Raw genomic sequence first — 288,358 nt, 5'->3', positions numbered from 1 at the left:
AAGACCTCTTTCTGTCTCTATGTCTCTCTGTAACTCTTTCAAATAAATAAAATAAATATTTTTAAAAAAGTGATATTGAAAATTAGTGAGGAACATAAAAATAAAAAACAAATCAACTATTTAAACTATGTTCAAAGGTTCTGACCTCAAATGTGGAGTTTTTAAAAAGCTCTATTTCAAATAGACTTATTTTAACAAGTTTACTCCAGAATAGCTTTGTATATGGTCACTTAGATAAACACTTGAAAAAAGTTACAATTTGTTCCAGGCTATAAATAAATACTGACTTCATTCCTTATCCTTCTTGTGCACCTCCATGTCTGAAGGCAGCCCATTTAAAAAATTACTTAGAACTGGTGGATTTTGTGTTTGTTGGAAATGATTTTTGAATAAATTTAGCAGTAATATCCTAAATTTCACTTACACAAGGCAAGCATTATGAGTATTACTGAAGAAAAAGTGATCTCAAAGAATTTTTAATAATGTGTTAGTTTTCCCATCAACATAACTTAAGTTTGCCCAACTTCCAGAGTAGATATTAATAATCTAGATTTACTATTAACTAACAGCTAATAAAAAAAAATAAGAAGGTCATGACAAGCTGGATTAAGACCTAGAATTGATATAGTAAAAATAAAATTTATGAGATATTATGATACTCTTGTGCCCTGATTTTTTTTCCAGGAAAACCTCTATCACAAGTATTTTATCTTGTCATCCCATAAGAATCATTCAAAATATTTAAGTTAGCTTCAGGGCAAAAATTATATTCCAAGGCCTCTGTGGCATAATTTCCATAAAGTAGAATCTGCTACATACAATATTATTGCCCATAGTGTAAGTAGATTGAAATTTAACAGAAAGTTCCATAATTTATTTTATTCAGCAATTCTAGTCCAGCTACCCATGAACAGTATGGATGTATTCACCATCTTTTCTTAAATACTTATTTTTCAAAGAGAGAGCAGGAAAGAGATGTAAGGTATAGGAATGAGTATTAGAGAATATTAATAAGGTTGGACATGGGCCACATAAGAGATTAAGAAAGTGAAATACATATTTTGTCATCTTGAATTGTAACTGGGTTTGATCCAGCGTGCAATGGCTTTTCAGCTCATAAACAATAAGAGTTACATTCCTATCATATTCACAATTTGATTCACACAACTGTGCATGTCAATAGCTATTAAAAGAAGAATTTGAGTAATTGTTCCCTTTCCCTGAATATAGGAAAGAGAAGGATTCATGGTAATCTAATACCACAATGATCTTTAAGGAAAAGAAGGTGCTTTTTACACCCCTAGAAATTATTCAAATTTCTATCCTGACTTTAGGGGTATTCCCTCTGAGGCCACATTCCAAGAGTTAAATCTTTGTCTTTGCACATCCAGCATAAAAATCTCTGTAGGTTGGCCAGGTCTAAAATCATCTTATTATGAGTGTTCAGCAGAGTTTGTTCAAAGCAGGTCCAAGCAATTCTTAACAAACCAACCACTACAATTTGACCCGGAATTGAACCCAAGTTTTCCACTCCATATTAATTGACAGAAGACATACTTTCTTAAGAACTAGACACTAGAGAAGGTTAGAAAATTCCTATTGGAAAATATTCTGCATAGATGAAGTAGGTGAGAGTCTCCCTTGAGACAGTGAATGTTTCTCAAAATGTCCCTAATGTTAGCCCCAAACATTTCATAACCAAGCAGTGACCCTTCATCACATGCAAGTTGTCCTAAGAGAATTGTGCTGCTCAAGGCCATGAGCATGTGCATGAAAGATAGTGAATTTCATTTCTGCTTCTATTTAACAGAACTGTGAAAGTCATAACAGAAAAGGGAAAGCAAGATGAATACAGTTCCCTCCCACTACCCTGAGGAGTGGTAATGATGAAGAAGAAAAAGAAAGGAATCTGGACAAAACGGAAGTAATGTCACATAGAGAACAGTGACCAAAGAGCTGAGCAAGAAACTTGTAGACAATTCACAATGAACTCACCATGGCTGATGTTATAAGCAAGTCTTATTACTACCTATATTCCACAGAAGTGTGGCTTCAGTGTGACCAAGGCAGAAAGCTTACAGAATCTGAGATGAAGGCACAGATTCAATGTGGAAGTAACAAGGTAAGATATTTACATATAGCCTCAACCTTTAAAAGCTTCAAAGTTACCGTATCATGTTCTCAGTGTGCAGATGTTGATGTGATCCAGTTTGCAACCTCTCAAAATAAGAAATTCCTGGAAACAGAGGGATGTGGTTCATAATGAAAGAGGTGGAAGAATTTTATTAGTCAATTTAGAAAAGGCTCTCTGCAACTTAGAACTCCCTCCAGGTTAAGATTTCATGCCAAAAACTTATTCATACCAAGAGCTTTTCAAAGAAGTCTGCAAGTCAAATAAAGACACCTGTCATGACTTTTGGTAAATACTTTTGGGTAATTTGGCAAAAAGAGACTCCCTTGCTCTGTGGTGTAAAATGCAACCAGTTATATGCTATAATTATCAAGCAATCTGTTATGTAGAAGGCATAGTGCATACACACCCTCCTTCCAAAGACTGAGTCTGGCCTGGCACCTGAATCATCTCATTAAATTCTGAAGCCTGATGCCTTTCTCTGTATTTAACATGAGGACATGTTTCCTATTTCTATGACCTAGTTGAGAAAGGTAGACTACAACAAATTGTTCAACATCAGCTTCTAAACATGCCTCTTCACCTTCACTCCCAACATATGCATTCCACAAAGGGACTGTTCCAAACATGAAGCCTACAAATTACCCTCCTGAAGTCTACATAACAGGCAATCAGACTCCTTGGGAAAACTCAAAAAGTAATCTAAATTAATCTCTATCCATCACTTACATTAGGCAACAGCTGCATAAGTCACTCACGACCATGTTATGACCCAGAGGACCCAGACAGCTTCCAGTGTTTTAGACCAATTCCTTCTCCCAAAATCACCATAAAATTCAGACCAACTGGCTACAAGTCCATAAGCAAGTCATCTGGCTTACCTGAACTTGGATGTCATTGTTTAAAAAAAAAAACAGCATTTTATACATTTCATATTCCAGGTAAGCTTCCATAATGGTGAAAGTTTTCTACAACTCTATCCCTTAAAATTATTATTTTGAGGCAACAGAAATCCACAAACAAAAAACATTTTGAAGAATTCTTTAAAGAGTCTAAATTTAAAGAGTCTAAATTATATGCTCTTTAAAAAGGCTGGAAAATCAGGAATGAAAGTCATAGAGACAGGATCAATATCAAGAATCAATGTCATATCTCAGAGCTGATATGGTGAAGCCACCTGCAGGGAACTGAAAGATTTTCTTCCTCCAAAATCTCCATTTTACATTCTAACCCCTACAGAGATGGCATTAGCAAGTGGAAATCTCTAGAATAATTCGATCACGAGGGTGGAGTCCTATGAAGAGAGTTTGTGCCCTTATGAAAGACAACCCAGAAACTCTGTCACCTTCCTTCTACCCTGTGAGACCACAATGAGAAGTCTGAAGTCTGCAACTAAAAACAAGGCCCTTATGAGAACTTGGACACAGGCGTGCTCTGATCTTGGACTTACAGACTCCAAGATTATGAGAAATACATTTCTGTTGATGATAAACCATTCAGTCTATAGTTCTTTCTCAAAAATTAAGTATTTTGGGACCAGTGCTGTGGCATACTACATAAACCCACCTTCTGTGGTGATGGCAACCCATATGGGTACTCCACTTCCAATCCAGCTACCTGCTAATGGCCTGGGAAAGCAGCAAAAGACGGGCCAAGTGCTGGGGCCCCCACACTCATATGAGAGACCCAGAAAATTTCCTGGACCCTGGCTTAATACTGACCCATCTCTGGGGTCTTTTTGGAAGTGAACCAGCAGATGAAAAATATTTCTTGCTCTCTCTCCTCTTTCTCCCTCTCTCTCTCTGTGTCTCTCTGACACCCTCTCTGTAACTCTGACTTTAAAATAAAACAAGAAAACCCTTTTAAAAATAGTTTCATTCATGTACCCCAAAGCAAAGGAATACTGGTATAATCTTCATGCATAAGTAAACTAAATTGGAAGTTTTAAATTAATTATACAAGGACACAGAACCAGCACCTAGTGGAGCTGTAATTTAGCAGTCAACAGAACACATAATCATAAACAATCATTTCTTATAGAGAATATATTGACTTTAATTTTTGACCTTGGGAGTAAGTGATGCCCATTTATTCCAAGTGAACATTTCTAGTTGGAATTAAATATGAATCTGAGCAGAGAGTTTGAAAGAAGTAGGTAGTAGGTTAATAGAATTAAATCTTTGAAGAATATTTCATACCTCTTAAAATTTTAAACCAACTCTTAGCCTCTGGCCTATGTGTATCGTTAATAAGCCCGAAGAATCATAAGTGAATGACAGGGGCCTGCACTGTGGCACAGTAGGTTAATCCTCTTCCTACCGCATGGCATCCCATTTGGGTACCGGTTCAAGTTCCAGCTGCTCCTCTTCCAATCCAGCTGTCTGCTAGTGGCCTGGGAAAGCAGTTGAAGGTTGACCCAAGTGCTTTGGCCCCTGCACCCTCATGGAAGACCTAAAGAGGCTCCTGGCTCCTAGCTTCAGATCAGATCAGCTCTATCTATCGTGGCCATTTGGGGAGTGAACCAGCGGATAGAAGACCTTTCTCTCTGTGTCTCTCTCTCACTGTCTATAACTCTGCCTCTCAAATAAGTAAAAAAAAAAGTTTCCTGATGAATCAACAGTATTAGTATTTAAACAAAAGAAGGAAATGAAATAATTAACAAGAATAAGCTTTCCCATCCCAAATAATAAGTTCTGCACCAATCTTAAGAATGTGATTTTGATCATTTTATTTTTTAAAAGAATTATTTTATTTATTTGAAAGACAGAATTACAGAAAGAAGTAGAGCCAGAGAGAGAGAGAGAGAGAAAGACAGAGATCTTCCATTCACAACAGCCAGAGCTGAGCCGATCTGAAGCCAGGAGCCAGGAGCCTCCTCCAGGTCTCCCACATGGGTGCAGGGACCCAAGGACTTGGGCCATCCTCTACTGCTTTCCCAGGCCACAGCAGAGAGCTGGATCACAAGAGGAGCAGCCGGGACTCTAACCGGTGCCCACATGGGATGCCAGTGCTACAGGCTGGGGCTTTAACCCACTGCGCCACAGCTCCAGCCCCAGTGATTTTGATCATTTTAAATATCCTATCCCTAGTTCTGGAGGTGAAATCCAAGCAAACCTACTTGTCTGTCATTTGCAAGCATTAACTCCAAAGATGTCAGTCACTAAACTAAAAGATTTAATCATTTTAAAAGATGACTACAAGGTTTAAACTTATCTGAAAGTGTCTATGATCTGTTCTGTCTCCTAGCCAGAACAAATAAAGGATAAGCATTATCATGTGTAGAAGCTTCTTGATGAAGTAAGAAGGACAACTAGATGTAAGAGGGGAAACAACTAGAAGAATCTGTGACAAAATAAATTGGATAGATCATCTTTTTGAGCAATAAGATAATATGATTCAATGGTACACAAATCTTTATAGAAGCTTAATTTGCAGATTGCAAAGTTTACCCATTGTAAATTCACACATTATAGATCATTGTAAAAATATCTAAAGATTTTTAAGACATTTCATCACTCAGAAAAGTTTGCTTAGCCCATTTGCAGTAAATTTCTGTTCCCAGCCCTACCTCTAGGAAACCACTACTTTAACTCTGTCTTCATAAATTTGCCTTTTCTAAAAATTGTATGTAAATGAAATCATACAATGTATAATATTTTGTGTTTAATTTTTCCTCAACTTTTTGTGTGATTCATTCATGTTACAGCATATATCTAATAGCCTTGTGCTAGTCAGCTTTTTTATAACTATAATAAATTATCTGAAGCACACAGTTTTGGGGTTTCAAGGTTCAAAAGACATGGCACGAGCTTTAGCTGTGGTAAAGATCCCATGCTGGATGGCAGAGCATGTACAGAGGAAGGACCATGTTTTAAAGCCAAGAAGCAGATGGACCAAAACTCAGTTTATATAACAACTGTCTGATGAGAACAAAAGAGGTCACAGGAAAATTACCTTCTGAGAGCAATGCTCCCAATGGACTTCTCACCAGGTTCTACCACCCAAAAGTTCCACTAGCTCTTAAATAGTACCACCTTTGGGAACAAGCTTATATCACATGGGCCTATTATTATACATCCAAACTAATATCGAAAACTTACCAAGTCCCTTTCTATTTATTGCTTAAAAATTTTCTACTCTGTGGACATATCACATTTCATTTATCCATTCACTAAATGGGGATATTTTTATTGTTTTTAGTTTTTAGCTTGTGAAACAAACACTGCTATGAACACTTTCTGAGCCTTTATAGGGTATATATTTTTGTTTCTTTTAGGAGAATGGCATGGAATTGCTGTATCATATGATTCCATGATTCAGATAACAAAATCCAAATTGAAAAACAATCCAAGAAAAAGATATTTGGAAACATGGAATCAAGAAAAAAGTGGCCAGATTCCTGTCCCCAAACTGTCATTCTCATTTCAGACGAGCCCGTTATTTATCTTTGTTTTCAGTGCTTCTCTCTCTCATGGTCTGTTCAGCAAAACTACTGCACATCACAATGTGGATCCTCTTGTTTATCCTTTGAAAGTAGCCTATTCCAAGCCACTTAGAAAACAAGAGAAAGCAAGAAAGCCAAACTCATCACCTCTAGTTTTTTTTTTCCTTGACACACTTTCCCACCAGGATTTCATGTAATTTAGACTTCTTTTCTATAAACAGGAGAGAAACTTTAAAAACTTCTCTAGCAGTTCTTTTTATTTGTTTGTTTGGCAGAATTACAGAGAGAGAGAGAGAAAGGGAGATCTTCCATATGCCAGTTCATTCCCCAAATGACTGCCACATCCAGGGCAGGGCTGGTCCAAGCCAGAGCCAGGAGCCAGGAACTACCTCCAGGTATCCCACAGGGGCCCAAGTACATGGCCTATCATTCATTGCCTTCCCAGCACAGTCACAGGGAGGTGAGTCAGAAGTAGAGTGGCCAGGACTTGAACCAGAGACCATACAGGATGCCAGCATCAAAGGCAGCAGCTTAACTCACTGTGCCACAATGCCAACCCCACTACAAGTTCTTCTGAAGCCTCTGCTGCTTTCCCTGCCTAAATTTCTCCATTACATAGCCACATTTTTATGGAATCTATTGCCTAACTCCTTTTGTTGCTCTACCAAAATATACCAACTACTATACTTCACATATTCAGGCTTCTAAATCCATACTCTGTGACAACTTGTCCTACCTCAAGTTTTACATTTGCAGCTTTCTTTTCAATCTTCTGTTACCTACTGTAACCCACCATTTCAAAAACCAAAATTCTCATATTCATGAATAGACCTGCTTCCTCTACTCTAGTCCTCATTTTAGTAATTGGGATCACCTTCCACCTCAGCATATAGCACAAAAGTCACTCCTAAAACCTACTCTTCCCTTTAATCTTTCCCCATATACAATCAAACACCACTTCTGTGAATTCTACCTCCCACAGCTTTTGTCTGATCCTCTCCTCCATTCTATTTTTTTTTTTATTTTTTTTGACAGGCAGAGTGGACAGTGAGAGAGAGAAACAGAGAGAAAGGTCTTCCTTTGCCGTTGGTTCACCCTCCAATGGCCGCCGCGGCCGGCGCGCTGCGGCCGGCGCGCTGCGGCCAGCACACCGCGCTGATCCGATGGCAGGAGCCAGGAGCCAGGTGCTTTTCCTGGTCTCCCATGGGGTGCAGGGCCCAAGCACCTGGGCCATCCTCCACTGCACTCCCTGGCCACAGCAGAGGGCTGGCCTGGAAGAGGGGCAACCGGGACAGAATCCGGCGCCCCGACCGGGACTAGAACCCGGTGTGCCAGCGCCGCTAGGCGGAGGATTAGCCTAGTGAGCCGCGGCGCCAGCCCTCTCCTCCATTCTAAATGCAGATATCTTGATTGTGGCCCTCTAGTCTCTCACCTGGATCACCCTGCCTACAATAATTCCTCACAAGAAGAAGTCTTACTTCGCACCACATGTGAATCTCTGACATACAGTAATCTCTGCTTGTTCGTCTCTGCCTTTTACCCAACTTCATGTTGCAAACTCAGCTTCAGAAGGTCCCCCTATGTCCCCAGGATGGTGTAGGTGATACTCCTTTATACTTCTAGTATGTTTTGTGTATTTTATAACCACAATGACTACACTGCTGTAGTGTTTGGTAGCTGTTTACATCCATCCACTTGATCATGAATTTTTTAAACAGCATTAGCAGTATTAAAGTTGAGGGTAAAGAGCACGGATTATTGGATTTTAGTCTTACTATTCAGATTTGAATCTTACCATCTCCCTGATCTGGGAAAACTATTTAAACACTGCGCCTACTTTTCCTCTTGACAAAATGGGGGAAATAATAGCCTCTACCTCATAGTACTATTGGGAAAAGAAATTATTTAATATACAAAAAGGACTTTAAAGATTAATATCCTTTATCATTAAATAATCTTATAATAAACAATTACATATATATGAATACATATGACAATGTATAAATATCATATATAAAATGCACCTTCATTTTATATATATGTAATGTATATAACATATGTTATATATATATAATATATATAACACACACACACACATATATATGTGTGTATATATATACACATACACACACACACATAAGCACACATATCTAATTCCCAGCTAAGTACACAGTACATAGGATTGTTGTTTGTGGGTAAACTTTTAAAACTAATAATCTTTACAGATGTTTTATTTAAAACAAGAAAAATTAATTTTGCCTTGCTCATCCCAGACTACAAACATCAAAGTACATAGAGCCAGTGAAATCACGAAGTGAAACTGAATAACATGGATAATGCAGTGTTAAAGGGGCAAGAGAATAGACTTTTAAAATAAAGACAGATAATTGGTTTCACATGTCAAGGAGACAAAAAAATGAGGGCAAGCTCTTTTGGAGCTGGGCACTGGATCCAAAGGAGAGTCCATTTTCAGGAGAACAGGAAGTATAGTAGTTACATTTCTGAAGTGAAGTGGCTGGGCAAGTGCTGAGGAAATTGGGACATGGATGCAGAGATCTGATGGAGAAGGTTAAAGTACATTGGTAGTCAAGGGGAGAAAAAGAATGCACATGGGTTAGTTTCCCAATCATACCCTTTTGCCAGTTTTCCCATCTTAGGAAATAAATGTTGTTTTACCAGAGGGAATAAATATTTGTCACCCTGTGACTAACTGCTCTGTTAGCGAACCATGAGTGCTTAGCCAAGAACAAAAAGGTGACAAATCTCACGTGGAATGTCTGGATTTTTTTATTGTTCCATATACATAAAGAAATCCACCATTCCACTACTCTTACTACAGTTTAAAGGTGAGGAAATAGACACGGAGGAAGAAGAGTATGGATATGACATGCTTGCTAACACTTGTAAGGAATGTATTCAATGTTTGAGTCAGAGATATTCATCAAGACATTAGTCAACTTTACATAGTTCACAAAACAGTGTAAGTTTAAAAATTCCAAGTAAATTGATTTCATTATTGAGGTAAGTACATTACTGAGGCAAGTACTAAATGTTAACTTTAAAATAACACTATTTTCTAATAGTTAAAAACTAAATCAATGTCCATGTATAAATTGTAAGAATTGTAAAGTAAAAAAAATCTTCTGTAATCCTACTAGTCAGAAGAAATACCACTGACATTTTAATATATTTCCAACTATTTTTTTCATAAACACATGTATGCATGCAGATATACACTAACACAAAATTTTACAAAATTAACAGCATGCTCCATTTAAAATGTTTGTGTAACTATGCCTGTAAAATAAATAAATAAATCTTAAAAAACTGATAGCACAGAGATACAAATGATCATAAGAAATTACCATGGGATCGTATCGTGGTATAGCAGGTTAAGCCACAGCTTGCAGGGCCAGCATCCCATTATGGGCACTAGTTCATGTCCTAGCTGCTCCATTTCCAATCCAGCTCTTTGCTAATGCTTCTCAGAAAGCAACAAAAGATGAACCAATGGGTTGGGCCCCTGCTACACAAATGGGATATCCAGTAAAAATTGCTGGCTCCTGACTTTGGACTGAACCATCCCTGGACAATGTAGCCATTTGGAGAGTGAACCAGTGGATGGAAGATCTGTGTGTGTGTGTGTGTGTGTGTGTAACTCAGCCTTCCAAATAAATAAATAAATCTTTTAAAAAGAAAACTACTATAAAATACCAATATGCTAAAAAATTGGAAAACCTCAAGGAAATGGATTAATTCCTTGATGCAATCTACCAATATTAAATCCAGGGGATTTTGAAAATCAAGTTCAGAGTCAGTGAACTCAAGGGGCTTCCATAGCCTAGATAGCAAGAGTCTCAGTTGACTGCTGACATCATAAATAAGAGTGCCAATTGTTAAATCAATCAACAACGGAGTCACTGGGTACATGCTCCCCACGTAGGATCTCTGTCCTTAATGTGTTTTACTATGAAACTTAAAAACAACACTACTAGTCAAACAATACCCTATACCTTGTGCAGTTGTGTGAGTACAGACTGTTGAAATCCTTGCTTAGTATATACTAAGTTGATCTTCGGAATATGAAGGTAATTGAAAATGAAACTCGATGAAGGGTGGGATAGGGAGGGAGTGGGAGAGGGGAGGGCCACGGGAGGGAGGGAGGTTGGGGTGAGGGAAGCCACAACAATACAAAAGTTGCACTTTGTAAATTCACATTTATTAAATAAAAAATAGCTATATAACAAACAAAAAAAGGAAAAAAAAGAACTTAATACTTTACCCTTTTAGTATTTTTTATGTTCTACTTAAAACTATTGGTTGAACTCTGTAATTAATACACAATTACTCTTAGGTGTTTAATTAATGCTATAACTAGTACTCAAATAGTATTTTACACTTTGTGTTTCTGTGTGGGTGCAAACTGTTGAAATCTTTACTTAATATATGCTAAATTGATCTTCTGTATATAAAGATAATTGAAAATTAATCTTGATGTGAATGGAAGGGGAGAGGGCGTGGGAGAGGGGAGTGTTGTGGGTGGGAGGGAAGTTATGGGGGGGGAAGCTATTGTAATCCATAAGCTCATAAGCTGTACTTTGGAAATTTATGCTTATTAAATAAAATAAAATAAAATAAGAAAAAAAGAAAAGAAAAAATTGGAAAACCTCAAGGAAATGGATTAATTCCTTGATGCAATCTACCAAGATTAAATCAAGAGGACTTTGAAAATCTGATCAGACCCATAACAAGTAATAATATTAAAGAAGAAATTAAGTATCATGTCAAAGAAAAGTCCAGGACCTGGTGGCTTTATACCTGAATTCTACAAAACATTTAAGAAGAACTAACTCCAATACTCCTTAAACTATTCCAAAACATTGTGAAATATGGAACTCTGCAACATTACTCTGAAACTGAAAGCATAGATACAACACAAAAAGAAAATTACAGACCAATATCTTTGATGACCAATGATGAAAAATTCTTAACAAAATATTAGCAAACCAATCCCAACACTACATCACAAAGGTCACATATCACAATCAAGTGTGATTTACCTCTGGGATGCAAGGATGGTTCAATGTCCACAAATCAATAAACATACTAAATCACATCAAAAGAATGAAGAACAAAAACTGTACGATCATCTCAATAGTTGGAGAGACAGCATTTGATAAGATACAACATCACTTTATCATAAAAGAAAAAAAAAACCCTCAACATATCTCAAAATAATAAAGCCTATGTGTGATAAGCCAATAGCCACCACAATAAATGGGGGAAAGCTGAAGGCATTTCCCCTCATATCTTGGAATAAGACAAAGATGACCACTTTGACCACTAATATTCAATATATCATTAGAAGTATTAGCAAGATCAAACACAGAAGTCAAAGAAAAAAATGGCATCAAGGAGACATTCCATGATGGTGGAAATAGTAAAGGGTAATAGGCCAGGGGAAAATAGGAAAAAGAGGAAAAAAGTGAAAAAGACCATTCTCAGGGGAGAATTGGAGGGAAAACTGTAGTACAGATTCTGCAGAAGGAGCAGAGATGCTGGAGCTGTGTGGAAGGTGCAGATGTACAGCCAACAAGCATGGACACAACAATCCCAGAGGCTTGAGCCAGAAAAAGCACCAGATTTGGAAATTAAGGTGAGATCAAATTACAGTAGATCTTGCCACTGGTGATACAGCCTGGCTGGATAGACTGAAAAACACCACCTATCTATTCACTGCCTACAAGAAACACATCTCACTAACAAAGATACATGCAAACTAAAAGTGAAAGGATGGAGAAAGATATTCTATACTAAGAGAAAACAAAAAAATAGAAGGTGTAGCCATCTTAATATCAGACAAAATAGACTTCAACACAAAAATTGTTAAGAGACATAAAGAAGGGCACTATGTAATGGTTAAGGTATCAATTCAACTGGAAGATGTGACTATAATAAATATATATGCACCCAAACTCAAAATGCATGGCTATTTAAAACAAATGTTAATGGACCTAAAGGGAGACCCAATACCCACTACATGAATAAACTGACGGATCAACTAGACAGAAAAACAACAAAGAAAACAACAGAACTAATTGACACTATGGACCAAATAGACCTAAGTGATATCTACAGAACTTTTCATCTCAAAATTGCTGAATACACATTCTTCTCATCATGTCATTGATCTTTCTCTAGGGTAGACCATATGTTATGCCATAAAACAAGTCGAAGCAAAATGAAAGATCTCAAAGTTATATCATTATCTTCTCTCTGACCACATGCAATGAAGCCAGAATTTAACAACTAAAGAATCACCAGAGGAGTTGGTGCTGTTCTGTAGTAGGAAAAAGCCACCACCTGCAGTGTTGGAATCCCATATGGGTGCTGGTTCGAGTCCTGGCTGCTCCACTTCTGATCCAGCTCTCTGCTATGGCTTGGGAGAGCAGTAGAATATAGCCCAAGCCCTTGGGCCCCTGTACCTACATGGGAAGCCTGAAAGAAGCTCTTGGCCCAACTCCAGCTGTTGTAGCCATTTGGGGAGTGAACCAGAGGATGGAAGATCTCTCTCCCTCTGTTTCTGCCTTTGCCTCTCTGTAATAATGCCTTTCAAATAAATAAATAAATCATTTTAAAAAAAGAATCACTAGAACATATGCAAACACATGGAGATCAAACAACAAGCTCCTGAATGAACACTGAGTCACAAAAGAAATCAAGAGAAATCAAAATTTTTTAGGGGCCAGCACTGTGGTGCAGTACGTGAATCCTCCCCCTGCCGCACAGGCACCCTATTTGGGCGCTGGTTCTAGTCACAGCTGCTCCTCTTCCAATCCAGCTCTCCGCTGTGGCCTGGGAAAGCAGTGGAAGAAGGACCAACTCCTTGGGCCCCTGCACCCACATGGGAGAATGGGAGGAAGGAGTTGGCTCCTTGCTTTGGATCCGCGCAGCTCTGGCCATTGCGGCCATTTTGAGAGTGAACCAACGAATGGAAGACCTTTCTCTCTGTCTCTCCCTCTCACTGTCTATAACTCTACCTCTCAAATAAATAAACAAAATCTTTAAAAAAATAAAAAAAATTAGAAATGAATAAAGATGATAGCACAACATATCAAAATTCAGGGGATACAGCAAAAGCAGTATTAAGAGGGAAATTTATAGAAATTAGTGCCTACCTCAAGAAATTGAAAAGGCATCAAATAAATGAGCTATCAATGCATCTCAGGAACCTAGGATAACAACAAACCAAACCAAAATTAGTAGGAGGAAAGAAGCAATTAAAATTAGAGAAAAAATTTTAAAATTGTAATACGAAAAATTCAAAAGATCAGTGAAATTAAAAACTGTTTTTTGAAAAAAATAAATAAAATTGATACATATTTGGCCCAATTAACCAAAATTTTAAAAAGAAGAGGAAGACCCAAATTAATAAAAATCAGAAATGAAAAAGAAAATAAAATGAATCCTTAGGAATTACTAAAAAGCGATATATGTCATAAATTGGAAAATCTAGAAGAAATGGATATGTTCCTGGACACATACAATCTACCAAAACTGAGTCATGAAGACACAGAAAACCTAAATAGATCAATAACCAAGACAGAGATAGAATCAGTAATAAAGACCCTTAAACATGAAAAGCCCAGGTCCAGATGGCTTAACTGCTAAATTCTACCAGACTTTTAAAGAAGAACTATTCCAATTCTTCTCAAGCTATTCAAAACAATTAAAATGAAGGGAATCACCCCAAAATCCTAAACCAGAAAAAGATACAACAGAGAACGAGAACTATAGACCAATTTCCCTTATAAACATAGACACAAAAGTCCTCAACAAAATACTAATCAAATCCAAAAACATGTCAGAAAGATCATTCACCTGAATCAAGCGGGATTTATCCTTGCTGTACAGGGATGATTCATCAATCAATGTGATACATCACATTAACAAACTGAAGAACAAAAGCCATATGATTATCTGAATAGATGCAGAGAAAGCATTTATAAAATATAACATCCTTTCAAGATGAAAACCTTAAATAAATTGGGTATAGAAGGAACATTCCTCAATACAATCAATGCAAATTATGACAAAGCCACAGCCAGCATTTTATTGAATGGGGAAAAGCTAGAAGCATTCCCACTTAGATCCAGAACCAGATAAGAATTCCCATCTCATCATTACTATTAAATATAATTCTGGAAACTTTAGTCAGAGCCATTAGACTAGCTGATTGGATCAAGAAAGAGAATCCATCTATATGCTGCCTTCAGGAGACACACCTTATCAGCAAAGATGCATGCAGACTGAAAGTGAAAGGATGGAAACAGATACTCCAAGCTAACAGAAATCAAAAAAGAGCTGGTATGGCCATCCTAATATCAGATAAAATAGACTTTAACATAAAAACTATTAAAAGAGACAGAGAAGGGCACTATATAATGATTAAAGGATCTATCCAACAGGAAGACATTACTATTATAAATGTATATGCACCTAATTACAGGGCACCTGGCTACCTGAAAGAATTACTAAAGGATTTAAAGGGAGATATAGATTAAAATACAATAGTAACAGGGGACTTCAACACCCCACTCTCACCAATGGACAGATCAACCAGACAGAAATTCAACAAGGAAACAACAGAGCTAATTGACGTTATAGACCAAATAGACCTAATAGATATCTTCAAAACCTTCCATCCCACAGCCACAGAGTTCACATATTTCTCCCCAGTACATGGAACATTCTCTAGGACTGACCATATGCTAGGCCATAAAGGGAGCCTCAACAAATTCAAAAAAAATTGAAACTATACCATGCAGCTTCTCAGACCATAGCGCAGTGAAACTCGAAATCAACAACCCAAGAATCTCTACACCATATGCAAACATATGGAGAATGACAACATGATCCTAAACGAACAGTGAGTCATCGAAGAAATGAAAAGAGAAATCAAAAGATTTCTAGAAACAAATGAAAATGATAACACAACCTATCAAAACCTGTGGGACACAGCAAAAGCAGTGCTAAGAGGAAAGTTTATAGCAATTGGTGCCTACATCAAGAAGCTAGAAAGGAACCAAACAAATGAACTCTCCATGCACCTCAAGGATTTAGAAAAATAGCAGCAAATCAAGCCCAAATCCAGAAGGAGGAAAGAAATACTAAAGATCAGAGAAGAAATAAACAGAATTGAAACCAAAAAAAAATAATAAATAAAATACAAAAGATCAACAAAACCAGGAGTTGGTTCTTTGAAAAAATAAACAAAATTGACACATCATTGGCCCAACTAACCAAAAAAGGAGAAAGAAGACCCAAATCTGTAAAATCAAAGATAGTAATGGAAATGTAACGACAGACACAACAGATATAAAAATAAATTATCAGAAACCACTACAAATTGGGGAACCTGGAAGAAATGGATAGATTCCTGGACACATATAACCTTCCTAACCTGAGCCGTGAAGATACAGAAAATCTAAACAGACCCATAACCATGGAAGAAATTGAATCAGTAATAAACACACTACCGAAAAAGAAGAGCCCAGGACCGGATGGCTTCACGGCTGAATTTTACCAGACATTTAGAGAGCAACTAAACCCAGTTCTTCTCAAATTATTCAAAACGATTGAAAGGGAGGGAATCCTCCCAAATTCTTTCTACGAAGCCAATATCACCTTAATTCCTAAGCCCGGAAAAGACACAACAGAGAAAGAAAACTACAGACCTAGATCCCTGATGAACACAGATGCAAAAATACTCAACAAAATTCTGGCAAACCGAATCCAACTGCACATCAGAAAGATCATTCACCTGGACCAAGTGGGATTTATCCCTGGTATGCAGGAATGGTTCAATATTCAAAAGTCAATCAGGCTGGCGCCTCGGCTCACTAGGCTAATCCTCCTCCTAGCGGCACCGGCACACCAGGTTCTAGTCCCGGTTGGGGCGCCGGATTCTGTCCCGGTTGCCCCTCTTCCAGGCCAGCTCTCTGCTGTGGCCAGGGAGTGCAGTGGAGGATGGCCCAGGTGCTTGGGCCCTGCACCCCATGGGAGACCAGGAAAAGCACCTGTCTCCTGGCTCCTACCATCAGATCAGCGCGGCGCGCCGGCCGCAGTGCGCTGGCCGCAGCGGCCATTGGAGGGTGAACCAACGGCAAAGGAAGACCTTTCTCTCTGTCTCTCTCTCTCACTGTCCACTCTGCCTGTCAAAAAAAAAAGTCAATCAATGTAATACATCACATTAATAAATTGAGAAACAAAAATCATATGATTATCTCAATAGATGCAGAGAAAGCATTTGACAAAATACAACACCCTTTCATGATGAAAGCCCTAAGAAAATTGGGCTTAGAAGGAACATTCCTCAACACAATTAAGGCAGTCTATGATAAACCAATGGCCAGCATCATATTGAATGGGGAAAAGTTGGAGGCATTTCCATTGAAAACTGGCACCAGACAGGGAAGCCCACTCTCACCATTGCTATTCAATATAGTCCTAGAAGTGTTAGCCAGGGCCATCAGGCAAGAAAAAGAAATTAAAGGGATACAAATGGGAAAGGAGGAAGTTAAACTATCCCTATTTGCAGACGACATGATACTTTATATAGGGGACCCGATAAACTCCTATAAGAGACTACTGGAACTCATAGAAGAGTTTGGTAAAGTAGTAGGATGCAAAGTCAACACTCAGAAATCAACAGCCTTTGTATACACGGATAATGCCAGGGCCGAGGAAGAACTTCTAAGATCAATCCCATTCACGAAAGCCACAAAAACAATAAAGTACTTTGGAATAAATTTAAGCAAGGAGGTCAAAGACCTCTATAATAAAAATTACAAAACACTAAGGAAAGAAATAGAAGATGACACAAAAAAATGGAAAAACCTGCCATGCTCATGGATTGGAAGAATCAATATCATCAAAATGTCCATTCTCCCAAAAGCAATTTACAAGTTCAATGCAATACCAATCAAAATACCAAAGTCATTCTTCAAAGACCTAGAAAAAATGATTCTGAAATTCATATGGAGAAACAGGAGACCAAGAATAGCTAAAGTAATCCTTAATAATAAAAACAAGGCCGGAGGCATCACGATTCCAGACTTCAAGGCATACTACAGGGCAGTTATAATCAAAACAGCCTGGTACTGGTACAAAAACAGATGGATGGACCAATGGAACAGAATAGAAACACCAGAGATCAATCCAAACATCTATAACCAACTCATATTCGACAAAGGACCTAAAACCAACCCCTGGAACAAGGACAGCCTCTTCAACAAATGGTGCTGGGAAAACTGGATGTCCACATGTCAAAGTATGAAGCAAGACCCCTACCTTACACCTTATACAAAAATCCATTCAACATGGATCAAAGAACTAGAGATGTGCCACGACACCACGAAACTAATTGAGAGCATAGGGGAAACCCTTCAAGATATTGGAACAGGCGAAGAATTCCTGGAGAAGACCCCAGAGGCACGGGTAATCAAAGATAAAATAAACAAATGGGATTACCTCAAATTGAAGAGTTTCTTAACAGCAAAGGAAACAGTCAGGAAATTGAAGAGGCAACCAACAGAATGGGAGACGTTATTCGGAAACTACACAACAGATAGAGGAATAACAACTAAAATCTATAAAATGATCAAAAAACACCACAGAATCGAAACAAACAACCCAATAAAAAAATGGGCCAAGGACCTCAGCAGCCATTTTTCAAAAGAGGAAATCCAAATGGCCAACAGACACATGAAAAAATGCTCAGGATCCCTAGCCATCAGGGAAATGCAGATCAAAACCACAATGAGGGCCAGCACCGTGGCTCAATAAGCTAATCCTCCACCTAGCGGCACCAGCACACCAGGTTCTAGTCCCGGTCGGGGCACCACATTCTGTCCCGGTTGCCCCTCTTCCAGGCCAGCTCTCTGCTGTGGCCCGTGAAGGCAGTGGAGGATGGCCCAAGTGCTTGGGCTCTGTAGCCCCATGGGAGACCAGGAGAAGCACCTGGCTCCTGCCTTCGGATCAGCGCGATGCACCGGCCGCAGCGCACCAGCTGTGGCGGCCGTTGGAGGGTGAACCAATGGCAAAAAGGAAGACCTTTTTCTCTGTCTCTCTCTCTCACTATCCATTCTGCCTGTCAAAACACACACACACACACACACACACACACACACACAATGAGGTTTCACCTCACTCTGGTTAGATTGGCTTACATACAGAAATCAACCAACAACAGATGCTGGTGAGGATGTGGGGAAAAAGGGACACTAATCCACTGTTGGTGGGAATGCAAACTGGTAAAGCCACTATGGAAGACAGTGGAGAGTCCTCAGAAACCTGAATATAGCACTACCACAGGACCCAGCCATCCCACTCCTTGGAATATACCCAAATGGAATTAAAGGGGAGAAAAAAAGAGCCATTTGCACCTCAATATTTGTTGCAGTTCAATTCACAATGGCTAAGACATGGAATCAACCTAAATGTTCATCAACGGATGACTGGATAAAGAAACTATGGGATATGTACTCCATGGAACTCTATACAGCAGTAAAAAACAATGAAATACGGGCATTTACAACAAAATGGAAGAAGCTGGAAAACATCATGCTGAGTGAAATAAGCCAGTTCAAAAGGGACAATTATCATATGTTCTCTCTGATCGATGGCAACTAAATGAGCATCTAAAATGATACCCATTGAAGTGAAATGGACACTATGAGAGACAATGACATGATCAGCCCCCTTATCTAGACTGTTGAGGAACAACTTACTATTTTATTCCTTTCAGTATTTTTGTTGTTGGTGTTGTTGCTCTGTTTGTTCTACATAAAACCACTGGTTGAACTCTGTAATCAATGTACAATCATTCTTAGTTGTTTAAAATTAACAGAAAAGTGATCTCTGTTAAACATAGGAGTGGGAATAAGAGAGGGAGGAGATATATAGGTTGGCACATGCTCACTCGGACTTGCCTCCAATGGTGGAACTAGAAATGTGCCAGGGGATTTCAGCTCAATTTTACAAGGGAGGCAGGTACCAATGCCAGTGCACTTGGTAAAGTGATAAGTATAAATACACAACCGATCAAAAAATAGGGTAAGTGTCGAAGAGATTACACAAATAAGACCAGTGTAAGCAAACAATGAAGGATAGAATTAAAAGGGAGAGTATGATCCTGTGGGGGAAGCAGGACACACAGCAGACTCATAGAATGTCAAATGCCCAAAACAGCACTCCTGCCTCAGAATCAACCCTTGGGACATTCGGATCTGGCTAAAAGGTCCATGAGAATCTCATAGGCATGGGAAGCCATGACACGGTGGCAAAAAACAATCTAAATGAAAGATCCTGGTGAACAAGACCCCAGCAGAAGGAGCAGGCCATCAAGGAGGGAGGCGCCTTTCTCTGAAGGGAGGAAGGAACCTCCACTGTGATATGGCCTTGACTAAACAAGTTCAGAGTTGGTGAACTCAAGGGGCTTCCATAGCCTAGACAGCTCATAGCAAAAGTCTCGGGTGATTGCTGATGTCATAAATAAGAGTGCCAATTGTTAAATCAACAATGGGAGTCACTGGGTACAGGCTCCCCACGTAGGATCTCTGTCCTTAATGTGTTTTACTATGAAACTTAAAAACAACACTACTAGTCAAAAAATGCCCTGTACCTTGTGTGGTTGTGTGAGTGCAGCCTGTTGAAATCCTTGCTTAGGGTACACTAAGTTGATCTTCTGTATATGAAGGTGACTGAAAATGAAACTTGATGAAGGGCATGATGGGAGAGGGAGTGGGGGAGGGGAGGGCCGCGGGAGGGAGGGAAGTTGTGGGGGGAGCACAACAATACAAAAGTTGCACTTTGTAAATTCACATTTATTAAATAAAAAAATAACTTATGGGGGGAAGCCATTGTAATTCATAAACTGTACTTTGGAAATTTATATTTATTAAATAAAAGTTAAAAAAAAAGAATGTTATTTACCAAGTTTCTCCTCTGAAAAGTTACCATTTTTCATTCTGAAATTAATAAACAACTTGTAGAACAAAATAAAACATGGTTTATATTTTATAATTAACTCTTTAATCCATCTATAATTTACTTCATCATATAAAACAAGGTAAAGAGGAAGACAGTTGGCCTAGCAAGATGAAACTTAAGATACCTGTATCCAATATCACAGTACCTGGGTTTGAATCTCAGCTCTGCTTCTGATTCCAGCTTCCTGCTACTGCACATTCTGGTAACAGCCAATGATGACTCAAATATTTGAGTTTCTGTCATCCATTTGAGATATCTGGATTGAGCTCCTTGTTCCCAGCTTTGTCCTGGTCCATCACCAGTCACTAGGAGCATTTTGGAGAGCGAACAAGTAAATGAAAACTCTCTCTTTCCCTCTCTCTCTCCCTTTCTCTTTCTCTCTCTCTCGCCAATATTTCTGTTTATCAAATAATTATTACAATTCTAACTTCATGTTTTCCAAATATTAGCCATTCATCACAGCACATTTTTAAAAATTATAATGCAATAACCCATTCTACTACCATTCAACCATGTTGATGGATAATATAGTAATTCTTGTATCTACTAAAATCTACCTCTGTAGTTTCTACTTTGTTTCACTGATCTGTTTATTGATTCTGGTATTAACAGTGTTACATTTTGATGAGTAGCTATTTAAAGTAGCTTTGGTGCATGGCACAGTATTACCTAGATTATATTACTTTAATTCTAGCTTCCTGTGATTTTACTTCCCCAAAGACAGAATCTTTTCCCACACTGAATTCCCAAAACATATTTAGGAGGTACAAGTCTTTGATCCCAAATGCTGCCGGCCGGCACCACGGCTCAACAGGCTAAACCTCTGCCTGCGGCACCGGCAAACCGGGTTCTAGTCCCGGTCAGGGTGCTGGATTCTGTCCCGGTTGCCCCTCTTCCAATGTAGCTCTCTGCTGTGGCCCGGGAGTGCAGTGGAGGATGGCCCAAGTGCTTGGGCCCTGCACCCGCATAGGAGACCAGGAGGAAGCATCTGGCTCCTGGCTTCCGATCAGGCTGCAGCGGCCATTTGTGGGTGAACCAACGGCAAAGGAAGACCTTTCTCTCTGTCTCTCTTTCTCACTGTCCACTCTGCCTGTCAAAAAAAAAAAAAAATGCTGCCAATCCAACCTCTCAAGGTGATGTTGGGGTCCTGGTAAATATACCTGATCTGATGATGCAGTCACAGTGGACCTAGATAATCTTCCCATCCAGAGCTTCCTCACCTGTGTATTGAAAAGATATAAATCACTAACTTTCAGATGGAGTATGTCTAAATTTTCAGTACAATAAACTAAGTGGATTTCTTCTTAGCTTTTTATTCCTTGTGTCATAAAATCTTAATCTAATTTAGGAACATTTTATCTTCATAAACTAACAGAATTGGTTGGGCTTACTAATTAGTCTTGTAAAAATAAATTTAACTGTGTTTACACTGCTGTTTCTCTTGACTATGTTCCTTGCTTTAATATAAAGAGCACAAAATAGGAATTCATACACAATTTTCAAACCACTTCTCACAAATGAAATCTTTCTTTGGCAGGGAGAATTGAGTTTAAGAAGCTGTTCCTTCCTGGAAAGAGGTAGGAACACAATGATTACTTACTGGAAATGTATAACTCTCAACTTCATGATGACTCAAAAGAGTGGCCTCAAGTGATTTCTTTAAGAGAGAAAAAAATGTACATTCACAGCCATTCTGTTGAGGATACATTTCTTTAATCACAATGTAGCACTAATAAATGCCTTTTGGGATATCACTAAGCTGCATGCTTAGACTTTGCCAGGTTACTTCCTCAACTACATTGGCCAGTGCATAGCCTTTAAAATTTCTCTTCCCTTAAATTATTCCAGTCTAAACACATCACTGACTCACTATGCACATGTGAGCCAAATGTCAGCATTCTCCATTGGCTTACTAAAGTGCTTTCTTATAAAAAAAACTTGGGAATTCATATTCCAATGAGTTTTTCCATTTAAAACATTAACATCGCTTTACATTGAAAATAATCCTTTGTCTTATTATAGAAAGTCAACATTTTGTCTTATCTGACAGGTTTGTGACCTCTGTGTTTCAAGGTACTATAATAAACAATACTTAGTTTTATAAGCTAAAATATAAAATTATAGTATTATTTAATTGAACTCAATGATTTTTTTCTTCATTTTATTTGCAAAAGAATGCAAGGAAAATTAGTTTTGTTCATTCTTTTAAAAAAGTTTATCTGAGATAAAATTCCCTTTCATGATCCAATTTTCAACTCTTGTTGATATAACATGAAATATCTGAAGCCATATTTAACATTTTTTCTCCATAATTAATGCTTTGGTTTGATCAACCCACAACTGTGAAGTGCATGCTACCAACCCAAAACTTCTGAGAAATCAGCAGTGACTTAGAATTTGTTTGGACTGACTTATTTAATAAAGCTTCCTATAGTTTCTTCTCAAGTAACATTCAGAGAAGAGGTTTAAGATAAGCACTTAGGAAAGATTTATGGTGACCCCTCAAAATTAAGTATTGTAAAGGATATGCTCACGATGATGCTGAATAATCACTGCAATGGGGTCAATAGAGAATATTGGTTAGAGGGAGATCCAGTGCCCAGAGCCCAGAGTAACATAGAGATAGACAACAATGAATGTGGGTAGAGGGGCGTTGAAGGGGAAGACGTGAAGAGTGGAAGGAGAGGAAAGAGTATGTTAACTACTAAGTTTTAAAATTGATTAACAGATAGTCCTAAACATATAACAAAACTGAATTTTATGAGTGTTTTTGTTTGGTTGGTTCCATAATTAGTACTAACAATATTTGAAATGGGACACTCAAAGCAAACACCTCTGGTGTTCAAATTAATGACAAAGCATTATTTAGTACTTACTCTATGAGAAGCGGTCTGCTAACTGCCACTTCTCTGAGGGACAGTGAAGAAAACATTCTGCAGTGTTCCAGTATGAAGAACCTCCATGCTTAAAATAAGCATAGCTTATTTTATTTCTATTGATCATTCCTAACCAAGAATTATGTTGGCATTTATACAGTCACAGATATTGAAGTAAAATCCTCAAAGATTAAGTTCCTAGATTGTATCTTAAAATTCAAAGCCTCTTTGCCTCTAAAATAGAGGGGTTAATTTTCCAAAATGTGTTATAATTTTTTTAACTTTTATTCAATGAATATAAATTTCCAAAGTACAGCTTATGGAATACAATGGCTTCCCCCCCCCCCAATAACTTCCCTCCCACCCTCAACCCTCCCCTTTCCCACTCCCTCTCCCCTTACATTCACATCAAGATTCACAAAATGTGTTATAATTAATGACCCAGTATCAAGGGAGCATAATCCTGGATTGATGCAGTCTGTCTTTACTCTCCTGACCAAGCATATGTCTCCTCATGAGGTGTAAGATATTATCATCTAAATCATCTGTGATTGGTTGGCATTCAATCAGTAATTATCAGTTTTCTCACTAAATAAGATCAAGAAGTAGACTAAAACAGATTCACAGTTGTTCCAGATTTTAGAGTTATCAGACATGGATTCTTTTAAAAAAAAGATTTATTTATTTATTTGAAAGTCAGACTTACAAAGAGAGAGGAGAGGCAGAGAGAGAGGGAGAGAGATCTTCCATCTGATGGTTGACTCCCCAATTGGCCGCAATGGCCAGAACTGTGCCGATCTGAAGCCAAGAGCCAGGAGCTTCTTCCTGATCTCCCACACTGGTACAGGGGCCCAAGGACTTGGGCCACCTTTAACTGCTTTCCCAGGCCATAGCAGAAAGCTGGATTGAAGTGGAGCAGCCAGGACTAGAACTGGCACCCATATGGGATGCCGGCACTTCAGGCCAGGGTATTAATCCACTGTGCCACAGCACCGGCCCCAGACATGGATTCTAAAATAAGTGTGAATGATATCTTTAAGGAAAAGTATGACAAATTGAAAACTTGAACAAAGATTTTAAATCTCCAAGAGAAAATAAAATATAAATTCTAAAATTTAAAAATATTTATCACTGTGGGCATTTGGCATAGTGTTTAAAACATCTGCCCCCGGGATACATGCATCCCATATCAGAGTGCCAGTCTATGTCCCAGCTCCTCTTTCCGTCCGTGATCCAGATTCCAGCTAAGGTACATCCTAGAGGCAGCAGATGATGGCTCAAGATCATAGGTTCCTTCTGCCCATGTGGGAGAACTAAATTGAGCTCTGGGTCTCTGGCTTGTAGCCTGGCTCACACCTGGCTGTTGTGGCATATGGAGAGTAAACTAGTGAGTGGAAGATGTCACTTTTTGCTCTCTCTTACTGTTTGTCTCTCTAACTAAAATGAAAATAAGTAAATAAAAATTTAAAAGATAAAAAATAACTATATTAAGAGTGTTGCAAGTTTCATGTGTAGAATAGCCAGAGATGGAGAAAGAATTAGTGAACTAAAAGACAGTAATAAAATTTTCAAACTAATATTTGAAGAGAAAACAATAGAAAATGTAGAACAGAATGTGAATCATGCCTTATAGTGAAACTGCCTATATGTTTCATTTGAGCCCTTGAAGGATAAAAGAGAAAAATATGTCCTTAAATAATTTTTGAATAGCAATAATTTCTATGTAGATTGGACAAAATAAAAACAGAAAACTTAAATTACTAAAATCAGGAATGTAAAAGGAGAATTAATAATACAGGTCTTCAGAAAATAAAGGATTATATGACAATATCATGAAAAATTCCTAGGAAGATATAAATTACCAAAACTAACAAAAGAAAAAATAAGAAATCTTAAGAGATCTACAACAAGTGAAGAGGTTCAACTAGTAATAAACTTTCAGACCCAAATAACTGCCTTGGTAAATTCTGCAAATATTCAAAAAATAATCAATATAAATCACAAACACTTCCATAAAATAGAAAAGAACAATTCCCAACTCATTGTATGAAGCTAATATATTACCCTGATGACAAAACCAAAGAAAGATAAAACAAGTAAGGGCTGATGCTGTGGCATATCGAGTTCAGCCCCACCTGCAATAATGATATGGCTGTTGGTTCAAGTCCCAGTTGCTCCATTTCCAATCCAGCCGCCTGCTAATCTGCCTGGGAAAGCAATGGGAGATGGCCCAAATACTTGGGCCTCTGCAAACCACACAAGACACTTGAAAGAAGATCCTGGCTCCTAGCTTCAGCCTGGCTCAGCCACAATTGTTACAGCCATCTGGGGAATGAACACGTGGATAGAAAATATCTCTCTCTCTCTCTCTCTCTCTCTCTCCTCTGTCTCTGTCTCTGTCTCTCCCTCTCTCTCTGCAACTCTGCCTTTTGAATAAACAAACATCTTTTTAAAAATTTTTTGATAAGATAAAAGAAGCAAAACTAAAATTAAAAATCAGTAGACATTGTGAATGCATAAGGAAAAATTCTAACTGAATCTAATACACTATATAAAATGGATTGTAAACCATGATTAAGTGGTATTTATTCCAGGAATGCAGGTTGGGTTAATTTTCAAAACTTAACATAATGCACAATAAATATAATAAATACAAAAATTATATGATCATTTCAATGTACACAGAAAAAAATTTGAGAAACTTCAACACTCTTTTATAATAGAACACTCAACAAGCTAGAAATGGGAAATTTCTTCAACTGGATAAATGGTATCTATGAAAACCTATCACTAACACCATACTTAATGGCAAAAGGTTGAATGCTTTGCTCTAAGATAAGAAGCAAAACAAACATATTTGCCCGCATCACTCCTATTTAACATTGTACTAGAGATTATAACCAGGACAATTAGGTAAGAAAAAGAAATAACAAGCAAATCTTATTTCCACATTTCCAGGTTAAAAAGGAATCAAATCATATTTACTCATAAAACATGGTTTTATATAAAGAAAATCAAGCAATTTATTGAGATCATGAGTGAGAACTTTTCAAAATTAATGAAAAATAGAAACCATATATTCAAGAAATAAAAAAGAAAAAAAAAACTGAAAAGAAAGCTATACCTAACATATTTTCAGCATAAAACAGCTAAAAACCAAAGATAAAAGGTGTAATCAGCCACAGTTTCTAAAAGAGCAACATTAAGATTGACATCCTATTTCTGAACAGAAAGAATGAATACCAAAAGAAAATGCAATCATAATTTTAAAATATTGAGCGGAAAAACACTGTCCAAAATTCTATACCCAAAGAAATATACTTTTTAAAATGAAGGTGAAATAAAGATGCTTCCAAATCCACAAAAACAGTAGGAAATATTTGTTAGGAGGCCTAAGAAAAAAATCATAAATGTTATTCTTCAGACAAAAGGAAAACAAAACAATCCCAGATAAGGCATTGGAAGAATGAAGACAATGGAAAGTGTAAATATGTACTTGTCCTTTCATCATATTTACTAAATCTGAACATAAACATATCCTACAAACTAATAATCTCACCCCTCAGAAATGCATACTTATATATAACAAATATCATATATGAAAATGTAAAGAGTAGTACTATTAAAACCAAGCAGACATTGAAAAAATCAAATATCTACCAGCAGAACAAATAAACCATGGAATATTTATAAGATGGAATATTATTCATCAGTGAGGAAAATAAACAACTCCTACACAAACCATGGTAAATCTTTAACCTATAAAAAAGTACAAATTGTAAAAACTCTATCTCTTCATATGTATAAATCTCAAAACATGTAAAACTAATCAATAGTGTTGCATACCAAAACAGTGATTACCTTATTGAGTAATGCAAAAAGGAATAACTATGGTCAATTTTTTTATACAGGTAGAGGATATATAGGTATATGCACTTTGTAAAAATTCATCCAGCTAGACTCCTAATTGTTTACTTTTATATTCCCATCAAAAGTTTACTTTAAAAGTGCCACATGGTGATCATTTGCAATGATAGTTTATTCACTTCACAATTTCACAAATGGAAGATTTTCAGTGATCCCTGCAACCCCTTAAATGGTATGCTAGGTTATCCTTTTGGTAAATCAAACTTGCAAGCAGTCCTTAAATAGCCTCAGGCTATTAGACCTTGACCTCTGCTTCAAAGGCCTATTTCTGAATTTCTAGTACCATCTTCCTCAGGAACAGGGTTCAGCCCTGCTCAAGGTATTCCTAGTTCAAAACTATCTGAACTGTGGTTGTCCTTATATATTTAATGTAACAATGTTTTATTCTCAATTGCACCCCATAGCAGAAGATAAGAAATAATAATCTCTGATTAAAATTATGAAATAGGGCAATGTGTTTATGTATATTGCCTTTAGAAAGAAATAGGGTGTGAGTGGGAACCATTAACATTGTTTGCACATGGATGTGGCTGATATTAATGCCAAAATAAGTTATTGCTCAGTCCCTTCAGGATTTGTACTCTATCTACAGTAGACTGGGTGGTTCCTCATACCCCAGGGCTTTGCATGTAAATTCAAGCCCTTATAATCTCTAATCAAACAGACTCATTATTTAGGTCTTCCATTTGGAATGACTTTATCCACACCCAGATTCATATTAGAGAGGGGAAAAAAAAAAGGAGAGAATGAAAGAGAGAAAAACATTCATAGTTTATGGGATGATCTTCATAGTTAATCAGGTGTGTTGTGCTGGCAGAAACTAGGGAGCATGTCAAAACCATTGGTTCTGTGCCAGATAATCCTCCTCCTTTTGTACCTGGGTACAATATATATCATCATATTCAAGTGTGTTTGTTTTCGCTACAGGAAACAAGTACTCTTTGAGGACAATAAGTGAAAGAAAAAGAAACCCATTTTTCAGAAGAGATCCAAACACTTGGCTGCATCTGTTGGATGCTTGTTGGCTGGGACTCTATTTCATGGCCTAAGTCGTATAAGCAGACTCACAGGCTTAAAAACTACCCGTAGAGGAGGGATTCACATCCTGAATGTCTTCTGGTCCTCTGGGCCAGCCCCTGGTCCACCTTCCTGGGCTGTAAGAAAACTTTTGGGGATGAGAGATATTTTCATTATCTGGATTGTAGTTACAATTCCATGAATGTATGCATAGGATGCAAGTTCTCAAAATGTGTACTTTATATGTCAATTATACCTCAAGGAAAAAAATATGTTTAAACATACTTCACTAAAAACCTTTCCTGCCTGGGTCCTGGGGTAATACGAATTTGCAAAAGAATGCCAGATAATTTTGTTTATTGGAGTCCAGAATATATTTAGGTAAAAATATCAGAGGACAAATGGAAAAGAATGATTAAATGGCAAGTTTAAGGATTTGCACCGGGGCCGGTGCTGTGGCGTGGCAGGTTAAGCCGCTGCCTGCAGTGTCGGCATCCCATATGGGTGCCAGTTCTAGTCTCGGCTGCTCCTCTTCTGATCCAGCTCTCTGCTATGGCCTAGGGAAGCAGTAGAAGATGGTCCAAGTCCTTGGGCCCCTGCACCCACGTGGGAGATCCAGAAGAGGCGCCTGGCTCCTGGCTCCAGATCAGTGCAGCTCCAGTTGTTGCGGCCAATTTGGGAGTGAACCAGAGGATGGAAGACCTCTCTCTCTCACTCTCCCTCTCCCTCTCCTCCCTCTGTGTAACTCTGACTTTCAAATAAATAAATAAATCTTAAAAAAAAAAAGAATTCGTACCTAGGGATGCTGGTGGAGTGGCACAGTGAGTAAAGCCATTTCCTGCATACCCCATATGGGCACACATTCAAGTCCCAGCTGCTCCATTTCCCATCCAGCTCTCTGCTATGGCCTGGGAAAGCAGCAAAAGATGGCTCAAGTCGTTAGGACCCTGCATCCATGTGGAAGACCCAGAAGAAGCTCCTGGCTCCTGGCTTCAGATGGGCCAATGGTTGTGGCCATTTGGAGAGTGAACCAGAGGATGGAAGATGTCTCTCTCTCTCTCCCTCTCTCTCTCTCTTACTCTAACTCTGCCTTTCAAATAAATAAATCTTTTTTAAAAAAAAAGAATTTGCATTTAATTGGGTAGACAATTAGTAGCCTACCAAGGAATTTTTTTTCTTTACAGAGGATTATCTGGTCAGAGCTCCACTTGTTCAAGCTAAGTTTGACAGGAATATTTCAAGATTTATTGAAACCATCAAGTGCGATGGTTATTTCAGAGCCTATTGTATTATCCTAGATTTAATGAAATAAAAGTTTATACAAAGTACTACTGCTAGATATGCAAAGACTGGAGAATGAGAGGTTCATTTGCAAAAGCAGCGTAGATGAAAGAGGAGGCACGTTTTGAACCTGCATAGTCAAAATGGAAGTGCTTCTCATAGGAATTAACCTAATGAATTGATTTAGGACCATGTAGTACTAACTGATGTAAATTTATAAATTTTCAATCATTAGTACTTATTTGGATTTACAACAGCATGGTGTATCTTAGGACAGCATAGGTGAAAATTCACTGGTAGATCTGGGAAGGAAAGGTATGTTTTCATTGCTCTGAAATATGAATTTCCCCCAAATCATTGTCTTACATAAAATATTCTATACATGCATTACTTTTACGATCACCCAGACCTCTAATACTCCAAATTCCTATTCTTGCTATTCACTCTACTTTTTAAATCAGTGCTGCCAAATATGCATAAAGTGTCTATTAAGAAGTTTATAGCTTCATTGGGAGACTAAAAGGACTATAGTACTTTCCAAGCAAAGGGAGCTCATATCCTGCCAAAAAACATTATGTTTATATACAAATCCAACAAATGTCATAGCGACGTGGATATTTTTCAAAATTATATTACCCATCCTCAGGGATAAGAAAGTACATTCTATTTATAAAATGAGAGAACAGGATGTTGCTTTTGAAGAACATTAAGAAACTTAAAAACTAGATCCTAGAAATTAACAACACAATAGCAAAGTGAAAATCATAAAGTGGGAGATAAAATATTCCTAAAAATAAAACAAAAAAACATAGGCAAAGAGAAAGAAGATGATAACATTTAAAGTTCGGGATGTCAAAAACCACTGGGACTTCAGAACAGTTGAAAAAAAATAGTGCAAAAATTTTTGCAAAACTGAAAAACACACAAAGTTTCTAACAAACCAAGGAACAGAATAAAATATTCTAAGACTCCTAGTTATGAATTTTTAGGAGAAAAGAGAAGATTCTATGAGCTTAATAATAATTACCACAAAGAATTGAGAATATGAGTGTTACTGAACTTCTCAATAAAAACATTGGAAACCAGAAAATAAAATGTGACACCTTCAAAATTCTAGACAAAAGCATTTTCTATGTAGCATTTGTCTTACTAAGATGTAACTATAGTATGAAGATAGAATAGAGACACTTACAGACAATCATGATTTCCAAATACCTATTTCCTCTGCAACCCTTCTCAGAAAGCTACTGGAGCATATGATTCACCAAAATGAGGGAGTAGTTAAAAAAAAAAAGCATGATATAAGAAATAAGAATCCAGCACAGGAGAGGCCAGCATTGTGTTGTTGCAAGCTAAGCCTCTGTCCAAAACAACAGCATCCCATATGGACACTGGTTAGAACCCCAGCTCCTCCAATTTAGATTCAGCTCCCCAATAATGCACTTGGGAAAGCAGTGGAAGATGGCCCAAGTACTTCAGTCCCTGCCACTCATATGGGAGACCTTCATGGAATTCCAGGATCTTGCCTTCTCTCTGACTCAGCTCTGGCCTTTAGACCATTTGGGGAGTGAACTTTGCCTTTCAAGTAAAACAAGTCTGAAACAACAACCAAAAAAAAATCAAGCAGAGCAGCAATGTACAAAAAATTCCTGAAACTTCTAAAAGGAGAATAGCAGAATGACAATTTTTTTATTATTAAGATTTTTATTTTTTTTACTTATTTGAAAGGCAGAGTTGGGGGCTGGAGGTTAAGAGCAAGAGCATGATCTTCTACCCACTGGTTCACTTCCCAGATAGCCACAAAGGCCAAAGCTGGACCATGCTAAAGCAAGAAGGCCAGAGCTTATCCAGGTTTCCCAAATGGGTGCTTCCAGGTCTCCCACATGGGTGCAGGAGCCTAAGCACTTGGACCATCTTCTGCCGCTTTTCCAGGTGCATTGACAAGGAGGTGGATCAGATGTGGGGCAACCTGATCTTGAACCAGCACCCAAATGGGATGCTGGCATCACAGCAGTGGCTTTACCCCATTCCAGCACAATACCAGCCTTGAGAACAACAATTATCATTTCACAGAGCTAATCTAGAAGAAATGTAGAAGGCACCAGAAGAAAAATCTACAGCAAGGGAAAATTTAAGCCACATATTAACTGCCAAGTTTTATCATATAGGAAATAATACAGTGGTAATCTAAAGAACTATTGGATAACACGGGTAGACAATTTTAGATTGGAAAAAAATCTAAGAAAATGAAAGAAATGAGATGATAATTAAATCCAGGAAGTATACATAGCAGTAAAAGAGGACAAAATCATATTCACTAATCATTTGAATAGCAGACAATATTCCCTGTCGTAACAAGAATGAAAGATGCTTAATCAAATTCTGTGATGTGGACTATACTTGAAAAAGTGAGATGCAACACAGTTAAAAATTTTTAAATACCTTGAACATTTTTTCATGTGCCTGTTGGCCATTTGGATTTCCTCTTTCGAAAAATGTCTATTGAGGTCCTTGGCCCATCTCTTAAGTGGGTTGTTGGTTTTGTTTTTGTGGAGTTTCTTGATCTCTTTGTAGATTCTGGTTATTAACCCTTTATCTGTTGCATAGTTTGCAAATATTTTTTCCCATTCTGTCGGCTGTCTCTTCACTCTCCTGACTGTTTCTTTTGCAGTACAGAAACTTCTCAATTTGATGCAATCCCAATAGTTGATTTTGGCTTTGACTGCCTGTGCCTCCCGGGTCTTTTCCAGAAACTCTTTGCCTGTGCCAATATCTTGAAGGGTTTCTCCAATGTTCTCTAGTAACTTGATGGTGTCAGGTCGTAGATTTAGGTCTTTAATCCATGTTGAGTGGATTTTTGTGTAAGGCGTAAGGTAGGGGTCTTGCTTCATGATTCTGCACGTGGAAATCCAGTTTTCCCAGCACCATTTATTGAATAGACTGTCCTTGCTCCAGGAATTGGTTTTAGATCCTTGATCAAATATAAGTTGGCTGTAGATGTTTGGGTTGATTTCTGGTGTTTCAATTCTGTTCCATTGGTCTATCCATCTGTTTCTGTACCAGTACCATGCTGTTTTGATTACAACTGCCCTGTAGTATGTCCTGAAATCTGGTATTGTGATGCCTCCGGCTTTGTTTTTGTTGTACAAGATTGCTTGAGCTATTCGAGGTCTCTTGTGCCTCCATATAAATTTCAGCATCATTTTTTCCAGATCTGAGAAGAATGTCTTCGGTATCTTGATTGGTATTGCATTGAATTTATAAATTGCTTTTGGGAAAATGGGATGTTCAAGGTCATTAGTAATCAGGGAAATGCAAATCAAAACCACAATGAGGTTTCACCTCTCCCCGGTTAGAATGGCTCACATGCAGAAATCTACCAACAACAGATGCTGGCGAGGATGTGGGGAAAAAGGGACACTAACCCACTGTTGGTGGGAATGCAAACTGGTCAAGCCACTATGGAAGTCAGTCTGGAGATTCCTCAGAAACCTGAAGATAACCCTACCTTTCGAACCAGCCATCCCACTCCTTGGAATTTACCCAAAGGAATTTAAATTGGCAAACAAAAAAGCGGTCTGCAGCCTAATGTTTATTGCAGCTCAATTCACAATAGCTAAGACCTGGAACCAACCTAAATGCCCATCAACGGTAGACTGGATAAAGAAATTATGGGATATGTACTCTTTAGAATACTATACCACAGTAAGAAACAATGAAATACAGTCATTTGCAACAAAATGGAGGAATCTGGAACACATCATGCTGAGTGAAATAAGCCAGTCCCAAAGGGACAAATACCATATGTTCTCCCTGATCGGTGACAACTGACTGAACACCAAAAAGGAAACCTGTTGAAGTGAAATGGACACTATGGGAAATGGTGACTTGATCAGCATAGCCCTGACTGTTAATGAACAACTTAATACATTATCCCTCTTAGTAGTTTTCTTGTCTGTTCTACTTAATATGACTGGTTTAATTCTGTAATTAATACACAGTTATTCTTAAGTGTTAAAAATTAACTGAAATGTGATCCCTGTTAAACATAAGAGTGGGAATAAGAGAGGGAAGAGATGTATAATTTGGGACATGCTCAAGCTGACTTGCCCCAAATGGTAGAGTTAGAAACATACCAGAGGATTCCAATTCAATCCCATCAAGGTGGCATGTACCAATGCCATCTCACTATTCCAAGTGATCAATTTCAGTTCACAATTGATCATAATGAAAGGACTAAGAGTCAAAGGGAGCACATAGACAAGTCTAGTACCTGCTAACACTAACCGATGGAATAAATAAAGGGGAGAGTGATCCAACATGGGAAGTGAGATACTCAGCAGACTCATAGAATGGCAGATGTCCTAAACAGCACTCTGGCCTCAGAATCAGCCCTAAAGGCATTCGGATCTGGCTGAAAAGCCCATGAGAGTATTTCAGGCATGGAAAGCCAAGACACTCTGGCAAAAGATCTCTGCGAGTGAGATCCCAGTGGAAAGAACAGGTCTTCAAAGAAGGAGGTACCTTTCTCTGAAGGGAGGAGAGAACCTCCACTTTGACTATGACCTTGTCTAAACAAGATAAGAATTGGAGAACTCAGAGGGCTTCCATAGCCTTGGAAACTCATGACTGGAGCATAGGGAGACTACTGATGCCATAGACAGGAGTGTCAATTGGTAAAGTCAACAACAGGAGTCACTGTGCACTTACTCCTCATGTAGGATCTCTGTCCTTAATGTGCTGTGTATTGAGATTTAATGCTATAACGAGTACTCAAACAATATATTTCACTTTGGGTTTTTATGGGGGTGCAAACTGTTGAAATCTTTACCTAATGTATACTAAACTGATCCTCTGTAAAAAAAAAAAAAAGAAATTATCAACTCCCAACTTGACTCTCACTGGGATTAAACATGACAACAGGTCTGATCTGATTTCATCATCATTTAAAAAAAATCATCTATTATTTTTCACTTTATGTTTCTGTGTGAGAGCAAACTGTTGAAATCCATACTTAATGTATACTAAACTGATCTTCTGTATATTAAGATAATCGAAAATGAATCTTGATGTGAATGGAAGGGGAGAGGGAGTGGGAAAGGGGAGGGTAGTGGGTGGGAGGGACGGTATGTGGGGGAAGCCATTGTAATCCATAAATCGTACTTTGGAAATTTATATTCATTAAATAAAAGTAAAAAAAAATCTTTAAATACTATAATAGGAAATCAATGTCTAAGTGTTGTGAGAAAGCACTATACATATATTATCTGGAATTACAGAGGTAAATTCCTGAAGAAGCAACTGAAAAAAATCAAAAGTAGCTGCCTCCTGGAAGTGGAATGGGATGAAAAGTAACTGAGTAGGCTAAACTGATCTTCTGTATATAAAGAGAATCGAAAATGAATCTTGATGTGAATGGAAGGGGAGAGGGAGTGGGAAAGGGGAGGGTTGTGGGTGGGAGGGACGTTATGGGGGGAAGCCATTGTAATCCATAAGCTGTACTTTGGAAATTTATATTCATTAAATAAAAGTTAGAAAGCAAAAAAATAAAATAAATAAATAAATAAATAAATAAAATTAAAAAAAAGAAAAGTAACTGAGTAGGGACCTACTTTTTCTATTATAAACTTTGTGAATTGAAAGAAAATGTACCAGCCAAGACTAAGGAAGCAGAGTTTAATTTTTCCATGTTTCCTCAGTACTACATACCAAAAAGATTTAAACACATCTTTTGCATATGCTAAAGACTAACTAACTCACCAAATACATCCAGAGAGAATCCATGAGCACAGTGTTTGGAGGCATTATACAGAGATACCTAGAAAGAAGGGACTCAACGGGTCAAGACCCTATGGGAGGGGCCGGCGCCCTGGCTCACTTGGTTAACCCTCCGTCTGCGGCCCTGGCATCCCATATGGGCACAGGGTTATAGTCCCAGCTGCTCCTCTTCCAGTCCAGCTCTCTGCTGTGGCCTGGGGAAGGCAGTGGAGGATGGCCCAAGTGCTTGCACCCTGCAGGGTCTTAGTTCACCTGAACGAGGATGGACTGGGTCCAAGGAAAGGTAAGCACACCCCCATTCCCTAGCCTCATTTCATCCCGGAGACAATCAGACACCACAGGGAGTCGAGTCAAGCAGGAACTCATTTATTATTGCTCAGTAAGCCTCTTTTAAAGCAAAAAACCACAAAGCTATAGGGGAGGGGAAGAGAAGCCAACCAATTGTTTTAAAGGTTACCCTTTCGTGAACTCGGTTTTCATGGAGTCTATGCACTGACGTCATCTCTCCTGATGCCTGTGCCCAATCAAGTTTCCTTATAAACAACTCGGACTCTGCCCATCTAACTTCCTCTCAGCGCCATCTTCTTGTCCAGCGCTGCGTAGATGGCATCCGCCTCCTCATCATACCTCCTGCAGGGCCTGCTGGAGAAGAGGCTGCCGGCATAGCCGTTGAACCCACCATAGTTGGTGTCGCCCAGGCCTTCGCCGTCATCGTCGGTTACTCCCCATCTAGTCCCCAGTGGTCCCCCTGCTGGGGGCGCATGGCAATCATCCACGGGGTCGTGGGCACCCCGGGCAGGTCTGATTCCGAAGGGGTGGTGAAGCCGGTAGCCCCCAGGCCCAGCCCCGGCACGCAGCCGAGCGGGGCGGGCATGCCCAGGAATGGCTTCCTCCTCCTGTTCATGGCGGCAAGGAGAAGACACGGAGCCGCAGCCCCAGACTCTGAGCCAAGCCCGCCACAGCACCGTTATCACGAAGGATCACAGCCTTCACATCACCCGCGCCCGGAAGCAGAGCAAACCTTCTTTGCCACCCTCATGCCCTGCAAGGCCCTGCACCCGCGTGGGAGACCAGGAGAAAGCACCTGGCTCCTGGCTTCGGATCAGCATAGCTCCAGCCGTAGCAGCCATTTGGGGGATGAACTAATGGAAGGAAGACCTTTCTCTCTGTCTCTCTCTCTCTGTCTAACTTTATCTGTCAAAAAAAAAAAAGACCCTATGGAAATGGTCAATACACTGATAACACACCAAAATTCTAACCTGCTTTCCTAATAATGCACTCTTTGTTGCGTAAAATTCCTCCCCCCCAAAAACTGAGAGGGGAACCAGGGCTTCCCACAGTACCACCATCTGAAAAGAAAAAATGAGTTTAAAGCTGCCAAGGCAAGAAAATCTGAGGTGAAAAAACTTCAGCGAATGGGAGAAACATCCTGATATTCTGAAACTCATTTTCTTTTTCTTTTGATTTTTTTAAAGATTTATTTTATTTATTTGAAAAACAGAGTTACAGAGGTAGAGACAGAGAAGGAAGTCTTCCATCTGCCGGTTCACTCCCCAGATGGCCGCAACAGCTGGAGCTGCACCGATCCAGAACCAGGAGCCAGGAGCTTCTTCCAGGTCTCCCACGTGGGTGCAGGGGCCCAAGGACTTGGGCCATCTTCTACTGCTATCCCAGGCCATAGCAGAGAGCTGGATCAGAAGAGGAGCAGCAGGGACTAGAACTGGCACCCATATGGGATGCTGGCACTTCAGGCCAGGGCTTTAATCCATCGTGCCACAGCACTAGCCCCAAAACTCTTTTTCTGTAGCAGCATATGCAAATTCCTAACGGCATGCAGGATCCTGGTAAAGTCTATAGAAGTTCTGTTAAAAAGCCGGAGGTATCACAATATAAAATTTCAAGACATACTACAAGGCAGTGGTAATCAAAACAGCATGATACTTGTATAAAAACAGATGGACAGACCAATGGAACAGATGGAAATACCAGAAATCAATCCAAGCATGTCTAACCAACTTATCTTTGACGAATGAGCTAAAACCAATCCCTGGAGCAAGGACAGTCTCTTCAACAAATGGTGCTGGGAAAACTGTATTTCCACAGGCAAAAGTATGATGCAGGACCCCTACCTTATACCAAACACAAAAATCCACTCAAAATGAATTAAATCTATGAACTGATAGCGTCAAATTATTTGAGGATATTGAAGAAACCCTGCACGACAATGGTGCAGGCAAAGAGTTCTTGGAAAAGACCCCAGAGGCACAGGCAACAAAAGCTAAAATTAACAAATAGGATTACATCAAATTGAGAAGCTCTGTACTGCAAAAGAAACAGTCAGGAAAATGAAGAGGTAAGAATGGAAGAATTTATTTGTAAACTATATAACTGATAAAGGATTAATAAACAGAATATAAAAAGAGATCAAGAAACTCAACAAAAACAAACCAAACAACCAAGTTAAGAAATTTGCAAAGGACTTAAATAGACATTTTTCAAAAGAGGAAATCCAAATGGCCAACCGACACATGAAAAAATGTTCAGGATCACTCGCTATCAGGGAAATGCAAATCAAAATCTCAATGAGGTTTTACCTCACCCCAGTTAGAATGGCTTTCATACATAAATCAACAAACAACAAATTTTGGTGAGGATGTGGGGAAAAAGGTACCCTAATCCACTGTTAGTGGAAAAGTAAACTGGTAAAACACTATGGAAGACAGTTTGGAGATACCTAAGAAAACTTAATACAGACCTACCATATGACCCAGGCATCCCACTCCTGGATATTTACCCAAGGGAAATGAAAACAGCAAATAAAAGAATTATCTGTACCCCCATGTTTATTGGAGCTCAATTCACAATAGCTAAGACATGGAATCAACCTAAATGTCCTTCAACTAAAGACTAGATAAAGAAATTGTGGGATATGTACTTTATGGGATACTACAAAATGGTAAAAAAAGAAGAGAAGAGAAGAGAAGAGAAGAGAAGAGAAGAGAAGAGAAGAGAAGAGAAGAGAAGAGAAGAGAAGAGAAGAAGAGAAGAGAAAAGAAGAGAGAAGGAGAGAAAAGAAAAGAAAAGAAAAGAAAAGAAAAGAAAAGAAAAGAAAAGAAATCCAGTCATTTGCAATTAAAATGGATAAATCTTGAAAACAACATACTGAGTAAAATAAACCATTCCCAAAGGGACAAATATATGTCCTCCCTTATCTGTAATAATTAATACAGCACCTAAAATGAAATATGTAGATGTGAAATTGACACTTTGAGAAGCAATGAATTGAACAGTGCTTGTCTTGACTATCAAGGAACAATTTTTTTTTCTTCTTCCTCATACTATTTGTTGAACTCTTAACATAGAGTTAATCGTACGTGTATAAAGTCAATTGAAAATACATCTCAGTAAAAAGTGAGTGGGAATAAGAAAGGGAGGAAGAACTTTGTAACTGTAAAGCTGCATAGTTCTCCATACATTCCTACAGATATACTTCTAAGGGTACAGTTTAAAAACTTGCCATAGGACCCCAAATACCATTTAAGCCAGGAGGTGAAAATGTCATCTTAAGTGTTAAAGTGACCATATTAAATGTTAAAGTGATCATACAGATGGGATTACATGTTAAAGGGATCATATAAATAAAATTAAGTGTCTGGTAATAATAATAGACAGAATTAAAAAGGAGAGAATGTTCCAATAAGGGAAGCACTCCTCACAGCAGACTCAGAGAATGACAATCTCTTTAAATAGCATGCTGACCTCAGAATCATCCTTTAAGGCATTCTGTTCTGGCTAAAAAGCCCATGAGAAAATTTCAGGCATAGAAAGGCAAGACACTGTAGCAAAAACAATGTTCTACATGAAGGATCTCTGTGAGCAAGACCCCAGGATAAAGAAGTGGCCATGAAAGAAGCATGTATTTTTGCTAAAGGGAGGAGAGAACTTCCACTTTGCTATGGCCTTCTCTAAATGCTGACAAAGATTGTGGATCCAAAAGGCTTCCATAGCCTTAGCAGCTCATATCAAGAGCCTCAGGTGATCACTGATGTCATACATAAGACTGTTAATTTTTTTAAAGATTTTATTTATTTATTCAACAGGTAGAGTAACTGACAGTGAGAGAGAGGGACAGAGAGAAAGGTCTTTCTTCCGTTTGGTTCACTCCCAAAATGGCCCCAACAACCAGAGCTGTGCCAATCCGAAGCCAGGAACCAGGTGCTTCTTCCTGGTCTCCCATGTGGGTACAGGGGCCCAAGCACCTGGGCCATCTTCCACTGCCCTCTCGGGCCATAGCAGAGAGCTGGACTGGAAGAGGAGCAGCTGGGCCTAGAACCCCGTGCCAATATGGGATGCTGGGACCACAGGCAGAGGATTAACCTAGTGCGCCATGGTGCCGGCCCCAAGACTGTTAATTGTTAAATTAACAGGAGTCACTGACTGTAAAACTTGTTCTCAAATAGTTTGTGTGTGTGTGTGTGTTTGTCATGTGTGCAAATTGTTGAAATCTTTACTTAGTTTCGAGTTGGTATTCTGTATATAAAATTAATTGAAAATGAATCTTAATGGAGAATGGGACTGGGAATAGGAAAGGGAGGAGGAGGTTGGGTGGGAGTGGGGGTGAGAGTGTGGGGTATGGTGGAAAGAATCACTGTATTCCTAAAGTTGTACTTATGAAATTTGTACTCATTAAATAAATTATTTCTTTGGGGGAAAAAACTTGGGGGGGTGCTATGTCATAGCAGTTTAAGCCTTTGCCTGTGATGCAGGCATGCCATATGGGCCACAGTGGTTACCTTGTTAATGTGCCCGGGGAAAGCAGCAGAAGATGGCCCAAGAGCTTGGGCCCCTACACCCATGTGGCAAACTTGGAAGAAGCTCTTGGCTGCTGCAGCCATCTGAGGAGTAAACCTGAGTATGGAAGATTGCCTCCTCCCTCTGCAACTCTGCTTTTCAAATAAATAAATCTTTAAAAAAAATTTAAACAATGACATCTTAAGAATACAGACTAATTATAAATAGAGGAGGGCTTTAAAGTCTTAGATTCAGGCTTGAATTGGCTCATTATTATATAAAGATAAATTTCCATTATTTTCACCACCTAGAAGAAGCTGAAATAAATCCTCTCAGAAATAAGATAATAGTCTCCAGAGCTTCTATAATTTTTTCACGAATACATAAAATCAGTTATTAAGCAAAACATTATCAAAAATATCTAAAAATTGAACCAAGAAAATGAATAGAATCACAATGAATTATATATTCGATTATCATAGACTTAAAAAATTGTAACTGATTTGTTGGAAAATAAGTAACAAGATAGAGAAGTTGATTAGAAATTGGAACTATAAAAAAGACAAATGAATGATAGTGTTTTAAAAACAGATGGAGTGGGGCCAGCGCCGTGGATCACTCTGCCTGCGGCGCCGGCATCCCATATGGGTGCCAGGTTCTATTCCCGGTTGCTCCTCTTCCAGTCCAGCTCTCTGCTGTGGCCCAGGAGGACAGTGGAGGATGGCCCAAGTGCTTGGCCCCCTGCACCCGCATGGGAGACCAGGAGGAAGCACCTGGCTCCTGGCTTCATACTGGCGCGGCACCAGCCATAGCAGCCATTTTGGGAGTGAACCAATGGAAGGAAGATCTTTCTCTCTGTCCCTCACACTGTCTAAAACTCTACCTGTCAAATAAATTTTAAAAAAAAGATTGAGTGTAAGAAAAATGGGAAACAGATAAATTCAGTAGAAATTATACAAACTGACCCATGGAGCAGAAAAGAGGATAGAAAATGCAAATATACCTAGCATATGATTTTTTAAAGCATAATATATATGTCAAGAAAATTTAAGAAGAGCAGGAAAGAATTAGTAGAACAAAAGCAATATTTGAAGAAACACCATATAATGATTTTGTGAACAGTGAAAGTTATTGAGTAATAACATAAAAAAAACTCCATAATCAAGACAATGTCTAAACACATCTTAGTAAAACTACTTGGAAAGGATAATTATAAAAACAGCCATATACTTTTTTTTTTTTTTTGACAGGCAGAGTGGACAGTGAGAGAGAGAAACAGAGAAAGGTCTTCCTTTTGCCATTGGTTCACCCTCCAATGACCACTGTGGCCGGCGCACCGCGCTGATCTGATGGCAGGAGCCAGGTGCTTCTCCTGGTCTCCCATGCGGGTGCAGGGCCCAAGCACTTGGGCCATCCTCCACTGCACTCCCTGGCCACAGCAGAGAGCTGGCCTGGAAGAGGGGCAACCAGGACAGAATCCGGTGTGCCGGCGCTGCAAGGAGGATTAGCCTTCTGAGCCGCAGCACCAGCTGCCATATACTTTTAAAAATACAAAAAAAAATATTATATCCAAGGAACCACAGTAAGACTGACTCCTAGATAAGACAAATGATTGAAGCCAGAAAATAAAGGAATCACTGCCTTCAAATATGGGAAGAAAATAGTCATATTTCACATAAGCCTACATATTTGAAAACGTACCTTTAAATCACCACAGCGAAACACAATACAAAAGATGAATGAGTTCCTCGGGTAAAAAGATAATAATTTGCACCAGCATATGGCAATTAAAGAAGAGGAATGTCTAAATCATTATGATGGTAGAAAATAGTAACAATAATGTTATATGGTATTTAAGATGTATGCAGAATTAAAGCAGACAATAATAAAAAGCAGCAATAGCTTAAAAAGGACAGATAAGCTGATTTCTTATATTTTTAACATTTACATAGTATCTGACAAATGTATTCACTGATATTAGACTAAAAATGCAGGAAACCTTTTAACTCTGGATTAACAACTAAAAGAATATATAACTAAATGTACGTTAGTAATAAAGGAAATGTGAAATTTAAAATTAATCTTACTTCAATACACAATAGACTTACTTTTTTTAATTTTTTAAAATAATTATTTTATTTATTTGAAAGAGTTACAGAAACAGGTAGAGCCAGAGAGAGAGAGGACTTCCATTCTGCTGGTGGTTCACTCCCCAAATGACCATAACGTCTACAGCTGAGCTGATCCTAAACCAGGAGCCAGGAGCTTCTTGCAGGTATCCCAGGCGAGTGCAGGGGCCCAAGGACTTGGGCCATCTCCCACTCCTTTCCGAGGCCAATAGCAGAGAACTAGATCAGTAGAGGGGCAGCTGGGACTCGAACCGGCACCCATATGGGATGCTGGCGCAGCAGGCTGGGGCTTTAACCCACTGTGCCACAGTATGGGCCCCACAATAGATTTCTAAAAATATTTGTCAAAAAAAAAAATCACAGTGGAAATTACCAAAAAAAAATAGACTTCAACAATAATGGAAACAACGCAGTCTAACTTATAAACTGAAGTTAAAGCCTTACTTAGAAACTGCTCGATAGCCTTAACTGACTATATTTAAAAAGAAGAAAGGCAAAAATCAATTATATACAACTGATGTCAGCAAGTTTATTTAAAAAGAACAGAAAATACATTTTTAAAAATGTGGACAGAAGGCAATAAGAAGATTAGAAGTTGATAAATGGATAACAAAATACCCCAGAGAAAAATCAATACAAGGATTTGTCCTTACATACACTACTAAAATAAACCATTGACAAAAGTATTAAAAACACACACACCAGGAGAAAACAATTATCAATATCACAAAAGACAGAATTATAACTACATATCTTTAAAAAGATGAGATATTATATCTGACTTCATGCCAATAAATTTGACTAGTTAAGTGAAACACGGAGTTAGAAAAACGACCAAAATTTATATAAGAAGAAATAGAATACATACATATTTGTATATCTATTGGATATATTGAATATCTAATTCAAAATGAGTCAACGCTATGGCATAGGAAGGAAAGCCACCACCTGCAGTGCCGGCATCTCATATGGGCATCAACTCAATTCACGGCTGCTCCACTTCCAATCCAGCTCTCTGATATGGCCTGGGAAAGTAGAAGATGGACCAAGTCCTTGGGCTCCTGCACCCATGTGGGAGACCCAGAAAAAGCTCCTGGCTCCTGGATTCAGATCAGCTCAGCTCTGGCTATTGCAGCAATTTAGGGAGTGAATCAGTGGATGGAAGACATCTCTAACTCTCTTCTCTCTCTCTCTCTCTTTCTCTCTCGCTCTCTCCTCTCGCTCTCTCTCTCTGCCTCTATTAACTCTGCCTTTCAACTAATAAATAAATTAGTTTAAAAAAAAAACTTGCACACAAAGAAAACTCCCAATGTGACAGCTAGAAACCAAGTGGATCATTCATCCATGCAGTTATTCTTCAACAAGCCTACAGAGGCTCAGAAAATTAATTTGATAGTAATAATATGTAGGTAAAAAGATAAACAGACAAAAATAAACACTTTTTGAATAAATGAACTTGTGAAACAAATTTTTTTCTTTATATTCTGCACAGATAACAATTACTTCTAATATCTTTTCTAATGTTCATCTGGCTGACAAATGACTTTTATTCTTGGAGGTCAAGCACATAGGTAACAAAAACATCATGTTGTTAATTCTATTTTTAATTGTATTAATTTGTGAGGATTTTTAAATGGAAATCAGCTTCAGAAAATGGCAATACAATTCATCACATTCTATAGTTCAACCTATTTAATAAACTCATCATTAGAGTTGATATGCTCAGGTCTTTTGTTTTTTACATCTATTTGAGAAGAATCAGAATCGGCATTTGGCAGAATGGTTAAATCACCATTTGGAATGCTAGCATCCCATATCAGGGTGCCTAATACGAGTTCCCCTCCTCTGATTTTGATCCAACTTCCTGCTAATACATATCCTGGAAGGCAGCAGATAATGGATCAAGTAATTGAGATCATGTGGGAGACCAAAATTAAGCTCTGGACTCTTGGCTTCAGTATCACTCATCCCTGGTTGTTGTGGACATTAGGAGAGTGAACCAATTGATAGAAGATTTCTGTGTGTTACTCTACCTTTAAAATACAATGAAAATAAATAAGTAAAACTTTATAAAAGAAAAATTAGTAAAACTGCATCTGAGCAATAATTTCTACTGTATTTATTTTAGATAAATACAATAGATTTAATCTATATGCCATCAACAAAACCCTGTCATTTGCAGCAACATGGGTAGATCAGGAGATCACAATGTTATGTGAAAAAAACCATGCACAAAAAGACAAATACTGGGGCCAGTGCTAAGTATTGTTTGGGGTTAAGTTAAATCTAGGTTAAGTCTTGTCTGGGGCACCAGCAACCCATATGGGCACCAGTTCATGTCCTGGCTGGTACTCTTCCAATCCAGCTCTCTGATGATGGCCTGAGAAAGCAGCAGTGGATGGCCCAAGTCCATGAGTCCCTGCACACACATGGGCCACCCAGATGAAGCTCCTGGCTCTTGGCTCTGGATCAACCAAACTCTGGCCATTGTGGCCATCTGGGTAATGAACCAGCAGATGGAAGACATAGATAGATAGATAGATAGATAGATAGATAGATAGATAGATAGATACATGTATGTATATATATATATATGTGTGTACATATGTGTGTATATAAGTATATAACATATATATAACTTGCCTTTTAAATAAATAAAACAATTTTAAAAATAAATCAAAATAATTTTTAAAATAAATATTTTTAAAAATACTGTATGATTTTATTCACATGTGGAAATGAAAGATGCTGAGCTCATAGAAGTAGAAATCAAAACAATTTTAAAAATAAATAAATAAATCAAAATAGTTTTTAAAATAAATAAATATTTTTTAAAATACTGTATGATTTTCTTCACATGTGGAAACTAAAGATGCTGAGCTCATAGAAGCAGAAATCAGACTAGTGGTTAACAGAGGCTAGGGGCAGGAGGCAGAGAATGAGGAGAGATGGAATATTAGGTACCAAGTCAAAGCCATACAGGAGGAATAATTCTGATATTCTATTATGCAGAAGATGATTATAGTCAGCAATATTGTGCTGTAAAATTCAATATAGCTAAAAGAAAGAATTTTGAATATTGCCATCACAAAGAAATGATAAATGTCTGAGATGATGGAAAACCCCAAGTTGATCAATATCCAATGAAAAAAAGGCACTGAAACACCACACTGTATCCTACAAAGATATACAACTATTATCTGCCAAAGAAATACACTTTGTACTTACATCCTAAAGTTAAAATATAATTTGTGTTTTGTCATGACAAATCTTTTTGGATTCTCCTTAAAGAGGATATGCACCATCCACCCATTGCAACTGACAAGAATCTACATTTTCTGGGGCCAGCACTGTGGTACAGTAAGTTAAAGCCCCAGCTTGCAGTACCAGCATCCCATATGGGCACCACTTCAAGTCCCAGCTGCTCCACTTCCAATTCAGCTGCCTGCTAATTTGCCTGGAAAAGCAGCAGAGGATGGCCCAAGTTGGGTCCTTGCACTCTCGTGGGAGAGACAGAAGAAACCCCTTGCTCCTGATTTCAGATCGGCTCAGCTCCAGCTGCTGCTGCCATTTGGTGAGTGAACCAGCAGAGGGAAGACCCCTCTCTCTCTTTCCCTCTCTCTCTCCCTCTCTCTGTGATGCTTTCAAATAAATAAAAATAAAATCTTTTTTAAAAAAATCGACATTTTCAAAATGCCAAATGGAGAGTGGCTTTTTACAAAAGTATTCAACTATGAGCCTCTTAAATGTCATATTTATGTTAAGTTTTTCCAATAACTTTGATTTAGCAAAATATGAGTTAACTACTACACTTCTGAAATACATAAATAATATATATTACATAGTGGTATTAAACTACTGTCTCCTTAAATCACTATAATTACATATTCCAGGAAAGTATTTACATGTTGACTCTAAACTGTGACTACAATAACAAGTATTGTGATGATTGAGATGAGTAAAAAAATTTTCCAAAATTTAAAAAGTTGCCTGTCCTAGGTATCAAAAGAGTATTCCAAATTTAAACATACAAGAAAAAACAATACACATTTACATGTTATTATATTATTAGTAAAATATTCTAATTATTTACATAAAAATTATTGACAGAGATAAAGACTAAAGCAATCATTATAGCAGGACAGGGAGATGTAGGTCAAAGGACACAAAGTAGCAGAAACATGGCATTAACAAGTATAGAGATCTAATGCACAACTTGAGGACCAGAGATAATAGAAGTGTACTGTGTTTGAGATTCAGGCTAAAGGAGGAGATTTTTAACTGCTCTTACACATAAAAATGAAAAATAGAATAACTATATTGGTGGATGTTAATTTGCTTCAATATGCCAACCATTTTACTATCTATGTGTATGCTATAACATCATATTATACATCTTAATATACAAAGAAATTTTTTTTTAAATTTAATTTTTAAATAACAGAATCTTTATATCAGAAAATTAATGATTCTAAGTAGAGAGTTGTTATTAGAGAATTGAAATCTATCAAGTAATCTGAATTTAACATAATACTGTGCACGTAATCAGCATCTAACAAAGACTTGCTTCATGATCACTAGGGAAATACAGAGGAAGTAGACATCTATCTCTCAACTCCAGGCAATTCATTAATTTACGGGAGACAGAGTTAATACTGATGCATATGTAAAAGACAAAGAGTAAAACAAAAAAATAGGATCTGATTGACATTTAAGACTTCAGCTTCTGATTAATACTTCCAATTGTCTACACCCCTCCCCCATATCTTTGCCCAGCTCTTTGCTCAAGCCCACGTTTCAGGTTCTGGTGCCCTTGACACTGCTGTTTTCACTTCCCAGAAGGTCCTGCCCTTTCATACCTGATCTCCTCTACCTCGAAATCTAATACTTTGCAGTATTTTCTGGCCCTTCTCTCAGTTCCATAACACTTGAGTCCACTGGCCCAGCACTCATTACATTGGCATCTTCATGTGTTTTATGATTTTCTGTTGACTGATTATGAGGTTCATTAAGCAGTAGATGCTCTACCTCTACAGCATCTGGCACTGGGGATATAAATGAAATCTCTGCATGTATGGAAGTCGAACCCAGAAGAATGTGAAAAATTCTTTCTGGCTGCAATTGCTATATATTGTGACTAGCACTGTCAAGTGGAAGGTGGGAATGGGCATATGAGGAAGTACAGAGAACACTTTGCTGTGGAGCATGAGAGAAGAGGCATATAAGACTGTCTGTTCCATGGGCAAAATAAAGAAAAAAAAAAAAGCTTCTCAAAACCAGAGGTCTTTAGAGCATAACAGACTCAGACCAGGACAAATATAACACCCAGAACAAATATTTAGGTTGCTTTTGTCTGTGCAGGCTGCTACAACAAATTACCAGGAACTAAAGGATTTAAACATTTATTTCCTATGGTTCCAAGTGCTGAGAAGTCCAAGATCAAATTGCTGACAGACCTGGTCCTAGTTTGCAGATGGCTACCTTCTCACAGTATTTTCACATGGCGGAGGGCAGAAAACAGGAAGCCCTGTGCTTTTTCTTTCTTTTTTAAAGATTGATTGATTTGAAAGGGAGAGCACTGGAGAGAAAGGGAATGACAAGGAGAGAGAGAGAGTGGTCGTTCCATTCTGCTGGTTCAATTCTCGACTGCCCACACAGCTGGGACTGGGCCAAGCTAAAGTCAGGAGCCAGGAACTCCATCCAGATTTTCCAAATGAGAGGCAGGGACCAAAGTACTTGGGATATCATCTGCTGCCTCCATTAGCAGTAAGTTGGATCAGACGCGGAGGCAGGACTGGACTACAGGCACTGCAGTATAGGATGTAGCCTCCCAAGTGGCAGCTTAACCATGCTGTGCCACAATGCCAGCCTCCTGAGTTTTTCATATAAGAGCAAATCCCACTTGTGAAGACTCAACCCTTGTGATCCTATTATCTCATAGTTTTTGCCTCTTAATATCCATATCTTTGGGTAAATTCCAAGGAGTGGGATGGCTGGGTCGAATGGTAGGGTTATCTTCAGGTTTCTGAGGAATCTCCAGACTGACTTCCATAGTGGCTTGACCAGTTTGCATTCCCACCAACAGTGGGTTAGTGTCCCTTTTTCCCCACATCCTCGCCAGCATCTGTTGTTGGTAGATTTCTGCATGTGAGCCATTCTAACCGGGGTGAGGTGAAACCTCATTGTGGTTTTGATTTGCATTTCCCTGATTGCTAATGACCTTGAACTTTTTTTCATGTGCCTGTTGGCCATTTGGATTTCCTCTTTCGAAAAATGTCTATTGAGGTCCTTGGCCCATCTCTTAAGTGGGTTGTTGGTTTTGTTTTTGTGGAGTTTCTTGATCTCTTTGTAGATTCTGGTTATTAACCCTTTATCTGTTGCATAGTTTGCAAATATTTTTTCCCATTCTGTCGGTTGTCTCTTCACTCTCCTGACTGTTTCTTTTGCAGTACAGAAACTTCTCAATTTCATGCAATCCCAATAGTTGATTTTGGCTTTGACTGCCTGTGCCTCCCGGGTCTTTTCCAGAAATTCTTTGCCTGTGCCAATATCTTAAAGGGTTTCTCCAATGTTCTCTAGTAACTTGATGGTGTCAGGTCGTAGATTTAGGTCTTTAATCCATGTTGAGTGGATTTTTGTGTAAGGCGTAAGGTAGGGGTCTTGCTTCATGCTTCTGCACGTGGAAATCCAATTTTCCCAGCACCATTTATTGAATAGACTGTCCTTGCTCCAGGAATTAGTTTTAGATCCTTGATCAAATATAAGTTGGCTGTAGATGTTTGGGTTGATTTCTGGTGTTTCAATTCTGTTCCATTGGTCTATCCATCTGTTTCTGTACCAGTACCATGCTGTTTTGATTACAACTGCCCTGTAGTATGTCCTGAAATCTGGTATTGTGATGCCTCCGGCTTTGTTTATCTTGTACAAGATTGCTTTAGCTATTCGAGGTCTCTTGTGCCTCCATATAAATTTCAGCACCATTTTTTCCAGATCTGAGAAGAAGGTCTTCGGTATCTTGATTGGTATTGCATTGAATCTGTAAATTGCTTTTGGGAGAATGGACATTTTGATGATATTGATTCTTCCAATCCATGAGCATGGAAGATTTTTCCATTTCTTGGTATCCTCTTCTATTTCTTTCTTTAAGGTTTTCTAATTTTCATCGTAGAGATCTTTAACGTCCTTGGTTAAGTTTATTCCAAGGTATTTGATTGTTTTTGTAGCTATTGTGAATGGGATTGATCTTAGAAGTTCTTCCTCAGCCATGGCATTGTCTGTGTATACAAAGGCTGTTGATTTTTGTGCATTGATTTTATACCCTGCTACTTTGCCAAACTCTTCTATGAGTTCCAATAGTCTCTTAGTAGAGTTCTTTGGGTCCCCTAAATACAGAATCATGTCATCTGCAAAGAGGGATAGTTTGAGTTCTTCCTTCCCAATTTGTATCCCTTTAATTTCTTTTTCTTGCCTAATAGCTCTGGCTAGAACCTCCAGAACTATATTGAATTGCAGTGGTGAGAGTGGACATCCCTGTCTGGTGCCAGATCTCAGTGGAAATGCTACCAACTTTTCCCCATTCAATAGGATGTTGGCTGTGGATTTTTCATAGATTGCTTTGATTGTATTGAGGAATGTTCCTTCCAAACCCAGTTTGTTTAGAGTTTTCATCATGAACGGGTGTTGTATTTTATAAAATGCTTTCTCAGCATCTATTGAGATAATCATATGGTTTTTCTTCTGCAGTCTGTTAATGTGGTGTATCACATTGATTGTCTTGCACACATTAAACCATCCCTGCATACCAGGGATAAATCCCACTTGGTCTGGGTGGATGATCTTTCTGATATGTGTTGCATTCTATTGGCGAGAATTTTATTGAGGATTTTTGCATCTATGTTCATCAGGGATATTGGTCTGTAATTCTCTTTCAGTGCTGCATCTTTCTCTGGCTTAGGAATTAAGGTGATGCTGGCTTCATAGAAAGAATTTGGGAGGATTCCCTCTTCTTCGATTGTTCTGAATAGTTTGAGAAGAATTGGAGTTAGTTCTTCTTTAAATGTCTGGTAGAATTCAGCAGTGAATCCATCTGGTCCTGGGCTTTTCTTTGTTGGGAGGGCCTTTATTACTGTTTCAATTTCTGTCTCAGTTATGGGTCTGTTTAGCCAGCCATCCCACTCCTTGGAATTTACCCAAAGGAATATAAATTGGCAAACAAAAAAGCGGTCTGCAGCCTAATGTTTATTGCAGCTCAATTCACAATAGCTAAGACCTGGAACCAACCTAAATGCCCATCAACGGTAGACTGGATAAAGAAATTATGGGATATGTACTCTTTAGAATACTATACCGCAGTAAGAAACAACGAAATCCAGTCATTTGCAACAAAATGGAGGAATCTGGAACACATCATGCTGAGTGAAATAAGCCAGTCCCAAAGGGACAAATACCATATGTTCTCCCTGATCGGTGACGACTGACTGGACACCAAGATGGAAACCTGTTGGAGTGAGGTGGACACTATGGGAAACGGTGGCTTGATCAGCATAGCCCTGACTGTTAATGAACAACTTAATACATTATCCCTCTTAGTAGTTTTTTTTATCTGTTCTACTTAATATGACTGATTTAGTTCTGTAATTGATGCACAGTTATTCTTAAGTGTTGAAAATTAACTGAAATGTGATCCCTGTTGAACATGGGAGTGGGAATGGGAGAGGGAAGAGATGCATAATTTGGGACATGCTCAGGCTGACTTGCCCCAAGTGGTGGAGTTGGAAGCATACCAGGGGATTCCAATTCAATCCCATCAAGGTGGCATGTACCAATGCCATCTCACTGTTCCAGGTGATCAATTTCAGTTCACAGTTGGTCATGGTGGAGGGACTGGGAGTCAAAGGGAGCACATAGACAAGTCTAGTACCTGCTAACACTAACCGATGGAGTAAATAAAGGGGAGAGTGATCCAACATGGGAAGTGAGATACTCAGCAGACTCATAGAATGGCAGATGTCCTAAATAGCACTCTGGCCTCAGAATCAGCCTTAAAGGCATTCGGATCTGGCTGAAAAGCCCATGAGAGTATTTCAGGCATGGAAAGCCAAGACACTCTGGCAAAAGATCTCTGTGAGTGAGATCCCAGTGGAAAGAACAGGTCATCAAAGAAGGAGGTACCTTTCTCTGAAGGGAGGAGAGAACCTCCACTTTGACTATGACCTTGTCTAAACAAGATAAGAGTCAGAGAACTCAGAGGGCTTCCATAGCCTTGGAAACTCATGACTGGTGCCAGGGAGATTACTGATGCCATAGACAGGAGTGTCAATTGGTAAAGTCAACAACAGGAGTCACTGTGCACTTACTCCTCATGTAGGATCTCTGTCCTTAATGTGCTGTACATTGAGATTTAATGCTATAACGAGTACTCAAACAATATATTTCACTTTGTGTTTCTATGGGGGTGCAAACTGTTGAAATCCTTACTTAATGCATACTAAACTGATCATCTGTAAAAAAAAAAAAAAAGAAATTATCAACTCGCAACTTGACTCTCACTGGGATTAAACATGACAATAGGTCTGCTCTGATTTCATCATCATTAAAAAAAATCATCTATTATTTTTCACTTTATGTTTCTGTGTGGGAGCAAACTGTTGAAATCCATACTTAATGTATACTAAGCTGATCTTCTGTATATTAAGATAATCGAAAATGAATCTTGATGTGAATGGAAGGGGAGAGGGAGTGGGAAAGGGGAGGGTTGTGGGTGGGAGGGACGTTATGGGGGGGAAGCCATTGTAATCCATAAGTCGTACTTTGGAAATTTATATTCATTAAATAAAAGTTAAAAAAAAATCCATATCTTTGGAAGTCAGAATTTCAATGTATCAGTTTTGGGAAGACACACGCATTTAGTCCCCAACATTGTAAATCTCACTTTCAAGGATTCAGAGCAATTCATTAACTGACTTTCCCAGTTTCTAGTTCCACTCAATTTTAGAACAATTTTTACTAAAGTCACCTATGCTCTGTATTGTAGAATGGTTTTCATTGTTTAATTTTTTGATTTTATAGTATTTTTCATTTAAAACCATATTTTAGATTTTTTTACAAAAATACCACTGCCTATATCCACATTTCTCAGACAATGTCAAAATAACAGCAAATAGAATTTTTTAGAGGCTGAATTAAGTAGAGAAATTAATCAGTGCTTTCTAGTCTAAAAAAGATTATACCTGTTAGGGCTATACCCAATCTTATAAAAACATGGGTTCTAATCTCCCCACAGTTTATAAATGGAATATATATATATATATATATATATATATATAACAGGAAAAGAAAACAATATCATCCTTCAAGGAGTTTTCAAGACCATGATTCAATTTTGAAATAGTTTTGTCACTAGATATTTTCCACTCCACGTAGGAAATAGATCACCCTAGTAATCAAATTAAGAAGCAAAAGAAATAGGACATTAGTGAGTATATTCTGTTCCCAATGGTTATACTTAATGAAATTTATAATTAGTATAAATACTATATGCTTAATTATATAATTGCAACAGTTTATATTACAAAAATGTCATTTCTAACTGAAAGTGTGAATCACTCTCTTAAAAGCAAAGATGATCATTTCTAATTTGTATGGTCATCATTAGGAAGGCAGATAGAATTATTCTCTTCCTGTTAGCAGCTTAGAACCTATACCAAACAAATCTGAAACAGCTCCAGAGGTTAAGTGAAAATGTTGAACATTTAAAAAACATTGAATAATCATGCATTTATTATGTACCTAGAATTTCTACCATAAAATTGTTCCACTTTCAAAAATCTGCATGCTAAGTAAGAAGATTCATGTTAATGACATATCCAGAGTTCAGTAAGACCCTGTCCAATAATGAAGTGTGAATTCAATGAAACAGTTGCTAAGTGTCTAGGAATTCAGAGAAAGTGAGACCACCATGGTTAGAACTATAAGAAAGACCATGTGGAAGAAGTTTGACCAGGGTCTTAGATAAGGTGTTGAATTTGGAGATTGAAAATGAGTGGCAGGATAAAGAAAGGAAAAGATGTATGAACAACGTGCTATGAACAAACCACCTGAGTACACCAGCCTGAAGAAAGGTTGCATAAAGTGAGCATCTCTTAAAATATCTTCTATAAAATGCCAGATTCCAGCAAGAGATGAGCATGGGCTGCAGGGGTCAATCATGGTTAAGTAATTCATCTCTGGTCACCACTGATTAAACAATCAGTTCTAAATCCTAATACTCTACTTGACAGTTGGTTTTACCTACTATGCCACAGCACTTCCCACCCCTGACTCCACATTCTAAATTCAGCATTCCTACTTTCCTCATAGACTGAAATAAGATTTCCAAAAGATATGCAATTGTAAAAATCTAAACAATCTAAATCACAAACAAATTATAGTAATGTTATATATATATAGGTAAAAATATGTATAAAGTGTAACCTATATTAAAATTTTCCTTCATGTGGCAGCTGTACATTATGTTACTCATCTTAGGAGATACTTTTACTTCAAGTTCTCCCATTTTCTGACAGCTGTGTTTGCCCAGAAGGATATCTGCCAAATTTGCCAACTTTCACTGACTAAAGTTGCTTTCTTCTCAATTCATAATCCCATGGTGTGATTTCATTTTATTCATTCCTTTACTTGTACATACAGCTTCTATTTTCTTAACATTTACATTTTGTTTTCCACCATTCCAACTTTTCAAGGATTTTAAAAGAAAAACTCTGTTACTATATTCTTGCTTTTAGCAAAATTATGTCTGGTAAATATAAGAAAATGTTGACTGGGACATTTAAACCTACCATTATGCCTGTTACTCCAACAAGCATCCAGAACATCTCCACTTAATGTACCTGAAGTCTCATGCCAAAATATTCTTTGAAGCACCTCTTTCTGTTACATCACTTTTCTGTAAAGACATCCAAGTATTCCATTCCAAGTCTCAGAATACACGCTCTGTCCTCTCTCAATCTAACCAGTCCAACATTTTTTCGACCACTGTCCCATGTGTGTTCTAAGTGGGTAGGTCATAATGTTCAGAAAACTAGGCAGCAGCACCCCTGCCTCTTGGAGGTTATTTATGTTCTTCTCTTCTGGAATGATCTTAGACTTCCTTTTGGTTCAAGAGCTGCTTCTCAATCAAAAATTGTTTATTACCCTGACAATTTTTATCCAGTTTACATATTCTCTTTTTTTTTTTTTTTTGACAGGCAGAGTGGACAGTGAGAGAGAGAGACAGAGAGAAATGTCTTCCTTTTGCCGTTGGTTCACCTTCCAATGGCTGCCACGGCCAGCGCACTGTGGCCGGTACACCGCGCTGATCTGATGGCAGGAATCAGGTACTTATCCTGGTCTCCCATGGGGTGCAGGGCCCAAGCACTTGGGCCATCCTCCACTGCACTCCCTGGCCACAGCAGAGAGCTGGCCTGGAAGAGGGGCAACCTGGACAGAATCGGCACCCCAGAATCCGGTGCCGCAAGGCAGAGGATTAGCCTAGTGAGCCACGGTGCCAGCCTACATATTCTCTTAAAAATCTGTCACTTCAAGTACATTTGTCATATCTTTCTTATTTATTTTCATTTTATTTGAAAAGCATAGGCACAGAGAGAGAGAGAGAGAGAGAGAGAATCTTCATCCACTGGTTCACTTCCCAAATGGCTGCAACAGCCAAGGCTGGGCCAGATCTAAGCTAGGAACCCCAAACTCAATCTGGTCCACCATGTGGGTGGCATGGACCCAAATACTTAAACCATCACTACTACTTCCCAAAGTGTACATTAGCAAGAAGCTGGAATCAGAAACAGAGCTGGAACTCAAACACAGGCACTCTGATATGGGACACAGGTGTGCTAAGGATCTTAACCCCACCATCAAATGTCCACCCCACCCCATTATACCTTCTTAATTAAACTGGAAATCCGCCACTTTAGAAAAAGAAAGATTACATAGTGCTGATGAGCATGCCTATAAATGGGCAATCTGATTTTTACTGGTAGAAATATAGATCTTTATTACTTTATAGGAAACTAACTAGAGCTGGAAATTCCAAGTGCAAACAAAAGATAAAGAAATGAAAATGCAAAAAAAAAAAGAAATGGAAATGCTAGTTGCCTGGTTAGATTGGTTTCTATTAAATATAAGTGTTAAAATATTACACTAGATCTCATAAAAACATATGAATGTTGCATGTTAATCAAAAAATGTTAATAAAGTAATTTCTTGGATAAAGCATAATCTGTTACCCTTTTATGCAATAATTCTACTTCTATGAATCATCTTAAAGGGTAAAGTCCTAATATATGAAGACTTAAGAATGTCCATTACTGTTCTGCTTATTGTGACAAAGTCCAGAAATATCTCAAATGTTCATCAATAGGAGATTGATTAAATAAAAGTCAGTTGGGTGACAAAGAAACCAGTGGGGAGAGGAGAGACGCCCAGGGCTCCGAGTCCACACATCGGCGCTGGAAGCGGAGGTGAGCTTAGTAACCGGAGACACTGGCAGGGAAACGGTGGACAGAATTTTAGAGGGACACGGGTTTTGAAGCGGGAAAGTCCAACAGACTACAGGAGAGAAGGAAAAATAAATAAATAAATAAATAAATAAATAGGTGGGGGCTTACTGGTACAGACAAGTTCCACTCTCCACCAACCTTGCAAAGGCAAGCAAGAGACAAAGAGCTGGGATATACATAATAAAAAGGGAGAGTTAAAGACCACAATTCAGTAGCCTAGGCAACCAAGTGGGAGTCCCCAGGACTCTTTGGATAGAAGCCAGCGAAGCTAAATACCATCCATTCTGCTCAGCCTTGCAGTATTACTTACCTCCTGAACAAAAAATAAAATAAAATAAAATAAATAAATGAATAAATAAATAAATAAAGAGAGATTTACCACACATAACCTGAGGGTGTCACCTTTGCACACCTATAACCCTGAAGAACCAAGCAGAGCTCTCAGGCCACACCCATCTCAAGCCTCCAAGGCTCCTCCAACAGCAGGCAGTACACTTAACATGGACACAGTATAATAAAAAAAAAAAAAAAAACCTCACAGTGAAACAGAATTAACCATGCCAAGCAATAAACACAGAAATCGAGGGAACAAGAACAACAATGACATTATGATGCCTCCAAATAAACAAAACACCCCAAGCCAAGATTATGAAGATGATGAGATAGAAGAAATGCAAGATACGGATTTCAAAAAATTAATGATAAGAACATTTAGAAGTTTTCAAAAGCAAATCCTTGAACTACAGAAATCCTTATTGGACAGGATTGAGAATCTCTCTTGTGAAAATGAAATTTTAAGGAAGAATCAAAATGAAATGCAGAAACTAGTAGAGCAGGAAAGTGTGATAGTGAAGAGAAATCAAAATGAAATGAAGAGCTCAATAGATCAAATGACAAACACATTAGAGAGCCTTAAAAACAGAATGGGTGAAGCAGAAGAGAGAATATCAGACTTAGAAGACAGAGAACAGGAAAGGATACAGTCAGAACAAAGAAAAGAAGAGGAAATTAGAAATCTAAAAACTATTGTGGGGAATCTACAGGATACTATTAAAAAAACCAACATTCGGGTTCTAGGAGTTCCTGAAGGCATGGAGAAAGAGAAAGGATTAGAAGGCATTTTTAGTGAGATACTAGCAGAGAACTTTCCGGGTCTGGAGAAGGACAGAGACATCCTAGTACAGGAAGCTCATAGAACCCCCAGTAAACATGACCAAAAGAGATCCTCACCACGACACGTTGTAATTAAACTCACCACAGTGAAACATAAAGAAAAGATCCTAAAATGTGCAAGAGAGAAATGTCAGATTACTCTCAGAGGATCTCCAATCAGACCCACAGCAGACTTTTCATCAGAAACACTACAGGCTAGGAGGGAATGGTGAGACATAGCACAGGTGCTAAGAGAGAAAAATTGCCAGCCCAGAATATTATATCCTGCTAAGCTATCATTTTTGAATGAAGGTGAAATAAAGACCTTTCATAGCAAAAAGAAATTGAAAGACTTTGCCGCCACACGTCCGGCCCTGCAAAAGATACTTAAAGATGTGCTACACTCAGAAACACAGAAACACGGCCATCAATATGAAAGAAGGGAAAGGAAGAACACCTACCAGTAAAAGAGCATGGGAAGCTCAAAGCATATACTAGAAAATATTTCCGGGAAAATGGCAGGGCAAAGTCACTATGTATCAATAGTCACATTAAACGTTAATGGACTTAACTCCTCAGTTAAAAGACACCGATTGGCTGACTGGCTTAAGGAACAACACCCAACTATTTGCTGCCTACAAGAAACACAATTCTCTAACAAAGAGGCATGCAGACTGAAAGTGAAAGGCTGGAAAAAGATGTTCCATGCCAACAGAAACCAAAAAAAGCAGGTGTAGCCATATTACTATCAGACAAAATAAACTTTAATACAAAAACTGTTAAGAGAGACAAAGAGGGGCACTATATAATGATTAAGGGTTCAATTCAACAGGAAGATATAACAATTATCAATGTATATGCACCTAATTACAGGGCACCAGTCTATTTAAAAGATATGTTAAGGGACTTAAAGGGAGACTTAGATTCCAATACAATAGTACTGGGGGACGTCAATACTCCACTCTCAGAAACAGATAGAACATCCAGACAGAAGATAAACAAGGAAACAGCAGATTTAATCGACACTATTGCCCAAATGGATCTAACAGATATCTACAGAACTTTCAATCCTACATGTAAAGACTTTACATTCTTCTCAGCAGTGCATGGAACCTTCTCTAGGATTGATCACATACTAGGTCATAAAGCAAGTCTCAGCAAATTTAAAAGAATTAGAATCATACCATGCAGCTTCTCAGACCACAGCGGAATGAAGCTGGAAATTAGCAACTCAGGAAATCCCAGAAAGTATGCAAACACATGGAGACTGAACAACATGCTCCTGAATGAACACTGGGTCATTCAAGAAATCAAAAGAGAAATCAAAAACTTTCTGGAAGTAAATGAGGATAACAACACAACATATCAAAACTTATGGGATACGGCAAAAGCAGTATTGAGAGGCAAGTTTATAGCAATAGGGGCCTATACCAAGATTGGAAAGGCACCAAATAGATGAGCTTTCAGCACATCTCAAGGACCTAGAAAAACTGCAGCAAACCAGACCCAAATTTAGTAGGAGAAGAGAAATAATTAAAATCATAAAATAAATTAACAGGATTGAATCCAAAAAAATCATTACAAAAAATCAGCCAAGCGAAGAGCTGGTTTTTTGAAAAAATAAACAAAATTGACACCCCATTCGCCCAACTAACTAAAAAAAGAAAAGACCCAAATCAATAAAATCAGAGATGAAAAAGGAAACATAACGACAGACACCACAGAAATAAAAAGAATCATCAGAAATTACTACAAGGACTTGTATGCCAGCAAACAAGAAAATCTATCAGAAATGGATAGATTCCTGGACAAATGCAATCTACCTAAATTGAACCATGAAGACATAGAAAACCTAAATAGACCCATAACTGAAACAGAAATTGAAACAGTAATAAAGGCCCTCCCAACAAAGAAAAGCCCAGGACCAGATGGATTCACTGCTGAATTCTACCAGACATTTAAAGAAGAACTAACTCCATTTCTTCTCAAACTATTCAGAACAATCGAAAAAGAGGGAATCCTCCCAAATTCTTTCTATGAAGCCAGCATCACCTTAATCCCTAAGCCAGAGAAAGATGCAGCACTGAAAGAAAATTACAGACCAATATCCCTGATGAACATAGACGCAAAAATCCTCAATAAAATTCTCGCCAATAGAATACAACAACACATCAGGAAAATCATCCACCCAGACGAACTGGGATTTATCCCTGGTATGCAGGGATGGTTTAATGTGCACAAATCAATCAATGTGATACACCACATTAACAGACTGCAGAAGAAAAACCATATGATTATCTCAATAGATGCAGAGAAAGCATTCGGTAAGATTCAACACACTTTCACGATGAAAACTCTAAGCAAATTGGGTATAGAAGGAACATTCCTCAATATAATCAAAGCAATTTATGAAAAGCCCACAGCCAGCATCCTATTGAATGGGGAAAAGTTGGAAGCATTTCCACTGAGATCTGGCACCAGACAGGGATGCCCACTCTCACCACTGCTATTTAACATAGTTCTGGAAGTTTTAGCCAGAGCCATCAGACAAGAAAAAGAAATTAAAGGAATACAAATTGAGAAGGAAGAAGTCAAACTATCCCTCTTTGCAGATGATATGATTCTTTACTTAGAGGATCCAAAGAACTCTACTAAGAGACTATTGGAACTCATAGAGGAGTTTGGCAAAGTAGCAGGGTATAAAATCAATGCACAAAAATCAACAGCCTTTGTATACACAAGCAATGCCATGGCTGAGAAAGAGCTGCTAAGATCAATCCCATTCACAATAGCTACAAAAACAATCAAATACCTTGGAATAAACTTAACCAAGGACGTTAAAGATCTCTACGATGAAAATTAGAAAACCTTAAAGAAAGAAATAGAAGAGGATACCAAGAAATGGAAAAATCTTCCATGCTCATGGATTGGAAGAATCAACATCATCAAAATGTCCATTCTCCCAAAAGCAATTTATAGATTCAATGCAATCCCAATCAAGATACCAAAGACATTCTTCTCAGATCTAGAAAAAATGGTGCTGAAATTCATATGGAGACACAAACACCTCGAATGGCTAAAGCAATCTTGTACAACAAAAACAAAGCCGGAGGCATCACAATACCAGATTTCAGGACATACTACAGGGCAGTTGTAATCAAAACAGCATGGTACTGGTACAGAAACAGATGGATAGACCAATGGAACAGAATTGAAACACCAGAAATCAACCCAAACATCTACAGCCAACTTATATTTGATCAAGGATCTAAAACCAATTCCTGGAGCAAGGACAGTCTATTCAATAAATGGTGCTGGGAAAACTGGATTTCCATGTGCAGAAGCATGAAGCAAGACCCCTACCTTACACCTTACACAAAAATCCACTCAACGTGGATTAAAGACCTAAATCTACGACCTGACACCATCAAGTTATTAGAGAACTTTGGAAAAACCCTTCAAGATATTGGCACAGGCAAAGAATTTCTGGAAAAGACCCGGGAGGCACAGGCAGTCAAAGCCAAAATTAACATTTGGGATTGCATCAAATTGAGAAGTTTCTGTACTGCAAAAGAAACAGTCAGGAGAGTGAAGAGACAACCGACAGAATGGGAAAAAATATTTGCAAACTATGCAACAGATAAAGGGTTAATAACTAGAATCTACAAAGAGATCAAGAAACTCCACAACATCAAAACAAACAACCCACTCAAGAGATGGGAAAGGACCTCAATAGACATTTTTCAAAAGAGGAAATCCAAATGGCCAACAGGCACATGAAAAAATGTTCAGGTCACTAGCAATCAGGGAAATGCAAATCAAAACCATAATGAGGTTTCACCTCACCCCGGTTAGAATGGCTCACATACAGAAATCTACCGACAACAGATGCTGGCGAGGATGTGGGGAAAAAGGGACACTAACCCACTGTTGGTGGGAATGCAAACTGGTCAAGCCACTATGGAAGTCAGTCTGGAGATTCCTCAGAAACCTGAAGATAACCCTACCGTTCGACCCAGCCATCCCACTCCTTGGAATTTACCCAAAGGAATTTAAATTGGCAAAAAAAAATAGTGGTCTGCACCCTAATATTTATTGCAGCACAATTCACAATAGCCAAGACCTGGAACCAACCTAAATGCCCATCAACGGTAGACTGGATAAAGAAATTATGGGATATGTACTCTTTAGAATACTATACCGCAGTAAGAAACAACGAAATCCAGTCATGTGCAACAAAATGGAGGAATCTGGAACACATCATGTTCAGTGAAATAAGCCAGTCCCAAAGGGACAAATACCATATGTTCTCCCTGATTGGTGACAACTGACTGAACACCAAAAAGGAAACCTGTTGAAGTGAAATGGACACTATGAGAAACGGTGACTTGATCAGCATAGCCCTGACTGTTAATGAACAACTCAATACATTATCCCTTTCAGTAGTTTATTTGTCTGTTCTACTTAATATGACTGGTTTAATTCTGTAATTAATACACAGTTATTCTTAAGTGTTGAAATTTAACTGAAATGTGATCCCTGTTAAACATAAGAGTGGGAATAAGAGAGGGAAGAGATGTACAATTTGGGACATGCTCAAGCTGACTTGCCCCAAATGGTAGAGTTAGAAACATACCAGGGGAATCCAATTTAATCCCATCAAGGTGGCACGTACCAATGCCATCTCACTAGTCCAAGTCATCAATTTCAGTTCACAATTGATCATAATGAAAGGACTAAGAGTCAAAGGGAGCACATAAACAAGTCTAGTACCTGCTAACACTAACCGATAGAATAAATAAAGGGGAGAATGATCCAACATGGGAAGCAAGATACTCAGCAGACTCATAGAATAGCAGATGTCCTAAACAGCACTCGGGCCTCAGAATCAGCTCTAAAGGCATTCGGATCTGGCTGAAAAGCCCATGAGAGTATTTCAGGCATCGAAAGCCAAAACACTCAGGCAAAAAAAAAAAAAAAAAAAAAAAAAAAAAACAAAACCCTAAATGAAAGATCTCTGTGAGTGAGATCCCAGTGGAAAGAACAGGTCATCTAAGAAGGAGGTACCTTTCTCTGAAGGGAGGAGAGAACCTCCACTTTGACTATGACCTTGTCTAAACAAGATAAGAGTCGGAGAACTCAAGGGGCTTCCATAGCCTTGGAAACTCATGACTGGAGCATGGGGAGATTACTGAGGCCATAAACAAGAGTGTCAATTTGTAAAGTCAACAACAGGAGTCACTGTGCACTTACTCCTCATGTAGGATCTCTGTCCTTAATGTGCTGTACATTGAGACTTAATGCTATAACGAGTACTCAAACAGTATATTTCACTCTGTGTTTCTATGGGGGTGCACACTGTTGAAATCTTTACTTAATGTATACTAAACTGATCTTCTGTAAAAAAAAAAAAAGAAGAAGAAATTATCAATTCCCAACTTGACTCTCACTGGGATTAAACATGACAATAGGTCTGATCTGATTTCATCATCATTTAAAAAAATCATCTATGATTTTTCACTTTATGTTTCTGTGTGGGAGCAAACTGTTGAAATCTTTACTTAATGTATGTTAAACTGATCTTCTGTATATAAAGAGAATCGAAAATGAATCTTGATGTGAATGGAAGGGGAGAGGGAGTGGGAAAGGGGAGGGTTGCGGGTGGGAGGGATGTTATGGGGGGGAAGCCATTGTAATCCATAAGCTGTACTTTGGAAATTTATATTCATTAAATAAAAGTTAAAAATAAATAAATAAATGTCAGTTAATTCATGCTACATTATGTGGCAGTTAACAAGATCAACATGTGTTGCCCTTGGAGAATACTCACATGATATTGCTAAGTAACAAGAGCAAAATGTAGGGCAATATATGAGACTATGGCTGCATTTTCATTATGACATAAAGGGTCGAAAGACAATCTTTGGATTAAGGCTGATTTCTGGGGTTGAGAGGTAGATTATAGATTGTTGAGAGAAGAAAGACAGTGGGAAGGGAAGACCAAAACAATATGGAAAGATGCAGCTAATACATATTTTGCTCCCCAATATTTGGTTCTCCTCACTTTTTGTGTCCATGAAATCCTGAACTGCTTTGCATTCTTGTTGAGTGGAATGTTGGGAGTCATTCTGAAATATCAGTGGTGAACAGAAGAACAATGTGGCACTTCTGGGACACAGCACTTAACTGCCAACTAGAAACCTCCAAAATCCCTTTTCCAATGGCTGCAATGATTATGACAATGCAGTTGACACAGAGCTTCCATCCCTGGGTTTCTGAGTGACTACAGAAGTATAGAAACCATACTTCCGACCAGCGCTGCAGCTCAATAGACTAATCCTCCTCCCACGGCACCAGCACACTGGGTTCCAGTCCCAGTCAGGGCGCCGGATTCTGTCCTGGTTGCCCCTCTTCCAGTCCAGCTCTCTGCTGTGGCCCAGCTGTGCAGTGGAGGATGGCCCGGGTCCTTGGGCCCTGCACCCGCATGGGAGACCAGGAGAGGCACCTGGCTCCTGGCTTCGGATCAGTGCAGTGCGCCTGCCGCAGCAGCCGTTGCAGGGTGAACCAATGGAAAAAGGAGGACCTTTCTCTCTGTCTCTCTCTCTCTATGTCCACTCTACCTGTCAAAAAAAAAATTTTTTTTAAAAAAAGAAACCAGACTTCTGCTAACCTACGTTAGCACCTGAAACACATATAGGAAATATACTGTGCTTGCATTTTGCTATTAAAATTTTTTAGTTTGTCACTGTGACATAACTTAGTCTATCCAAACAATAATACAAATGTTTTTATACATGTTTTAAATTTCATACAAGCACATAGTTTAAAATTTTTAATAGCGCCAAAAAGCTGTAATAAAAAAATAAAGACTGTTTCCTCACTGTTACCAAAACCAGCTCTATTCCCCAGAAGAAACTAACTTCATACATTTAGCAAATTTTATCATACTCAATTCTGTAACACTAAACAATGTGCTTCCATTGCGATTCCTTAGTGTTTGAACTTTTTTAAAAACTTATTTTTTAATTCCATTTTTCTTTTGCAATACTTACTTGTAAGGAAGAATGACAGAGAAAGGGAGAGACAGAGAAAGAGAGATCTTCCATCCACTGGTTCATTCCAAATGGCCACAAGAAACAGGCAGGGCCAATGAAGCCAGGATCCTGAACTCCGTCCAGGTCTCCAACCTGGGTAGCATGGGCCATTATGCTGCCTTCCATGGCACATTAACAGAAAGCTGGATCAGAAGCAGAGTAGTCAGGAATTGAATCAGCACTCTAATATGGGCTACTGGCCTCCATAGGTGGCAGCTTAACCTGCTGTGTTACAATGTCAGTTCCTTAGTGTATAAATTTTAAACACTGCTCCTTAATATTCCAAAACAGGAAGGCTATATTATACTACAACTACCACTCTACACCACCATCAATAACAACCTTACTTCACTTACCCCATCTTCCTAATATAATCTTATCAAACTTTTGGTTAAAATAATCAACTAGTGAGGGATGTTTAGCCTACCAGTTAAGGTATCTGCATCTCATATTGGAGTGCCTGAGATCAATTGAACCAATTGAAGTTATTTGAAATTATCTGTTTCGTCCTCTTTTCTGTCTCCTTACCTTTCCAATAAATGAATAAATAAACATTTTTAGAAATTACTTGGTGGGGGGGAGAGAGAGAGAGAAGAGTATACTCATTCTAGTGGATAAGACATCTACATTCCATATCATAGAGCCTGGATTTGATTCCCATTTCTGGCTCCTAACTCCAGCTTCTTGCTAATGTAGATCCTAGGAGGCAGCAGTAATGGCTCAAGTAGGTGAGTTCCTACCACTTATGTGGCAGAGCAGGATTGCATTCCAGCTCCTGTCTGCACCCCAGCCCTAGCTATTGCAGGCATTTGGGGAACAAACCAGCAGATAAGGGAAACTTCTTTCCCTCTCCCTCTGCCTCACCCTCACCCTTGCCCTCTCTCTTTACCTCCCTCCCTTCCTCTCTCCCTTCCTCTCTCAAACAATAAAAGTAAATAAATTTTTAAATGACCACTTGACTCCCTTTTTCAGCCTAGACACTCAGTCCTGCCGTTCCTCTCTCCCTAAATCAAGAACCAATCAGATTTTACTGTCTGCAGAGAATAAACCAGCAGGCTTCCACATTAATAGAAGAGGAGTACTCATCAATGCTCCAAGTAGAGTAAAGACCTGGGACTTACCTTCATATACAAATTTTTGACTGAATGCCCAGTTTTTAGCTGCCACTGACCTTTGCATCCATTGAGGTGCCTCCAGCTTCTGAGCCTTTCTAGATTTTTAAAGGGAAATCCTGCTCTCCTACAATATCCCTTCTTTAGACAATTTAGCAGCATAGTTCTTTTATATATGTGACTACCCCAGTGTGTACTTCCTAGCATCCAAAAACATGTTGACACATCTCACCTACTGCCACCTTCTTCTTCTGTCCTGTCTCCTCTGGAGTTTATACTGGTTTTATTGTCTTACCGGTGTTTTAGTAGAGTTTTGAAAGGGAACAAATACAAACACTGGTCTTAACTTCTGCCATATTCACCCAGAAGACAAATATACACAATTTGAAATAAAATAATTAAAATTAAAAAAAGAGGCCAACTCTGTGGCCTAGTGGGCTGAGCTTCCTCCTGTGGCACCTGCATCCCATATGGGTACCAGTTAGAATCTCAGCTGCTCGGAAGTTTCCGACGGAGGATTCCTGAGCGGTGTCGAGGAACACTCCAGAAAGGCTTATCTCTGCGAGCGTTCCTGCTCCCCATCAACACCTCAGCAAGAGGCACCAAATGTCATCTGAAATGTCACCAGCGTTTATCGAGACTTCTAATGTTGAAAGAAAGGAAGACTTAGGTGAAGGTCAAGAGGAGAGCCAGAAGCCAGAAGGTGAAGGGGTTGAACCAATATCTAAATGACAAATGAAGAAGCTAATAAAACAGAAACAGTGGGAGGAACAACGAGAACTCCGCAAACAAAAGCTGAAAGAAAAACGCAAGAGAAAAAAATTAGAGCGACAATGTCAACTGGACTCAAACTCAGATGGAAATGACAGAAAACGTGTGCGAAAACATGCTGTTCACAGCACACTCCGCCTTGTCATTGACTGCAGTTTTGATGACTTGATGGTATTAAAGGATATTAAAAAACTTCATAAGCAGATTCAACGATGTTATGCAGAAAACCGACGTGCACTGCATCCTGTGCAGTTTTACTTGACAAGCCATGGAGGCCAGCTGAAAAAGAATATGGATGAAAGTGACAAAGGATGGGTCAACTGGAAGGATATCAACATCAAATCAGAGCACTATACTGAACTCATTAAAAAAGAAGACTTGATTTATCTGACATCAGACTCACCTAATGTACTGGAGGAATTAGATGAATCAAAGGCTTATGTGATTGGAGGATTAGTAGATCACAACCATCACAAGGGAATCACATATAAACAAGCATCAGATTATGGAATTGACCATGCACATTTCCCCCTTGGAAATTTTGTGAAGATGAATAGTAGAAAAGTTTTGGCTGTTAATCATGTGTTTGAGATTATTCTGGAATACCTAGAAAGAAGAGATTGGCAAGAAGCATTTTGCACCATTTTACCCCAATGGAAAGGAGCTGTTCCTACAGACAGAACCTGTGAAAGTTCTCGGGAAGAGCAGTCTGCCCAGGTTGAAGATGGATCAGACAGTGATTCCAGTGAGGGGGAGGACAGCAGAAATGAAGCAGATTCACCACATGCAGAAGAAAAGCAGGATAAGGAAAACAGCACTGAATCTACAGTGAGTGCGATATCACACTAATGTTACCTGTTATTTTAGGTCAGGGAAAAATTAGGAGAAAGTAAAGTGCTTCCTATCCTAGGATATTCAGATTGGAAGAAAATTTATCCATTGAAGGATAGTAAAATGTTCTTTAAACTCTGTAAGAAAGACATTTTTGTTTTTGCAAAAGAAGAATTAAATACACAGGTTTTTCTTTTTTATAATTTTTTTAAAGCTTCCCAAGTTTCTAGAGAATCGTATGTGGTTAGCATGCCTTAATTCTCTTTCATTTACTGGATTGCAGTCTTCCGAATGTTCCTTCTGACCTTTGAGTTTTCCTAGTTCATGTTCATATCTTTGTCTTTCTGATCTGTTGTTCCTTATTTGTGGGGGCAGGTACTCACACATATCCTGCAAGTTTACCAGGATCTTGTGTAGGGGAGGTTACCCTCCACGTGCAGGTTTTTTATTTACTTTAGTCTTGAAAAAGAAAGTGTTTTAAGAAGTATCAGCTTGATAGACTCAACAATTCATTTCGTTTGGACTATAGAACCCATATGTGTTTCTTCTTTGTGATGCCTTCTCTTGGTTTTGAAGTAATCATTGAAGAGTTGAGAATCTCTTTAATACCTCTTTTGCATTTCTATTATGGTGATAAATTATTTTAATTACAAAATTGAATTTTTGCAAGCTAGATTATTTTATAAGGCTGCTACTTTTGAGGGATCAATTTTGTCTTTACCTGAATTTAAAATGAAATAGCTCTTAGCAGCTAACATTTCTTTTTATAGATTTTTTTTTACAACAAAGTATTTGTTGGCTCTTAAAGTGAATAAAGCTTAAGTGTGCTTCAGCCTCTTATATAATAATATTTAAATTAATGTACATGTATATTTCTTAAATAATGACACACATGAAAATATGCATATTATTGTATTCACATATTTCCATATCATGTATGGTTCTTAGTTATTGGTGGATAATAGGATTGATTTGTATCATTTATGTGAGCAGTTGTGTTGAAAGCACTGAGACCAATTTGAATTTCATTAAGTCCAAAAATTCCTAAATAAGCATTTGCATGGAAAGATTGTGCTGGAGGATGTAGCAAAAGGGTGCTGTTTCGGGGCCAGCATTGTGGCACAGAGGGTAAAACCGCCTCCTGTGAGGCTGGCATCCCATATGGGCACCAGTTCATATCCTAGCTGCTCCACTTCTGATACAGGTCCCTGCTAATGGCCTGGGAAAAGCAGTGGAAGATGGCCCGAGTATTTGGGCCCCTGCCACCCATGTGGGAAACCCAGATGAAACTCCTAGCTCTTGACTTCAGCCTGCCCAGGGCTGACTGTTATGGCCATCTGAGGAGTGAACATGTGAATGGAAGACCTCTCTCTCTATTTCATTGTAACTCCGACTTTCAAAAAACAAAATAAATAAATTAAAAAAAAAAAAAAGAATCTCAGCTGCTCCTCTTCTGATCCCACTCTCTACTATGGCCTGGGAAATCAGTGGAAGATGGCCCAAGTCCTTGGGCCCCTGCACACAAGTGGGAGACCTGGAATTAGCTCCTGACTCCTGGCTTCGGATCAGCACAGCTCTGGCCATTGTAGCCATTTGGGGAGTCAACCAGCCAATGGAAGACCTTTTTCTCTGTCTCTCCCTCTCTCTGTCTGTAACTGTCTCTCAAATAAGTAAATAAATTAAAAAAAAAAAAATTCAAGCTCCTTACGGACTGGCCTCATACAACTGTGACCACAGCACCTCTTACTTAAAACAGCAAATGAAAGTTTGCAGGTTAAATATGCACTCAAAGTGTACTGACATTTCAAAAATGGAAACAAAGGGTTTCTCATTTACTGGAGGCATTTACAGTAAATTTGACCAGATCCTTCTTCCACTCATTTTTGTATTTGTTTTTGACTAGGATAAAAAAAAGAACATTTTGTTTAGTCTTTTCATTTTGTTTATGGGTGGGAAATGGAAAAGGGGTCCCGTTACCATTATTCACGTGGGTTTAAGTGGCCTGGGAACCCATGCCCGTGTCCTGCCAAACCCGCAGCCTGCAACTCACAAAGCACGATGCTGACTTTTTTCCATGTATCCAATCCAGATAAATGCATGATATGCTAAAGATGCTCAAGCTAAACTGTTTTAAAGGGCAGTGGTGAAAGAAGAAGGGCACATTTCTCCACGAGCTGTTTGCCCCTTTTACCACAACACTGGCTTCTTCCCAGTCTGACACTGGGCTCAACAGATGGAAGAATGTGGTTTCAAGTTCACTGAGTTAATTGCACTTCTCTTTATTCACAGCCCTCAGATTTAGATATCAGAGATGCCTAAACCCTTCAACTAAATAAACAACCCAGTTATTGCTGGAGGAGCATCTCTGAGTGATGTCTAAGAAATGGGTCTATCCATTATATGCCAACTTTACCACACAATCACTTTGTAGATGATTTTCTTCTTAGAGTACTTTTCACTAGGGGTTTAGCTTATTACAAGATGTGTAATCTCAGTTATTTAACTACTTTTCAAGAGTCAGTAAACAAAGATCTTTCCAAGGAAATTTATAATAGGAACATTCTTAGGCTTATAATTAAAATTCATAAAAACAAAATGCACACACACCCAGCCATTTCTCCCTCAGCTCTAACTTTGCTCACAGGTAACCAGGTTTTTTTTTTTTTTTTCATTATCACAATCTTAAAGAATGTCAAGAATAAGTAAATCATCTTCTATTAAATATTCAACATAGATTTTATAAAGGCCACCACTGTGGGTAAAAGGGTTTTTTCATGAAATTTGTTTCAACTCCAACTCAATAAGGGAATAAGAACCTAGAATTTGTTTACTATCTACCTTGTGCCAGAACTTTGCTATGGTCATTCAGGTACACAACCTCATTTAATCTTTACAGCAACCCAGTAGGACAGGTATTATTATACTCATTTCAAAGATGGTAAAACTGACACCTGTTTCTCAGTTAATATATAGGCTCTATCCAGAATTTGAACTGAATTTACACATCCCAAAGGACTTCCAATATCTCTTCCCTAAAATTTCAGGCATTTTTATTGAGGCAGAGTTATGGGAAGGGGAGGGAGGAAGGGAGGGAGGGTGAGGGCGAGGGTGAGGGCAGAGAGAGAGAGAGAGAGAGAGAGAGAGAGAGAGAGATCCTCCATCTTGGCTGCAACATTGGGATCTAAGACCTAGTTAGGAAGTGGGGTTGACTGGCATTTAGATAGAAATCAATTTAAGTTTTCATATTAAGGAAAAAAGTACTAAATACTCAAATATTATATTTTAACCTTGGAAAGGACCATTTTAAACAAATTGATACAGCGAAGTTTTAGCCCTCTTCTTAACTAGATCCTTGTTCACTGATTGATAAATTCAAAATGTTTTCATACATAAGTTTAAAGACATCCATTACACTCATTATGTAACTTTCTGTTCTCTGCTTGAATAATTCTAATGACAGGGTACTCATTGCTTTGGGAGGGGAGAAATGGGTAAATTAATACTTAAAATTACCATATCAGGTTAAAGAATAAAGTATTCCAACAAAGATCTTAAAGAAAATAAGTTTCACGAATTCCATCACTTTATGTGGATGCTAGGTTTCTTGGGATTGACTAAGCCTTTATAGCCTGCAAACCATTTTTTTCAAACCATGGAATAGAATGGTTCATAAAACTCTTAGGATCCCATAAACAATCAGCATCTGCTGTTTCTTTCTTTCTTTTTTATTTTTTTTGACAGCATCTGCTGTTTTAATGCATTCTTTAGTTCAATTAGTATGCAATCAATGTGACAATATAATGTGTGGCATGAAAACTAGAGCAAATGAAAGAAAGATAGCTTTTACAGGAGTGTCTATCAACAGCAAAAAAAAAAAGTTTACTTACATTATTTTTCCTATTACATGAAATAAATAGGATGTACTCTTAGAAAACATCAGCTAAAGTATGTTCTGTTTAAATTGGCTGTGTTTAAAGAAAGGAAAATAAAATTTCTGTTCTAGTGTCATTTTTATAAAATATCTTTTTTGAAGTTTAAAAGGCAAATCTTGAGTGAAAGCTCTCCCTTGATGGTTTTCTTCCAGAAATCAATAGCCCAGCTGAATGGAGCGTAATGTGAGCCAGGGAGAAGAGCAGTGCTGAAAGGGATGTCAAGGATAGCAAGGGACATCAGACATTAAACAAAAATCAGAAACAGATAGAAATGAGGATAGTAATCCATCAACACTGATCTTTGTTTTATTTATTTTAATATTATTTGAAAGGCAGTGAGACAGAAAATGGGAGATCTTCCAGTCCCTCATTGACTCTCCAAGTGCCCCAACAGCTGAACCTGGGCCAGGCTTGAGATAGGCCAAAACTTAATTCAGATCTCCCAAATGGGTGGCAGGGACCAAAGTACTTGAACTATCACCTGCTCCCTCCGAAAGTATACATTAGCAAAATGCTGGATTGGAATCAGAGCCAGGACCCAACCCCTGCACTTCAATGTGGTATGTGAGCATCCCAAGAGACATCTTAACCACTGAACCAAATGTCTGCCCCTCAAAACTGGTCTTTGAATCTCTTCTTCTCTACCCCCACAAATGCTACTCTTGCTTTTCATGATATACAGCTCACGAAAACTGTACAGTCTTCTAACACAATGAATCTGGGTGTTCTTTCAAAAGAAAATAGTAAGAAATTTTGCTTAAATATTTTTAAGTCCCAACATACCACAATTACATAAATGTGCCCCCATCAACTTTAAGTAGCATAAAACTGGGGACACAAGGAAGTTGTAACACATGTCTGAGTCTCATCATTGTTTTAGAACTCCAAAACCTGTGTTTGCTCTCCTGACACACAGCAAGCCAATCACTGACACTCGTGCAGTGAAAGAAAATAGATGTTTATCTTGTAATACATAGCACAAAGATTCCAGCAGCCTTGGCTGAATTCTAGGACTCCCTGAGGGCTTAAGGATGGTGAATTGTGTAGATCAGATTTAGTATTGACCAATATATGGTCAGTTCACGTGCAGATATCCAGTTAGTTCACAATATCCATAGCCTTTCCTTGGTCAATGATAGTGACACTGATATGTTCTACTGAGAATTCAGTGATAGCAAAGTGTGCTCCAGTAGTCTGGGCTCTATAGGTAGGTGACTACTGCCCTCTTTAATTATGCCTGGGGTTCCTTACAAGCATCTCCAAATGGATTTTAGTGTTAAGACATTAATTATAGAGATGATAATTAAATGCTGAGTCTTTTGATATGGCATCTCATGAGACTAGCCTTACACATGCACCATTTTCTTAATTTAGTGAGTAAATCTTTAATAAGGAGATTAATCATCAAACTGAAGACAGAGAAACTGCAAGATAAAGGAAAGTTACCAAGGCTTGATGAACTATACATCAAAGGTATTAGGGAAAGGGGCTCATTATCATACTCATGGGCAGAAATGAAAATAGTAGCTATCAGTATTTAGTACACACTTTTTTTTTTTTTTGACAGAGTTAGACAGTGAGAGAGACAGAGAGAAAGGTCTTCCTTTCATTGGTTCACCCCCCCAAATGGCTGCCACGGCCAGCGAGCTGTGGCCGGCACACTGTGCCAATCCAAAGCCAGGAGCCAGGTGCTTCCTTTTTACCAGTCTATTTCATATACATTAACATCAATCCTCACAACAACTGGGCAGAGGGGCTGTTTTATTCCTCCTTTGAAGAGAAATCAATTGTACTTAACAAGAAACAAAACAGCTGTTAGAACGCCAAAAAGAGGGGCCAGCACCATGGCTCACTTGGTTGGTCTTCCACCTGTGGCGTCGGCTTCCCATGTGGGCGCCGGGTTCTAGTCCCGGTTGCTCCTGTTCCACTCCAGCTCTCTGCTGTGGCTCGAGAGGGCAGCGAAGGATGGCCCAAGTGTTTGGGCTCCTGCACCCACATGGGAGACCAGGAAGAAGTACCTGGCTTCGGATTGGCACAGCGCCAGCCGTAGTGGCCATTTGGGGAGTGAACCAATGGAAGGAAGACCTTTCTCTCTGTCTCTCTCTCACACACTGTCTATAATTCTACCTGTCAAATAAAAAAAAAAGAAAAATATTCAAATTTTTAAACTTCTCAAAGACCATGCATTTTCCAGTACACCTGACTGTGATTAAAGCTTTTAGATTAAGTTAGCATTGTAGCACAGCAGGTTAGGCTGCTGCCTGCAATGCAGGCATCCCATATGAGTGCCAGTTCGAGTCCTGGCTGCTCCATTTCCAATACAGTTTCTTGCTAATGCACCAAGGAAAGCAGCAGAAGATAGCCCAAGTACTTGGGCCTCTGTACCCACCTGGTAGATCCAGATGGAGTTCCAGGCTTCTGTCTTCAGCCTGGACCAGCCCGGCTATTGCAGCCATTAGGGGAGTGAACCAGCAGATGGATATTTCTCTCTCTCTCTCTTTATCTCCCCCCCCCCAACTTCTCCATCTCTCCTTCTCTAACTCTGCCTTTCAAATAAGTGAATAAATATTTTTTTAAAAAATAAAGCTTTTAGGGTCTGGCACTATGGCTTAGCAGGTAAAGCCGCCTACTACAATGCTGGAATCCCACATGGGCACTGGTTCGTGTCCTGTCTGCTCCACTTCTGATCCAGCTCTCTGCTATGGCCTGAGAAAACAGTGAAAGATGGCCCAAGTCCTTGCACCCACATGGGAGGACCCAGAGGAAGGTCCTGGCTCCTGGCTTCAGATCGGCACAACTCGGCCATTGCGGCCAATTGGGGAGTGAACCAGCAGATGGAAGACCTCTCTCTCTCTCTCTCTCTCTGCCTCTCCTCTCTCTCTGTAACTCTGACTTTCAAATAAATAAATAAATCTTTAAAAATAACTAAATTAATTATTTAATTAATTAAAGTTTTTAAACATCTCCAAGGAGAAATGTGCTTCCTTCAGGGACAGATCAGTTTAGTTAAAAAACATTCAAGAATACTTCAAAAAGTTCAGGAAAACTGTATATTATGAAAGTCCACTCGGGAATTGCAATTTACTTCATATCACAGTTTGGAAGCTGCAGTTCAAGATTCAGTGCTCCTGGAGTCCAGTGTCTGGTGGGGGCTGGTTATGGTGGGTGCAGAGGCACGTTCATATAGTGAGCCAGGAAGGAAAGGATGGCTCAAAATTAACAAAAATAATCAACCTTCTCATGAGAATCACCCTCCAAGGACATACCTCCAATACCTAAAACCTCCCACAACATTCACCTCTTAGATGCCATAGTTAGATCATCTGTACTCTCAATGCATCAACTCTTTACATTAAGACAACAATAGTTTGAACATCTTGCATTAGTTCTGGGGAAACAAGTCCTACTAACCCATGATGGTATCCTCATATGAGCCTTTATTTTTATTTATCTGATTTTCTCCATCTTCAGGAAAAAACAAGAAGTGATTTGAAATAAAGAGTTAAAAAGTATAGAGCATCTAGACATTACTGTAGAGCAGAAAGATGTCAAAATTCAATCCCGTCACTAGAAACAAATATAAATACCAGAGGGAAGGTGTTCAAAGGCAAAAAGGAAAAAATCTACAGGAGCCAGAATAGTTCCCATTAGGAACAGAAGCTAAACAGCTCACAGAGGTCTCAGAAGTCTACATAAGCTTGAGAGAGGTGAAAAGGCCATAGGAATATGGCAGTAAAGATGTTAGAACTAAATATGGAATTTGGAGAAAGTTTGTTCATAAAATGAGAACCATACAATTTCTGCCAACTAGACTGGAAAAGCAGCAGAATGCTGGCAAAGAATGTCCCACAATTTAAAACAGAAATGATTCCTCAAATTGAAGGAGCCACCCAAGCTCTACTCAGAGAACAAAGTCCACATTTATTCATATTGGAGAAAAGATGAAAACAATAAAGACAAAAAGAAACACTGAGGGATGAGAGAAAACAGTAGATAAATAAATACATCAGTACCAAAAACTATGAAGAATAAAGTCACAGAAAATATTGTATCACCATATATCAGTAATTTTTAAATGCATAAATGTATATATATATATATTCATATATTTATATACACACATTCATATAGAGAGCATAAATATATATCATATAGGGTAAAACTATAAATGAAATTAAAGGAAAAATAACTAAACCTTCAATCATTTTAATAGATGCTAAAAATAGATAAACTGATAAGTTATATTAATCCTGATTTTCCAATTTAAAAAACTAAGTTCAAGGGCCCAAGTTGTAGTGCAGTGGTCTAAGCTGCCACTTTCCATGACTGCATGCCAAAATAGAGTGCCAGTTTCAGTTCAGGCTACTCTGCTTCTGATCCAGCTCCCTGCTATGCGCATGGAAAGGCAACAAACGATGGCCCAAGTATTTGGGCCCCTGCCACCCATACAGGAGACCAGAATGGAGCTCCTGCCTCCTAGCTTCATCGTGGCACAGAACTACTTACTGTTTCCACTTGGGAAGTGAATCAGTGGGCAGAATATCTCTATCTCACCTTCTCTCAGTGTCACCTGGCCTTTCAAATAAATAAGTCTTTTTTAAAAAACTAAGTTTAATACGGAAAGAAGTGTTCTTAAGTTCAAAACTTATCTACAGGCTGGTGCCACGGCTCAATAGGATAATCCTCCACCTGTGGCGCTGGCACACCGAGTTCCAGTCCCAGTTGGGGTGCCGGATTCTGTCCCGGTCGCTCCTCTTCCTGTCCAGCTCTCTGCTGTGGTCTGGGAGTGCAGTGGAGGATGGCTCAAGTCCTTGGGCCCTGCACCCGCATGGGAGACCAGGAGAAGTACCTGGCTCCTGGCTTCAGATCAGCATGGTGTGCCAGCCGCAGCTTGCCAGCCGCAGCAGCCATTGGGGAGTGAACCAACGGAAAAGGAAGACCTTTCTCTCTGTCTCTCTCTCTCTCACTGTCCACTCTGCCTGTCAAAAAAAAAAACTTATCTACAAGTATAGCAAATACTATATTTAATTATGAAGCAAAAGATATAATTCAAGAAGTCTGGGAAATGGAAGATTGTTTACTCTCACCTTTTATTCAACAGTGTAAAGAAAGTCTTAGCTTTTGAACTAATATTAAAGGAAATATATATATATATACACACACACTATTGGAAGATAAAAGATAACTTATTATTTGTGTATAGTTTCATTGTGTGCTTTGAAAATGCACCAAAGGAAAACTTGTATTCAGTATAATGGTTGGCTTTTGAAAAATGACTTATTAGAAATCTAATAAAGAAATAAAGTATACTTAAAAAGTAATTGCAACAAATATATGAAACAAAATGTAATTTTGACTATAAGTCATTTTTAAAATAGGTTGGCAAATGAAAATGCATTTTATGTTCTTTGATAGAAAGAACTAAATTTAATCACTCTCAGTGTTTTGGCTAAGATCAAGTATAGAAAGAACTAATTTTATAAAAATATGATTTCTCACATTATACTCATACAAGTATACATAAAATATACCATCAAGTTATAATTTCTAAAATATATTATCTCAATGGCAACATATTTTCAAAGAAAAATCTATGTGACATAATAGAAACTGTGAGCAAATCAGTATTGTAGGTAACTGTGACATGCTAGACCTAAGCAGTTAGTAAAATTACAGGCAAGCTGGAATTCTCACAACATGGCAATGTAACCCTATCTCTTTTTTTCAACTTTTATTTAATAAATATAAATTTCCAAAGTACAGCTTTTGGATTATAGTGGCTTTTCCCCCCCTTAACCTCCCTCCCACCTGCAACCATCCCATCTCCTGCTCCCTCTCCCATCCCATTCTTCAAGATTCATTTTCAATAATTTTTATATACAGAAGATGAATTTAGCATATACTAATTAAAGATTTCAACAGACTGCACCTACACAGACACACAAGGTATAGAGTACTGTTTGAGTAGCAGTTTTACTGTTAATTCCCATAGTACAACACATTAAGGACAGAGATCCTACATGGGGAGTAAGTGCACAGTGACTCCTGTTGTTGATTTAACAATTATATTCTTATTTAGGACATCAGTAATCACTTGAGGGTCTTGTCCTGAGCTGCCAAGGCTATGGAAGCCTCTTGAGTTCACCAGCTCTTATCTTGTTTAGACAAGGCCATATTCAAAGTGGAAGTTCTCTCCTCCTGACAGAGAAAGGTACCTCCTTCTTTGATGGCCCGTTCTTTCCACTGGAATCTCAGAGATCTTTCATTGAGGTCACTTTTTTTGCCACATTATCTTGGCTTTCCATGCCTGAAATACTCTCATGGGCTTTTTAGCCAGATCCGAATGCCTTAAGGGCTGATTCTGAGGCCAGAGTGCTGTTTAAGACATCTGCCATTCTATGAGTCTGCTGTGTATCCTGCTTCCCATGTAGGATCATTCTCTCCTTTTTAATTCTATCAATTATTATTTGGAGACACTGATCTTATTTATGTAATGCCTCTGACACTTAATCCTATCTTTTTGATCAATTATGAACTGGAACTGATCACTTTGACTAGTGAGATGGCATTGGTACATGCCCCCTTGATGAGATTGAATTGGAATCCTCTGGCATGTTTCTAGCTCTACCAGTAGGAGAAAGCCCGAGTGAGCATGTGCCAAACTTTATATCTACTCCCTCTCTTATTCCCACTTTTATATTTAACAGGGATCACTTTTCAGTTAATTTTAAATGCCTAAGAATATTTGTGTGTTAATTAAAGAGCTCAAGCAATGGTATTAAGGAGAACAAAAAAATACTAAAGGGAATAAAATAGTAAGTTATTCTTCGACAGTCAGGACAAGAGCTGATCAAGTCATTGTTTCTCATAGTGTCCATTTCACTTCAACAGGTTTCCTTTTAGGTGCTCAGTTAGTTGTCACCAATCTCTTTAACTGTCAGCTTAATACCCCCACCTTCCCAGGATGCACTGTCTCTGCTGGGACCATGGCACATACCTAGAACCCACTCTGTTTGCATATCCAAGTAAGGTACCATACCCTACCTGTTGCTCCCCGTCTTCGTGGAGGAACGACACAGGACCCTGCGCTGTTCTTTTGTCTGCTCGGCCCTCCCCGGGTTTGCTGCTGGTTCTTCCCAGGTGGGCTACCGTCCCTTCCACCTCCATGGAAGGGCGGTTCCCCCTGCCACTTTCCCCACTTCCGCGGGGGAGCGGCACACCGCCAGCCGGCTCTCTCGGGGGCTGCTCAGGTGTTCCCCTTAGATAGATGTTCCTGGTGCATGTTGTCTCTCTCCTCCTTTATAGTCCTCTTCCGCCAATCCCAACTCTGCTACCCACACGCCGAGTACGCTGCTCTCCTCCAATCAGGAGCAGGTCCTGCTGTTTATTGGTTGAACTGGAGGCAGCTGTGTAGAAGCTGTTTCCTCCTCTCCCAGCGCCATATTGTGGGAGAGCAGATGCATAGAATAAGTCTTAATTCCAGTAACTTAGTCTAGTCCGAGTTGCTCCCAGTTGCTCCCCACACCACCTCATAAAAAGAGAGTGGGAAATAGGTTTGTCTTCATCATGAACCACATTTACAGGTACCATTCTTTCTTTCTCTCTTTCATGGCAACCCTCTGGCCCACTCGTGATAGGTATTTCCCCAACTGGGGCAGCAGCTCAAACTCATATATAAAAGTATGCTGATTCCCTCACTGTTAAATAAATCCTGTTCCTATTTGCACATTACTAGTCTCCACTTGAAATTCTTACCTCTGTATGAGGCAAGAACCTAGATTGGAAATTAATATGCTCATATCCACAGCATAATTGGTAATCCAAATAGGAGTTTGAAATAATTGGAAAAGGAGTAGTAGAAATATCATTTCAGGTGTTTAATAATAGAGACAAGCTAAAAAGGAAACAATACACCAGTGTGGGAAGCAGTCTAGATAGCAGGCTATCTTTAAACATTGGTGACCTCAGACTCAGCCCAGGGAGTATTCTGGTTTGGCAGAAAAGCTCCTAATGCTGTAATCTAACCCTATCCATGACTCCTATCTTCAAAAAGTTTTGTTATTATGGGAGTTAATTGAAAACCTTGTCCTAGGAAATTTATTTTGGCATTTGCTTGTCAAATATAGGATATAATTATTAAATAACATAATCCTGAACAACCAACTGATCAGAGGACATAAACAAAACAGAAATTTTTTGAAAAACCTGAAGATAAATGAAAAAAAAAATACAACTTATCAAAATGTGTGGGATTCGATGGAATTTATAAATAGTATGTACCTATAATAAAAAAGAATAACCTCAAATAAGGTAAGTTTATACCTAATGGGATTATATAAGAGCAAACTAAGTCCAAAGTTAGCTGAAGAAAGGATACACTAAAGATTAGAGCAGAAATTGATAGAGGACTGAGCAAGTCCTCTCTGAATTTGTCCCCTACACAGGGCTCTCACTCTTTAATGTCCTTGGACCTAGAGAATCAGAATCTGGTTTTGAGCCCTAGGACCTGTGACATTTCATCCAGGGCTGCCACAGCCCTGCCCACCCAGCACCAGCCTCTCAAAGCCAGATTCCAAGGCCGGCTCCCAGGAGCCAGAGAGGAGCAGCAATGAGACAAAGTAGCCCAGACCCCAGGCATCAGCCATGGAGGCCTGAGCCCCAGCAGCAAGGATGAGGATGAGAACCATCTCACACAAACTATCCTACCCAGTACAGAGCCAGGAACTCATTTCTGACCCAGGCTCAGGAATTCATTTCTGGGTTCCCCATCCTCAGGAGAAGCTGTAAAGCTGCCTGGGTGCTGAACTCACTGAAACAGGAGCTACAGAAAGACAAGGAGGCCATGGCACTGGCCAGCTCTGTGCAGAGCTGCACTGCCTGCAAATGCTTCTTCTACAGCTGGAAGGGAAACATCTTCATCTGCTCCTACAGCTGTAACGAGATGGGAGACAACAACGTAACAACTTCGGGAACCTGACTTATAACCTGTGGTATCCACAAGAACAAGATCATGATGCTCAGGAATGTTATTCATGGATGCCAAGCCTCAGGCATCTTCCTGCACCCTGAGGTGCTGACATCCAGAAGAAGTCCAATGTGCCCATCCCCAGTAACCTGTTCCACTGTGCCTACCCTCCAGCATTGTGTTCATCCTCTGTGACGGAAAGGCATCATCCTAAACAATCAAATCTTTTCAAATAAGGTATATATTTATATCTTGCATCACAGAAATCCAACTGTGAGTGGGAATCACATCTCCAAGGGTCATGGGTCAGCATAGCAGTGAACAAAAACAGCAAAGACCTCATCAGAGGCTACACTTCTAGAAGTTGCAGACCAAGTATGTCTTTCCTTCAGTGGATTCTCAGCACAGAACCATACCTTCCTCATACACTTACTGGGCACACACACTGAGGTAGGCCATGTTCCAGAGGCTGGAAAAGCAGCAGTGAATGAAGCAGACATCATCTCTGCTCTCAGAAACTAACATTTCAAGAGAAGGAAAGAATTGAATAAATAATAAAAACACACTTAACACAAGCCAAAAAAAAAAAAAAAAAAAAAAGGAAATCCTGCAACATGTGACAGCATGAATGAACCTAGAGAACATTATGTTAAGAGAAATAAGCCAGTGACAGAACAAATCTGACCTGAGTCCACTTCTATGAGGTATCCAAAATAATCAAATTCATCAGAGAGTAGGAAGTAGTTGTCAAAAGTTCAAAGGAGGGGGGAATGGGAAGTTGAGAATCAAGGGGCATAAAATCACAATTATTTGCAATGAGTAAGTTTTAAAGGATTACTATGCAGGCCGGCGCCGCGGCTCACTAGGCTAATCCTCCACCTAGCGGCGCCGGCACACCGGGTTCTAGTCCCGGTTGGGGCACCGGATTCTGTCCCGGTTGCCCCTCTTCCAGGCCAGCTCTCTGCTGTGGCCCGGGAGTGCAGTGGAGGATGGCCCACGTGCTTGGGCCCTGCACCCCATGGGAGACCAGGAAAAGCTCCTGGCTCCTGCCATCGGATCAGCGCGGTGCGCCGGCCGCAGCGCACCGGCCGCGGCGGCCATTGGAGGGTGAACCAACGGCAAAGGAAGACCTTTCTCTCTGTCTCTCTCTCTCACTGTCCACTCTGCCTGTAAAAAAAAAAAAAAAAAAAAAAAAAAAAAAAAAAGGATTACTATGCAACATTTTCCCTACATTTAACAATCTGAGACTTTTAAAAATGTTAAGATAATAGATACCATGTTAAATGTTGTTACCACAGTAAAAGAAAAATTTTAAAGTAACAATAAGGAGGATGAGGATGAGGAGGAGGATGATACCAATAGTTTGAGGTCCCTTTTAACTCTAACATTCTATGTGTTCTTGAAAGTTACATATCAGTTTACACAACTCAGCATGACTTAAAGGCATATTTTCACGCAAATTTCTGATTTTCAGATGAAAAAAAATAAAGTGAAAATGCTGTCTAATGTGTGTAATCACCTAATCATCTGCTTGACAATAAAGCAGAATGTGAATTGCAAAGTAAAGGTTTTATTACTGACATGCAAAATAATTTAAAAAGAGATATTTTGTCTATCTCAGTAACCGAATTTATCTAATATATAATAAACATATCATTTAACAGGCCTTATTGGTATTAACAAAATAACTAATAAGAACATAAGTTTATATCTTGTTGATTTTCTAATTTATAAGTAAATATGCTAATGAAAGTAATCAAAGGAATGAAAAGTTTATGAGGCAGAATAAAGTAGATTACACATCAAAAATATAATATAGAATGTTCTAAGTAAAAAAGAGAATCACTTCACAAGCCTGAAAAGCAACTCTTGATGGGATAAAAATTTTTTTAAAATACATTATCAAAGAATATGCATTTCATATTGAAAGAAGATTATATAATCAATTAATTCTACCCTCCAATAACTGTAAAATAGGTGATTTATGTTATGCTGAATATTAAAATGAGAGTTTTGGGTTCCAGATTTTATCTTCATCCTCTCACATCACAAGCTTGATTCTCACTCCCTATTAAAGATTCATAAAAATTAGGGTAATATGTTTCCCTGTAGCAAATACATTTAAACATCTACACTCTGTCTAATAAAGAAAACTACTTTTCAAAATTAAAGACAATACATAAAACTCTTATTCACAGAACCTTGGTTAAAATACCACTTCTTGGTAGATAGAATCAGAAAAGACAGTCTCCCATTAACATTGACACTCAGAATGAGGTAGGCACTCAGAAAAATCACCAAGGGCCTGCACTAAAAGGAATTAGAGGTTATCTTAGTCCAAACATATTGTCAACTTTAATGAGAGCCAGATGGCTTTAAACACCACATTATAAAATTGCCAAGTAGCAGAACCTGAACTTGAACCCAAATATCTCAACTTTTGACCTGGTCCTCTCTCCACTCTGACCTTCTGAGTTCTGGATCAGAAAAAAGTCATAAGCAATTTTACTTTGACCATCAGGAATGAAAAGCTTGTGATTTAGAAAAAAAAAAAAGTAGACATAGCAGTACTATCATGCTGGCTATGTTAATTTTCTATTACTGATGTTAAGAAATTACCTCAAAATGTGCAGCTTAAGGAAGCAAATTTATTATCTTATAGCTTTGCTTATTAGAATCCAACACTGGGGGCCAGCATTGTGTCCTAGTGGGTAAAAGTGCCACCTGTGATGCCACAATTCCATATGGGCTATGGTTCATGTCTCCGCTGCTCCACCTCTGATCCAGCTTCCTGCTAATGGCCCAGGAAAGCATAAGATGATGGCCCAAGTGGTTGGACCCCTGCCAACCACGTGAAAGACCCAGATGATATTCCTGGCTTTTGGATTCAGATTGGCCCAGCCCTGACCACAGCAGTCACCTGGGGAGTGACCCAGAAGATCAATCTCAATCTCTCCCTCTTCCTTTTCTCCTCCCTCTTCTCCCTCCCCCTCCTGTTTTTCTCCTCCCTCTCCCTCTCCCCTTCTTCCTCTCCTTCTTTCTTTCTCCCTCTCACTCTCTGCCTCTCTTTCAAATATATAAATAATATTTTTTTAAAAAGAATACGACACAAGTTTTGCTGACTAGAAATCAAAGTTCTGCTGGGTTGCAATGCTTTCTGCAGGCTCTAGGGAAGAATCCATTTCCTTGCCTTTTGCAGCTCTGAGAGATTGCCTGCATTTCTCAGCTCATGGTACCCTCCCTCCATTTTCCATCATCACAATCTTCCTCTCATTTTAACTATATTAAAGAAAGATTGTAGAGGCCAGTGCTTACTGTTAATGCTGGAATTCCAGTTATAAAAACTGGAGATTTCCTTCTTTTAAAGGTTAAATAGTATATTCCACTATGTATACATACCACATTTCCTTATCTACAATTTGAGCATATTTCAAAACATTATGTTCATGTTATACAAAATATAGAAAATGATGTTTTATGTTTCAGTTTCATAAAAAAATAAATTAACAGTAAAATGTAATGGTACAGTAAAATGGAGATGTGCATTTGGTGCAGTGGTTAAAACATGCCACTTTGGATGTCTACATGTTATGTCAGAGTGTCTAGTTTGAAGTCCTCACTCTGGTTCTGATTCTAGCTTCCTGCTAATGCTCACACTAAAAAGCAGCAGGCAATAGCTCAAGTTCTTCGGCCCCTACCACCCACATGGGAGACCTGGATTGAGAGACAGACTCCCTACTGCAGGCTAGCCCAGCCCAGCTGTAGCAGGAATTTGGGGAGTAAATGAGTGGATGGAAGCTCTCTCTGTCTATCTTTGACTCTGTGTGTGTCTTTGTCTTTCCAATAAATAAAAATAATTTTTTAAAGTCCTGAAAATGAAGTGGGGAAGGATGGGAGACAAGAACAAAAGAACCCTCTTGTCGCTCCCCCTCTTCATGGAGGAACGACACTAAACCCTGCCTAGGCTTCACATCCGAGTCACGGCACCATTATGTCGCTCCCCCTCTTCACGGAGGAACGACACTAGACCCTGCGTTGTTCTTTCGTCTGCTCGGCCCTCCCCAGGTTTGCTGCTGGTTCTTCCCGGGTTGGCTACCGACCCTTCCACCTCCGTGGAAGGGCAGTTCCCCCTGCCACATTCCCCACTTCCGCGGGGGAGCGGCACACCGCCAGCCGGCTCTCTCGGGGGCTGCTCAGGTGTTCCCCTTAGATAGATGTTCCTGGTGCATGTTGTCTCTCTCCTCCTTTATAGTCCTCTTCCGCCAATCCCAACTCTGCTACCCACACGCCGAGTACGCTGCTCTCCTCCAATCAGGAGCAGGTCCTGCTGTTTATTGGTTGAACTGGAGGCAGCTGTGTAGAAGCTGTTTGCTCCTCTCCCAGCGCCATATTGTGGGAGAGCAGATGCATAGAATAAGTCTTAATTCCAGTAACAGTCTAGTCCGAGTTGCTCCCCACACCTCTAGCTCCCCTGTAAATATTCTTAAGTCCCAACCTATTTCCAAAAAGCCATTCTACTCAGAGATGATCAAATAAGGTCTACATTCTACTTCCAGCTTCTTTACTGGTAAAAAAAGTGTTTATTGTGTATCAGCCATTGAAGTCAGAGTGGAAATTTTCCACAATGGGCAAATAAACATATAGAAACACCCATTTCCTAGTCTAGCCTCTCTTCTAACTAGTACCAGGGAGATGTTCACTAGCTCTGTCAGTCAACCATGTCTTTCAGATGCCATATTCAAAATCAATTGAGTCCTCTGGACCTAAAATCCAGAAACCCCTAGCCCTGAACCTTCATCACTCTCTCACCTTTATCCTTCCTCTATTTCTAGACCCAAATAATCATATCCAACCAAAACAAATAGTTGAAATTCATCAATATCAATAGACTTTCAAATTTTATTTTATTTATTAGAAAATAGAATAATGGAGAGAGAGAAACAAAGACAGAAGGAAAGTCCCAAGATGGCAGTATAGAAACAGGACAATATGAGTCATGCGGGGCAAAATAGATAGCTAAAAAGGAGAGAGGATCCATGCTGGAGACAGAGCCATGGGAAATTCATGATAGGAAGCACAGGAGACCAGCAGAGACTGGGCTGATGCACTCTGAAGGATCAAATAAGAAACGAACCAGCAGAGGCACAGCCAAGATATGAAACGAGGAGGCTGGCAGCAGCTATTGGCAGACCAGGTTAGTTGGGAAACTGTGGGTCCACGGAGCTGCAGACAGCAGCAGGAGGGGGAGCTTAGTGAACTGCGTTTGAAGTTCCACATGGGTAAAAAAAATATAAAGGAACAGAGAGGGTGGGCACACCCTTGTCCACCATCTATATCCCCCCCACCAACTGGACCTGCAGCCAGCTGGAAGAAGCTATTTTATTTGTTTACATTTTTGAACATAAGCCAGAGAACGCCACCTTTGCCTCTCATGCACAAGCCATCAATTGCAGGCGTCACCTCACCACATCCTCCACCCAGGAATGAGGACCACAACATCTCAGAGTACTTTCTTCCCCACCACACAAGCTGTATAACAAGAAGTTCCTGAATATTGAAAACTCGAGCTCATTCCATCCACCAGTGAGAAGTGATTTGTGTGTTGCTGTGGATTCGTTCTGAGAGGAGGAGCACAGTAGGGGCAAGAGGTATGGAGTCACCACATAGACCCTGGGAGCCAGTGAAAGTGGGCCATAGGCGAGCAGCCCACAGACTCGTTTATTTCAGTTGGTACAGTAGCTTATATGGCCAAGCCAGCCAATCTGGTCAAGGGGCGGTCTATGCCCTAACCAATCATAGCCTGTTGCCAGGCAGTTTCCGAAGCCATCCAATCACAGCCTGTTGCCAGGCAGGCTCCACAGCTATGTGGTTTCTGAAGCCATCCAACCACAGCCTGTTGCCAGGCAGGTTCCATTGCCAGTTGGGTTCTGAAGTCATTCCTGACTAACTGATGCTTGCTTGCCAGTGGCCATCTTGGCATGGCCTTCTCATGCCACCACATTTCCCCCTTTTTGTTTATTTTTGAGCAATGGGAAGCATGATTCTTGGCCATACCATTGTTGACTCATTTCCACATGGTCTCCATGCGCAACTGCACCTGTCTTAGATTGTCCCCCAGGGGATCTTACCCATCATTGACTAACCAGCCCTCAAAACAGGAGACCACAATAGTGCTTGCTCAGATAGGGGTAGGAATGAGGAACAATGGTAATCAGGAATGGCATGACTGCACGCAGGCTGTGGGCCATTTAAGTGGCTGACCGGAGCTAAGTGGGGTATAAAACAGTAGCAGATGTGGCTACTGGCAGTTCCTCAGGGTAGGCAAGTGCGTCTGCTAACAAGGCAGACTCTCAGTCTTGTTCAGCTGGTTCTGGTTGACTGTCAGTTGCAGGCTTGATGTTTGTGGCTGGTACCCAAATGGGCTGTTCGGCATTCTCAGCCCTTGGTTAGCAGAGGGTGTAGTCCCTTCCATTCTCCTGTCAGAAGGTCTTTCCACCTAACCATAGGGGCTGGGTTCTGGGATGGAAAGGATCCCCAGTGTTTATAACCTGGGCTGACCCCTTGGGAATCAAAAGTAAGAAAATTGATAGTGAAAAGGACCTCAGTCAAAGCAAGCTGTGGGTCTGGGGGCATATGATTGTTTTTCTGTCTTTGTAAGAGATCTTTAATTGTCCTATTAGTTCTTTCAATGATTGCCTGTCCCTGTGGGTTGTATGGGATACCTGTGGCAGACTGGATATTCCAGGACCTCAGGAAGGAATTAAATTCCTGTGATGTATACACTGGCCTGTTATCAGTCTTTATGGTCCAGGGGATACCCAGGATCAGCATGACTGACTTAACTGCCTTTATCACATTACTAGCCTTTTCTCCAGATTGGGCTCTTGCAAATACAGCCTTTGAATAAGTATCTACCACTACATGGACAAACTTAAGCTTACCAAAGGAGTTAATGTGGGTGACGTCTACTTGCCAGAGCTTATTAGGAGCAAGGCCCCATGGGTTCACTCCTGCTTGTTGCAGTGGGCCTAACGGGGTGAGGGGGGCACAATTCTTACAAGAGTGCGCTAGGTGTTTGCATTGGCTCATTGTTAGCTCCAGGAAAAGCAATTTTATGTTGCTTGCCATCATATGAAATTTTTGGTGTAGAATACGGGCTTGTTCTAGATGTCCAATGGAAGCTGTGTTGCAGGAGATAAAACAATCAACCTTTTTGTTACCTTGGAAAATAAAGTCAGGTAACCAGTATGTGATCTTAAGTGTGAGATATACCATGGGTGTTTTCTATTCTCAGCTCTTTAAATGTTGTGAACATTTGGTCAATTGGCTTATTGGTCAGGTTAAAAACTGCAAAGGAGATGGTCTTTGCTACCTGTACTGAGTATTTGCTGCCTGAAAATGTATTTACCGGCCCATCCTGGCTAAGGAGTAGTACCTTAACTATTGCCCTTATTTCTCCCAACTATACTGACCCTCTATGGGGTTCTACATGGATCTTATCTTTTTCTGTTGATGATTTAATCAATATTCCAAACAGTGACTTGTTGGCATCCATAAACACACACGGTGCCATGGTATAGATTGATTCAGGGACAGCATGCTTTGGAAAGTCTATTTCTAAGGTTTGTAATGTCTGGAGTAGCCTGTCCACTGGCAGGTGATTGTCAACCTGTCCTGGGAAATTCATCATTAAAGTTTGAAAGAGCATGCTATTCTGCATCAATGTGGACAGTTTTAATTGTGATAGGGGTAGAACCACTATGTCTGGCTCTGTGTTAAATATCTTACTGGCATAATTTCTTAATTTAAGTCCTATCATAAGGATGGCATCTACTTTGTTAACTATTTTACGACACTCGCTCCAGGCTATGTGTGCCCAAAAAAGTGGTCCATGTTGTTGCCAAATAACTCCTGGGGGGCCTTGAGGGTAGACATGGTTATGGAAAATAGAGGGACCTGAGGGTCATATCTAAAGGTTTTTAAATTTGACAACTGGGTGTTACTCTTTTCTATAGTGGATTCAGCTACTGGTGTCAATGTGATTTTTGAATAAGGGCTGTTCCCCTTAGTCAGCAAATTGAATAGCGGTCTAAGCTCTGCAGGTGTTAGGGGAAGGAAGGGCTTCAGCCAATTGATTTGCCCACATAGTCGCTGAAGTTCATTAAGTGAGTATTTATACTTGACTTTTATTGGAGATATACAGGAGGAGATTTGATAACACAGGGAGGAAAATGTTGTACCTTTTCTGTGGCAACACACAAACCCAGGAATTGTAAATTTCTTACTGTCTCACTTAGGCCTTCAGAGTTGCCACATTCTCCTGAGCAAGTAAGGTATCATCCACATAATGTATGACCAAGCACTGATCTTTAAGTGTGCTGGTCGCATGAGAAACGTATCTTTGGCAAATGGCAGGACTATTTTTCATGCCTTGTGGGAGTACTGTCCACTGAAATCTTTTTGCAGGGAGCTGGAAATTGGGCTCCCATACTATAAAGGCGAAGTAGGCCTTATCATCCTCCGTGATGGGAATGGAAAAGAAGCAGTCTTTGATATCGATGGTAACTATGTGGTATCCATTAGGAATGGCCCCTGGAATATTCCCATCTTTTTTATGATTTTGTTGATGGCTCTCAAATCCTGTAGTAGCCTATATTTTCCCTGTTTCTTTGGTATCACAAAAATGGGTGTGTTGTGAGAGCTAGTGGAAGGCTCTATGTGTCCCTTTTCCATTTGTTCCATTTGTTCCATTTGTACCAATTCTCTAAGGATCCCAAGTTTGGGTTGTAATATTGACCACCGCTCTACCCAGATGTTTCCTGTTTTATTCCCATTCAATGGGGATTGGGCCTGGCTTTTATATGAGGTGAGCAGTGGCCCCTAGAATTGGGGATGAATCTTACTTGTAGGCTCTCCATTAAAGCTGTTGGTTCATGGAGATCTGTGATCCATAGTAAGGACTGCTCGCATTTATGAGAGCACAACTCTCCCTCATAAGGTCATGGAAACCTCAGCAATTAGCAGAAAGATGGTTCCTGTATCTCCATTGTCATCTTACCACGTTACAGGTGTGATGACCCGATCAGCCAATTTTAATCCTTCAATGCCTTGGAGGTTGGGCCCAGGCGCTGTCTTCCAATGTTGCATTTGCCTTGCATCCCTAGCTTTTAAGACAGTGGCATCTGCCCCCATATCAATTAAGCCCACAAAGGCAATGTCATCTAAGTATAGGGTCAATTTCTCAGATTGAAGACAGTCACTGACCAGTTAATGGTGATGGGACTCCCTCTTACTTGCTGGGCTGAGGGCCGCCCCGCTGGGAGTTTAAAGGCTTGGCCTTGCAATCTTTTGCCCAATGAAAGCCTTTTTTACATCTGGGACACAGCTTTTGGGGCTTGCCCCATTTGTCAGTGTTTGGGCAGTTTTGCCATAGGTGTCCCATTTCCTGACATCCCCAACAAATCAGAAGATTATTAGACTTCCTTGTGTTTGGTTTGTTAATGGCTGCAGTCAGGGCTTGTATGGGTGTATCAGCAGGGTTTACCTCCTTTGTAGCTACTATCCATTTAGAAATGTCTTCATTACAGACTTGGGTGATTGCAGCTTTTGCCTCTTTGGTAGCACCTTCTCAAGCTAATTGTTTGACCAAATTTTCTTGATCAGGGCCAAGCGGTAATCTTTTCTCTACTGCCTCCAAGACTCTGGCAAGGAAATCAGGGAACCATTCACCTGAGCCTTGAACTAGATTTCTAAAGAGCTGACTATAATTAGGAGGATTTATATTTTTTAAGGCTCTAAGTGCCAAATCTCTGACCTGATCAAAATAGGCAACTACTCCAATGTGGGCCTGTTCATGAGGATATATATAGGTGCCACGGCCTGTAAGCATATCAAAGTTTACTGCAATTCCATAGGCAGCATTATTCCTTGCCACAGTTTCAGCCTCTTCTTCATAGGAGGCTTTCCACTGTACGAACTGTGGTCTCGACAAACATGCTTTGAGCAGTCAAAATGAGTTTGAAGGTTCACTGCCCATTGCATGAGCACCTGTTCAAAGTAGGGAGAGTCAGGGCCTGACTCTTGAGAAGCCTTTTTTAGCATAGTAAGGTCATTTACAGGCATTGGAATCCAGGGCCTGAATTCTGCGTCTGCTCCTACATTAATGGCAAACATGCGGGTGGGATGGGGTCTAGTGGCTTCCCTGAGAGCCTGGGGTACCTGGGGACTGCCACAAATGTGGGGCTCTTCACTGGGTGTGTATGGGATGACCTCACATGGGTTATTGCTTCAAGGTCATCTAAATTCATCCCACAAATATTTGGGGGGTGGCTGACTAGGCATTACTGCATTGTCTGCTGTCATTTCATTTTCACTGTCGGAGCTCTCTCTCCCTAAGTAATCAGCTGTTGTCTGTGAGGCAGAGGCCTGGAGTGACAGGCTCTTATCACTCACAGATTCATTATGTGGTAATCTGTGTGGGCTTCTGAGAGGGGGCTATCTTTCCCATGTTTGAGCGCTTAAGAGCGGCACACCATGCCAACTCTAACCAAAGGAAAGACACTACCCACAGCACTGCTGCCATAACAAAACAAATTCCTAGCACCTCAGTGGCTGATGGCATTCTGCAGGGGGTTCTCTACATTAAACAAACAGTGGTGTATCAGATTGTACGTATGTCCTGTGCTTAGTGGGGGAATTCCTTGATTCGTTAGGTCAAGGCCGTATGCAAACACAGTGTCTCGGAGTGTCACCTCTTTTGAGTGAGGGAAGATGACTTGGTCCCGAATTCTGGGATGATCAGTCCCTTATGTGAGTTCGTTGGGTGAACCAAAAGTAAAAGGAGGAGCCAAGAAGTGGCCTTATGCTTCTGGGCGGTGTGTGCCTAACCTGGGGTCACTTCGACCCAGGACAAGGACAAGGAAAGGGGCATAGGAGGGGGTTCTGTGCTCACCCTCACAGAACCAAACAGCACACAAAACACCGAGGTGCCTATTTGCTGAAATCAAGGGGGGAACCTCACCAAGTCCAACATGCTGTCTCTCAGTCACGTTGGGCGCCAGATGTTGAAGTTGATTTGTTCTAAGAGGAGGAGTACGGTGGGGGCAAGAAGCACGGAGTCACCACACAGACCCTGGGAGCCAGTGAAAGTGGGCCAGAGGCGAGCAGCCCACAGACTCATTTATTTCAGTTGGTACAGCAGCTTATATGGCCGAGCCAGCCAATCTGGTCAAGGGGCAGTTTATTCCCTAACCAAATACAGCCCGTTGCCAGGCAGTTTCCGAAGCCATTCACTCACAGCCTGTTGTCAGGTAGGCTCTGTGGCCATGTGGTTTCCAAAGCCATTCCTGAGTAACTGATGCTCACTTGTCAGTGGCCACCTTGGCATGGTCTTCTCATTCCACCATTGTCCCAGTAGCTGGGACTCAGTACAACAGATTTGTATTCACCCCCACCTGATTGAGAAGCAAGCTGGGCTCCAGGAGGTGGAGCTGTGTGCTTCCAGTTACAATGCACAGATACATAGCAGTTCATATCAGAGAGAAACCTCACCACAAGCACAAAGACACAAATGATAGAGAAAAGCAACCAGACCAAAAAAAGAAAAATACAGAATGGCCAAAAAACAAAGGAAAAATCTTAAATAAAAATAAGAAAGACACTATGAGCCCCCTAAAGGAACACTACAACTTTTCAATAATAGGAGGTGAAGATGAAGAGATCAAGGATATATCAGAAACAGAATTCAGAAAATTAATCAGCTTACAGAAGCAAATTCACGACCTAAATGAAAAGCACCCACAAGAAACTGAGATATTAAAGAGAAGTCAGAATGAAATACTACAAATGAATAATTCAATAGATCAAATAAAAAATACTGTGGAAAGCCTTAACAACAGAATAGGAAGATAGAAGAAAGAGTATAAGAATTAGAAGACAAATTTCAAGAAATATTACATTCAGACCAAATAAAAGAAGAAATTAGAAAAATAAAAACACAGTTGGAGATCTACAAGATTCTATCAAATGACCCAACATACAGATCCTAGGAATTCCAGATGGAGTGGAATTACAGAGAGAAAGGATTAGAAGGCCTTCTTGTCTACCGCCATATCACCCTGAATGTGCCCAATCTCATCTGATGCTGGAAGCTAAGCAGGGTTCGGCCTGGTTAGTATTTGGATGGGAGAAGGCCTTCTTAGTGAAATAATAAGAGAAAACTTCCCCAATCTGGAGAGAGACATCCAAGTACATGAAATACATAGAACTCTCAATAGACAGGACCAGAAAAGATCTTCACCACTACACATTATCGTAAAACTCCCCACAGTAAAACACAAGAAAAAGATCTTAAAATGTGCAAGAGAGAAACTCTAAGTCACATTCAGAGAAAATCCAATAACACACACTGCAAACTAATCAAAAACTCTACATGCAAGAAGAGAATGGCAAGCTATATTCCAAGTCCTGGGCGGGGGGGGGGACTGTTAACCCAGAATACTGTACCATGCAAAGCTCTCATTTATGAATGAAGGAGAAATAAAGATCTTACACAACAAACAGAAATTGGAAGAATCTGTAACTATGCACTCAACCATAAAAAAGATGTTATAGGATGTGCTATACACAACACAGAAACAGGAACATCACTATAAAAGAAAATGAATGCAGAAAATAACCCAGCAAAACTACAAAGGAAACCCAAAATACAAAATTATGACTATTTATAGAAACATGGCATGGCAAAGTTGATAATTAACAATAGTCATCCTGAATATAAATGGTCTCAACTCCCAAGTTAAAAGACACAGACTGGCTAAATAGATTAAAAAAGAAAACCCATCTATTTGCTGCCTACAAGAAACACATCTTAACAACAACAATGCATGCAGACTAAAAGTGAAAGGATGTAAAAAGATATTCCATGCTAACAGAAACCAAAAAAAAAAAAAAAAGCTGGTGTGGTCATCCTAATATCAGACAAAATAGACTTTAACACAAAACCTCTTAAAAGAGACAAAGAAGGACTCTATAAGATGATTAAAGAACCAATTCAACAGGAAGATGTGACTATTATAAATGTATACCCACCTAATTACAGGGTACTCGGCTATCTAAAATACATGTTAAGGGATATATACGGAGATATAGACTAAAAACAACAGTAATGGGGGACTTCAATACCCCACTTTCAGCACTGGACAGATCAATCAGACAGAAGATCAACAAGGAAACAACAGAGTTAATAGACAGTATAGACCAAATAGGCCTAGCATATATCCACAGAGCCTTCCACCCTACAGCCACAGAATACACATTTTTTTCATCAGTGCATGGAACTTTCTCTAGAATTGACTACATGCTAGGCCATAAACTAAGTCTCAGTAAATTTTAAAAAATTGAAATCATACTATGCATCTTCTCGGGCCACAATGAAATAAGCTGGAAATCAGCAACTCAGGAATCTCTAAAACATATGCAAACACATGCAGACTGAACAACACAATCCTGAATGAACAGTGGGTCACAGAAGAAATCAAAAGAGAAATCAACAAATTTCTGGAAACAAATGAAGAAAATAATGCAGTATATGAAAACTTATGGGATACAGCAAAAGCAGTGTTAAGCAGTAAGTTTATAGCACCTGCAGCCTACATCAAGAATTGGAAAGGCACCAAATAAATGAGCTACCAATGCACCTCAGGGATCTAGAAAAACAACAGCAAACCAAACCCAAAACAATAGGAGAAAATAAATAATTAAAATTAGAGAAGAAATCAACAAAATTGAAACCAAAAAAATACAAAAGATCAGCAAAACGTAAAGCTGCTTTTTTGAAAAACTAAGCAAAATTTACACACCACTAGCACAGCTAATCAAAAAAAAATGGACAGAGAAGACCCAAACCAATAAAATTAGAGATGAAAAAGGATATGTAACAACAGACACCACAGGAAAAAAAAGAAACATCAGAAACTAGTACAAAGAGCTGTATGCCAACAAACTGGGAAACCTAGAAAAAATGGATAGATTCTGGGACACAAACAACCTACCTAAATTGAGCCATGAAGACATAGAAAACCTAAACAGACCCATAACCAAGATGGAAATTGAATCAGTAATAAAGATCCTCAAAAAAGAAAAGCCTAGGATCAGATAGCCTCACTGCTGATTCTCTACCAGAAATTTAAAGAACTCACTCCAATTCTCAAGTTATTCAAAAGAATTGAAAGGGAGGTAATCCTCTCAAATTCTTTCTATGAAGCCAGCATAACCATAATTCCTAAACTCGAAAAATATGCAAAAGGGAAAGAGAACTACATATTTCCCTGATGAACATAGACACAAAAATACTCAGCAAAATTCTGGCCAATCGAATCCAACAACACTTTTCAGAAAGATTATTCATCTGGACCAAGTGGGATTGATCCCTGGTAAGCAGGTATGGCTCAACATTCACAAATCAATCAATATGATTCATCACATTAACAAACTGCAGAAAAAACACCATATGATAATCTCAATAGATGCAGTGATGAAATACAACACCCTTTCATGATGAAAACTCTAAGCAAATTGGGTTTAGATGGAACATTCCTCAACACAATTAAGGTAATTTATGACAAACCCACAGCCAGCATCATATTGAATAGGGAAAACTTGGAAGCATTCCCACAGAGATCCAGAACTAGCTAAGGATACCTACTCTTACCATTGCTATTTAATATAGTCCTGGAAGTTTTAGCCTGAGTCATTAGGCAAGAAAAAGAAATCAAAGGAATTCAAATCAGGAAAAAGGAATTCAAAATACCCCTATTTGCAAATGGCATGATTCTATATATATAGGGGATCCAAAAGACTCCACTAAAAAACTATTTGAACTCATAAAAGAATTTGATAAAGTAGCAGGATATAAAATCAATACACAAAAATCAACAGCCTTTGTATACACAGATAATACCATGGTTGAGAAAGAGCTTCCAATATCAATTCCATTCATGATAGCTACAAAAAAAATCAAATACCTTGGAATAAATTTAAACAAAGATGTCAAAGATCTCTACAATGAGAATTACAAAACATTACGGATGTATTTCTAAGGGTACAGCTAAAAACTTGCCATGGTACTCTAATTCCCATTAAGCTGGGTGGTAATAATGCCATCTTAAGTGCTAAAGTGATCCTATTAAGTGTTAAATTGATCGTATAAATAGGACAAAGTATTAAAGCGATCATATAAATAAGACCAAGTGTCTAGTAATAACAATACATAGAATTAAAAGGAAGAGGACGTTCCAACATGGGAAGCAGCCCACACAGCAGACTCATAGAATGACAATCACTATAAATAGCATTCTGACCTCATAATTAACCCTTCTGGCATTCTGGTCTGGCTGAAAAGCCTATGATAGCATTTCAGGCATGGAAGGCCAAGACACTGTGACCAAAAAAATGTTCTACATGAAGGATCTTGGTGAGTGAGACCCCAGTGGAAAGAAGGGGCCATCAAAGAAGGATAAACTTTTCTCTGAAGTGAGGAGAGAACTTCCACTTTCCTTATGGCCTTGTCTAAATACTGACAAAGATTGTGGACTCAAAAAGCTTGCATAGCCTTGGCAGCCTATGTCAAGAGCCTTGGTGATCACTGACATCATACATAAGAGTGCTAATTGTTAAATTAACAAGAGGAATCACTGTGCACTTACTTCCCATGCAGGACCTCTGTCCTCAATGAGTTATACTATGAGAATTAACTGTAAAATTTGTTCTCAAAGAGTTTTTATATTTTGTGTGTATGTGTGCAAATTGTTGAAATCATTACTTAGTATTGAGTTGGTCTTCTGTGTATAAAGTTAATTGAAATAATTCTTATTGGAGAATAGAACTGGGAATGGGAGAGGGAGGAAGAGGGGGGTGGGAGGAGGGGGATGGGAAGAATCACTATATTCCTAAAGTTGTACTTCATGAAATTTGCAATCATTAAATAAAATGTTTCTAAAACAAAAATTCATGGTAAGGGCCCAGCGTTGTGGCATAGCAAGTTAAGCTGCTGCCTGCAATGCTGGCATCCCATATGCACCCCAGTTTGAGTCTCCACTGTTCCACTTCCAACATGGCTCGCTGCTGATGGCCTGGGAGGGCAGTGGAGAATGGCCCAAGTGCTTGGGTCCCTGCACCCACTTGGGAGACCTGGATGAAGATTCTGTATACTGGTTTTGGCTCAGTAGACCCCTCACCATTGCAGTCATTTGGGGAGTGAAACAGTAAATGGAAGCTGTCTCTCTCTCCCTGTCTCTCTTACTCTGTAACTCTGCCTTCCAAATGAAATTATAAATCTTAAAAAAAAAAGACAGAGCAAAGAACTCCTACTCTCTGAATACATGTGAATCAGGTGCTCACTTTTGGTGCATTAGTGGCCACATCTGAGTAAAACCATTTCCTGCTTTGGTGGGTAATAAATTGAGGTACAGAGGAAAGGTGAATGTAACAGCAGTGTTGGCAATCATTTTTATTTGACATATTTTTCCTCTTAGATATGGATATCAACTCTTCTTTGAAGATGATTTTTTGTGTTTGCCCAAGGTGACATTTGGATACTGAAACACTAGGTAGCGAAGACTCACATCAGACTAGTAAGACCAGACACTGGGTCACACAGTCAAATGAGCTGGTCCTCAGGGCCAGAGACATAAGAGGGCCCTGAGAAACTAAACATGAACACCTTCCAAATCACAAATGAGTAAATGTCTTTTGAAATTCTGTTGAGTCAGATAAAAACAACTAAATTTTTGTACTAATAAAAATTGTGTGTTCTTGCCTCATACTCAAAATAAGGAATTTGTTACATGCATTTATTTCAAGTGCTTCTGAGCCAATCTGCATCTCAGGAGACATGTGAAAAGGCTTAACTTCAGATAATAAGCAATCACAGGAAAAATCTTATGTCATATATGATTTGGTGTCAGAATAGCAGGTGGCTATTCCTGACAATGTCAACAAAGGGAAACTCTCTTGTCTTTTGGTTCACTGCCTTGGAATTATTCCACAAAGTTTACATAAATTCTTAACAGAGGTGGATAGGCCTTGGTGAAAAGTGTTTTCATTTCTACCAGAGGCACTCTATCTGTTAGATCAAGACCATGGATTGTTCATCAGTTATGTAAGTTGCAATGGAAACCTGAGTTAACTGGCAACAGGTTTCTAACATATTTTGACGATATTTTGAACACTTCTTCATCTGAACGTTGTTCAGAACACTGATGACTTAAGTCTATGAAATCTGAGTGTCTTAACTATTGTCAGGACCAAATATTTTCTTAAATAATATGATACATATATAAGACATACTTTGTGTAAAGGTACTTATTTAAGAAAAGGAAGCTTAGCATTCCAGTTCAAGGATTTCATTAATTTAAAGAAGACAAAGTAAATACACTCTCCCGAGAAAATGGAAACAAATGTCTGGAGCTGGTTTTTCCTCTGCATAAAACTAAAAGAATCCCCTAAAGACCCCAAACAATAGTCTAAGTTTAAGTTCTCAGTCTCATAAAGCAACTATTTTAATTAAATGCAGAGATGGTCCACCAACTTCGGTCCTCAATTATTTAAGACTTTAGGGGGAAAAAACATTAAATGGCATTAATAAAGATGCTGACAAACTCATGATTATGGAGAGCAGAAAGTGTTTTCAATGAAAGTGATGGTTACTGTTGCTATTATAATAAATGAGGTCTTATAACTGGGTTGGTGTGAGTACTTCCTCATGTTGTTTAAATTAATCCATAAAACTCTACATGTGTGGTTTGAACCACACATGCCTTGAGGAAATGTGACTACAAAAAGCAATGCAAATCCATGTCTCTGATAGTAAAGAAGGCACACTCAGGAATCTTTTGCAATGGCTTGGGACAATTTAAACTAACATTCATAATTTGAGGGGAAAAAAAAGAAGTGTTGCCAATGCTACTCCACAAACTGGAGTGCTCAAAAATCTCTCCCTATCCTATATTTGTTGAAAAAGAACAAATGCATAGTTCATTCTATTTATGAGAATGACTCTCACAGGAGAAATTATTTTCCTTGTTGAGATCTCTTAAAATCTTTTTATGTCACAGCAATGGTTGCCTCTTAGAAATCTGACAAAGAAATAATGTATATGAAATTATGAAGTATAAAATATAACACTTTGTTATTTAAATCCAAACTTACAAACCATTACCATAAGTAGATGCTGGAAAATGATTTATATTCCAAGTAATATTAACTGGTAAATAAATAGAACATGCTGGCTTTTAATAAATGTACCCAAAAATATTCAACCAGACAGGAAAAAGTCCTGCTGAAAAGGAATTAATGTGGAAGAAATTCATTCTTCTTCCAAAAAACACACATCAAAAGTTGGCATTCTACAGTCCTTAGGCAAATGTTGCATTCCATTCAGAATCAGAGATGTAAGCATTTTTCCAGTGAAATGAACTTCATCTTTGGCCTTGCACTTTGAAAAAGCTTATGACTTAGTTAAGTATATGGCAACACAGGCACACCATCATCTAAAAATCTCTAAACCACAACATTCTGAAAAAACAATATCAGTCCTTCTTTCTAACATTATTTAATTAACAAAAAATTATGACTTTCATGTATTTATTTCCAAGTTGTAAAAAGATACTGTAGGAGCCAGCATTGTGACACAGCATGTTAAATGTCCACCTAAGATGCTGGCATCCCATATTGGAGCACCACTTCAATGCCTGGATGCTGTGCTTCTGATTCAGCTCCCTGCTAATGTGCCTGGGAAAGCAGTTCTTCGGTCCCTGCGATCCATGTGGAAGACCTGATGGAATTGGTTGAAGTGCTTGACCCCTGACACTCAGTTCGGTGACCCAAATGAAGTTCCTGGCTCCTGACTTCAGCTTGGCCCAGATCTGGCAGTTGTGGCCACTTGGAGAGTCAACTGGCAGATGGAAAATATTTCTCTCTGTCTCTTTCACTCTCTCTTGCTCTTGTTCTCTCTGCCTTTCAAATAAATAAAAAAATCTTCACCAAAACAAATATATTATAATAACTTCATAAGGATTACTTGAAGGTTTTAAAATAAGATGAATGATTTAACAGAGAGGATATACCATATCTCTTAAAAGGACAGTTTATTATTATTAAAATGTCAATTTATCTCAAAATAAAACAAATTTAAAAAAACTGCAATTAGAACCCAATGGGACCTTATTTGGAATTTATTAAAACAATTACATATTTTATGTGATGGAAAGAAGCAATTAAAAAAGACTTGCCCTACTAAATATTAAAACTGACATAAAGACAGTATAATCAAAAATATATTTGACATGAAATAGACAAATTAATGAAACTGAGTAGAAAATCCAAAGAAATATTTAATATATGAAAAAATGGAATTTTAAATTTTAATAGATGTGTTAATTACATGTATTGACACAATTGCCACATATCTGGAAAAAAACAAAGTCATATTTCAGATGAATCAAAGCTCTAGATTTTAAATCCATAAATATGCTAAAATAGAGTTCAAGGTTTGTGTAGACCATTTTCAAAGAAAACAAATTCCGAATTCTCAGAAAAGAAGATAGATAAATGTAACTTCAGTAAAATATAAAATGTCCCTACAGTAAATGTTACATTTTCTCTCACTGAAAGAAAAAATTTTCAACCATTAAAATTAACCTTCACTAAATATCTATACACAAAGTCCCCTCAAATTGTGTAGTAGTTAGAAGAATAAGGATAAGAGACAGTATGCCGAAATGAAATCTGATGGCTAATAAATATATTAAAAATGCTCAATTTCACTAGGAGTCTAGAAAATGCAAAGAATAAAAACAAAATAACAACAATGAAGGCCATCTTTTTACTGACCAATGGGAAAAATTCAGAATTGATAACATCTAGTATTGGCAGAGGTTGTCTTATACTAATTGTGAAAATGTGAGTTGACATTTTTAGAAGGTGACTTAGCATATTTATCAAAATTAAAAAGTGAATAAGCTTTGATCCAGCAATTCTATGTCTGCAATTCTGTCCATAGAGATTAGATGATCTATACCTAAAGATGAATGTTCATGAATATGTTCCAAAAGCTCGTAACCTCCAACTTCTTCAATTGAGAAAGCTGGACAAACCATAGTAAAAACCATACCAGAGGATCTATGGAGTATGTTGTAGCCATTAAAAATAATAAATTTAATAAATATGTGATGACATGAAAATATACTCACTGCTTATTTTTATGTTAAAATGAAGGCTACCAAATAATTTGTATAGTACAATTTTAATGGTTCATTATATTGTGGGTACATTTGCAGATGAGCATAAAAATATGGAACTACATATGTCAAATGACTAACATTAATGTCAAAGAGCCGGGATAGAAGAACTGCAGATTGGAAAGAGAAGAAAAAGCCAATATTTGAATTGCTGCATCATTACTTTGATAACTTAAAAACTTAGGCATATGTTGTATGTGATATAGTGTCATTGTTCACTGTTGCTTTCTCCATCTAAATTTTTACATGAGGGTAAATTTGTGTGTCGACTAAGAATTTTCTAGATAGTGGATACAAAACAATATAGTAATGTGACACTTAACAACAGGAATACATGCTGAGAAATGTACCATTAGGTGATTTTATCATTATATGACTCTTATACAGATGCTACAGGCTATATGATTAAGACTATTGCTCCCATTCTTTCAGGATTTCCCAACTTCTAATTAAAAATTATGATCAATTTTCTTTGTATGAGTTATTTTGTCATGGCACTAGAAGATTGTGATTCTATTTATAACCTACACATTGGCATTGTTTATCAGAAACTGTGAAGTGAGAAGGACTCAGGTATGTTGGTCAAAGTGTACAAAGCTTCACTTTGACAGTTAATATACATGGTAACTATTTGAGATGGTGGATATGTTAATTATCTTATTTCAATCATTCCATTTTTGTATATACATGTCATAGCTTCACTTAACATTACACAAATATATGTGATTATAATTTGTTGATAACAAATAAAATCAGTAGAGCTTTTAAAGTTAAAAAAAGACTATTGCTCCCAGGACCATGATAAACAAAACAAAATGAAATTAAATCAAGCACAAGAGAAAATTATCTAATAAATAGATAAGGTAAACACAAAATGTATAAGGCTGTTGCTGGTATAGCATGTTTCACAGTAACTTTTTTTCTAAATAGAATACCTTCCACAATAATGATAAAAAGCCTATTAAATAGTCATTTATTGTCAACATCAAGTATTATGCACTATTCATGATCAGATGTGCTATACTTTTACATGACACAGAATCAGCCCACACACGAGTAACACATTATGCTACAGTGTTATGACTATGACATCACTAGGTCATAGGAATTTTTCAGCCTCATTAAAATCTTGTGGGACTATCTTGGTGTAAGTGGCTTGTCCTTGACTAAAACATCCTTATGCAGCTCATGACTACATTTTTGGATGTGATTTATAAGGATCATACTGGAAAATAATAGCAGTTTAATCAGAAGACTGAGTCAACAGGGTACACTATCACCCATGTAGCAGGCATCATTTAACATTTTGAGGGCTCAAATAGAACACAATTGTGAAAGAAAAGTGAATTCATCCTCCCTTCTTGAACTAGATCATATCCAACTTCTCCTATCCTTGGACATCAGTACTTATAGTTTTCAGACTTCCAGATCAAACTGGAACTTAGAACTTGATTCCCACACTTTTGGGGCTTCAGGGATGCACTAGAACACCACTACCAGCTTTCCTGGCTTCCAGCTTGCAGATGGTAGAGCATGGAACTTCTCAGCCTCCACAATTATGTGAATCAATCCCACAAAATAAATTTTTTATAATGGCTCTGTTTCTTTAGAGAACCCTGAATCATAAGCTTCACCTACTCCTTTGGCCTACACATGTTCCTACCACTGTCAATTCATAGATAAACCAGGTCACTCATAGATAAACTGATAGTTCCAGGACTTAATGTGATAAAAATATTTTGATTACTAAAGCACTGCCCATGTAACCTAACAGAAGTTTCCTAATAATTAAGAGTTAAAATAAAGTTCCAACCAAATCTTCCCTGTAAGTATTTAATAAATGGGAGTAGATATAACCCAGACTTCTGGTATTTTAGCTCTGAGAAATTACAAAAAACAATCTGTGATTGGAGTGTTTAATTCATTACAAAAATGTAGGTCTGGAGGAAAGGTATCTCAAATCAGCTCAGTTATTTACCAAATTATTCTTTGAAAGTATATCCATTGACATGTGAGTATTTTTATACATAAAGTTTTTACTTTCCCAAGTGTGGGCAAAAGTTTTGAAATTTTAAGCACTTTTGTAATGATAAAAAATTATTAACATTTATTGAAAGTTTACTTTGTGTCATATACTTGCTAAGCTATTCATATGAATATCTCATTTTATTATCACAATTCCGTTTGGCATATATTATTATATGCTCTATTTTATAAGTGAAGAAGCTGAGGTTAAAGACTCTAAAAAGAAACTATAAAATGGTACCCAATCAGATGCCAAAATCCCCACCTTCTTAGGGTACATATGTTTGATTCAAGGACAATGAACCATGTATTAATCAAAGAGTAGTTTTTTACTTCATTATCTAAATTCTAGGGGAAAGGACTGTGACAAATGAGCAGGTAAACACCATTTGTAAATGGAAACCTTAATAGTTCCAAAGGACACGGAGAATATGAAGCATCAACAAATCTTTGATCTGAACAGCACTTTGCCTCTAGAAGGAAACCAGCAGTAGACACATTTAGAGGTAATGAGCAGTGATAGGAGACATTACCCCAAGTCCTACAGCAATAGAATGAGGGAAAAAATAGCCAGTATCACATGATCCCTAAGAAAACCAATAGAAGGTTTGTATTGTAGTTGACATAAAGACAAGATCTTCCTTTGGATGGGTTAAATGTCAAGAAATGTTTTATTGTAACTGTTATATTTACACGATTTTCTTTTCCTAATGTAAGCCCATGAAAAGAGACTTTGTATTCTTAAAAAAAAAAAAGATTTATTTGAAAGGCAGATTTACAGAGAGAGGAGAGACAGAGAGAGACAGAGACACAGAGGGAGGGAGAGAGGGAGAGAGGGAGGAAGAGAAAGTGAGAGAGAGAGATCCTCTATCCACTGGTTTACTCCCCCGATGGCCACAACAGCCAGGCCTGGGCTAGGTCGAAGTCAGAAGCCAGTAGCTTCATCTAGTCTCACATATGGGTGGCAGGGGCCCAAGTGCTTGGGCCATCTTCCGCTACTTTCCCGAGGGAGCTGGATCAGAAATGGAGCAGCCAAACAGTGCCCTTGTGGGATGCTAGCATTGCAGGCAGTGGCTTAACACACTAAGCCACAATGCTGGCCCCATGCTTACCCTGTTTTTAAAGTAATCATTGAGGCCAGCATTCTGGTATAGTGGGGTAAAGCCACTGCCTGCAACACTACCACCTCTTATGGGCACGGGTTCAGCCGCTCCTCTTCCTATCCAGCTCTCAGCTAATAGCCTGGGATAAGCAGAAGATGGCCCAAGTACCCAATGTGGTAGACCCCATAAAGCTCCTGGCCACTATCTTTGGCCTGGCCTACCCCTGCCCACTGTGGCCCTCTGGCCTTCTGGGGAATGAACCAGCAGATTGAAGAGTTCCTCTTTCTCTCTCTCTCTCCTTCCCCCCCTCCCTCGCTCAATCCCTCCCTCTCTCTCTCCCTCCCTCCCCCTCTCTCTGTTATTCTTTCAAATAAATCTATAAAAATTCTTAAAAATCAAATAACCAGCACCATTCCTGAAATTTCCCTAGATCTGAACTGGACTTTCACAAACAGAGTAGCTCAGAAGACTCTCCTCACTTAGTTCTTTTTGTGGGTAATATCGTTAAGGAGAGAAGTTTGTTCTGTTTAGATTGTGAAGGTCAAATGTGGCAGTGAGTTGCTTTAGGTTAGAACACAGCCACAGACAAGAAGAACTCCAAAAACTTACAGAGAGAATCTTGGGACAACACAATGTAAGCAGCTTGTATGCAATTATCTTTACAGATATACAGAGCTAAGTGCCTTATGGAAATTTATGATTGACTTCATAGCTTTCCGTTGCCTGTGCAAGTTCTCTAATGAAATTACTTCAATCAAGAAAAGTCAAGCTAAGAAGTATTGCGATGTGGCATCAGAGAAATAAAAAAGATTGAAAAGAGATTTGTTGTAATGATGTTTCTGTAACAGTCTAGGGCTCACTAGAAAACAGAGGTCACAGTCAAATACAGAAACATGGAAGGAGTTTAACAGAACAGCTACTTACAGACATGTGGGCAGGGTATAGGGAAACCACAGAGTCTCAGAGCCAGAAATTCCAGTTACCACTCCTAAGCAGGAGAGGGGAAGCAGTTGTTAACTAATTCAGATCTGTATGGAAAAGATCACCTTAAAGGAGCTGTGATCTTTAGTTGAGGGACATATTCAACCAGTTAAGAATACACAAGAGAAGACTAGGATTCTTCTTGACTATGACCTTCTGTGGGTACCTCCCTATTGGCCAAATCCAACTGACAGACAGAGAAAGGGATACCATTAATGCACTGCCAAAAGGTCAGTTTGCTTGGCACAGAGTACAGTTGAGAGTGAGAGTGAGAGTAACAATGGAGGGACAAAGGTAAGACACTCATTGCAACATCTGTCTTAAAACTCAATGGCTAGGGTCGGCGCCGTGGCTCAGTAGGCTAATCCTCCGCCTTGCAGTGCCAGCACACCGGGTTCTAGTCCTGGTCGGGGCGCCGGATTCTGTCCCGGTTGCCCCTCTTCCAGGCCAGCTCTCTGCTGTGGCCAGGGAGTACAGTGGAGGATGGCCCAAGTGCTTATGCCCTGCACCCCATGTGAGACCAGGATAAGTACCTGGCTCCTGCCATCGGATCGGCGCAGTGCGCCAGTTGCAGCGCGCCGGCCGTGGCGGCCATTGGAGGGTGAACCAACGGCAAAGGAAGACCTTTCTCTCTGTCTCTCTCTCTCACTGTCCACTCTGCCTGTCAAAAAAATAAATAAATAAAGTGAAGAAAGCACACAGAATCTTTTGTTCACATTGTCCACAGAACAAAAATGTTTCATTCAGATCACAAATGGAACAGCATAAACACCCCTTTGGCAGTGAGATCAAAAGACAGGGATTCCTTCACTGCTAGGGAATGTATCCTTCACAAGAACAAAAGGATCATTAATTTTGGACTTTGCTTCTCATAATTTATTTGTTGGAAAACAAGTATACCACAAGCATCCACATTTGCAAGATCAACATACACTTGTATCCCCATTTCCTCATCTGCTTTCACTGTGGTGGCTGACAGAAAATTAACTGAGAATGGGCATAAAGAAGGGATGTCGAATGTCCTTAGTATTATTATAGATCATGTGTGTGTAATCTAAACATTATTTGCTTTTAGCATGTGGATATACATTGCTACTTGTGTAGGTAAGAGAATTGTGATTTTCTCCGCTTCGATCAGTAATCATTCCATGAGTCCAAGAAGAATTACTTTTCTGTGTATGCCATTGACAAACTATCAGCCTTTCCTTTCAATGGAATATTTCAAAAATAATTTCAACTGACATGCTACTGTCATGATTGTGTGATGATATGTCACTTTACAAGACATTAACATACGTTGTCCAAGATGTTCCCTAATACTGATAGTGTCATATCATTAATGCAGAATATATTCTATATTGTCTGTTCACTAGGGTGTGCAACACACTTACATACATGTGTGTTTGTGTGTGTATATATATATATATATACCCTATATATAGTCTTTTCTTATGCCACTCTTTCAACAAGAAAAAAAAATTGCCTTTTTATTTCTGATAAATGAACCAAATTTCCATCTAGGAATTTCTGAGAAAAGTTCATACTGTATGCAAAAAAAAAAAATCTTCCAGTAGTCAATTACTTGTTTAAAAAAAAAGTTGGTCAGAAAGCCATTATCATTGAAGCATATCTCCTGGTTGTTAGGAGTTCCTGGTCTCTAAAGATCAGTTTGTGAAAGCAATGTCAAAAGTGAACTCATGGGGGCCAGCGCTGTGGCGTAGTAAGCTAGGCCTCTGCCTGTGGCACTAGCATCCCATATGGACACCGGTTTGTGTCCCGGCTCCTCCTCTTCCCATCCAGCTCTCTGCTATGGCCTGGGAAAGCAGCAGAAGATGGCCCAAGTCCTTGGGCCCCTGCACCTGTGTGGGAGACCCAGAGGAAGCTCCTGGCTCCTGGCTTTGGATCTGCCCAGTTCTGGCCATTGCTGCCATGTGGGGAGTGAACCAGTAGATGGAAGACCTCTCACCTCTCTCTCGCTGTCTCTTCCTCTCTCTGTTTATAAATAAATTTTTTAAAGTGAACTGATGGAGAATCCTATGCCCAGCTGGCTTCACTGATGAATTATGCCAAATATTTAAGAAGGAAATTATATCATTTCTGTCTAATCTTTTCAGGAAATAAAAGAGGAGTAACACTTCCCAACTTACTTTATCATGCCAGCATTGCCCTGATACAAAAATAGACAAAGACATTACAGTAAAGGAAAATTCCAAACCCAAACAACAGACCTCATGAACATAAACCAAGAAAAATTACAGACCAGAACTACAGACTTCAGCAAGCTAGAGTCTCTGGGCTTGCCCTCTATAAATAAAATTTAACTGGAATGCAGCCATATCCATCCATTTGCTGCAGCAGAGTTGAGCACAGCAGATGTGCTAGAAACCTTATGTCCTGAAAATCCATTATGTTTACTATATAGTTTGCCAATTCCTAACATGGATGCAAAATTCCTCAACAAAGCAATAAGAACTCAGGTCCAAAATATATAAAACCATAAAATACACACTGAGCAAGTGTGTACAGGAGGAAGTGAGGCAGAGGAGAGTGTCAGAGCTCAAGCAGGGTAAGGACAGCATCTGTTCATGAGGACAAGGACAGCTGCAACTTCACAGAGGGTGTTTAGGGTCCAAGCAGACAAGCAGAAGGTACAGGGTTACATTGGCCCGGAGTGGACTACATAGACTCAAATGAGAAACGTGACCATGTTACAGAAAGCAGTGACAATAAGAAAGTGTCACATACATTGGGGTAACAGAGATTGAGACAATAAGTCAGCATGCAGAGAATGTTCTTGTTGTTAACAGAAAGTAACTAAAATCTTAGAAGACCATAAAATCTTAGAAAAGAAGCAAGAAGATAGCCGAAAAGGCAATTAAGGCCAGCTTGAAGGGCCTCCCACTCACCACACTGTGGACAATTAGAGCATCAAAAAGCAATATTAATGGATTATAAATTCAGTAAGCAAAATGAGTATCAATGAGTCCACACTAATATAAATGACTGGGTAAGTTAATAAACAAACACAAATAAATAAATAAAGTTTCTCTGTAGACTAGAATGCAAACTAATAAGTGTGGAAGGAACACTGAATTGTAAAAATTACACAGTACTAATTAATTCAGCCAAAAAACATTAACAGATATTCAAACTAGAGGCATGAGTCATTGTTAAATCATCAAGAATTGTGATTTTTACCATTTTTTAAATTCTCATTATATAATTTGCACATAATTTTCATTATATTATTGTATCATAATTATATGAAGGTACAATCCTTATAAATTTCACTAAGATAAAAGATACTTAAAGCTCATGATTTAGGCTCAAACACTCCAGTCCACTCTGAGTGGATACTCATTTTCTTTGAACCTGACACTCTACACAGATATATTCTTCTCCCTGGACTCGAGGCACCTTCCTCATAGGTGAAAACATACCTCACTTCCTCTGTAAAGATAAAACTACACCTGAAGCTCTGTATTTGTATTTTAAGAAGTCATCACTGTCAAAGACAAAAACTTTGTTTCCATTAGTTCTAGCAAATATTCCAGGGCTGATATTAATTGGTTCAGTTGAGGCCACATAGCCATTACTCAACCAATCACTGTGTCAATAGTGAGGTAGGAGGAATGGAATGGAATATGCTACATGGATAGCACAAAGCCAGGTGCTGTGCCTCAGAATCAATGAACTAGGTCAGCCCCTCCAGGCCTGCATGGCTAAGGGTGCGATGCAAGCTGATGGTCTGAAGGGAACCCTGCAAGGTGCTGGATCCAAAAGGAAGAACAGAAACAGGGAGCAAGACAATTCTGCATATTTAGGAAACAAAGGAGAGTAGAACCATCAAAACCAAGAAAGAACAACCATTCAGGTAACAGAAGTGCAACATGCTAACATTGTGAGAACAAAGGTTTAAGATCTTTCCTCTCTTGAGGAAGACCAAAAGTGTCTTAGGCAGTAAATAGCAAAGAGAATGTTCAGAAAAAAAGTTCTGTGTATACAGCGGTCATTAGTGACATTGCAGGGGGCTATTTGAGCAGAGTCATGGGAAGGCAGGTTCTATCCCATGGAGTCACAGCTTGAATTGATGGGAAGGAAATGGAGGCAATGAACACTTCATTTGTCAAGAAGTGACAAGAAAGAATGAGATAAGGCAATTAAAGGAATACATTTTTCTAAGGAGAAATTTGATGCTTATAGACAGACAGGAAATAATTAGTAGATTTGCCACACATGAGAACTCTCCAGATAAAGGGACCCATTAATTGGCTACTATTTTTGCTGTGCTCCAAACTGTATTACTTTCACATTTTCTATTTTCCTATACTAGTGTCATGTCTTAATAACCTGTGAAAAGCATGGTGTGTCTTACTAATCAATTTACCATAAAAAAGGCGTAGTTTCTCTGAATAAACTAATTAATAACAAAACAATATTTTAAGCGTGCTCCACTGAAATAAAGGGCTCAAGATTGATAAACTGCACTTGGGAATCCTCAGATTTTACATCTTCCCTATTTCCTACCAAGCAAACAGAAACAGGAAAAAGCAAAAACAAGCTAACCAAAGCCGTGACAATTTCATGAGAGACATATGCTAGTAGTTTATTCTTTATACGGGAACATCAAATGTCCATGGTAAAGAACATCTAAATTTTCTGCTTTTTATCTTTTATAAAATTTAGAGTTTTGTGCTTTATGTTTAGGACTATATATCCAGCTAATTTTTGTGAAAAGTATAATATCTGGGTCTAAATTGTTACTATTTTGTATCTGGATGTCAAGTTTTTCCAGCAGCATTTATTGGGAGAATACTATTTTCCTCCATCACTTTGCCTTTCCTCCTTTGTCAATTATCAGTGGACTCTGAGAGTACTTCAAAAAACTCATGGAAAATTAAAAGATATAATTTTTTGATGCCAAAAAAAATGTCCAAGGTAAGTCACTCATTTCTCAGGAGTGTATTTTTCAATCATTTCTACAACAAATACTACAAGGGATCTTCCAAAATTTCATGGAAAATGCAGAGTATGGAAAACTATGCATGGATTTAAAAAATTTTAACATCAAATAAACTTAACTTTAATTCCATTTTTTCCATGATCTTTTTGAAGTACCCTTTAGAAGTACTATATGTCTTAACAATAACACATACCTATAAGGTGGATTTTCATTAGTACAGATTGAGAAGCTTTTTTGTTTGATTGCTGTCTGGATAATCTCACTTATTCTTCAGTATAATCTAAATATATCAATTACTGGGACAATAATTGAGTTTGGTGTCTTGATATATTCTAAAATGAAAACATTCTGTTCCTGGAGCAAGAACTGTATCGTCTTATCTCCTCTTGTCTATGCTCTTCCCTTAAGATAATACTGGTTTAGAAGAGTAATTGCCCATTTGAACAGTTAGCATAGCTTCATGGTAAACGTCTATCTACATAATCCTAATGAAAATCAGAGTCAGGAGGACATGAAGAAAAATCCCTAAATAATAATATAACACTTCGATTGGGATTTATAGAGCTTGAGTTTTCACCTAATTAGAAATGGTTAGGAAATTAAGATTTGTCTGAAGTCTGGCAAAAGGCGCAAGAACAGATGTCCAATGGAGAAAAGCTGTGTTCTTTTGGCCTACTGATTCTGTACAAACATATATGTTGACAAGTTGCCAAATATAACTTTTTTTAAAGAATTATTTTACCTATTTGAAAAACAGATTTACAGAGAGAAGTAGAGTCAGAGAGAGAGAGAGAGGTCTTCCATTCCACTGGTTCACTCCCCAAATGACCACAACGGCCAGAGCTGAGCTGATCCAAAGCCAAGAGCCAGGAGCTTCTTCCAGGTCTCCCACACAGGTGCAGTGTCTCGAGACCTTGGGCCATTTTCCATTGCTTTCCCAGGCCACAGCAGAGAGCTGGATCAGAAGAAAAGCAGCCAGACTCGAACCAGCTCCCATATGGGATGCCAGCACTGCAGGCTGAGGCTTTAACCCACTGCGCCACAGAGCCAGCCCCACCTGATAGAACTTTTAAAAGTAAATTTTGCCTCCCCTTTGAAAGTAGTCATCATCCCAAAGATAAAAAAAAAAAAAAAATCCCTAAGTAACCTAGTGTCCTCAATCCGAATCTCTTCACTCTGGCTCATGGCTCTCTTTGTTTCCTAGCCAGTGACTGTAAGAGAAAAATTCCAGAATTTCCTGCTGTGCCAGGAAAAGAGCCAAGATTAAATAAACAAGCCCCTCTTACCACCTCATGCTCCAGGCAAAGTATCCCTAATCCTCTCCCCATTCTAAACTCAACCTCAATTCAAGCACTTCTCAGTTTAACAGCAAGACCCTTTCTCAATCACCTGGCTCATGTTTCACACTCCCAATCCACCCCTGTGCCCACCTGTCTCCTCTTCTCATATTTCTTCAAATCTTTTCACAAGTGTTTACATCTTCTAACCATACCGTTTCTCTAGGAAACCAAAATTTCTTAATGATATCATAGTGTAGTAATTTGAGCATGTAGTAACATCCTAAAGATACTGCCTGATTGGTTTGTCCTATGAGCTACAGAATGAGTCTAAATTTTTGTATTAAATGTACTTTTTATCTGTTTTAGAGATACCTAAACTCTATCTTCAGTAATTTTCTTCAAATTGATAAAGCTTTAGTATCCTATCAGAACAATAACATCAATGAAACATCAATACCCAACATTGTATTTAAGATGGGTACAGTATCACTTTCAGCTGAGCTACATATTGGATTGTATTATGCATTGTATCTGAAACCACTCATGGCTTCCTTTGCTCACAGCTGAAATACTAAAGGGCTCATTATGCCAACAGGTGTTATCAAAAATTTTTAAATGAAATGCTATTCAAAAATTACAATAGCCCATAATTTAAAAGGTCTTAAGAAACTATAACTCAAGGTTTTGAGGTTGGGGCCAGCACCGTGGCTCACTTGGTTAATCCTCCACCTGCGGCGCCAGCATCCCATATGGGCTCCGGGTTCTAGTCCGGCTGCTCCTCTTCCAGTCTAGCTCTCTGCTGTGGCCCAGGAGGGCAGTGGAGGATGGCCCACGTGCTTGGGCCCCTGCACCCACATGGGAGACCAGGAGGAGGCACCTGGCTCCCGGCTTTGGATCGGCACAGCGCCAGCCATAGCGGCCATTTGGGGAATGAGCCAATGGAAGGAAGACCTTTCTGTCTGTCTCTCTGTCTGTCTATAACTCTACCTGTCAAATAAATTTTTTAAAAAAAAAGGTTCTAGGCACTTGCGGATTCAAGAAATTCATTTCAGATCACTTGTCATTAATATCACATATCTTTTCTATGAAAATAATAGCAGCAGAATAACTAGAAAATATTTACATCTTCCTAATAGAGTTAATTATTCTAGTGTTTTAGTGAAAAAAAGAATTACTAGAACTTTCACATAATCTGTGATAAATATCAAAAATACCTTAATTATATCCATAGGAATTGGTTCACCAAACTCTTCAAGGCATTTACACAGTACCTATTGATCAAATCTTGGTAATTATCATTTTCATTTATATTATTTCTTTGTTTGGAGCCTTCAAATTCCCTTCAGTTCTTCATAAACACATAGTAATTATTGTAAACAGTAGTCAACCTACCATACTTTAAAGCATTAGAACTCATTACTTCTTTTTTTTTAACTTTTATTTAAAAAATATAAATTTCCAAAGTACGACTTATGGATTACAATGGCTTCTCCCCCATACCTTCCCTCCCACCCACAACCCTCCCCTTTCCCACTCCCTCTCCCCTTCCGTTCACATCAAGATTCATTTTCGATTATCTTAATATACAGAAGATCAGCTTAGTATACATTAAGTAAGGATTTCAACAGTTTGCTCCCACACAGAAACATAAAGTGAAAAATCATAGATGATTTTTTTTAAATGATGATGAAATCAGATCAGACCTATTGTCATGTTTAATCCCAGTGAGAGTCAAGTTGGGAATTGATAATTTCTTTTTTTTTTTTTACAGAAGATCAGTTTAGTATGCATTGAGTAAAGATTTCAACAGTTTGCACCCCCATAGAAACACAAAGTGAAATATATTGTTTGAGTACTCGTTATAGCATTAAATCTCAAAGCACAGCACATTAAGGACAGATATCCTACATGAGGAGTAAGTGCACAGTGACTCCTGTTGTTGACTTTACCAATTGACACTCCTGTCTATGGCATCAGTAATCTCCCTATGCTCCAGTCATGAGTTTCCAAGGCTATGGAAGCCCTCTGAGTTCTTCGACTCTTATCTTGTTTAGACAAGGTCATAGTCAAAGTGGAGGTTCTCTCCTCCCTTCAGAGAAAGGTACCTCCTTGTTTGAAGACCTGTTCTTTCCACTGGGATCTCACTCACAGAGATCTTTTGCCAGAGTGTCTTGGCTTTCCATGCCTGAAATACTCTCATGGGCTTTTCAGCCAGATCCGAATGCCTTTAGGGCTGATTCTGAGGCCAGAGTGCTATTTAGGACATCTGCCATTCTATGAGTCTGCTGAGTATCTCGCTTCCCATGTTGGATCACTCTCCCCTTTATTTATTCTATCGGTTAGAATTAGCAGGCACTAATCTTGTTTATGTGATCCCTTTGACTCTTAGTCCTTTCATTATGATCAATTGTGAACTGAAATTGATCACTTGGACTAGTGAGATGGCATTGGTACATGTCACCTTGATGGGATTGAATTGGAATCCCCTGGTATGTTCCTAACTCTACCTTTTGGGGCAAGTCAGCTTGAGCATGTCCCAAATTATACATCTCTTCCTTCTCTTATTCCCACTCTTATGTTTAACAGGGATCACATTTCAGTTAATTTTCAACACTTAAGAATAACTGTGTATTAATTACAGAATTAAACCAGTCATATTAAGTAGAACAGACAAAAAAACTACTAAGAGGGATAATGTATTAAGTTGTTCATTAACAGTCAGGGCTATGCTGATCAAGTCACCGTTTCCCATAGTGTCCATTTCACTTCAACAGGTTTCCTTTTTGGTGTTCAGTCAGTTGTCACCGATCAGGGAGAACATATGGTATTTGTCCCTTTGGGACTGGCTTATTTCACTCAGCATGATGTGTTCCAGATTCCTCCATTTTGTTGCAAATGACTGGATTTCGTTGTTTCTTACTGTGGTATAGTATTCTAAAGAGTACATATCCCATAATTTCTTTATCCAGTCTACCGTTGATGGGCATTTAGGTTGGTTCCAGGTCTTAGCTATTGTGAATTGAGCTGCAATAAACATTAGGGTGCAGACCGCTTTTTTGTTTGCCAATTTAAATTCCTTTGGGTAAATTCCAAGGAGTGGGATGGCTGGGTCGAACGGTAGGGTTATCTTCAGGTTTCTGAGGAATCTCCAGACTGACTTCCATAGTGGCTTGACCAGTTTGCATTCCTACCAACAGTGGGTTAGTGTCCCTTTTTCCCCACATCCTCGCCAGCATCTGTTGTTGGTAGATTTTTGAATGTGAGCCATTCTAACTGGGGTGAGGTGAAACCTCATTGTGGTTTTGATTTGCATTTCCCTGATTGCTAGTGACCTTGAACATTTTTTCATGTGCCTGTTGGCCATTTGGATTTCCTCTTTTGAAAAATGTCTATTGAGGTCCTTGGCCCATCTCTTAAGTGGGTTGTTTGTTTTGTTGTTGTGGAGTTTCTTGATCTCTTTGTAGATTCTGGTTATTAACCCTTTATCTGTTGCATAGTTTGCAAATATTTTTTCCCATTCTGTCGGTTGTCTCTTCACTCTCCTGACTGTTTCTTTTGCAGTACAGAAACTTCTCAATTTGATGCAATCCCAATAGTTGATTTTGGCTTTGACTGTCTGTGCCTCCCGGGTCTTTTCCAGAAATTCTTTGCCTGTGCCAATATCTTGAAGGGTTTCTCCAATGTTCTCTAGTAACTTGATGGTGTCAGGTCGTAGATTTAGGTCTTTAATCCATGTTGAGTGGATTTTTGTGTAAGGTGTAAGGTAGGGGTCTTGCTTCATGATTCTGCACGTGGAAATCCAATTTTCCCAGCACCATTTATTGAATAGACTGTCCTTGCTCCAGGAATTAGTTTTAGATCCTTGATCAAATTTAAGTTGGCTGTAGATGTTTGGGTTGATTTCTGGTGTTTCAATTCTGTTCCATTGGTCTATCCATCTGTTTCTGTACCAGTACCATACTGTTTTGATTACAACTGCCCTGTAGTATGTCCTGAAATCTGGTATTGTGATGCCTCCGGCTTTGTTTTTCTTGTACAAGATTGCTTTAGCTATTCGAGGTCTCTTGTGCCTCCATATAAATTTCAGCACCATTTTTTCCAGATCTGAGAAGAATGCCTTTGGTATCTTGATTGGTATTGCATTGAATCTATAAATTGCTTTTGGGAGAATGGACATTTTGATGATGTTGATTCTTGCAATCCATGAGCATGGAAGATTTTTCCATTTCTTGGTATCCTCTTCTATTTCTTTCTTTAAGGTTTTGTAATTTTCATTGTAGAGATCTTTAACGTCCTTGGTTAAGTTTATTCCAAGGTATTTGATTGTTTTTGTAGCTATTGTGAATGGAGTTGATCTTAGCAGTTCTTTCTCAGCCATGGCATTGTCTGTGTATACAAAGGCTGTTGATTTTTGTGCATTGATTTTATACCCTGCTACTTTGCCAAACTCTTCTATGAGTTCCAATAGTCTCTTAGTAGAGTTCTTTGGGTCTCCTAAATAAAGAATCATGTCATCTGCAAAGAGGGATAGTTTGAGTTCTTCCTTCCCAATTTGTATCCCTTTAATTTCTTTTTCTTGCCTAAAAGCTCTGGCTAGAACCTCCAGAACTATATTGAATAGCAGTGGTGAGAGTGGACATCCCTGTCTGGTACCAGATCTCAGTGGAAATGCTTCCAACTTTTCCCCATTCAATAGGATGTTGGCTGTGGGTTTTTCATAGATTGCTTTGATTGTATTGAGGAATGTTCCTTCCAAACCCAGTTTGCTTAGAGTTTTCATCATGAACGGGTGTTGTATTTTATCAAATGCTTTCTCGGCATCTATTGAGATAATCATATGGTTTTTCTTCTGCAGTCTGTTAATGTGGTGTATCACATTGATTGTCTTGCGCACATTAAACCATCCCTGCATACCAGGGATAAATCCCACTTGGTCTGGGTGGATGATCTTTCTGATGTGTTGTTGCATTCTATTGGCGAGAATTTTATTGAGGATTTTTGCATCTATGTTCATCAGGGATATTGGTCTGTAATTCTCTTTCAGTGCTGCATCTTTTTCTGGCTTAGGAATTAAGGTGATGCTGGCTTCATAGAAAGAATGCCAAAGATAAGTTCTAATATATGCTTTGAATTCCCTGTGATCTGTTGCTGTGAGCTTTCCTTCCTTGGTTTCCTTCCTTTACCTTCTTTCATATTGATGACCGTGTTTCTGTGTTTCTGTGTGTAACACATCTTTAAGCATCTTTTGCAGGGCTGGACGAGTGGCAACAAATTCTTTCCATTTCTGTTTGCTATGAAAAGTCTTTATTTCACCTTCATTCACAAATGATAGCTTTGCAGGATATCATATTCTGGGCTGGCAGTTTTTCTCTCTTAGTACCTGGGCTATGTCTCGCCATTCCCTCCTAGCTTGTAGAGTTTCTGATGAGAAGTCAGCTGTGAGTCTGATTGGAGATCCTCTGAGAGTAATCTGACGTTTCTCTCTTGCACATTTTAGGATCTTTTCTTTATGTTTCACTGTGGAGAGTTTAATTACAACGTGTCATGGTGAGGATCTCTTTTGGTCATGTTTATTAGGGGTTCTGTGAGCTTCCTGTACTAGGATTTCTCTGTCCTTCTCCAAACCTGGGAAATTTTCTGCTAATATCTCACTAAAAAGGCCTTCTAATCCTTTCTCCCTCTCCATGCCTTCAGGAACTCCTAGAACCCGAATGTTGGGTTTTTTAATAGTATCCTGAAGATTCCCGACAATATGTTTTAGATTTCTAATTTCCTCTGCTTTTCTTTGGTCTGACTGTATCCTTTCCTCTTCTCTGTCTTCTAAGTCCGATATTCTCTCTTCTGCTTCACCCATTCTGTTTGTAAGGCTCTCTATTGTGTTTTTCACTTGATCTATTGAATTCTTCACTTCAGTCACTATCACAGTTTCCTGTTGTACTAGTTGTTTCGTTTCATTTTGATTCCTCCTTAATATTTCATTTTCACGAGAGAGATTTTCTATCTTGTCCATTAAGGATTTCTGTAGTTCAAGAATTTGTTTTTGAGAACTTCTTAATGTTCTTATCAATTTTTTGAGATCTGCTTCTTGCATTTCTTCTAACTCATCATCTTCATAATCTTGAATTGGGGTGTCTTTTTCATTTGAGGGCGTCATGGTGACTTCCTTGTTTTTATTACCTCGGTTTTTGCATTTGTTATTTGGCATATTGGAGATATTTGGTTTCTTCACTGTGGTGCTTTTTCTTGTTATACTATGACTCTAGATTAAGTGGACTATCTGTTTTTGATGGAGCCTTAGGGCTTGAGATGGGTGTGGCCTGAGAGCTCTGTTTGGTGTGCCAAAGGTGACACTCCCAGGTTAGGTGTGGTAAATCTCTCTCTCTCTCTCTTTCTTTTTTTTTTTTTTTTTGATTCAAAAGGGAAGTTATTCTGCACAGCTGAATGAAGCTGGAGGTAGTTAGCAGGCAAAGATATACCCACAGGAGCCAGAGATTGGAAGCTCTTTCCCAAGGACCACACAGGGAATCTGTTTGGCCCTCAGAGTGGGCTCAAATTCTCCTTCAGTCTCCCACTGGGTTGCCAAAGTTACGGAATTGTAGCGTCTCTGGAGAGTGCTCACGTGAATTCCGTGAGTTCTCTCCCCCACCGTCTCTTTTTTCACAGTCTCAGTTCAGTAGCACCACAAATTTACTAGGTCCTAATCTCCTGTTAATTTGCCCCACCCAGAGTCAGGTTTTTCTGCTAGGCTCAGGGCCGGTGCAGACCTGAGGTCGCTCTGCTTATGACGTATGTCCAACATGGTGCTTGCTCTTTGTCTTGCTCACCCTTGAGAGGTGAGCGGAGAGAGAGAAACCCGTGTCCGTACCAGTCACCTTTTTTTTTCTCTCTCTCTCTCTCTTCCAGTTAGCCTGGTGAACTTCCCCCCCCACCGGGGGTCGTTCCCTCTAGTCTCCTCTCTCCGCTTGCCTGCCGGTGTCTCGGGCTATTGAGGTTCGGCTCACCTCGCGTTCCAGCGGTGGTGTGTTGAGTCTGCCGCTGGTGTTCCGAACTGTGGGCTCCCACGCTCTCCACGCAGGTCCGCTGTGAATCACGCGTTCCGGAAGAGTTTCTTCTGCTGTTTCCTCCCCTACTCTTCCTTGAACCTGCAGTATCTCCACTTTTATTAAACTGTCTCTCCCCGGACTATCAGTGTGCTCCCTTCCTATTCCGCCATCTTGCCTCCTCCCCTCCTCTCCCTTCCAGAACTCATTACTTCTGACTATGTCTTGGTGCCCTTTACCAACCTCCCTCTTTCCCCCTCCCCCACCTTCCTAGCCTCTAGTTCGCTATTCAGATGGCCTATTGTTTTTTAATTTTCATATATGAGAGAGAACAGGTAGCATTTATCTTTTTCGGTGCCTGACTTATTTCACTTAACATAATGTCCTCTAGTTTTGTCCATTTTGCTCCACCTAACAGGGTTTTGTTCTTTATGGCTAAGTTTTTTGTATCTATACCACATTTTTGTTACCCATGCATCTACCGATAGTCACTTGACTCCATATCTTGGCTACTGTGAATAGTTCTGCACTGAACATGGGAATACAGGTATCCCTTTCACACACTGACTTTATTTCCTTCAGAAATTCCCAGAAGGACAGGGGACTCTTACAGGAAACCTGCTTTTAGTTTCTCGAGAAATCGCCACATTGTTCTTTATACTGGCTTTATTAATTACTAACATTGTTTTTACACAATCTACTTTTGTGTGCGGACAGAAAAAGCAAGTTAAAAAGAATTAATGGGCACGCCGGGCCCCAGCATCCCGCGCTCTGGGTGCCGGGCTTCCGGGGCCAGGGCGGGGCTGGTGGACAAGGCCCGGACCGCGGGGAAAGGTTTACCTCACGTCTTCTGGGTATGGAGCCCCAGTGATGGCAGACGCCGTGGAGGCGGGCAAGGAGGACGAGGAAGTGGAGGTCTGCAGGTGTACGGTGGACAACAGCGAGCACTCAGAGAGCTTCGCCTCAGACGACGTCCAGCGGGAGGACCGGAAGGTTAAGTGCGGAGCTGAGGCAGTGCGGGCTACGGCTGGGCGGCGTCGGGAGCGCGCCAGGTGGAACTGCCCTTCTCACCGCCCTCACAGAGATTCGCGGAGCTGCTGGTCTCAGTCCTGGAGCGGGGCTTGCCCACCACCCACCGCGTCACCTGGCTGCAGTGTCCTCATCTTGTCCCGGGGCCGCAGCTGCCTGAAGCCCGCCGGCCCTGGCCCGTGAAGCCGCGGTCGTCCCCTCAGAGGGGCGCATCCCGGAGTGCGCAGTATGGACGTTGTCCTCAAGGCCCGCAAATGTGTGTGCTACCTCCTCGTGCTGATCAGCCCCGCGTCGCAGGTGCTGGCAGCGGAGGCCTGCCTACAAGCGAGGCTCACGGAGCGCGTGGGGCTGTGCCGGAAGACGCGCCACCCGCACGACGTCCAGTTCTTTGACTTGGCAGCTGCTCTTCCTGCTGACAGCGCTGCGCTGCAGCTGAGGCTAGAGTGATCCCGGAAGAGAGCCCGCCTGCCTGCTTTCCTCCCCAGGAGACCGGACAGCCCACGGAGATCCTCAAAGTGCTCTTCAACATCACCTTCCACTCCATCAAGCAGGAAGTGGACAAGGAAGACGCTGCCATTTCCGGGAACCTGGGGACCTTTCTATGGCACTGTTTGGTGGTTACTGCATGCAACCGGAGAACGCACAGAGGAATTCCGTGGCAACACAGTGAACCTGCTGGGGAACCTGCCCCTCAGGTGTCTGGATGTCCTGCTCGCCCTGGAGCCTCAGCCAGACACACAGGCTTGTTGCTGTGGATTTGTTCTGAGAGGAGGAGCGTGGCAGGGGCAAGAGGCACAGAGTCACCGCACAGACCCCAGGAGCCCAGTGAAAGCCGGCCAGAGGGGAGCAGCCCACAGACTCCTTTATTTCAGTTGGTACAGCCGCTTAAATAGCCAAGGCAGCCAATCTGGTCAAGGGGCGGTTTATGCCCTAACCAATCATAGCCTGTTGCCAGGCAGTTTCTGAAGCCATCCAATCACAGCCTGTTGCCAGGCAGGCTCCGTTGCCAGCGGCCATCTTGGCATGGCCTTCTCATTCCACCACACAGGCTGAAGGAGGGCAGGGCTGAGCGTGTTGAGCTTGCTGATTTGAGTGTTCCAGCATGCACCACCCGGTCAAATGTTCCTTAAAGCCCAGGTGCTGCCCCCGCTTTGGGACGTAAGGACCCGGATCGAGGTGGGGGAGCTGCTACGGAACAAGTTTGCGCACCTCAAGACACACCTGGACAAGGATGTGAAGAGGGTGGCTGCTAAGTTCTCGTTTGCTCTGTGCTCTAAGACTGCCCCAAATCATCAAGTACACGGGATACAGGGATGCTGCTGGTCTCCTGCCTGCCAGGGCCTCATAGCAGAACACCGACCTGAGGGCCTGTACTGGGAAAACGGACCCAGATGAGTACAAGGAAGCCAAGGCCATCATAAACCAAGTGACTAGGAGGGTGGAGGAAAAGCCACCCAACTCCAACCACAGATGAGCAGAAGGAGAATGAGGCCATGAAGCTGGTGAACATGTTTGACAAGCTCTGCAGGCAGAAAGTCATCCAGCCCAAGGGAATAAGTCCCCAGGGTCGCCTCACATTCCCTGCAGGAGACCATATATGAGACCTTGGCTGGGAAGCTCTCCTCCCATCTCAACTCGGACCCTGACTGAGGATGGCAGCTCCTCTGCCCCCTTCAGACCTGGTGCTGCTTCTGGAGACATCCTGGGGGCCGCAGCCTGGGAAGCCTGGTCCCACCGACTCCTGAGCCCAGGGCCTCTCTCCAGTGTGGAGACCACCTCTCTTCTCTCCTAAGGTTCTGCTTGTGGTTTGCCACGGTCCAGTTTCCTGTCCCCAGGACCTGGTGGTCTTGTCCTGCTGTGACTCTGGACCCTTGATGTATGAATGAAGTTAATTCTCTCACATGTGCCAAGAGGGTGTATGCAGGGACCACCACTGGAGGGTAGGGCCTGCCTGGACAATGGACGTGCATGTGAAGGTAGGGCAGGGGCTGAATGTGGGTGGGTATCAAGGGCTGTCCAGAGTGCTGGGTGGGGCACATGCTGTACTTCCCCAGGGAAAGGAACCTGCTAGAATTTTATGCACAACTACGTCATGAATACATTCTTCTTCCAAGGCCCTCTGTTTCTATCCCCCGCTAAGCTCAGGGCTGGTGACCTTTTCTGCTCTCTTTGGCCCTTGTGACAGCTGAGTCCCAACCCTCCCCACCAGCTGAGACGGTAAAGATATGAAGGTTTGGGGCTGGCGTCATGCATAGCAGGGCGTTGTGCATAGCAGGTAAAGACATGGAGCAAAATGCCCCTTGTAAAGCCATAAATTGAGATCTCAAGGTTTCTGAAAATCACAGAAACATCCTACAAAAAAGGCAGTTTGGGGCAAGAAAATAAAAAGGAATTAAGAGTGACAAGGTAGAAAGTGACAAAGTCTTGGAACTGAATGGACACAGACACAGGGTCTAGACTGCACACAGAATCGTAAAGTGATTGTAAAGAGCCCCTGGGATCTTGAGGCTGCTACTTTAGCACAGTTGTCAAGCAATGAAGCCAATCCCTGGTACCTAGCCAGAAACTAGAGTTTTTTTCGCCTTCGCGTTACTCACAAAGATAACATTTCCATACAGTGCCTGAGAAGGTTTCTAGTTTGACCTCCTCGTGCTTGTATCTGTTTCCAATACTGAAAAATATAAGGCTTGTTATCAAGTTAATTCTACCGCTCTTTCATCCATTTGCACTGTGCTTAATTTGGGATCAAGAAATAATATTCTGCTTGTTTTACATAAGGTAAAAGAGAAAGTCCGGAAAGCCTAAGTGTTTTCCCATAGATCACCAAACTAGTTAGTGGGCAATTCACTTCTTTTTATTAAAAAAAAATATTTATTTATTTGAAAGTCAGAGTTACACAGAGAGGGGAGAGGCAGAGAGAGAGGGGGTGAGAGAGAGGTCTTCCATCAGATGGTTCACTCCCTGATTGACCGCAATGGCCGGGGCTGCACTGATCCGAAGCCAGGAGCTTCTTCCAGGTCTCCCACGTGGGTGCAGGGGCCCAAGGACTTGGGCCATCTTCTACTGCTCTCCCAGGCCATAGCAGAGAGCTGGATCGGAAGTGGAACAACCAGGTCTCGAATTGGAACCCATATGGGATGCTGGCACTGCAGGCCAGGGCGTTAACCTGCTGCACCATAGCGCCAGCCCTGCCAATCCACTTCTAATCCCAATCCTGTGTTCTCTTCTAAGTGACATCTTCTGTGTGTCACTGTAAGTCCTAATAGAAAAGAAATTGTATTTATTAAATAGAAGTTTAAAAAGTGAATTTAATTCCCTAATTAAAAGATACAAACTGGCTGAATGAATGATTTTTTAAAAAGACCCAGTGATACCCAGTGATATGACATTCAACTTACAAGAAAGCCACACAGAGCTGAAAGTGAACAGGTTGAAAAGGATATTCCATGCAAATAGAAAGCAAATGTAGGCAGGAATAACTACAAAAATAGACCTTAAGACAAAAGCTATAAAGAAAGTCATTATACAATGATCAAAAGATCAATTCAAAAAAGTGATTGTAAATGACTGTACTCAATGTTATTGCACCCAATTTTATAAAGCCAACATTAGTAGGAATTAAGGGAGTGATAATCTCCAATGCAATAATACTGGGGGATCTCTAATCTCTAGACCTCACTTTCATCATTGGACAGATCATCTAGACAAAAAAAATCAAGAAACATAAATCTCAGAAAATACTAAACAGTCATTTACAGAATATTCCATTCAGCAGCTGCAGAATACACATTCTTTTCATTAGCACATGGAACATTCTTTATGATGAATCATAAAATAACTCTGAGCAAATTTTTAAAACTCAAAGTCATCATGTATCTTTTCTGACCACAATGAAATAAAGCTAGAAGACAATAACAAAAGAAAATCTAGACATTATACAAATTCATGAAGACCGAATAACATTCTCCTGAACAAAAAAAATGGATCGTTGAAGAAATCAAAAGGGAAATTTTAAGATTCTTTGAAACTAATGAACAGAGAAACACACCATACTAAAACTAGACACAGAAAAAACAGTTCTAAGAGGAAAATTTATAGCAATAAGTACCTACTATATGTATAGTACATATACTATACATATACATATATATGTAAGTACCTACATATATATATGTATAGTACATACAGTAGGTACTTATATATATATATGTAGGTACTTACATATGTATATGTAAGTATATATATGTAAGTATATGTATACTTATATATATGTAAGTACCTACTTATATATATATACCTACTGTTATATATATATACACATATATATATATGTATATAAGATGCCTGTGTTTAGACAGCCAGTTAAAACATCAGTTAGGAAGCTCACATCCCACATCTGAGTATCTCACTTTAATTCCCTGCTCTAGCTCCTGACTCTAGCTTACTAGTGTTGCAGACCCTGGGAAACAGCCATGATGGCTCAAGTAATTGGGTTCCTGCTGCTGACATGAATACCTGCATTGTGTTTCTGTCTCCTGGCTCTGATTGCTGCCAACCCTAGCTATTGCTGGTATTTATAGAGTGAACCAGCATATCAGGAAGGTAATTCATCATGAATAGGTAAAATTTATCCCAAGCATGCCAGGATGGTTCAACATATGCAAATCAATAAATATGGTACATCACATTCTCAGAAATAAGAATAAAAATCATACAAAAATTCCAAAAGATGGAGAAAATTCATTCAATAAAATTCAGTATTCATTTATGATTAAAAAAAAACCTTGAACAAATTATGTATAAAGGGAACATACTTCAAAATAATAGAAGTTACATATGGCAAACACACAGCCATATATTGAATAGTGAAAGACTGAAAGCATTTTTCTAAGATGGAGAATCCAACAAGAATGTTCACTCCCACTGCTCATACTCAATATGGTACTGGAACCTTTAGAGCCATTAGGCAAAAGAAAAAAATAAAAGGCATACAAATAGGAAAAAAGGGCATCAAATAATCCTTGTTTGAAGTTAACATGATTCTAAATAGATAGAAATCAAAAGCACCAAGAGACTATTAAAATGGATAAAAGTTGTAAAATACTGAATTGACACACAGAAATTGGTAGCATTTTTATATACCAATAATGGATTCACTAATAAACTGATCTTCTGTAAAAAAAAAAAAGAAGAAGAAATTATCAATTCCCAACTTGACTCTCACTGGGATTAAACATGACAATAGGTCTGATCTGATTTCATCATCATTTAAAAAATCATCTATTATTTTTCACTTTATGTTTCTGTGTGGGAGCAAACTGTTGAAATCTTTACTTGATGTATGCTAAACTTATCTTCTGTATATAAAGAGAATCGAAAAATGAATCCTCATGTGAATGGAAGGGGAGAGGGAGTGGGAAAGGGGAGGGATGCGGGTGGGAGAGACGATATTGGGGGGAAGCCATTGTAATCCATAAGCTGTACTTTGGAAATTTATATTCATTAAATAAAAGTTAAAAAAATGTAAAAAAAATCTGCAGGTGATTCTAATGTGCAACAAACTTTGAGAACTAATGAAGTAGGTTTTTTTTTAATTAATGTCAAAAACACATTCAAGGGGCCAGCACTGTGGTTCAGCAGGTTAAAGCTCCAGCCTGCAGCACTGGCATCTCATATGGGGGCTGGTTCCAGTCCCAGTTGCTCCAATTCCGATCCAGCTCTCTGCTATGGCCTGGGAAAGCAGTAGAAGATGGCTTACGTGCTTGGGCCCCTGTACCCATGTGGGAGACCCAGAAGAAGTTCCTGGTTCCTGGTTTTGTATTGACCCAACTCCAGCCATTCAGCCATTGCAGCCAATTGGGGCATGAACGAGTGGTTAGAAGATTCTCTCTCCTTAACTCTACCTCTCTGTAACTCTGCCTTTCAAATAAATGCCATTCCAAAAAGCTACTAAAAATTAAATACCTTGGAATAAATTTAAGCAAGTATTTAAAAGACTTCTACAATAAAAATTACAAAACACTAATTAAGTAAGTTGTGGAAAACACATACACACAAAAGGAAAGATACCGCATGCTCATGGATTGGAAGAAATAATATTATTAAAACGAACATATTATCCAAAGTGATTTACAGATTTCAGGGAAATTCCCTCAAGTTATCAATGTCACTGCACTGGACAAAACAATCTTCAAATTTACATGGAGGCACAAACTCTCCCAAATAGAGAAGGAAATCTTGAACAAAAAGAATAAAGCTGGAGGCATCATGATATCTGATTTTATGAGATGATACAGAGCTATTGTAACCAAAGGGTATGATCAACAGAGTTAAGAGATAAACAGCAGAATGGAAGAAAATATTTGCAAATTATTCATTTGACAAAGGATTATTAAACAGAAAATATAAGGAACTCAAAATAATAACAAAAAAGCAAACGATCCAGTTAAAAAATAGGTGAAGTATCTGAAAAGATATTTCTCAAAAAAAGAAACGTAAATGATTAAGAAATACATGATGGTGCCAGCATTGTGATACAGTGCATTAAGCCACCACCTGTGATATCTGCATCCCATATGAGCAGTGATTCAAGTCCCAACCGCTCCACTTCCAATCCAGCTCCCTGCTAGTGACCCTGTGAAAGTAGCAGAAAAGGCCCAAGTATTTAAACCCCTCCCACCCATGTAAGGGACCCAGATTGAATTCCAAGCTTCTGGCTTTGACGTGGCCCAGGCTTGGTCTTGCAACCATTTAGGAAGTAAACCAGCATATGGTATGGGAGACTCTGTGTGTGTGTGTGTCTGTGTGTATCTGTGTGTGTATGTGTGTGTGTGTGTAACTCTGCCTTTCAAATAAATAAATCTTTAAAAAAGAAACAAACAGAAATTTCCCAATATCACTAGCCATCAAGGAAATGTACATCCAAACCACAATGATCACAATAATACATCATCTCACTTAAGTCAAAGCAGCTCTTATGGGGCCAAACTTATGGCAAAATAGTTAAAATCCTAAGTTGAGATGCCTACATTCCCTGTTTGAGTGCCTGCTTGAGTCCTGATTTCTCTACTACCAATCTGGCTACCTGGTTATGTGTACCCTGGGTGATGACTCAAGTAGTTTGGTCCTTGCTACCCATGTGGGAGGCAAGTGGCGTTTCTGGGCTCCTCGCTTCAGCCTAGTCCAGCCCTGGCTGCTGTGGATTTTTGTCTAATGAACCTGCAGATAGAGGATCTATTTCAATATCTTTCTGTATGTCTCTTTGTCTCTCTTCTCCTTTCAAATAAAATAAAAGTAAATTTTACTTGACTATTATGATAATTAAAAGAATAACAAATATTAACAAGAATATGGAAAAAAGGAAACTGTCGCTCCCCCTCTTCGTGGAGGAACGACACAGGACCCTTGCGTTGTTCTTTTGTCTGTCTGCCCTCCCCGGGTTTGCGGCTGGTTCTTCCTGGGTTGGCTACCGACCCTTCCACCTCTGTGGAAGGGCGGTTCCCCCTGCCACTTTCCCCACTTCCGCGGGGGAGCGGCACACCGCCTGCCGGCTCTCTCGGGGGCTGCACAGGTGTTCCTTCAGATAGATGTTCCTCGTGCATGTTGTCTCTCTCCTCCTTTATAGTCCTCTTCCACCAATCCCAACTCTGCTACCCACACGCCGAGTACGCTGCTCTCCTCCAATCAGGAGCAAGATCAGCTCCTGCAGGTCATCACTCAAGTTGGCGAGAGGCAGCTGCATAGAAGTTGTTACTCCCTTCTCAGCGCCATATTGTGGGAGAGCAGATGCATAGAATAAGTCTTAATTCCAGTAACAGTCTGGTCCGAGTTGCTCCCCACAATTCCCCCTTTCTTTTTATTTTTTGGCGTTGATACGCGCCTGTCTTCGGTGCCCCGCGGCACACACTCTGCTCTGCTTGCTGGAGTTGCCCACAGGTGCTTACAAGCCCTACCAATCAGGCAAACCAAATCCAGGTCCTCTCTTCGCCATGTTGTGAGGAGGTTTTTAGGCGCTGATGCGTGCCTGTGTTCGGTGCCCTGCAGCACATGCTCTGCTCTGCTAGAACTGCCTGCAGGTGCTTACAAGCCCTATCAGGCAAACCGAATCCAAGCCCTCTCATTGCCGTATTGTGGGGAGACTTATTGGTGTTGATAACGTGCCTGTCTTCGGTGACCTGCAGCCGCCCACAGGTGCTTATCGTCTTACTAATCAGGCAGACCGAATCCAAGCCCTCTCATTGCCATGTTGTGGGGAGGCCTTATTTTTCTCTATTTCTCTACCTCCGGGCATTCCTATCTCTCCCATTTTACTTCTATCTGCCAGCATTCCTATTTCTCTCATTTTACTTCTAAACTTCTGTTTCTCTTATCCCCGTGGCTTCCCGGCGCCCGCCCCGAGGCTGCTTCTCAGCGCCTCGCCCCGCGGCGGCTTCCCGGCTTCGCGCGCTCCGCAGTCTCCGCGCCCTTCGAGCCCGCACCACAGCCTTCGCGCTAGCCCCGCGTTTCCTACTCGTGCCCTCCATGCGCTCTCCCCGTTTGTGCCCCGCACGCTCTCTCTGCACGTGGCGGCTTCCGCGAATCACACAGCCTAGCTTAGGTTTCCGCTTCTCGGTTTTCAGTCTAAGTTCCCCGGGCTAACCTGAGGAAATGCAACCTATAGCTTACGTCTCCGCTCCCGGTTTGGCTTCCCGTCTTTTGCTCCCCGGGCTAATCTGACGGATTCCAACCTGGCTTACATTTCCGCCTCTGGTTTTAGCTTTTCGCCTTTTGCTCCCCGGGCTGACTTGACGAATCCCAACATAGCTTACGTCTCCACCTCAGCCTGCCCCCGCGGCTTCATCCTCCCTAACATATTTTTCTCTACCCGGTATGTTTCCTAACTTTTCTTCCAACAATATTCCCCTCTCATTTCTCCTGGCTTCTCCCCACAGTCCGTATCCGAGTCTAAGTTTCTTCTAGGTTTCACTTTTGCTTTCAATCTCCTAGCTTCCCCGCCATAGTCCGCATCTGAGTCTAAGTTTCTTCTTACTTTCACTTTCGCTTTCAATCCTAACGTCCAATCCTAACTTCTTTCCCACAGTCCGTATCCGAGTCTATGCCTAGGCTTTCGATAGCTTCTTCCGGCACCTTTTCCGTCCGGCTTTTCCCTAGGCTCTTTGCTAGTCTCTCTCTCCAGTATTTTCCCACTTCTTCCCGCTTCTTCCCTCCTAAGTTTCCTATCTGAGTCACGGCACCATTATGTCGCTCCCCCTCTTCACGGAGGAACGACACAGGACCCTGCGTTGTTCTTTTGTCTGTCTGCCCTCCCCGGGTTTGCGGCTGGTTCTTCCTGGGTTGGCTACCGACCCTTCCACCTCCGTGGAAGGGCGGTTCCCCCTAGCCACTTTCCCCACTTCCACGGGGGAGCGGCACACCGCCGGCTGGCTCTCTCGGGGGCTGCACAGGTGTTCCTTCAGACAGATGTTCCTGGTGCATGTTGTCTCTCTCCTCCTTTATAGTCCTCTTCCACCAATCCCAACTCTGCTACCCACACGCCGAGTACGCTGCTCTCCTCCAATCAGGAGCAAGATCAGCTCCTGCAGGTCATCACTCAAGTTGGCGAGAGGCAGCTGCATAGAAGTTGTTACTCCCTTTTCAGCGCCATATTGTGGGAGAGCAGATGCATAGAATAAGTCTTAATTCCAGTAACAGTCTAGTCCGAGTTGCTCCCCACAGGAAACCTTTATACATGGTTGATGGGAATGTACCTTACTACTATTACTACTACTATTATTACTGCTATTATAAAAAACAGCATCAAGATTCTTCAAAAACTGAAAATAAATATATCATATGATCCAACTATTTTACTTCTTGAAATCAGTATATGAAAGAGATATCTGCACTCCTATGTTTATTGCAGTGTTATTTGCAATACCTAAAATGTTGAAATAACTTATGTCCACTGTTGGATGAATGGACAAAAAAATGTGTGGAATACATACATGATAGTATATTACTCAACCATAAAATGGAATGAAATGGGGCAGGCATTGCAGCGTAGCGGGTGGAGCCACTGCCTACAGCGCCCACATCCCATATGAGCGCCGGTTGAAATCTCGGCAGCTCCACTTCTGATCTAGTTCTCTGCTATGGCCTGCGAAAGCAGTGGAAGATGGCCCAAGTCCTTGGGCCCCTGCACCCACGTGGGGGACCTGGAAGAAACTCCTGGCTCCTGGATTCATATTGGTGCAGCTCCGGCCATTGCAACCATCTGGGGAGTGAACCAGCAGACTGAGGACCTCTCTCTCTCTCTCTGCCTCTGCCTCTCTGTAGCTCTGCCTTTCAAATAATAAACCTTTAAAAAATAATAATCATATCAAAAGAGAATGAAATCATATTTGCAGCAAACTGGGTAGAATTTGAGGTCATTATGTTTTTTTTTTTGTTTTTGTTTTTGTTTTTGTTTTTTTGTTTTTGTTTTTGTTTTTGTTTTTGACAGGCAGAGTGGACAGTGAGAGAGAGAGAGACAGAAAGGTCTTCCTTTGCCGTTGGTTCACCCTCCAATGGCCGCCGTGGCTGGCATGCTGCGGCCAGCGCACCGCGCTGATCCGATGGCAGGAGCCAGGAGCCAGGTGCTTTTCCTGGTCTCCCATGGGGTGCAGGGCCCAAGCACCTGGGCCATCCTCCACTGCACTCCCTGGCCACAGCAGAGAGCTGGACTGGAAGAGGGGCAACTGGGACAGAATCCGGTGCCCCGACTGGGACTAGAACCTGGTGTGCCGGCGCCGCTAGGCGGAGGATTAGCCTAGTGAGCCGTGGCGCCGGCCCATTATGTTTTCTAAAGATTGATTTGAAAAGCAGAGTGACAGAGATGGGGAGTGAGAAAGACAGAGAGAAAGAGAGAATCTTCCATCTGCTGGTTTACTCCACAAATGACCACAACCACCAAAGCTACACCAGGCTGAAGCCAGGAGACAGAAATCCTATCCCGGTCTCCCATGAGGGTCGCAGGGGCCCATGCACTTGGGCCATCATTCACTGCCTGCCCAGGAATATCAACAGGAAGCTTGATCAGACGCAGCACACAGATATGGGTCACTGGCATTTCAAGCAGTAGCTTGAACCACTGCACTACATTGCTGGCCCCTGAAGGTCATTATGTCAAATGAAATAAATCAGCAAAAGACGACAAATATTGCATGTTCTGGCATATGTAGAAGTTAAAAAGCATAGTAGAGCTTAACTTAGAATAGTGATTACTAAAGGTAGGGAAGAGTTGAGGAAGAATAGTGGGAGATTGGATAATGGGAACCAAAACACAATCAGATAGAAGTAAAAGGTTCTATAGTACAGCAGTGACTGTAGTTCACAGTAAATTTTTTATTTTTTTAAAGATCTTATTTATTTATTTGAAAGGTAGAGTTAGAGACAGTGAGAGAGACAGACAAAGAGAAAGGTCTTCCTTCTGTTGGATCACTCCCCAGATGGCCCTAATGGTCAGAGCTGCGCTGATCTGAAGCCAGGAACCAGTGCTTCTTCCAGGTCTCCCATGCAGGTGCAGCGGTCCACACACTTGGACCATCTTTTAACGCTTTCCTAGGCAATAGCAGAGAGCTGGACTGGAAGAGGGGCAGCCGGGACTAGAACTGGTGCCCATATGGGATGCCGCACCACAGGTGTAGGATTAACCTGCTGCTCCACGGCGCTGGCCCCAGTTCACAGTAATTTTTACAAGCTGTATAAAGAACTGGAAGGGAGAAGTTATTGGGCTCCAATCACAAAGTAAGAAAAATGAAAGGCTAGTTGCCTGGCTTTATTACTTTATTCTGTGTAAGTGTATTGAGATATTGTGCTATAACCCATTAAGATGTATAAGTATTACATATTAAAACTTTAAGGGTTGGGTATTTGGCACAGTGGTTAGGATGCCACTTGAAACACTTGCATCCCATATCTGAATGTCTGGGTTTTAGTCCTAGCTCCACTTTAAATTCCAGCTTAGTGCTACCGTGCACACTGGGGAGGCAGCAGTTGATGGCTCAAGTACTTTGGCGCTGTGACTCACATGGGAAACTTGGATTGAAGTCTGGGCTCCTGGCTTCAGTCTTGCCCAACTCCAGTTGTGGGCATTTGATGAGTGAATCAGCGGGTGAAAGATCTCTCCTCTCTCTCTCTCTCTCTCTCTTTCAAATGATGTCTTTAAATTTTAAATTTTTAACTAATAAAATTACAAAAAGAAACAGGAGAATGATTATAAATTTACAGTTATATTAATGCTATTTATCATTTTTCATTCTGTTTTATCAATTCACTTCCTTACTCTAATAAGCTTTATTTCTACTTACCTCCTTTGTGTTATTGTTATCTATTGCATTTGTATATGTTATATGCACTATATAATTATATATATACACTAACATGTAATTGCCTTTGAAGTGCTTTCAATTGAAAGAAAGAACAATATGCATCTATATGAACTTTAATAATTATATACTTAAATTTACCAGAATTTTTGCTTTTTTCTGGATGAATTGAATAGCTTGCTTTAATGAATTAAATGTTATTATAGCTTGCTTTCAGCCTGAAGAACATCTTGCAAAGTGAGTCTGCTAGACAGAGCTTCTGTTTTCATTTGTCTTGAAATGTTTTTACTTCACTTTTATATTTGAAAAATACTTTGCACATAAGATGCTTAGTTGACAGTATTTTTCTTTCTTTCAGTACTTTTGAATATGTTATCTACTTCTGCCTCACCTCTGTTGTTTCTGATGAAAAATTGGCTGCTTATCTTATTGAGGTTCCTTTTTATATGATGAATCATATTTCACTTGCTGCTTTCAAAACATTATTTTTGTCTTTATTTCAACATTATGACTACAATATATTTTGGTGTGTATCTCTTTGAATTTGTACTACTTGGGTGTTTCTTTGGTTTCTTGGCTGTGTATATAAGTTATTAATGATTTTCATCAAATTCGGAAAGTTTCTGACATTATTATTTTGAATATTTATTCTGATTCTGTTTTTATCTCCTCTCCTGGTACTCTCATCATGCATATATGTTGGCATACTAAACTCACATTCCTCTGAACTGTTCATTTTTATTAATTGCTTTTTCTGTTTTTCTAATAGCATAATCTTTACTGATCTATCTTCATTCATTCATCTGAGTTCATTCATTCTTTCCTCTAATAGCTTAAATCTACTATTTGGCCTACGGAATTTTTTTATTTTAGTTACTATATTTTTCAACTCCAAAATTTCTATCTGATTTCCTTTATGGTTGTTAGTTCATTATTATATTCTCCACTTAACAGCAGTGTCATCTCATCTCCCTTTACAGCGTTATATGTGGTTTCCTTTATTTTTTCAATATATCTATAATGGCTACTTTGAGTTTTGTTATATCTGACCCTAACGTGCATCTGCACTTTCCCACGGGTAATGTCTCCTGCGTTTAGTCTCCTGCGTTTTCCTGTATATTAGTTACACTTTCCCCTTTCTTTGCATGTCTTGTAATTTTTGTTTGAAAGCTGCATACTTTAGGTAATAAATTATAGTAACTCTGAATACTGATTTCCTCTTCTTGATACTATGTATTTAGTTATTTAGCCAGATTATTTTACTGAAATCCACTTTACCTGAGCAGTGAAGCTTCTGTATTGTTCCCCAAGGATATACAAAGTTACCCTAAAATGACAGTTGTTTTAACAGAGATCTGTTTTCTCTCTGTAGTTTCTCAGTTAACCTATCTGTCTCTATCTATATCTGATCCAGATGTTATGTTCCACTAATTGCTCTATTGTTTTCCATAACATCCTGGAGCATAAATTCCTTCACAGTCTAATCCAGTTAAATTTCAGAGGCAGTTTTTGGTATACTCCTCAATTGCATATCATGAAAATCTGCTTTGTTTTCATGTGTCTCTTTGAATTGAATATCCAAACACTTGGTTCTAAATAAAGTAAATTACTTTAGGGAGAACTTGGGAGCCCTGGTGCTGTGAACTGTCTCTATCTCCCAGCTCTCCACCCCAGGCCCCAGGCAAAACCTCTGAGACACTGCTCCGGAGCTGGTATAGATCCAGCCTATTGCTCTAAGAATAAAAGTTCTGCATTAGGTCCTAAGTGGGGTGATAGCTTCTCATCTTCTCAGCTTACATGCCCTAGAGTGCAACCTCTACCCTGGAAGAAAGCAAAGGTAAGAGCAAACTGGGACCCATTTTTCTAAGTTTATTTAGGTAGAGGAAGAAACGCTTTATCTCTGAGCCTCATTTACTTAGAATTTACCCTCTGAATCTGGAGAAGGGCTGGAAGGGATGAGAAATTTTAGCTGCCTCATTATCCCCAGGAGATAAATTAGTCTTTGATTAACATCTGGGGGAATAAAACACCCTTTTAGTCACTCCCACCTGAAATGCTATCCATCTGAACTGAGCCCAGGGGATGGGGGTGGTGTCAAGGAGCAACTCATGGCTCAATGTCACAATATTGCAATCTTACCACAATATATTGAGTTTCCTAAAATAAATGCTGCTTCTTTGATGTACGCACTTAGAACAATTTCCAAAGACAAAATGGTTGGATTTTAAAATGATTTTCACTATTGTGGTTATTATTCTGGAGAGCAGATCTCAGGCAATTCTATACAACTCCATTCAATAAGACGATGAGGGATCAGTGTTTAGTCTAGTAGGTAAGATGTCTGCACTTCACATGAAAGAACCTAGGTTCAATTCCCAGCTCTAACTCTTTTTTTTTTGGGGGGGGGGGGGAGTTGATAATTTCTTTTATTTTTTTAAAGAGGATCAGTTTAGTATACATTAAGTAAAGATTTCAACAGTTTGCACCCCCATAGAAACACAAAGTGAAATATACTGTTTGAGTACTCGTTATAACATTAAATCTCAATGTACAGCACATTAAGGACAGAGATCCTACATGAGGAGTAAGTGCACAGTGACTCCTCTTGTTGACTTTACAAATTGACACTCCTGTTTATGGCATCAGTAATCTCCCTATGCTCCAGTCATGAGTTTCCAAGGCTATGGAAGCCTTTTGAGTTCTCCGACTCTTATGTTATTTAGACAAGGTCATAGTCAAAGTGGAAGTTCTCTCCTCCCTTCAGAGAAAGGTACCTCCATCTTTGAAGACCAGTTCTTTCCACTGGGATCTCACTCACAGAGATCTTTCATTTAGGTTTTGGTTTTTCTTGTTTTTGTTTTTTTTTTTTTTGTTTTTTTTTTGTTTTTTTTTTTTTTTTTGCCAGAGTGTCTTGGCTTTCCATGCCTGAAATACTCTCATGGGCTTTTCAGCCAGATCCGAATGCCTTTAGGGCTGATTCTGAGGCCAGAGTGCTGTTTAGGACATCCACCATTCTATGAGTCTGCTGAGTATCTCGCTTCCCATGTTGGATCACTCTCCCCTTTGTTTATTCTATCGGTTAGTATTAGCAGGTAATAGACTTGTTTATGTGCTCCCTTTGACTCTTAGTCCTTTCATTATGATCAATTGTGCACTGAAATTGATCACTTGGACTGGTGAGATGGCATTGGTACATGCCACCTTGATGGGATTAAATTCGAGTCCCATGGTATGTTTCTAACTCTACCATTTGGGGCAAGTCAGCTTGAGCATGTCCCAAATTGTACATCCCTTCCCTCTCTTATTCCCACTCTTATGTTTAACAGGGATCACACTTCAGTTAATTTTCAACACTTAAGAATAACTGTGTATTAATTACAGAATTAAACCAGTCATATTAAGTAGAACAGACAAAAAAAAAATACTAAGAGGGATAATGTATTAAGTTGTTCATTAACAGTCAGGGCTATGCTGATCAAGTCACCGTTTCCCATAGTGTCCATTTCACTTCAACAGGTTTCCTTTTTGGTGTTCAGTCAGTTGTCACCGATCAGGGAGAACATATGGTATTTGTCCCTTTGGGATTGGCTTATTTCACTCAGCATGATGTGCTCCAGATTCCTCCATTTTGTTGCACATGACTGGATTTCATTGTTTCTTACTGCGGTATAGTATTCTAAAGAGTACATATCCCATAATTTCTTTATCCAGTCTACCATTGATGGGCATTTAGGTTGGTTCCAGGTCTTGGCTATTGTAAATTGTGCTGCAATAAACATTAGGGTGCAGACCGCTTTTTTGTTTGACAATTTAAATTCCTTTGGGTAAATTCCAAGGAGTGGGATGGCTGGGTCGAACGGTAGGATTATCTTCAGGTTTCTGAGGAATCTCCAGACTGACTTCCATAGTGGCTTCACCAGTTTGCATTCCTACCAACAGTGGGTTAGTGTCCCTTTTTCCCCACATCCTCGCCAGCATCTGTTGTTGGTAGATTTCTGAATGTGAGCCATTCTGACTGGGGTGAGGTGAAACCTCATTGTGGTTTTGATTTGCATTTCCCTGATTGCTAGTGACCTTGAACATTTTTTCATGTGCCTGTTGGCCATTTGGATTTCCTCTTTTGAAAAATGTCTATTGAGGTCCTTGGCCCGTCTCTTAAGTGGGTTGTTTGTTTTGTTGTTGTGGAGTTTCTTGATCTCTTTGTAGATTCTAGTTATTAACCCTTTATCTGTTGCATAGTTTGCAAATATTTTTCCCATTCTGTCAGTTGTCTCTTCACTCTCCTGTTTCTTTTGCAGTACAGAAACTTCTCAATTTGATGCAATCCCAATAGTTGATTTTGGCTTTGACTGCCTGTGCCTCCCGGGTCTTTTCCAGAAACTCTTTGCTGTGCCAATATCTTGAAGGGTTTCTCCAATGTTCTCTAGTAACTTGATGGTGTCAGGTCGTAGATTTAGGTCTTTAATCCATGTTGAGTGAATTTTTGTGTAAGGTGTAAGGTAGGGGTCTTGCTTCATGCTTCTGCACATGGAAATCCAGTTTTTCCAGCACCATTTATTGAATAGACTGTCCTTGCTCCAGGAATTGGTTTTAGATCCTTGATCAAATATAAGTTGGCTGTAGATGTTTGGGTTGATTTCTGGTGTTTCAATTCTGTTCCATTGGTCTATCCATCTGTTTCTGTACCAGTACCATGCTTTTTTGATTACAACTGCCCTGTAGTATGTCCTGAAATCTGGTATTATGATGACTCCGGCTTTGTTTTTGTTGTACAAGATTGCTTTAGCCATTCGAGGTCACTTGTGCCTCCATATGAATTTCAGCATCATTTTTTCTAGATCTGAGAAGAATATCTTTGGTATCTTGATTGGGATTGCATTGAATCTATAAATTGCTTTTGGGAGAATGGACATTTTGATGATGTTGATTCTTCCAATCCATGAGCATGGAAGATTTTTCATTTTTTGGTATCCTCTTCTATTTCTTTCTTTAAGATTTTGTGATTCTCATCATAGAGATCTTTAACATCCTTGGTTAAGTTTATTCCAAGGTATTTGATTTTTTTTTAGCTATTGTGAATGGGATTAATCTTAGCAGTTCTTTCTCAGCCATGGCATTGATTGTGTATACAAAGGCTGTTGATTTTTGTGCATTTGCCAAACTCCTCTATGAGTTCCAATAGTCTCTTAGTAGAGTTCTTTGGATCCTCTAAGTAAAGAATCATATCGTCTGCAAAGAGGGATAGTTTGAGTTCTTCCTTCTCAATGTGTATTCCTTTAATTTATTTTTCTTGTCTGATGGCTCTGGCTAAAACTTCCAGAACTATGTTAAATAGCAGTGGTGAGAGCGGGCATCCCTGTCTGGTGCCAGATCTCAGTGGAAATGCTTCCAACTTTTCCCCATTCAATAGGATGCTGGCCATGGGTTTTTCATAAATTGCTTTGATTATATTGAGGAATGTTCTTTCTATACCCAATTTGCTTAGAGTTTTCATCATGAAAGGGTGTTGTATTTTATCAAATGCTTTCTCTGCATCTATTGAGATAATCATATGGTTTTTCTTCTGCAGTCTGTTAATGTGGTGAATCACATTGATTGATTTGCGAATGTTGAACCATCCCTGCATACCAGAGATAAATCCCACTTGTCTGGGTGGATAATTTTCCTGATGTGTTGTTGTATTCTATTGGCGAGAATTTTATTGAGGATTTTTGTGTCTATGTTCATCAGGGATATTGGTCTGTAATTTTCTTTCAATGCTGCATCTTTCTCTATCTTAGCAATTAAGGTGATGCTGGCTTCATAGAAAGAATTTGGGAGGATTCCATCTTTTTCGATTGTTCTGGATAGTTTGAGAAGAAATGGAATTAGTTCTTCTTTAAATGTCTGGTAGAATTCAGCAGTGAATCCATCTGGTCCTGGGCTTTTCTTTGTTGGGAGAGCCTTTATTACTGTTTCAATTTCTGTTTCAGTTATGGGTCTATTTAGGTTTTCTATGTCTTCATGGTTCAATTTAGGTAGATTGCACATGTCCAGGAATCTATCCATTTCTGATAGATTTTCCTATTTGCTGGCATACAAGTCCTTGTAGTAATTTCTGATGATTCTTTTTATTTCTGTGGTGTCTGTTGTTATGTTTCCTTTTTCATCTCTGATTTTATTGATTTGGGTTTTTTCTCTTCTTTTTTCAGTTAGTTGGGTCAATGGGGTGTCAATTTTGTTTATTTTTTCAAAAAACCAGCTCTTCGCTTGGCTTATTTTTTGTAATTTTTTTTATTCAATCCTGTTGATTTCTTCTCTGATTTTAATTATTTCTCTTCTCCTACTAGATTTGGGTTGTTTGCTGCAGTTTTTCTAGGTCCTTGAGATGCACTGAAAGCTCATTTATTTGGTGCCTTTCCAATTTCTTGATATAGGCACCTATTGCTATAAACTTGCCTTTGAATACTGCTTTTGCCGTATCCCATAAGTTTTGATATGTTGTGTTGTTATCCTCATTTACTTCCAGAAAGTTTTTGATTTCTCTTTTGATTTCTTGAATGACCCAGTGCTCATTCAGGAGCACGTTGTTCAGTCTCCATGTGTTTGCATACTTTCTGGGGTTTCCTGAGTTGCTAATTTCCAGCTTCATTCCGCTGTGGTCTGAGAAGCTGCATGGTATGATTCTAATTCTTTTAAATTTGCTGAGACTTGCTTTATGACCTAGTATGTGATCAATCCTAGAGAAGGTTCCATGCACTGCAGAGAAGAATGTAAAGTCTTTACATGTAGGATTGAAAGTTCTGTAGATATCTGTTAGATCCATTTGGGCAATAGTGTCGATTAAATCTGCTGTTTCCTTGTTGATCTTCTGTCCGGATGATCTATCTATTTCTGAGAGTGGAGTATTTACGTCCCCCAGTACTATTGTATTGGAATCTAAATCTCCCTTTAAGCCCCTTAACATATCTTTTAAATAGACCGGTGCCCTGTAATTAGGTGCATATACATTTATAATAGTTACATCTTCCTGTTGAATTGAACCCTTAATCATTATATAGTGCCCCTCTTTGTCTCTCAACAGTTTTTGTATTAAAGTTTATTTTGTCTGATAGTAATATGGCTACACCTGCTTTTTTTGGTTTCTGTTGGCATGGAATATCTTTTTCCAACCTTTCACTTTCAGTCTGCATGCATCTTTGTTAGAGAGATGTGTTTCTTGTAGGCAACAAATAGTTGGGTGTTGTTCCTTAAGCCAGTCAGCCAAACGGTGTCTTTAACTGAAGAGTTAAGTCCATTAAAGTTTAATGTGATTATTGATACATAGTGACTTTGCCCTGCCATTTTCCCAGAAATATTTTCTAGTATATGCTTTGAGCTTCCCATGCTCTTTTACTGGTAAGTGTTCTTCCTTTCCCTTCTTTCATACTGATGGCCGTGTTTCTGTGTTTCTGAGTGTAGCACATCTTTAAATATCTTTTGCAGGGCCAGACGAGTGGCGGCAAAATCTTTCAATTTCTGTTTGCTATGAAAGGTCTTTATATCACCTTCATTCACAAATGAGAGCTTTGCAGGATATAATATTCTGGGCTGGCAATTTTTCTCTCTTAGCACCTGTGCTATGTCTCGCCATTCCCTCCTAGCCTGTAGTGTTTCTGATGAGAAGTCAGCTGTGAGTCTAATTGGAGATCCTCTGAGAGTAATCTGACATTTCTCTCTTGCACATTTTAGGATCTTTTCTTTATGTTTCACTGTGGTGAGTTTAATTACAACGTGTCGTGGTGAGGATCTCTTTTGGTCATGTTTACTGGGGGTTCTATGAGCTTCCTGTACTAGGATGTCTCTGTCCTTCTCCAGACCCAGAAAGTTCTCTGCTAGTATCTCACTAAAAAGGCCTTCTAAACCTTTCTCTCTCTCCATGCCTTCAGGAACTCCTAGAATCCGAATGTTGGTTTTTTTAATAGTATCCTGTAGATTCCCCACAATAGTTTTTAGATTTCTAATTTCCTCTTCTTTTCTTTATATCCTTTCCTGTTCTCTGTCTTCTAAGTCCAATATTCTCTCTTCTGCTTCACCCATTCTGTTTTTAAGGCTCTCTAATGTGTTTGTCATTTGATCTATTGAGCTCTTCATTTCATTTTGATTTCTCTTCACTATCACACTTTCCTGTTCTACTAGTTTCTGTGTTTCATTTTGGTTCTTCCTTAAAATTTCATTTTCACAAGAGAGATTTTCAATCCTGTCCAATAAGGATTTCTGTAGTTCAAGGATTTGCTTTTGAAAACTTCTAAATGTTCTTACCATAAATTTTTTGAAATCCCTATCTTGCATTTCTTCTATCTCATCATCTTCATCTTGGCTTGGGGTGTTTTGTTTATTTGGAGGCGTCATAGTGTCATCGTTGATCTTGTTACCTCGATTTCTGTGTTTATTGCTTGGCATGGTTAATTCTTTTTCCCTCACTGTGAGGTTTTTTTTTTTATACTATGTCTGTGTTAGTGGACTGCCTGCTGTTGGAGGAGCCTTGGAGGCTTGAGATGGGTGTGGCCTGAGAGCTCTGCTTGGTTCTTCTGGGTTACGGGTGTGCAAAGGTGACACCCTCAGGTTATGCATGGTAAATCTCTCTTTATTTATTTATTTATTCATTTATTTATTTTATTTTATTTTATTTTATTTTTTATTCAGGAGGTAAGTAATACTGCAAGGCTGAGCAGAATTGATGGTATTTAGCTTCCGATCTCTGGCTTCTACCCAAAGAGTCTGTGCAGGCTCGGTTTCTCCTGTGGACTCCCACTGGGTTGCCTAGGCTACTGAATTGTAGCCTTAACTCTCCCCTTTTATTATGTATATCCCAAGTGGGGCTTGCTCTTTGTCTCTTGCTTGCCTTTGCAAGGTTGGCGGAGAGAGAAACTTGTCTGTACCAGTACCCCTCCACCCTTTTTTTTCCTTCTCTCCTGTAGTCAGTCTGGTGAACTTTCCCGCTTCAAAGCCCACTTCCCTCTAAAATTCTGTCCGCCGTTTCCCCGCCAATGTCTCCGGTTACTGAGCTCACCTCGCCTTCCAGCGCCAATGTGTGGACTCGGAGCCCTGGGCGTCCCTCCTCTCCCTGCTGGTGTCTGTGTCACATCCACTCCCCTTCCCGCACTGGTGCGCAGACTCTGCGGCTCCCGCGGTTCAGCTTCCTCATGGTGGGCGACCCTGCTCTCCCAGTAGGTCCTCTGAGTCACAGCCACTAGATCCGGAAGAGTTTCCTCTGCAATTTTTTCCTGATCCTTTTTCTGAGGCTACCGTAACTCTGCTTTTATTAAACTAAATTTTCCTGGACTATCGGTGTGCACCCTCACTATTCCGCCATCTTGGCTCCGCGCCTGAGAGTTCTTTTTTCGCTCTAACTCTTGACTACAGCTTTCTGCTAATGCAGACCTTGGGAGGCAGTAATAATGGCTCAAGTAATTGTGTTCTTCCAACCTTTTTGGGAGACTTGGATTGAGTTATTGACTCCTGGCTTCAGCCCTAGCCCAGCCTCTGCCATTGCAGGCATTTGGAGTTAAACCAATAGGTGGGTGCCCGCTTCTCCTCCTCCACCTGCAGTACTTCTGTCCGCCTCTTAAGTTAACATTTCTAAGTGAATTAATTTAGCCTAGCAGTTAAGATGCCTGCCTCCCATATCTGAGCATCTGAATTGCATTCCTGGCTCAGGCTCCTGAGCCAATTTTCTGCTAGTACAGACCATGGGAGATTAGCAGTGAAGCCTCAGATCAGAGTTCCTGCAGTCCACCTAAGAGATCTGGATTGAGAATCCCATCTACCCTTTTTCTAATTAATTAGCTAATTAATTGATTTAAAAGAAATGGATCTTTCCTCTGTTCCAAACCTCTGCTGGCAGACCTATTCTTTGCAAAGAGAGGCTGTGAAAGAAGTTGCCATCTAAAGGGAGCAAGTTTAGAGGTGGATGTTGGAGGTGTTAGATCCTCGATATGAACTACCCCAGACTAGAAGAATATCTAAAGGGAAATCTTATCATGGTTGATTTGTACCCTTGGTTCCATCTGGGACCTGTGGTTACAAGGAGAGTAAGGACTTTGGTTTTCAAAAGTATTTTCAGACTACGTTTTTGTCTTCAGATTTAATTGCTTTCCTGAGATTTTATTAATGCATTACAGAAGTTGAAAGAGAAGTGAATGAAGGAAAACAAATGGAATTGTGAGGAAGAGGTCGGAGAGTAAATAAATAAAAAAATTTAGGATATTTGTTTTGCTGGACTTTGATAAATGTGACTAGTAAATTTCTTCAAGCTTCTTCAGACCTAATAGTAGAGGGTAAAATGTGTAAATATCCCCAATATAATCTGCTTGGCTCTTTCAGAAATGGTCACTTCCCTTACTGACTCCCACTTGTGATTCCTTACACCAATACAATTTCATTTCAAATGCCCAGTGAGACTTTTTACCAGTAATATCAGACTGCTGGTATACCTGATGCCTCTGAGTATCTTTCATCTCCTAGAGGTCTTATTTTTATGTTTTATTTATTGGGGAAAGAGAGAGAGAGAGAGAGAGAGAGGGAGGGAGGGAGAGAGAGAGAGATTGAGATCTTCCACTGCTGCTTCACTCCCTAAATGCTTGCAATAATAGCCAGAACTGGGCCAGGCTGAAGCCACAAACCAAAAACTCATTTCCCATCTACCACTTGGGTTGAAGGGATCCAAGCATTTGAACCGTCACCTGCTATCTCACAGGGTGTGCATTAGTAAGAAGCTAAAATTGGAATGGGAGGCAGGACTTGAACCCAGGCATTCCAATATTGTATGTGGGTATTTCAAGAGCAGTCTTACCTATTGTGCCAAATGGCTATCCCCTTAGAAGTTTTTAAGTTTCACTGGTGAACAATTTTTTTGTTCTTTACCATATACATGTTAAAAATAAACTGGCTGGCCGGCGCCATGGCTCACTTGGCTAATCCTCCGCCTGCGGCACCAGCACCCTGGGTTCTAGTCCTGGTTGGGGCGCTGGGTTCTGTCCCCAGTTGCTCCTCTTCCAGTCCAGCTCTCTGCTGTGGCCCGGGAAGGCAGTGGAGGATGGCCCAAGTGCTTGGGCCCTGCACCCGCATGGGAGACCAGGAGAAGCACCTGGCTCCTGGCTTCTGATAGGCAAAGCACCGGCTGTAACGGCCATTTGGGGAGTGAACCAACAGAAGGAAGACCTTTCTCTCTCTCTCTCTCTCTTTCTCTCTCACTGTCTTAACTCTGCCTGTCAAAAAAATTAATTAAAAAAGTAAACTGATTAAAAATAAACCAACAGTAATCTAGAGTGGAGTAATGTGCATAAACTCATGTTCTCCTTATTATTACTTAATGTGAACTTCATTTCTGGGTTGTTAGAGAATAATTTCAATAACCTGGAGTATATATCATAATGATTCAGGGTTCGGGTACTGAGTTAGAGATACCTGAATTCCAATCCAAAATTTGTAATTTACTAGCTCTGTGATCTTGAAAAAATTATTTAATCTTTCCTTTTCTATCCCTCATCCATTTCTTTCCATTCTATCCCTTCATCCCTTATATAATGAATTATATAAAATAGTCGATTATAATAATAACCACTAAAAAATTTTGGGCATTACTCAAAATATTCAAAATGATCTAACTACTTTTATGTATTGACTTTTTTTAAAGATTTATTTACTTATTTGCTTTTTATTTTAAGGACAGAGTTACAGAGAGAGAGGGAGATACAGAATGAGGGCGAGATTTTTTTCATCTGCTGATTCACTCTCCAAATGGTTGCAACAGCTAGGGCTGGACCAGGCCATAGCTAGGAGCCTGGAACTTCTTCCAGGGCTCCCACATGGTGCAGAAGCCCAAGAACTTAGGCCACCTTTCACTGCTTCTCCAGGTACATTAGGAGGTAGCTGAAGTTGGAAGTAGAGCAGCCAGGTCTCAAACCAGTGCCCATATGGAATGCCAGCATCCCAGATGGCAGCTTACTTCACTATGCCACAACACCAGACCCATGTATTGACTCATTTAACACACATCATATGTTTGGCATCATAGCAGCCATGGTAAAGCACTTGATAAATGTTTGCTATTATTAATAATGTTACTAATCAAGTTAAATATTGACTACTCTTTAAAAATCTGAAAGAACAGTCTATCACTTGCTACCACAACAAAGACTAGTTTGACCTTTATAGAATATAAATTTTCTGCATACTTTTCAAGTACACTTAAAGAATAATGACACCACATTTTTTTTTAAAACATTCAAATTAGCACCATCCGTGAGAGTGATAAAAGGTAATTCTTTTTTTTTTTCCTTTTGGTCTTAGCTCAGGCATAATCTTATCTAAAATGTTTCCTTTCTACCCTATCGATCACTCACTGCATGTCAATGCCAGCCTAGTTGAGTTACTCCCATATCATCTAAAACATGTCCTCACATTATCACACTCTATTTTAAAGATTTCCTTAAGAAATTTCACTGTAGAATTAATAAATGAATGGTCAGTCATTTTCCATGCACTGGTGAGAAAGATTTAATGACAAGACGGGCCACATGTTTTAAGAACTTCCTCCCTAGCCACAAGTTCCAGGAAGAAATTTTGGGTTTCACATGGAAAGTACTCAGTGGTGTAGTTGCCTGCCCACAGCAATCAAAACCCCTCAAAAGGTCCATTTGAAGTTCCTGTGTCCTGGGATGGCTAAATACCTCCCCTCACCCAGCCACATGCCACAGTGCATCAAAGAGGATTTTGGTTCCTGGTGGACATGTGTCGTTATTCATCTTCAGTTGTGAATGCATGGAATGTTTTCAGTGGTTGGGGAGATGGCCAAGAGGCACTCACTTTGTTCATACATCAGTTATTAAATTCTACATTTACTGAAGTGATTTTTATATACATAATTTGTTTATCTATACATTGTGGTATTTGCACATTTAATATGCCAGAAATTCTAGGAATAATATCAACAAACCACTTCGTAGTTCAATTTGAGAGAGCTCTCAAAAACATCCAAAATAATGCCATATTAAGTAACTGTGTTGCATCTAGTTCAGCAGTAAATGTAATTAATACCTTGGTGTCATTATCTGGATTGATGGGTTTTATCAGGTGTTTCCTCCAGTAACAATACCCACCATTTCTTCAACATATGCCTTTACCACTATGGCCTCTAATCCTTATGTCAGCTGTAGAGATTTGCTTCACTAAAAGTCTTCTAGACTTGAGATAGATCTCTGCTAAGTCATATGCATGACAAAAATAATTTCGCTGAATAACTGATTAACTTGAGGACTGAGAAGAATGTCCAATCAGGAATAATTTAGACATAGAATAAAAATGTTTTTTAGAAAAGCTACAATTTTTTCTGGTACACTCTCTCTCATAACAACTTGCTGATGCCCCACTCACTATAATCAACAACAGAGCATCCACATGGAAATAGTTCATGTGCCAAGTGACAGGATATTTCAAAAGGTTTTTGGGAAATGGAATTAAAAGATAAGTTTATTGTGGTGCAAAAATATTTTGAAATCCATGCATATGTGGGGCCTTCAAAATGCTCATGGAAATATGTATTATGAAAAAAGTATGCTTGGATTTCAATTTGTGCACCAAAGCAAACCTATCTTTTAATTCTGTTTTTCACAAACTTTTTAAAGCACACTCATATAGAAAAAACAATCCTACTCATTTATAAATTTCCACCAAGTTAGAAATCATTTACTTTACACATGTGTTTATATATGTATTATTTTCAATACATTGCAAGGGGCATTATAACCATTTTATAAATTAGCAGAATAAACCTCAGAAAAGGTGAGTAATTTTCCAAAAATAGCAAAGAAGTGGAAGTCCAGACTCACACCCAGGTCCTGTTGGCTCCAGAGCCTTGCTTTTTCCACAATTCCACTGACAATCCCCAGGTGGACTTCTCCCTTAGCCTTTTTTTTTTTTTAAAGATTTATTTATTTATTTATTTATTTATTTATTTATTTATTTATTTGAAAGTCAGAGTTACATAAAGAGAGAAGGAGAGGCAGAGAGAGAGAGAGGTCTTCTATCCATTGGTTCACTCTCCAATTGTCTGTAATGGCCGGAGCTGCCCCAATCTGAAGCCAGAAGCCTGGAGCTTCTTCCAAGTCTCCCACATGGGTGCAGGGGCCCAAGAACTTGGGCCATTTTCTGCTTTCCCAGGCCACAGCAGAGAGCTGGATCGGAAGAGGAGCAGCCGGGACTAGAACTGGCACCCATATGGGATGATGGCACAGCATGCAGTGGCTCCACAGGCAATGCCACAGCGCCGGCCCCTCCCTAAGCCTTTTATTCTTAAAATATAACCCTTGGCTCCACAATCTAAGAACACAATGTTATTTAAGACATAATTCCAATTGCTGTAAAAATTGTGAAACTATCCTCATTAAAAAATTCTGATGGAGGATTAAAGAAACTATTCCCAGAGTTTTACTGTTTCATACATCCCTTCCATTTTTCTCCTCCACATTTTTCCATCTAGTCATCTCAAAGCAGTGATCATTACATGCCTCTCATATAAGATCCTTACTAAAACCTTAGACAGTGGTAATCACCATGATCTGAGAAGCAGCACTGAGAAATACAAATGATATGTTAAGATCAGACTATTGGATGGCTAGAATAGGAAAAGGAGACAGCATTTATTTAGTAGCCAGCGTGTTAGACATGCTTACATAGTTAGTTTCTCTCATTCCATTGATAAGGCTGAAGAAAATCAAGACTATAGCTATTAATATGCAAGGGGAAAGAAACAGGTGCCAAAACTTAAAATAATGAAAAGAAAATAATGAAGAGGAGGTAAGGAGGCTCTAACAGGGCAATGAACAAGCAAATCCCTTTAGAGCTGGAGCAACAGCTGTAGAGGAGCCAAATGATTTTGCACAGGATCTGGACCTAGCTTAATCCTGTGATATGGTAAAAACTATTACAAATATTGGCATTAATCATCCCACAAATTACGTTAGGCCCAAGTCTTCAGGACTTGGGAATCAAACAGGATAAGGAACTTTTTTTAAAAAGATTTATTCATTTATTTGAAAGACAGAGTTACACAGAGAGGAGAGGCAGAGAGAGAGAAAGGTCTTCCTTCCATTTGGTTCACTCCCCAATTGGCCGCAACAGCTGGAGCTGCGCTGATCTGAGGCCAGGAGCCAGGAGCTTCTTTAGGGTCTCCCATGTGGGTGCAGGGGCCCAAGGACTTGGGCCATCCTCTACTGCTTTCCCAGGCCGTAACAGAGAGTCGGATGGGAAATGGAGCAGCTGGGTCTCGAACCGGCACCCATATGGGATGCCGGCACTTTAGGCCAAGGCATTAACCTGCCGTGCCACAGCGCGGGAACCAGGCTAAGGAACATAGTTAGAAAACATCCATGTCAAAGTTTGCACCTAGATCTGAGACCAAAGCTTGCCCTTCTAATACATAATACATAACAATTTGTAGATAGAATTATGCCTGTAGCACCAAATAAACAGTATAGTATAAACATAGTGTAGCAGAAGGGAGTACACTGGAAACTGTCTCTTTTTTTACTTTATGATCTTGGGCTACGATTTAAGTTTTTTTTTAACTTTTATTTAATGAATATAAATTTCCAAAGTACACTTATGGATTACAATGGCTTCGCCCCCATAACGTCCCTCCCACCCGCAACCCTCCCCTTTCCCACTTCCATTCACATCAAGATTCATTTTCGATTCTCTTTATATACAGAAGATCAGTTTAGCATACATTAAGTAAAGATTTCAACAGTTTGCTCCCACACAGAAGCATAAAGTGAAAAATACTGTTTGAGCACTAGTTATAGCATTAAATCTCAAAGATTTATTTATTTTATTTGAAAGAGAGTTACATAGAGAGAAGGAGAGGCAGAGAGAGAGAGGTCTTCCATCCACTGGTCCCCAATTGGCCACAATGGCCGGAGCTGTGCCAATCCGAAGCCAGAAGCCAGGATCCTCCTCCAGGTCTTCCCACGTGGGTGTAGGGGCCCAAGCACTTGCGCCATCTTCTACTGCTTTTCCTAGGCCATAGCAGAGAGCTGGATTGGAACTGGAACATCCAGGACTCGAACCTGCACTCATATGGAATGCCAGCACTGCAGGCGATAGCTTTACCCACCACACCACAGTGCCAGCCCCACAATTTAATTTTGTTGAAGCAGTTATATCATCTTTACAATGGAGATAATAATATTTATAAAAATACCTAAGTGAAGGCATTTAGCACCACACCAGGCACAAAATAGGTTATGAATCCAGTCCATTTTATTTCCTATCTTTAAAACATTCATGGGGAGGCGGACATTTGGTATAGCAGTAGAGACAGTGCCTGGGACCCCAAATCCCACATCAGAGTACCTGGATTCGAGTCCTGGCTTTTCTCCTGGTTCTAACGTCCTGATAATGCACAATTATTCTACTCCTTGTTGCAAACATTGCTTTGAATTCACAAGTAGAGAATATGACAATTAACAGAAACACAATTGTACAATAGCCCAAGGTGTACCAGGGGCTTAGGCCTGAAAGAAGCAGATCCAGATCCAACATGCCAGAGAACAACTCAGAGTCCTTTGTGGGTTTTTATCTCCTTTACTCACAGCGGCAGTGAGAAATGCACAGGGAATAACCACTTGCCCCCAAGAGCAGTGGGGCATGGGAGATATCCACCTTTGTGTCCATGGCAGCAATCAGACACACAGACCCACATATAGCCACGTACAGCCACACATCCACCGATAACCACATATGCCTGTCCACAAGCGGCCATGTCCACCAAAAGCCACGTACAGCCACACATCCATCCCAAGCAGTTGCGCCTAGCCATGCCCCCCGGTTGCTTATATGGGCCTACAGACAAATGTGGCCCAAAGCCAATCTATCGCACAGCAAGCTTGTGGGCCACTAGTCAAGAGGATGGACCTGTCAGTTACCACAATAGCAGTTACAATAGAGGCACAGAGAAATGAGATCGCAGAGATAAGGGGACAAGGCAAAAGGCGTGGGAACTTGCTAACTTCACCTTCCCACGTTCATCTCCTCAATATCCAAAGTCAGCCTTCCTGTCACTAACGGCACCCACAAAGGGCGAAGCAGCCCAGTGTCATCCTTTTCTGCTTGGCACCAAGATGGGCATGAAGTCCAATTAGCCTTGAACTATTCTGCCTTCAAACAGCATGCTGCTGAGTTTCAAATGAGCTGATATATCCAGGAAAATGGTTTGTTTCACTTAAAGTCATTAGTTCAACAAATATTTATTGTACATCGAAATGCCAGCACTGTGGTAGCTGCAGGACACACACACAGTACACAACTAAATATGACTCCTGCCCTCATAGAAACTTGCCACCCACTAGGGAAGATAAACATTGAATAAGGAATTACTAGGATGATTAAAAAATATATATATCAAAAGGAAAATATTTATGCTGGCATTGTGGCGCAGTGTGTTAAGCTGCCACTTGCAATGACAGCATCCCATATCAGAGTGCTGGTTTGCATCCTACCTGCTCCACTTTAACCCAGCTTCTTATTAAGGCACCTGGGAAGGCAGTGGAAGATGGTCTAAGCACGTGGGCCCCTGCAAGCCCTGTTGGAGACCAAGATGGATAACTTCCTGACTACTGGCTTTGGCCTGGCCCAGACCTGGCTGTTGTGGCCATTTGGGGAGTGAATCAGTGGGAGGAAGATCCCTGTAGCTCACTCACTCTTGCTTTCATTCTCACTCTTGCCCTGCCTTTTAAATAAATAAGTATGAAAAATGGAAGTGGGTTTTTTAAGGCAAATTAAAGGCATTAATGCACATTGCAATGAATTGTGGAAACAATACGAAAGGTGTCCTGAATTAGAGGATGAATAGAGTTTGACCAAATGAGTAGGGTAGTTCCAGGTAAATGAAAATACACCTATGAAGCTTCAGGATTAAGAAAGGTTAGGGGCCGGCACTATGGCACAGCAGGTCAAAGCCCTGGCCTGAAGCGCCAGCATCCCATATGGGCGCCGATTCTAGTCCCGGCGGCTCCTCTTCCGATCCAGCTCTCTGCTGTGGCCTGGGAAAGCAGTAGAAGATGGCCCAAGTTCTTGGGCCCCTGCACCCACGTGGGAGACCCGAAAGAAGCTCTTGGCTCCTGGCTTCGGATTGGTGCAGCTCCAGCTGTTGCGGCCATCTGGGGAGTGAACCAGATGATGGAAGACCTCTCTCTCTGTCTCCATCTCTCTCTGTAACTCTATCTTTCAAATAAATAAATCTTAAAAAAATGTATCTTAAAAAGAAGGTTAAAGCAGGAAGCCTACTATGGTTGAAAATATCAATTGAGGAGAAAAGTGAGGATGATGTAAAGGGGAAAAAAAAGCCCAACCTTGGTGGCATCAGTCTCAATAAGATTTTTGTACATACACCGGTTAAAGATTTTAAAGAATGCGGTGACAAGACTATGTTTGCATTCATAATCATCATTATGGCTAGATGGGAAGGAGGAATGATTGGAAAGTATCAAATGGAAGGCTCCTGAATAATCCAGATAAGACAATGGAGCTTAGAGGAGGAGAGAATAGAGAGAGAGAAATAGTTAAAAGATGCTTAGGAGATAGGATCAAAAGGGGTTAGTGATTGATGGGATGTGGGAGGTGAGCAATAGAGAAAATTAATAGGAATTCCAAGGTTTCTGGGTTAAGCAATTGAAAGTAGAGTTGTGCCACTCACAGAGACAAGAAACACATGTAGAAAAACCAGTGTGCGAAGGAGAGAGGGGGCTTTATTTTGTGTATATCAGATTTGACATATCTATAAACCATCCAACTGGAGATATACCAAAGTCAGAAGAAAGACCTGGGATATAAGTAGATTTGTTAGCATAAAGATTATTTCCAAAGCTGAAGAGAAAAGGAATGAAAGTTTCTCATCCTGGCGGATCATATGACTCAATGAAGAATATATTGAAAATATATACTCTTGGGCCTCCACTGCCAACATGCTGAATAAGAGTCTGTGTAGATAGTAAATGGCTCCTTAGATGTACTTAATAGTTACTTAAGGAGCTTTCTTTTAAAAAGTTATTCATTTCAAAAGCAGAGAGGGGAAGAGAAAGAAATGAGAAAGAGAGAAATTTTCCATCTGCTGGTTCATTACCCAAAAGGCTGCAACAGCAAGGTCTGAGCCAGACCAATGCCAGGAGCCAGGAACTTCCACATGGGTAGCAGAGGCTCAAGTATGTAAGCCATCTTCCACTGCCATTCCACACATATTAGCAATAAGCTAGAAACCAGCACTGCAATATGGAATGCCGATGTCACAAGTAGTGACTTAACCCACTGTGCCACAACACCAAACCCTTAGTTAAGGAGCTTTTAAAAACCTTTATCATCAGTCACCCCAGTTCAATTAGCCTGAATTTATGAGAATGAGGTACAAAAATGAAAAATTTTTAACTCTGTCCAGGAGATTCCAATGTGTAGGCAAAGTGAGAACTACCATGCTGGGAGTATGGCTGTAATCCACATAATTGTGAAAGCCTCCAAATTATACAGCTGTCAGATAGATTAGAGCCTCATGCTTTCAACCACCCTTCTTTCAGGTCTGGAATCAAAGAGGCATTTCCTGAGAACCCTGTAGACTAATACAACTGCAACACACATACCCAGCATTGTCTGTCTTGTTTTCCTTCATAATATTAGCACCCTAGACAATATATGCTTTTTTTTGACAGGCAGAGTTATACAGAGAGAGAGAGAGACAGAGAGAAAGGTCTTCCTTTTGTTGGTTCACCCTCGAAATGGCTGCTACTCCAAAGCCAGGAGCCAGGTGCTTCTCCTGGTCTCCCATGCAGGTGCAGGGCCCAAGCACTTGGGCCACCCTCCACTACCTTCCCGGGCCACAGCAGAGAGCTGGACTGGAAGAGGAGCAACCGGGGACAGAACCCAGTGCCCCAGCTGGGGACAGAACCCGGCGCCCCAAGCGGGACTAGAACCCTGGGGTACTGGCACCGCAGGCGGAGGATTGGCCAAGTGAGCTGCAGCGCCAGCCGTCTGTTTCCCACTTTTAAAGTATCATCTACACAAGGAAAGAGACTTTATGTTTTACTATGTTCACTACAGAGCTCTAGCACCATTTGAACAATACCTTAGACTTAGTAAGGGTTTAACCCAATATTTGTAGAAGGAAGGAATGAACATCTCAGGAGAAGAGATGCTCATTTTATTGAAACAGGAGGAAGGGATGGATAGAGATGCAGGTGGTTTTGTACATTAATACAAACAGATAAAGTTCCAGTTTAGCTTCTTATTCTTATAGGAAATAAGCACTTCGATGAGAAGTAGCATGAAATCTCCTGATCAGGACAAGGAATAGGGTTGGAGACTGAAAATTTGTTGACGTGATTTGAGAATAGGGCTAGGAAAATTATTGAGCAGTGTTGACTGGAAAGTTGAAGTTGATCATCATGGATTTAAAGACATAAAAATCTTCTGCAGTACATGATTTCCTTCAATGGTGCTCAGTATCTGGATAAAATTATGAAGATTACAAGTAGGATTTTAATACATAGATATGATGGAGGGTAAAAGAGCAAATATCTGTTTTAGGAATTTTTATCAGGGCCGGCGCCATGGCTCACTTGGTTAGTCCTCCGCCTGAATGCCAGCATCCCATATGGGCGCCGGGTTTTAGTCCTGGTTGCTCCTCTTCCAGTCCAGCTCTCTGCTGTGCCCTGGGAGTGCAGTGGAGGATGGCCCAGGTGCTTGGGCCCTGCACCTGCATGGGAGACCAGGGGGAAGCACTTGGCTCCTGGTTTCAGATGGGTGCAGCGCCGGCCTTAGCAGCCATTTAGGGGGTGAACCAATGGAAAGGAAGACCTTTCTCTCTGTCTCTCTCCGTCTAACTCTGTCAAATAAAAAAAAGATTTTTTATCTATTTGTTTGAGATTCAGAGTTACAGACAGAGGGAGAAATGGAGAGAAAGATCTTCCATCCACTGGTTCACTCCTCAAAAGGCCCCTATGGCCAGAGCTGAGCTGATCTGAAGCCAGGAGCCAGGAGCTTTATCTAGGTCTCCCATATGGGTGCAGGGGCCCAAGTAATTGGGCCATCCTCCTGCTTTTCCCGGCCATAGCAGAGAGCTGGATTGGAAGTAGAGCAGCCAGGACTTGAACTGGTGCCCATATGAGATGCTGGCAACCACAGGCAGTGGCTTAGCCCACTACACCACAGCACTAACTCCGGGTAAGAAAATATTAAATGGGACTTTTAACTCAGATTTACAAAAAAAAAGTTTATAAAAATGAAAACAACAATCACTTGCATTCTAAAGAAATCCAGAAAACCCATCCTTGCAGGAATTGCAAGAATTGGCAGAATTGACTGTGCCACCAAAACCACCACTGTCCACCCCCACACAGCCTATATTTGAAAAAGACTGAAAATCAAGAATCCACTGAAGCAGGTAATTATTTTTGTGGGGTAGAGAGTTGTAGCTTTTGCCTTCCATTGTAGAAAGAGTGCTCCAACCCATCACACAAGGGAGTTACATAGGGAGGCCCTAAGAATCACTCATACCTATGGGAAGGGCATGTTATCTCATTGTGGAGACATATTACACAATGGATTTGCAGACCTGGCTTACATGCCTGTGTATCTGGGGAAAATGAATGAGACATAGTAAAGCAAACACAAAGCACATCTGTCAAAGCAAACTTCTTTCATTTGGCTTGCAAAGGATACTTGAGTCACCCCTGGCCAAACGGATACCTAGAAGGTAGACAAATTTGAACCATCTAGCTGTAATCTCTCCTTAAAAGACATCAGGCCAGGAAAAAGAACATTGATAGCAGGTAGTTGTGAGGTAGTCTGTGGGAGCAAAAGCTGAGTCAGCATTGGGACACTTCATTTTAGAAATAAATGGGCAGTGCTAAACAGCACTCTGGCCTCAGAATCAGCCCTGAAGGCATTTGTATCTGGCTAGAAAGCTTATGAGAGCATTTCAGGCATGGAAAGCCAAGACACTGTGGCAAAAAATTACCTAAATGAAAGATCTCTGTGAATGAGATCCTGTTGGAAAGAAGGGGCCATCAAAGGAGGTACCTTTCTCTGTCGGGAGGAGAGAACTTCCACTTTGATTATGGCCTTGCCTAAATTATGGCCTTGTCTAAATAAGGTCAGAGTTTGTGAACTCAAGAGGCTTCCATAGCCTTGGCAGCTCATGACAAGAGCCTTGGGTGATTACTGACGTCCTAAATAAGAGTGTCAATTGTTAAATCAACAACAGGAGTCACTGTGCACTTGCTTCCCATGTAGGATCTCTGTCCTTAATATGTAGTACTATGAGAATCAATGGTAAAGCTAGTCTTCAAACAGTACTTTGTGTATCTGTGTGAGTGCAAACTGGTGAAATCTCTACTGAGTATAGAGTTGATTTTCTGTATATAAAGATAATGAAAAGTGAATCTTAATGAAGAATGGGATGGGAGAGGGAATGGGAGATAGGATGGTTTGTGGGTGGGAGGGTGGTTATGGGGGGAAGAGCTGCTATAATCCAAAAGTTATACTTTCAAAATTTATATTAAGTGAAAGTTTTCTATAAAAAAGGAAAGAAATGAGCAGTGAACAGGTCCCCTGTAGAGTCCCTGAAAATAATTTACAGGCAGTTTTATGAGGAGCAGCATTTGGGCACTTGACACATAGTAAGTACTGACATCCAAGAAAGTATTCTAGTTGCACAGGTTAAGTGGAGAACACCTTAACCTCCTCTTTGTTCAGTTCTATTCCCCAACCTGGAGAAGCTGTTATAAAAAGCTAATATATCATTTCTGCAGTTGTTCTAGTTTGAAAATGTTTTGTCCCCTCCAATACTCATGTTAAAGCTTAATCCCCATTGTAAAGTATTAAAAGGGTAGAAACTTTGTCTAGTAATGGTGTTTAGAAGCAGGGTCTTTAGGAGGGGATTGAGATCATCAGGTCATTAGGTAGAGGTCCCCATGATTGAACATGGGTAATTTTATAAGAAAATGGAGAGTAGGCTGGCGCCGTGGCTCACTTGGCTAATCCTCTGCCTGCGGTGCTGGCATCCCGGGGTTCTAGTCCCAGTTGGGGCACCGGGTACTAGTTCTGGTTGCTCCTCTTCCAGTCCAGCTCTCTGCTGTGGCCTGGGAAAGCAGTGGAGGATGGCCCAAGTGCTTGGGTCCCTGTACCAACATGGGAGACCGGGAGGAAGCAACCAGCTCCTGGCTTCAGATCGGCGCAGCGCCAGCCGTGGCGGCCATTAGGGGAGTGAACCAATGGAAGGAAGACCTTTCTCTGTCTCTCTCTCACTGTCTACAACTCTCTGTCTGTCTCTCTCTCACTGTCTAACTCTGTCAAAAAAAAAAAAAAAAAAAAGAAAAAGAAAATGGAGAGTAGTCAGTATACACACAGGCATTCACTCCCTGTCCCTTGCCAAGTAATTCCCAGCACCACCTTAGGACTGCCAAAAAGAACATCATCACTGTATGTGGCCCCTTGACCTTTGCCCAAAACTGTGAGCCAAAATAAGCATATATTCTCTTTAACTTACCCAGTCTGTGGTATTGTACTGTTAACAGCAGTCCAAGTTCCTATCTAATGTGTGGCTTTAAGGTAGAAAGAAAAATGAATACTAAATTGGATTTGAGATTAAAGCTTTCAATTGAATTAAATTGAACTGAGCTAACCTGGAGCATTTGTGCTTGAAATTACCCACAAGAAATGAGATTTGTCTGTGGTATTATAAGGGAGAGAGAAAAAAAATATTAACAAAACATAACTAAAGGCAGTAGCTAAAGACAAACTAGTTTTTTATTCTCTTGGAACTGAAGGTGATCAATAGTTATGTTTCCATGACATGTAATCTGAGCAGGATAAGAAGGAAGCAGAGACAAGGAAGTGCTGATGGATGGGAAAAACAGAGAAGATTCCCTGTGCTGGGTATCACAGTGAAGCTGAAGAACAGCTGCTGTAGGAGTACCCAAAGTGTAGAGTATCTAAATTTGTCATTTCAAAGCAGCACAATTTGTAATGAGTTCAAATCCAAGTTAAGACCTTGGAGGGGATGGCACTGTGGCTCACTTGGTTGGTCCTCCGCCTGCAGTGCCAGCATCTCATATGGGTGCCAGGTTCTAGTCCCAGCTGCTCCTCTTCCAGTCCAGCTCTCTGCTGTGGCCTGGGAGTGCAGTGGAGGATGGCCCAGGTGCTTGGGCCCTGCACCTGCATGGGAGACCTGGCTCCTGAATTCGGATTGGCCCAGCGCACCGGCCCTAGTGGCCATTTGGGGGGTGAACCAATGGAAAAGGAAGACCTTTCTCTTTGTCTCTCTTTCTCTCACTGTCTAACTCTGCTTGACAAAAGAAAAAGAAAAGCAAAGAAAAGAAAAGAAAAGCAAAGCAAAGCAAAGAGATGATTAAGACACATGTAGGAGCTCAATCAGCTGGATTTGATTGATTGGATATGAGACATAGAAGGAAGAGTTCACAACGGCTTTCAAATCTCTAGCCTGAATAACTTGGTAGTTGGTGCTGACAATGGAAGAAAATTACATTTATGGTGAGATTTAGTAATATTTTGGCAACATGTCAAAGTAAAACCTTGGGTTGACCTCCAGCTGTCATTTCCCTTCTTAAATAGGAACAGAGTTTTTAGTTAAGCACACAACCACCCATAATAAAAGCAGTAAGTCCCATTTCCTTTATGGCTAGATGTAGTCAATTTACTAAATTCTGGTTAATTGTATGTAATATAAACTGTGTTTGTAACTCCAGGAACTATCCTTAAAGAGAGCAGTGCTCTCTTCACCCCCTTCTTCTTTCTCTTATAGAATGTGAACTTAATAACAAGAGCCCTGTTAACCATCTTGTCCCATACGTTTAACTTGGCCATGGAAACCACAACAGGAGAGCTGCAAGATAGAAAGAGCCTGGGTCCTTCTCAAAACAAAGAAATTTCTGCTTCTTTAAGACACTGTTCTTTTGTGATTTTCTGTTACTCACAGCTAACCTCATCCTAATAAATAGCAGATGTGTTCACTTCAGGCTGTCTATGGAACTTTGAGGAGGGTTACACAGTTGCATACAATGAATATGGAATTAAGCAAGAAATTGGTTGAAGATGTGGTCTATAGGTTGGTTCCTGAAAACAAGCCTATGTGATGCTTTTTCCCCAATGGCCTTCAGCAATCTGATCTAAGGGTGAAACTGTTAATATATGTTCACTTAAATATTCATATGTAAATCCAGTTTTCTAACCACAAGCATGAGGTGACTTAGTAATCAATGTTACTTATCCCTAAAAGATTGTCTCTGGGGGTCGATGCTGTGGTATAGTGGGTAAAAGCTACTACCTGCAGTGCCAGCATCACACATGGGCACTGGTTTGGGTCCCAGCTGTTCAACTTACAATCCAGCTTCCTGCTGATGGCCTGGGAGAGCCACAGAGTGCTTGGGTTGGGCCTCTGCATCCACATAGGAGACCCAGAAGAAGCTCCTGGCTCCTGGCTTCAGATCAGCTCTGCTCTAGCCATTTGGCCATTTGGGGAGTGAATTAGCAGATGGAAGACCTTTCTCTCTGTCTCTCCCACTCTGCCCATAACTCTGCCTCTCACATAAATAAATAAAATCTTAGAAAAAAAAATCATACCCACATCTACAGTGAGAGGAGCCAATTCCTTTGTGCTTCAAATCCATGTGACTCTGGACCCCCACTGGGTCAGTCATCAGGCTCCTGACACAGAGGCTGTTTCTCAAAGAACATCAGAAACTCAAGGGAACTGGCAATTAATCAAAACAAATTCATGGAACTTTGAGATTTAAAAATTCCTTCCCAGAAAGTTGAATATCAAGCCAGAGGCAGGGGTGGGAAAAGCATCTGGTGATAAACTAGGTTAAGAACCACAGACCTAGCAGCTTAGTCTTGTTCTCATACTAAGTAGCTGTGTCTGTTTCCTCTTACATAAGAAGAGTTGGACTGGGATAATCTCAGCGGTTTCTTCTAGCTTTAAAAGAGCATGTGGTAGGGCCAGTGTTCTGGTGCAGCTGGTAAAGCCACCACCTGTGACACCAGCACCCCAAGTGGGCCCTGGTTTGTTTCCTGGCTATTCCACTTCTGACCCAGCTCCCCGTTAATGGCCTGGTAATACCAGCAGAGGATGGCTCTAGTGTTTGAGTCTGTACTACCCATGTGGGAGATCCAGATGAAACTGCTGGTTCCTGTCTTCAGCCTCACTTAGCTCTGGTAGTTGTGACTATCTAGGGAGTCAACCAGCAGATAAAAGATGAAATATATTTCTCTCTCTCTTCTATCTCAAATAAATAAATAAATATTTAAAAAGGTGCATTTGTAATACTTATCCATTTTAGTATTTTCTCTTTGTTTTGTTCTAGTACTATTGGTTGAACTCTGTGATTAACACACAATTATTCTTAGGTGTTTAAATTTTAACTGAAAAATGATCCCTGTTAAATGTAAGAGTGGGAATAAGAGAGGGAGGAGATGTACAATTTGGGACATGCTCAAGCTGACTTGCCCCAAATGGTGGAGTTAGAATCATGCCAGGGGATCCCAATACAATCCCATCAAGGTGGCATGTACAAATGCCATCTCGCTAGTCCAAGTGATCAATTTCAGTTCACAATTGATCACACTGATAGGTCTAAGAGTCAAAGGGATCACACAAACAAGACTAGTGTCTGCTAATACTAGCTGATAGAATCAAAAAGGGAGAGAACGATCCATCATGGGAAGCGGGATACACAGTAGACTCATAGAATGGCAGATGTCCTAAATAGCACTCTGGCCTCAGAATCAGCCCTTAAGGCATTTGGATCCGGCTGAAGAGTCCATGAGAGTATTTTAGGCATGGAAAGCCAAGACACCCTGGAAAAAAAAAAAAAGACCTAAATGGAAGATCTCTGCGAGTGAGATCCCAGTGGAAAGAACGGGGCCATCAAAGAAGGAGGTACCTTTCTCTGAAGGGAGGAGAGAGCTTCCACTTTGACTATGACCCTGTCGCAATAAGATCGAAGTCGGCGAACCCAAAATGCTTCCATAGCCTTGGCAACTTATGACAAGAGCCTAGGGAGATTACTGATGCCATAAACAGGAGTGTCAATTTGTAAAGTCAACAACAGGAGTCACTGTACTTACTTCTCATGTGGGATCTGTCCTTATTGTGTTGTCCAATGTTAAGTAATGCTATAACTAGTACTGAAACAGTATTTTACACTTTGTGCTTCTGTGTGGGTGCAAGCTGATGAAATCTTTACTTAATATATACTGAATTGATCTTCTGTATATAAAGATAATTGAAAATGAATCGATGTGAATGGAATGGGAGAGGGAGCGGGAGATGGGAGGGATGTGAGTGGGAGGGAAATTATGGGGGGGGAGCCATTGTAATCCATTAACTGTACTTTGAAAATTTATATTTACTAAATAAAAATAAATAAATAAAAAAATTTAAAAAGTGCATTTGGTGGGGAGGGGTCTTTGGTGTACCAGTTCAGATGCTACTTGGGAAGCCAATATCTCATGTTAGTTTGAGTCCTGGGTTTGAGTCCCAGCCCTGCTTCCCATCTCAATTTCCCACTAATGTACACCCTGGGAGGCATCAGTGATGGCTTAAACACTTGAGTTCCTGCCACCCACATAGGAGACCTAGATTGATTTCCAGACTCCTGGATCAACTGTTGTAAGCATTTTGGAAGTAAACCTGCTGATGGAATATATTTCTCTGTGTCTTTGCCTTTCAAATGAAATGAAAATAAATATTTTTAAAGTGTCAATGTTGAGGATTACAGGTGAAATTATTATGAGTCTGAAATCTACTCGAAGACTCCTGAATGTAATATATTCACACATGTCATCTCCTGCTTTTGATCTTGTTTCTAGGACATATTTAATGCAGATGTTTTGCCCTGTGGAAATCTTTCTATCACTTCCCCCTCTCTCTTCAATTGATTATCTCTTTCAAATCAACATTTATATTGTTTTCTTTGATATATAGAATGATGTTGTTGCAGTTAGATGGAAAATGAGGGTATGAAATATAAAAATACCTCTGAAAGACTTTAGTGGGCAAAATAGAGTATAGGAAAATGATTAAATGCATACAAAATCATGTGGCTTGCTGGAGATTATTTGGTTGTTTGGGGTATCCTAGGATACCTAGTTGTTTTTCCACCAGCCCACACATCCTCTGCATTCCTAATAAAGTCTTTGGAGTCTTCTGGGCTTTTTAAGTCTCTTTCTACTCTTTTTCTATGACTTCACCATATCATTAAAATCTAAATTTATTTAGCATAATTTAATAGTATTAACAAGATTTGTAACTGTATCCAAGGATATGAATTTGTTTGTTGTAACAACTGCATGAGCAGTCCAAAAGGGCCATCGAAGAAGAAAAAAAAACATACATGTCAAATTTTCAGTAGTTTTATTGAAAAATGCCTCTTTTGTTTCAGAAATAAATAATATAAGGCAGTGAAATTCACAATCTGCAGTTAAAATATAAAAGCAGCAATTCTATGTTCATAGTCTTGCAAACATTTTCCAACTGCTTTTGATAACTAAGAAACATTATGTTCTGGGAAAAAAAAGTTCATACTAAATATACAACACAAACATGCAATTCCATCTCTGCAGAATAATCTGCAATTTGGCATAAATGTTAGTGTGTCTAAAACAAGGAGGTTTAAGGCATATGGTACTGTATCCAGTTGATACAATAACTTGAGCTACATGGCTTAAGGATTGTGGTTGTAAAGAGAGATGTATAAGAGCATCTTATGCTCTAAAGTATAACAGGAGATAGAAGAGGAAGATAAACAATTGCAACAGAGTTGACGTTTCCTTCCTTTTTGTTTTTAGAAGAGGAATTACTTGCATTGAATTGAATTGCGAAAAAGTAATGAAAAAGATAAACTGCCCTCTGGAAATGTGCAGTAGCTCTGGGCTCCAGAACTTACTGCTTAGCCTAAGAGTTTCATTGAAGCCGCCCACTGTGCTAACTAAAGGCACAGGGCATGTTCTCGTCTTGCAGCTTTTGTGGAAAACAAACTTATTTTGCAAGTGTTTCAAGGGCAAAGGCAAAGATGTCTACAGACAGCGTGCTGCGAGCTAAGCTTCCTGCGGAAACAAGGGTCTCTACAGTCAGAATGGGTACTCTTGGATGAAGCAACGCCGGAAGAAACATCGCGGAAAAGATGTACACGGCTCCATCAGACCTGTAAATGAGACTCCCTACGCCTCCCCCCTGTATGGCGGCGCGGCGCGTGGTCTCAGGGTCGCTGCCCGGGGCCGCGGGGCAGGGCGCGCCGCCAGCGCGCGTGGGGAGGCTGCTCCTCTGCAGGCTCGTCGGCGCCGTAGTCCTCGTACTCCGCCGTCCGCTCGGGCTCCACCGGCACGATGAAGGGCTCGCGCTCAGGCAGGTAGGCCCCGCCCTCGGGCACGTACGGCTCTGTCCGATTCAACATTACAGTTATGGCATGATTTGGAAGGCACACACGCACGCACACACACACAGCAAAAGCTAAATGGCCACCCGAGGTGGTGGCACTCCAGTCTTAGTCTCATAACTATAAATAGATAAGTTACAGAGTTCTCATTACTTCCACGTGCAGAAAGAATTTGGTGACGATCAAATAAGGAAATGGAACTTTAAAAAACACCTTCAAAGACCCAGCAGTAAATACAATCATTGCACAAATACCTGGGAAGAAGCCAAAGAACTGTAAACTCAGTACCTAGGTAGGATTTTTGCAAATCCCCCAAGTAACTGTTCATGACTTCAAACTCCTCAATTCAAAGAACAACTTGGAAAGATGAGGAGGTGTGGGGAACTTTTATTGGCTCCCAGCAACTGAACTCCGGAGCTGAAAACTATCACCAGGTAATATACAGTACATGACATGTTCTGTGGCCGCCCCTCACACAGACTGAGTTACAGCTAGTGGGTGAGGAACACCAGTGACTATAGCAAAACGAAGAAGAAAGTTTGAAACTTTGGCTTGAAAATTGTGGTTACAAAACCCAAATGAAAGTACACATACAAAAAAAAAAAGAAGAAGAAGAAGAAAAACAAAAAGACACATGCCCTGAATCAGACACATGGCTAACAAGCAAGGGATCAAAAGATTCCATTCGGTGTTATTCCGGCAAAGAGCAAGCAGCAGGCTTGGATGCAGAAGCTTGCTGTAGAATTGGTAAGTGATTTTAGCAGACAGGATCACATACAAATCATTTACAAGCCACAATTAGTTTATTATTTACAGAACACATTTCTCTTTAACCAGGTTAATTGTTTTTCTTAAAATGGCATCATCATCTCCGCTGGTTAGTAGTTTTGTTATGCACCTCTTTCACAACTGAGGCTCCTCATGGCTGTGTGTTTGAACTTTTTTTTTTTTTTTTTTTTTTTTTTGACAGGCAGAGTGGACAGTGAGAGAGAGAGACAGAGAGAGAAAGGTCTTCCTTTGCCGTTGGTTCACCCTCCAATGGCCGCCGCTGCAGCCGGCGCACCGCGCTGATCCTGGCAGGAGCCAGGAGCCAGGTGCTTTTCCTGGTCTCCCATGGGGTGCAGGGCCCAAGCACCTGGGCCATCCTCCACTGCACTCCCTGGCCATAGCAGAGAGCTGGCCTGGAAGAGGGGCAACCGGGACAGAATCCGGCGCCCCAACCGGGACTAGAACCCGGTGTGCCGGCGCCGCAAGGTGGAGGATTAGCCTATTGAGCCACGGCGCCGGCTCTGTGTGTTTGAACTTTTTTAAAAGTATTTTTCTACATTATTACTGAAATGCATCAGAATTATAATCTGACACCACTGCTTTTGTCTAGTTCAAGTTAGTATAAAGAGTCTCCACCCTCCTTTATGATGTCGACCCGGTTCGTTAACCATATCTGTGCTGAGATTTCCATACAGACTCATTTCCTAATAAGCACGTGCGCAAACATCTCAGAAACAGGATTTTCATGTATTCAAACTGTAAGCAGCACTGGCGACTTAGAAAATGTGTTAGCCGGAACCTGAAACAGGTCAAAGATGATAGTTTTTAAAAGTTGAATTACTATGCAAAAAATATATATACACATCCATCTAAGTATGTAATGGTTAAAGTATATATATATATATCCATATATTTTCAGTTATTCACATATTTCATAAAGTGATTTAAATTTATTTTACAAAGAATTAAATGGTAATTTTGTGAATGGGTTTCTTGAGAAATACAATTAAGATTTGTGATCACTTTTGGTCACATGTAATTAAGCACATGAATATATAGATATATAGATATTTAGATATTCAACTACTCATGCACTATTTGCTAGTAGCAAACCATATCAAACAGCAGTACCATTTTTGAAACTTGCAAGATGCTTGAGGATGCATTAATGAAAAGGTCACTGTAGACCACAGCATGACTATCTTATTACCATATCAGCATATATCCCAGGTCCTCCCATCCCACAAATTCAGGTATAATTGTCAACAACTAGAATTTCATTAACAACCTTTCAAGAAAAGAAAAACTACTCAGTCCCAGATTTTATAAGTTAATTCCATGCATAATGTGGGATAGTGGGTTATTTTCCACTGTATGTGCCACATTATCAAATAGTTTGTCTACAAATTAGGCTCCCAAAATAATTTATATATATATTCATGGCATTCTATAATTGTATTCAACAAATTCCTGTTACCAACTTTTAAGTTGGAAAAAAAGAGAAAATTTAATTGGTAGCACTCTGAGCTCCCAAGAAAATATGGAGAGGTTTATTGTGATTTGGTAGATAGAGAAATATGAGAAGGAACAGAAAATAATTATCTTATTTCTAAGAGTGAAACAATGTTTATTCTTTGGGAGAGAACACTATTATTATATAACCAAAACAACTGAAAGAGTTGCTGTCTTCAAAAAAGGCTCAAATCAACCTTTCTTCACTCCTAGGGCACTTCACAGCCATAAAGATTCTTTACTTCAGGCGAAACTGAATGCCTACAATGGCAACAACATACCTGGATAGCCTTGCCCGTTGTATGGGATGCTGGCACACTGGGATGAATCACAGTATCCAGGAGGACCTGGGGGTCCTCGGATACCTGAGTTTCCAGGACGACCAGGGGGACCAGGGGGACCTCTGGAACCTGTGGACCCTGGTGGACCTGTTCTAGATTCTCCTTGTGGACCTAGTGTAGAGTTGAAACAAACACATTTCCTCTCATGTTAAATATATCATACTTGAATAAGTCAACAATATTTTAAGTGGCACCTCCACGGCCTCAAGATAGACTATTCACTGTTATATGGCAAGAAAACATTTTCTCAAGAAATACCCAAGATGTACCAAAGTGAAGCTTTCTTACTATTGACTCATCAAGAGTTAAAGTCAGAAATCCACTATGCAAAACAACATTATTTAACAATTTTATTCAAAAGGAACTGATTTAGTAAGGATTAGGCCAAATTAAAGATCACAATGAGTTCTTGGTTTGCTCCCATCCTCATAGAGAGAGAGGAGTGCTCCATTAAGCAGCCACGTTGAACTGCCATGAAAATGCGAGCGTGTCTGTTCAGCACCTCCAGATTATGTTTGGGAAGCAGTTACTTCTGGATCAAGTAATACTTAGTTATGGTTGACATAAATGTGAAGATTCAACCATAGAGCTGACCATGTTTGCAGGAGTCTCAAGGGGAGCTTATACTGAAGAAAATACTTCATTTTCAAGCCAGTAATCAAAAAGCATAAAACAACTAGAAAGCTATTATCTATTCCTAAAATATCAGGAAAGCTGCTGTAAATGAAATTTTGCAATTCCATCAGAACTTTTAGTGAGAACATATTTTTTTCAGTCAGCTCTCTATTAAAGAACCATTAAAAGAAACAGGAAATGGGGCCGGCGCCGCGGCTCACTAGGCTAATCCTCCGCCTAGCGGCGCCGGCACACCGGGTTCTAGTCCCGGTCGGGGCGCCGGATTCTGTCCCGGTTGCCCCTCTTCCAGGCCAGCTCTCTGCTGTGGCCAGGGAGTGCAGTGGAGGATGGCCCAGGTGCTTGGGCCCTGCACCCCATGGGAGACCAGGAAAAGCACCTGGCTCCTGGCTCCTGCCATCGGATCAGCGCGGTGTGCCGGCCGCAGCGTGCCGGCCGCGGCGGCCATTGGAGGGTGAACCAACGGCAAAGGAAGACCTTTCTCTCTGTCTCTCTCTCTCACTGTCCACTCTGCCTGTCAAAAAAAAAAAAAAAAAAAAAAAAAAAACAGGAAATGTAACCATCCTCAAGGTTTGAGACCAAACAAAACAATTAGGAATTCCCTAAAAAAGGGAAATGGATTTTTGTTTCAATTAGAAAAACTAACCACCCTCTTTGTCACTAACACTCATATAGCACATGTTAAAGTTACTTTAATTGCCTAATAGAACACATTCATTTAGAGAACATAAAGCATGAGAAGGATATTATGCAAATTGGACCTGCCGAAGCATATGCCATATGAACGCCTCAAATCAACAGGAGGGGACTGTGACTTCCTTGGGGACTGTGTGCTCTCTCAGTATCTATACCCTTTATCTATTTCATTACAACCTACCTGGGGGGCCAGGCAGCCCTCGAGGTCCTGGAGAACCATTACCCCTTTCACCTTTCTCTCCTGGCAAACCTAGGGAAGGGGGAAAAAAAAGCACAGGAGGAAAATTATCTGGAAACGATCATTTCTTAAACAAGCTGTTTATTAATTTGAGAGGCAGAGAGATGATGAGAGAGAGAAAGAGAGAGAGAGAGAGAATTAAGAACAAGTGCTGCCCTGTCCTCCACTGTTTCACACCTCACATGTCCTCAGTGGCCAGGGATGGGCTGGAACCAAAACTGGGAGCCAAGAACACTAACCAGTCTCCCATGTGGGTGGCAGGAACCCAGTTACTTGAGCCATCACTGCTGCCTTCCAGGATCTGCACTGGCGGGAAGCTGGTGTCAGAAACCAGAACTGGGAATTGAACCCAGGCACTCCAGTGTGGGGATGCCTGAATCCTACCCACTAGGCTAAACACCCACCCCTTATCTGATAGTACTTGATTCAGGTAATTCCTTTCCTTAGTGAAAGAAGAACTTAAGTTTTCACAGAAGTTCATTCCATAAGCCAGATTCTTTCTAGACATTTGTGTAATTCCAAACCCATGGCCAAGAAGTAAATCTGGCTACAATTCAGGAGGAAAAAATAATTTGGAGGAAACATTTCCAATACATTGTAAAATAGTAATTAAGGATAGAACTCTTGAGTAAATAGTTATAATTTATTGAAAAAAATCTTAAAGGTTTCCTATGTTTTGTAGCCCTATCAGTATAGCTTCCAAAACATCAGAATTATAGAAATAACTGACATTTGTCTAAATATTACCTACTTTTTTACCAAGGTGAGTACAAGAATCCTGAAACATCTAGAAACAAGCAATCCTATTTTGCTTATTTTCCTTCAGTTGCACTTATCTACCATGAAATTAAAATCAAACAAAAATACAAGATCAGTGCCAAGCCCTGAATAATGGAGCCAAAAGAATATGAATCTAAAACTGTAGGACTGCTTAAGCATACTCCGTTGCTGCTCAGCTCTTGGCACAGTCTTATCAATTAATACAATTTCAGTGCCTGATTGAGTTTGCTAACATATAACTTTTCTCATTAACAACAGCAACAAATCAGAAAATGGCATTATCTTTACTGAGATATCCTGACAAAAGCATCGTGTTTTCTAAGATACAATCTCTATGGCCTGCGAGTTGTCTGCAGAGACAGCCAGCTTCGTGGACAGACAGCTCTTCTAGGGCTGTTCAAACAAGACCAATTAAACAGATTGCCAAGTTCAGTCCTCCAGATGCTTTCAACCTGACCCAACTCCTCAACTTGCTGAGTGCTTCTTTTATCCCTGTGATGCAGCCAGAAATGCCTACCTCGTTCACCAGGGGGTCCCTGCATCCCTGGTGTGCCTGGGAAGCCTGGTCGCCCTCCAGGCCCTGGTTCTCCTCTGGCACCAGCACTGCCTGGGGGACCTGGAGGGCCTGGCGGGCCCGGTTGGTTTCGATTGGAGTGGTAATCGTTTGGAATCTGATTCAACATCTGATTGAATCTGCTCATCTGACCTACAAATAAAAATAAGGCTTGTTAGTAAGAAACCCAATTAAGGGAAGGATGAGTGACTGAGACTTATCTCCCTCCTCCCTCAAGAAACATTCTAATGGGAATCCTAAAAGTAGAAATAAGATACTCCAGTCACCCCATACAAAATGATCCTTTATAAATGTTTTCCATAAATGCTGACTTATAAGCCTCATGCATTACCATGAATATGAAAGCTTGTTAAAGTTTAATGTAGCTCTGAAATCAAGCCTTGAGGTATGACAAATGATGTCACACCAAGAGAAGCTTAAGAAATTCTATGATTTTTGTGCTTGCCTAAGGTAGGGATAATCAGCGTGCAACTCTTTATGGGGTACAATGAAAGCAACAGGTTTCTGGGCTTCATTCCCAAGAAAATGATTAGCTAGATTTGGGTCACTGCCCAGAAACACTCATTTTAAACAAGCAACACACATAGATTATTATAAGGCAGGACCACACTTTGAGAAACACATATTAATCTCAAAGAGGGGACCTGGATTTTAAGTCTACCCTCAGACTGCAGACATTGAACTTTGTTACTTAATAGGCCTCATGGAATATGAAGTAAAAGTCTGCGAAAAAAGGAGAGACAAGAAAAATCAAAAGCAACCTTCTATGACTAAATTAACCTTGGTGTGCCTCCATCCTCAAGGTCATAGTCTAACTTAAAGGTCAAAACTTAAAGGACCAATGTCTTAGTACTCAGGACATTATCTGCTTCCACATATACGCTGAGGAAGTTTATAAAAAAATCCTAATATGGAAATGGAAAGCCTCTTTAATATATGATTTTGTATCAGATTAAACATAAATATAACCGGCTACCATTTTACTTTGGGTTATTATTTTACCTTAACGACAGTATTTAAGATATCATTAGCTTTTAGTAAAAAGGAAAGAAGTATTACCACTTATCATTTGTTCACAGACTTGTCTTGCAACTGCTCGCATCATGTTCTGAGAAGCAATGTCTCCCTGTTAATTAAATCAACAAGAAGTATTAGCATATTATTTCTATAGTTTAAGACTTCAATGTTTAACGCACAAAATACATGTAAATCAAATTTTCTGAAATACATACCCTATCACCCTTCTCTCCTTTTAACCCAGATGGACCCTGAAATAGAGGAATGTTACATGTTAGAAACTGACAAACATGATCTAAAGTGATGCACAGATGGACATGATAAAAGAGAACAAGGCCTAACGTATAATGAACCAGCAAAACTGATATAGGTAAAGAGGTAGCTAGCAAGCAGAAGCTGAGGTTGCCAGCCTCTCCATGCAGCCTTTGTGCATGCAGCCCTGCCTGCAACACCCAAATCTGCCTCCCAACCCTTTCCATGCAGCAGAAAGCCACAGCTTCTATGAACACACCTCCCAGAACCAGTAACTGCCAAAAATAACCAACATGGCTGCCAGAGGCATCTCCACAATGAATTTAGCTCATTATAATATCATTAAATTAAAATCACCACAGCTGACATTCCTACTCCCATCACGAACCTGACATCATGACACTTCAAAGATTTCCAGAGAAGGTCAAGGTAATCAGTAGCATTCAAACCCCAATCCAAACTCTGCCTTCTATGAATATTCAAATAGACTCTACCCCAGATCCTACTATGCCTCCAAATAGTATAAAAGGATGGTCCCAAAACTCACTGAGTGTAGCTCACTGTTGAAAGTATACTTTTGCTTTGCATACAAGTAAATCTTGTTTCTCTTTTGACCTTTACCTACATGATGGCCTCAAATTCTTGCCTGTGTTGGAGATAAGAACCTAGGCTCACCGCTCCACAACAAAATGATACACTATATTTATATCCACATTATTCATATTCTGATTTTCAATAAAAATAAATCTAATCTCTCTCTCTCTGTCCCCCTCTCTCTCTCTCTCTGAAAAGCATATGTCCTCTAAAACATTGCTCAGAGTTCAGGTATGAATTTTCTTTGTACAAATGTGAATGTTTCACAGGATTCATACTTTTTACCATGCCATTCAAGATACAAGCTTGAAACTGAGACAAAGATGTCCTTGTAACAATCTCACTCTGCTTTATATCACATGACTGGTTAGCTCAGCTAGGTATCATGGAATGTCCATGAGATTAATCATTTAGTTTCACTAAGAATCAATGGGCTTTTGTCAACTCCCTAGCTAAATATCTATCTCTAACTTCTTCCAGTGATTCTTTATGCATTGGTAGAAAAGGAAGGGGTGTCTTTCTTATTAAATAACTCAATCCAAATGGTCCCATATCCAAACAACCAGAGAATATTTGTCCCTACTGTGTCAGAGACCTCTTACTAACTATGAATGATCTTGGAGAAGGTTTTCTCTAGAGTGCAATGAGTTTTTGTGTTAATAGTAATATATTTCCAGGATTCCAACTGCTATCACACAAGGAGCATCCAAACCATTGACAAATCTCATGTTCAGAAAATATCCCAAATCAAACCACTTTTTACCATCTTCATGGAAACCACTGCAATCCAAATCATGATCCTTGGTTGAACTATTCCAGTACCTTCCTAATGGGTATTCCTGCTTCCTGTTTGGCCCCTTTGGTCTATTCTCCATAGAGAATTTAATTATTGGGAAGATAATTAAACTATATTGTTCCTTTGGCTCCAAGAGCTTCCCATCACAATTAGAATAAAATGAGTCTTCCTTTCCATGGGCTAGCTGATCCACACAATCACCTCTTCCCAGCTCTCTGGCATCAGCTCTTATCCTTTTATCCATCACCACTTCATTTCTGGTACTCTTGCCTCTTGGATGTTCCCTTCACATGCCAGACTCATTCCTCAGTTGGGGCTTTTATTCATACTACTTCCTCTCCTTGGAACCCTCTTGCCACAGAACAATAGCCTTCTCTCCTGCATCATTCCAATGATACCTCCTCAGAGAGATCTCCAGAATATCATATCTAAAATAGCAACCTCATCACCCCCTCAAAGTTGCTTTCTAACCTCTCATTCCATTTCTCCATTACTTTATACCACTCACCATCACTGGAACCTATAGATTTATTTATGTGGATTTTGTCTAGAAACCTTTCTAGACTCCATGAAGGCAAGGACTTTGCCTTATTTACTGTTGTACCACGTGAGACTAGAACACAGGTTGGCATACACTGTAGGCACTGAATAAGTATATGTTGATTAAATGACTAAAATATTCTACAAGAAGTTCTTAGAACAAGAAGTTTTTAGAAACATCAAACTATACATCAGGTATTATCAGTTAGGAAAAAGGTATCCAGTGGTTATAGTGGCTAACGATGTAAGTGAATAGTGATTGAGCCAAGCTGTCTGCTAATTTTGGTTTTAAAAGAACATTACTCTACTATTTTTGGTTTTAGAAAAAGATAAGATAAAATAGAGACAAAATAGAGGGGAAACTTGCCACTTTAGAAGGATGAGGAAGATAGAGAGAAGAGAGAGGGGGAGATAAGACCCAGATAAATATATAACAAATTATGATTATCACAAGAAAAACTGAAGTTTGGCTATCTCTTTGCTGAAAGTATTCATTTTTTGTAGAAAGACTGATTAACTTTGGGAATTCTTACAAATGTCAGGAGATTTTTTTTACATTTAGTGCTATTTTGAGATTGTTCTGATTTGTTTTTTAAATTTACTGCCATCCCGAGATGGTTCTATTATGCATGTCTTGAAGAATGCATCTTTATTGCCAGTATTTAAAGATCACATTTCAAGTAAACACAGTAAGCATTTCTTTCAGGCTTCTAACTGCAGTCATCAATTACATAAGTAATATTCATAGATAAGACACTATCAAAATCATAGTAAAACAAAATGGAATTTGGAATGAGTAGAAACACTCTTACAAAGGTTCCGCCTTGATCTATTGAAGCAGAGAGAGTAATGAAGTTGTGTGTAGAGCACATGCAGATTATAATGTATAATAGGAGTCCTTCCATGTTCATGCTGCTTAGTCAGCTTTATGTAAACATAGAAAACTGCCTATGACACATAAATGTGCTGCTTTAAATTTATTTGGCATTAAAAGTTTTCAAACTTGAATTTATGTAACTTGAGTACTGAAAACAGAAGTTCTATCCAGAGAACAGCTCTGAGAACTATGTCATTTGTAATAGTTGGACTTAATTATTTGTAAGATCATCTTTATATCAGACCCCAAACCACTTAAAATAAATTCACACATCATGCATGCAAGTATGCAAATACAAATACGAAGAATATGAAGCCTGACAGCCATGACAAATACTTGTGGATATTTTAGAAACTTCAAATTCAGATTTGGAGACACTAATTTGAAAACATCAGATACATGTAATACTATCTCAACTGTGATTTCAACCCAAAATATCTGATTAAGCTAAATTGGATATAAATTGGGGTGAGTTTTAAAAAAGCAAAACTGACCAATTAAAGTTGATAAATCTTTTCAATTCTGGGACTAAAATTCTACCATCCTTGACTAAAAAGAACAAATGCCAGGGCCAGCACTATGGTGCGGAAGATTAAGCCTCTACCTGCAGTGCTGGTATGCCATATGGGCACTGGTTACAGTCCCAGCTGCTCCACTTCCCATCTGGTTCCCTGCTAATGTGCCTGGGAATGCAGTGGAAGATGAAGTGCTTGGACCTCTGCACCCATGTGGGAGACCCAGAAGAAGCTCTTGGCTCCTCACTTCAGTCTGGCCCAGCCCCAGCAGTGGTGGCCATGAGTGAATCAGCAGAAAGGTATCTCTCTCTCTCTCTCTCTCCTGTCCCCACTCCTCTTCTCTCTATCTCTGCCTTTCAAATAAATAAATAATTCTTTTTAAGAAAAGCAAAAAGACCAAATGGAACAGCTTGGATGATGCTGCTCAAGGGTGAACATTGTCAAATTAAGGATGCAGGCTCCATGAACCATCCCATCACTTACTTTTCAGACTTAAGCAGCATGCCACTCCAAATAAAAAGAATCATTTTGCTGACCCAGCTCTGAGTGTTTGTACAGTGCAGAAATATGTGTCTTGGCTCACAGTCCCATTCTCCTTTTAAAGAAACCCAGTGACCACAACTGTTATCCCAGAATATTATAACTACCAAGAGAGAAAAACTTTAGAACTGCTACCATGTCAAATCCATGGGTTTAGCATAGTTTCAACAAATGCTTCAAACACAAACGGAAAGATAATCTAATCAGTCAGAACTTTTACAGTTCTCATTATTTATGTGCACAGGTAAACCATGGAGTTGTCTACTTACCGGTCTTCCATGGTCTCCAGGTTTTCCTGGTTTCCCACTTGGTCCTGTGACTCCTGGAGAGCCTGGGCTTCCCTACAACACACAGCCAAGAAAGGGAATGTTATGACAAAGGGAAAATCCCATGTAAAGTAAACTCACGAAGTGGAGCCAATTTTAAAAGCTTCTAAAAGGAACAATACATTAATTATAAATTAAGGAAGAGTAATTATATTAAAATTTATATATTTTAGATAACATGAAGAAAAAGTCTTGAAAATCCTAGTCCAACCTTTGGGAACTATACAGAGCTAAAATATATTTTGCGACTGAAATATATATAATCAACTTCACAATTTACAGACCAGAGCCAGTAAATTCATTACAAAGTGAATTTGCAGAAAGCAATTCCTATTTTTAAATAGGGAATGAAAGCTTTGGCTGGGGATAAACAAAGAAGGAGGCTACTTTGTGCTATTTGGCATCAAGTTAACCTGATGAAACAGAAAGACTATATTTTAACTCTGCTCTTGTTTTCTCCAGCACATTCTGATTTAAGAAAATAAAAACAGCTCCCTCGACATCATAACCCACTACACACGTGGAATGTGCTCAAAGTAAGTTACCTGGCTGTTCTCTAGCAAAATGGGGGCACTGGGTGGGGCTGAGGGAGACAACAAGGTAACCCATTCTGTTCTTACCGGTGGCCCAGGCGGCCCCCTGGGTCCCATGGCACCATCTTTTCCAGTGAAGCCCTGTTGTAAAAATGGGATTAATCACATATTAGGGAGAGATGCACAGGAGAAGAGATGCTACATATGCTGCTAAGCATAAAGAGTGAAGAGAATGTAATGCAATGTACTTGCTTTTTGGCAGGTAAACTTTCAATAGACAAATATACTCCCAAATTTCTTTCAATTTTGCTCATGCCTGTTACTGGATAATTTCTGTGTTCATTATTTATACAGTAAAAATAAAACCATTTTAAGAGCTAGCTTAATCTTCTCCAAAGAAGGCAGATTCTTTTTGATGAGGATGACAAACTTTGCTTTTGAAAAAATATCAAGAAGTTCAAGGGAAGACAGACCCTTTCTACTGAAAAGTCAGTGTCCACAAGGCTGGCTCAGGAAGGATCAACGCAGGACTAAAGGAATGATGCTGAGAAAGGCAAGTGCCACCTAGGAGGCGAAGAAGGAGAGGCAATCTGCCTGATTCTGGAATTCTTCCCACTTCCTGAGCAACTGTCAGGCAGCTGGGGCAGGACTGTCTCCATGGCTGGTCAATTTCTCTGCTCCCGCCAAGAAAGAGGCAAAGCTGTCTTAACTGCCCTGGACTCCACAGATAGGAAATCTTCAATCCTCATAATAAGCAGTTAAATTTGTGAATAGCATGTCTTTCCTCATCTCCCATGACAGCCAGAACTGCATGTGCGTCGGCTGACCAGGAATGGGGAACAGAGTTCAGCTCCCGCAGGCTCACTCCATTTGTTGCTGCATCCATTTGTTGACTTTTCTCTCTCTGTGCAGTGCCAAATGACCTCTGCCTGGAATGATTCCCCTGCTACCCAGTTCGCATTCATTCCCAACAGCAGAGCTCTGAAATCCAGCCGAGGATTTCTGAGTCAGTCAGTTTGTTATGGTTGTTCCTTCCCTCTGTCAGAGGAGATTTTTGTCTCATTTTCTGCAGAGAATAAGAATGATCAACTCATCCACATTCTTGGGTTCTAGCAAGAATTGGGGTCATTTGGATCCCTGCCTGCCTTAGGTATCCACACATCTTACTACTTCATTGATTTTATAATAGAAGTTTAAATTGTTTCTTTAAAATGTTAGAAATATTCTATTTCCCTCCAAAAAAAGTCTCAGAAACTTACAGGTATAAGATTTCAGAACGTTTCCTGAAAGATCTAGGCCAGCTTAACAAAAAGCAGACCTCAAGTCCATCTGATGTAACATCAACATTATTGCTGAGAGCCACTTAAGAAGCAAAAATACTCCAGGAGTTTGGCTTGGACAGTTTGATTGGCACTTCTTCCATCTAAGATTCCTCAACTGCTATACAATACCCTCTTTTTCACTTTTTTTAAGATAAGTATCATATTTCTTAATATCCTTCTTCAGTCATCATAGGAACTTCCAGATCAACCATTTTCTTTTAGGAGAAACATATCTAAGATGGGGCAAGGCAGATTTTATGCCAATGGCCTCAGAAAGGCTACCCATTGAGCCATCTACAGAATGTGGTGCTAACTTTTTTTATTTTATTATTCACTTTTTGCTGCAAAGCTGTATTAATTACTACTACTTCTGCCCACTTGGTGGTGGCTGAGAGTAACTACAAAGCTGCAGCAATTATTGCTATTTCCTCCAACATGATACACATGTCACATACACCTGTGTATTAGGTATTCTAACAGCTTCCCAAGTTGTGTCTGATTGTTAAAATCATCTGTGCTGCAGACAATCCACGCATCTTGTTCTTGTCCACTCCATCCCTTCCCTCTCCATAGTCCTTGACCTTGCTGTCCTGTGCTTTCTTCTCTTTGTTCTACCTCTGAGTACAAGATTCTTTTTTTCCATCTGAGATCCCAATATGCAGGTCCCTCTAATTCCACAGCTGTGTACATCCCACCAGCTTTGCACTCTACTTTCAACATTCATGGTAGTTTTCTCAGTAGTAGAGAGCTGTATAGGTTGTGGAGAAAAGAGGAGAATGATTTCTTGAAAAGTCTCCTTGACCTCATTCCAACAGAACTGGGTGGCCTCACCACAGAGTTGGACACAGATGAGAGTTTACAAGTGGAAAGCACAGACCCTCCCAGTCCCTCACTTTTCAGGAATGCAGTGACGGTGGCAATGTGGCTGCCTGACCACTAGTTCAGAGACCTCGCTGATGAGAAGTGTCCTCAGGATCTGGCCATGTTATGAATTTGATGGCACAACAAGGAGTCAGTAGTAGCAGCAGCAAGGAGTCAGCCTGTCATCACTTCTCAACTACAATATCTTGGGTATGTTTCATAATTGAAATGATTAGCTTGCCACTTTTTTACTTGCATGGTTGCCATTTATTGTAAATTAAGAATTCAAAGAGTAGAAAAGTGCAGTCTCAAAAGTGTCAGAAGAATTTATAGTTCCATACTACCTCCATGTCTCAGATCCCAAAAAACAGTTTTTCTCTTTACTTTCTCTCTCCCTTTTCCCCCTCCAACTTAAAAGAGGCATGGAAGTACATAAATTCCACTGTCATATCATACACCATTTTGTATTATCTGGGAAAGTTTTTGCTCCATCTGAGTGACCCACCTCTCTGCCCAGGTGGTATCTTGGAGGTTAATAAATCAACATGTCCAGTGGCAGCTGTCACAGAGCTGTCCCCTTCAGATCCTACTGAAAGTCACACATTTTACTTGTCGTATTAGCCAGAATGCAGACTACTCTCAGACTCTTGTCTGGACCACAAGATACTGAAAAGTTATTTCTTCTTTTGTGTTGACCAACTCTAAAATCTCTGGAGTCTTATTAAAGCATTCATGGTATCCTAGGGAACCACAGTTTCTGTAACATTGAATATTAATACAGCATAGAGGTTATGTTCACTGAGCTTCTTTACTTGCCCTGGGAAAAAATTACTTTCCTACAATTGCTTTCATCCTAAGTCAAGAATAAACCCGAAAGCTGCCACAGTGGCTAAAGTCCCTACTAAACACCAGCTGTCTACTCTATCACCAAGGCCTAGAAGTAGTATTTGAATTCCAGTGATGTAGAGAGGATGTTCTGACTTCCTAGAAGGTATCTTGAAAATCAAGGCTACTTTCAGAATTACATAAAAACTGCCTCATAACAAAGGTTTTAATTTTAGGATTTAAAACAATGTGCTAAAATTCTATTCTAATTTGCTAAAAATCCTTTGCAGGACTTCTTTCTCTAATAAAATGAAATTTTTTTCTCAAAATTAAAATTGTAAGGACTCCCCTAAAGTCCCACGATTTTCTTTCAAAGATCTTGAGGTTGAGCTGATACTGGATGGCCCTCTGGCATTAGCTTTGCAGCCTTCCAAAAATACATGACTCCACACTTCCAGTCATGCAAACTGCATTATGGAGGGTTCTTAACAAACAAGCAATGCTGTGATATGGTTTCCCACATCATTACAGTCTGCCCAAGAAAACTTACTCTGTCTCCTGGAGGTCCCATTGGTCCTGGCGGGCCTGGTAATCCTGGGGTTCCCTACAAGGAAGGAAATAAGACAGTGAATCATATACAGTATAGGATCCTTATTATTCTCCAAACTTTTTTTTTTTTTAAATAAAACTCCAGGGACTCTAAAAAGAAACAGGAAACCAGAGCCAAGCACAGTGTCAGGCATGTAGCAGATGCCGTCTGCAAGCAAATAGCTGAAATGGACATCACACACTGGAAGGCTAAGGCCAGGGTATGAAGTGGAGTTAAAGTGAAGCATGTATCCAGTCTTCTGCTTTGCTGCTGAGTCATTTTTGACAAAAAAGTAACACTGAAAATCATGTACGAGAGATGAAAGAAAAGGCAGTTTCAAGGACAACTCACTGTTCGGCCTGGAAGTCCCGGTTCTCCAGCATCACCTTTCATCCCTTGGCGACCCTGGAGTAGGCAATGGGGAGACAGTGCTCAGACATTTCTCAGAGATTAAGGGGAAAGGGGGGACATGAGTCACGTATGAAATCATCATCACCTCTTAAATCAAAGGCAGAGCTTCAGAGATGAGCACAGAGGGTATCTTTGAAGGAAATGAATAAGCCATATTTTGGGTTCTTGCTCACTGTTAAAACCACAGTTGTAATATACTAATTTCCACTTACAATGTAATGGAGTCATTGCAGGTACTAATAGAGTAATATGGCCACTTTAAAAGAATATAGTTTAACACAAGATATATATGCATTTCTCATAAGAAAAAAATTTTAAAGGTTCAATAAGTATCTATAGAGTTATGTGGTACTTAAAATATTATTTGCATATCTAAAATGAAATAACAGTCATTATAAGACTTCATCTCAATGATAAACCCTGTTGAATTCTGAGAAAACGCTTGACTTCGGCAAAAATATAGAAAGTGTTCCAGGTAAGTTCAGTGTTAAGCCACCATTCTTATTGAATACAGAAAGTCTTTGTGCTTACTTGTTCTCCTGGAATCGAGAGTCCGTTGGGTCCCTGGGGGCCTGGAGGACCCTGGGGGCCTGGAGGACCTGTATCTCCACGAGGACCAGGGGGCCCCTAAAATACACAACAGAAAGACACACAAAACACAATGAAATGCTTTCCCAGTGCTAACATGCAATCAGAAACGTTTTTCCATAATGCTAAAACACTAATTATATAATGTTTACAAACATTTTGTAAATCTATACACCCATAGAAGTACTTATTAATGCCATTATTTGTTTCTGTTTAAGACTAATACATTACAAGAACAATTAGAAAGTACAATAAATTCATAAGAACACCTAAATTTCATAAAAGTCCTATTAGAAGTAGATTTTTACTTAAAATACATTAAATATAAAACATTCATATATTTACATTCATATGCAATCATAGCCAAAATTTCACTGGATTCATTTTAAGGCAGTCTTGATTTTTCTTAGACTTAGGCTTACTCCTGGAACTGAAGTATGTATAAATCAAGCAAAAGAACAGATATCCATGGATTGGATGCTTTATGCTAGAGCTCTTTTGCAATCAGATAGATAAGGTGGGAAGGACACAAACTTAGACAGTCCTGGGTTAGCATCCCAATCTCACCCTTTCCTAACTGTTAACTTATCTCTAATAAACTACACATTATCTTCATGAAATGCTCTTATGATAAGTTGAGTTGTTTTATGGGAGACTATTGTGGAACTGGCAGAAGAGACCAATGACCCCCTAGTGAATCCATTTGTGACTGCTCAGCTATTTTCTGAGATAAGTGGAAACATGAGCAGCATAAAACTGTTCACAGACTGGTCTTACTTTCTACCAGAACTCTTCTGCCTGCAGGGTTTTCCAGTTGATAGCATGATCACCACCAAAAGAAACTCCTTAAGGTTCTTCTGCAGATTTCCTATGTGTATTTGCTACAGCTGTGAGACACATTGCATGCATTTCTTTCTCTGACTAGTCTCATCCATCATTTTGACATTCAGAGACGAGGTAGAGGTAATTATGTTACCTGAGCCACACTATGAACTAACTTACACAAGACCACATACTCTCTTGGTGGAAATATGAATAACCAGACTTCAACATATAAATGAAATTTTAATGCACTCTAACATTTACTTACAATTGCTCCATTGATACCTCTTTCACCTCTGGGACCTTTGGCACCAGGTCCTCCCTAGAATATATAGTAGAGCACATTTTAGTGTGAACAAAAGGAAAATTGGAAGAACATTGCAAATAGAAATTACTTTAGGGGGACAGTGCCATGGCATAGTAGGCTAAGCCTCCACCTGTGTCACCAACATGCTGTATGGGTGCCGGTTCATGCCCCAGCTGTTCCTCTTTCAATCCAGCTCTGTTTATGGCCTGGAAAGGCAGTAGAGGATGGCCCAAGGCATGGGCCCCTGCACTGGTGTGGGAGATGCGGAGGAGGCTCCTGGCTCCTGGCTTCAAATTGGCCCAGCTCCAGCCATTGCAGAGTTCACTCCCATTTGGGGAGTGAACCAGCAGATGGAAGACTTTTCTCTCTGTCTCTCCCTTTCTCTGTCTGTAATTCTACTCTCAAATAAATAAATAAATTTTTTAAAAAAATTACTTTAAGGAGTGCATTCTCCAATCAATACCTTTATAGCTACTTACAAAATATATTAAAATATTTCATGTCATACAAATATGCAGGGAAGACAATTTCCAACTTTGTATATTCTAAGTGTCTTATTTTTCTATCATGAACCTTACTGCTAACAAAATAAGAAGTTCGTTTGAAACTCTGAAGTTTATTGGTAAAGGCAAACATTATAGATACTTGAATACAGTAAAAGGAAAAATGTGTTTTGCAGTTATATGAATTATTTTCTTCAGGGAAAATAATGTGCAAAAAAAAAAGTATATCTTAAAGTAACCAGAACTGAGAAACTATTGAAAGAAGATGAAATAAATACAAAAGTGACATCCAGTGTCACCACACAAGTAAAGAAAAAAAATTCTATTTTCAAAAATATATGTTACATCCAGGATATAATTTTATGGTTACAAATATAAATCAGGTAAGTCACTATTACTAAAAAATAAGTAAGAGCAAATTTAGATGCTTTAAATGATAAGCTGGTATGTAATTAAGCTGAAATCAACTTACTATTATTTGCACTGATTCAAGTATAGTAGAATTTGGTATTCTGAGAATCCCTGAGCTGTTGCTATGTTAATTATCTATTTTCTTCACAGAAGTCAGCAGAACCTAAAGCTATCACATCCATTCCTCAAAACAGTCCAGGTCCCGATGTTGGGACTCAGTAAATCAAGGGGTTCCATATGATCTGTCACTGCAGTCATCAGTGATCTGCCTGGCACTTTGACCAGTTCACAGTCTTCTCAAACAAGTTATTCCAATCCCCAAGACTTCACCAAGAGTTTATGATATCATCATATACATGAACTGCCCTCTCGTTACTCTCATGATATATCTGCTACATAAGGTGCACAAGTTCTAGGCTCTACACAGTTGTTCTTAGGTCAGCCTGTCACCCATGGCTCTATGTCATACACACAAAACCTTTCAGGGGGTTGACATTTGGCCTAGCATCAAAGTTCCAGTTAGGATGTCCATGTTTTATATCAGAGTACCTGAGACTGTTTCACAGCTCCATGCTCCTGACTCCAGCTTCCTGCTAATGCAGATCCTGGGAGGCAGTATTAATAAGTATTTGGGTTCTTGCCCCTCATGTGGGAGATGTGGATTGGGTTCCTGGATCCCAGCTCTGGCATGGGCCTGGTCCTGCTTGTTGCAGGCCTGTGGGAAGCCAGCAGATGGGAGCATGCTCGCTCTCTTACTCTCTCACACACTCTCTCGCTCTCGCTCTCTAGCTCTTTCTCTGTGTGTGTGTGTGTGTATGAGAAAGAGAGAGAGTGTGTGTGTATGTGTGTGTGTGTGTGCATGTGTTCCTGACTCTCAAATAAATGAATAATTTTTAGAAAGATTTCAGGAATTGTAGTGTATTTTGCATGTCATACTAACAAGTAGAAATCTAGGTTCACATCTTTCAGAGAGAAACCCTTGAAGGCTAGCCAATACCATCATTCCTAAATGGCTGGAGAAATGTGTCAAATAAGAGAATCAGATTTTCTTCTGATTTAATCCATTTCATATCTCTAGACAGACTTTAAAGATGGCCTGCAATTTAGCCTGCTCTATCCTACAAAACATGGGGGGATTGAAGCATTTTATGTACTCCCTACTGGCAAGCAGATTATAACTTCAAAAATTTCAAAGGAGAAAAACAGAGTTTCAGTTTCCTTACTGCAGGGCCTGGAGGTCCCGGAGGTCCAACACTGTCCTGTGTGCAGGTACAAGCATTTGGAAGGGCAGGACATTTCACTTCATCTCTCTGAAATTTTGGAAAGAAAATTTACCTATGAATTTAGATGAAAAATAACCTCTAATTCTCACTCCTATTTATATTCTCTTTAATTGTTACAAATAGTCTTAAGCTGAAACTTAACTCCTTTAAGCCTTTATTTTATGCCTAGTTTAGGAAACAAAGAACTGTTTGCAAGAGCACTGGGATCAATAGTAGTTTAATCTAATTTTCTCCAAACCAGTATAACAGAAATATTACACATTTCAAATACAGACTTCCATTTTACTCAGAAAAAAATATACAAAATCCTTTCCATGATCTGCAAGGACCTACATGTTCTGCAAACAGAACCCTATCACCCTGCCCATCTCATTGTTACCACTTTCCCCCTTTACTTTATCTCTTTTCCAGCCCCACTGATCTGCTTACTGCTTCTCACATAATTTGAGTACATGGTGGCCAAAGGGCTTTGGCATGTACAGGTCCCTCCATCTGCAATGTTCTTCCTCAATAACCACATGTTTGCTTCCTCAGTTCATTCAGGTCTTGCCTTATCATCAAGGGCTGATGGTACACACCGTCATTCCCCAGCCCTTTATCCTGGTTTAATCCTCCGTAACATAGTATGTACATCCCTCTATATGTGCCGGAGATTGAAACCATCAATGTAAATGCTGTGTAAATGATTGTTATACTGTATTGTTTATGGAATAATGACAATTTTAAAAGTCCATATGTACCCATTGCATTACATATGCAGGTTTTTTTCAAATGTTTTTAACCAAATTTGGTTGAATCCATGGAATCAGAAATACAGATGACTAATTGTACAAATATATACCTATTTATAAACCATTTCTCTCCCTCTGCCTTCCTATAGACTACTCACTTATTATGCTATAATCCTACCACACAGAGTAGTATTGGCTTATAATAAGTACTTGATAAATATTTGTTGAATAAATAGTACACATTCATCATCAAGATTTATGCAGTTCTTTATTTGCAAAATGCTTGAAACCATCATCAATATTCAACTTTATAACTGTTATCCCCAAACCGATACTATGGGGGAAATCCATCATCTCAAAAAGATATATGAAATATTTCACCCATCTAAAAAAGTCTTAGATACCAAAAAGGTGATGGCTTATTCTGCAAAATGTTGAACTTTTACGAGTAACAGGACACTCACAGTAAGTTGGTTCATCAAATACTTTGGCTCACCAGGACCTTTCTGACTGTAATGGGAAATTTCCAGATATGGCCTTATGCATTCCTAGCTTGCAATGGAAGGACTGGTCACACAACCCAACCTGAGTTATGGTAGCTGAAGAGCATGCAAATTGTGTATCCCTTGGCTCCATTCTGGACATGCAGCTGCTGAGTGCAACTTCCTCTCCCACACTGTCTGTATCACAGTGGTTATTCCTAGAGACTATCGATACACTACAACAGAATTGAATTCCAATATACTTACCCGTGAGGGAATATCACAGCATCTGTCTCTGCTGGTCCACACTGGGCTGCAGACAATGTCAAAGTTCTGGATTTGGAACTGCAAACAACCAACAGCAACAACAACTAAAGATGCATGAAAATATTTCAACATTTCCACATTTTAATCTTTTCCAGTTCCTCACACAGATTCCTTCAAGGGTGCTAGTCTTTGAGATCAATGTGATTATTTGTTCACAGGAAACTATACAGTAACATGTGCCTAAGAGAAAGAGGTAGTAAAGCGAGAGACATATGTGAAATTTCCACTTTTGGTTCACTTCCTTGGCTAAAATGAAGTGCTTGAGTGAATTTGGTTGTGATTCATTAGAATATTAATTTCCACTTTTAAATGAATTTGAAGATTACATATATTTAAGCCAACTATTAAGAGTTTATCTTTGTAGAAAAATAAAGAGACCATTCCTTACTTTTTATACACTCAACTCTCTTCTTTTCAAAAATTGTTACTTAGGAATTAATAACTTTTCTGATGATCCTCAACCAAACTATCTCACTGTGGCATATGCTTTCTTTCCTCCTACAGTTTAAAAACAAATCTCTTTTGACAAAAAAATAAAAAGTTTGGACATAGTAATTACTTTTAAAAACCAGACATCATTGTTCTATTGAATATTAAATTAAAAAATAACTTCAACAGTCAACAAAATGGACTTTAATCATTATTATCTTCTATTTGAATGCCTTGTTTTTATATTGTGAAATAAAAATTTCCCTTTTGAGTCCAGGAGAAAAATCATGTACACAGAAGCTAAAACTAAATTAAATAAATAATGCTATTTTTAAAATAATAGTAGAAACCAAAGGAGGTTAGCTTTGCTTTTAGGATATGCTTGTTAACTGACATTTACTATGAGCTTAATTAGCCAAGTACAGTAAACACTTAAGATTTAAATTTTTATGACTAGATAGCATTGTAAGGAAAGCTGGCATGCTGCTGCCTAAACTTGATGCAGGGACACTGAGAGTAATGCAGTCTGTTGGCTGCCCTATTACACTGATCCTTCTGAGACAGATGGGTGACTGCTCTGAGTGAACACAGGCTCCAGTGACTCCTGTCAGCTAGTGTCCACAAACGCTGAATGATCTGATTGCACAAATCTGTATTAACAGCTATTATCTCTGAAGAACAGAAAAGGAACTTTTGTAGATTTCACTGGGTATGCTGGCAACTGTTTGCATTGCTCTCTCCAATTTGGTGTTGCTTCAATATGACTACATGGTGTTCTCTGGTGCTTGGACATCTTATTTTCTTTCTAGTAGTAAAGTACATTATTATGTTTTATTAGTAGCATACTTTCTCAGTGTAACTTTTCCAGAGTATCAACCTAACAACTTTGGCAATTTAAAACTAATTGAAAAAAAAAAAGTTGCTGCACTATTTAGAAAATATCATATCAATCTTAACAAAAGTACCAAGAAAAACAAAAACGCATTCCTTACTGTGGCTGACTTCTTTTCCCCTTTAAGAAGTTTCCCAAGAATTTCAAAACCATCAGTAGTGATATTCCCAGCTTCTTTGATGTCTTTTTCTATAATTTCATAGCAGTCGATATAAATCTTAACACTTTTTGAAGTCACTACAATATGAACCTAAAAAGATAATGTTTCCATTGTAAAATTTCTGTTAAAAAATTAACCAACTTCTGCATATTTCAGATCACAAATGTTTAAAAAGTGCTTTTTAAGCCATTCTTGTTCCCAAATCAAGAGTCTTAAACTAAAAATCCAAGAACCAGGTTACAATGTCCATGATGTCAATTAATACTAAAATGAAGTGAGACAACCATTGAACCTCTCTGGGTCTCAGTTTCCCTTGTCCACATACACATGCATAGTTTCTTGTTTCCCCATCAGGTAATATTACTGAGATGACTAGAGAGGATGTAGTGGATGAAATGACTTTATAAAGAACTATCCAAGTAGAGTTAATAAATCTCTCAGATCTTATACAGAGTACAAAGGAGCCTCATATGTCTTCCACTGACCTTGCTAAATTCAATTCTTAGCTTGTTATATCATAATCTCAGCCACAGAGAACCTTCATGCCATCTAGATAAAAAACTAGCATGCTAGTAAAAAACTAGCATGTCTTCTATAGAAATTCAACTCTGGAAATCAATAGAATTTAGGATTCTATTTCCTTTCAAGGGAAGAAGCTTATGTTGATTGATTTTGAAGACACAGAATGTTAAGAAATCTACTAAAACAGATAATTAATTAAACATTTATGTTGCAACAATATAAAGAATGGCTGTGGGTAGTCCTTAACTCAATAGCTATGCTCATAGTTTCCAGTTATCACAGCACAAATACACAAGAATGCCCTTGATAATCATAACGAAAAGTTTGGCAGCAAGTTAAAAGGAACACAAATTCCCTTTAGTCAATAGCATAAGAACAATTTCTAAATTTTTATTTTTTAACTAACTCTTTTTCCCACATGGAATCTCCACCAAAACATTAATTCACATATCTAGGATAAAGTGAGTTATATATTGCTTTTATATAAAAGGATGCATAGCTTACTAAAAATAAAGTTTACATGCCCCCAGAAGAATCAACTAATGTTGAATTCAAGAATATCATACAAGCATTTCCAGGATGTTTATCATCTAATAACTAAAACTATTTTATTGGCTGTTATCTGAACAACCATAGAAACAAACATTCACAAAGTATTTGAGAAACCACAATATCCAAAATAATTTTTCAAGCCAAAACTGTTTTAATCTGTATCTGAATTATTCCAAGTATACTTGTCATTCAATGCTAACCATAAAGAAGCACGTCCTAAAAGCTCATTTTGCTATATTTTTTCAGTGTGTTTTAAACACATGTTATATTTCAGATTGAGCTCTCAGATATAGATCATTGTTCCACGTAATGAGGGTAACCAACCTGTTTCCCAACTGTCAACTTTGTTGGCCATAGACTAGGAGAAAGAAATAAGGACTCTCTTGTCATTCAAAACCCTCCCTAGGCTCTGCCATTCCCTAAAAGTGTGTCTTTCACCTATTCTAGTTTTTCCCCTTACCATAGATTTCTCATATCGATCCATATCATCTGTTAACAATACAAAGCAAACACAAATAAAGTTTTACAAGAGAATTCATAAGAAGCAGTAACTGTCTGTCATTCAGTATTTTAGCTATTTTCTCCCCAGAGGTCCCTCTCCCTGTTGTTGATTTTTTTCTCTTGGACTACTATTCATTCTCACCTAAGGCGAAGAACTTCCATTCAGGAAATAGATGAAAAGTGAAATGAGTGCTTGAATCCTTGGCTCAGAAATGCATGTAAAATAGTTGGTAGTGATTGAAGGTAATGTTTGAATGATGAGAGAAATGAGAATGTGTTAAAGTAATAGGGTGGTGTATTATACATTGAAATTTGCTAAGAAGCTAGCTCTTAAACTATATCTTTCACATTCACTAACACATGACACAGTGACTACATGGAGATAATGACTATGCTGATTAGCTTGGTTCTGGAGATCATTCCATAATGTAACATCACATTATACTCATACATCTTAAATACACTGACATCTTACTAAGATCCCTAAAGAAAAATAATCAGGTAAAAGAAGGGGGAGGAAATGATCATTGAGATAAAGGAAAGGAGAAGCTGGAAGAGCATGGATTATTTTTAAAGGAAGATGGTGAACCTGCTGGGGAGAAGACAGGAAGAAGAGGCAATGTATGAAACCAAAGAATGCAAACACCTCTATGGGAAGCCCAGTGGTATGCTAAGAAGGAAGGTTTAAAAAAATTACTTTGATTTGCGGTAATTAATGACTATCACTATAGATCTCTAGAAAAATGCTGCTTTTTAAAATATATTTTTACTTTTAATTGACATATACTAATTACACATATTTGTGGTGTACAGTGTGACATCTCAATATACATGTATACAAAGTATAATGATCAGATCAAGTAATTGTATCCATCATCTCCAACATTTACTATTTCATTGTGTTGGCAACATTCAAAATTCTCTCTACTAGCTATTTTAAAATATAAAATCATTTTCCCGGTGGAGAAGATGGCGGAATAGTGAGGGCGCGCACCGATAGTCCGGGAAAATTTAGTTTAATAAAAGGGGAGTTACGGTAGCCTCAGAAAAAAGAACCAGGAAAATATTGCAAAGGAAACCCTTCTGGATTAAGTGGTCGTGAATCGGAGGACCTACTGGGAGAACAAGGTCGCCCACCGCGCGGAAGCCAAGCCGCGGGACCGAGCCGCACAAGCCGAGCCGCACAAGCCCAGGCACAGGACCGAGCTGCGCAAGCCGAGCCTCGGGACCGAGCCACTGGAACGAGGTGAGCCGAACCTCAATAGCCCGAGACACCGGCAGGCAAGCAGAGAGAGGAGACTAGAGGGAATGACGCCAAATAACAAACGCAAAAACCAAGGTAATAAAAACAAGGAAGTCACCATGAAGCCCTCAAATGAAAAAGACACCCCAATTCAAGATTATGAGGATGATGATATAGAAGAAATGCAAGAAGCAGATCTCAAAAAATTGATAAGAACATTAAGAAGTTCTCAAAAACAAATTCTGGAACTACAGAAATCCTTAATGGACAAGATAGAAAATCTCTCTCCTGAAAATGAAATATTAAGGAGGAATCAAAATGAAACGAAACAACTAGTACAACAGGAAACTGACTGAAGTGAAGAATTCAATAGATCAAATGAAAAACACAATAGAGAGCCTTACAAACAGAATGGGTGAAGCAGAAGAGAGAATATCGGACTTAGAAGACAGAGAACAGGAAAGGATACAGTCAGACCAAAGAAAAGAAGAGGAAATTAGGAATCTAAAACATATTGTCGGGAATCTTCAGGATACTATTAAAAAACCCAACATTCAGGTTCTAGGAGTTCCTGAAGGCATGGAGAGGGAGAAAGGATTAGAAGGCCTTTTTAGTGAGATATTAGCAGAAAATTTCCCAGGTTTGGAGAAGGACAGAGAAATCCTAGTACAGGAAGCTCACAGAACCCCTAATAAACACGACCAAAAGAGATCCTCACCATGACACGTTGTAATTAAACTCTCCACAGTGAAACATAAAGAAAAGATCCTAAAATGTGCAAGAGAGAAACGTCAGATTACTCTCAGAGGATCTCCAATCAGACTCACAGCTGACTTCTCATCAGAAACTCTACAAGCTAGGAGGGAATGGTGAGATATACCCAGGTACTAAGAGAGAACAACTGCCAGCCCAGAATATTATATCCTGCAAAGCTATCATTTGTGAATGAAGGTGAAATAAAGACTTTTCATAGCAAACAGAAATGGAAAGAATTTGTTGCCACTCGTCCAGCCCTGCAAAAGATGCTTAAAGATGTGTTACACACAGAAACAAAGAAACACGGTCATCAATATGAAAGAAGGTAAAGGAAGGAAACCAAGGAAGGAAAGCTCACAGCAAAAGATCACAGGGAATTCAAAGCATATATTAGAACTTATCTTTGGCAAATGGCAGGGCAAAGTTACCACTTATCATTAGTCACATTGAACGTGAATGGCCTGAACTGTCCACTTAAAAGACACCAATTGGCTGATTGGGTTAAGGAACAAAACCCATCTATTTGCTGCTTACAAGAAACTCACCTTTCCAACAAAGATCCATACAGACTGAAAGTGAAAGGCTGGAAAAAGATATACCATGCCAACAGAAATGAAAAAAGAGCGGGCGTAGCCATCTTAATTTCAGACAACATAAACTTTACCACAAAAACCGTTAAGAGAGACAAAGAGGGACACTACATAATGATTAAGGGATCAATTCAACAGGAAGATATAACAATTATCAATGTATATGCACCTAACTACAGGGCACCGGTTTATCTAAAAGATTTGTTAACGGACTTGAAGGGAGACTTAGACCCCAATACAATAGTACTGGGGGACTTCAATACTCCACTATCAGAAATAGACAGATCAATAGGACAGAAGATCAACAAGGATACAGTAGATTTAAACGACACTATAGCCCAAATGGATCTAACAGATATATACAGAACTTTCAATCCTACAGCTAAAGATTTTACTTTCTTCTCAGCAATACATGGAACATTCTCTAGGATTGACCACATACTAGGCCATAAAGCAAGTCTCAGCAAATTCAAAAGAATTAGAATCATACCATGCAGCTTCTCAGACCATAAAGGAATGAAGTTGGAAATTAGCAACTCAGGAATCCCTAGAGCATATGCAAACACATGGAGATTGAACAACATGCTCCTGAATGAACAATGGGTCATAGAAGAAATCAAAAGAGAAATCAAAAACTTTCTGGAAGTAAATGAGGATAACAGCACAACATACCAAAACTTATGGGACGCAGCAAAAGCAGTGTTAAGAGGAAAGTTTATATCAATAGGTGCCTACATCAAGAAATTGGAAAGGCACCAAATAGATGAGCTTTCAATTCACCTCAAGGATCTAGAAAACCTACAGCAAACCAGACCCAAATCTAGTAGGAGAAGAGAAATAATTAAAATCAGAGAAGAAATCAACAGGATTGAATCAAGAAAAACATTCCAAAAAATCAGCCAAGCGAGGAGCTGGTTTTTTGAAAAAATAAACAAAATTGACACCCCATTGGCCCAACTAACTAAAAAAAGAAGAGAAAAGACCCAAATCAATAAAATCAGAGATGAAAAAGGAAATGTAACAACAGACACCACAGAAATAAAAAGAATCATCAGAAATTACTACAAGGACTTGTATGCCAGCAAACAGGGAAACCTATCAGAAATGGATATATTCCTGGACACATGCAACCTACCTAAATTGAACCAGGAAGACATTGAAAACCTAAACAGACCCATAACTGAGACAGAAATTGAAACAGTAATAAAGGCCCTCACAACAAAGAAAAGCCCAGGACCAGATGGATTCACTACTGAATTCTACCAGACATTTAAAGAAGAACTAATTCCATTTCTTCTCAAACTATTCAGAACAATCGAAAAAGAGGGAATCCTCCCAAATTCTTTCTATGAAGCCAGCATCACCTTAATTCCTAAGCAGGAAAAAGATGCAGCACTGAAAGAGAATTACAGACCAATATCCCTAATGAACATAGATACAAAAATCATCAATAAAATTCTGGCCAATAGAATGCAATAACACATCAGAAAGATCATCCACCCAGACCAAGTGGGATTTATCCCTGGTATGCAGGGATGGTTTAATGTGCGCAAATCAATCAATGTGATACACCACATTAACAGACTGCAGAAGAAAAACCATATGATTATCTCAATAGATGCAGAGAAAGCATTCGATAAAATTCAACACCCTTTCATGATGAAAACTCAAAGCAAATTGGGTATAGAAGGAACATTCCTGAATATAATCAAAGCAATTTATGAAAAACCCACAGCCAGCATCCTATTGAATGAAGAAAAGTTGGAAGCATTTCCACTGAGATCTGGTTCCAGACAGGGATGCCCACTCTCACCACTGCTATTTAACATAGTTCTGGAAGTTTTAGCCAGAGCCATCAGGCAAGAAAAAGAAATTAAAGGGATACAAATTGGGAAGGAAGAACTCAAACTATCCCTCTTTGCAGATGATATGATTCTTTATTTAGGGGATCCAAAGAACTCTACTAAGAGACTATTGGAACTCATAGAAGAATTTGGAAAAGTATCAGGATATAAAATCAATGCACAAAAATCAACAGCCTTTCTATACACAAGCAATGCCATGGCTGAGAAAGAACTACTAAGATCAATCCCAATCACAATAGCTACAAAAACAATCAAATACCTTGGAATAAACTTAACCAAGGACGTTAAAGATCTCTACAATTAGAATTACAAAATCTTAAAGAAAGAAATAGTAGAGGATACCAACAAATGGAAAAAGCTTCTATGCTCATGGATTGGAAGAATCAACATCATCAAAATGTCCATTCTCCCCAAAGCAATTTACAGATTCAATGCAATACCAATCAAAATACGGAAGACATTCTTTTCAGACCTGGAAAAAATGATGCTGAAATTCATATGGAGACACAGGAGACCTCGAATAGCTTAAGCAATTTTGTACGACAAAAACAAAGTCGGAGTCATCACAATACCAGATTTCAGGACATACTACAGGGCAGTTGTTATCAAAACAGCATGGTACTGGTACAGAAACAGATGGATAGACCAATGGAACAGAATAGAAACACCAGAAATCAATCCAAACATCTACAGCCAACTTTTATTGGATCCAGGATCTAAAACCAATTCCTGGAGCAAGGACAGTCTATTCAATAAATGGTGCTGGGAAAACTGGATTTCCATGTGCCAAGCCATGAAGCAAGACCCCTACCTTACACCTTACACAAAAATCCATTCAACATGGATTAAAGACCTAAGTCTACAACCCGACATCATCAAATTATTAGAGAACATTGGAGAAACCCTTCAAGATATTGGCACTAGCAAAGACTTCCTGGAAAAGACCCAGGAGATGCAGGCAGTCAAAGCCAAAATCAACTATTGGGATTGCATCAAATTGAGAAGTTTCTGTACTGCAAAAGAAACAGTCAGGAGAGTGAAGAGACAACTGACAGAATGGGAAAAAATATTTGCAAACTATGCAACAGATAAAGGGTTAATAACCAGAATCTACAAAGAGATCAAGAAACTCCACAACAACAAAACAAACAACCCACTTAAGAGATGGGCCAAGGACCTCAACAGACATTTTTCAAAAGAGGAAATCCAAATGGCCAACAGACACATGAAAAAATGTTCAAGATCACTAGCAATCAGGGAAATGCAAATCAAAACCACAATGAGGTTTCACCTCACCCTGGTTAGAATGGCTCACATTCAAAAATCTACCAACAATAGATGCAGGAGAGGATGTGGGGAAAAAGGGACACTAACCCACTGTTGGTAGGAATGCAAACTGGTCAAGCCACTATGGAAGTCAGTCTGGAGATTCCTCAGAAACCTGAAAATAAGCCTACCATACAACCCAGCCATCCCACTCCTTGGAATTTACCCCAAAGAAATTAAATTGGCAAACAAAAAAGCGGTCTGCACATTACTGTTTATTGTAGTTCAATTCACAATAGCTAAGACCTGGAATCAACCTAAATACCCATCAACAGTAGAGTGGATAAAGAAATGATGTGACATGTACTCTATAAAATACTATACAGCAATCAAAAAAATGAAATCCGGTCATGTGCAACAAAATAGAGGAATCTGGAGCACATCATGCTGAGTGAAATAAGCCAGTCCCAAAGGGACAAATATCATATGTTCTCCCTGATTGGTGACAACTAACGGAGCACTAAAAAGGAAACCTGCTGAAGTGAAATGGACACTCTGAGAAACGGTGACTTGTTCAGCCATTGCCCTGACTGTTGAACTTAATACGTTATCCCTCTTAGTATTTTTTTGTCTGTTCTGCTTAATACTATTGGTTTAATTCTGTTATTAATACACAGTTATTCTTAAGTGTTGAAACTTAACTGAAAAGTGATCGCTGTTAAATATAAAAGTGCGAATTAGAGAAGGAAGGGATGTACAATTTGGTACATGCTCAAGCTCACTTGCCCCAAACGGTAGAGTTAGAAACATACCAGGAGATTCCAATTCAATCCCATCAAGGTGGCATGTACCAATGCCATCTCACTAGTCCAAGTGATCAATTTCTATTCACAGTTGATCATAATGATAGGATTAAGAGTCAAAGGGATCACATAAACAAGGCTAGTGTCTGAAAATACTAACCGATAGAATAATAAAGGGAGAGAACAATCCAACATGGGAAGCAAGATACACAGCAGACTCAGAATGGCAGATGTCCTAAACAGCACTCTGGCCTCAGAATCAGCCCTAAAGGCATTCGGATCTGGCTGAAAAGCCCATGAGAGTATTTCAAGCATGGAAAGCCAAGACACTCTGTCAAAAAAAAAAAATAAAATAACCTAAATGAAAGATCTCCACGAGTGAGATCCCAGTGGAAAGAACGGGTCATCAAAGAAGGAGGTACCTTTCTCTGAAGGGAGGAGAGAACTTCCACTTTGACTATGACCTTGTCTAAATAAGATAAGAGTCAGTGAACTCAAAAGGCTTCCATAGCCTTGGAAACTCATGACTGGAGCATAGGGAGATTACTGATGACATAAACAAGAGTGTCAATTTCTAAAGTCAACAAAAGGAGTCACTGTGCACTTACTCCTCATGTAGGATCTCTGTCCTTAATGTGCTGTACATTGTGATTTAATGCTATAATGAGTACTCAAACAGTATTTTTCACTTTGTGTTTCTATGTGGGTGTAAACTGTTGAAATCTTTACTAATGTATACTAAACTGATCTTCTGTATATAAAGAGAATTGAAAATGAATCTTGATAAGAATGGAAGGGGAGAAGGAGAGGGAAAGGGGATGGTTGAGGGTGGGAGGGAAGTTATGTGGGAGGGAAATCCACTGTAATCCATAAGCTGTACTTTGGAAATTTATATTTATTAAATAAAAGTTACAAAAAAGTAATATTATTTGCTCTAAGACTCAGACAATCTTACATTTTTACCTTATGAAAACTTCCATAAAATAACGTCTTTACTTCATCTGTGTCAAATGTAACAGTTTGCACCTCGCCTCTTGTATCTTTGTTAAAGAATGATAATGTCTTGCTTGAAGCTGTAATCAACATAAAATGGTTATTAGATCACATGCATGGTATACTTTATTGAAAGTATTAGCAAATAATTCAGAGAGAGACTTCAGAAAATGTGATAGTTTCATATGTGATAAAATACAATTGTTATTGTGTGTTAAGGAACACAAAGTTAATGCTTCCAATAATTTAAAGTGATGATAGCAATACCTTCCTGTATGTTGAAATACTTTTAATAGTTGAATTGTTTTTATTTATTTATGTGTTTTGTAAAGAATAAAATTATTGAAGGAAAAAAAGAAAAAAAAATACCATTGTTATATCTAGAAAAGTCCAAACAAAAGGCATATATCAGGTAAATATAAAAATTCAGAAGGTGTCCATAGACAAGAGAGAAGGAAAGTGAAAGACATAATTAAAACTATGTATGTAGAGCCAGTGTTGTGGTACAGCAGGGAATCCCATATTGGCACCAGTTCATGTCCCAGCTGCTCCACTAATGTGCCAGGAAAAGTGTCTGAACCCCTGCCACCCATGTGGCAGACCCAAAGGAATCCTGGCTCCTGGCTTCAGTCTAGTCCAGCTATTGTGGCTATTTGGGGAGTGAACCAGCAGATGGAAGATCTGTGTGTTTGTGTGTGTGTGTGCACACACATGCATGCACACACACCCCTCCTCTCTTTGTAACTCTGATTTTTAAAATAAATAAATAAATCTTAAAGTAAAAAACTGTATCCATATGACTTGAAAGAAGATAAAAATCCTTACGATCTGCAATCACTCCAACTTGTGGTTTGTAGTCTCTGTCTGTGATTTGCCAAATTGCAAAAGGATCATTGGGAGTTTCTGGAAGAAGTCTGAACAGTAATATAATTGTGTATGAAGGAGGAAGTCCATTCGGGTGTAGGTCTCTATTAGATAAAACAAAATAAATAAAAACAAACAAATAAATAAGGACTTATCATCAGAAACGGACACATTTAAATCTTTGGAACAGAATCTTATTATGGTAGTATTAGAGGCTATTTATAATAATGTGTCTCTCCATGTTAGGAGGAAAATTTAGGAAATACATCAAAAGAACAAACACTAAAGAGCCATGATTTAAGTGGTAATAAATTACTTATCATCTGATAAAGTGACAAAAATCTGGGGAAATTATCATATTCATGCTCACTTTATCTTACTTTAATCTTACTGATATTAACAAATTTCTTGTAGACACATAGAGGATTATAAAATTATATAATAATCTTAGAATGGTAAGCATTGTAGCTGCAGGTATCATCTAAAGAGAGTGAATCTTGCTAATTATACTTAATCTCCAATGCCAACAGGATGAAATCATAGGTAAAACAGATTACACTGTTGATATTGCTCTATCACTAATAGTTTTTGCACTTCCAAATTCCTCCCTTTGTAGTCAAACAAATCACTCAAGAAGCTCATGAGTTCCCAAAAATAAAAGCAATTTTAAATGTTAAGGCCATGGACATTTGCAAATGTTTAGTGATTAAAAAAGGATATGGTTCAATTAAAAAGAAAAGTTTTTTGGCTCTAAGACATGAGACAAAAAAAAGTTGGTCCCCTGTGTCCTTACAGAGTCAAATCCATCATTGTCCTGGGGTAATCTCTGAAGCTAAATTGTTGGTTTTCTGCCTGAGACCACATAACACTTTCTCCCTGAAGGTAGGAAAAAGGCCTAGATAATCAACTCTTGGACAGAAAAGAAGTTATTCCTCCAGGAATTTTGGCAGAAGGCACAGAATGTCTCTGGGGGCCCATGTCTGAGAGCCATGCCACCAGTACTTTTGCACTAAACTGCTGCCTTCTGGCCTCAAATATAGGCTCTAGGGAAAGTGGCAGGATGGCTTTTATGTGTTCAAAAACTATCTTTATAACATTCCATGTGAAAACAATATTTTCTCCACATTAACCCATCTCTTACCTGGCCCATTTTCTCTCGTTCCTTAGTTAACCAGTGCTTTTAAAAGAATACAGCTGCATTATATTTATGTTTCTTTCATTTTAGTCAAGAGTCCTCTCTCTTGCCATTAAAACCAGCTAAATTAACTTATCATACACTTTATTAATAATACACAATAAATGAAAGGTAGGAATCATAGCTTGAGGTAGCTGCAGGAATTAAATTCACTGGAAAACCTAGAACTTTGAACCTGTTTCACTAACCATGAAAGAGTAGGAACTTACAATGTGGTCAAACTACAACAAAACAATATGTACCTCCTTAAAATAAATTAGCTTTGGTTTTATTCTGATTTTCCACTAGCTTTCCCAGAGCATTTCAAATTTCAGACATCATTTTCTGATTCTGTCCTAAGTTTCTGAAAGTTTTATTTCTTCTTGTTCCTTTCTCTCCATAAGATGCCAAACCCATATTTTTCAACATAAAAAGTTTTTGTTTTAATGAATAAGAAATACATATTTTGGTTATCATGTCCAGGTGCAAACTCTCATGAAGCAAAATAACATCTAGAGCTACTCAACAGATGGTTGCAATATTATCCAATAAAAACTAACATCTCTGCTCATGGACAAGCGGAACTACCATGGTCTTTCATTTTCCAGAGGTCTGAATCAGTAAAAAGAATGCATGCTCTCATCTGCATATATTCTGTCCAGTTCTTCATATATATATATATATATGTACCTCCTTAAAATATATATATATATATATATATATATATATATATATATATATATGAGGGAGGCATGGGGAAGAGAGCACACTCCCATACACTAATTCTTTCCCCAAATCCCTGAAACCATAGGGGCTAAGCCAGAGCTAAAGCTGGGAATCAGGCACAACCCTGTTCTCCCACATAGGTGGCAGGAACCCAAATACTTGAGTCCTCACTGCTGCCTCCAGCATATGCTCTGGCAGGAAGCTGGTGTATGGAGCATGAGCTGGGAATTTAACCCAAGGCACTCCAATGGAGAACACTAACTGGTGTTGTAACTGGTACATTAAATGTCTGCTCCTCCATCCAGTCCTTCTGAACCACAAGGAGAAATGTTCAAAATAGTATGTTGTCTTCTTATTTTCACAGCTTCTGTTACTACAAGAATAACTACAATCCTAGCCTTAAATTCAAAAGGATCACTTATCTATAATCTTGAGGTACCCAGCTAAGATTCTTGGGCTTGAGAATAAAGAGGTTTGAGTCCCAGTGTCCTACATGGGAACTGCTGTACAACCTGATGGATGACAATTAGCCCAACTGTAATTTAAAGAACCCAAACTGGGTCATCCATAAGAAGTTCTAAAATTTTAGGAAGTCACAAAAGATTCTAAGAATCCCTTGCTCATTATAAGAAAAAGCATCCAAGTGTCACACTTACGCTGTAGGCTGATTCACAAAGGCATTCTTCTGAAGCCTGTAAGCTGAGTAGCTGGGAAAAGACCCTGACTCCAAAGACACGCCTTGTACAGAAGCAAAATTCTTTTCTGTCAGGTTGTATGCTTCAAGCATCTTAAAACCTTTACATCAAAAAATATTAAAATTAGTACATTAGTTATTTTACTGCTTATATCTTGAAATAAATTTGCCCAACGATACAAATGCTTACCTGGTGAGGTGTAGCCATCCAAATAAATGAGAGGACAACCTGCAATACACAGTGTGTATGATTCATCAACCTGATTTACAAATATATATACACAGGAAGTAGTGTTATATGTATTTCAAGTCATGAAATTGTTCATTCATTTATTAAAAACTAACTTACCAATCTAACCTTTTACAAGTTATTTCTTGTAGACCAGGAGAAATTATACTATCAACTAGTGTAACATTTTCTGAATATTCTCTAGTCCAATTATAATTTTATAATGTTCTTATGAATAACAAAATACAATTAAAGAGAAGATTTTTCATATGCTTTTCAGCATATTAAAAATAATTTCACCCAAAGAATTTTAGGTTCCTGAAAAGATAGGGGAAGCTCATCCCTTCTGAGCCTTCTCTTCTGGCAAGCCTCCAAGCCTCACACTAGCTCTCAAACAACACCTAACAATAACAGATGTGCATCTGTTTTCACCCTGGACCCACACAGAGCTAGGGATAACAAAGGGCTACATTCAAGATACCTGGGATAGCTAGCCAAATCTAGTCCCTGTCCCAAGTTAACCAACACAGCTCCACTCTGGGCTTCAAAATAAGTTTTCATAAGAGACCACTGAAGTTTGCTCACTATTGCTACCTAGAACCACAGTTCTGAGTTTTAATATAATGTTGAAGGAGGGGAAATATTATAATTGTAAAGCAAAACTTTGCCAAGGATCAGGGTTCTACACTGGCACAAAATTATCTCCATTATCTAATAGCCAAAGAAATTGATACTGATGGATACAGAAGAGAATAAACTGTTTTACTTATCAATCTCTAGTCCTTCACTCTAGTTTAACAGCTGAGTTTCAGGCCTTGGTATTAAAAAAAAACTTTAAAATCAAATGAACAAATGAATTTCTATGAAGCACACATACAGAAACTGGTTGAGTCATTGCTCTCTTGAAGCTCAGATGGTGACAGTACAAATACTGATTACTATTATTGATAATTGATATATTGATTACTAATAGGGAAAACTTTAATCTCAGAGAAATGCTTCTATATATGCAATTCTAAGCTAAAAGTTAATTTACCCAGCTATCACAGGCATTAGGATAGTGGGAAAAGAACACGTAAAATGAGTTATGTCCATACAAGGAATATTCCATCTTCAAGTCTAAAAATGGATTTCTGACAAGCACACATTTAGCATGATCTCAATGGAACAATGATTCATCAGTTTCTCAACTGTTTTCCCAGGATCTATTTATGCACACACTTGGTCTCATATAGGATAAAAGATTGTCTATAAATAAATATTTTTCAAGACAAGTAAAGTTATGAATCTATGTTGATCATGACTTACTTGAAGTGGCGGTTTCACAAACAAATGTAATAAGGTTGTCCTCAATCTTCTCAAAGGATTCAAAGTCATCCACAATGAACACATGCCGTTCACTTGGTTTGCTGGCAATGTTGGCAAGCTCATTGTAGTCGACATCAGCCACACCAACTACAAAGACACTGAATCCTGCAAAGCAGCATTTCTGGAGTGAATCATATATTTTTCCCATCCTTTATGTTTGAGCAATTCAAAATAGAGCAGAAATGATTCTGGGATTTTTTTATGCATAGAGCAAATGTTTTCTACATGAACTCTCTTTAATGAATAAATATGTGCTATCTGACGACTATGTATCTTTTCAAGTATTTCTATTTTCTGACTTAGAAAACTCAATCCATTGTATCATCTAAAATAACATCCTAACAATTAAAAGATGAATATTTTAATAACAGAAAGACTTAATGACATGTATATTGCCTTCTCAGACCCACAGTCCTAATGCACATATGAATTCTGCAGCTCTCTTTAGATCCCACTAGCATCTTAAGCTTATGTGACTCAGAAACCAAGAATAGGCTATTTTAAATTTGAATTTTTGCAACTGATTTTCTCAACAAACTTAAGAACAAAAGCAGCACTTTGGCCACCTTCAAAATGGAATCCACAACTCCCACTGGCAGTAAATATTTCTTTACTTAGGCTAATACAAATAAACAAGTTTTTCACTCTCAAAAAAAGGACTATAATTTTATATACATTGAAATTTGATTACCAAGCATTCATAACCACAAATTTAAGTCAGCTAGTTGTCTAAAATATGCAGAAATTTGCCCAAATGTGATATAACATAATGGCAATGAATTATAAAAAGATTAGTGCAAAGAACAATCTCAAGAAGACAGAATTGGGGCTGGCACTGTGGTGTAGTGGGTAAAGCTGCCACCCATGGTGCCGGCATCTCATACAGGCGCTAATTCAAGTCCCAGCTGCTCCACTTACGATCCAGCTCCCTGCTCATGCACCTGGGAAAGCAGCGAAAGATGGCCAAAGTGCTTGGGCCCCTGAACCAATGTGGGAAACCCAGAAGAAGCTCCTGGCTCCTGGCTTTGGAATGGCCCAGCTCCAGCCAATGGAAGATCTCTCTTCATCTCTCTCACTCTGTGTGTGTGTGTGTGTGTGTGTGTGTGGTGTGTGTGTGTGTGTGTGTGTCTTTCAAATAAATAAATCAAGCTTTAAAAGAAGAGGGGAAGAAGAAGGAGGAAGAAGAAGAGGAGAAGAAGAAAGGAGAAGAGGAGGATGAAGAGAAAAAATAGGAAGAGGAAGAGAGGAAGAAGGAGAAAAAGAAGAAGGGGATGGAACTATGGTATAGTGGGTTAAGCTACTGTCTGCAGCACAAGCCTCCTATATGGGCACCAGCTCAATTTTCAGCTGCTCCACTTCCAATCCAGCTCCCTGCTAATGGCTTGGGAAAGCATTGGAAGATGGCCCAAGTGCTTGGGCCCCTGTACCCATGTGGGTGACCTGGATAAAGCTCTTGGCTCCTGGCTTCAGCTTGGCCCAGATCCAGCCATTAAAATCATATATATGCAGATGAAAAATTTATGTAATGAAGCATCTTACAATTTACCACAATAGACAACACATAGCATAGGATTTTCTAAAATACATCCACTTTGGATCCTCCTTAAGGCAATGAGTGGAAGAAAGGTATTAATTTTAAGTCCTGTAAATTCCTACTTTGATACGTAGTAATCCTAAATAATCCAAAGGGCAATGTTGCCACAAAGCCTCAGGATGTTTGGCTAGCAAATCTAGCCCCGAGATGTCTTCCTGAGACCCCAATACTCCTCCTTTGCAGTATACTTCTCAGCAATCTGTATTAGGTCTGCATTTGTGAGTATGAGCTGAAGCTAAAGCACCAAAATGATGCTCCTTGCATGGGAACTAGCATCAAGATTCATTTCTGCTATGAAAAAAAAGCCTGCTCTAAGATTATCCCATTATCATTGTTTTCTGTAGCCTTCCGGATACAGAAAGCAGCTGTGGCAACATCTGATTTACTCCCTGGACAAACCTGGAATCACGTCTTCTATACAGAATATACTAAGTCATTTTTTGAGCAAAGACCAAGCCATTCTATAATTTAAATATAAACTAACATTACACAAGTATAGGGTACAGAGTAGAATAGAAACAATAAAGTAAAATCAGCAACTTTAGTCTTTACAATCATTTCTGAACATCAAAAACTGTTAAAATAATGAGTACAATCAATTCATGTCCATGCCTACCTGACTGCTGGATGACAAAAGCTGCCTTCTTGACCTCATCCTGCGACCGACCATCTGTGACCACAACCAGCACCTTGGGGACATTCTTCCTCATGCCACTTTCCCAGGTCAAGACCTTCTCCTTGATAAATGTGAGGGCCTTGCCTACAGAGCATGACATGGAACATCTTAGTGTCACCTCAGTGAAAACTACCAAAATGCCTTTAACCACTCCCAATTCATAAGAAGTCAGATATTAGAGTGAGGTCTTACACTCTGTTATACCATCCCAAATGCTTTGAGGGTGCAGTCTACATCCTGTGATTCATTGTACCTGTTCTTGTGTTTCCTCCTCTGTACCTAATATTCTGGAGGGCTCCCAGGGCCTGGGCCTTGTCATTGTAGGTATTCAGCTTGAACTCAGATTTGACCTCATCACTGTACTGTACAAATGAAACCTGAAAGTAAATATGGTTTAGCAGTGAGTATAAGCCATCTCATTTGTGTTTTCAAACTCTGAGTGACTTCTCTAACTACAGAATCATCATTTAGTCCTAACCTGCTTGTAAAGCTGAAAGTCTTCTGTGCCATTCTCAATGTACCCCTGAGCTGATGAGGATTCAGGTTCAGTGGCTCAAAACTATTTTGGGCAGTCTTCCCAGCTGCCTTGAGAATCATAGAGAATCATAGAGGGGGTATAAGAATGTCTCAGATCTGACTGAATATTAAGCTCTTTATAGCTAGTCTTACACTCACTGCAGCTATTCCATTAAATTCTCTAACTTGCAATCTTCAACGAAATTATCATAAATGGCATTAGTAAGGAAAATTCATAGAATTCACTAGTACCTGAGATATAGGAAGAAATGGGAAAATCTAGGTAACAGCAGGTACTAGAAGTAAGAACATGTCTCCTTTTTTATTTGCTTGCTTGTTGTTCTTTTTTTAATTTTATTTAAGTTATATAAATTTCATGTATTTCATATATATAGATTTAGGAACATGGTGATACTTTCTACCCTACCCTCCCTCCCACCCATGCTCCAACACTTCCTCTTCCCTTTCACATTCCCACTCTTAATTTTTATAAAGATCTATTTTCAGTTTACTTAATCATTGTAAAGTTAAATCTACACTAAGTAAAAGAGTTCAACAAACAGTATGAAGAAGAAAACACTAAGAGCACGTATTCTTGAACCCAAATGCTGGCTGAACAGTTTGGCTGGTTCTCAACCCAGCACTCTTTCTCATTGACTACATCCAGTCTTCATGGATAACAATATCACTATGATCACACCACAGACTTAGCTACAATATGATTTAGTGGGAAGAGTACTGGCTTTGTAGTCAGGATCCCCTGCAACCAAACCCTAGCACTGTCAACTAAACAAGTTCCCTACATCTCTGACTTTTAGTTTACTTATTAGCAGAATGGAAATGAATTAAACTTATCTTCTAGAGTTGTTCTAAAGATGAATAATCTTATGTGTACAAAGTAAGTAGTGCATAGAAGTTAATGAAATATGTTAGCTATTTTTATTAGAAACCCTATATCTAAAAGGATGAAAAATAGCTCGGTTGTTGATATATTAAGAATAAAATCAGGCTGAGTTCTTGCTCTCTTGGGTTGGAACAATGTCTACAGGATTATTTGGGAATTTGAAATTTAGCATATTCCATGAAGTACTATTCCATAAAACAGGACATGGCTTGTTTATGCAATTATGTGGTTTATTTCAAAATATCTTATTTTCATAATGCCTCTAAGACGCCACCATGAAGTACAAACTGCCAAAATAAAGAAGAAAATTCACCAAAAGGAACAGGAAAGAAAAAGAGAAGAAAATTTTTTCAAAGATACAGTTTGTGCCCTTAACAAGTCAATGTTTTAGGTAGAAGAGAGTCACATAAATAGTGACAATATGAAGTGATACTTGCTATAAAAGGAACATAGACAAAATACTTCAGGAGCATGGAATTCCAAAATCCATCAGGGAGCCATTCTCCAGAAGGGGTGGAATTTGAAGTGGGTCTTCAAGATTGCAGAATCCAAGACATAGCTAATAATAGCTTAAATCAGATTCTCAAGGCAGCTGGGAAGACTGCCCAAAATAGTTTTGAGCCACTGAACCTGAATCCTCATCAGCTCAGGGGTACATTGAGAATGGCACAGAAGACTTTCAGCTTTACAAGCAGGTTAGGACTAAATGATGAATTATTCCTTGAGGTTTCTTATAGAAATGTAAATTTCTTTAAGTTTCTACTCCAGAATAACAAATAAATTTGCAGATACTACAAAGCAAGAAAACTGGTAATTATTATTTTAGGGAAACAAATGAAATGTGCTTTGGGTCAACAATGGATATTCTTCTGGTCAAGGTAATAGCTTCAATGTATAGAACAGGTTTCATTGACCCATCAGTGAGCACTGATTCTCCTAACATTTCAGGGTATGACACTCTCAATACTTGAATGTCTGGAACTCTGGGTGACCTTTTCTGGAAATGTGTTATAGTTGGAAGTCTTAACCAGAAAGTTAGAATCCAAATCCCATAAAATCTACAATATGAATGTCATTTAGCCAAAGAGAGTATCTAGAGGAATCTTATTTGTCTATTTATTATTTACAGCCAATTCCTTCCCAAAATTACATATGTAAAAGATAGCAAATAGTAAAGGTCCAAACATAGCTTATATTGAAAAGATTTTCCACTTAAAAAGAGAAGTTCAAGAAAATAGCACGATATTACAAATGAATAGCTAGCCAGTAAAATGACACTGACCTGAATCCCAGCAGGACTGATTTCATCAAAGGCTCCCACAGTATTAAAGATGAATTTTACAACTTTGTTGAAATTATCATCCCCAATACTCCAAGAGGCATCAGTCAAGAACACAATATCTGCCTTAGCCCCTTTGCATACTGGAAAAAAAAAAAAAAAAAGAGAGGAAGCCTCACATTTCATGAATTCTTTCACTCAAATGAGATTATATCACTGAAAAATGTAGTGAAACAACTTGCTACTCAAAATGTGGTTCAGAAGCAAGAGCACTCACTGCCTGGAAGCATATCAGAAATGCTGAGTCTTGGGCCCTACCCTAGGCTTTCGGAATCAGAATCACAATAACATGCCCATATGGCTCAAATACACAATAAATTTGAGAAGTGTTGGGCTAACTTGACTCTCAGTTTTTTCCTGTTCAGATCCATTATGCAAAGATATGCTTTTGCATCATGGAACTCTTCAAGTAGCTTCAAACACTAAATGGGAGAAGAAATCCATTGAAAAGCAGCACTATGTAAAACTGAAGGAGAGCCATCAATGGGTTTAGAGATTTTTAATATAATGACCAAAGATCTGGTGCAAATAAATTGATTGTTAATTTTAAATTAGGCCACTAAAATCACATGAGAGGGGAGATGAGACATAAAATAACTATCTTTCATTTGAATCCCAAACTTGGAGACTAAAAACAAAACTTTTAAAATAATAACATTTAAGTTTATAAAAACTTCACACATAGGCTATATGACAGTATGAACCTTCATGTAAATTAGACATTGAGTGACAAAGATGCAACCAGTACAAACCTATCAGTTGTAACAAATATACCACTCTGGATGTTGGTAGTGATGCAGGGCAATATGGAACTTTGTTCTGACTGTTCAATTTCATTGAGAATCTGAAACTATTCTACAAAATAAAGCCTACCTCAAAAAAGAAGAGTAAAACAATGCTTTTAAAGTCAAGATGACTGAATTTCTTTCAAGAGTTTAATTTAAAGAAATCCATTATTATTTTATCCTATAATAATAAACTTTTTTATCTTTATTTATGACAGGTTTCATAGTTTTTTGATCAATATAAAAATACCTGTGCTTAAATTTAATTTTTTAGTGTAGATAAATTTGAAAATGAGTATTTTTGCTGTTAGACAACAAATACAATAAAAAAATGGGGGGAAATTGTAACAATCTAGGTCCTTCTAAGAGGAAAGAAAGAAATCTAAAATGCTTTCTATTGAAAGCTAGAAGCAGAATACGGGAAAAAGAATTGTATAATAAATTACATTAATTAATTTATTAAAGAACAATTAATTTAATTTAATTTAATTTGATGGAGCACTAAACAACTGCTGCCAAATTACTGAGAAATCAACCTTAACATCTCTGTAAGTTACTGCAAGTAATTATATCTGAACCCTTGTGTGAAAAGAAATTATTTTAGCTTTATGTAATCCAGGGCACTTCTCAGGCCAGAAACCAGGAATTCCAAATCCAAAGGCCTCATGGCTTACATTTTACGTGTAGGCAAAAAGGCTCTCAGTTCCCATTGATGACGGCAGCCAGTGGAAAGAAATACCTACATGTGACTATGGACCATGGAAGGTTTCGCCTAGACCTCAATCAGCAAAATGGAGGAAACAATTCCAACCAAAATGTTGAAGTTTATAACTGATTTACACACCGAAATGGACCCATAGAACAAAAAAAATTACCTGCAATTTTGTTTGAATCTAAAAGAATTTTGGCAGCAACAATAAATCAGAAATGTTCTATACTCCTTCAACTACAAATGAACATATGGAACAGAAGTAAGTCTATAAATCTCTATCTGATGAGTTCATTGCCTAGTCAGCAGTACTTACCATCACGGGCTGGTGGAATGGTGGGAGGGGGTGGAGGTGTAGGTGGCTCTGTAGGGGCTTCTGTTGGTTTCAGGGCTAGAATTTTGAAAATAATAATTAGAAAACCACAACATGTGAATAGTTCATATTCCCAAAGGAAAATTTGTTTTTATTTTTTTTTAGTTTTTATTTTTTTTTTGACAGGCAGAGTCAGACAGTGAGAGAGAGAAACAGAGAGAAAGGTCTTCCTTCCGTTGGTTCATTCCCCAAATGGCCGTTACAGCCGGTGCTTTGCCTATCAGAAGCCAGGAGCCAGGTGCTTCCTCCATTTCTCCCATGTGGGTGCAGGGACCCAAGCACTTGGGCCATCCTCTGCTGCCCTCCTGGGCCACAGCAGAGAGCTGAACTGGAAGAGGAGCAACTGGGACAGAATCCAGCGCCCCAACCAGGACTAAAACTTGGGGTGCCGGTGCTGCAGGTGGAGGATTAGCCAACTGAGCCACAGCGCTGGCCCCAAAGGTAAATTTGAAGAGTAATTTAAGTTGCCAACTACAAATCAAATCTTAGAAAATAAGGCTCCAATCTTGTTTTCCCAGACACAAGGGAGACTCTGTTCTATCCACACACGTTTGGTATCACTGGTACTCATACAACATCAACTATAGCTGTAGAAAGTAGAGTAAAGATGTAAAGGGAGAATGTAAGGCCTTCAAGGAGGGCAAAGGAGTAAAAGTCACCAATATGAGTACATCTACATCTTCTCAGTGTCAGCCATCTATCCCGCAGTTAGCCCTTTCCTGCCATCATCACTATTGCTACCCACAGAGAGAAGGGCCTGAACGGAAGGCACCTATGACTCCCACACCTACAGCATTCTGTTCTGAAGCCTAGAAAACTTTCCAAAGTATTTGAAAACTTACTGGTATGTTCATTGATAGGGACACCTGGTCCCTCGAGGTTTGGTGTCTGCACAAAAACAGTGACACCATAATCACTGCCTGGTGAAAGGCCAGTGAAGCAATGACTAGTTTCTGATCCACGCACAGTAATTTCTTGTCCTCTGGTTCCTGATTATGATGAAAAAGGAAAATGTCAGTGTCATCATCAATCACATTAAAGACATCTCTACATGTCATTTTATAAACAAACTGTTCTTTACTGAAATTTAAAATGTATCCACTATGCTCCAGTTCATTTTTTAACCCACATACCATCTGCAGGGCTTAGTTTTAGCCTGTAGGAGGTGGCTGCCCGGTGAGGTGACCATCTGACACAGAATGTATCCCACCCAACCTGGTAAGTTTTCAGATCTGTCACATTTAAATACACTACAAAATAAAAAAGAGATTCATTTTGTAAATAATGGCAAAAAATACTTTTAATCACAACAATTTTCAAATTTTCACTATGGCTGAAAAATAAATGTCTAAAATTTTTTAAAGTTTTCTCATATGAAACATACATGAAAATGGCACAATCACAAAAGACTTTTCTTTGCATCACTGAGTCTCAAGGCAAGGAAGGTCCACAGAGTCCTTCATAAAACTATATCAAAGAAGTCTCATAGAAAAAAATAATAAATTTTTCTGAAAGGCAATGTGGTAAGTCTTTAAGTGGTTATCAAAGCATTTGATGACTACTACATCTGTCTCTGGGCCAAGTCAATAATAATAATTCAATTGTCCAACTAACTTATCAGTGAATTCATTTAATCAATGAATTTAGGTAACATGTCTCTTAACATCAAATGTCAAAAATAAATAGCATGCCCAATCTTAATTTTACAGACCGTTCATAGACAAAATGAAAATTTCTGTATTTTATCTTTTAAAATTCAAAATATAATATTTTATGCAGAAGAAACATCATCATATACATTTTTATGTACTCACATTACTTACGAGTTTAGATAGGTTTGTTTAATGGGGCACAAATTGACCTACCTACTTAATGCTAAGAAAACATGCAAATGTTAATAAACAGTAAAACTAAAACAAGCTGGGCTGGTCATTTTCACTACACATTTTCTTACAACCATGAAAAGATTCATGACTCACATGTGGTGCCTTGATCTGTCAGGGGAACACTGAGTCCAGAATCATACTGAGCATAAACATTCACATCATAGGTCGTGCTGGGATTGAGATTGTGTAATGTGTACGATGTCACTTCTCCAACAAAAGCTTCCATGGGCTCATTGGAACCTTGAATAACAATCACAGAAATATTCCATCAGTTGCCTCAAATTTTTCTTAAAGATCTTAATTTAGAGTCAAATGGTAGGATAAGTTCCACTAATTCTTACAGTCCCTCATGCACTTGCTTACTGTAATACATGCTACATTAAATGGTGAATGAGAAACTATAGAGACTGAATTATTCACTTTCATTCTCAAAGCCCAGCACCTAGAATGTAGTAAAAAAAAAAAAAATGGTCAATTTTTCTTTAGGGAATAAATCTCATGCCTCTTTTCTAAGTCCTACTTTGCCAACATAGGGCTTTCCACACAGTGGGTGCTTCATTAACATTTGTCTATTTGTTACAGAAATGATTAAGAATTTCTATCTTAGACCTCATTCCATACAGTTTGGTTACTGAGAGTTCTCAGTTATCAACTCCCCTTTCTTCTTTAAGCTCTCTTTCCATTTCTTACACAGGTTCTCATTTCCTTTCTTTCCTTCATTTTTTCTAAATCAGACTCTTCCTTGAGATATGCAAAATTCCCTAGCAAATTTGATACAAAGAACATTTTTCTTCAAATTTTGCTAAGCACATAGATAGCACATGGAAGCAGAGCTGATGTCAGTTTAGGTTAAAACACCAGTGGGGAGTTGACAAGAAACCTACCATGGGTAAACTAATGTGTATTACTCCAATGCCCATATGGGGTGGTAATGGAGACACAGATATGTTGATTGCCCTGATTTAATCAATGTTATATATTCATGCTTGGAGTATCACACATTATACTCCAGAGGTAAATGCCATTATTGTTAATCAAAAAAATTAATATTTAAGGAAAGAATTTTTAAATCTATATCCAAAATGGAGTAACAGCTGGCTATAATTGAGAAAATACATATTGAGAATTGAGAATAAATATGTATTATTTCATAATAATAATAACAAATAGGATGTCTAACCATAAGCAGCATTGCAACATTATAGACCAGATCAAACTTTTCAATCGTGTAAGTTAGTAAGAGTCTCACCTACACCCCTAGTAACAACAGTGCTTTAGACTACTGGCTTAAAACAGAATTTCTAGAAACATTACCAACTGAACTAGCAGGAGAATACAGGAGTAGGTGATGCAATGGAAAATATCTTCACATACAAATGACCCCCAAAGCATTTCTACAGTGATAAGAGGCTTCCTTACCCACTGGCTTATACACAATTTTATAGCCAAGAACTGGAGAAGGTGAAGGATCCCAAGACACCCTGAATCTTGTATACCACTCATCAGAGATGTGTATATTCTGAGGAGGAAGTAGTCCCACTGCAAACAAACATTAGCACATATCACAGACCTTTCCACAGTACACAAGGAGAGCACAAAACTTTATGATAATTGAATAGGGCTATCCTATGAAAGCAATTTAATAATGTCCCATGATGTCCTTGTCCAGAAAACAATGAGCCATTGAAGTGTTCAATAAAACTTAGTAGTTTTCCAAATTCAAACAGCAACTGAAATGGTCTCAGGAACTGATGATTTCCAGAACAACTTCCCCAGCAGAAACAAGATCCTGAACTGTTATGTTATCTGGCTCAGAAGTATAGAAAACAAAAGAGACAGTAGACTGTTTTAGAATGTTATAGATTGCTAGAACCAGAAAGCAATTTAGAGGCTATGTAGTCCAACCATTTCATCATATAAATATGATATGACTTGCACAAGGCCACACAGTGACTAAAACAAGGTTCCACCCCCACACCACTCTGTACTCCACCAGAATAACTGAAAGTCTTAAACCCAGAGGCACAGCCCCCAAACCTACAACTTGTAAAGTCAATGCTGTGCAGTCAGCATATCAACTAGTCACTGGGTTATTACTCATAATATTAGCAAAATCATACATGTAACTTGAGATTTATTTTCCACTGGAAAAACTAGTCACAACTTTGACCCTTCCTAGAAAATTCAAGATGCAGTAAATATTTTAAATATACTTTGATAAGCACAAAGTTGTGATATATGCCATTGTCCTCCCAAAAAACTAACCAAAATATATTCTTAAAAAAATTTCAGGGGATAGTGGAAAAAGTCAGTTTCTTAAATTAAAATCATCTTCAGGAACTAAGTCTCCACTGTTTTACTCCTATAGACAACAGTATCAATAAACATGTAGACTGCTGATCTTGAGGGACTGAGTTGATCAGCTCTACTTCCTTTTCTCTTAGCAGCTTCCAAATATTACCTATGCTAATTTCTGTGATATTGTAAATGTTGTTTAGGCACAAAAAACGTTGGGGCAGGTAAGTGTAAACAGAAATCTGAAATCATGTTACCCACGTAGAACTTTGCTACGTGAACCGGAAAAACAAGAATGTCAATATTTAACAGGAACAGAACTCAGAGCTGGAGTCCAGCCAGCCTTTATGCTAACCCAGTGGCATTCAGCCTTGGCTGTGTATTGGAACATCCATATGTCCAGACCATACCTCAGACCAGCTATCTCAGTATCTCTAAGAACAGCACCCAGGCACAAGCATTTTTTTAAAGCTCCTCAGGAGACTCCTATGGGCAACCAAACTAGAGATTCTTTATCCTATAAGAAATTTGCCACCTGTGTAGGTCAGAAAAGGGGACACTGGTAATTCTGTTGTCATCATCGTTTTGACAAAATTTAATGTCTAACATAAGTGTTAATACAATATTAATATAATGTTTAAAAGTGTCCATAAAGATAAAAGTTAAAGACTATATTTGAGAGGTACGTAGATAGAGAAAGAAAGAGAACAGAGCTCCCATTCACTTGTTCATCCCCAAAATGCTCACATAGAGGCCAAGAAAATAGGAACTAGTGCCAGGCATCAAATCCAGGTACTCTGGTATTGGATGAGGGCATATTAACTGCTAGGCTAAATGCCTACCCCCAAATCATAAGGTGTTAAAATGTAAAAGAAGCAACATCAAAATCTTGACAACTTCAACGCATACTCAAAAAGAGAAAACATAGAAGACGCTTACCAGTTCTTCCATTTCCTGTAAGATGGCCACCATCTCCATCTTCGTAAACAGCAATAACAGTAATTTTATACGGAGTATCAGATTGCAGGGGTTGCAGTATTACATTGTTTCTTCTGCCTGGGACTGTGGTCTACACATGAGGTTAAATTATAAATTTATTACAGCTAGAGATAAAAGACAACATTGTTTTATGTATTCTCATAAACAGCAATGGTTTTTTCCTATTTTCTTTGGGCTATACAACTCTTGTGGTAAGACAAATTGTCTACAGTACCTCTATGCAGTGTGGAAAAATGGTTTCAGACTCAGGCAGATCTGGGCTCAAATCCCAGATGAGCTATTTAACAGCCATGTGATTTAGCATCTCTGAAAGAAATCATGAGGACTAAAGGCACACACACAGCACCTCAGAATAGGCTACTGAGCACTGGAGCACTCAGCAGGTAATTCACCTCCCTCCTGCTGTTTCCCATCACTGGAGAATAAAGCTTCTTCAAAAATCATTCTATTGTGTAAACATCCTATGTTGACAGGGTAGAAATCTTATTCTTTTTTTATTTATATATTTGGGAGCCAGAGAGAACAAAATATAGAAAGATAGAATTTTTCTATTAGTTCCAACCCCAGATGCTGTCAAAGACAGGACTTGCCCAGGCTAAATCCAGGAGTCTGGAACGCAGTCCAGATCCCCCATGTGAATGGCAGGGACCCAACTACTTGAGTCCTCACCCGCTGCCTCCTTGAGTGTGCATAAATAGAAACAGAGGGATTATGACATGGCATTCACATAGACCTTCAACAAGAATGTACCAAGTTCCCACTGTGGGTCAGGTATGGCACTAGCTACTTGTGACTCAGTTTCTGCCCACAGGAATACCAATTTGAGACAGGAGTTGTGGTAGTGCAAGTTAAGTTGCCTCTTGGTATGTGTGGGATATCGGAGACCCTGGGTTAAAATCTAGTCTCCACTTCTGATACAGCTTCCTGCTAATGCACACTCTGGGAAGCAACAGATTATAGCTCAAGTGCTTGGGTCCCTGCCACTCAGGTGGAAGACCTGGATTGTGTTCTACGCCCTTTTGGCCTGCCTAGCCCCAGATATTAAAGGCATTTAGGGGGCCAACACTGTGGCGTAGCAGGTAAAGCTGCCACCTGCAGTGCTGTCATCCAATATGGCCACTGGTTCAAGTCCCAGCTGCTTCTCTCTGATCCAGCACTCTGCTATGGCCTGGGAAAACAGTAGAAGATGGCTCAAGTGCTTAACACTGCACTCATGTTGGAAACCTGGAAGAAGTTTCTGGCTCCTGGCTTCAGATCAGCCCAGCTCCAGCCATTGCAGCCATTTGGGAAGTGAACCAGTGGATGGAAGAGCTTTCTGTCTGTCTCTCCCTCTCTCTGTCTGTAACTCTACCTCTCAAATAAATAAATAAATAAATCTTTGAAAATAATAATAAATTGGTAGAAGAAATTACATTTTAATGGTCTCAGAAGTAAAGGTAAACTGCACATTTGTCCATGGCAAGCATAAACAAACACCAAACATCAGCTTCACTGCTCTGGCAAACTAACTGGTAATCCTGTTTAGCTCATTTTGATGAGAAATTCTCAATATGTTTCTATTAGTAAAGATGGGGACTTGAATTAAAGCCTTCAAGTAGGTGAAATATTTAACCGCATGGAGAGAGTATGTTCTAAGAGACTGTGTGTGGTATTAATGTTGCAAACCACAGACTTGACTTCTTTACAATCAACATGATGGGTAAACTTTCTGGAATCTATCACAATTAAACCACTAAAGTTCAAATACAGTGTGAAGTTTTTTCCATCAGTTATAAATGGATTTATATAGTAAGGATTATGGGAGCTTGGATAATCACATCATTTGAACTTTACCTTAAATATTCCAGAGTAATGAGTATCATATTTCACTAGACTTGGTTTCTATGGTATAAATTAAGTGATTGGAAACATGCAGGTGAGGAGTGGGCATTCGGTACAGCAGTTAAGATGCCACTTGGGATACCTATATCATATATCAACCTGCCTAGATTTGAGGCCCCCACTCTGCTTCTGATCTAGCCTCCTACTAATGCATTCCCAAGGAAACAGCAGGTAGTGGCTCAAGACTTGGGTCTGCCACCCACATGAGAGATCCAAACTGAGTTCTGCACTCCTGGCTTTGGCCTGGCCCAGCCTCAGCTATTGTAGACATTTAGGGAGTAAATCAGGGGAAGGAAGATAATTCATTCTCTCTCTCTCTCCGTCTCTCTCTCTCTCTCCCTCTGTCTCCAATAATTAAAAATGAATAAATAAAACTTTTTGAAAACATGCAGCTGATCAAGAGATGAGGTTTTTCTAAGACAAAGGAGCCCAAAAACTGTTCCTCTGTGCTATGGAAGCCCTGACTAGGGTGGTTTCATTTTCATGCCAGAGAAAGTCCTGTAACACATGACTGTCACACAAAAGTCAAGGACAGTTAAACCTTACCCTCCAACCAGCTAAGTTATACAGTGTCCCAAGTGTTATGTTAGACTTACATATTCATCAATTGGATCACCAACAGTGGGAGAATAAATGATCCTGTATTGCTGAACCGGCCCATCAGCGTGATCCCAGGCTACAGAGAGGCTATTGGTTGTCTCCCCAAAGACTCTCAGATTCCTTGGTCCACCTCGGGGCACTAAATAAATAAAACAGAATTTGTTGCCTCCCTGGGAGCATTACCCAGGTCAGATTAAGGAAACTGCATGCAGGTGCTTCATGATTCACTGTGATAAATGGTTTATTCCCTTAAGACAAAATACCTATCTTCTATGCTTTTAATGTGAGATCATAACAATTTAAAATGCTACATCTCACAGCTACAGTTCTGCTTTCAGTGACATAGTACCAAGTTTAAACTTAAGTATACAGATGCGGAAAAAAGACATTGTTTTTACTAGTTAACCACCTCTGTTTAATGAAACATAAAAGCCAAGTTTTCACATTTCCAAAGTGCCTAGTTGTGAGAAGACCCACTGCAGGCCAGAGAGGAACCCTCCTTAATTTAGGTCCCAGATGAAAAATGATGAAATGAAGTTCATTAAGCACACAGGAGAATCAAGGACCCAAAGTTTTAGTCTGAATGTGAATGTGGAGATGCCCAAGCAGAATCCCATGCAGAAGCCTATCCCCTCCCTAGCAGAGAGGGAGAAAGTTCACCATACCCCCACTCACCACCTACCTCCCTCTCCTCACTCTCTCAAAGAAGCCCTGCCAATCTAGCTACAAGAGAATGGGGAAGACTCACATGTGCGGCCCTGGCTGGGGCTGGGATTGCCCTCTCCATCCGAGTACAGGGCCACGATGTCCACAGAATAGGGTGTGTCAGGAGTCAGCCGCTCCAGGTGCACTGTGCGGGTATTTCCTGGCACCACAATCTACAAGGGGAAGAAATGCCAAATTCTACCTGACAACAACCCAGCTGCTTACAGAGCCTGTGGTTAGGCAGCATACTAATATTTATAATACAAGGCTGAGCCCAGATATGTCAGCAGCCAACTGTGCTTCTTCATAGGCTTGACCCAAGCCACAATGTTAGGTGCTTTCATCCTAAGGAATTTCCATTCTAAAGAAGGCTCATTCATTTTTGACTCTTAATAGCTTCAATCATCTCCCATTTATGTTTATGATAAAGATTCTCAAGCATAACATCTAGGGTTCATGATATTTATCCAAGAACATCCTGAACGTTAGATACACATAAGAGAAGGATTTCCACACCATTTGGGGAGAGACAAAGGTAATGTTGTGTAATATATCCTATCATACACAGGGGCATGGAAATCAAGATTCTTATAAAATACACAACTGCTTGCTGTTTATCTCTGTTCATGATCATTTTTATTTTTGCAAAGACTTGTCAGCTAAATTAATCTATAAATTTACTTGACATTGGGTGTTCTGATAAGATTTTTATCCAAATTAGTAAATTTCTGAATTCTAAATTATTAGTCAACTTAAAAATACACTGAATAATATTATTAGTTGAAGACAGATAAGGGATATTTGTAATAGCCAATAAGGCAAGCTTTAAGATAGCCTCATTACAAAGACATTAGTACTTCACAGCAAAAGTTCATATTGATAAGGTCTGGCAATAGTTTGCATTTATCATGGGGGGTTTTAATTCATTTGAGTAATCTGAATTTTCCCAAAATTCTTTTCCTGAACTAATATTAGAATTAATACACCTCCCTTAACTTACCTAAAATAATCATTTAGGGGTCGGCATTGTGTTTCAGCAGGTTAAGACACTGCTTGCAACTCAGCATCCCATATCAAAGAGCAAGTTCAAGATCCAGCTACTCTGCTTCCAATCCACCTTCCTACTAATGTACTTGGGAGTCAGCAGATTATGACTCAAATACATGGGCCCCTGTCACCCATGTGGGAGATCATAATGGAGCTCCTGGTTCTTGGCTCCAGCCTGGCCCTGAACTGGCTGTTGCAGCCATCTGGAGAGTGAACTAGCAGATAGAAAATATCTCTCTCAGTTGCCCACTAGCTCACTAGCTCTCTCTCTCTCTCTCTCTCTCTCTCTTGCTCTGCCCTTCAAAAAAAATAAATCTTTTTTAAGAAAAATCTTGTAAATATTATATACTGACATGTCTGTGCTTTGGGCTCTTAGAGGCTACCAAAACTGCACAAACATGCAACTACATTTATCAAGAAATACAATTTCCATGAGAGGCAGGGACACACCAATAATAGGTTTATTGTTCCCTGCCAGCAGCCATGGTAGGAAGAACAACAGAATCTACAAATTCTTTGGCTGAGCTCTAAGGTGACAATATTACTTACAGATTCTGAGGGTCTTGTGCCAGCCACAGGAGAATACACAACACGATACTGCTGCACAGGCCCAGGAGCAGGATCCCAGCGAACATCAAGGCTGTTGGGTGTGGGGTTATACACCTGCACATTTCTTGCCAGTCCTCTCACCACTGAGGAAATGAAAGGAAACACCTGTTTCTTGAATCTGCCTATGTGTGTCAAGCTTTTATCATTTTTCTACAACCTAGACTCTGTAATAGGATGAAATGTTATGCCATTTAAACTTCTAATTATCTATATACAAAAGCAAATTAAAACTCTCCAAATCTGAATTTAGTCAAAGTTAGGCAACTATGACCTCTGTGTATATGGAAGCAATGATGTTTTCAATAAAAACAAGCTAGTGAAAGTAGAAGAACTGGACTGGCCCTAAAGGGCATAGGATAAGGCGAAAGAAACAGGAAAGGGGCTTTGGTTTTCCAGCAAAAGTACTGGAGGGAGAAGAGGACAGCCATTTCACAGGATCTATCTTCTAAGTAAAATCTCACAACAGCAATGGAGCCGCTCTAATTCACTCATTCATTCTTTCATTGATTCCTCCTTTATTCAACAACAGCTACTAAAACTTCTGTGCTTAGAAAAATATGATACACTCAATTCTCAATAGGGACTTAGAGAAATCTACCAATTAAATCCATGTACTAATCCCAAATTCTAGTTTAGCCCATACTGTCATCTTTCCAGACCACTACATTTTTTATCAAAAGAAACCACCCATGCTATCTTCATTTTAACTATCAGGAAGTATATTTTTAAAGCCAAAGAAACATTTATCAGCATGCACAAAAGCCTTCAGGAAGTACTTCAAAGAATAGTAAAACCACCATAAACTGAGTTCTTAAGATATTAACAGCAAATTAAAACCTACAGACTTTTAATGTCCAAAAGCACTTCCTCTGCAAACCATAAAAATGTATGCAATCCAAGTAATGCAATGAACAGTTTAACAATTTACACCATGCAAGCCAATTGCAAAACAATGCTTCATGCAATTTTATAAAGCACAAAGCAAGCTGAATGAATTTTGGTAAGAGAAACTGAAGAGCTGAAGTAACATTCTGATAATTATATACACACTTTAAAATCCTAAAATTATTTTAAAAGAATGTCACTGGGGCCAGCACTGTGGCACAGTAGAAGGTTAAGCTGTATGTTACAGTGCCTGTATCCCATATGAGCACAAGTGTTCCACTTTCAATCCAGCTTCCTCCTAATGCTCCTGGAAAAACAGAAGAAGATGGCCCCTGTACCCACATGGGAGACCTGGATGGAGCTCCTGGCTCCCAGCTTCAGTCTGGTCCAGCCCTGGCCGCTGTGGCCATTTGGGAAGTGAACCGCAGATAGAAGACTTCTCTCTCTGCCTCTGCCTCTCTCCCTCTCTGTAACTCTACCTTTCAAAAAAAGAAATAAATCTTAAAGAAAATAATTTTCATTATCAATTTTTTATTTCATACACTAAAATGTTAAGGGTTGTTAGTGTTTGGGAGGTATACTATGGGCAATTGTAATATTTTGAATTCCATCATTATGTATTTGCCTCACTTTCTTTAATGGCCCTCTACAGACTTTATAATGAAAAGCAGCACTTAAATGAAATATAAGCTTTTCTGCCTTTTTACTTACATGTCCTTGCAGTATCTGATGTGCGTCCTCCATCACCTTCATTATAAACAGGAACTACTGTAATGGTGTATGGGGTATCTGGCTGCAGATTCCTGAGAATGGCATAATTGGTATTCCCAGGGATTGGTACCTAAAGATTTGAATGAGGCACAAAGTAATTGATTTGAAAACCTTGTAAACAATATAAAACCAACTCAAGACAAAGTCAAGAATCATGTTCCATAAGATCGAGATGTAATGATTTACTCCTCTATGAACTATCACAGGAGGTTGTGAAGACGTCTATATACTCCCGCTTACTCCAGGAATGACCACTTCTTCCACTGGCCCTGAGATTGCAATGTTCCTACTACGCAGGCTTTAAGATATCAACTATGCACCCTTAGTCAGGTCCTTGTAAATAAATATGAACTTCAACACTAAAGCAAACTGGTTAACTCTTTCAGTTCCCCTTTTAAATCACTCAACAGCTAACATATTTCATTCCAGGAAATAATTACCAATTCCTCTGAGCCACCTGCTGTTGGTGCATAAAAGAGTTTGTACTGACGAGGATTTCCCTCTGCATGGTCCCAGCGAACATTCAAGGTGCTGGTAGAAGGGTCATACACTCTTAGGTTCCTCACGGTATTCAGAGGTTCTGAAATGCACAGAAATCATAGCACAGGATGGTCCGAACAAGCAAGCATACACAAAATACAAGTTCCACGATAACTCATAGGCATCCAACTGTCTGCTGTGTGTAAACCACAGCAGACACCCCACAAATATTTGTTGAAGTAGTGAATAAATGCAAAATGTTACTGGTGCATAAGTCTCATCTACCCACAGAGATGGAAAATTCCAAAAATTGATATTTAACATTAGTACTATTTTTAATGAATCAAAGTCACCCTCAGTGTTTTGAGATAAGGTACAATTCCAGCAGCAGTTATAAAAGATGCTACAAGGACTTTGGTTTTACTTACTAGTCTTGCCTCTTCCCGTCATCCGACCCCCTTCGCCATCAGGATACAGGGAGGACACGGTGATCGTGTAAGGAGTGTCAGGCTTCAGTTTCTGCAGGACCACACTGTTCTGCCGTCCTCCTATTGTGGTCTTGAGTAAAACAGGCCTTGGTGAACATTAGCTGTCAATCTCACCATCAACCACCATCTCAAAAACTGCTTGAAAAAGCTTTCTACATAGGTGCTGTTTGAGACCCTGGGAAGCTTCTGGAATCATGTACCACAGCAAAAGCTTAAGATACATCTTATGGTAGAATTTTACATGAAAAATATGCACCTCAAATCACAAAAAGTATCCCAAACTTTAAAACTGGTGAACTCAAAAAGATATCTCAACTTGCCAGCCACAAGCACTGCAAAATTTTATCCAAAACACATTTCACAGAACTCTTCCAAGAGAAGGGATTAATCACAAGTGAGCTACAAAAGGACTTTAAGATACCAAAGAACTGCATAATTTTAGAAGCGCTCTGCACCATTCAGCATTAGCCTCACTTTTTTGCAGATGTTTTTTATTTACTTTAGAAACACATTAAAATGATTCAGCAAAAGATCTGAAGATCTTCATGTTTCCCCTAAAACACTGTCACTCTAACAGAATTAGCTGTGTAAACGACGTGACCAGATTGTCTGCCAAGCCACACTCAGGCAAGAGTTCCTAGTTGTCTCCACCATAACAGCCTGGTGCCATGAAGCTTCTCAATTTCCTCCAATTATGGAGTTTGAAGTATTTTATTCATTGCTTAAGGCCGTCTAGCTATCTTGTTGAAAGAAAATTTGTACGATTTGTTAACAGCCTACCGAATTCAGATGTTTATGCCATGCTAATTAAAATCACATGACAATGGCATGTTGCCCACAAGTCAGTGCACGTGTACATGGCTGTACGCGCCAGTACAGACCAGATGTTTCCAGCTTAGCACCCATCCACTGAAGCAGTCTAGTTCCAGAGAAAACCTCAGCAAGTCACTGAAGGCATCCTCGACATGAACAAATGGACTTGCAGTAACTAACCTTAATAAATTTATAATCTGAGGTTATGAAATAGATGTATCAATTTCAATATAAGCCATCTTCATAAAAACTTGATACACAACAAGTCTTAGAGCATCTACTTAGGAAAATCAGTCTTATGAGTAAGCAGAGGTGTATGGGCCTACTTTTCCCATCCAACTCCACAAAAATAATTCTAGCTCTAGTGATGCATTACTTTGATTATTTCAGGGACAGCATTAAAATCCAAATATCCCTCACAATAACAAACCTTACAGGATGAGCAGCTCATACTTCCCAGGGGATAAGTTTATGAGACTCTTTCTAATGATAACAAACAGCTCAAGGACAGTAAACAAGACTCAAGAGAAACAGTTGGAGTACCAGTGTCACCAAGAAAGGAAACGCTAAAGACAAGCTTCACCTGCTTTTTAGCTTTACCCAAATCTGGTCTGGCACAAAAAAAAAGAAGTTCTGTTTCTAAAATTAAAATATCAGTCCATATCATTTGTTTTATCTTATTTTTATATAAAAGCCATTGGTTACAGCTTCTATTTATTATTAACAATCTATTTAACTAAAACAATTTCTCAGTCCAAATGCATCATTCTACTTAAGACTGTTGCTATGGAAACCTCAAAAGACAAACTCAGAAGTGACACTAAAGACAGGAATGTTTCTAATGCGTCTAAGTCCTCTTACAAGGTTCTATCAAAGACCTTGAACCACAAACCCAAAGCCATTGCCCACCTGAACCTCAAATAACATCTCTGAACTAGCAAGACACATCATAGGTGTCAAGACCCACATACAGATAGGGCTGGCGCTGTGGCTTAGTGGATAAAGACACTGCCTGCAGTGCTGGCATCCCATACGGGTGCCAGTTCTAGTCCCGGCTGCTCCACTTCTGATCCAACTCTCTGCTACGGCCTGGGAAAGCAGTAGAAGATGGCCCAATTCCTTAGGCCCCTGCACCTGTGTGGGAGACCTGGAAGAAGCTCCTGGCTCCTGGCTTTCCATCATTGCAGCTCCAGCAGTTGCAGCCAATTGAGGAGTGAATCAGTGGATGGAAAACCCCCTCCCCTCCCACTTCTCCTTCTCTCTATGTAACTCTGACTTTCAAATAAATAAATAAATCTTAAAAAAAAAGGCCCACATACAGGGCCCGAGTTGTGGAGTAGCAGGTAAAGCCACAGTCTGTGACGCTGGCATCCCTTATGGGCAGTGGTTCAAGTCCCTGCTGTTCCACTTTGGATCTGGCTCCTTGCTAATGGCCTGGGAAAATGGCCTGAATTAGGTGAATAGACTACAAGGTCAGTAAACATCAGATTTAGAAGGAACCCTATGACATTCCAAACCCAGAAAAAAACTGGAATATATAAAAGAAAACAAACTTTATAGTTATGTTTCACAAATTTTCAGCATTTGATACAGTTTCAAAGGAGGACGGAAGCCCTACAGAGTCTCAAAAACTATTAGATTCTGAACTCCATAATCCAGTGCTAACACCTTCTAAGGGAACCATGAATAAGCTGGTGTGCATGCCTGATGCTCTGAAACTACTATGAGGAGCAACTGTCATCTTCCATGAGAACATTCACTCAGCTTATATTAGGGCCCACCACTCATAGTGCCAGGTAAAGAGTCAAATGACCCCATTCAATATAGTAAATCTTGCATCCCATAAAAAACTTCAGTGTGACTAAGCATTAGGGAGAAAGGCATTTGAAGAGGAGAGGTTTGAAGAGGAGAGGTAGAATTTATCCAAGTTATAGTCTTTATAAAACAAATTACCGTTTGTTCATTGCCTTCCCCTGTTGAAGGCTGATAAGTGATTCTGTATTTCTGCACACGACCACTGGCAGGATCCCACTTAACAGTCAAACTGTTAGATGTTGCATTGTACACCTGAAGGTTTCGTGGGCCACTTTTCGGAGCTGAAAGAAAATTTTTGGAAACAGGGTAAGCACACAGAACAATGCTACCCCGAATTATGTATGGTTACCAAGGAAATCAAGAGAGTTTCATACCTCTGGATTTAAAATTAAATTTGACACCCTAATAAAGACAGTTGTTGAGTCTTAAATAGCTCCTTGGTATGAATGCTTATGAACCCCAAAATTGATAGGTGAGAGCCCTAGCCGCAATAGCATATTATTTGGAGATGGGGCCTGTGAGGTTAGTTGAGATCATGACTCATCCGATGGGATGAGTCTTTTTTTTAACTTTTATTTAATAAATATAAATTTCCAAAGTACAGCTTTTTGATTATAGCGGCTTTTCCCCCCATTCTCCCACCCACAACCATCCCATCTCCCACTCCCTCTCCCATCCCATTCTTCATCAAGATTCATTTTCAATTATCTTTATATACAGAAGATCAACTTAGTATATACCTAGTAAAGATTTCAACAGTTTGCACCCACATAGAAACACAAAGTGTAAAGTACTGTTTGAGTTCAAGTTATACCATTAAATCACATAGTACAACACATTAAGGACAGAAATCCTACACGAGGAGTAAGTGCACAGTGACTCCTGTTGTTGACTTAACAACTGACACTCTTGTTTATGGTGTCAGTAATATCTGAGGCTCTTGTCATGAGCTGCCAAGGCTATGGAAGCCTTTTGAGTTCGCCAACTCCAATCTTATTTAGACAAGGCCATAGTCAAAGTGGAAGTTCTCTCCTCCCTTCAGAGAGAGGTACCTCCTTCTTTGATGGCCCGTTCTTTCCGATGGAAAATCACTCATAGAGATCTTTCATTTAGGTCATTCTTTATTTTTTTTTTTACCACAGTGTCTTGGCTTTCCTTGCCTAAAATCCTCTCATGGGCTTTTTAGCCAGATCCGAATGCCTTAAGGACTGATTCTGAGGCCAGAGTGCTGTTTAGGACATCTGCCATTCTATGAGTCTGCTGTGCACCCCACTTCCCATGTTAGATTGTTCTCTCCTTTTTAATTCTATCAGTTAATATTAGCAGGCACTAAAAGGGATAAAGGGATAAGGTATTAAGTTGTTCCTCGACAGTCAGGACAAGGGCTGATCACATCATTGTTTCTCATAGTTTCCCTTTCACTTCAACAGGTTTCCTTTTAGATGCATAGTTAGTTGTCACTGATCACGCTGACATATGATATCTGTCCCTTTGGGACTGGCTTATTTCACTCAGAATGATGTTTTCCAGATTCCTCCATTTTGTCTTTATAGGAGACAGGAGAGACCTTGTTGTCTTTCTCTCTTTACCATGTGAAGACACAGTGAGAAGGCAGCTGTATACAAGCCTGGAGGAAAGCCCCACTATGAACTGAGTTGGCCAGCACCTTGATCTTTCCAGTCCCCAGGTGCTCAGCAAGGGAAAACCTCAAAGGAGTGCTCCCAAGGGAATCCTAAACGTAGAGTTATTTGTTATAGAATAACTGTCTGTCTCTCCTCCCTTCTTTCTTCCCTTTGTTTAATCATTAATTTGTTAAAGTATTATGTAGCAAAATTTTCTGAATACCTACTCTCTGACAGAGAAACAGAGGAGAGACCCCACACCTGGATGGAGTTTACCATTTAATGAGAGATAGGGATATATGTTTCTATTGTTTAACCCATCCAGTCTGATATTTTACTGTGGTAGGCCAAGCTAATATACTCCTCAACAAGTAGTAACAAAACAAAGTTTGTTTTTTCTTTTAAGAAAGTCTTCATAGAGACATGCATGGTAGCACAGTGAGTCAAGCCCCTCACTGAGACACCCACATGCCCTGTCAGAGTGCTAATTCAAGTCCTGGCTACTCCACTTCCCATCCTTCTCCATGCTAATGTGCCTTGGAAGTAGCAACTGAGTCCCTGCCACCCATGTGGGAGACTTGGATGATACTGGCTCCTGGTTTCAGGCTAGGCCAGCCCCAGCTGTTGTGGCCATTAGGATAATGAACTAGTGGATAGATGATCTTAGTCTCTCCCTCTCTGTGTCACTCTGCCTTTCAAATGATAGACAGATAGATAGATAGATATCAATCTTTTAAAAAGGAAAGAAAGCCTTATGTCAGAGGTGGGCATTTGGTTTAACAGGTAAAAGCCAGTTGGGGTACCCATATCAGCATGCCTGGTTCAAGTCCTAGCTCCATACCTGATTACAGCTTCCTGCTATTGTGCTCCCTGGGAGGCAGCAGGTAATGGCTCAAGTTATTCCGTCCCTATCACCCACATGGGAGAAAAAGGGTGCCTTCTTGGCTCTGAGCTTCAGCTGGGAGCCTTCTCTCACTCACTCACTTGATCTTTCTTTGTGTTTGTGTCTGTCTCTCTGCATCTCAGATAAACTTAATTAATTAATTTCTTAAAAGGCCTATTTAAAAGCAGTGACAACCAACATCCTATTCAAAATGTGTTTTATAGTATTTTTCATTCATCAATTGTTTGTTCATTCAAACAAATAATTCACCAAATTAAATCTTACCTTGTGTTGTTAAAGGTATCAGACGCACTAAAAGAAAACAGAATTGGGGAAAATATCACCAATGTAGCTGTAGCTCTATTTTTTGAAAACTAACTTTAAAATATCAATATCCTATTTGAAAGTTGAATACCTACATGTGCGCTCACTGCCGGTCAGGTCATCACTTTCTGACTCATCAGGATAGATGGCAGTAACAGAAACTTCATAGAGAGTGTTGGGGTTCAGGTTTTCAAACACCAAAGTATTTTCATCTCCATTTAAGATGGTCTTGGAAAGAGGACAAAAACACACCCAGACAAAATTAAGTCTCCACTTATATACACTCAATGGCATTTTGCTGACATTATTTAATCAAATGTTCCTCCTGCTATGAGCTCAAATGTCATTATTTAGAAAAGTTTATCTGGTAAATAGAATGTTTATCTGATAACAGTGTAACACATATTTCAAACAATCTCCCCTATAATGAAATGAGACATGTAAAAAAAATAGAGTTAACACTACCTCCATCTTATCTGAGCTCCCAAAAGGTGCCCAAGTTATTCTGTAGAGAGACACATCTGAAGCTCCATGATCCCAAGTTCCTCTGAAACTCTCTGGTGTTACTTCAGTAATCCTTAGATTTGTGGGGGCTGGAACAGGTCCTATCATCAAAAAAGACAGACTGTTTTTTTAATGTGAATTACAAACTTAATATAATAAATTGCCTTTTTGTATTTTATTTGGCATGGAAACACTTAATATCTTGCTTGGAACCAAACATTTTACCAATTCAATTCATTAGAAAATGATATAACACAGAGCTCTGGAAACTGCACTCATTATTTGCATACAGTTGGTTAGTACTGATATTCCATTAAAATCATATTTAAAGGTACCACTTAGCAGCAACTTCTAGCTCTATAGTTCATAACCTTTTTGTGTCTTCAACTTCATGAGAATCTAATCAAAGTCATGAACTCTTAAACACAGCAATAAACAAAGCACAAGTTCTAGTATCTAATATCAGACAGTTCATGGACCTGTCTGTTCTAATCATCAAAGAGCCTCCAAGTCATAAGAAGGGTCTTCAAAAGGTTCATGGGAAAACACACATTATTTTTTAATTCCATTCCATTTTTCCATGATCACTTTGAATACAGATCCCTGGTTAAGAAGTCCGTTTCCCCCAGAAAGACATGAACTAATTATACTACTATATAACACATTCAAGATGATGGCCAAGGAAATAGTTACCCATTTGTTGTTCAGAATTTATTGTTCTAATGCCCAAAAGAAACCCATTTTTACAGATATAACCACTGAAGTTAAAAATGAAAATGTCTACCCTACTTTGAACAACACCAAAAGTATTATACTCTGAAGATCGCTGATGAAATTCCTGCCTAAACATACAGTGAATTCCAACCTAGGAATATTACCACACAAAAGACATTCTGAACATGTTCACAGTTGTAACTGAATTGCAATCATACCTTAGTAATCTATGCATAAGCTTTTCTCTATAAATCACTAATATTACACATGATATAAAGCAAACTGTACTGACCCAGAATGCAAAATGCCAGGTAGCCCTGATGACCAGTGAAATTCCAAATCACAGTCTCTCCATTGACCAGAGACTCTGGTTGGTTTGCAACACAAGCAATTCAGGATTGCCACTAGTCCTGAGCTTTTAGTGTCAATTACTTCTTTATCTCCTGGTAACCAAAGTCACCTACCTGAGGTGGGATTTGTGGTGCAGCTTGTTAAGTCACCACTTGGGATGTCTGCATCCCATCTTGGAGTACCTGGGGTCCTCACGTGATCCAGCTTCCTGCTAATGTGCCTTCAAGGCAGCCGGTAATGGCTCAAATACTTGGATCCCTACCACCCATGAGGTAGACTTGGATGGAGTTTCTGGCTACTAACTTAAGTCTGGCCCAGTCTCATGTATCATGGGCACTTGGGGAGTGAAATGGCAAATGAAAGCTATCTCTCTCTCCCACCCCCTGCTCTCTCTCCTCCTCTCTGTCACTCTGTCTTTCAAATAAATAAACCTTTTTTTAAAAAGCCAATTACACAAAATCTGAAGCCATCAAAAATGTGTTCCTAATAATTATAAATCAAAGGATCAATAAGATAAAGAGAATAGTATCACTTCCACAAGCATAACTGCAAAACAAACCAATTCTTATGGGTACATTTTGGGTATATCTAAAACTTACTTGGAAATCCTAAAGATTGAAAACAAACATTGAAAATATTAATCCAGTATAGTGAATTATCTGTTTCACCAGGCTTTTGTTCCTGACTTCTTTTTCTCACTATTACATCTATTAAGTTTGCACAGAGCCGTCAGGCTATTCATATGCATCAATTCTCATCTCTAATCATGATCCTTACCAGATAAGAACTGATGCCATACAGACATTGAAATTGCTGAGAGATCTCTCATGGCAAATAAATGGCAGGGTCAAAAAGGAGAAGCTGATAAACCCAAAATTAAGGAGCAGTTTGTGCAATTCGACAAGATGTCCTAATCAGGTAGAATGGGGGCACAAAGGAAGAAACTATTCAATTCTTTGCCAAAAGATTTAAGGGGCAGGAAGTGAAAGTTTCAAACTGTAACACTGTTCCTACTATTAGATTACTGGGTGAGACTGAGCAAGTTGTTTAACTTCTCTAGAATTGTGCTGTCCACTATAGGTATCCCTAGTCACTTGTGGCCAGTGAGCATTAATAATGTGGTTATCATGGATTTACCTGTGTTGTAAGTGTAAGATATGCACTGGACTTCAAAAAACAATTGCACAAGATTGTGAAATGTCTTATTAACAAATATCATGCTCATAAATGTTGCAATGATAATATTTCAGATATATTGTTTTGAATAAAATATAAAGATTAACTTCATCTATCCCTTTTTACCTTTTCTAACATGGATAATAGAAATTTAACTTACATATATGGCTCCCATTATACTTGTTTGAAATAAGCTTAAATCTAGAACTTAATTTTTTACCACTGTTTGAATTAGGTAACTGTGGGTTGAGCACTGGATTGAATAATTATGTGCCAGACATGGAAGGTACAACATGGAGAAAAATTAATATCTCTGCTTTCATAAGTATAGTATTTATCTTGCTAGTAGAATACACAGAATAAGACTTACAGGCAGAAATAATTGGGTGAAATACAATGGAAGTACCATGAGCAGGAGAAAGAGTGGCATTCCTGGGAGCTGCAGCAGAATTCCCTAGCAGGCTGTCCTATGTCTCACCAATGTTATGCTGCTGTATCCAAATTGCCTTCTCTGGAATCCCATTTCACACAACCTCTGTGCCATCTACCCAACTCCAGGTATTAACTACTATTTTTGCTCTATAGCTATATGATAAACTGTTGATAGCTTGATGCTATATTTTGTTACCCCTGAAAGCACTTTACATATGGTGAGATCTCAAAAAATATCTGATAACACATCAATGTTTTCCAGAAAAAGTGTCCAACACACATAAAAAACACACATTTTATTAGTTGGAAAATGAATTAATGGGAGTAGCTGAAAATATCCCAAAAGGAACTGAAACAAAGATAAAAGAAAGGACACGGGGCTATGAAGAAAATAAGTGAAAAACAATCTACAAACCTAAGCATTATTAAATGCTGGGTAAAATAACACTAAGAAAGGAAGTGACCCAGTAAAGCTCAGTCGCATGTGCATGTGAAGCGCTATATCCCGATTATCAATAAATCAGGAGCACAACTCACGGGTGGTTTCTTGGGCAGTCACTGGGGGAGACTCCCCTTCATCATACACTGCAGAAACGCTGACTGTGTACAGGGTTTGTGAGAGGAGGTCTTTGAGGGAAGTGCTGGTCCGTGATCTGTCCACCTCTACCTAAAATTATAACACAGCAGATGAATGATTTTCACAAAGGGTTTAGTTCTGGCATCGCTCTGTTGCTTACTGTACATCTCAGCATAAAAAATGAGAAGCATGATATGAAAAGGCAGCATTTCCAATTTGCGTGAGAATCCAGAAACTGTACACACTTTAAATATTTCCAAAGGGGGAAAATATGTTTTACATATATTCCAGTATATACCATAGCTGATAAATGATGACTGCCTGAGGGTTCAAACAACCCAATCATTTTTCACCTGTTTCTCTTCATATCATTACCTTCTTTCCATGTCATTATCTAACAAGGGAGAGATGGACAATCTTATAAACAGTATTCTACTCTATTAGTCAGATGCTTGCAGAAAGATTCTATAGGCACCAAATTAAGATATGTCAACATCACTGTGTCACACATGATAAATGAGCTCATTGCACAAAATCACTTATTTCCACCTTAATGAATTATCATCTCAGAAAAACATAAGGTGAAATGGTATTTTTCCAAGAACGCTTCCACAAGTGGTGTGTGCCTTTTTAGTGTGTTTTCGGTTCTTCATTTTGCTCATACAAATGCATGGAAAACAATGCCTGCTGTGTCCTAATACTGGCATTTGCTAGCTTGCTGCAATTTCTGCTGCCCCTCACACAGCAGACATAGCTAATCAATCAATCACAGTAATGGTTCCTCCTGAAGAAGACATCAGGGAATTAGCGCTATCTGAGGTTTACACCTGATGTGATATCAGACTGGGTCCTAGGCCAACTAAGAAACCAGCAACACCAGTTCCCTTTGTTGGGTTGGGGTTTGTTCTTTTTTATATTCAAGGTGTGATTTTAAATAGCTCAGGAGATCACATTGAATAACACACCAAATTTTATATGATTTTTATTTGAATGACTACAAACATAATGTAAATTTATTAAGATATTATTCCAATTCTTTATAAACTGAAGCCATGGAGAAGCAGTCTCCTATGCACATTTTAATTTCATGAACAAGAATGTTGTGAGAGCCACCAGCCTTGGTACTCCTTTCAAAATGGAAATGCAGAATGAAATGAATATGTGCACATTTTTAACTCAGCTTTTCTATAATGAACAAATGAGCAGCAGAATTAGTAACTGGGTGCTTAGAGAAACTATTTCTATGTTCAGAAATTGCTCTGAGATTCTTTTTTTTTTCACTTTTTAAAATTTATATAAAGGGAACAAATTTCATGTATTTAATATATACTGATTTAATAGCATAATGATATTTCTTACATTACCCTCCTCCCTCCCTCCTCTCTCCTTCTTTCATTTTTCTTTTAGTTTTTACAATGACATACTTTCAATTTACTTTAGAATCATGAGTTTAACTCTCCACTAAATAAAGAATTTAACAAGTAATAAGTAGACAAACCACTGTCCTTCAAGAGTATAGACAAGGGCTGTAAACAATAGTCAAATCTCAAAATGTCAATTTTGCTCATATACAGTACTGTTTTGTACTCTATATGAGTTACCACAAATCAGAGAAAACATACAAAACTATTATACTAACACTTTCTCAAACATATACTAGTTTTAAATCCATTCAATGGCGAAGTGCCCTTAATTTTCTCTGACTTTAAAGCAGATGGTCAAGGAAACAACTGTCCACCCCAATGTCATCTCAGAAATGTTGATCCTCAAAGGGACACTCTTGTAATAACACATTCCTTCTCTCCCTCTGTCCTGCTCAATTGTCCTATCTTCTTCTTATCTGACAAACTCCCCCTCTTGCTACCTCCTGTTTTTAGAAACATGACTTTTTTAGTAATTCTTAGAATGAAGAGCACCATATAAGGCATCTGGATGAGAAGGAAACACCACTTAGATTCTATAACTCTTTATCTACTAAGAGATTATGTTTTTGAGATTAATATCACCCAGTAAAACATTTCTAAGCTCAACACAAGACAGTCCAATTTATCATTGATTTTCAAAAATTGCTTTATAATTATCAAGTTTTCAGCACTATATTAATAAAATAGCAAGTACTGAAAATATGTTCATCTAGGCAAGTATGGCCACATCCTGTATTTCCATATCCTTTCTAGCTTGCAACCTACCTCTTTGACATCCTCTTCTGGGGTTTGGTATCTAACAACGTATTTCCGGACTTTTCCAAGCACAGGTTCCCAAAAGACACTCATGGTGCTGTGAGTGACATCTCTGAGTTTCACATCTTGAGGTCTGGGCAAAGGCACTGGAGAAGCATGAGATAATAGATCCAGATGTGTTCTCATTCAGAAAGCTATAACACATCCACACAAGCTTTCAAGAAGTTATTTGGAAAAAACCTTAAGGTATGCAGCAAAATAAGTGAAAAAATGACTGCGATCATAAAGTACCATAATTCTACCAGGTAGAGCAGAGTTTTTCCAGATGAATTTTTTTTTAAAATGGGATATATTTCATTTATCAAAATACTAATTCCTCATTTATGTTAATCTCCTTCCATGCTATTTAAATATGCCCTATTACCTCTTATTATCATCTAGCCATAATAAATCATAATCTATCATAAATATACAGCTAATATTTCTTTATCAGGCATTTAAGTCAGTTATGATAGAAAATAAAATTGTTATGCTCCCTTAAGATTGTGATAGGAAAATAAATGGTTATGAGAATAAAGAATGAAGATTAAGCAACCCACAAGCTTAACAGAAAACTCACAGAAGCCTAAACGGTCAGAAGAAAATTTAAATGATAAATTTTCACAAAATTAAACGAAATTACATTTAAAGAAGAAAGTAAGATAATGAGTGAATACATTTTCTCTTCCTGTACAGAAATATATCTCTTTCCAGTTACCCAGTCGCCCATTCTCTCATTGCCCCTCATTTTTGACTCTGTACATACATCTCTCTTCCAGATTCTCTCTCTCTACCTCCATGTTTCCGCACTGCCATCCCTTCAGGGTTTTGTGTCTGTGTCTTCCCTTCCTCTACTGTGGCACTCCAACACCACACCAACTTTTTTTTCTCCTCACTGTGACTCTTGGATATTCTCAACACTCTCAGGACATGTGTCTCCATTCCTGGCTGACTCCTCACTCTCCATTTGCCAGTTTTCACCAGCTCCAAACACAGTCCAATATTAAAAAGTTGCTCAATAAGTATATAAAAATAGTTTTAAATAAATATTTATAAATAAACAAATACATTTGTTAATGAGTTTCACTATAGGACTCTCACTTCTCTGAACTGCGATGCCTCTGTCTTCTTAGTCCTTTTTTCTTCCTCAAACTTTCTTTGTACTTTTTAATTTCCTTAGAAATATGAGCTCAGACTAGCAAATTTAAGTCATCTACCCCAGTATGTCCACCTCTGCAAGCATGAAACAAAGTAGCAGCAAAGTAGACAATGATCTTAAGTGCAATCATTGTCATTTTCTCTTAAAAAAAAAAAAAACAACTAAATTCTTAGTGAAACAAGCAGGAAGCCCAAAAGGGACTCACCAGCACACATAAGAGAAATGTAAACCATGAAGGATTCCATATACTCTACAATGCTTTGTACTACTTAATGGTGTACTCTCAACACCTAGCCCAATGACTGGAATATAATAGACAATATTTTTTGGATTAATGAATTAATTGGCATATTCATTTAATTAAAACACAGTTATTCATATATGCCATTGACTTCCAACAGAATTTGGAATATCTTGATATCAACTCCAACATCTTCCTCCAAAACTATACTCACACAATAGTTCCATTCTTATCAATCCAACATACATTTCATAGATTGAAGACAACATCAGTTATAAGATGCACCATCATTTTATGCTCTAGCCCTTGATTGATAACTTGCCAAGAGCAATAAGACACCATTGATTGTAAGTCACATGCCAATATCAGGCATATTAAATGTGAAAAATAATGTATATCGTAGAATCAATTTAATAGGCTGCCATAGTCTAGAAATAAAGCATTTCTTCCCAAATTCAAAAATTGCAACTCTAATTGATATACAAATTATCAATTTATCACTAGCATTATGTGAAAAAAAATAGTCTAATGAACAATACATTTATAGCAATAAGAAGGGAAGGAAAAATAGCAGTCTCTTACAGGTCATTTCCCGAGCAGTGGCAGGTTCACTAGTGAGGTCGTGCAAGACAGCCTGGACTGTGACTTCATATTCAGTGCTGGGAAGGAGGTCAGTCAGTTGCACATCGTTCACGGTTGGCCCCACACGCATCTGCATATGGATATGCCAAACAGAAATATGACACTCAAATCAAGCATTTCCACTTTCTGGGAATATCTGATTAAATCCTATTTACAACCACTAGATATAATATAGCTTTTATTTTTATTTTATAAGAATTGCATTTCCTTTATTGTGCCATTGTTTTCTTAAACTATCTTACAGGCCACAACCCTAATTTTATATTTATCTACTTGTGTATAAAATTATAAATAAGGGCATAAATAATTTCAGCATAATGGGGACCTTAAAACTATAGTCTCAGGAACTCAATGCTTAAATATATTTATATATATATATACATATCTCACCTCTTTGGGTTTTGTGGATTCAGTGGTCTTAACAGGTTCATATGATACAGTGTAGCCGGTAGCTCCTCCCACAGGCTGCCACTGCACACGCATGGTGGTAGGGCCAATGTCATAAATATTCAGGCTGACTATAGGGACTGGCACTATCAGAACATAAAAGCAGACATTAGACTAATTCCTTTCATGCCACTTACTTTTTAATAGTTGTGTCCTCATAAGTTATTTATATAAATATATGATAAATAGAATGGGCTGCTGTGAGAAATCAATGAGATTTAATACAATTTTTCCCAAAGCCCACCCCCTATCCAGTGCTATTGTTCATTGCACTTAGTACTCATGACCACACATCACACCCATTTGATTGGGGAAATTTTTTCAGATTGTAAATGGCATTCTAGTAAGTCCACATGGAAGCCAAAATGGATATCAATTTCCTGAGACTTTAATCTATTTTTCTGGGCCATGATTAAGTTTATTTTTAGTCTTAAATAAAAGAGCTTCACACATAAGTAATCAATACAATATTTTAGTTCATTTTTCTTTAGAAAAGCTTGAAATGAGAGTACCATACATTAATAACTGGAATTAGAAGATTTATGAGATTTTTTTAAGACAAGTCCAAAAGGCAGAGTAAAAGGGTTACAATCTCTTTTCTACTTAACACCAACATAGGTTTCAATTTTTTTTGTTCTAATATTGAGTATACTGAGTTTAAAGTTTTCAGGAATTATCACATTACTTCTTCCCATTGTAAAGTACATTATATCCTACTTTCTGTGGTCTAATATAAAGGAGTATAGGCGGAGAGATAAGAATCTAAGGACCTTAGAAAAAGTGGAGTCCGTTCTGGTCCTAGAAAAAGACTCATTCCTTCCTCTTAAAAATGGTTTAATGATTTCCTTTATTACCCCTGGTGCTTAAGCAAGAGGAGAAAGGAACACTTTCATATGGCCTTGAAATCACTACCAGGAATAGGACTGAGGAACACCTCCCCCAAACGCTCACTCATAGTCAAAGTCTTAGAGCTTCTCTAGATGAAGAAAGGTGCCGTGTGGAGGGTGGGCCTAAGCTTAGGAGGAGGAGCTGTGCAGAGATGGCCTATTTCACTACTGCTGATGCAGGATCTTCTGCTGGCAGTGAGAACACCCACTCCCCACATGGCACCTTTCCTCATCTCTTACTTCTGAAGAGCTTCGCACCCTGATAAAATGTCACTGTATCACAAACATAAAGGGGCTTGATGGACTAGCCCCCCGAAAAGTATATTTGCATTTTAAGAGATTTCTTAAAAGCAGAAAGCCTCAATACACTAAGAACTGAATAATACTATTAAAGATATTTTTCTCTCTAAATCAGTTATGGCCGTGACTACCCATTTGACCAGTGGGGTCCTGTGATGGCAGGAGCAGCCAGGAAGAGCAGACAACTACCAGATATTTATGGACCATCTGAACAAAGAAGGCATTAGGTAAACATTTGTTGAATGGATATTGAGTAAGAAAATTGGCTGGAAAAAAATCCCACATGGGCCATCACCTCTTTATCTCAAAAAACAGAACAAGGAGAAATTTGCTTTTAATTTGACTTACAGGTTTTTTCTGTGCCCTTTAGAGGCTCACTATATTCATCTTCCACCACAGAATACACATTTACAACATACTCAGTTTCAGGCTTCAGATCTTTCAGCACTGTGCTAGTTTCCAGGCGGCTCACATAAAACTGGGGGGAGAGGAGGATGTAAAATAATAACTGGCATTATAGTCAATTCCTTCTTTTCTACTATACTTACAAAGTAGTTAGCTGCAAAGAACTTAGAATACTTCAATGAGACCATTGTCTTCTGTTTTTGGAAACTACCAGATTACAATGAGAACTTGGACAATTCATATAATTTGTTCTTCCAGCTAATGTTTCCTTTTTTGTAAAATGAGTGGGTAAAAATAGGTCATATTTAATGTTTTTTTCTAACTCTGATTCTACTACAAAGTCATGAATAAACCAAGCATCCTTTAATTAAATTTTAATTAAAAATAATATTGACTTCTGCAATTCATAGAAACTCTTAAGTATTTAAGCAAAATCCTTTCCCTTTAGTTAAGTCCAAATGGAAGTGCCTGCGATCAAAGTAGAAAGCACCATTCTTGACTGAGTTGTGTTCCACTCTGCCTCCCTCCTGCCCTTCATCCAACATTTTTCTCGGGACCCTAATGAAGAGGGCCCAATCTCAGCAACAGAAAGCAGTGAATGTAAATGTCATCTACTCACTTCCTGGCGTTTCCCTCCAGAAACTGGATAGTATTCCACCTTGTATCTATCCACACTGTCAGAAGGGGGTGTCCAGCTCACTCTAAAAGAACGATGGGTTCGCTCGGATATAACCAAATTGGAAGGTGCTTCCAAGTCACCTACACATGGAAATAAAGCATATACACGTTTTCATTACTATGGCAAGGTGATGAAATTTGAAATTATATCAAAACATTATTTCTATCCTTATTACAAAATTTTACATCTTCCTTAAATATATTGAGTAGCCACAATAAATTAGTGGTGAGCCTGTTGTCCAACAGCCCTCTCAGGCTCAATAGACCTCTGTGAGTGAGTTGTACAAGGGTTCTTTGGCCTCCGAAGACTCAAGCCTATGTCACTGTCTTTCCTGACTTGATCTTCTTCTTTATTACATCACCAGATTGCCAATCACCAAGACTCAAAAGCTGTCTTCTCGCTCCATCTTTGAGTATATATCAATTAATAATTATTTGTGTCCTGACAATTCAGCTTCTCCATTGTCTCTGTCATTATTGGCACCATATAAGTTCATTGTCCTTACTATCATTTTGATTGTATATATTAATGTCTTATCTCTTTAACTATAGGTTACACTCTATGAGTACAGAATTGGTTTCTTACTCTTGTTTAGTTCCATCATAGGACCTAGAACAGTAATAAGAAAACCTAATCATACTCACATTCAAAAGAGAGTGAAAATAAACAAGTATTTCATAATTCAGGAACATTTGGGGCAGATGTTTGGCACAGCAATAATAAACCATTTGGGATGTCCATATTCAATATCAAAGTGCTTCTGACCCAGTTTCCTGCTAATTTACACCCTGTGAGGCAACAAGTGATGGTTCAAACACCTGAAACACTGCCAATCACAGGGGAGACCCAGACTGAGCTCAGGTTCTTGGCTTAAGCCTGGCCCAGCTCTGACTGTTGCAGGCATGTGGGTAGAAAACCAGCTAATGGAAGAGAGATCTCTCTTTCACCCTCCCTCTCTCTACTTTGTCTCCCTCCCTCTCCCTTCCAAATAACATTAAACTAAACAAATAAAAATGTTTTAAAATTTTAGGAACATTGTACTGCTATGATTCTGTTGTCTGTGCATACACACAGATGAAATAACTAATATAACAATATCTAGAGTTAATATCAATGGAAATGGAAACATTAAACTCAGCGGGACTAACAGTAAGATGGACCAAATAATAATTTAAAGAGAAAAGAATTTATCCAGTGATTCCCTGAGCATAACAAATTATTCTGATATAAACTCTTTTTACTTTCTTTGTAAGCCAAAACTGGGGGAAGCATGTCCATTCTTAGAACCTAACCCTTATTATACTTGGGTCACAGTCAAGCTTAAAATCATCAACTAATTTTACTGTCTGGGAAACTAGAATGAATGCATCTATTACATAGTTGATTTAAAAAAAAAAAAAAGGAAAACAGATAAAAGATGTTTTTATCCCCACTCAGAGTTCTCTCCAACTGAATAAAACTACAACTCTCTCAGTTAATCTAGAGCCAGGAGCCTACAAATTCTGGCTGCCCGGCTCATCTATTCTCCAGGGAAAAGGTCAGTCTCTTATTAAAAATCCAAAAAAAGAAAATCTGTAAAAGTTTAGAGAAAGAAACTCAAGAAGGAACATTCAAATAAATATATCCCCAACACTCAAAACATGTAAAATATTCCTATAACATTATCTGTTAAACTCATGCCAACTTTTCCAACTGGGATAAGTTAATGAAGGATAGCTTTTACCAAAATTTACATGTATTTGAAAGTAACTTTTCTCATAAAATAAGGACCATGATTTTCATCATCAGTTTTCTAAATACCTTCAATTTGATTGCTTACCAAACTTTGTCCTATGATTATAGATATGAATTATTCTTTACCTTCCTTTGTCACTACACATCCAATTTTATAATTTTATTTCTAAATCCTAATTCCTATCCAGAGCTACTCTTTTCAAAGATCCATAAAAACATCTTTAACCATCTGACCCTTACTAAGTAAATTGAATTCTCTAGATCTCAGTTTCTTACTGGTAAAGAAAAAAAGACTATAATTTCTAAAATTCAATCTCTAAAATTGTAACTTCTGTTTGCATTTAGGGATTACATGTGCAAAGTATCAAATTTGAACATCTACAGTTGAGGCAAAGAAAATCAGAGGTTAAGACTTCTCACCCATCTTCCATTCCTACTTGTAGAAAAGAATTTCTACTTGTAGAAAAAGAATGAACTTTCAGAAACTAAAAGTGTAGCACAACCACCTAATGACAACACGGTAATTACAGCAAAGATGTTTTACAGGAAAATAGTTCTACACCAAAAAGGAAAGCATCTTTCTTTCTGTCTCCCTTCCTTCATTTGTCTGTGTGTATGGGTAGGTGGGGAGGGTGCATGTTGTGCAGTCACATATACACTAAATGTATCCTCAAATAAACTAGAAGACATTTTCTAGTTTGATGTCATCCCAAGAAACAAGAAAAAAAAAAGCAGCAATTCTGTATGTGCTGCCAAAGCGAGCATAAAAGCAGCAATTCTAAACCAGGACCAGCTTCTTCCCTTGCTCTCAGCAGATCTTCAGCAACATCTGAAGATGTTTTAACCACTACAGCAATGTTACTAGCACCCAGTAGGCAGAGGCCAGTAAGGCAGCTATCCATTTTACAATGAACAAACCAGGGCTCTCCCCAACCCAAAAAAGAATTATCTAACCCAAAATGTCAACAATGCTAAGGAAAGGAAACCCTGGGCAACACTTACCTGGACCTTTGACACTGTTGCACAAATTAATGGTGAGGTCATCCACAATCTTGGACAGTGAATCAAAATCTGCCACATTGTATGCATGTGTATCATCCGGGTCAGTGGCAATCATCTTTAATTCAACTTCATCTGCATTTTTAATACCTTAAAAAATGGATACACATAAATTAAAAATCACTTCTCAGAAAAGAAAATGAATGGAATAAAGCAAATGTTTTAGGGTTTTCTTGATGGCAAACTATGAAGGTTTAAAATTTTATTATCTATAAAATACATATTATTGTCCTCAATGACAAAATGACTACTCATCTGCAGTCACAAAATATGAGCAAAGAATATCATGAACTGAAAGATATCCTAAATTTCCTTCTTCTGAATGCTTCTTGCAACAGTTTCCCACCAAAAAAGTGTCTTGTCAATGTTTTTTCTGGAAAGCAAAATGATAAATATCAAAAATAAAAATGGTTTTGCGGAAAACATAACAAGGATTTTCCTGAATCTTATTAATGATACATTTTTTCCTCTTAATCCACTGCTTTTCTCCTTAAAAACAAAACAAAACATGTGGTTGTGTCCCATCACAAGATGAAAATGAATTCACTTCCTGGAACATCATTATGATAAATTATGTGATAGGGAAGACATGTTAGTTTTTCTTGTGCTTCAGATAATATTTTTCTAACTACAAAAATGTCCTTACTACATTGTGACCCCAGGGGCACTGCTCTCCTGTTCAGAGCTCACCAATAGCAAACAGCTCCACGCCTTCATCCTTAAGTTTCTTTGAAGGTGCCTCTACATCATCCTGTGATTTTCCATCAGTAATGAGAACACCAATCTTGCGAGCACGAGGCCTCATGCCAGCTTGGGTTTTGAAGTTCTGTTGGCGAATGAAATTCAAAGCCATGCCTAGTGGGTTTTTAGAAAAGAGAGAATCCGTTACATCACTATTCAGCCACACGCTCTGACCCAAGCACAGAAAGAGTACCAGGGCACCCTCGCGCACCTGTGAGAGTATTGCCTCCTTTGTAGGGTAAGTTTGCCACAGCTTGAAGTAAGCTCTTCTTGTCTCGGTGAGCATTTAACTGCCACTCTGTTCTGGGGTCCCCACTGTACTGAGCGAGGGCTAAAGTAACACCATTGTTATCAGCAAATATACAAGCACATAACAAAAGTGTCAAAATGTCTTTAATGCTTCTTCTTCTAGAACCTACCAATCTGTACTCTTTTGGGGCCAATATCAAAGACTTCCACGATGCGAGAAATGAAACTTCTCACGGTTCTGAAATTTGCCCGGCCGATGCTCCAAGACCCGTCCACCAGCAACACAATGTCTGCTTCAGCTCGGGTGAGACACTCCATCCCTGGCACCGCAATCAGGACACAGGACAGTAAGGAGCCAATTGTTGGCAGGGTTCCTCCCTAGCCATGCTCTGCACCTGGGTGTTCAATATTGCCTATCTCAGTACTGTGGCCTAGCTCAATGGTTTGGGGTAGGAGACTCTGAAAACAGGTCCAAATGATAATACTGACCATTAAAAATTACTTTCACAAAAATTATCAATTTCCCAAATAATATTTAGTGGCAAATCTTTCCCTTCATCTTTGACTATATTTCCTGCCACAATCACAGAATCTAGAGACCTGAATCAGATCACCACTGTAAATGTGACAGGCTCACAAACTCAGGAGATGAAATTAATAGCAGTAAGTAGCTATAAGACTTTAGTTACAAGACTTTAATAAAGTTCTAATGTGATCTAAAGACTAGATATTACATTCTTCTGAAATATTTCATAGTCGTTAGCAGATAAGTATGAGATCAACTGATAAAATGTGTAAACTGTAATTGGCTTTAGTGAGCCAAAATTATCTCTTAAAATAATTGAGTTCCCAGGTAATTCTTACATATAAAAGATTAGACATGTTTAATTTAAAATTAGACCTTCTTGAAGTAAAGGCATGTTTTTTTAAAACCTAAATAAAAAATAAAACAAAAACCTGATACATAATTATGTTATTAATAATTGACATCTGTTATGTATAAAAATAAGATAAGTACAGATGGTGAAAATTGCACATTTAAAGAATTAAGGAAGAAGGAAGACAATTTAGAAGAGTATGCAAACAAATATACAAATTGAGAGCTGTAGACACAACAAGCACAAACACTGATACAAAGCTAGGGTGCTTTGGGGAAAGAAAATAATCCCAATATCCACAGTGTACAAGCTACAAAATAAAAATATAAGTCAGTTAATATCATCATAAAATAACCAACAGGAAATTAATGCAAAACAGCAAGGTTTAACAGTCATTTATTTTATCTACATCCATGTTTTAAAATGTTTCCTTTTCTAAGGACTTATATTACATGAATTTTCATTTGTTGTGATCCTAGCATTTGATCTTCACATCATAAAAAAGTCACCTACAAAATATAAGGAATGCTCATCATACTACAAAGTTCAAATGTGCCTGGATTGTACTTCATACCTCATCAGGATGGAGGTTTCCCAAGTGCTATTCCAAGCACCTAGGCCCTTGCAAATCCACTCCTACTCTGCTTGGCTCTACCGTTTCTTAGTTAATGATAAAAATTCTTTAGAAGTAAATTCTATCTATCATTTCTACCTCTAAGAATGTTAGAGACCAGCTTCATGTACATCAGGGCTATAATCATGTCAGGGCAAAAATTCAATGAGCTTATGTTACTGTTCTGCTTCCCAAGTCGTGGCTGCCCACCATTTGATGTAAACTCACTCTGCTTGTCTGGCCCAAATAAGCCATTTCTGCAATTACTTTAACAAAAGAAAATTGCATCTTAGTCACTAAAAGCAAACAAACAAAAAAAATGCACAACACTTACACTTAGGGAAAAAAAATCAGCTTTCAATAACAAACTACTATATGTAAAGAATACAATGCTGACAAGAGAAGCCCTGAAAAACAGTGTCAAAACTATGCATGATGGGATGCGTAAAGAAGTTTTTTGATGAGCACGAGAATTGTGTAAAAGCTTAGCAGTCTCTTTTCACTGTCTGCTAGCCTACTAGATCACATTTGAAGTTTCACAATGCTAAGATTTCCTAGGGGAATATCACTCAATATCTTACCAGAGGATAAAATTGGCATTACAGTTGTGTCAGAAAGGGTGGTCATTTCTTGTCCAACGAGTGGTGAACTTTCTCCTCCATCAAACATTCCAAAAACATTTACTTTATAGGTGGTACCTGCCCTGGAATGTTAAAGTATATGGTCTGTATGGGACATTGCTTCATGTGGTAGTATTTTTGCTTCGTTAAGAACATTCACAACATTTCACTCAGAAGAACTTACAACATACAACATTGCAAGAGAAGAAATATACCTCCCATCAAGGTACCAAGGGGAGATGGCCAGGGAGCATTCGGAAAACACCAGCTATTTCCAGCACCAGCTTCTGTCCTGCCTTTAACAGGGAACACTGCTTCTCTGCAGTGGGCTTCAGGAAAATGACTGAAACGTTGTGCTTTACAAGGTAACACAAGGCACCCAACACAATGCCTAACACTGTATTCCCAATAAATCTCATCTTCCCTACTCTGGTAAAACTAAATGATGAGCATAGCTAGAGACCGCAATATTATTGAGTGCCTTAACAAATAAACCGTCCAAACGCAATGCACAGTAATCCGTTCTCTTCACTGTAACGAATGAAGGGTGCTGTTTGAACTCAAACTTCCATGTTTCCCACTGCACAGCCTGAAGCTAGACCTTTAATCATCCCAGACTGGCCCTCTCTGGCCAACTGGCAGCAAGCACAAAGTCCTGCTTTCTCCCTCCCATGTGTCCCATTGGAGGAGGGCTCACACTGGAGATCTCAGCGTGAGTTAGCTGGTCCCTTCCAGCAGGCACAGAAACCCCACATTTCCATATGGTTGTGTACCATGAATGCTAATTTTGAAACTTCAGGGTACTGTTGGGGGAAAAAAAAAAAAAAAAAAAAAACCACTCCTGATCGCCTAACAGCAAAATTAAAACAGAAATTCTGCCCAAGCTTTAGCTGAGTTTAAATACTCTGCTGGCAAACAGACATATAAGTGATTATTCTTCTTGTAAAGCCTACTAATTTACATAAGTTATTCTGTCATATAACACAAATGAGGTTAAGTCGTACCTAAGTTCTTCCAAAACAACTGTGTTGTCATATGGTCCAACCACTAACTCCCCCAGTCTTCTGTCATCCCCAGTTGGGTGGAATGTGACTTTGTAACCTTTCACTTCCCCAGGGGCAGGCTCCCAAGTCACTCGGAAGCTTGACATGGTTGGGTCAGATGTTTTGAGGTTTCTGGGTGATTTAAATCGAGAAGCTGTAATGATACAAAGATTTTTAAAATATTATCCATAGGATTAGGCTTTGGGAATTTTCCATTATTAGCCCCTACAAAAATGTGTATTTATAAACAGTTTTTAATTCTGGTAGCACAAGACACCATATCCTATAAAAGTACTGTTAACAGAGTACTATCCCAGTAGATGTGTAAATAATTTTCAGAGTTTCACCTAGTTTAGCATTAGAACATTAATATATAGGATGACCTGAACAGGAACTAGATTGGTAAAAATAACACACTAATTAGGTATACCATTTAATAATTATAATTTATTATGGAATCAATTTTAAACACTTGCAAATAAAGTATATATATTAAAATCTTCTTTTAAAACATTAAATAACTTCTCCCATAAAAAATTATTTACCTGTTGTTCCTGATCCCTGCCTAATCTTTCCTTCACCAGTCTTGTAAATTGGGAGAACTGTGATGTCATATGTGGTCTGGGGCTGAAGTCGCTTTAACACTGTTGAAGTGACTGTGGGTGGCACTTTGGCAACCATTTGCCTCCCTCCCCCTTGGGGACGATACACAACACGGTAGTTAACAACTTTTCCAGGTGCTGGTTTCCATGACACTCTCAATGTATTTTCTGTTTCTTCATCTACTTTCAAGGATTTGGAGTCTTGGGATACTGTGAGATAAAAGGAAAATTTCAATTTTTATTATGTTGAAAGAAAATACATTTGTCCAACTACTCATTTATGTGAAAAGAAACTCTGTGATTCTCTAAGTATGTACACAGTTCTCTCGTTCAGCATTGTAATCACCCATAAACTCATGATGGCGTGTGAGCCTAATCTTACCGACATCTCAGTAAGATTTTCTTTTCATCCAGCTCATACTAAAAAGTGGAAGTTCATATTGCAGGGATTTCCTACTTGCATGCTAGAGACTTTAGTGAAGAAAACAACCATTTCCACAGATGAGGTTTGGAATTTTTTCCTTATATTTCCATCTATAAAGAATTACTCCAGTAACCATGCTAGGGAGAACACTACAATCATGAATGTGGGGTTAGAAATTTTACTTGGCCCTTTTCAGAAAAAGTTGTAATCCATAAATGAGTGAGTACTCAGGGTTTCTATAGTTAACATTATTTGTGGTTGATTTGTACTGTATGACTCTAACAAAGAAGAATAAGAATATCCAATACATAAAAATATCTCAAGGCTCAAAAGATAAATTGGTATATACTGAATATTTGAAAAAGTGCATGTAAATAGTATTTGTTTAATATATAATTAATATTATTTATTAAAATAAATTCAATAACTATTAAAAACAGGTCACCAAACATCCATAAATAGTCAACAGTATAATTTTTTACACATAATGAGTTATAAGCACAGTAATTTAATTCAAAAGTTTGTAAGAATGTTCTTTAGGAAGAATTTAAGCAAAAAGAAATTTAAAATGAGCAAGGTGGGGCCGGTGCTGTGGCATAGCAGGTAAAGCCATCACCTGCAGTGCCAACATTACATATGGGCACCAGTTCAAGTCCCGGCTGGTCCACCTCCAATTCAGCTCTCTGCTATGGCCTGGGAAAGCAGTAGAAGATGACCCAAGTCCTTGGGCCCCTACACCCACATGGGAGACCTGAAAAAAGCTCCTGGCTCCTGGCTTCAGATTGGCGCAGCTCTGGCCATTGCAGCCAAGTGGGGAGTGAACCAGCGGATGGAAGACCTTTCTCTCTCTCTGCCTCTCCTTCTCTCTGTGTAACTCTGCCTTTCAAATAAATAAATAAATCTTTAAAAAATCAGCAAAGAATCTTTCCTGATTTTCAGAGAAATGTTAATGCTCAAATGCGGAAGACCGTCTGAAACAACTAAAAGTCCTATGGGGAAAAAACTAAAACAAAACAAAAGAAACAGTAATGTCCAGGCATGGACATCAGTTAGACAGGACAGTGATCCCTGAGATCACTGAGAAAAACAAATGAGAGTAGGCTCCATGATTGACAGTTTCTTGCCTGAAGGAAATTCCAAGGCCTCAGTAGAGGAAGGGGGAATTCAGGTGGAGCTTGGTGGTCTCCCTTAATTGATATGATGGTGTTGCTAGTGTAGGGAGTCTCAGGCAACTAGAACTTACAGTACACAACATTGTTGTCACGAGCATTAAGTGAAATAATAATCCTTGAAGCACCAGGTATTGTGGCTAGCCACTTAGAGATGACTGATGAATGATGAGTGGTTGTTGAGATTATAATTATTATATAGTAAAGACTATATAATTTTTGGAGAAAAGCTCCAAAAATATGCAGAAGGTCCTCCTTGAGTCTTTAACCTGATATTAGCACATATGTGTGAGGAAACTCCCCAAAATCAGAGAAAGTATCCCCTGAAAGGAACAGAGGAAACCATCCCTAGGTCTCACATAGAGTCTGAAATGTTCCTAATTCTTTACAATGAATGAATTGAAACTAAATAAAATACAGCATATCTTATCCTAGAGAAACCGGGTATTAGGGAAGGGAAAAAAAAAAAAGCTTGTTGGTTTCCCAAGACTAAAAAGCAAGATTTTTCAAGCCATTCAAAGGTATGCCACAAGCTATAAAAGGCTGTAACACCCTCTTAGACACACACATTGTAAGTTCTTTTCCCATTTTATTAATATATCTCAGATATCCACTGGTACTGCTGCTAAACTAACTGCCATACTTGGATGAGCAAAAGAAAATTTCTCCTCTGTGACTTTCTAGTCCAGTTCATGATTTAGTTTTGGGTGAAAGCAATGCTAAAGACTTTTCTAAAAGGTCTTTAGAAACTGAAAATCTGAGCAGAATATACAGTGATTTCGTACGTATCCTTCCCAGCTCCCAATACATGCATAGCCTCCCAGTCCCATCCCACCCTCTCTTCTCCTCTTAACAACTCCCACCCTCCCACCGAAGTGGTTCATTTGCTACAATTGTGAAACCTACACTGACACATCATTATCACTCAAGTATATTTTTAGAAAAAAAGAATTAAGAAGCCTTGACACATTCTTCACATCAGGTGATGATAAATGATAATAGCTCGATCATTCATAATTATTCAGATGAAAGAATATGAATGATACAGAGGGAAATCTAAGGTACCAGAAAACTCAGTAGACTTTTGATTTAACTTTACTAAACACATCAGGAATATAATGAAAAGCCTAAGATTAGTCTTCACTATCTAATAATTATTATCTCAACAACCACTCATCATTCATCAATCACCTCTAAGTGGCTAGAAATACTTGGTGCTTCAAGGATTATAATTTCATTTAATCCTTGTGACAACACTAAAAGATAAGATCATCTATATTTTAGGAAACTGAGATTCAAAGAAAGTCAAGTAATTTGACTAAGGTCACACAGCTATAAATATGCTTGAATTCTCTTTGTCTCCATGGCTCCCTAACTTCTTACCAATTGACTATCCTAAGTAGTTGATCATTCCACTGGGCAGGAGGGGGAGGTAGAGAAACACAGAGACAAACATAGGCAGTTGAAAGGGATACAGTATTTCTAAATGTGATATAATATTTAGATGCTAACACAGTCCTAATTTAGACCACAATCCTATAAAGATCGTAAAGATCTTATTTGTTCAATCCACATTTCCCATATAAAGCATAAAAGTTAAGTAGTTCAACTGTATGTCACTAGAGCTGATAGCTATTAGGAAGCACTCACACACACCCAAACATACCCATGATGTTACCTACATTCGGTTGTGGCATCTCCAGTAACAGGTTCACCTTCTCCACTGCTGTAAGTTGCAAAAACTGAAATTTTGTATTTGGTCTCAGGCTGCAGATTTTCTATCATGGTATGAAGTGCATCTCCAGGAAGATTTTTCTCTCCAGCTTCAACATCATCATAAAGTGATTTCCACGAGACTCTGTAACCACGAACCATTCCTGGGGCAGATGTCCAATAAGCCCCAATTGAAGTGTCAGTGATATCTTTAGTAATTAAATCTCGAGGTGAACCACGTTCTAGAATAGAAATTAGAGAGGAATGATTTTTCAATATCTACTAGATATTTAAGCATTCATTCACCCTGGTAGACATCTTAACTCAACTTGCCTAAAATTGTCCATTTCTTCTTTCTGAGCTATCTGTACTGTTGTGTCAGTGGAACAGATTGAAGGAACAAAACCTCAAAATTATACTTGTTTCATACCTATCCACTCCACCCCCATGTGTCCAGTCAGATTATAAAAATCTTCAGGACAAGGATGATGTCCAAATTTTAAGAAGTACATGTCTTGAAATTTTTCCTCACGAAAAAATCTGTCTAAATCCCAAAGCCCATCACATTTCAGTCAGCTTTATGATATAACCCATTGTTCACAAAGATGTTTATTTCCTTACCATGATCTTTTCCTCTCCAATCTGATTCAAATAAGCTTATTTTCAATAGATGAGTATAATTTACAATAACTGTGACAATCTCTTATCACTTACAAATGTTAGTTCCACCAATCATTTTCTGGAGAAACTTTTATTTGCTGATTCAGTGCAGAAAAACAGAACTGCAAACTTTCAATACAGCTTAACCCTAATGAAACTAAAAATTCTTCTGGAAAACTTAAAAACGATTAGTCATCAAAATAAAACACACCACTTATTCTAGCTGATCGAAAACGTCTGCTACTAAATTTTGGCTCTTTCATTCAAAAAAAAAGAAATACAACCCAAATGGAAAAATATGGAAACCTCAACTTAATAGGAGGTACAGATGTCTTCCAATAAAACTCTCATTTTCCATATTTGAAATGTAAGATAAATATTCAAGTCACTTTACATTGGCTACTTTTACCAGGGTTTATGCCACAGTATGACATCAATAGAGAACTATGTGCTTTCTTAGCATACACTTTAGCAGTAATTGTTGTATTTTCATGGAAATGATTTATAACACTTTTACAAGAATTTGAAGGTTATTTTTAACTTGAATCAAAGAGTAAAACTGAGTATCTTTCAACTAGTAACAAACAATTAAATTTCAGTGCAAAAAATAAAGAAACCAATTAATGAAAACAAATCTAGGCGGACAAAAGTCTATCATATATGGTTGAATTCAGAAGAAATAAATAAATAAAACAGGAGTTGGAAAGCCTACCAAACCTCAGGTCCAAATGGAAAATTCTAACTCCATTAGAAATAACTTTAACTGCTGACAGGACATCTCATCTCTGGAAGGAAATCAGTTACATATTTCACTGCAACCAAGAATACTTATTTTCAAGAACATATTGACTTTTTCCCCTTAGTACTCGAAGGTAATTCTCATTTGAAAATCTTCTTTAGTTATATTTGTCACTTAAATGGCCATAAACCTTTATAATTTCTCAACTTGAAAAATATAAAAGTGTAATTTCAAGCTGTTTGTTTCTTTGATTTGGTTTGGTGGTTGGGGTGTTTTTGTTTCTAATTTTTTTGTTTTGATAATTTATATCCCAACAACCAGTCTCTAAGTTTTTAAATATGCAGCATTTTCCTTGATTTGATACACACTGCCTTTCCATATGTGTGTCTTCTCCTAAATTTCCTAAATTGCAGTCAGGAATGACTGGGTGGAATGACCTTACTTGAAAGCAACTTGAACTTAAGTAAATCAAATATCATGTTAAGGATATTGCAAAAATGTATAAGACAAATAAGGCTAGCTAGAATGTGGGAATTATCTTCCAAATTCACACTGGGATCATTTATAAGCAATAATTTCAGCTTCTACTTTTCTTAGAGGTTATGATTCCCAGCCTAATTACCCTCTACTTTCTACCGCACTGAATTTATGACATTGTTTATTTCCATGACAACAGACATCAATATGACAAACACAAGCTAATGATTTCACTATGAGAAAAATAATAAGAGAATTGTGGTTGAAGCAAAAACAAATTCAGAAAGACATTTCTGGGTTTAAAACAAAAGAATCCTCCATCACTAGACCTGTTACCCCATGGATCTTAATCAACTATTTTAGCTCTCAAACCTGAGAAACAGAGCAAAATACCAGTAAAATTGCAACAAATATTTTTTAGTGTCTTGAAAACAATCCGCAAAAGAACTTTTTAAGGTGCAAATTGAGGACAGCATTGTGCGGCAGTGGATTAAAACACCACTTGCAACACTAATATCCTATATGAACATCACTTTGAATTAGGCTGTTTTACTTCCAATCCAGCACCCTGATAATGAGACTGGGAAAGCAGCAAAAGATGCTCCCAAATGCTTGGGCCCCTGCCACCCAAATAGGAGACCGGATGGAGTTCCAGGCTCCTTGCTTGTAGCCATCTGGGGAGTAAACCAGCAGACAGAATCTCTCTGTGTCTCTCCCTCTCTCTCTGTAAACCTGCCTTTCAAATAAATGAATAAATTTTTTCTTAAAAAATAAGACACAGGGGCCGGCATTGCGGAATAGTGGGTAAAGCTACTGCCTATGTGCTGACATCCCATGTAATGTCAGTTCTGTCCCGGCTCTGCTTCCAATCCAGCTCCCTGCTAACAGTCTGGGAAAAGCAGTGGAGAATGGCCTGAGTGTTTGGGCCCCTGTACCGAAGTGGGAGATTTGGAAAAAGCTCCTGGTTCCTGGCTTCTTTCCTGGCTACTGCTGCCATTTGGGGAACGAGCCAGTGGATGGAAGATCTCCCTCTGTCTCTCCCCCTCTCTCCATGTAACTCTGACTTTCAAATAAATATTTTAAAAATGCAAATCAAAGAGCAACTAAAAAATATTCCTGAGTTCTAATTAACACTATAACACTAATTTGAATAAATACTAAGCAGACTCTCAATCATCAGAAAGCAAGCCTCTAAAAATCATATCTTCTGTCTATGGTGTGTAAAAATATAATTTGCAGACACATTACAACATTCCAGGTTGGTGGCAAAGAAATGCAGACAGCAAAGAAAGAAGACATCTCAATCCAGAAGCCAAAATTGGAAAGACAAACTGCTTCTTATGGGTTTCTTACATTTCAAAGAGCTTGATAAGAATATTCCTAAACATTAAGTTTAAACTGCTCTCTCACAGGGATAATTTTTTAAAAGATTTATTTATTTGAAAGACAGAGTTACATAAAGATTGGAAGAGACAGAAAGAGCAAGAGACCTTCCATCTGCTGTTTCACTCCCTCAAATTCCTGCATCAGTCAAGGGTGGGCCAGGCCAAACTAGGAACTCCATCTGAGTCTCCCACATGGATGGCAGAATCGCGAAGACTTTGGCTGCCTCTCAAGGTACACATTAACAGGAACCTGGATAGGAAGCATGGATTAGCCAAGCCTCCACTGTCCTCCAAATATGGCATCTGGGTGTCCCAAGCAGAGACTTGAAACAGCACCACAGTACCCCACCATCAATAAATTTTTTTTTTCAAAAGAAAGCACAAGCATTGAATAATCTGCTGGATTACATTCAAGAATTGTAAGAAAGATGATGTATTCATGATAAAAAAGTTTTTTTGAACTTATAAGCATTTAAGTTTTTAAAAAGATTCACTGCTGAATTCTACCAGACATTTAAAGAAGAACTAACTCCATTTCTTCTCAAACTATTCAGAACAATCGAAAAAGAGGGATCCTCCCAAACTCTTTCTATGAAGCCAGCATCACTTTAATCCCTAAGCCAGAGAAAGATGCAGCATTGAAAGAAAATTACAGACCAATATCCCTGATGAACATAGATGCAAAAATCCTCAATAAAATTCTCGCCAATAGAATGCAACAACACATCAGAAAGATCATCCACCCAGACCAAGTGGGATTTATCCCTGGTATGCAGGGATGGTTCAATGTTCGCAAATCAATCAACGTGATACACATTAACAGACTGCAGAAGAAAAACCATATGATTATCTCAATAGATGCAGAGAAAGAATTCGATAAAATACAACACCCTTTCATGATGAAAACTCTAAGCAAATTGGGTATGGAAGGAACATTCCTCAATACAATCAAAGCAATTTATGAAAAACCCACAGCCAGCATCCTATTGAATGGGGAAAAGTTGGAAGCATTTCTACTGAGATCTGGTACCAGACAGGGATGCCCACTCTCACCACTGCTATTCAATATAGTTCTGGAAGTTCTAGCCAGAGCTATTAGAAAAGAAAAAGAAATTAAAGGGATACAAATTGGGAAGAAGTCAACCTATCCCTCTTTGCAGATGATATGACTCTTTATTTAGGGGATCCAAAGAACTCTACTAAGAGACTATTGGAACTCATAGAAGAATTTGGAAAAGCAGCAGGATATAAAATCAATGCACAAAAATCAACAGCCTTTGTATACACAGGCAATGCCACAGCTGAGAAAGAACTTCTAAGATCAATCCCATTCACAATAGCTACAAAAACAATCAAATACCTTGGAGTAAACTTAACCAAGGATGTTAAATATCTCTACAATCAGAATTACAAAATCTTAAAGAAAGAAATAGAAGGGGATACCAAAAAATGGAAAAATCTTCTATGCTCATGGATTGGAAGAGTCAATATCGCCAAAATGTCCATTCTCCCAAAAGCAATTTATAGATACAATGCGATACCAATCAAAATACCAAAGACATTCGTCTCAGATCTGGAAAAATTGATGCTGAAATTCATATGGAGACACAGGAGACCTCGAATTTCTAAAGCAATCTTGTACAACAAAAACAAAGCCAGAGGCATCACAATACCGGATTTCAGGACATACTACAGGGCAGCTGTTATCAAAACAACATGCTACTGGTACAGAAACAGATGGATAGACCAATGGAACAGAATAGAAACACCAGAAATCAACCCAAACATCTACAGCCAACTTATCAAGGATCTAAGATCTAGGATTTTAGATCTTAAGATCAAGGATCTAAAAACAATTACTGGAGCAAGGACAGTCTATTTAACAAATGGTGCTGGGAAAACTGGATTTCCACATGAAGAAGCATGAACCAAGACCCCTACCTTTCACCTTACACAAAAATCCACTCAACATGGATTAAAGATCTAAATCTATGACCCGAAATCATCAAATTATCAGAGAACATTGGAAAAACCCTGCAAGATATTGGCACTGGCAAAGACTTCCTGGAAAAGACCCAGGAGACGCAGGCAGTCAAAGCCAAAATTAACATTTGGGATTGCATCAAATTGAGAAGTTTTTGTACTGCAAAATAAACAGTCAGGAAAGTGAAGAGACAACTGACAGAATGGGAAAAAATATTTGCAAACTATGCAACAGATAAAGGGTTAATAACCAGAATCTACAAAGAGATCAAGAAACTCCACAACATCAAAACAAACCAAACAATCCACTTAAGAGATGGGCCAAGGACCTCTACAGACATTTTTCAAAAGAGGAAATCCAAATGGCCAACAGGCACATGAAAAAATGTTCAGGATCACTAGCTATCAGGGAAATGCAAATCAAAACCACAATGAGGTTCCACCTCACCCTGGTTAGAATGGCTCACATACAGAAATCTACCAACAACAGATGCTGGCGAGGATGTGGGGGAAAAGGGACACTAATCCACTGTTGGTGGGAATGCAAACTGGTCAAGCCACTATGGAAGTCAGTCTGGAGATTCCTCAGAAACCTGAAGATAACCCTACCATACAACCCAGCCAACCCACTCCTTGGAATTTACCCAAAGTAAATTAAATTGGCAAATAAAAGAGCTGTCTGCACCTTAATGTTTACTGCAGTTCAATTTACAATAGCTAAGACCTGGAATCAACCTAAATGCCCATCAACGATAGACTGGATAAAGAAATTATGGGATATGTACTCTTTAGAACACTATACCGCAGTAAGAAACAACGAAATCCAGTCATTTGCAACAAAATGGAGGAATCTGGAACACATCATGCTGAGTGAAATAAGCCATTCCCAAAGGGACAAATACCATATGTTCTCCCTGATCGGTGACAACTGACTGAACACCAAAAAGGAAACCTGTAGAAGTGAAATGGACACTATGAGAAACAATGACTTGATCAGCCCTTGTCCTGACTTTCGAGGAACAACTTAATACTTTATCCCTTTTAGTATTTTTTTGTTTTACTTAATACTATTGGTTGAACTCTTTAATTAACACACAAATATTCTTAGGTGTTCAAATTTAGCTGAAAAGTGATCCCTGTTAAATATAAGAGTGGGAATAAGAGAGGGAGGAGATGTACAATTTGGGACATGCTCAATTGTACTTGCCCCTAATGGTAGAGTTAGAAACATACCAGGGGATTCCAATTCAATCCCATCAAGGTGGCATGTTCCAATGCCAAATCACTAGTCAAAGTGATCAGTTTCAGTTCATAACTGATCATAGTGATAGGTCTAAGAGTCAAAGGAATCACATAAACAAGACTAGTGTCTGCTAATACTAACTGATAGAATTAAAAAGGAGAGAGCGATCCAACATGGGAAGCGGGATACACAGCAGACTCATAAAATGGCTGATGTGCTAAACAGCATTCTGGCCTCAGAATCAGTCCTTAAGACATTCGGATCTGGCTAAAAAGCCCATGAGAGCTTCTCAGGCTCTCAGGAAAGCCAAGACACTGTGGTAAAAAAAAAAAAAATCGTAAATGAAAGATCTCTGTGAGTGAGATTGCAGTGGAAAGAATGAGCCATCAAAGAAGGAGGTACCTTTCTCTGTCCTTAATGTGTTGTACTATGTGATTTAACGGTGTAAATAGTACTCAAACAGTACTTTACACTTTGTGTTTCTGTGTGGGTGCAATCTGTTGAAATCTTTACTTAGTATATATTAAATTGGTCTGTTTATAAAGATAATTGAAAATGAATCTTGATGTTAATGGGATGGGAGAGGGAGCGGGAAATGGGAGGGTTGCGGGTGGGCAGGAGATTTTGAGAGGGAAAAAGCCACTGTAATCCAAAAGCTGTACTTTGGAAATTTATATTTATTAAATAAAAGTTTTATTTATTAAATAAAAGCTTGTGAAGAGCCCTGGGAGCTCTGCCAGCCAAGAGTTGGATCACTGGAAATGGACCTGCCCTGGAGTCGAAGGATGTCCAGGTCAGAGCCACAGATCTTATTGGCTCTAAGCTGAAAAGCCTTCACTCAGCCCAGCTTCCAAAGTGACCACTGCAGCTGAGGGGACGGCCAAATAGGGTCAGTAACACTGCAGGCAGAGCTGTATATTTCCTGTTGGAGTTGCCACTTGGCTTTACCTGGCCAGCTCTCCTCCCAAGCCAGCTAGGTAATGGAAGTCAACAGGGTGCCTTCCCCAAGGAGGTTCACACCTCCTGTAGGATGTATGCTATGAAGAGATAGATAAGTCTGGGCCTCATAATTTACAAGGCTTTAAAGCCCACCTGATTATTATCAAGCCCCTTCTGTCAGGTTCTATTTGCCTCTCAATCAGAAAACTTATTTATAGCTTAGACAGCACCTTTCTTAGCTCCTCTAATAACAACTCTGTCCTCTGTATCTAGCCCACTTGAGCCTCATTCCTTTGTAATCATAATCTCTACTCTACCACCAATGGCTCTACTCCCAACCTGTGTATACTGATGGTCCTCTTCCCCACTTAATGCTGTATAATTGTTTAGAATTTCTCTACAGACAAACCCCACTACCTGCAAAAGTTAGTGGCCTTTCTCCCAGTCTTGGCTGGAATCAGCTTTAAGCCACATCCATCAAACTGTCCCCACAAGGGTCCAGAGACCCCCTCCATTTCCTCTCTATAAAATCCTCTTATTACCTGGTTAATGCTACTCTTTGGATCATTGGTTACTATTCTCACCCAGTCTTCTATACTACAGTGTCTAAGTGTTTACAGCAGGTGATAATGGAACAAACGAAGGCCTTCAGCAACCAGGCAGTCAACCAAATGCTGCTCCAGGGATATACTCGGCTCCCCACCCAGGAGACAGCGGCCTGAGACATCGCCCCATGCCAGCGAAGAGTACATCATCACCCCATGTCAGCATGAAGTAGCTCTAAAGACAGATCATTGTCCCTCTACCCCTCTTGGACTTTTGGGACTAATGTAATCCCATACAAACCCTGCTTTATAAAAAACAAAAAGGGGGAATGTTAGGAAACTGGCACAGTTGTAGCCAGGTGGCCACATGGCCCAGCTACCTGAGCCAGGCTCCACCCCCATCTGTCGCTCCCCCTCTTCACGGAGGAACGACACAGGACCCTGCACTGTTCTTTTGTCTTCTCGGCCCTTCCCGGGTTTGCTGCTGGTTCTTCCTGGGTTGGCTACCGACCCTTCCACCTCGGTGGAAGGGCGGTTCCCCCTGCCACTTTCCCCACTTCCGCGGGGGAGCGGCACACTGCCGGCCGGCTCTCTCGGGGGCTGCTCAGATGTTCCTGGTGCATGTTGTCTCTCTCCTCCTTTATAGTCCTCTTCCACCAATCCCAACTCTGCTACCCACACGCCGAGTACGCTGCTCTCCTCCAATCAGGAGCAGTTCCTACAGTTTATTGGTTGAACTGGAGGCAGCTGTGTAGAAGCTGTTTACTCCTCTCCCAGCGCCATATTGTGGGAGAGCAGATGCATAGAATAAGTCTTAATTCGAGTAACTTAGTCTAGTCCGAGTTGCTCCCCACACCCATCCTAATGGGATTCACTGCTCCTGCTTCCCTGCCCGCCCTCAGGCAAAGTTTTAAAAGGGCCTGTTCCTGCACATGCGCTCTCTTGGCCCTTCTCTCCTGCTCTCTTTTGGTTCCTCTCTCTCGCCTCCTCCTCTGGTCTCTTGGCTCTGCTCTCGGCTCTCCTCTCTCCTCTGCTCTGCTCTATCTTCTCTCCTTGCTAGCTCCTCTCCTCTCTGTTTTTCTCTTATATTCTCTCTCTTTTTCCTTCGCCGCCCCTTCACTCCGGTCTATAGGGTGTTCCCCAATAAACCCTTTCCTTTAAAAACAAACAAACAAAACAAAACAGAATCTTTGGCCAAATATCAGAGGACCAACAAATGAAACAATTTGTTGGCAACTGTGGTATGACTGTTAGGTCACAGGCTGGCAAATAACCAAATTGGTCCTGGGGCTAGAGACGCAACCAGATGAGCAGGCCACCAGCAGGTCGTCAGCTCTGAGAACCTGGTCCTCCACAGCAAAATAACTGGACTGAGTCTGATCAAATGCATAGAATTGCCTGGAGAACTGAAGGCTAGGCCCTTTCCAAATCACCTAAATAGGAACATCTGGGATTGTGCCTAACTACTAAAAATCTTTTAAATCTGTCTTGTGATTCTACTTCCACTACAATTACTTATCCTTTTCCCCCAGATCTTTCTTTTCTCTTCATTCTACTGTTCCTCTCGGATGCCAAAAGGTGCATTAATTTGGAAGATGTGGTTGGTCGGTATGGGAAGGAAACCTCATACTTGCTTTCACTCAAAAATGAGGATATACTGCATTAAATATTTTATAAACAAATCTGGGGACTCCAAGGCTCCAAATATAAAGTAACAAAAAGGAAAGGAAAGCATTAATTGACCAGATTTGATCAGAATACATATGTACAACTATTAAGTATTAAAGTATTAAGTATTAAAGCTATTTTTAAAAAATGTTTAAGGAGTTAGAATTGCAAACTACATGTAATATCACATCTTGAATACATGTATGGAATTACCACATTATACTCCATAGTAGGTACAATGAAAAAATAATTAGGGGCCGGCACTATGGTGTAGCAGGTAAAGCCACTGCCTGCAGTGCTGGCATCCCATGTGGACACCAGTTCGAGTCCAGGCTGCTCCTCTTCTGATTCAGCTCTCTGCTATGGCCTGGGAAAACCATGGAAGATGGCCCAAGTCCTTGGGCCCCTCGTGGGAGATCTAGAAGAAGTTCCTGGCTCCTGGCTCCTGGCTTCAGATCATCGCAGCTCTGGCCATTGTGGCCAACTGGGGAGTAAACAAGCAGATGAAGACCTCTCTCTCTCTCTCTCTCTGCCTCTGCCTCTGCCTCTCCTTCTCTCTCTGTGTAACTCTTAAATAAATAAAACTTTAGAAAAAATAATAATTAGAAAAAGAAATGAGCCTTCTTTAAAATAACAGCAGGCACAATGAAAGCAAAACTGGTCAAAATTGCTGCTCACAGGGATACTCTGCAGGAATGCCTAGTGATTTCCATGTTGAATAGGTATGAGCGTTGCCATGTACAGCATACCACCCCTTGAGGTAAGAAAATGATCTCAAGCCTGTCAGAGAACAGAGAAGTTTGTTTCATCTCATCCTACGCATTCCACCACACACACAGGATGTTCACTGTTCTCAACAGGTGCTTCTTACTGAAGAGTTGATTACATTCTCAAGTGACTGTGCTTCGATTAAAGTGCTACATAGCCAGTCATTTGTTTAATATATTGTCATTTTTTTCTCCTTCTACGGAATTCCAAACATTCGTAAAAATAGGAAGAGATCATGTGACTTGTTTGGGTTTAGCTTGATTAGACTGAGTTTGGGCAACAGTCTGTTTTTCTACATACCTGAGAGGAAAGAAGAGGGACAGAGAGAGCCAAGAAGGAAGAAAAACAGTCAGAAGGAGGGTCTGCAGGCCTTCTCCAGGAAAGACCGCGGTACCTCAAATGGGAAAGTGAAATAACAGCAGCAGCAAACTTTGTCACCTTGTCATTTTCTTTCTCCTCTGCTCTAGCAGTAGATCCTTCCCTGAGTCCCTCCTCTACGGTCCCAAGACTTACAAATGCATGTTTGATGGTGCTGGGATTTGCTCAGATTTTTACCTAAGGGACATTGTTTATAGTATTATTTAACCTCAAAATACTTGATTGCTTCTGGATTATATCTTGTGTTTTATGTATATTACTTTTATCTCTAGTAATAGAGTTTCTGACAATTCAACTTGTTTCAAATAAGTCATCATCTATGATGATGATGGCATGCCTTCATTTTTATTCCTTTGATTTCCTCTGAAGAGTTTTTCTATATATCCTCTTATTCTAGCGTGGTACCACTAGGTATAAGAAATACCAATGCATATGTGTCATAAATTTAAAGGTACAAAATTATATCAGGCTTTAGTAATTTGGCATGCAGCATTTCTATCCTGACTGTAAAACATATTCATGTATGCCATAGGCATTTTTCTCATGCCTGTTTGCATGCATATCTGTGCTTCTGCTTGGGAAATAATTTAGACAGGTGCATTCTTCATGAACTGTACTTCCACTGAGGTTGATTTATATACACTGCTTGTTTTCCACATACAAAGCCAAATAGTTAATGCCCCATTTAAGTAACTTTCCTCTGTTTTCTTAGACAATTTCCATTTGCTTTGTAAAAAAGCAAAGTATCATCCAATTCAAATATAATTATAACATGAATTAGCCAATGATGATAACTGAAAAATTAATCATCATGAAATGAAACTGTATTTCATCTTATAGATTGTTCCAGTCAGCTTTCACTGAGCCTCACATACCACTTTCAAAAATAGAAGTTAAATTGAAAATGTAATGTAAACTCTCTTCTAAACCAATTTGTCTTTTCCATTAGAGCTGAGCCCAAAAGGCATCCAACTTTCCACAGCAGAATACAGAAGACCTGCTTCTGGATAACGTTCATGTGGAAATACGCTTGATTTACAACCAGTGAGTTAGAGCCACCATTCCAAAGGACAAAGTTCACTATTGATAAGTTAATTCCATTACTTGAAGCAATAAATAGTTCTTAAAAACCTCTTCACAAATTACCATTCAACTTCAAAGCCCAAATGAATGAAAAAATATTTTTTCTATAATCATTATCTCTCTATCTTTGTTTTAGATTTTCCTCTGATAAGCAATTAATTCACAGAAAAATGATCGAAGAATTACTCTCCAGTGGTTGTGCTGAAGTTCCCTGGCAACCTCAGAATTGTTATACTCAGAATGTATCATTCTCCAAATTATGAGACAGCAGGAAATCCAGGAAAACACAGAGGCCTTGTTTAGTCCATCTTGGAGAAGCCTCATCATGCAGAATTCCTGGGATATGCTAAAAACTTCATTGTAACAAAATGTCAGCTGAGTTAGCTTGGTTTGATCTGTAGGAAGCCATTCATGTCTAGGACATTGGCGGGTTGCTACAGCAACTGAAACAAAGGAAATTCTGAAAAGTCATATTTTCCTTAGCCAAAAAGAAAAAACACTCAAAATATTTAAAAATCATATTATGCTCAAACTGAAACGTTCATTCATTTGTGGGAACTCTCTGAATAAAATGGGGAGTATTCATTTAAAGGATTATAAAAGCAAGTTTTCCCCTAACAGTGACAACCAAAAGCTCTACTAAGACCTAAGATGCATTTACATGTACTGCAGTGTTTTAGTAATTACACTAAGTCTTCTATGTCTTCCTGCTTTAACAACAACAACAGGGGAAACAAAGCAATGTAAATCACACATAATGATTTGTGCTCAGATTTCTCTGAAGTTTGTATCTGAAATAGTAATAAACTCTGCCTTTGTGATTCTATTGCATACAATACTACAGCCAACCATGAACTTCTCCAGTGCCAACGCTGATAAATCTCTCTTCCAGTGACAAGGGAATTTTCTGATCATTGGCCACATTTCAAAAAACAGAACTAGCAATCAGAGTCAAGTTAGAGATAGTTGCAGTCAACACTCAATCTTTTATATATGTATCTATGTCTATCTATATGTATTTAGAGATATGTATATACTTTTTATTTTTGAATCAAAAGCCACAATGTACTTAATGTAATAAATAAAATTTTCAATCTACAGAATGCTCTTACTGGCTGACTCCATGCCTCTGGATAGAAGAAACATTCCTTCAAGGTCTGTTCTTACCACCTCGTCTCCCAAGAGAAAAACAGATTAGAAAAACAGCAGCCCTCAAAAGCAGTTGCCTGGCTCTGTTTCTGGGCTTTCCACTCCCTGCATTTACCATCATATCCTATTCCTGTATATGGTATGTGGATTTGGCTGAGTTAATATAATAAAATGAAATGGAATAACCAGGGGAAAAATCTTCTATTATTTTAATTTAGTCACAACTATGCTTTCACATATTTGTCAAGTTTACCACACATAATGCAATCGGATAAATATGTTAATAAAATCAAGCTGGTAGCATTGTTTTGTAATCCTCCACTGTAGTTAAGAGCTTTAGAGTAAATGGGAAAAAAAGGTTTTGATTATTGCAACTCAGTTAGAAATTAACCATATTTTTAGAGCAAAACTGCAAATTATCTAGCTTTCTTCCTTCTTAGGAAATGGGAAACATTTTTAAAAACTGTTTCACTACCTTGCCTGTGATGATTTCTACCTTAGAGATAATTTCTGATCAAATATAGGTACATGTCTGTATGTATGGATTCACACATTCCTACAACTTGCTAGACATTATTAAATTATAAACATATCCATACATCTATCCTAGAAAAATCACAACCCAATAGAATGTGTTTGCTATAAAATCAAAAAGTACATTTTTGTTATATAAAATTTTTAAAAAAACTATTCTTGATAAATATGCTTTAATGTTTAGAATCAAGATTTTGATTGAGCACGAGTAGGATTTAAAATTAGCAAGAAAACGCACATGAATATCAGAAAGCTAAAAAAGTAAAAGCAGGGATAAAATTATTAAATTCCATGATACTCCTTAAAGAAAGGTTTTCGTAAATATAAATACACTTAACTCTTGTAAAAAATAAAAGTTCAAAAGTTGATCCCTTAAAAAAGTATTATGAGTAATCTGTGCTAAAGCCTATGGAAACTTTATGAGAAAGAGCACTTCAAAAGATCAAACAAAAAGGACAAACTTCCCCAAAATTCTGGGTTGTACAAAATGGGAAGATCACATGCTCATACCCATTGGATTATGCCTCTATACTTAAGGCAATTTTCTCATGATTTTAAAACTTTATGCAAGGCTGGCGCCATGGCTCAATAGGCTAATCCTCCACCTTGCGGCGCTGGTACACCGGGTTCTAGTCCCGGTCGGGGTGCTGGATTCTGTCCCGGTTGCCCCTCTTCCAGGCCAGCTCTCTGCTGTGGCCAGGGAGTGCAGTGGAGGATGGCCAAAGTGCTTAGGCCCTGCACCCCATGGGAGACCAGGAGAAGCACCTGGCTCCTGGCTTCGGATCAGCGCAATGCGCTGGCTGCAGAGCGCCAGCCGCGGCGGCCATTGGAGGGTGAACCAACGGCAAAAGGAAGACCTTTCTCTCTCTCTCTCTCTCTCACTGTCCACTCTGCCTGTCAAAAATTAAAAATAAAAAAAAACTTTATGCAGCCAATCATTATCTCTAAAACACTTACTAGAGTTATATTTTTAGATATCGATTATAAAGTTAATTGGTTTTCTTTTGATGAATTTTATACACACATAGTATTTTATAGTTTCAAAAGAATTTCATTTAACAGTCTTCCATTTGATCTCCTGGGATAACCCTGGGAGGTAGGAGGGAAGATGATCACCCCCTCTTTATGGACAGATAAATTGAGACTTAAAAGTGTTACAGCTGAGTATCACAACCAGGACTCATATGGTTATCAGTACTTCACATGCTGGCATTTAATGTTTTACTTAAATCCCCTTCTAAAATCATATTTCAAGGACTAGTCAGTTTATTTTTTATTTTATTTTCATGAATTGAAAGACACAGAGACAGAGCAATGGAGAGAGATCTCCCATCTGCTGGTTCAAGTGCCTGCAACAATCAGGGCTGGGCCAAGCAGAAACCAGGAACCCACAACATAATTCAGGTCTCCCATGTTGGTGGCAGGGACCCAAGACCTTGAGCTATCCACTGCCTTCCATAGGTGCACATTAGCAGGAAGCTGGATTGCACACGAAGGAGCAAGGACTTGAATCAGGCATTCTAATACGAGATACAGGTGTCCCAAGCAGTGACTTAACTACTTCTCCAAATTCCTGCCTTAACTAATCATTTTAAACTCTTCGTCAATCTTACTTTGATTAGATGTTTTATCTGTTTTTAATTCTTGACAGAGTATTTAAGTTTCCAATCAGAACTGCTGAGCTTTGTCCTGCCAACTACAACATCTGCAATCCTCCAAATTTCTGGATCCATCAAATTTGATGGATATTTTGCCAAGTGTCACTGTGACTTTATAAAATAAACTGTACTTCAGATTCATTTCTTTCCTGTAAGCATTTAAAATAAGTCCTATAAAAATGATGATGAAGAGAATGATGGCCCACTGAAGCCCTCAGCTATCTAATCAATATCAATGCAATCATCCACTGATTTCTTTTTTAAAGTTAGAACTCATACTCATTGCAGTTGACTAAAATTTGTATTTTATTTCCCTTCCACTACTTACTTCTTGCAGTGAGTTAAAATAAACGTAACCTGGCATTATATCACAAAAGATCCTAAGAAGGGCCAGCATTGTGGCACAGTGGGTTAAGTTAGCTGCCTAAGATGCCAGCATTCCATGTGAGCACGGGTTTGAGTCCTGGTTGCTCAGCTTCCCATCCAGCTCCCTGCTGATGCACCAGAAAGGCAGCAGAAGATGGTCCAGGTACTTGGGTCCCTGCCTCCTACATGGAAATCGGACTGAGTTCCAGGCTACTGGCTTTGGCCTGGCCTAGCCCCAGCTATTGCTGCCAATTGAGGAGTGAACCAGTAGATGGACAATCAATCAATCTCTCTCTCTCTCCCTCTCTTTCTCTCTCTCTAATTTTGCCTTTCAAATAAATAAATAAATCATTTTTAAAAATCCTAAGAATTATGAAGCCCTCTGACAACTCAAGAGAATCAGGAAATAGCATCAGTCCTGTGGATGGTTCTTATATAGTATTGCATTAACTCTGAACTTCTAACATGGAACTGAGGGTTAGAGGTCTCTTTGAAATCAAATTATAGAAACATGTGTTTTCATATTTCTCAAGCTACTATTAATGTGTTTATGCATGGTAAATGAAAACAACACTGGACTGAAAAGCAGAAAATGGCTCCTAGAGGGACCTGAGTGACAGAACCAACTGTATGACCTTGAGCGATCCAAATATTCTTCATCCATAGATGTTTTCCAAGGTGCCATCCCACTCTGAACATCACATAACCATTCTGCACTTAACCATCCTGTGGCACCATAAACACATTAGTGTATCCTTATTATGCACTCTGTTTCCCCAAGACATGTCTTACTAATCAAGTTCAACTTTTTCAGTCACTCACATTCTATATTTCCAAATAACAGGCAGTTTTATGATAATTCATTTTTGATATGAATTCCTTATAGGAGAAAGGAGTTCACATTGCCATATTTCACTCTTGTAAAACATTTTAAGCTTTCTAAATGCAAAGTTACAAACAAAACCAGGGATTTCCATAAAATATTACAGTTACCTTCAAGTGTTGTTCCTTCTCCAAAAAGAGCATCTCCAGCCCCAGATGCATACAAGGCTGTCACAGATAAGGCATATTGTGTCCCTTCTTTTAATCCTCTCAGGACAGTATTGGTTGAATCTCCCCTCACAGTGACCTCTTGAGTTTCACCTCCTGCCACCGGAGTGTATGTGACCAGATACTGTTTCACTTTTCCTGGTGCTCCACTCCAAGATAATTTCATACTTGATGTTGTAGGGTCGGAAACTCTTAAGTCTCTTGGATTCCCTCTAACTTCATTCAAAAATGACAACAAAATCACAATCCATTATTTAATAAAAATAAGTTGTAAAACACTTTGTGACTACACAATGGGTGTGCGTTACACCAAATTTGCATCCTGAGTGGGTTTGTCACAATTTTAACTGCTGACCAGCCAACAAAGTTTTAAGCATCTCTAAATAAAGCCCTATATGGGAGAAGAAGCAAAGCAAAAGACACCCAATTCCTCTTCTTTTTTTACACCAGTAAAATATTTCATGTAAAATTCTTTCCCTAACTTTTGCCTTGAAGTGAAACAAAGCACTATAAAATTGTCTATATGTAGAGTATTATTACAATGTAGATTTTTAACTCCTCTAGGAAATGTTAAATAAAAACCCTTTATCAGTATAATGTACATTTAGCAGTAACAGCTAGGAAATAATGCTAATATGATAAAAAAATGGTAAGTGATAAAAATGCTGCTGTGCTGGGGAGAGAGGGAGGGAATGAGAAAGAAACAGCCGCATGAGACCTAGCTTTGGGTACAAGTCTTGAGCAGCTACCCATCCCTATGCAACTGTGATGCCTGGTATTTCATGACTTTCCTGGTAGATTGGCCATGTCATCCCCGAAGGATCTCAAGGCACCCAACTCTATGGCATTTTCCACTAGTTTTACTCCAAAAAACAGAATGATGGTGAGCAAGCGGATCATTTCATGATGCCCAGCACAAACAGTCCTTGGTCCCAGCAACAAAATCAATATGAGAAGTAGCTACTTCCTAAGCAGTAGAGAGGAAGAAAGAGAAAGGTGGAAGGAGAAAGGGCCTCCAGTGGGAAGGGCTAATGAGTGAGGCTGCAGGAGGAAGGAGGGAGAGTGGTACAGTGGGAGCAAAGGAGTGTGGTGCAGACCAAGCTACAGTGGACACTCTTGTGAGCATCTGCAGAAGGACATGAAGTTCACACACTGAGATCAACCACTTTTTAGCTACATGACTCAGAGCTGCTATTTAAAACTGGGATAATAATAACAGCTTCACAGAATCAATGCAGGATTTAATTGAGGTAACATACAAAAAGAGTTTGCACAGAACCTGACACAAATAGGTGCTCAATAACAGTTCATTACTGCTAAATGTTCTTAATGATAATGCTGTTCAAAAAAATTAAGTATGAGAAATAAAAGAAAAATGTGAATGCCTTAGTTTTTTTAATGAACTAGGACATTAAGCATTAATAATTTGAAGCAAATATATGAATTTGTTTGGGAACTTGATCATGACATTTAAATAAAAACAGGTTAATGTTTAGAAATCTGAAGCCAGTCTTTGTCTCAACTGTTGAGGAAGAGGCTTTTTTTTTTCATACTATTTACTGAACTCTTTACCTAGTGTAGGGTTAATCTGACGTGTATAAAGTTAATTGAAAACAGATCTTAGTAAAAAATAAGAATGGAAATAGGAGAGGGAGAAGGAAGAAGAGTAGGAGTGTGGGTGAGAGGGAAGGTAGGGTGGGAAGAATCACTATGTTCCTAAATTTATATTTTTGAAAGGAAGTTTATATGCATTAAATAAAAAAAAATCGGGGCCAGCATTGTGGTACAACAGGTTAACTCAGATTAAGCCACTACCTGTGACTCCAGCATCCTATATCAGAGTGCCATTTAAGTTCCTGCAACTCTGATTCTGATCCAGCTCCCCATTAATGCATCTGAGAAAGCACTGGAAGACTGCCCAAGTGCTTGGGTTCTTACAACCCATGTGAGAGGAAACAGATGGAGTTCCAGGCTTCTGCCTTCAGCCTGGATCAAGATAGGCTATTCCAGACATTTGGGGATGAACTTGTGGAAGAAAGATCTCTGTGTCTCTCCCCTTCTGTCTCCCTCTGTCACTCTGCCTTTAAAATAAATAAAATAAATCTTTAAAAAAAAATCATGATGCAGGGGCTGGCTCCATGGCGCAGAAGGTTAATCCTCCGCCTGCGGTGCCAGCATCCCATATGGGCGCCGGTTCTAGTCCCAGCTGCTCCTCTTCCAATCCAGCTCTCTGCTATGGCCTGGGAAAGCAGTGAAAGATGGCCCAAATCCTTGGGCCCCTGCACCCACATGGGAAACCAGGAAGAAGCACCTGGCTCCTGGCTTCAGATCGGCACAGCTCTGCCTCTCCCTCTCACTGTCTGTATCTCTGATGTCCAAATAAATAAATAAATCTTTTAAAAAAATCATGATGCAAAAAAGCATAGTCTGTTTCAATGGTACACAGCAGTTTGATTTTTAGTCCCCTAGTCATACCTCAATTCTTATTAGAATAATTGATAAAATTATTTTTAAAGAATGTTTAGCTTCTATCATAATATTCATAATATATTTACACAAATATAGTTATGAGTAAGTCAAAATTGGATTAACTTCACTGTAAAAAAAATTACAGTGTAAGATACTCAGATAATTCAAAATGTCTCAGGATTTGTGTTATCTGGATTGCCGTTTAAATTTTCCCATCTGGTCTAAGATTTTGGTGTTCCAAATATTGTCAGTGTATTTCCCCTACCTTCTTCGGTGGCTGCATTTCCAGTCAGTGGAGAGCCAGGTCCTGATAAATATTCAGGAATTACAGATACTTCATATTTTGTGTCTGGAGTCAGGTTCTCCAATGTTCTTCTCCTCTGATTGGCAGGGGTGGTAACTTCTTTGCTTTCTCCACCAGCAACTGGTCTATATATAATCCGATACCTTAAAACTTTCCCTGGAGCTTGAGTCCAGGTGATTTTAAAACTGTCTGTTGTCTCATCTGTCACTTTCAGGTTTCGAGGGGCTCCCTTTACTGAAATTAAAAATATATACATGTTCAAAAATAAGTTGGCTAATTTTACATGCAAAATACAAAATCTAGCTTTTGATCACTAAATTACAGCATTTTCTAAACAAACCTTGAGCAGTTTTTTGACAAACCTATTACTATATTCATTTAGCCAAAGATTAACTAGATTCTGAAACAGCAAATATTCTATAACATCTAGAAACTAAGTACTGTTTATATTTTAATCACATATGGATATATATAAAAGCAAACTACTAAAACAATAAGTACTCTATTAAATAGTATATTTATATTCCATAAAATTGCAGAATATAACCAATTCATTTCTCAAATCTAAGTAACAACAGCTTACTTTTATTAAATTTTCTCATAGAAGAAGGGAAGCAATGCCTCAGACCAAGGACCACCACACTTATCTACTTGACCAAACTGTCTTATCCAGTCAGTTTCATAGCTTTTTACCTGAAGAGTCATTTGACTTAGAGTGCAATTGGACCATATACAAATGTGTGAGGGAGCAAGCACATGATAGGTACTTAATGAATGCTAGTTAGATCTTGAAGCTAAATTGGATAACACTCATAGATTCAGTCTTAAACGAAATTTTCAGCAAGCCCAAATGGGAACATCAGTTGACTTTGGGTTTAGTCAACATGTTTAAATGATCTATTTGTTCAATGGGGCAAACTACCCATATGGACAACACATTCAGGAAAAGTGAACTAAAGGCCGTGTCTCTAAGTCCACTGGAGTAAAAACATAGTGCAATGCACCTGCATTTACCCCACAAAGAATTAGAAGTTCACTTAAATATTCAGCACATCATTAGATTGCCCCGGGAAGAAAGAAAAGAAATGTATCTCTCAAGAATAGAAAGAAATGTTGGCTGACTTACACCTGTGACTCACTGTGTCTAGCATGGACTGAATTAGGCAGAATAAATGAGACAGACAGTCTGATGGATTTTAATCTTGCCACTGAAGCTTAATAGATATATAATTTTGAGCCTCAGATTACTCATCAGTAAAACATGACTATGTATTGGATTACTGAAGTGGCTTAATGAGACAATCCATGGAAAACTTAGCATAGCAAGAGCTCAATAATTGTGTCTATGAAAGTATAGAGTCAGAAACTTCCTTATTGACTGAAGAAAGTTTAAATCCCAGATTTCACTACCAACAGGAAAATTAGAACGGCATTACCAAATTCTACTGCAATAGCCCAATGGCCAAAACCTCAAGTTCATATGAATGTAGAGGCCTCTACTCAAAAATGTAAGTTTCTTCTTGAGATATACTTCTCATTCCCATCCCACAGTGCTGAAGAAAAAGAGCCAGGCTCCTCAAGCAGCAGTGTCAGCTCTACAGGAAGTCGCTGGAAATATCTAAGCATGAACTTCGAGGTTGTATGATCACAAAAATCTTAATAAGATGTCTTTCATCATTTAGTTTATTTGCTGGCCTTCAGGCAGATATATATATTTAAACCACACACAAAAGAAAAATGTCAATCGTATTTGAAACATGTTTCAGAGAAAAAAAAATCTCTAGCTTTTAGTAGTACACAGTATGTCAAAAGTTAATTCTATAACTATTAACAACTATCTGTGTCCCTTCTGAAATTCATCAAAATAAATCTAGGGTGTTTTTTTTTTTACTTAAAAATCTTTCTCCAGTTTTAAAAAGACTCATGAACAGCTATATTTTAAAGTTGCCAAATCCTAAAAAGACACAATTCTTGGCTACAGAACAGATGGTTATTACAAAACATTACTTTGTTCTTTAATAAATCACTAGTTTTTGAAAAGGGGTGGCAGAAACTCCATCACACCTTCTGCAGTGGTCTCCTCTCCAGATACAGGAATGCTGAAGCCATCCTCATACTCCGCTGTCACATTGACTAAGTACAGGGTCTCTGGCTTCAGGTTGTGCAGAACGACACTGGTGCTGGATGCTGGCTCCACCACTGTGACCTCGTCATCCCCAGAAGCTTCCTTGTAGGTGATATGATACGAGAAAACATTTTCTCCAGCAGGAGACCAGTCAGTTTTGAAACTGTAAGAAGTCACCTCAGAAAAATTAAGATCCTTTGGAGGCACATAAGCTGTTGAAAATAAAAGAAAGACACAGTTTCAAATTTTCAAATCTGCAAAACAAAAATGGACCTAATGAAATGGCTTGTATTCATTTGTGAAAGAGGTCCTTGAGACCAATGTTTTGAGTAAACCTTCCACACATGAGCCTTGAGAGAAAGCATGTCACTTACAGTCCTGCAAGAAGGTCTTGACCTTTTACATAGCATAATAAAAGTTATGTTGCATAAATGACTAATTAAAATTGAATTTGACTCTTGAGCTTCTTAAGACAAAGTAGTGGAATGGTCCAGACCACAATTGGAATATTTAACCAATAGCAGATCTACAGTGAAATATCACAATTTTCCCATACATCTCTGGAACTTGGAAATTTACCTTTGGTGGTAAGTAAAGAGATACTTCAAAGTAATAATTAATGAATGATTATTTTCCTAGCATAGCAAAAGAGCATTTGTTAAACTAAGTCATAGGGAGAGACAATGTTCAATGCACCCTGCACATCTTCAGGCAGCATAAGATTGGATTGGAGACGCAAGAGAATACAAAGTTAGTAACAAAAAAAGCAGTACATGTGAATGCCGAAAGAATGAACAAGGCAGTAAGTGTTACAGTGCTGGAGCAGTTCAGGAGCCTTTATGAAAGGCATGAGAAATTTACTGAATATTGAAAATATTCAACCAATGAAGACACACAGAAAACAGGATAAGGAACTCTAGATTTGAGGAATAATGCACAAAAAGTATACAGGAAGACATGCATAAAAGAATTCAAAGGTCCACAACTATATTCTAGTCATTTTTCATTCAAAGGACTTAGCTCAGTATCCAGCACATATTAAGACAGTAAGTGGGTTCTTTTCAAAAAGATCTATGTATGTATTGGAAAGTCAGAGTTACAGAAAGAAAGGAACAGACCAAGAAAGAGAGAGATCCTCCACCCACTGGTTCACTCCCTAGATGGCCACAACAGCCAGGGCTGAACAAGAAGAAAGCCAGGATTCCCACATGGGAGGCAGAAAACCAAACACTTGAGATATCCTCTGCTACTTTTTCCAGGCCATTAGCCAGGGGCTGGATCAGAAGTGGAGCATTTGGGACACAAATAGGTACACACACACATGGGATGCCAGTGTCACAAGTGGTGACTGTGCCACACAGTCAGTCCCAATAAGTGGTTTTTTCATTGGATATAACAAATACATATGATAAAGCTGATTAAGACCTATTTGAGAACCTAGGCATTGAAACAATCTCTTATGAGTAAACAGCTTTCAAACAAAGAAATATTCATACACAGAAGAGAATATATCTCCCAGCTAAATGATCTAACTCTGGGACAGCATTTGACCTAGCAGTTAAGCTGCCAGTTGGAACACCTTGATCCCATATTAGAGTTCCTGGGTTCAAGTCCTAGCTCCTCTCTCCATTCCAGTTTCCTGCTAATCTGCACCCAAAGAGGTTGCAGGTGAAGGCTCAAATAGTTGGGTCCCTGCCACCCACGTGGGAAACCTGGATTAAATTCCCTCTTGTTGGGATCAGCACTGAAGCGCACTCGGCTAAGACACTGCTTGCTATGCTGGCATCCCCTACTGGAGTACTCAGCTTCTGCTCACACACTTGTGAAGGCAGCAGAAGATGGCACAAGGCCTTGAGCCCCTAAACCACTGTGGGAGACCCAGACGGATCCTCAGCTTTAGTGAACCAGCAGATGGACGATCTCTACTCCTCTCCCTCTTTCTCTCACTCTCTCTTTCCCTCCTCTCCACTTCTTTTCTCCCTCTTTCCCTCTTCCCCACTTCTTTTCTCCCTTTTCCCTCTTCCCCCTCCCTCCTTCTCTGTTGCTCTTTTAAATAAATAAATACATAAATAAATAAACCTTTTAAAAAACAGTTCCCAGTTGTTATAGGCATTAGAGAACAAAGAGGCAGAGAAGAGTGGTCTCCTCCTCTGTATCTCCCTGCCTCTCAAAATAAATAAAACAGAACAAATAAATAAATCATCTAATTTCAATCATTTTGAATAAAGAAAAGCTGCTTTTTTCCTGTATGTTAAAAAAAACTGAAGAAATACATTATCCATAATTTTGGAACCAAAAATACATTGTTCACAAAGAGGTAACTTTCACACTCCAGAGTCTGCTAACCTTTTTTCTTTATAGCTGCCAATTCTTGCTCAATCCTAAGACAGATAGACTGTGTGAGTTCAAAAGATATCCTCTGAAAAGCATCAAAATCCTCCACTGTGAACACGTGGGTCTCGGCAGGAGGAGAGGCAATAGCTTCCAACTCTGAGCGAACAGCATCCTTCACACCAACAGCAAAGATTTCGACATCTGAATTCCTTAGTTTTATAGCAGGATCTCTGAAAGCATCCGATGATTTTCCATCAGTGATAAGAATCATGACTTTGGGTACATTGCTTCTTGAACCTTTGCTAGGCACAAATATTTTTTCTCTGACGTAAGTCATTGCTTTGCCAGTGTTCGTAGAGCCTCCTCTGTAGGGGAAGGTGTTTATTGCTTCAATTATATCTTCAACCTTGGTAAATTTCTTCAAAGTGAACTCAGTATGAGGATCTCTGCTATATTGAACAAGACTTATCTGTACTCTATTTGGTGAAATTTCAAAACTTTTTGCGAGAACTTCCAAAAAGGCCCTCACTTTAACAAAGTTTGCAATCCCAATACTATAGGAGCCATCAACCAAAAACACAATATCAGCTTTTATATCCACACCACGTGAGCATTCTGCAAAGAGAAAAACATCCCATTAAATTCCAAAAACAAATATGAATTAATCATTAAAATACAGATGTCAGGTTTCTTGGCAAGCATGAATCTTAAAAAAAAATCCGTTGAAAATATTTTGTTTAAAATAAGTCTGAACTTCAAGTAAGGCATACTGTTAAAAGGACCTTCACATACACCAAACCTTCTGATGCATCTGTAACTTACCCACTTGAACTTTCATTGGCTGAGTCTTCTCCATTATTGAAATGGGTTCGCTGGATGTCAATCCTTTCATGGCGGAAACACTGATCTGGTACTCTGTGTCTGCGGAGAGGTCGCGAATACTGAGCGTGGTTGTCTGAGGCCCTACGCTCAGAGCGTGGTGTCGGCTTCCTGTGGTCATTGGCGTGAGGAGAACTTTATAGCCAGTCACTGCACTGGGAGATGGATTCCAACTTAGCTTAATGTATTTTGATGAGACTTCCGTGGCAATCAAATTTGAAGGAGGCTCAACAACTACAAAGTAACAAGCAGTGATTAATAATGAGGTGTAGCTTTATTAAGTAGGTCTTTGGATTTGGATCTTCAGTTGTCCTTATTCAAATTAACAATGTATATCAGGAACAGTTGCCCAATACCCTTTCTCCCCTGAGCACTTCACACATCACCTTTATCCAAAGTAGGCACTCAACAAATATTAATTAAATCAATGATTCATTCAATTCTTTATAAAGCTTTTCCTCTTTTAATAATGTCATAAGAGTAAAACTACAATCTTTGAAACATACTTTGTAATATAACAAGAAAGAGAAAACTTTAGCAGTTCTTAAGTGCCAGATTATTTTAATTTTAAACAATTTTATTCCCACTTCAGGGTAAGAAAAAAAAGCCTCAACATGGTCACAGTGGCACCATAGGTGAAACAACAGTTCATAACACATATATTGATACATAAATGTTGCTAATTTAAAACACCCTGATCCTCAGTGTCAAGCATAGCAACACACTGAATAATATAAACTATTTTAAGATATTTCAGACAAATCTTCAAAATTCTAGATTGATCAATGGAATCAACTATCCAGAAGATATAATTCTAGTGTTTTACAAATCAGCCTGCAAGACGCAGGTGGAACAAAAGGGAGGTGCTTACTCATCACCGCCTCAAAAGGCAATCAGATGTTGCACATGAAAGTGATGCTTAAGTGAGAAGTAGTGGCAGGGCAGCCAAACCTCTTGAGTAATGCAGACACACAAGTCAGAGAACAAAAGCTAATGCAGAGAACAGACTAATGCCAGTGGAAGAGAGAATACTCAGGAAAAATGTGAACAATTGTGATGCAGCCATGTTTCCCCTACCCAGAGAATTCAAACAGTGGTAGAACAAGGTTTGCTCTCCCCTGGCATATACACAGTGAAGAATTAGGGTGCTCTAAGAGATTGATTAGAGAGGTAATCAAGGAAAAGCAGAGGTGAGAGAGATGAATTTTATAATTCTGAGCAAAATAAAAGTCAGACATTAGGCAGTAAAATAAAAAGATTTGGAGCCCATGAAGTAATGAGAAGTTATGAGACGGAATTAAAGCCAATGAGCATTGCCAAAACACGCAGGATATGGAGATTAAAGGGCTTATATGACTGAAGATGCAGCTATTTAGAACTTACTTTAATCACGTGTTGATTCTAAGGCTTAAAGTACAGCAATCATGGAAAAACAGAAAGGCTTTGAATTGTGACTTTGAATCTTCAAAAGGATACTTATGAAAAGTCTTTTGAAATGCCCTTTCTTTCCCTCTGCGTATTTAGAAGTAGTAACTGCTATAAATGGGAAAATTTTCCAGATGTAGGAAGATCAAACTGGCTGGTCCTTGGAATATCCTTAAATGCTTTGAAAACGCTGCACAGAGTACAATAATGGAAAATCTTTGTCCTTAGCCAGTTAATAGAAAAAGTGTTATTACTTTAAGTTGTAGAATACTAAAACAAATGTCTTTCCAGCCAGACACTGTTTAAATCAGAGTGCAGAGTAATTAAAGCAAATACCAGAAGAGGGTAATTATGGACAGATGCTTATTGTATGCAAAAGAGTCTTTAAGTTAAGTTGCTTTAAGTCTTAGGCATTTGATGCAGAAGTTAAGATGCTGTTTGGGATGCCTGATTCCCGTATTGGAGTGGCTAGTCTCAAGTACAGGCTCCTTTCCCAATTCCAGCTTCCTGCTCATGCACACCTTGGGGAAGCAGGTAATGGTTCAAATGTTTGGGCCCTTGACACCCATATGGAACACATGGGTTGATTTCCATACTCCCTGCTTCCACCTGGTGAAGCCCTGACTGGCAATTAGGAAGTGGACCAATGGATAGGAGCTCTCTCTCTCTCTCTCTCTCCCTCTTTATCCCTATCTCTCCCTCTCTCTCTTCCTCTCTCCCTCTCTCTGCCTTTTAAACAAAAAAATTATTTTAAAAGGCTTTAAAGGAAATAAAAAATCAAAACTTCTTTTCCAAAAACAAAGCTAAGAACTTTACAATGAAATAAACGTTTTTATCAAAAGTTTCACTGGTCAGAGAGGGATGATAAAATGGAAACAACAACTTGAGTTACTGAAAAACAATACAAATGGAGTACACAGAGAATCACTGAGTGGTATGTGTGAGTATATTTTAGGATGCTCGTAAAGCTATCAATGATGGAAAATGTTAACACAAAGGGAACACTCAACAAACAAGCCACTCACCTTCTTCTCCACTAACCAATTCACCAAGTTGTTCATCAACACCTGAGCACACCTGGGAGATGATCTCATTCTGAATATCCACAATTGCATCAAAATTGGCTACATTGAAAACATGGTTCAGTGAAGGTGTGGAGGCAATTTGTTTGAGTTCTTTTGCATCTGCAGCTTTAATACCTTAAAAACGAAAGGACAAGGATTTTTTGAATTGGGAAAAGTGCCAAATTGGAGAAGTTCTTTGCTTTCCTACTCTCACAACTGAAGACATTTTCAAATCCTTATTAAGTCATCAGAATATTTTTTGCTTCATAATGAATGTGCAACTGCTTAGATGACAAAAGCATTTTATAATTCCACATAAAGTGGCCAGCCAAAGAGGAAAATGAGTGGTTAGTAAAACAGAGTGGGCTCTCATCCGAACCATGCCATCATTTGTCTCTGCCATCTGTAAAGATAATACTTTTTTCTTCCAGAGTCCTGAATGAGCTGGAGCCCTCTGAATTCTTCAAGTATTACATAATATAGGAAACACATAAAAAACACTTAATGATAATACAAGGAGGATCTTTATTAGAATCTTTGGCCCAGTATACTTTGGAAAGTAGAGAACTGACACAGAATATGAATACCACTTCACTTAATGCACTTGCTGAGGGGTAACATGAGGGAAATAGGTAAGAAGAAAGTTCACTCAAAGATAATTTGGCATAATATGACATCATAAAATGCAGGGAATGCTTCTAATCACAATCCTTCCTTGAGGATTTAATCCTTCATTTCCCAAGCAGTAAGTTTATTGAAATAGTTCTTTTTTGAATGTTCATTAACTTATTTTCCCTTGATTTTCATTTTCAAGGTAACATATTTTTCATTTACATGATAGTCAAAGGCTAAATACCCCACTAAAAAAAGAATTTAACAAACAAAAATACCATAGCACAGCAGGAATATAGACAAGGGCTGTAAACAAGTAGTTCTAAAATGAAAATAATTAACTAAACAACCTACCCAAGGAGAAAACTTCAACTCCAATATTACGAAGCTCTCTTGCTGGAATTTCCACCTCATCCTGAGATTTGCCATCCGTGATTATGATTGCCACTTTAGGAAAGCCAACTCTTGCTCCAGCAGACTCCAAGAAAGTGTTTTTGACTAAGTAATCAATGGCATCCCCTAACAGAAAAAGGAATGTGTTCATTCACTCCGGAATATACAATGTTGCCAAAGTCAAAAAATTATGTGATTAATTTCAAAATTATTTAATGTATGATAACTGTACAATGCTTAAATTCCTTTCTTAAGTAGACATTTAAGTTATTTTAAACAATAACAAAGTCTGAAAAATATACCTGTCATTGTGTTGCCACCTTTATATGGAATTCTTTTAATTGCAGCAAGAAGTTCATCCCTTTGGTAGTACTGGTTTAAATTAAATTCAGTCCTGGTATCAGAGCTGTACTGAACAACTCCAACCCTTGTCTTCTCTTCCCCAATGTCAAAAGCAGACACAAGAGCAGCAATAAAGTCTAAGATATACTTGAAATTATTTCTTCCCACACTCCACGAGCCATCCACAAGGAAAACTAAATCAGTCCAGGCACTAACGGAGCATTCTGAAATACATTTGATGTGTTTTTAATGATATATTATTAAATCAATCCATCATCAAGACATACCAGCTAACACTGCAAAATTGTTGACTCCTTAAATCATTCTGTTCGTTAGAATATATTCACCCATTGTTCTTTAACCACATGCATAAAAGAATATAAAATTCTGTAACACACATAGAAACATTTTGAGTGCCTTTATCAATCTTTAAGCTGCTATATAGAACATTACACAAGATGAGATACATAGAAATACAACCTGCTCTATAGTAGCATATAATCCACATATTTGTGCTTTCAACCTACCCTTTTTATAAACTATATCCTCACTTACCTTTTCAAATACAAATTATATAAAGCATCTTGGAGATATTCAAAAGAAATTAAGCAAAATGTTTTCATTCCTGGGTATTTAAAAACAAATAAATGCAAAATAATCGCAGTACCATTCAAGCAAATGCAGTTGAACTGAAGAACAGAACAAATTTTTAAATATTCTTCTGAATTTTTCAATATAATTAAGGTTTGTATTGGGTTTAGTCTACAAAGTTAATGTGGTACAACAGAAGTGACAAGCATAACAGGATGCAGCACAGACAAAATATCTTGTCCTGATTATCAATGTATTCAAATTTGACAACTAAAATGTACTTTTACTAAATAAACAGAGATAACTATTTTAATTCAAAAGTAAAAAATTCCAGTGGTATCCTTAGATTAGTAAACTACAAAGATAGGCTTTCATAACTGAATGTATTATTTTTTTTTCTCTCTGTGATGGAGGGGATCAGGTTGGTTTTCATGAAAATCTATATCTGTAGGCAATACTGAGTAATTTTCTAAAGATGTTTTTGTCCTCAAAATCACTTGGTAAATAATAAATAAAAGTATTTGGCTAGGAGAAGTAAAGGGTCTTGGAAAATCTTGCAAACCAAACACAAGTTGCATGCTTAAATGTTTTTTGCACACTATTTAATAGGTCAATTTAAGTCTATTAAAAAGTCCATATTTGGCATAATGCTTTGATTTAGAATAAATATTGATGTTTGGAGAAAATATTTGCACTGAAACTGCATACTATAAACTTCATTTCAGATTATTAGACATGTGAAAGAATGAAAAACAGTGATCTGGAGGGAAAATCTGCAGATAAAGGAGGCTTCGTGTTTATAATCTTTTTATTGTATTTCTGGGTCATAAACCCAAGTTTTACAAGGTGGAAAATCAGAAGTCCAAGAAACCCCTTAAGGGCCATCCCAGTAAGTCAGACAAAGCAGTATAAAAGACAAAAGGAGGTTAAACTGCAAATCCTAGTCTAAATAAAATTGCTTTCATCTGATTACAAATGCACCAATTTGTCAGAGATGTCTTACAGAGACTCTGGAAAAGGTTGTGACTGCCAAGCAAGGCCATGTAAACACTCTGGAGATGAGCTTAACAGACACCTAGACGCAGGCATTTTCATGGCAGTTGTATTGCTTCAAACACTAGCTGAGGTGTTCTCTCTCATGTTCCACTCCTATATTTCTCATATATTCCTAAGAGCCACATATTTCTACAAGTTTGTCTTTGAGAAATGGGTTGAGTCCAAGGAGAAGCTTTGTTTTTCACTTCCTATGAAATTCCTACAGAAGTTTGGACACATGCAAATTCAAAACACTCCCATTAAGAGGAATATCAAGTAAATAGAATGAAAACTTAGAAAGTCCTAACAGGTATATACCCACTTGCTTATCCATTACTGTTATATTGTCTGTGTACCTTCCAGATAAAGCTTATAGAAATCAACAAAGGAATAGATCGATTAATATATTTAATTAGACTATCTATACTGTATTCGTGACTTCTACAAATCCAAGGGAAACACTCACTTTGTATCTCTGTTTTTCCAGGTTTCTTCTCCCCTGCCTTTGTCGGATCACCTGTTTGAACTGAATCAAAACCTTATTATTACAAAAGGAAATGAACTCAAATATTTCATTAAAAGAGAATAAATTCAAGCATGTTGTTTTAGCTATTGCCTTCTAAATATATGGTAATGCCCAGCTGGTCAGAAAACAGTGCCCAAAAAGCATTCTCTTGCAAATACATTATTTTCAGTGAGATTTCAGAGATATTTTAAAAAAACATTGACATTGTTGCCTGGCAGAGTTTAATGTTTTTAATAGTTTTCACTCATAACATTCCTGCTGCTTCCAGAAACTAGGGTTATAAATCAGGAATGAATTATTCATATCTGCCAAAAAATAGGATTATAGGAAGAATAGTTAGCACTGATATAAATTAACTTTGTGTAATAAAAGATTAAATCTGAATTCCAAGACTTTTGCTGCAAAATAAAAAACATAAAAGTACTTGAATTTTTATGTGTGCTTACTTGTTAGTTGGCCTATAACTGGCACACTTTCTTCCACTTCATCATATGAAGTTATTGTCACCACATACTCTATTTCAGGTATAAGATCTGATAATAAAGTTTCAGTGGTACTAGCTGCAAGGGTAAATTCTTTAGTGGGCCCATCTGGAAATACAATAAGGAAAAATATAAATGCAGCAAAACTTTTTCACGTAAAACAAAACACAAAAACACTATAGTTCCCAAATGTACTCAAAATCTTAAAAAATCCAACACATACATTTTTTCAAGACATTCAGATATTATTTTCTGCTGTCTTCCAAAACTAACATTCTGAGTTCCAGAAATTCAGTAAGTGGACTAGCATTGTTGTTTTTTATTACAATCATATTCAATACTTGCTTGAGGGCTCAGGATCCCTCTGGATTAAAGTATATGAGAGTATCAGACTAAAACTCCCTCATTGATTTTAGAGACTAATAGTAAATAACAAAATGTTCATAAGAGATATATAAAACAGAAAGAAACTTAGAATTATCCAAATATATATATATATATGTATGTATGTATAAATAAAGATAATTGGAGGAAAGCAGAGAGAGAAAGAAAAGGAATGAAGACAAACTCAAGGAAAACAAACCCCATAGGTTGAAATTAACCCCTAGTGAGAAATAACTTTTTTAGGAAGAAATGCATCTTCCACATGCAAATGGATGCATGCCTGGATGGGTAACCATGGTCCTCTGAATTGACTGAACTGGGTAACAAAAGTTTCAAGGTACAGCTTACTGCTTACTTAAATGGTAACAATTCTATTCATTCTCAATTCAATCAGGAAATAATAGTTCCTAGGGACTAAGTGCCTATTAATATTTTTAATTACATTGAATTTTCACCAAAACATAAATAATTAGGAAAAGTAATAGGCAGAGAAGAACTCTGAGACATGCTCTTAACTTACATGTGGAATATGCAAAACCAACGAAGATCTCCCAGGGGACAAGAAGACACTAGGGCTCTCCTGGGTTGGGTACTCCTAGCGCCAGTTTTGAGAATGCTGGGAGTCAGTAATTTCTAATAACTAGAAATTGGGTGGGCTCTATTTGAACTGTTTTTCTGCTTTGGAATGAATGGATGAATGAATAGCAAATGTATTAGGAGAAAAAAGATTCAAAGAAGCAAAAGTAAATTCTTATCCCTTTTTCAAGTTTTCAGATCACATATTTTTTAAAGTTTCCTGATAAATCAGCATTTAAAATCATTAGTATTTTTAGAGAGCCATAAGATAAGCAAACACAGCTCTAGTGATAAATTATGTTGACATCATGCATCTCTACTGTCAACCAGTCTAAGACTTCTTCCTACCACTTGGCCAGGGTTAGTGAAATGGTTATTTTCTCATTACACTTTAGAACTAAAAGTTAACCAAAGGAGACTGATTCTCCTCACTGGAGCAACCCTAAAGATAATGCTTGAGCACAACAAAAACCAATTTTTGTTTCATTTTCCAAGGACTCAGCCTAGGGTCTACAGAATTTACCTTGCCAAAGTAAACTTTTGTGGTCACTCACAGTATCCCAGAATAATGTTTTCTGAGTACTAAAATTTGTAGGCCCTGAGTCAGTGTAATAACTCCATCATCACTTGAACTTCAAAAGTTAAAAAGATTAGGTAATTGAAGAAGAAGGCCAAGAAATTACACTTTTATCTTATAAAATCAATGATTACTAACAATATTATGATCCGGTTAAAAAAAAAGTTAAAAATCCATCTTCAATAACAGCTTCACATACCAAAAAAAAAAAAAAAACCCACACAGAAAACATGTTAATAAAAGGTCAGCACCATAAAAATATAACAGGGGGTACCAACCCGGAAATCTAAAGACCTGAATCTACCAACTCCTTCAGGCTTTCTAAACCTAAGCTTCTTCACAATGAAATGGAAAGAGAAGGAGGAGACATAATTATATCATTTTTTGATGTCTCTGCCCTAAAACCTCAACATCTCAAAACTCACCTGTTGTAGGGTCCACTGTTATTCTGTAACCCACAATTGGATCAGCTGGTCTTGCCCATGACATATGCACAGTATTTTCATCTATAATTTTAAAATTCAAGTCTGAAGGTGGATCAACTGCAAAAGAGAGAGTAAACATTAGTTACATTTTCCGATGTTACCAAATGGCTAATTTAATTATTGAATTGTGATGAGCAAAGCTTACTAAAATTGTCTTTGCATAAATTTGTTTCCAACAAATATAAAAGATAACTTGTTGGATAAGAATAAAATTAAAAGCTGACAAGATATGACAAAACATCAGAGAGTATACATATTACAGAAGACAGCACAAAACACTTTTGATTCTTGAGTTGCTAGGTCATTCAAGAATGGCCAGCAAAATCAAGCATAATAGAAACATATTTGGATACAAGTACATACAAGTACAATGAGATCACATATAATAACCACATATGCAAACAATTCACATAACAATTAAAGGAATTCCAATACATGCTGAATGCATTTTGAACAAGCATGCCAAATCACAACCTGCTTACAATCATAGAAGTTAATTTAGAACATTTTGACATAATACTTTTTTTCATAATTGGGAAAAGAATTAATGGTGTTTTGGTTCATTCTCTGCATTGTTGCCTTGCTATTAATTGTGTTTTTTTTTTTTGATAAATCTCAATCTGTGGCAGAGATGAAAAAATGCATTTTAATGAAAAGGAGGAATCATGGGAAACTTAATCATGTCTCACGAGGAGATATATATTTAAATGTATATTCACATTCATATAGATAATCAAAAATAATAAATGTTAATAATTTATAAGATATATATACAGTGATATACAGATGTTTATAAAACTAATATTCTGCCTGTTTACACCAACTTGCTGTATGTTTCCAAGGTGTAAACTAACACTGTTTTTTTTTCCTTTGCAGCAGGTATACTCCATACTAGAAATGGCATTTTAAACCAAAATGCCAGTATGGTCCTTTACAAAACAATGGTTAATTATTAAAAGACAACATCAATGTTTATCTATGGACATTTATTTACAGAACTTAAAGAAACAGTGAAGAAGGATGAGCAATCTGAAGACATGACTGTGCATAAAAACTTGAAGAAGCCAATGACACGAATAACTGCATAGTACAGAAAGGAATAGTTTACATACAAAACTGTACAGCATCATGCATGTGTCAATGGAATGTTGACTTGCTTTTAGTTCCCCACAATGAACAAAAGCCTCCATGTACAATAGTCATTACACAAAGACGTTTCCAAAATATTTTATAATGATATTCTCTCTACAATGTTCATGCCCCATCATGCAGCACGGGACTGACTCACTGTCAGTGCATGGTCAATGCATTTAAAATTATTACTCGTGAAGCAAGTCAATAAAGTAAGATGATTTTCATCCATACTCTTCTTAAAATGTTTTTAAAAGTATTCCTTATGAGTCAGAATTTTTGCATCTGTTTTGAGTGATTACAATCTCCAGTTAGATTTTTATAAAGGTCAATTAAAATACAGTAGTAGCTCTGAGACATGAGTCATCGAACTTAACTGGGGTTAGGGGTTTATATCATATTAATAGCACATTTTAATGGAAATAAAACAAATTAAGGAAACATTTGCTTTAATGAACTGCTGCTACCAACTGGAGGAGATGACTTTGTATTTTCACTGGATATGCTAGGACTGGAATGGATGTTATTTTCTTACTATCCATACACAGGCAGTGAGATTAGACTATTAATCCACATGCATAGTTTAATTATGAAACACTTTTCTGTTTGTAATTATATCGCAAAGTTCAGCCGTAGTTCTCACTTAGTATAAACAAGCATGCAACAAATGTTAATAGGACAATAGGTATTAAGAATATCATTATAAAATATTGTTCCAATAGCAATGGCTCAGGACAAATTTAATGCAAAGGCAGACACAACTGGCCTGAGCATGCTTTTAAAAACTCAGTACATGGAAAAACAATACCACCAACCTTGGAAGGAAATTGACCTGAAGCAGCAGACATTAGGTTAAAACTGCTGGAGGGCAGCAGCGGCCCACCTTGTTGATATCCAAATGACCAGGATTCCAGATAAACTGAAAAATTGACTGTGGGGAAAAGTCTTTAACATTTCAGAGGAGTTTAAGGTGTCCGTAGAAACCCACATGTGGTGCTTGGGAATCAAAAGCAGGGAAGAATGGTTGACCAGCATGTGTACAACAGAGAGCCTACACCGCTTTTCTTCTGTCAGTGTTATCACAGGTACAAAATTCAAGCTTGTCATTCTATTTGTATGTTTGTTTCATGAAAAAATAACAAAGTAGGTGTAAATGTATGACTCAATTCAACTTAAACCCACAGAAAAATATACTTTTATTAATTTTGAAAATACTCTCTTCTACATAAAAATAATCCACAATCACCCTTGCATCCATCAGAGTCTAGTGTTCCCTAAAACAACACTGATGCTGGAATGTTTAAAATATTACTAGCTACATATGAATTATAATTGCAAATAAAATAGTTTCATATGAGAATCTCAATCAAGAGAAATAGAACTAAAATTACACATAAATAATGATCATCAAAAAACCTGAATACAGACAGTGAAAAACTAAGATTTTAAGTATGTGTAACTATAGTAATTTAATCTCATCTTTATTAATAATGCTTTTTTGTTATCAAAACTCAATGTTTGAAAAGCCTCATTTTGCTGAGGCATAAATTGGCAAGATTTAGGACATTGTAGGAATAATAATAATAATAGTAGCTAATACTTGCTAAGTGTCTTTTACACAATAAATGAAAGTTAGTCTCTTTATATGTTGTCCCTCTTTTTTCTTATAACAACTCAGTGGTGGGCCTTAGTATCCTTGCTTTATAAATGACTTGGTGAATTGCAAAGAGGTAAACACAGTTGGCAGCAACATTTTGATCCCACAGTTTGACTCCAAAGAACACAACTTTCTGCTATACTAGATTAAATGCAAAAAAAAAAAAGAAATATTTCAAATATTAACTTTTAGAAACCAATATTTATATACAGTTGCCTGTAATATGAATGAGTGAGGGGCCGGCACTGTGCCATCGTGAGCTAAGCCTCCACTTGAGGCACCAACATCCCATTTGGACACCAGTTCTAGTCCCAGCTGCTCCTCTTCCTTTCCAGATCCCTGCGATGGTCTGTGAAAGCAGTGGAAAATGGTCCAAGTGCTTGGGCCCCTGTACCTGCATGGGAGACCCAGAGGAAGCTCCTGGCTCCTGGTTTCGGAACAGCCCAGCTCTGGCTGTTGTGGCCACTGGGAAGTGAACCAGGATGGAAGACCTCTCTCTCTGTCTCTCCCACTCTCTGTCTGTAACTTTACCTCTCAAATAAATAAGTGAAATCTTTATACACACACACACATATATATGAATGAGTTTGCCAGAGATGAATGAACAGAAGGATGTATGGAAGGAAGAATGGATGAAAAGGAAAACAATAAGTTTTCATTAAGTGTATATAATGTGTTACTTACAAAGCAAATGTGAGAATCCACTACTAAAGTATAATCTGGATGAACTAATGAGACCCTTAATCTGGTATCTGAGATAACAACACTTGAAAGTATAATAGCCAGAGGGAGGAGGTTTTAGAAGTATGCAAAGTATGATGAATTTTCTATACTCAGTAGGTATTAATTTATGGGGTTTTTTTGCAGCATTAGTATAAATAAATGTAATCATCTGTGCCATGTCATGGAAAGTTATTTCATTTGGATTTACAAGATACCCAAAATAATCAATTGAAAATTTAATATTTCAGGCAAGCAATATATTATTTTGTACACATTACAAAATGTATTCTTTCATTAAATTGACTGAGTCGACCAACTGTGAAACAAAATGTGGCCAAACCAGCACTAAACTATGACTAGAAGTCCTGGGACTTATCTGTGCTGTGTCCCTCAGTAAGTATATTAGATTACCAAATTGTTCAGCTTCTCTGGGCCTCACTCTCTCATTAGAAAAACTAGAAGATTAAATTATCACTAAATTCACCACTAGTTTGAAATTTTTATAATGAAAATCAGACATAGGATTATAGAACTATATTAATTCACCTCTGAGTGAAGACATAGAACAATTAAAGCTTGTGACCTCGGGCCAGTGTTGTGGCATAGCAGGTTAAGAAGCCACCTGTGACACCAGCAACCCATATGAGCACTGGTTCCTTTGTGTCCTGGCTGCTCCATTTCTAATCCAGCTCCCCTGATGGCCTGGGAAAAGTAATGGAAGACGGCCTGAGTATAGGGGCCCTGCCACCCACATAAGAGACACAAATGAAGTTCCTGATTCAGCATGGACCAGCCATTGGGGCCATCTAGGGAGTGAATTGGCAGTGAGAGATCTCTCTCTGTGTGTCTCTCCTTCACTCTCTGTAACTCTATCAAATAAATAAATAAATCTTTAAAAAATAAAAACTTATGGCCTCAACTCACTGATGAATTGTTATTCCATTGTTCATTACATATTATAAGCTATAAATCAGACATGAAAATCAGAACTATTTTTCACAAAATGTATATTCACCTCAAATTTAGAGTAATTAGAAAGGTATCCATAAAGGCATAGTGCTAAATTTGGTAAAGGATAATTAACAAACTACATGATACTTAATGAACTAGAAGTAACTCACACACACCGGGTCATACAAAGCACTAGCCAAGTTATGAAGTTGATAAGTCTATTCTGTGGATAGCAATTACAAACACTGCAGGCAAAAAAAATAATAATTTTCACCATTATTTCTATAAGACAAGATAGCATAATATAGAAAATATAGTTCCTCATACAAGTAGGCAAAGAAAAAACACAGGATAAAGATAGCACCACTACAAAAAGAAATACAAATGCCAAAATCTTTAAATTACTATCAAAAAAGTACTGGTTTTTCAACATATAAATTTTTAAGTAAAAATTGGTCTGAAAACAGTATGAGTACAAGGGTAAAATTATGAATCATGAAAGCAAAAGAACAGTAACTATGACTACTTTAGGACTGAGATCAAAATGGCATAATATCAAATAAAGGTGAAGAAGCTGAAATTGTGAAACACCCCCAATCTTAATATTTCAAAGGAATTCAGTTTCTAGACTGTTGTCCCCAGAAAAGACTCTTGGGGCCACTTAATTGGTAGTTAACACCACAGCTGTGCTGTGCTGTCCAGCACGGAAACAAGCAGACACATGTGACTACCAAGCACTTGAAATGCGGCCAGTTCAAAATAAAATGTGCTACAAGGATAAAATACACACCCAATTCCAAAGACTTAGTACCAAAAATGTTAAAATAGCTAATAATTTTTATGCGGACACATGTTGAAATGATAATGTTAGATTAAATAAAATTTCTACAGTGCCAAACTGGAGAATAAGGCCAAAATCAAGGAGGGAAATCCCATTAAAATAGAACTCCCAAGTACTGACTGAAGGGGGTGGAAGACAGGAAAAGACAGCTTAAGAAAGCAAAAGATGAAACTGTACCAAGTGGGAATAAATACAAATTTAAAAGATAAATACAAGTAACACGGAAATAATGGGAAATACACATAGTAAAACATTCTTTTTAACTGCACTTTGTTAACCAATCATCCAATTCTGAACTGATTTTTGTCCACTTATTTCAATTCTTACCTAACTCTCTTCCTAAGAATTCTCAAAACATTTTCGAATATTTATTTGCTTGAGCAATAAATGGGCTACTTCAGTGAAATATCTAAAACTTATCCTTATTAGGGCTTCCAGAAGTTCCTCAAATTAAATTTCTTCCCAACAATGACATAGACAGATCATTTTAGGGCTGGTGTGACAGGTCGAGCAGCCTGAGTTACTACCTGCAACACCAACATTCCATCTGAGTGCCGGTTCGAGTCCCAGGTGCTCCACTTCCAATCCAGCTCCCTGCTAAGGAACCTGGGAAACCAGCAGAAGATAGACCAAGTGTTTGGGTCCCTGCCACCTACCTGGGAGACCTGGATGGAGTCCCAGGTTCCTGGCTTCCAAGCCCCAGCCCTTGTGGCCATTTGGGGAATGAACAGCAGATAGAAGATCTCTTTGTCTGTCTTTCCCTTTCTGTGTAAATCTGTCTTTCAAATAGATAAATAAATCTTTTAAAAAATCATTAGAGCTAGGCTTCCTTGAATGCTACTTTACGAAGCCATTCTGAAAAGCCTTTACAGTCACAAAATACAATCAGTCTAGAAAAGCCAGCGAGCCCGTCACTTTCCCAAACACTCCATACATATTGGATACTCTCTGCTTCTCCTAAATTTCATTTTTGTACCTGCAGTCTTGAAGTAAAAGTTTTTGTTTTTTTTTTTTTAAATCTCATTATTGTCACAACACAGCCCCACTTTTGCAACAACTTCAAGAAAAGCACATCTTCCCCTGGAACTTGCATAACTGCCCCATGCGGAAGTATTTCTCCTTAACTTCAACAGGGGCATTTCCTTATTGGGGGAAAAAAAGGATGTCTTTTATGTCATCACCCCGGTTTACCTTGAAGAATGATAAAATTAGTTTTTCGGGTCTCCAGTGACAATTGAGGAAGAAACACAGAGGTCCCTAACGGGTTAATGCTTGGATCTAGAAATGGGTTGCATATTGAGAAATCGAGGAACCAAGTGTACACAACAACAGAGGCCCTTCCTTTTCCAAAGGCCCCACAGAGCGTTTCCGCGAGCCCACCTCACAGTCCCAGGCTGCCTCCCGGCTCCCTTCAGAAGGAGGGAGTCTGGGAAGGGCGCTGGGAGTGGCGCCTGGCTGCTCTGCCGCAAGGCAGCTTCCCGGGCTAGAAACCTTGGCCCAGCCCCAACCTGTCTGAACCGCACCGGTCTGCGCCACGTGTCTCGGAGCAGCGGGAGTCAGACCCGGGCGGCAGCGACGCTCGGACACGTGAGCACCCTGGGCTCCTCGGTCTCTGCTCGCCACCCATCCCCCGCATAAAACACACAGACGCGCGGAGCTGGCGCTGTTGCAGTCCTTTATTTCATGCGGTCCCTCAAGTCGCAGACCCGACCCTGGTGGTTACCAGCCAAGCGAGAGCGTCTGCCCGCGCGCCGGGGCTCCTGGGTACGGCCACCATGTGGCGTCCTGTTGGTAGAGCCGGTTGCAGCCGTGCCCGCTCCTGGGCAGCTGGTCCTCTCGGGAGTCGGCAGTGGCGGTGGCGGTGTGGACAGCACACCGCAAAGACAAGCACAAAGAGGACCACACAGCACTGCACGAAACGCATGAAGCAGAATACGAAAGAGCTGGCTGACAGCTGGGAAGTGGACAAACCTCGGGACAAGGGCGTGATTCTCTGAAGGAGAGAAACCACCACCGGAGAAAGCACCAGGTGCAGGGGAAACAGAGCAAGCATTAGAGGCAAGAAAAAATGTGGGCTTTTTTCCTTTCTCGAATTCTGCAGTGTCAACTCAGGAAGGAGGAAGGAAGAGTCTTTTACCTTCTGCCTCAATGGAAGACAGGAGCAGGGCCGCGCCCAGGGCGGCCAGCGCTGGGGGAAGCCTGATCCGCATGCTTGGTCTCCCAGCTCAGGGCCGCATGAAGGGATCTGCGGGAGGAAGCAGTGACCGCATGAGAACCGGGTCTGGGCAGGCCTGGAACCAGGTTACAACTGTAGCCTGGACCCACTCCAGAACTCGATCACATTTGCCTTAATAACCACAGGGCCCACGCCAGCACATAATGGGCCTATTGTGGATGAGTGGAAGTCAAGCTCAGCTACAGAAGTTTAATCAGGGCACCAAGAGGGAGTTCATGTTTAAAGAGGGTCCTGTGTTCCTGGCCACTGGTCTGCTTCGCATCCTGGGTGAGGGCATTGCCAGCCCCCACATGACTTCATCCTGTCAGGGTGATGGCTAATTCAGAAGTCACTCTATCCCATACCCAACTAAATGTCTCTTCCAGCTGGAGATTGTATTTGGCTGCTTTTTCCTTACTGCTGAACTCTTTAGGTAACTGTACTTTAGTGGTCTCAGGGTGATTTGGAAAAGTATAATAAAGCTCCTTTACACTCTTTTTTCTTCATTCTGTTCTGCCTACAAATAGGCAGCTCTTTAAGGTCTGAAATGGAATATACAGAAGGATGGCAGGCCCCGTGGAAACCTGAACCTCCTGCTAACTGTGTTGTTTCCACATCTGATAAATCCTTCAGCAGAGATGAGGGGACAAAACAACTCCAAAACACTTAATGAAGAGACAAGGCAATAGGAGAGGCAGAACACCCCTTTGTCTGTTCTCCCAAGTCATTTTTAATGAAAAAGTCTCATTCATGTAAGTAATCTTTGCATTCTGTGTTCATTTGTCCTGGAAAATTTCAATTATGTCCACAGCAGGATATACTCTGATTCTTTAACTAAATTATTAATTCCTTAAAGACAAAGAGTTTCACCCATCTTTCGTGGTTTCCCAATACACAGTAGGTGCTTCATCCATGTCGACAGAATGGAATCACCTAATATATGCTAGGGTCTGACCCAGAAACAAAAGCTACTGGCAATGAGCTGAACTGGCAAGGTGCCAGTGGTGAACATAAAAAGACTTGACTGTGGGGTCCATAAATTTTTGTAAGGCAGCAGGCAAGGCCCACCGAAAAATGGAAAGGGAAGGGCACAGTCCAGCTTTGGAATTGGAAAATGAGCCAAAGAGCAAGCCCTCCCTGAGAAAGGAAGCTGACAATCTCCAACCACGTCTTTCCAAAGTATTGGCACAAGGCATTCGGGCAGCTTCCCTCAGCCTGGGTGTAAATTGTATTTTAAATGTCTAATGAGCAGGCGTGCCAAATCGCCCGGAGCTCCTTTTTATGAAGCCAAGATGAAGACGTTGGCGCTACACTCCGGCTCTAGCAAGATCTTTCTTCCTAATTAACAACTGTTTGACATTTCTAACCCTCCTCTCCACCCATGAAAAGCGAGAGGTGAAACTGGCCCATTGTTCCCGGCATCTGGCCTTAGCTTTGCTATAATAATTTCCAACGCAGTTGGCAGCCGTTCTCGCGAAAAGTTAAACGCTGACAATCGATCCACCGAAAAGCTGTGTGCAGATTAAAAAAAAAAAAAAAAAAAAAAAAGCCACAGCTGAATCCTCAATAAAAACCAGAATGGGCGCGCCGCTGCCTGGGCCTGGAGCGCCACCTATCGACGGCCTGGCTCACAGGCAAAAATGAATCACCTCGCCGCAGAATACCCGCCAGCCCGCCAGCCCGCCAGCCCGCCCGGCATTCCGACCATATACGTTTAAAACAGAAATTCTCTCTTTCTTAGCCAAAACATTTATCGGAATGCCTAGCAACAGCCCATTGAGCATTCTCAGACATACACGTCTGGAAGTGGCTGCCTCGACGTGGCAGCGTGGGCTCTCCTCACTTCACCCCCATGAATGAAAATGAGTCGGGGAAGGAGAAGGGGGCTTAGGCGAGACCTGTCCGCTTCAGCCGGCTCGCCCCTCCCCGCTCGCCGCGGGAAGAGGCCGGGTTCTTAACTTTCGAGTCAAGTTTACTTGAAAATTGCACACAGAGAGACTCCCACAGGACCCCTCCCCACAGGGCCCCCGCGCGACCCCTGCCCTCTCGCCTACCCACCGGGACCTGGACGTCCCCGGGTCATCCAGGGAGGAGCTCGGCGCTCCTTTCCTTTCTTGCCTCGCATCCTCCTCAGCATTCTTTAAAAGGCTGCAAAATGCGGTCTGAGGTGGGAGGCGAGGGAGCGGAGTCCCAGGGAGCCCCAAACCAGTCACCAGAGGGTCCCCTGACGATGCCGACTCAGGGTCCCTTTTCCGCTCCCCGGGCCCCGCTCCGTGAGGGGGCCAGGACGCCCCTCGGCTGCAACCCCTGCGCTCTCCGGCATTGGCGCTCCCCAGAGGTCCCGCAGCCCTGGAGGGGGTCCGAGAAGGACTTTCTCACCAAGTTGGGAGAAGCCGGCCGAGAATGAGTTCCCGAGGGCGGCTCTGACCCACCCTGTAGGTACTTGAAAAGCAGCGGAGGAAGGCGCCGGGACGCACACCCGGGCGCGCAGCCTGGCCCGCCTTCCATACAAAGTGCGCGCGGGGGTCTCGGAAATGCCTTCCCGGGCCCCTCAGAGCCACCGCTGGAGAGGGTGGGGACCGAATGTCCAGGGAACCCGCGCACTCCGCCAAGAACTCCATAGCATCTGCGGATGAAACTGCCCGCGACCCGAACTGCTCAACGGGATGCTTGGCGTGCACCGCCGCCCTGCGTGGGCTCTCAAGAAAAGCCACATTTCTCGCTCCCCCGCGAAACGCAAGCCCACCACGAAATCCCTCTCTACTGACGCACGCTTCTTACAAATCCAAACGCTCTTTGCCCGGAATTTGGGGGTGGGAGACGCTCCCGGCAAGGTGCAGGATACAAGCGAGCCTCCCCGACTACCTTCGCGGAGGACGGGGTGGGAGGATAGGACGCTAAAAGCCAGGCCGACCTGAGGGCGCGGTGACCGAGGTAGCGGCGGCGACAGTGGGTCCCAGCTTCGGGGAAGCCGGCGCTCGGCGTGGCCCGCGCCTGCCCGGGCAATCGGCGCTGCGCCCCGGGAGCACCTGGCGGCCTCGGGCGTACAGGCAGCGGCGGCGGCGCGATCCCGGAGGAGCGGCGGGCGTGGTGGGGCGAGCGGAGAGCTCCGGGGAGCGCGGCAGGCTGCGCGCGGACGCGTCTGGAGCGGCTCGCCTTCGCCGAGTGGGGAGAGACTCCGCGCCGCGGGCTACTTAATAGAGAGAGGGCTGTTCCCAGCTCTCAGTTTACTCGGTTACGAAACGCCTGGGAAGGTGGACGGCTGCCACGGGTGATGTATGCTCCTCCGGCGGTGAAGGAGGTCTACTTTTGGGAACGTGTGCATACTTCGAGCATTCCTTCGGCGTGAGGTGGCGAGCGCCGTAGTAGCAGCGCCCCGCCGGGGGGCGGGGAGAGGGCGGGTGGGGAGAGGGGGACAGCCGCAGCCGGGTGCCCTGCCAAGGGGAGCCGCGGACTCCTCCGCCTGGGGCGGGCCGGGGAGCTCGGGTTTCCCTGGCCCTGCGATTTTCTTTAATAGATTGATTTTTTTTTCTAAGTTAAGAACAATGGGGAGCGGGAAAGCGACTGGTTTCCAGAACCGCGAGGATGTACCGTGCACTGCACCCCCACTCCATCCTGTCCCCAGGCCCCATCAACGCCACCTCCACCTTCCTCCCCCTCCGTCCTGGGTGCACTTAAAACCGATTTGCAGGGTTTCCATTAACTAACTGTCTGCGCACGCGGCGGGCCTTCTGTCTTTTTCAATCTCCGAGTGGCGATTGGAAACGCGGACAGCCGCCCGCACGGGCCTCTGAGATGGGATGGCTTTCCCAGTCCTGTCTCGCTCCCCCGGAGCTTGGGGATAGAACCGGGAATCTTTAGTTTGAGCCAGGAGGGAAGACTAGTTGAAGCCCAGGGGTCCCCAGAAAAGGAAGCCACTAGGGAACAAATTACTTCCACTACAGAAATTTCTCTGCCCAGCCCGGCAGGAGTAAAACTTGGCTTTGGACGGAAGCTCTGCCCTGGGAACCCCGCGGGGTCAAAGGGGCAAAGTGCAGTAGGTTGAAACCTCGAAGGC

At 39.2% G+C, this 288,358-nt stretch overlaps 2 protein-coding genes, 1 long non-coding RNA gene and 1 pseudogene across 11 annotated transcripts in view; 2 read left to right on the top strand and 2 right to left on the bottom strand.

Moving 5' to 3' along the window:
* Nucleotides 1-78,388, bottom strand: part of LOC149126587 (uncharacterized) — a 122,698-nt gene extending 44,310 nt beyond the window's left edge. For both annotated transcript variants that reach the window (XR_016233432.1, XR_016233431.1), the window contains exon 1: nt 77,913-78,388. This is a non-coding gene — a long non-coding RNA (uncharacterized LOC149126587). The remainder of the gene's footprint in view (nt 1-77,912) is intronic.
* LOC100352086 (tRNA methyltransferase 10 homolog A) lies at nt 65,835-68,369 on the top strand. Of its 2 annotated transcripts, XM_089332996.1 has the most exons (2): nt 65,835-66,933; nt 68,141-68,369. In XM_089332996.1, the coding sequence occupies exons 1-2, from the start codon at nt 66,070-66,072 to the stop codon at nt 68,237-68,239; spliced, it is 963 nt and encodes a 320-aa protein (XP_089189122.1). In that variant the 5' UTR covers nt 65,835-66,069; the 3' UTR covers nt 68,240-68,369. The 2 variants fall into 2 exon arrangements, with proteins under 2 accessions (XP_089189122.1, XP_069930744.2); XM_070074643.2 differs by lacking the exon at nt 68,141-68,369 and having other exon boundaries at nt 65,840-67,035.
* A 40,004-nt stretch (nt 78,389-118,392) lies between the features above and the next one.
* On the top strand, nt 118,393-120,201 carry LOC100352338 (chaperone Ric-8A-like; annotated as a pseudogene).
* A 39,118-nt stretch (nt 120,202-159,319) lies between these two features.
* On the bottom strand, nt 159,320-287,355 carry COL12A1 (collagen type XII alpha 1 chain). Of its 7 annotated transcripts, none has more exons than XM_051855515.2 (66): nt 287,216-287,355; nt 284,224-284,331; nt 276,724-276,840; nt 274,726-274,869; nt 274,220-274,279; nt 272,088-272,351; nt 271,747-271,911; nt 270,742-270,915; nt 268,235-268,525; nt 267,425-268,027; nt 265,018-265,290; nt 262,915-263,187; nt 260,124-260,396; nt 243,525-243,797; nt 240,193-240,459; nt 239,609-239,801; nt 238,566-238,687; nt 236,664-236,813; nt 236,456-236,575; nt 236,194-236,358; nt 235,447-235,593; nt 232,651-232,790; nt 231,975-232,104; nt 230,383-230,525; nt 229,933-230,062; nt 227,921-228,057; nt 225,692-225,821; nt 222,443-222,582; nt 222,073-222,205; nt 221,939-221,965; nt 219,287-219,429; nt 216,461-216,590; nt 215,993-216,132; nt 215,493-215,622; nt 213,837-213,979; nt 212,284-212,413; nt 211,532-211,674; nt 208,995-209,124; nt 207,180-207,299; nt 205,854-206,000; nt 205,008-205,124; nt 204,717-204,863; nt 203,818-203,892; nt 201,951-202,090; nt 199,502-199,625; nt 199,189-199,332; nt 196,919-197,083; nt 195,572-195,610; nt 195,344-195,482; nt 192,749-192,891; nt 191,894-192,003; nt 182,773-182,922; nt 181,292-181,369; nt 179,752-179,838; nt 177,576-177,629; nt 176,429-176,524; nt 175,838-175,891; nt 175,448-175,501; nt 171,977-172,030; nt 171,300-171,371; nt 167,132-167,167; nt 166,959-167,025; nt 165,843-166,031; nt 164,489-164,557; nt 162,919-163,089; nt 159,320-160,359 (listed from the first exon to the last, which is right to left on the bottom strand). In XM_051855515.2, exons 2-66 carry the CDS (start codon nt 284,294-284,296, stop codon nt 160,181-160,183), a joined length of 9,366 nt encoding a protein of 3,121 aa, XP_051711475.1. In that variant the 5' UTR covers nt 284,297-284,331; nt 287,216-287,355; the 3' UTR covers nt 159,320-160,180. The 7 variants fall into 7 exon arrangements, with proteins under 7 accessions (XP_051711475.1, XP_051711476.1, XP_089189132.1 ...); XM_051855517.3 differs by lacking the exon at nt 159,320-160,359 and adding an exon at nt 161,142-161,924; XM_051855516.2 differs by lacking the exon at nt 221,939-221,965.
* Nucleotides 287,356-288,358: the final 1,003 nt, after the last annotated feature.

This window comes from Oryctolagus cuniculus, chromosome 5, assembly GCF_051225735.1.
Source record: "Oryctolagus cuniculus isolate XC-2025 breed Fujian yellow rabbit chromosome 5, ASM5122573v1, whole genome shotgun sequence".
NCBI lineage: Eukaryota > Metazoa > Chordata > Mammalia > Lagomorpha > Leporidae > Oryctolagus > Oryctolagus cuniculus.
Note: the sequence above shows the minus strand (reverse complement) of the source record. Positions and strands in the feature narration are given on the sequence as shown.

Bases quoted from the DNA above. Each gene is read 5' to 3' on its own strand.
- COL12A1 (XM_051855515.2), bottom strand. From the start codon at position 284,296: ATGCGGATCAGGCTTCCCCCAGCGCTGGCCGCCCTGGGCGCGGCCCTG. The intron at 206,001-207,179 runs GTAAGGAAGCCT...TTGTTATTCAAG, and splicing joins AATTGTGTATAAGCCAGTGG to GTTCCAATGAGCCCATGGAA. The intron at 172,031-175,447 runs GTAAGTTTTCTT...TTTTTACAACAG, and splicing joins TGGGACCTCCAGGAGACAGA to GGCTTCACTGGAAAAGATGG.
- LOC100352086 (XM_089332996.1), top strand. From the start codon at position 66,070: ATGAAGAAGCTAATAAAACAGAAACAGTGGGAGGAACAACGAGAACTC. The intron at 66,934-68,140 runs GTGAGTGCGATA...CTTCTGATACAG, and splicing joins AAAACAGCACTGAATCTACA to GTCCCTGCTAATGGCCTGGG.